A 288358-nucleotide genomic window follows, 5' to 3' on the forward strand; every position below is an offset into this window, starting at 1 on the left:
GTCGTTCCCGCTGCACAGATTCATGCGCCAGGGCCTCCTGCAGACAATTCACTTTGGTTTATTGCGCTAAATCTAATAGCACCCGAGATATCACCAGATATATATTAGATTTTTCCCCGACCCTGAGTGTCCGGCCCCATGAGACGGTGGTTTTCTCGGCCGCTGGTGGTCCGAGGTCGTTCCCGCTGGCCAGATTCATGCGCCAGGGCCTCCTACAGACAATGCACTATGATTTATTGCGCTATCTGTAATAGCACCCGAGATATCACCAGATCTATATTGGATTTTCCCCTGACCCTGAGTGTCCGGCCCCTTGAGACTGTCGTTTTCTCGGCCCCTGGTGGTCCGAGGTCGTTCCCGTTGCACAGATTCATGCGCCAGGGCCTCCTGCAGATAATTAACCTTGGTTTATTGCGCTATCTCTAATAGCACCCGAGATATCACCAGATATATATTGGATTTTCCCCTGACCCTGAGTGTCCGGCCCAATGAGACTGTAGTTTTCTCGGCCCCTGGTGGTCCTAGGTCGTTCCCGCTGCACAGATTCATGCGCCAGGGCCTCCTACAGACAATGCACTTTGATTTATTGCGTTATCTGTAATAGCACCCGAGATATCACCACATATATATTGGATCTTTCCCTGGCCCAGAGTGTCCGGCCCCCTCGAGACGGTGCTTTCCTCGGCCCCTGGTGGTCCGAGGTCGTTCCCGCTGCACAGCTTCAGGCGCCAGGGCCTCCTGCAGATAACTCACTTTGGTTTATTGCGCTATCTCTAATAGCACCCGAGATATCACCAGATATATATTGGATTTTTCCCTGACCCTGAGTGTCCGGCCCCATGAGACGGTGGTTTTCTCGGCCCCTGGTGGTCCGAGGTCGTTCTCGCTGCACAGATTCATGCGCCAGGGCCTCCTGCAGATAATTCACTTTGGTTTATTGCGCTATATCTAATAGCACCCGAGATATCACCACATATATATTGGATTTTTCGCTGACCCAGAGTGTCCGGCCCCATGAGACGGTGGTTTTCTCGGCCCCTGGTGGTCCGAGGTCGTTCGCGCTGCACAGCTTCAGGCGCCAGGGCCTCCTGCAGATGACTCACATTGGTTTATTGCGCTATCTCTAATAGCACCCGAGATATCACCAGATATATATTGGATTTGTCCCTGACCCTGAGTGTCCGGCACCATGAGACGGTGGTTTTCTCGGCCCCTGGTGGTCCGCGGTCGTTCCCGCTGCACAGATTCATGCGCCAGTGCCTCGTGCAGATAATTCACTTTCCTTTATTGCGCTATCTCTAATAGCACCCGAGATATCACCAGATATATATTGGATTTTCCCCTGACCCTGAATGTCCGGCCCCATGAGACTGTAGTTTTCTCGGCCCCTGGTGGTCCTAGGTCGTTCCCGCTGCACAGCTTCAGGCGCCAGGGCCTCCTGCAGATAACTCACTTTGGTTTATTGCGCTATCTCTAATAGCACCCGAGATATCATCACATATATATTGGATTTTTCCACGACCCTGAGTGTCCGGCCCCATGAGACGGTGGTTTTCTCGGCCGCTGGTGGTCCGAGGTCGTTCCCGCTGGCCAGATTCATGCGCCAGGGCCTCCTACAGACAATGCACTATGATTTATTGCGCTATCTGTAATAGCACCCGAGATATCACCAGATCTATATTGGATTTTCCCCTGACCCTGAGTATCCGGCCCCATGAGACTGTGGTTTTCTCGGCCCCTGGTGGTCCGAGGTCGTTCCCGTTGCACAGATTCATGCGCCAGGGCCTCCTGCAGATAATTCACTTTGGTTTATTGTGCTATCTCTAATAGCACCCGAGATATCACCAGATATATATTGGATTTTTCACTGACCCTGAGCGTCCTGCCCCATGAGACGGTGGTTTTCTCGGCCCCTGGTGTTCCGAGGTCGTTCCCGCTGCACAGATTCATGCGCCAGGGCCTCCTACAGACAATGCACTTTGATTTATTGCGCTATCTCTAATAGCGCCCGAGATATCACCAGATATATATTGGATTTTTCCTTGACCCTGAGTGTCCGGCCCCATGAGACTGCGGTTTTCTCGGCCCCTGGTGGTCCGAGGTCGTTCCCGCTGCACACATTCATGCGCCAGGGCCTCCTGCAGATAATTCACAATGGTTTATTGCGCTATCTCTAATAGCACCCGAGATATCACCAGATATATATTGGATTTTTCACTGACCCTGAGCGTCCTGCCCCATGAGACGGTGGTTTTCTCGGCCCCTGGTGTTCCGAGGTCGTTCCCGCTGCACAGATTCATGCGCCAGGGCCTCCTACAGACAATGCACTTTGATTTATTGCGCTATCTCTAATAGCGCCCGAGATATCACCAGATATATATTGGATTTTTCCTTGACCCTGAGTGTCCGGCCCCATGAGACTGCGGTTTTCTCGGCCCCTGGTGGTCCGAGGTCGTTCCCGCTGCACAGATTCATGCGCCAGGGCCTCCTGCAGACAATGCACTTTGATTTATTGAGCTATCTCTAATAGCGCCCGAGATATCACCAGATATATATTGGATTTTTCCCTGACCCTGAGTGTCCGGCCCCATGAGACTGCGGTTTTCTCGGCCCCTGGTGGTCCGAGGTCGTTCCCGCTGCACAGATTCATGCGCCAGGGCCTCCTGCAGACAATTCACTTTGGTTTATTGCGCTAAATCTAATAGCACCCGAGATATCACCAGATATATATTAGATTTTTCCCCGACCCTGAGTGTCCGGCCCCATGAGACGGTGGTTTTCTCGGCCGCTGGTGGTCCGAGGTCGTTCCCGCTGGCCAGATTCATGCGCCAGGGCCTCCTACAGACAATGCACTATGATTTATTGCGCTATCTGTAATAGCACCCGAGATATCACCAGATCTATATTGGATTTTCCCCTGACCCTGAGTGTCCGGCCCCTTGAGACTGTCGTTTTCTCGGCCCCTGGTGGTCCGAGGTCGTTCCCGTTGCACAGATTCATGCGCCAGGGCCTCCTGCAGATAATTAACCTTGGTTTATTGCGCTATCTCTAATAGCACCCGAGATATCACCAGATATATATTGGATTTTCCCCTGACCCTGAGTGTCCGGCCCAATGAGACTGTAGTTTTCTCGGCCCCTGGTGGTCCTAGGTCGTTCCCGCTGCACAGATTCATGCGCCAGGGCCTCCTACAGACAATGCACTTTGATTTATTGCGTTATCTGTAATAGCACCCGAGATATCACCACATATATATTGGATCTTTCCCTGGCCCAGAGTGTCCGGCCCCCTCGAGACGGTGCTTTCCTCGGCCCCTGGTGGTCCGAGGTCGTTCCCGCTGCACAGCTTCAGGCGCCAGGGCCTCCTGCAGATAACTCACTTTGGTTTATTGCGCTATCTCTAATAGCACCCGAGATATCACCAGATATATATTGGATTTTTCCCTGACCCTGAGTGTCCGGCCCCATGAGACGGTGGTTTTCTCGGCCCCTGGTGGTCCGAGGTCGTTCTCGCTGCACAGATTCATGCGCCAGGGCCTCCTGCAGATAATTCACTTTGGTTTATTGCGCTATATCTAATAGCACCCGAGATATCACCACATATATATTGGATTTTTCGCTGACCCAGAGTGTCCGGCCCCATGAGACGGTGGTTTTCTCGGCCCCTGGTGGTCCGAGGTCGTTCGCGCTGCACAGCTTCAGGCGCCAGGGCCTCCTGCAGATGACTCACATTGGTTTATTGCGCTATCTCTAATAGCACCCGAGATATCACCAGATATATATTGGATTTGTCCCTGACCCTGAGTGTCCGGCACCATGAGACGGTGGTTTTCTCGGCCCCTGGTGGTCCGCGGTCGTTCCCGCTGCACAGATTCATGCGCCAGTGCCTCGTGCAGATAATTCACTTTCCTTTATTGCGCTATCTCTAATAGCACCCGAGATATCACCAGATATATATTGGATTTTCCCCTGACCCTGAATGTCCGGCCCCATGAGACTGTAGTTTTCTCGGCCCCTGGTGGTCCTAGGTCGTTCCCGCTGCACAGCTTCAGGCGCCAGGGCCTCCTGCAGATAACTCACTTTGGTTTATTGCGCTATCTCTAATAGCACCCGAGATATCATCACATATATATTGGATTTTTCCCTGACCCTGAGTGTCCGGCCCCATGAGACGGTGGATGTCTCGGCCCCTGATGGTCCGAGATCGTTCCCGCTGCACAGATTCATGCGCCAGGGCCTCCTGCAGACAATTCACTTTGGTTTATTGCTCTATCTCTAATAGCACCCGAGATATCACCAGATATATATTGGATTTTTCCCCGACCCTGAGTGTCCGGCCCCATGAGACGGTGGTTTTCTCGGCCGCTGGTGGTCCGAGGTCGTTCCCGCTTGCCAGATTCATGCGCCAGGGCCTCCTACAGACAATGCACTATGATTTATTGCGCTATCTGTAATAGCACCCGAGATATCACCAGATATATATTGGATTTTCCCCTGACCCTGATTGTCCGGCCCCATGAGACTGTGGTTTTCTCGGCCCCTGGTGGTCCGAGGTCGTTCCCGCTGCACAGATTCATGCGCCAGGGCCTCCTACAGACAATGCACTTTGATTTATTGCGCTATCTGTAATAGCACCCGAGATATCACCAGATATATATTGGATTTTTCCCTGACCCTGAGTGTCCGGCCCCATGAGACGGTGGATGTCTCGGCCCCTGATGGTCCGAGATCGTTCCCGCTGCACAGATTCATGCGCCAGGGCCTCCTAAAGACAATTCACTTTGGTTTATTGCGCTATCTCTAATAGCACCCGAGATATCACCAGATATATATTGGATTTTTCCCCGACCCTGAGTGTCCAGCCCCATGTGACGGTGGTTTTCTCGGCCGCTGGTGGTCCGAGGTCGTTCCCGCTGGCCAGATTCATGCGCCAGGGCCTCCAACAGACAATGCACTTTGATTTATTGCGCTATCTCTAATAGCGCCCGAGATATCACCAGATATATATTGGATTTTTCCCTGACCCTGAGTGTCCGGCCCAATGAGACTGCAGTTTTCTCGGCGCCTGGTGGTCCGAGGCTGTTCCCGCTGCACAGATTCATGCGCCAGGGCCTCCTACAGACAATGCACTTTGATTTATTGCTCTATCTGTAATAGCACCCGAGATATCACCAGATATATATTGGATTTTCCCCTGACCCTGAGTGTCATGCCCCATAAGACGGTGGTTTTCTCGGCCCCTGGTGTTCCGAGGTCGTTCCCGCTGCACAGATTCATGCGCCAGGGCCTCCTACAGACAATGCACTTTGATTTATTGCGCTATCTCTAATAGCACCCGACATATCACCAGATATATATTGGATTTTCCCCTGATCCTGAGTGTCCGGCCCCATGAGACTGTGGTTTTCTCGGCCCCTGGTGGTCCTAGGTCGTTCCCGCTGCACTGATGCATGCGCCAGGGCCTCCTGTAGATAATTCCCTTTGGCTTATTGCGCTATCTCTAATAGCACCCGAGATATCACCAGATATATATTGGATTTTCCCCTGACCCTGAATGTCCGGCCCCATGAGACTGTAGTTTTCTCGGCCCCTGGTGGTCCTAGGTCGTTCCCGCTGCACAGCTTCAGGCGCCAGGGCCTCCTGCAGATAACTCACTTTGGTTTATTTCGCTATCTCTAATAGCACCCGAGATATCACCACATATATATTGGATTTTTCCCTGACCCTGAGTGTCCGGCCCCTGATGGTCCGAGATCGTTCCCGCTGCACAGATTCATGCGCCAGGGCCTCCTGCAGACAATTCACTTTGGTTTATTGCTCTATCTCTAATAGCACCCGAGATATCACCAGATATATATTGGATTTTTCCCCGACCCTGAGTGTCCGGCCCCATGAGACGGTGGTATTCTCGGCCGCTGGTGGTCCGAGGTCGTTCCCGCTGGCCAGATTCATGCGCCAGGGCCTCCTACAGACAATGCACTATGATTTATTGCGCTATCTGTAATAGCACCCGAGATATCACCAGATCTATATTGGATTTTCCCCTGACCCTGAGTATCCGGCCCCATGAGACTGTGGTTTTCTCGGCCCCTGGTGGTCCGAGGTCGTTCCCGTTTCACATATTCATGCGCCAGGGCCTCCTGCAGGTAATGCACATTGGTTTATTGCGCTATCTCTAATAGCACCCGAGATATCACCAGATATATATTGGATTTTCCCCTGACCCTGAGTGTCCGGCCCCATGAGACTGTGGTTTTCTCGGCCCCTGGTCGTCCGAGGTCGTTCCCGCTGCACAGATTCATGCGCCAGGGCCTCCTACAGACAATGCACTTTGATTTATTGCGCTATCTGTAATAGCACCCGAGATATCACCAGATATATATTGGATTTTACCCTGACCCTGAGTGTCCGGCCCCATGAGACGGTCGTTGTCTCGGCCCCTGGAGGTCCGAGGACGTTCCCGTTGCACAGATTCATGCGCCAGGGCCTCCTGCAGATAATTCACTTTGGTTTATTGCGCTATCTCTAATAGCACCCGAGATATCACCAGATATATATTGGATTTTTCACTGACCCTGAGCGTCCGGCCCCATGAGACGGTCGTTTTCTCGGCCCCTGGTGGTCCGAGGTCGTTCCTGTTGCACAGATTCATGCGCCAGGGCCTCCTGCAGATAATTCACTTTGGTTTATTGCGCTATCTCTAATAGCACCCGAGATATCACCAGATATATATTGGATTTTTCACTGACCCTGAGCGTCCGGCCCCATGAGACGGTGGTTTTCTCGGCCCCTGATGGTCCGAGGTCGTTCCCGCTGGCCACATTTATGCGCCAGGGCCTCCTACAGACAATGCACTTTGATTTATTGCGCTATCTGTAATAGCACCAGAGATATCACCAGATATATATTGGATTTTCCCCTGACCCTGAGTGTCCGGCCCCTTGAGACTGTCGTTTTCTCGGCCCCTGGTGGTCCGAGGTCGTTCCCGTTGCACAGATTCATGCGCCAGGGCCTCCTGCAGATAATTCACCTTGGTTTATTGCGCTATCTCTAATAGCACCCGAGATATCACCAGATATATATTGGATTTTGCCCTGACCCTGAGTGTCCGGCCCCATGAGACTGTGGTTTTCTCGGCCCCTGGTGGTCCGAGGTTGTTCCCGCTGCACAGATTCATGCGCCAGGGCCTCCTACAGACAATGCACTTTGATTTATTGCTCTATCTGTAATAGCACCCGAGATATCACCAGATATATATTGGATTTTCCCCTGACCCTGATTGTCCGGCCCCATGAGACTGTGGTTTTCTCGGCCCCTGGTGGTCCGGGGTCGTTCCCGCTGCACAGATTCATGCGCCAGGGCCTCCTACAGACAATTCACTTTGATTTATTGCGCTATCTGTAATAGCACCCGAGATATCACCAGATATATATTGGATTTTTCCCTGACCCTGAGTGTCCGGCCCCATGAGACGGTGGATGTCTCGGCCCCTGATGGTCCGAGATCGTTCCCGCTGCACAGATTCATGCGCCAGGGCCTCCTGCAGACAATTCACTTTGGTTTATTGCGCTATCTCTAATAGCACCCGAGATATCACCAGATATATATTGGATTTTTCCCCGACCCTGAGTGTCCGGCCCCATGAGACGGTGGTTTTCTCGGCCGCTGGTGGTCCGAGGTCGTTCCCGCTGGCCAGATTCATGCGCCAGGGCCTCCTACAGACAATGCACTATGATTTATTGCGCTATCTGTAATAGCACCCGAGATATCACCAGATCTATATTGGATTTTCCCCTGACCCTGAGTATCCGGCCCCATGAGACTGTGGTTTTCTCGGTCCCTGGTGGTCCGAGGTCGTTCCCGCTGAACAGGTTCATGCGCCAGCGTCTCCTACAGACAATGCACTTTGATTTATTGCGCTATCTGTAATAGCACCCGAGATATCACCAGATATATATTGGATTTTTCGCTGACCCTGAGTGTCCTGCCCCATGAGACGGTGGTTTTCTCGGCCCCTGGTGTTCCAAGGTCGTTCCCGCTGCACAGATTCATGCGCCAGGGCCTCCTACAGACAATGCACTTTGATTTATTGCGCTATCTCTAATAGCGCCCGAGATATCACCAGATATATATTGGATTTTTCCCTGACCCTGAGTGTCCGGCCCCATGAGACTGCGGTTTTCTCGGCCCCTGGTGGTCCGAGGTCGTTCCAGCTGCACAGATTCATGCGCCAGGGCCTCCTGCAGACAATTCACTTTGGTTTATTGCGCTATCTCTAATAGCACCCGAGATATCACCAGATATATATTGGATTTTTCACTGACCCTGAGCGTCCGGCCCCATGAGACGGTCGTTTTCTCGGCCCCTGGTGGTCCGAGAACGTTCCCGCTGCACAGGTTCATGCGCCAGCGTCTCCTACAGACAATGCACTTTGATTTATTGCGCTATCTCTCATAGCACCCGAGATATCACCAGATATATATTGGATTTTCCCCTGACCCTGAGTGTCCGGCCCCATGAGACTGTGGTTTTCTGGGCCCCTGGTGGTCCTAGGTCGTTCCCGCTGCACTGATGCATGCGCCAGGGCCTCCTGCAGATAATTCCCTTTGGCTTATTGCGCTATCTCTAATAGCGCCCGAGATATCACCAGATATATATTGGATTTTTCCCTGACCCTGAGTGTCCGGCCCCATGAGACTGCGGTTTTCTCGGCCCCTGGTGGTCCGAGGTTGTTCCCGCTGCACAGATTCATGCGCCAGGGCCTCCTACAGACAATGCACTTTGATTTATTGCTCTATCTGTAATAGCACCCGAGATATCACCAGATATATATTGGATTTTCCCCTGACCCTGAGTGTCCGGCCCCATGAGACTGTGGTTTTTTCGGCCCCTGGTGGTCCGAGGTCGTTCCCCTTGCACAGATTCATGCGCCAGGGCCTCCTGCAGATAATTCACTTTGATTTATTGCGCTATCTGTAATAGCACCCGAGATATCACCAGATAGATATTGGATTTTTCACTGACCCTAAGTGTCCGGCCCCACGGGACGTTGGTTTTCTCGGCCCCTGGTGGTCCGAGGTCGTTCCCGCTGCACAGATTCATGCGCCAGGGCCTCCTACAGACAATGCACTTTGATTTATTGCGCTATCTGTAATAGCACCCAAGATATCACCAGATAAATATTGGATTTTCCCCTGACCCTGAGTGTCCGGCCCCATGAGACGGTGGTTTTCTCGGCCCCTGATGGTCCGAGGTCGTTCCCGCTGGCCACATTTATGCGCCAGGGCCTCCTACAGACAATGCACTTTGATTTATTGCGCTATCTGTAATAGCACCAGAGATATCACCAGATATATATTGGATTTTCCCCTGACCCTGAGTGTCCGGCCCCTTGAGACTGTCGTTTTCTCGGCCCCTGGTGGTCCGAGGTCGTTCCCGTTGCACAGATTCATGCGCCAGGGCCTCCTGCAGATAATTCACCTTGGTTTATTGCGCTATCTCTAATAGCACCCGAGATATCACCAGATATATATTGGATTTTCCCCTGACCCTGAATGTCCGGCCCCATGAGACTGTAGTTTTCTCGGCCGCTGGTGGTCCGAGGTCGTTCCCGCTGGCCAGATTCATGCGCCAGGGCCTCCTACAGACAATGCACTATGATTTATTGCGCTATCTGTAATAGCACCCGAGATATCACCAGATATATATTGGATTTTCCCCTGACCCTGATTGTCCGGCCCCATGAGACTGTGGTTTTCTCGGCCCCTGGTGGTCCGAGGTCGTTCCCGCTGCACAGATTCATGCGCCAGGGCCTCCTACAGACAATGCACTTTGATTTATTGCGCTATCTGTAATAGCACCCGAGATATCACCAGATATATATTGGATTTTTCCCTGACCCTGAGTGTCCGGCCCCATGAGACGGTGGATGTCTCGGCCCCTGATGGTCCGAGATCGTTCCCGCTGCACAGATTCATGCGCCAGGGCCTCCTAAAGACAATTCACTTTGGTTTATTGCGCTATCTCTAATAGCACCCGAGATATCACCAGATATATATTGGATTTTTCCCCGACCCTGAGTGTCCAGCCCCATGTGACGGTGGTTTTCTCGGCCGCTGGTGGTCCGAGGTCGTTCCCGCTGGCCAGATTCATGCGCCAGGGCCTCCAACAGACAATGCACTTTGATTTATTGCGCTATCTCTAATAGCGCCCGAGATATCACCAGATATATATTGGATTTTTCCCTGACCCTGAGTGTCCGGCCCCATGAGACTGCGGTTTTCTCGGCCCCTGGTGGTCCGAGGTCGTTCCAGCTGCACAGATTCATGCGCCAGGGCCTCCTGCAAACAATTCACTTTGGTTTATTGCGCTATCTCTAATAGCACCCGAGATATCACCAGATATATATTGGATTTTCCCCTGATCCTGAGTGTCCGGCCCCATGAGACTGTGGTTTTCTCGGCCCCTGGTGGTCCTAGGTCGTTCCCGCTGCACTGATGCATGCGCCAGGGCCTCCTGTAGATAATTCCCTTTGGCTTATTGCGCTATCTCTAATAGCGCCCGAGATATCACCAGATATATATTGGATTTTTCCCTGACCCTGAGTGTCGGGCCCCATGAGACAGCGGTTTTCTCGGCCCCTGGTGGTCTGAGGTCGTTCCCGCTGCACACATTCATGCGCCAGGGCCTCCTGCAGATAATTCACTTTAGTTTATTGCGCTAACTTTAATAGCACCCGAGATATCACCAGATATATATTGGATTTTCCCCTGACCCTGAGTGTCCGGCCCCATGAGACTGTGGTTTTCTCGGCCCCTGGTGGTCCGCGGTCGTTCCCGCTGTACAGATTCATGCGCCAGGGCCTCCTACAGACAATGCACTTTGATTTATTGCGCTATCTGTAATAGCACCCGAGATATCACCAGATATATATTGGATTTTCCCCTGACCCTGAGTGTCCGGCCCCTTGAGACTGTCGTTTTCTCGGCCCCTGGTGGTCCGAGGTCGTTCCCGTTGCACAGATTCATGCGCCAGGGCCTCCTGCAGATAATTCACCTTGGTTTATTGCGCTATCTCTAATAGCACCCGAGATATCACCAGATATATATTGGATTTTCCCCTGACCCTGAATGTCCGGCCCCATGAGACTGTAGTTTTCTCGGCCCCTGGTGGTCCTAGGTCGTTCCCGCTGCACAGCTTCAGGCGCCAGGGCCTCCTGCAGATAACTCACTTTGGTTTATTTCGCTATCTCTAATAGCACCCGAGATATCACCACATATATATTGGATTTTTCCCTGACCCTGAGTGTCCGGCCCCTGATGGTCCGAGATCGTTCCCGCTGCACAGATTCATGCGCCAGGGCCTCCTGCAGACAATTCACTTTGGTTTATTGCTCTATCTCTAATAGCACCCGAGATATCACCAGATATATATTGGATTTTTCCCCGACCCTGAGTGTCCGGCCCCATGAGACGGTGGTATTCTCGGCCGCTGGTGGTCCGAGGTCGTTCCCGCTGGCCAGATTCATGCGCCAGGGCCTCCTGCAGACAATTCACTTTGGTTTATTGCTCTATCTCTAATAGCACCCGAGATATCACCAGATATATATTGGATTTTTCCCCTGACCCTGAGTGTCCGGCCCCATGAGACTGTGGTTTTCTGGGCCCCTGGTGGTCCTAGGTCGTTCCCGCTGCACTGATGCATGCGCCAGGGCCTCCTGCAGATAATTCCCTTTGGCTTATTGCGCTATCTCTAATAGCGCCCGAGATATCACCAGATATATATTGGATTTTTCCCTGACCCTGAGTGTCCGGCCCAATGAGACTGCGGTTTTCTCGGCGCCTGGTGGTCCGAGGCTGTTCCCGCTGCACAGATTCATGCGCCAGGGCCTCCTACAGACAATGCACTTTGATTTATTGCTCTATCTGTAATAGCACCCGAGATATCACCAGATATATATTGGATTTTCCCCTGACCCTGAGTGTCATGCCCCATGAGACGGTGGTTTTCTCGGCCCCTGGTGTTCCGAGGTCGTTCCCGCTGCACAGATTCATGCGCCAGGGCCTCCTACAGACAATGCACTTTGATTTATTGCGCTATCTCTAATAGCACCCGACATATCACCAGATATATATTGGATTTTCCCCTGATCCTGAGTGTCCGGCCCCATGAGACTGTGGTTTTCTCGGCCCCTGGTGGTCCTAGGTCGTTCCCGCTGCACTGATGCATGCGCCAGGGCCTCCTGTAGATAATTCCCTTTGGCTTATTGCGCTATCTCTAATAGCACCCGAGATATCACCAGATATATATTGGATTTTCCCCTGACCCTGAATGTCCGGCCCCATGAGACTGTAGTTTTCTCGGCCCCTGGTGGTCCTAGGTCGTTCCCGCTGCACAGCTTCAGGCGCCAGGGCCTCCTGCAGATAACTCACTTTGGTTTATTTCGCTATCTCTAATAGCACCCGAGATATCACCACATATATATTGGATTTTTCCCTGACCCTGAGTGTCCGGCCCCTGATGGTCCGAGATCGTTCCCGCTGCACAGATTCATGCGCCAGGGCCTCCTGCAGACAATTCACTTTGGTTTATTGCTCTATCTCTAATAGCACCCGAGATATCACCAGATATATATTGGATTTTTCCCCGACCCTGAGTGTCCGGCCCCATGAGACTGTGGTTTTCTCGGCCCCTGGTCGTCCGAGGTCGTTCCCGCTGCACAGATTCATGCGCCAGGGCCTCCTACAGACAATGCACTTTGATTTATTGCGCTATCTGTAATAGCACCCGAGATATCACCAGATATATATTGGATTTTACCCTGACCCTGAGTGTCCGGCCCCATGAGACGGTCGTTGTCTCGGCCCCTGGAGGTCCGAGGACGTTCCCGTTGCACAGATTCATGCGCCAGGGCCTCCTGCAGATAATTCACTTTGGTTTATTGCGCTATCTCTAATAGCACCCGAGATATCACCAGATATATATTGGATTTTTCACTGACCCTGAGCGTCCGGCCCCATGAGACGGTCGTTTTCTCGGCCCCTGGTGGTCCGAGGTCGTTCCTGTTGCACAGATTCATGCGCCAGGGCCTCCTGCAGATAATTCACTTTGGTTTATTGCGCTATCTCTAATAGCACCCGAGATATCACCAGATATATATTGGATTTTTCACTGACCCTGAGCGTCCGGCCCCATGAGACGGTGGTTTTCTCGGCCCCTGATGGTCCGAGGTCGTTCCCGCTGGCCACATTTATGCGCCAGGGCCTCCTACAGACAATGCACTTTGATTTATTGCGCTATCTGTAATAGCACCAGAGATATCACCAGATATATATTGGATTTTCCCCTGACCCTGAGTGTCCGGCCCCTTGAGACTGTCGTTTTCTCGGCCCCTGGTGGTCCGAGGTCGTTCCCGTTGCACAGATTCATGCGCCAGGGCCTCCTGCAGATAATTCACCTTGGTTTATTGCGCTATCTCTAATAGCACCCGAGATATCACCAGATATATATTGGATTTTGCCCTGACCCTGAGTGTCCGGCCCCATGAGACTGTGGTTTTCTCGGCCCCTGGTGGTCCGAGGTTGTTCCCGCTGCACAGATTCATGCGCCAGGGCCTCCTACAGACAATGCACTTTGATTTATTGCTCTATCTGTAATAGCACCCGAGATATCACCAGATATATATTGGATTTTCCCCTGACCCTGATTGTCCGGCCCCATGAGACTGTGGTTTTCTCGGCCCCTGGTGGTCCGGGGTCGTTCCCGCTGCACAGATTCATGCGCCAGGGCCTCCTACAGACAATTCACTTTGATTTATTGCGCTATCTGTAATAGCACCCGAGATATCACCAGATATATATTGGATTTTTCCCTGACCCTGAGTGTCCGGCCCCATGAGACGGTGGATGTCTCGGCCCCTGATGGTCCGAGATCGTTCCCGCTGCACAGATTCATGCGCCAGGGCCTCCTGCAGACAATTCACTTTGGTTTATTGCGCTATCTCTAATAGCACCCGAGATATCACCAGATATATATTGGATTTTTCCCCGACCCTGAGTGTCCGGCCCCATGAGACGGTGGTTTTCTCGGCCGCTGGTGGTCCGAGGTCGTTCCCGCTGGCCAGATTCATGCGCCAGGGCCTCCTACAGACAATGCACTATGATTTATTGCGCTATCTGTAATAGCACCCGAGATATCACCAGATCTATATTGGATTTTCCCCTGACCCTGAGTATCCGGCCCCATGAGACTGTGGTTTTCTCGGTCCCTGGTGGTCCGAGGTCGTTCCCGTTGCACAGATTCATGCGCCAGGGCCTCCTGCAGATAATTCACTTTGATTTATTGCGCTATCTCTAATAGCACCCGAGATATCACCAGATATATATTGGATTTTTCACTGACCCTGAGCGTCCGGCCCCATGAGACGGTCGTTTTCTCGGCCCCTGGTGGTCCGAGAACGTTCCCGCTGAACAGGTTCATGCGCCAGCGTCTCCTACAGACAATGCACTTTGATTTATTGCGCTATCTGTAATAGCACCCGAGATATCACCAGATATATATTGGATTTTTCGCTGACCCTGAGTGTCCTGCCCCATGAGACGGTGGTTTTCTCGGCCCCTGGTGTTCCAAGGTCGTTCCCGCTGCACAGATTCATGCGCCAGGGCCTCCTACAGACAATGCACTTTGATTTATTGCGCTATCTCTAATAGCGCCCGAGATATCACCAGATATATATTGGATTTTTCCCTGACCCTGAGTGTCCGGCCCCATGAGACTGCGGTTTTCTCGGCCCCTGGTGGTCCGAGGTCGTTCCAGCTGCACAGATTCATGCGCCAGGGCCTCCTGCAGACAATTCACTTTGGTTTATTGCGCTATCTCTAATAGCACCCGAGATATCACCAGATATATATTGGATTTTTCACTGACCCTGAGCGTCCGGCCCCATGAGACGGTCGTTTTCTCGGCCCCTGGTGGTCCGAGAACGTTTCCGCTGCACAGGTTCATGCGCCAGCGTCTCCTACAGACAATGCACTTTGATTTATTGCGCTATCTGTAATAGCACCCGAGATATCACCAGATATATATTGGATTTTTCACTGACCCTGAGTGTCCTGCCCCATGAGACGGTGGTTTTCTCGGCCCCTGGTGTTCCGAGGTCGTTCCCGCTGCACAGATTCATGCGCCAGGGCCTCCTACAGACAATGCACTTTGATTTATTGCGCTATCTCTAATAGCACCCGAGATATCACCAGATATATATTGGATTTTCCCCTGACCCTGAGTGTCCGGCCCCATGAGACTGTGGTTTTCTGGGCCCCTGGTGGTCCTAGGTCGTTCCCGCTGCACTGATGCATGCGCCAGGGCCTCCTGCAGATAATTCCCTTTGGCTTATTGCGCTATCTCTAATAGCGCCCGAGATATCACCAGATATATATTGGATTTTTCCCTGACCCTGAGTGTCCGGCCCCATGAGACTGCGGTTTTCTCGGCCCCTGGTGGTCCGAGGTTGTTCCCGCTGCACAGATTCATGCGCCAGGGCCTCCTACAGACAATGCACTTTGATTTATTGCTCTATCTGTAATAGCACCCGAGATATCACCAGATATATATTGGATTTTCCCCTGACCCTGAGTGTCCGGCCCCATGAGACTGTGGTTTTTTCGGCCCCTGGTGGTCCGAGGTCGTTCCCCTTGCACAGATTCATGCGCCAGGGCCTCCTGCAGATAATTCACTTTGATTTATTGCGCTATCTGTAATAGCACCCGAGATATCACCAGATAGATATTGGATTTTTCACTGACCCTAAGTGTCCGGCCCCACGGGACGTTGGTTTTCTCGGCCCCTGGTGGTCCGAGGTCGTTCCCGCTGCACAGATTCATGCGCCAGGGCCTCCTACAGACAATGCACTTTGATTTATTGCGCTATCTGTAATAGCACCCAAGATATCACCAGATAAATATTGGATTTTCCCCTGACCCTGAGTGTCCGGCCCCATGAGACGGTGGTTTTCTCGGCCCCTGATGGTCCGAGGTCGTTCCCGCTGGCCACATTTATGCGCCAGGGCCTCCTACAGACAATGCACTTTGATTTATTGCGCTATCTGTAATAGCACCAGAGATATCACCAGATATATATTGGATTTTCCCCTGACCCTGAGTGTCCGGCCCCTTGAGACTGTCGTTTTCTCGGCCCCTGGTGGTCCGAGGTCGTTCCCGTTGCACAGATTCATGCGCCAGGGCCTCCTGCAGATAATTCACCTTGGTTTATTGCGCTATCTCTAATAGCACCCGAGATATCACCAGATATATATTGGATTTTCCCCTGACCCTGAATGTCCGGCCCCATGAGACTGTAGTTTTCTCGGCCCCTGGTGGTCCTAGGTCGTTCCCGCTGCACAGCTTCAGGCGCCAGGGCCTCCTGCAGATAACTCACTTTGGTTTATTGCGCTATCTCTAATAGCACCCGAGATATCATCACATATATATTGGATTTTTCCCTGACCCTGAGTGTCCGGCCCCATGAGACGGTGGATGTCTCGGCCCCTGATGGTCCGAGATCGTTCCCGCTGCACAGATTCATGCGCCAGGGCCTCCTGCAGACAATTCACTTTGGTTTATTGCTCTATCTCTAATAGCACCCGAGATATCACCAGATATATATTGGATTTTCCCCTGACCCTGAGTGTCCGGCCCCATGAGACTGTGGTTTTCTGGGCCCCTGGTGGTCCTAGGTCGTTCCCGCTGCACTGATGCATGCGCCAGGGCCTCCTGCAGATAATTCCCTTTGGCTTATTGCGCTATCTCTAATAGCGCCCGAGATATCACCAGATATATATTGGATTTTTCCCTGACCCTGAGTGTCCGGCCCCATGAGACTGCGGTTTTCTCGGCCCCTGGTGGTCCGAGGTTGTTCCCGCTGCACAGATTCATGCGCCAGGGCCTCCTACAGACAATGCACTTTGATTTATTGCTCTATCTGTAAGAGCACCCGAGATATCACCAGATATATATTGGATTTTCCCCTGACCCTGAGTGTCCGGCCCCATGAGACTGTGGTTTTTTCGGCCCCTGGTGGTCCGAGGTCGTTCCCCTTGCACAGATTCATGCGCCAGGGCCTCCTGCAGATAATTCACTTTGATTTATTGCGCTATCTGTAATAGCACCCGAGATATCACCAGATAGATATTGGATTTTTCCCTGACCCTGAGTGTCCGGCCCCATGAGACGGTGGTTTTCTCGGCCCCTGATGGTCCGAGGTCGTTCCCGCTGGCCACATTTATGCGCCAGGGCCTCCTACAGACAATGCACTTTGATTTATTGCGCTATCTGTAATAGCACCAGAGATATCACCAGATATATATTGGATTTTCCCCTGACCCTGAGTGTCCGGCCCCTTGAGACTGTCGTTTTCTCGGCCCCTGGTGGTCCGAGGTCGTTCCCGTTGCACAGATTCATGCGCCAGGGCCTCCTGCAGATAATTCACCTTGGTTTATTGCGCTGTCTCTAATAGCACCCGAGATATCACCAGATATATATTGGATTTTCCCCTGACCCTGAATGTCCGGCCCCATGAGACTGTAGTTTTCTCGGCCCCTGATGGTCCTAGGTCGTTCCCGCTGCACAGCTTCAGGCGCCAGGGCCTCCTGCAGATAACTCACTTTGGTTTATTGCGCTATCTCTAATAGCACCCGAGATATCATCACATATATATTGGATTTTTCCCTGACCCTGAGTGTCCGGCCCCATGAGACGGTGGATGTCTCGGCCCCTGATGGTCCGAGATCGTTCCCGCTGCACAGATTCATGCGCCAGGGCCTCCTGCAGACAATTCACTTTGGTTTATTGCTCTATCTCTAATAGCACCCGAGATATCACCAGATATATATTGGATTTTTCCCCGACCCTGAGTGTCCGGCCCCATGAGACGGTGGTTTTCTCGGCCGCTGGTGGTCCGAGGTCGTACCCGCTGCACAGATTCATGCGCCAGGGCCTCCTACAGACAATGCACTTTGATTTATTGCGCTATCTGTAATAGCACCCGAGATATCACCAGATATATATTGGATTTTTCCCTGACCCTGAGTGTCTGGCCCCATGAGACGGTGGATGTCTCGGCCCCTGATGGTCCGCGATCGTTCCCGCTGCACAGATTCATGCGCCAGGGCCTCCTGCAGACAATTCACTTTGGTTTATTGCGCTATCTCTAATAGCACCCGAGATATCACCAGATATATATTGGATTTTTCCCCGACCCTGAGTGTCCGGCCCCATGAGACGGTGGTTTTCTCGGCCGCTGGTGGTCCGAGGTCGTTCCCGCTGGCCAGATTCATGCGCCAGGGCCTCCAACAGACAATGCACTTTGATTTATTGCGCTATCTCTAATAGCGCCCGAGATATCACCAGATATATATTGGATTTTTCCCTGACCCTGAGTGTCCGGCCCCATGAGACTGCGGTTTTCTCGGCCCCTGGTGGTCCGAGGTCGTTCCAGCTGCACAGATTCATGCGCCAGGGCCTCCTGCAGACAATTCACTTTGGTTTATTGCGCTATCTCTAATAGCACCCGAGATATCACCAGATATATATTGGATTTTTCACTGACCCTGAGCGTCCGGCCCCATGAAACGGTCGTTTTCTCGGCCCCTGGTGGTCCGAGAACGTTCCCGCTGCACAGGTTCATGCGCCAGCGTCTCCTACAGACAATGCACTTTGATTTATTGCGCTATCTGTAATAGCACCCGAGATATCACCAGATATATATTGGATTTTTCACTGACCCTGAGTGTCCTGCCCCATGAGACGGTGGTTTTCTCGGCCCGTGGTGTTCCGAGGTCGTTCCCGCTGCACAGATTCATGCGCCAGGGCCTCCTACAGACAATGCACTTTGATTTATTGCGCTATCTCTAATAGCACCCGAGATATCACCAGATATATATTGGATTTTCCCCTGACCCTGAGTGTCCGGCCCCATGAGACTGTGGTTTTCTGGGCCCCTGGTGGTCCTAAGTCGTTCCCGCTGCACTGATGCATGCGCCAGGGCCTCCTGCAGATAATTCCCTTTGGCTTATTGCGCTATCTCTAATAGCGCCCGAGATATCACCAGATATATATTGGATTTTTCCCTGACCCTGAGTGTCCGGCCCAATGAGACTGCGGTTTTCTCGGCCCCTGGTGGTCCGAGGTTGTTCCCGCTGCACAGATTCATGCGCCAGGGCCTCCTACAGACAATGCACTTTGATTTATTGCTCTATCTGTAATAGCACCCGAGATATCACCAGATATATATTGGATTTTCCCCTGACCCTGAGTGTCCTGCCCCATGAGACGGTGGTTTTCTCGGCCCCTGGTGTTCCGAGGTCGTTCCCGCTGCACAGATTCATGCCCCAGGGCCTCCTACAGACAATGCACTTTGATTTATTGCGCTATCTCTAATAGCACCCGACACATCACCAGATATATATTGGATTTTCCCCTGATCCTGAGTGTCCGGCCCCATGAGACTGTGGTTTTCTCGGCCCCTGGTGGTCCTAGGTCGTTCCCGCTGCACTGATGCATGCGCCAGGGCCTCCTGTAGATAATTCCCTTTGGCTTATTGCGCTATCTCTAATAGCGCCCGAGATATCACCAGATATATATTGGATTTTTCCCTGACCCTGAGTGTCGGGCCCCATGAGACTGCGGTTTTCTCGGCCCCTGGTGGTCCGAGGTCGTTCCCGTTGCACAGATTCATGCGCCAGGGCCTCCTGCAGATAATTCACTTTGGTTTATTGCGCTATCTGTAATAGCACCCAAGATATCACCAGATATATATTGAATTTTTCCCTGACCCTGTGTGTCCGGCCCCATGAGCCTGTGGTTTTCTCGGCCCCTGGTGGTCCGAGGTCGTTCCCCTTGCACAGATTCATGCGCCAGGGCCTCCTGCAGATAATTCACTTTGATTTATTGCGCTATCTGTAATAGCACCCGAGATATCACCAGATAGATATTGGATTTTTCACTGACCCTAAGTGTCCGGCCCCACGGGACGGTGGTTTTCTCGGCCCCTGGTGGTCCGAGGTCGTTCCCGCTGCACAGATTCATGCGCCAGGGCCTCCTACAGACAATGCACTTTGATTTATTGCGCTATCTGTAATAGCACCCAAGATATCACCAGATAAATATTGGATTTTCCCCTGACCCTGAGTGTCCGGCCCCATGAGACGGTGGTTTTCTCGGCCCCTGATGGTCCGAGGTCGTTCCCGCTGGCCACATTTATGCGCCAGGGCCTCCTACAGACAATGCACTTTGATTTATTGCGCTATCTGTAATAGCACCAGAGATATCACCAGATATATATTGGATTTTCCCCTGACCCTGAGTGTCCGGCCCCTTGAGACTGTCGTTTTCTCGGCCCCTGGTGGTCCGAGGTCGTTCCCGTTGCACAGATTCATGCGCCAGGGCCTCCTGCAGATAATTCACCTTGGTTTATTGCGCTATCTCTAATAGCACCCGAGATATCACCAGATATATATTGGATTTTCCCCTGACCCTGAATGTCCGGCCCCATGAGACTGTAGTTTTCTCGGCCCCTGGTGGTCCTAGGTCGTTCCCGCTGCACAGCTTCAGGCGCCAGGGCCTCCTGCAGATAATTCACTTTGGTTTATTGCGCTATCTCTAATAGCACCCGAGATATCACCAGATATATATTGGATTTTTCACTGACCCTGAGTGTCCGGCCCCATGAGACGGTCGTTTTCTCGGCCCCTGGTGGTCCGAGAACGTTCCCGCTGAACAGGTTCATGCGCCAGCGTCTCCTACAGACAATGCACTTTGATTTATTGCGCTATCTGTAATAGCACCCGAGATATCACCAGATATATATTGGATTTTTCGCTGACCCTGAGTGTCCTGCCCCATGAGACGGTGGTTTTCTCGGCCCCTGGTGTTCCAAGGTCGTTCCCGCTGCACAGATTCATGCGCCAGGGCCTCCTACAGACAATGCACTTTGATTTATTGCGCTATCTCTAATAGCGCCCGAGATATCACCAGATATATATTGGATTTTTCCCTGACCCTGAGTGTCCGGCCCCATGAGACTGCGGTTTTCTCGGCCCCTGGTGGTCCGAGGTCGTTCCAGCTGCACAGATTCATGCGCCAGGGCCTCCTGCAGACAATTCACTTTGGTTTATTGCGCTATCTCTAATAGCACCCGAGATATCACCAGATATATATTGGATTTTTCACTGACCCTGAGCGTCCGGCCCCATGAGACGGTCGTTTTCTCGGCCCCTGGTGGTCCGAGAACGTTCCCGCTGCACAGGTTCATGCGCCAGCGTCTCCTACAGACAATGCACTTTGATTTATTGCGCTATCTGTAATAGCACCCGAGATATCACCAGATATATATTGGATTTTTCACTGACCCTGAGTGTCCTGCCCCATGAGACGGTGGTTTTCTCGGCCCCTGGTGTTCCGAGGTCGTTCCCGCTGCACAGATTCATGCGCCAGGGCCTCCTACAGACAATGCACTTTGATTTATTGCGCTATCTCTAATAGCACCCGAGATATCACCAGATATATATTGGATTTTCCCCTGACCCTGAGTGTCCGGCCCCATGAGACTGTGGTTTTCTGGGCCCCTGGTGGTCCTAGGTCGTTCCCGCTGCACTGATGCATGCGCCAGGGCCTCCTGCAGATAATTCCCTTTGGCTTATTGCGCTATCTCTAATAGCGCCCGAGATATCACCAGATATATATTGGATTTTTCCCTGACCCTGAGTGTCCGGCCCCATGAGACTGCGGTTTTCTCGGCCCCTGGTGGTCCGAGGTTGTTCCCGCTGCACAGATTCATGCGCCAGGGCCTCCTACAGACAATGCACTTTGATTTATTGCTCTATCTGTAATAGCACCCGAGATATCACCAGATATATATTGGATTTTCCCCTGACCCTGAGTGTCCGGCCCCATGAGACTGTGGTTTTTTCGGCCCCTGGTGGTCCGAGGTCGTTCCCCTTGCACAGATTCATGCGCCAGGGCCTCCTGCAGATAATTCACTTTGATTTATTGCGCTATCTGTAATAGCACCCGAGATATCACCAGATAGATATTGGATTTTTCACTGACCCTAAGTGTCCGGCCCCACGGGACGTTGGTTTTCTCGGCCCCTGGTGGTCCGAGGTCGTTCCCGCTGCACAGATTCATGCGCCAGGGCCTCCTACAGACAATGCACTTTGATTTATTGCACTATCTGTAATAGCACCCAAGATATCACCAGATAAATATTGGATTTTCCCCTGACCCTGAGTGTCCGGCCCCATGAGACGGTGGTTTTCTCGGCCCCTGATGGTCCGAGGTCGTTCCCGCTGGCCACATTTATGCGCCAGGGCCTCCTACAGACAATGCACTTTGATTTATTGCGCTATCTGTAATAGCACCAGAGATATCACCAGATATATATTGGATTTTCCCCTGACCCTGAGTGTCCGGCCCCTTGAGACTGTCGTTTTCTCGGCCCCTGGTGGTCCGAGGTCGTTCCCGTTGCACAGATTCATGCGCCAGGGCCTCCTGCAGATAATTCACCTTGGTTTATTGCGCTATCTCTAATAGCACCCGAGATATCACCAGATATATATTGGATTTTCCCCTGACCCTGAATGTCCGGCCCCATGAGACTGTAGTTTTCTCGGCCCCTGGTGGTCCTAGGTCGTTCCCGCTGCACAGCTTCAGGCGCCAGGGCCTCCTGCAGATAACTCACTTTGGTTTATTGCGCTATCTCTAATAGCACCCGAGATATCATCACATATATATTGGATTTTTCCCTGACCCTGAGTGTCCGGCCCCATGAGACGGTGGATGTCTCGGCCCCTGATGGTCCGAGATCGTTCCCGCTGCACAGATTCATGCGCCAGGGCCTCCTGCAGACAATTCACTTTGGTTTATTGCTCTATCTCTAATAGCACCCGAGATATCACCAGATATATATTGGATTTTCCCCTGACCCTGAGTGTCCGGCCCCTTGAGACTGTGGTTTTCTCGGCCCCTGGTGGTCCGAGGTCGTTCCCGTTGCACAGATTCATGCGCCAGGGCCTCCTGCAGATAATTCACCTTGGTTTATTGCGCTGTCTCTAATAGCACCCGAGATATCACCAGATATATATTGGATTTTCCCCTGACCCTGAATGTCCGGCCCCATGAGACTGTAGTTTTCTCGGCCCCTGGTGGTCCTAGGTCGTTCCCGCTGCACAGCTTCAGGCGCCAGGGCCTCCTGCAGATAACTCACTTTGGTTTATTGCGCTATCTCTAATAGCACCCGAGATATCATCACATATATATTGGATTTTTCCCTGACCCTGAGTGTCCGGCCCCATGAGACGGTGGATGTCTCGGCCCCTGATGGTCCGAGATCGTTCCCGCTGCACAGATTCATGCGCCAGGGCCTCCTGCAGACAATTCACTTTGGTTTATTGCTCTATCTCTAATAGCACCCGAGATATCACCAGATATATATTGGATTTTTCCCCGACCCTGAGTGTCCGGCCCCATGAGACGGTGGTTTTCTCGGCCGCTGGTGGTCCGAGGTCGTTCCCGCTGGCCAGATTCATGCGCCAGGGCCTCCTACAGACAATGCACTATGATTTATTGCGCTATCTGTAATAGCACCCGAGATATCACCAGATATATATTGGATTTTCCCCTGACCCTGATTGTCCGGCCCCATGAGACTGTGGTTTTCTCGGCCCCTGGTGATCCGAGGTCGTTCCCGCTGCACAGATTCATGCGCCAGGGCCTCCTACAGACAATGCACTTTGATTTATTGCGCTATCTGTAATAGCACCCGAGATATCACCAGATATATATTGGATTTTTCCCTGACCCTGAGTGTCTGGCCCCATGAGACGGTGGATGTCTCGGCCCCTGATGGTCCGCGATCGTTCCCGCTGCACAGATTCATGCGCCAGGGCCTCCTGCAGACAATTCACTTTGGTTTATTGCGCTATCTCTAATAGCACCCGAGATATCACCAGATATATATTGGATTTTTCCCCGACCCTGAGTGTCCGGCCCCATGAGACGGTGGTTTTCTCGGCCGCTGGTGGTCCGAGGTCGTTCCCGCTGGCCAGATTCATGCGCCAGGGCCTCCAACAGACAATGCACTTTGATTTATTGCGCTATCTCTAATAGCGCCCGAGATATCACCAGATATATATTGGATTTTTCCCTGACCCTGAGTGTCCGGCCCCATGAGACTGCGGTTTTCTCGGCCCCTGGTGGTCCGAGGTCGTTCCAGCTGCACAGATTCATGCGCCAGGGCCTCCTGCAGACAATTCACTTTGGTTTATTGCGCTATCTCTAATAGCACCCGAGATATCACCAGATATATATTGGATTTTTCACTGACCCTGAGCGTCCGGCCCCATGAGACGGTCGTTTTCTCGGCCCCTGGTGGTCCGAGAACGTTCCCGCTGCACAGGTTCATGCGCCAGCGTCTCCTACAGACAATGCACTTTGATTTATTGCGCTATCTGTAATAGCACCCGAGATATCACCAGATATATATTGGATTTTTCACTGACCCTGAGTGTCCTGCCCCATGAGACGGTGGTTTTCTCGGCCCGTGGTGTTCCGAGGTCGTTCCCGCTGCACAGATTCATGCGCCAGGGCCTCCTACAGACAATGCACTTTGATTTATTGCGCTATCTCTAATAGCACCCGAGATATCACCAGATATATATTGGATTTTCCCCTGACCCTGAGTGTCCGGCCCCATGAGACTGTGGTTTTCTGGGCCCCTGGTGGTCCTAAGTCGTTCCCGCTGCACTGATGCATGCGCCAGGGCCTCCTGCAGATAATTCCCTTTGGCTTATTGCGCTATCTCTAATAGCGCCCGAGATATCACCAGATGTATATTGGATTTTTCCCTGACCCTGAGTGTCCGGCCCAATGAGACTGCGGTTTTCTCGGCCCCTGGTGGTCCGAGGTTGTTCCCGCTGCACAGATTCATGCGCCAGGGCCTCCTACAGACAATGCACTTTGATTTATTGCTCTATCTGTAATAGCACCCGAGATATCACCAGATATATATTGGATTTTCCCCTGACCCTGAGTGTCCTGCCCCATGAGACGGTGGTTTTCTCGGCCCCTGGTGTTCCGAGGTCGTTCCCGCTGCACAGATTCATGCCCCAGGGCCTCCTACAGACAATGCACTTTGATTTATTGCGCTATCTCTAATAGCACCCGACATATCACCAGATATATATTGGATTTTCCCCTGATCCTGAGTGTCCGGCCCCATGAGACTGTGGTTTTCTCGGCCCCTGGTGGTCCTAGGTCGTTCCCGCTGCACTGATGCATGCGCCAGGGCCTCCTGTAGATAATTCCCTTTGGCTTATTGCGCTATCTCTAATAGCGCCCGAGATATCACCAGATATATATTGGATTTTTCCCTGACCCTGAGTGTCGGGCCCCATGAGACTGCGGTTTTCTCGGCCCCTGGTGGTCCGAGGTCGTTCCCGTTGCACAGATTCATGCGCCAGGGCCTCCTGCAGATAATTCACTTTGGTTTATTGCGCTATCTGTAATAGCACCCAAGATATCACCAGATATATATTGAATTTTTCCCTGACCCTGTGTGTCCGGCCCCATGAGCCTGTGGTTTTCTCGGCCCCTGGTGGTCCGAGGTCGTTCCCCTTGCACAGATTCATGCGCCAGGGCCTCCTGCAGATAATTCACTTTGATTTATTGCGCTATCTGTAATAGCACCCGAGATATCACCAGATAGATATTGGATTTTTCACTGACCCTAAGTGTCCGGCCCCACGGGACGGTGGTTTTCTCGGCCCCTGGTGGTCCGAGGTCGTTCCCGCTGCACAGATTCATGCGCCAGGGCCTCCTACAGACAATGCACTTTGATTTATTGCGCTATCTGTAATAGCACCCAAGATATCACCAGATAAATATTGGATTTTCCCCTGACCCTGAGTGTCCGGCCCCATGAGACGGTGGTTTTCTCGGCCCCTGATGGTCCGAGGTCGTTCCCGCTGGCCACATTTATGCGCCAGGGCCTCCTACAGACAATGCACTTTGATTTATTGCGCTATCTGTAATAGCACCAGAGATATCACCAGATATATATTGGATTTTCCCCTGACCCTGAGTGTCCGGCCCCTGATGGTCCGAGATCGTTCCCGCTGCACAGATTCATGCGCCAGGGCCTCCTGCAGACAATTCACTTTGGTTTATTGCTCTATCTCTAATAGCACCCGAGATATCACCAGATATATATTGGATTTTTCCCCGACCCTGAGTGTCCGGCCCCATGAGACGGTGGTTTTCTCGGCCGCTGGTGGTCCGAGGTCGTTCCCGCTGGCCAGATTCATGCGCCAGGGCCTCCTACAGACAATGCACTATGATTTATTGCGCTATCTGTAATAGCACCCGAGATATCACCAGATATATATTGGATTTTCCCCTGACCCTGATTGTCCGGCCCCATGAGACTGTGGTTTTCTCGGCCCCTGGTGATCCGAGGTCGTTCCCGCTGCACAGATTCATGCGCAAGGGCCTCCTACAGACAATGCACTTTGATTTATTGCGCTATCTGTAATAGCACCCGAGATATCACCAGATATATATTGGATTTTTCCCTGACCCTGAGTGTCTGGCCCCATGAGACGGTGGATGTCTCGGCCCCTGATGGTCCGCGATCGTTCCCGCTGCACAGATTCATGCGCCAGGGCCTCCTGCAGACAATTCACTTTGGTTTATTGCGCTATCTCTAATAGCACCCGAGATATCACCAGATATATATTGGATTTTTCCCCGACCCTGAGTGTCCGGCCCCATGAGACGGTGGTTTTCTCGGCCGCTGGTGGTCCGAGGTCGTTCCCGCTGGCCAGATTCATGCGCCAGGGCCTCCAACAGACAATGCACTTTGATTTATTGCGCTATCTCTAATAGCGCCCGAGATATCGCCAGATATATATTGGATTTTTCCCTGACCCTGAGTGTCCGGCCCCATGAGACTGCGGTTTTCTCGGCCCCTGGTGGTCCGAGGTCGTTCCAGCTGCACAGATTCATGCGCCAGGGCCTCCTGCAGACAATTCACTTTGGTTTATTGCGCTATCTCTAATAGCACCCGAGATATCACCAGATATATATTGGATTTTTCACTGACCCTGAGCGTCCGGCCCCATGAGACGGTCGTTTTCTCGGCCCCTGGTGGTCCGAGAACGTTCCCGCTGCACAGGTTCATGCGCCAGCGTCTCCTACAGACAATGCACTTTGATTTATTGCGCTATCTGTAATAGCACCCGAGATATCACCAGATATATATTGGATTTTTCACTGACCCTGAGTGTCCTGCCCCATGAGACGGTGGTTTTCTCGGCCCGTGGTGTTCCGAGGTCGTTCCCGCTGCACAGATTCATGCGCCAGGGCCTCCTACAGACAATGCACTTTGATTTATTGCGCTATCTCTAATAGCACCCGAGATATCACCAGATATATATTGGATTTTCCCCTGACCCTGAGTGTCCGGCCCCATGAGACTGTGGTTTTCTGGGCCCCTGGTGGTCCTAAGTCGTTCCCGCTGCACTGATGCATGCGCCAGGGCCTCCTGCAGATAATTCCCTTTGGCTTATTGCGCTATCTCTAATAGCGCCCGAGATATCACCAGATATATATTGGATTTTTCCCTGACCCTGAGTGTCCGGCCCAATGAGACTGCGGTTTTCTCGGCCCCTGGTGGTCCGAGGTTGTTCCCGCTGCACAGATTCATGCGCCAGGTCCTCCTACAGACAATGCACTTTGATTTATTGCTCTATCTGTAATAGCACCCGAGATATCACCAGATATATATTGGATTTTCCCCTGACCCTGAGTGTCCTGCCCCATGAGACGGTGGTTTTCTCGGCCCCTGGTGTTCCGAGGTCGTTCCCGCTGCACAGATTCATGCCCCAGGGCCTCCTACAGACAATGCACTTTGATTTATTGCGCTATCTCTAATAGCACCCGACATATCACCAGATATATATTGGATTTTCCCCTGATCCTGAGTGTCCGGCCCCATGAGACTGTGGTTTTCTCGGCCCCTGGTGGTCCTAGGTCGTTCCCGCTGCACTGATGCATGCGCCAGGGCCTCCTGTAGATAATTCCCTTTGGCTTATTGCGCTATCTCTAATAGCGCCCGAGATATCACCAGATATATATTGGATTTTTCCCTGACCCTGAGTGTCGGGCCCCATGAGACTGCGGTTTTCTCGGCCCCTGGTGGTCCGAGGTCGTTCCCGTTGCACAGATTCATGCGCCAGGGCCTCCTGCAGATAATTCACTTTGGTTTATTGCGCTATCTGTAATAGCACCCAAGATATCACCAGATATATATTGAATTTTTCCCTGACCCTGTGTGTCCGGCCCCATGAGCCTGTGGTTTTCTCGGCCCCTGGTGGTCCGAGGTCGTTCCCCTTGCACAGATTCATGCGCCAGGGCCTCCTGCAGATAATTCACTTTGATTTATTGCGCTATCTGTAATAGCACCCGAGATATCACCAGATAGATATTGGATTTTTCACTGACCCTAAGTGTCCGGCCCCACGGGACGGTGGTTTTCTCGGCCCCTGGTGGTCCGAGGTCGTTCCCGCTGCACAGATTCATGCGCCAGGGCCTCCTACAGACAATGCACTTTGATTTATTGCGCTATCTGTAATAGCACCCAAGATATCACCAGATAAATATTGGATTTTCCCCTGACCCTGAGTGTCCGGCCCCATGAGACGGTGGTTTTCTCGGCCCCTGATGGTCCGAGGTCGTTCCCGCTGGCCACATTTATGCGCCAGGGCCTCCTACAGACAATGCACTTTGATTTATTGCGCTATCTGTAATAGCACCAGAGATATCACCAGATATATACTGGATTTTCCCCTGACCCTGAGTGTCCGGCCCCTGATGGTCCGAGATCGTTCCCGCTGCACAGATTCATGCGCCAGGGCCTCCTGCAGACAATTCACTTTGGTTTATTGCTCTATCTCTAATAGCACCCGAGATATCACCAGATATATATTGGATTTTTCCCCGACCCTGAGTGTCCGGCCCCATGAGACGGTGGTATTCTCGGCCGCTGGTGGTCCGAGGTCGTTCCCGCTGGCCAGATTCATGCGCCAGGGCCTCCTACAGACAATGCACTATGATTTATTGCGCTATCTGTAATAGCACCCGTGATATCACCAGATCTATATTGGATTTTCCCCTGACCCTGAGTATCCGGCCCCATGAGACTGTGGTTTTCTCGGCCCCTGGTGGTCCGAGGTCGTTCCCGTTTCACATATTCATGCGCCAGGGCCTCCTGCAGGTAATGCACATTGGTTTATTGCGCTATCTCTAATAGCACCCGAGATATCACCAGATATATATTGGATTTTCCCCTGACCCTGAGTGTCCGGCCCCATGAGACTGTGGTTTTCTCGGCCCCTGGTCGTCCGAGGTCGTTCCCGCTGCACAGATTCATGCGCCAGGGCCTCCTACAGACAATGCACTTTGATTTATTGCGCTATCTGTAATAGCACCCGAGATATCACCAGATATATATTGGATTTTACCCTGACCCTGAGTGTCCGGCCCCATGAGACGGTCGTTGTCTCGGCCCCTGGAGGTCCGAGGACGTTCCCGTTGCACAGATTCATGCGCCAGGGCCTCCTGCAGATAATTCACTTTGGTTTATTGCGCTATCTCTAATAGCACCCGAGATATCACCAGATATATATTGGATTTTTCACTGACCCTGAGCGTCCGGCCCCATGAGACGGTCGTTTTCTCGGCCCCTGGTGGTCCGAGGTCGTTCCCGTTGCACAGATTCATGCGCCAGGGCCTCCTGCAGATAATTCACTTTGGTTTATTGCGCTATCTCTAATAGCACCCGAGATATCACCAGATATATATTGGATTTTTCACTGACCCTGAGCGTCCGGCCCCATGAGACGGTCGTTTTCTCGGCCCCTGGTGGTCCGAGGTCGTTCCCGCTGCACAGGTTCATGGGCCAGGGTCTCCTACAGACAATGCACTTTGATTTATTGCGCTATCTGTAATAGCACCCGAGATATCACCACATATATATTGGATTTTTCACTGACCCTGAGTGTCCGGCCCCATGAGACGGTGGTTTTCTCGGTCCCTGGTGTTCCGAGGTCGTTCCCGCTGCACAGATTCATGCGCCAGGGCCTCCTACAGACAATGCACTTTGATTTATTGCGCTATCTCTAATAGCACCCGTGATATCACCAGATATATATTGGATTTTCCCTGACCCTGAGTGTCCGGCCCAATGAGACTGTGGTTTTCTCGGCCCCTGGTGTTCCGAGGTCGTTCCCGCTGTACAGATTCATGCGCCAGGGCCTCCTACAGACAATGCACTTTGATTTATTGCGCTATCTGTAATAGCACCCGAGATATCACCAGGTATATATTGGATTTTACTCTGACCCTGAGTGTGCGGCCCCATGAGACGGTGGTTTTCTCGGACCCTGGTGGTCCGAGGTCGTTCCCGCTGCACAGATTCATGCGCCAGGGCCTCCTACAGACAATGCACTTTGATTTACTGCGCTATCTGTAATAGCACCCGAGATATCACCAGATATATATTGGATTTTACCCTGACCCTGAGTGTCCGGCCCCATGTGACGGTGGTTGTCTCAGCCCCTGGAGGTCCGAGGACGTTCCCGCTGCACAGATACATGCGCCAGGGCCTCCTGCAGATAACTGACTTTGGTTTATTGCGCTATCTCTAATAGCACCCGAGATATCAAGAGATATATACTGGATTTTCCCCTGACCCTGAGTGTCCGGCCCAATGAGACTGTGGTTCTCTCGGCCCCTGGTGGTCCGAGGTCGTTCCCGCTGCACAGATTCATGCGCCAGGGCCTCCTACAGACAATGCACTTTGATTTATTGCGCTATCTCTAATAGCACCCGACATATCACCAGATATATATTGGATTTTCCCCTGATCCTGAGTGTCCGGCCCCATGAGACTGTGGTTTTCTCGGCCCCTGATGGTCCTAGGTCGTTCCCGCTGCACTGATGCATGCGCCAGGGCCTCCTGCAGATAATTCCCTTTGTCTTATTGCGCTATCTCTAATAGCGCCCGAGATATCACCAGATATATATTGGATTTTTCCCTGACCCTGAGTGTCGGGCCCCATGAGACTGCGGTTTTCTCGGCCCCTGGTGGTCCGAGGTCGTTCCCGCTGCACACATTCATGCGCCAGGGCCTCCTGCAGATAATTCACTTTAGTTTATTGCGCTATCTTTAATAGCACCCGAGATATCACCAGATATATATTGGATTTTCCCCTGACCCTGAGTGTCCGGCCCCATGAGACTGTGGTTTTCTCGGCCCCTGGTGGTCCGCGGTCGTTCCCGCTGCACAGATTCATGCGCCAGGGCCTCCTACAGACAATGCACTTTGATTTATTGCGCTATCTGTAATAGCACCCGAGATATCACCAGATATATATTGGATTTTTCCCTGACCCTGAGTGTGCGGCCCCATGAGACTGTGGTTTTTTCGGCCCCTGGTGGTCCGAGGTCGTTCCCGTTGCACAGATTCATGCGCCAGTGCCTCCTGCAGATAATTCACTTTGGTTTATTGCGCTATCTCTAATAGCACCCAAGATATCACCAGATATATATTGAATTTTTCCCTGACCCTGTGTGTCCGGCCCCATGAGCCTGTGGTTTTCTCGGCCCCTGGTGGTCCGAGGTCGTTCCCCTTGCACAGGTTCATGCGCCAGGGCCTCCTGCAGATAATTCACTTTGATTTATTGCGCTATCTGTAATAGCACCCGAGATATCACCAGATAGATATTGGATTTTTCACTGACCCTAAGTGTCCGGCCCCACGGGACGGTGGTTTTCTCGGCCCCTGGTGGTCCGAGGTCGTTCCCGCTGCACAGATTCATGCGCCAGGCCCTCCTACAGACAATGCACTTTGATTTATTGCGCTATCTGTAATAGCACCCAAGATATCACCAGATAAATATTGGATTTTCCCCTGACCCTGAGTGTCCGGCCCCATGATACGGTGGTTTTCTCGGCCCCTGATGGTCCGAGGTCGTTCCCGCTGGCCACACTTATGCGCCAGGGCCTCCTACAGACAATGCACTTTGATTTATTGCGCTATCTGTAATAGCACCAGAGATATCACCAGATATATATTGGATTATCCCCTGACCCTGAATGTCCGGCCCCATGAGACGGTAGTTTTCTCGGTCCCTGGTGGTCCGAGGTCGTTCCCGCTGCACAGATTCATGCGCCAGGGCCTCCTACAGACAATGCACTTTGATTTATTTCGCTATCTCTAATAGCACCCGAGATATCACCTGATATATATTGTATTTTTCCCTGACCCTGACAGTCCGGCCGCATGAGACTGTGGTTTTCTCGGCCCCTGGTGGTCCGAGGTCGTTCCCCTTGCACAGATTCATGCGCCAGGGCCTCCTGCAGATAATTCACTTTGGTTTATTGCGCTATCTGTAATGGCACCCGAGATATCACCAGATCTATATTGGATTTTCCCCTGACCCTGAGTGTCCGGCCCCATGAGACTGTGGTTTTCTCGGCCCCTGGTGGTCCGAGGTCGCTCCCGTTGTACAGATTCATGCGCCAGGGCCTCCTGCAGATAATTCACTTTGGTTTATTGCGCTATCACTAATAGCACCCGAGATATCACCAGATATATATTGGATTTTTCACTGACCCTGAGCGTCCGGCCCCATGAGACGGTCGTTTTCTCGGCCCCTGGTGGTCCGAGGTCGTGCCCGCTGCACAGGTTCATGCGCCAGGGTCTCCTACAGACAATGCACTTTGATTTATTGCGCTATCTCTAATAGCACCCGAGATATCACCAGATATATATTGGATTTTTCCCTGACCCTGAGTGTCCGGCGCCATGAGACGGTAGTTTTCTTGGCCCCTGGTGGTCCGAGGTCGTTCCCGCTGCACAGATGCATGCGCCAGGGCCTCCTGCAGATAATTCACTTTGGTTTATTGCGCTATCTGTAATAGCACCCGAGATATCACCGGATATATGCTGGATTTTTACATGACCTTGGGTGACGGATTCCGAATATCTATAATTTTCTCGGCCCCTGGTGGTCCGAGGTCGTTCCCGCTGCACAGATTCTTTCGCCTGGGCCTCCTACAGACAATGCACTTTGATTTATTGCGCTATCTGTAATAGCACCCGAGATATCACCAGATATATATTGGATTTTCCCCTGACCCTGAGTGTCCGGCCCCATGAGACTGTGGTTTTCTCGGCCCCTGGTGGTCCGAGGTCGTTCCCGCTGGCCAGATTCATGCGCCTGGGCCTCCTACAGACAATGCACTTTGATTTATTGCGCTATCTCTAATAGCACCCGAGATATCACCAGATATATATTGGATTTTTCCCTGACCCTGAGTGTCCGGCGCCATGAGACGGTGGTTTTCTTGGCCCCTGGTGGTCCGAGGTCGTTCCCGCTGCACAGATGCATGCGCCAGGGCCTCCTGCAGATAATTCACTTTGGTTTATTGCGCTATCTCTAATAGCACCCGAGATATCACCAGATATATATTGGATTTTCCCCTGACCCTGAGTGTCCGGCCCCATCAGACTGTGGTTTTCCCGGCCCCTGGTGGTCCGAGGTCGTTCCCGCTGCACAGATTCATGCGCCAGGGCCTCCTACCGACAATGCACTTTGATTTATTGGGCTATCTGTAATAGCACCCGAGATATCACCAGATATATATTGGATTTTCCCCTGACCCTGAGTGTGCGGCCCCATGAGACTGTGGTTTTCTCGGCCCCTGGTGGTCCGAGGTCGTTCCAGCTGGCCAGATTTATTCGCCTGGGCCTCCTACAGACAATGCACTTTGATTTATTGCGCTATCTGTAATAGCACCCGAGATATCACCAGATATATATTGGATTTTACCCTGACCCTGAGTGTCCGGCCCCATGAGACGGTCGTTGTCTCGGCCCCTGGAGGTCCGAGGACGTTCCCGCTGCACAGATGCATGCGCCAGGGCCTCCTGCAGATAATTCACTTTGGTTTATTGCGCTATCTCTAATAGCACCCGAGATATCACCAGATATATATTGGATTTTCCCCTGACCCTGAGTGTCCGGCCCCATCAGACTGTGGTTTTCCCGGCCCCTGGTGGTCCGAGGTCGTTCCCGCTGCACAGATTCATGCGCCAGGGCCTCCTACCGACAATGCACTTTGATTTATTGGGCTATCTGTAATAGCACCCGAGATATCACCAGATATATATTGGATTTTCCCCTGACCCTGAGTGTGCGGCCCCATGAGACTGTGGTTTTCTCGGCCCCTGGTGGTCCGAGGTCGTTCCAGCTGGCCAGATTTATTCGCCTGGGCCTCCTACAGACAATGAACTTTGATTTATTGCGCTATCTGTAATAGCACCCGAGATATCACCAGATATATATTGGATTTTTCCCTGACCCTGAGTGTCCGGCGCCATGAGACGGTGGTTTTCTTGGCCCCTGGTGGTCCGAGGTCGTTCCCGCTGCACAGATGCATGCGCCAGGGCCTCCTGCAGATAATTCACTTTGGTTTATTGCGCTATCTCTAATAGCACCCGAGATATCACCAGAAATATATTGGATTTTACCCTGACCCTGAGTGTCCGGCCCCATGAGACTGTGCTTTTCTCGGCCCCTGGTGGTCCGAGGTCGTTCCCGTTGCACAGATTCATGCGCCAGGGCCTCCTACAGACAATGCACTTTGATTTATTGCGCTATCTGTAATAGCACCCGAGATATCACCAGATATATATTGGATTTTACCCTGACCCTGAGTGTCCGGCCCCATGAGACTGTGGTTTTCTCGGCCCCTGGTGGTCCGAGGTCGTTCCCGCTGGCCAGATTCATGCGCCTGGGCCTCCTACAGACAATGCACTTTGATTTATTGCGCTATCTCTAATAGCACCCGAGATATCACCAGATATATATTGGATTTTTCCCTGACCCTGAGTGTCCGGCGCCATGAGACGGTGGTTTTCTTGGCCCCTGGTGGTCCGAGGTCGTTCCCGCTGCACAGATGCATGCGCCAGGGCCTCCTGCAGATAATTCACTTTGGTTTATTGCGCTATCTCTAATAGCACCCGAGATATCACCAGATATATATTGGATTTTTCCCTGACCCTGAGTGTCCGGCGCCATGAGACGGTGGTTTTCTTGGCCCCTGGTGGTCCGAGGTCGTTCCCGCTGCACAGATTCATGCGCCAGGGCCTCCTACCGACAATGCACTTTGATTTATTGGGCTATCTGTAATAGCACCCGAGATATCACCAGATATATATTGGATTTTCCCCTGACCCTGAGTGTGCGGCCCCATGAGACTGTGGTTTTCTCGGCCCCTGGTGGTCCGAGGTCGTTCCAGCTGGCCAGATTTATTCGCCTGGGCCTCCTACAGACAATGAACTTTGATTTATTGCGCTATCTGTAATAGCATCCGAGATATCACCAGATATATATTGGATTTTTCCCTGACCCTGAGTGTCCGGCCCCATGAGACTGTCGTTTTCTCGGCCCCTGGTGGACCGAGGTCGTTCCCGCTGCACAGATTCATGCGCCAGGGCCTCCTCCAGATAATTCACTTTGGTTTATTGCGCTATCTCTAATAGCACCCGAGATATCACCAGAAATATATTGGATTTTACCCTGACCCTGAGTGTCCGGCCCCATGAGACTGTGCTTTTCTCGGCCCCTGGTGGTCCGAGGTCGTTCCCGTTGCACAGATTCATGCGCCAGGGCCTCCTACAGACAATGCACTTTGATTTATTGCGCTATCTGTAATAGCACCCGAGATATCACCAGATATATATTGGATTTTACCCTGACCCTGAGTGTCCGGCCCCATGAGACGGTCGTTGTCTCGGCCCCTGGAGGTCCGAGGACGTTCCCGCTGCACAGATTCATGCGCCAGGGCCTCCTACAGGTAATGCACTTTGATTTATTGCGCTATCTGTAATAGCACCCGAGATATCACCAGATCTATATTGGATTTTCCCCTGACCCTGAGTGTCCGGCCCCATGAGACTGTGGTTTTCTCGGCCCCTGGTGGTCCGAGGTCGTTCCCGTTGCACAGATTCATGCGCCAGGGCCTCCTGCAGATAATACAATTTGGTTGATTGCGCTATCTGTAATAGCACCCGAGATATCACCAGATCTATATTGGATTTTCCCCAGACCCTGAGTGTCCGGCCCCATGAGACTGTGGTTTTCTCGGCCCCTGGTGGTCCGAGGTCGTTCCCGTTGCACAGATTCATGCGCCAGGGCCTCCTGCAGATAATTCACTTTGGTTTATTGCGCTATCTCTAATAGCACCCGAGATATCACCAGATATATATTGGATTTTTCACTGACCCTGAGCGTCCGGCCCCATGAGACGGTCGTTTTCTCGGCCCCTGGTGGTCCGAGGTCGTTCCCGCTGCACAGGTTCATGCGCCAGGGTCTCCTACAGACAATGCACTTTGATTTATTGCGCTATCTGTAATAGCACCCGAGATATCACCACATATATATTGGATTTTTCACTGACCCTGAGTGTCCGGCCCCATGAGACGGTGGTTATCTCGGTCCCTGGTGTTCCGAGGTCGTTCCCGCTGCACAGATTCATGCGCCAGGGCCTCCTACAGACAATGCACTTTGATTTATTGCGCTACCTGTAATAGCACTCGAGATATCACCAGATATATATTGGATTTTACCCTGACCCTGAGTGTCCGGCCCCATGAGACTGTGGTTTTTTCGGCCCCTGGTGGTCCGAGGACGTTCCCGCTGCACAGATTCATGCGCCAGGGCCTCCTGCAGATAATTCACTTTGGTTTATTGCGCTATCTCTAATAGCACCCGAGATATCAGCAGATATATATTGCATTTTTCACTGACCCTGAGTGACCGGCCCCATGAGACGGTAGTTTTCTCGGCCCCTGGTGGTCCGAGGTCGTTCCCGCTGCACAGATTCATGCGCCAGGGCCTACTGCAGATAATTCACTTTGATTTATTGCGCTATCTCTAATAGCACCCGAGATATCAGCAGATATATATTGCATTTTTCACTGACCCCGAGTGACCGGCCCCATGAGACGGTAGTTTTCTCGGCCCCTGGTGGTCCGAGGTCGTTCCCGCTGCACAGATTCATGCGCCAGGGCCTACTGCAGATAATTCACTTTGATTTATTGCGCTATCTCTAATAGCACCCGAGATATCAACACATATATATTGGATATTTCACTGACCCCGAGTGTCCGGCCCCATGAGACGGTGGTTTTCTCGGTCCCTGGTGTTCCGAGGTCGTTCCCGCTGCACAGATTCATGCGCCAGGGCCTCCTATAGACAATGCACTTTGCTTTATTGCGCTATCTGTAATAGCACTCGAGATATCACCAGATATATGCTGGATTTTTACATGACCTTGGGTGACGGATTCCGAATATCTATAATTTTCTCGGCCCCTGGTGGTCCGAGGTCGTTACCGCTGCACAGATTCATGCGCCAGGGCCTCCTATAGACAATGCACTTTGATTTATTGCGCTATCTCTAATAGCACCCGAGATATCACCAGATATATATTGGATTTTTCCCGGACCCTGAGTGTCCGGCGCCATGAGACGGTGGTTTTCTTGGCCCCTGGTGGTCCGAGGTCGTTCCCGCTGCACAGATTCATGCGCCAGGGCCTCCTGCAGATAATTCACTTTCGTTTATTGCGCTATCTCTAATAGCACCCGAGATATCACCAGATATATATTGGATTTTTCCCTGACCCTGAGTTTCCGGCCCCATGAGACTGTGGTTTTTTCGGCCCCTGGTGGTCCGAGGACGTTCCCGCTGCACAGCTTCATGCGCCAGGGCCTCCTACAGACAATGCACTTTGATTTATTGCCCTATCTGTAATAGCACCCGAGATATCAGCAGATATATATTGGATTTTTCACTGACCCTGAGTGTCCGGCCCCATGAGACGGTGGTTTTCTCGGTCCCTGGTGTTCCGAGGTCGTTCCCGCTGCACAGATTCATGCGCCAGGGCCTCCTATAGACAATGCACTTTGATTTATTGCGCTATCTGTAATAGCACCCGAGATATCACCAGATATATGCTGGATTTTTACATGACCTTGGGTGACGGATTCCGAATATCTATAATTTTCTCGGCCCCTGGTGGTCCGAGGTCGTTCCCGCTGCACAGATTCATGCGCCAGGGCCTCCTACAGACAATGCACTTTGATTTATTAAGCTATATGTAATAGCACCCGAGATATCACCAGATATATATTGGATTTTTCCCTAACCCTGAGTGTCCAGCCCCATGAGACTGTGGCTTTCTCGGCCCCTGGTTGTCCGAGGTCGTTCCCGCTGCACAGATGCATGCGCCAGGGCCTACTGCAGATAATTCACTTTGGTTTATTGCGCTATCTCTAATAGCACCCGAGATATCACCAGATATATATTGGATTTTCCCCTGACCCTGAGTGTCCGGCCCCATGAGACTGTGGTTTTTTCGGCCCCTGGTGGTCCGAGGTCGTTCCCGCTGCACAGATTCATGCGCCAGTGCCTCCTACAGACAATGCACATTGATTTATTGCGCTATCTGTAATAGCACCCGAGACATCACCAGATATATATTGGATTTTACCCTGACCCTGAGTGTCCGGCCCCATGAGACGGTGGTTGTCTCGGCCCCTGGAGGTCCGAGGACGTTCCTGCTGCACAGACTCATTCGCCTGTGCCTCCTACAGACAATGCACTTTGATTTATCGCGCTATCTGTAATAGCACCCGAGATATCACCAGATATATATTGGATTTTTCCTCGACCCTGAGTGTCCGGCCCCATGAGACGGTGGTTTTCTCGGCCTCTTATGGTCAGAGGTCGTTCCCGCTGCACAGATTCATGCGCCAGGGCCTCCTACAGACAATGCACTTTGGTTTATTACGCTATCTCTAATAGCACCCGAGATATGACCAGATACATATTGGATTTTCCCCAGACCCTGAGTGCCCGGCCCCATGAGACGGTGGTTTTCTCGGCCCCTGGTGGTCCGAGGTCGTTCCCGATGCACAGATGCATGCGCCAGGGCCTCCTGCAGATAATTCACTTTGTTTTATCGCGCTATCTCTAATAGCACCCGAGATATCACCAGATATATATTGGATTTTTCCCTGACCCTGAGTGTCCGGCCCCATGTGACGGTGGTTTTCTCGGCCCCTGGTGGTCCGAGGTCGTTCCCGCCGCACAGATTCATGCGCCAGGGCCTCCTGCAGATAATTCACTTTGGTTTATTGCGCTATCTCTAATAGCGCCCGAGATATCACCAGATATATATTGGATTTTTCCCTGACCCTAAGTGTCCGGCCCCATGAGACTGTGGTTTTCTCGGCCCCTGGTGGTCCGAGGTCGTTCCCGCTGCACAGATTCATGCGCCAGGGCCTCCTACAGACAATGCACTTTGATTTATTGCGCTATCTGTAATAGCACCCGAGATATCACCGGATATATATTGGATTTTGCCCTGACCCTGAGTGTCCGGCCCCATGAGACTGTGGTTTTCTCGGCCCCTGGTGGTCCGAGGTCGTTCCCGCTGCACAGATTCGTGCGCCAGGGCCTCCTACAGACAATGCACTTTGATTTATTGCGCTATCTGTAATAGCACCCGAGATATCACCAAATCTATATTGGATTTTCCCCTGACCCTGAGTATCCGGCCCCATGAGACTGTGGTTTTTTCGGCCCCTGGTGGTCCGAGGTCGTTCCCGCTGCACAGATTCATGCGCCAGGGCCTCCTGCATATAATTCACTTTGGTTTATTGCGCTATATCTAATAGCACCCGAGATATCACCAGATATATATTGGATTTTTCCCTGACCCTGAGTGTCCGGCCCCATGAGACGGTGGTTTTCTCGGCCCCTGGTGGTCCGAGGTCGTTCCCGCTGCACAGATTCATGCGCCAGGGCCTCCTGCAGATAATTCACTTTGGTTTATTGCGCTATCTCTAATAGCGCCCGTGATATCACCAGATATATATTGGATTTTTCCCTGACCCTGAGTGTCCGGCCCCATGAGACTGTGGTTTTCTCGTCCCCTGGTGGTCCGAGGTCGTTCCCGCTGCACAGATTCATGCGCCAGGGCCTCCTACAGACAATGCACTTTGATTTATTGCGCTATCTGTAATAGCACCCGAGATATCACCAGATATATATTGGATTTTTCACTGACCCTGAGCGTCCGGCCCCATGAGACGGTCGTTTTCTCGGCCCCTGGTGGTCCGAGGTCGTTCCCGCTGCACAGATTCATGCGCCAGGGCCTCCGACAGACAATGCACTTTGATTTATTGCGCTATCTGTTATAGCACCCGAGATATCACCAGATATATATTGGATTTTATCCTGACCCTGAGTGTCCGGCCCAATGAGACGGTTGTTGTCTCGGCCCCTGGAGGTCCGAGGACGTTCCCGCTGCACAGATTCATGAGCCAGGGCCTCCTACAGGTAATGCACTTTGATTTATTGCGCTATCTGTAATAGCACCCGAGATATCACCGGATCTATATTGGATTTTCCCCTGACCCTGAGTGTCCGGCCCCATGAGACTGTGGTTTTCTCGGCCCCTGGTGGTCCGAGGTCGTTCCCGCTGCACAGATTCATGCGCCAGGGCCCCCTGCAGATAATTCACTTTGATTTATTGCGCTATTTCTAACAGCACCCGAGATATCACCAGATATATATTGGTTTTTTCCCTGACCCTGAGAGTCCGGCCCCATGAGACTGTGGTTTTCTCGGCCCCTGGTGGTCCGAGGTCGTTCCCGTTGCACAGATTCATGCGCCAGGGCCTCCTGCAGACAATTCACTTTGGTTTATTGCGCTATCTCTAATAGCACCCGAGATATCACCAGATATATATTGGATTTTTCACTGACCCTGAGTGTCCTGCCCCATGAGACGGTGGTTTTCTCGGCCCCTGGTGTTCCGAGGTCGTTCCCGCTGCACAGATTCATGCGCCAGGGCCTCCTACAGACATTGCACTTTGATTTATTGCGCTATCTCTAATAGCACCCGAGATATCAAGAGATATATACTGGATTTTCCCCTGACCCTGAGTGTCCGGCCCAATGAGACTGTGGTTCTCTCGGCCCCTGGTGGTCCGAGGTCGTTCCCGCTGCACAGATTCATGCGGCAGGGCCTCCTACAGACAATGCACTTTGATTTATTGCGCTATCTGTAATAGCACCCGAGATATCACCAGATATATATTGGATTTTTCACTGACCCTGAGTGTCCGGCCCCATGAGACGGTCGTTTTCTCGGCCCCTGGTGGTCCGAGGTCGTTCCCGCTGCACACATTCATGCGCCAGGCCTCCTGCAGATAATTCACGTTGGTTTATTGCGCTATCTCTGATAGCACCCGAGATATCACCAGATATATATTGGATTTTCCCCTGACCCTGAGTGTCCGGCCCCATGAGACTGTGGTTTTCTCGGCCCCTGGTGGTCCGAGGTCGTTCCCGCTGCACAGATTCATGCGCCAGGGCCTCCTGCAGATAATTCACTTTGGTTTATTGCGCTATCTCTAATAGCACCCGAGATATCACCAGATATATATTGGATTTTACCCTGACCCTGAGTGTCCGGCCCCATGAGACTGTGCTTTTCTCGGCCCCTGGTGGTCCGAGGTCGTTCCCGCTGCACAGATTCATGCGCCAGGACCTCCTACAGACAATGCACTTTGATTTATTGCGCTATCTGTAATAGCACCCGAGATATCACCAGATATATATTGGATTTTTCACTGACCCTGAGTGTCCGGCCCCATGAGACGGTCGTTGTCTCGGCCCCTGGAGGTCCGAGGACGTTCCCGCTGCACAGAATCATGCGCCAGGGCCTCCTACAGGTAATGCACTTTGATTTATTGCGCTATCTGTAATAGCACCCGAGATATCACCAGATCTATATTGGATTTTCCCCTGACCCTGAGTGTCCGGCCCCATGAGACTGTGGTTTTCTCGGCCCCTGGTGGTCCGAGGACGTTCCCGTTGCACAGATTCATGCGCCAGGGCCTCCTGCAGATAATTCACTTTGGTTTATTGCGCTATCTGTGATAGCACCCGAGATATCACCAGATCTATATTGGATTTTCCCCTGACTCTGAGTGTCCGGCCCCATGAGACTGTGGTTTTCTCGGTCCCTGGTGGTCCGAGGTCGTTCCCGTTGCACAGATTCATGCGCCAGGGCCTGCTGCAGATAATTCACCTTGGTTTATTGCGCTATCTCTAATAGCACCCGACATATCACCAGATATATATTGGATTTTTCACTGACCCTGAGCGTCCGGACCCATGAGACGGTCGTTTTCTCGGCCCCTGGTGGTCCGAGGTCGTTCCCGCTGCACAGGTTCATGCGCCAGGGTCTCCTACAGACAATGCACTTTGATTTATTGCGCTATCTGTAATAGCACCCGAGATATCACCAGATATATATTGGATTTTTCACTGACCCTGAGTGTCCGGCCCCATGAGACGGTCGTTGTCTCGGCCCCTGGAGGTCCGAGGACGTTCCCGCTGCACAGAATCATGCGCCAGGGCCTCCTACAGGTAATGCACTTTGATTTATTGCGCTATCTGTAATAGCACCCGAGATATCACCAGATATATATTGGATTTTCCCCTGACCCTGAGTGTCCGGCCCCATGAGACTGTGGTTTTTTCGGCCCCTGGTGGTCCGAGGTCGTTCCCGCTGCACAGATTCATGCGCCAGGGCCTCCTACAGACAATGTACTTTGATTTATTGCGCTATCTGTAATAGCACCCGAGATATCACCAGATATATATTGGAATTTTCCCTGACCCTGAGTGAACGGCCCCATGAGACTGTGGTTTTCTCGGCCCCTGGTGGTCCGAGGTCGTTCCCGCTGCACAGGTTCATGCGCCAGGGTCTCCTACAGACAATGCACTTTGATTTATTGCGCTATCTGTAATAGCACCCGAGATATCACCACCTATATATTGGATTTTTCCCTGACCCTGAGCGTCCGGCCCCATGAGACGGTCGTTTTCTCGGCCCCTGGTGGTCCGAGGTCGTTCCCGCTGCACAGGTTCATGCGCCAGGGTCTCCTACAGACAATGCACTTTGATTTATTGCGGTATCTGTAATAGCACCCGAGATATCACCATATATATATTGGATTTTTCACTGACCCTGAGTGTCCTGCCCCATGTGACGGTGGTTTCCTCGGCCCCTGGTGCTCCGAGGTCGTTCCCGTTGCACAGATTCATGCGCCAGGGCCTCCTGCAGATAATTCACTTTGGTTTATTGCGCTATCTCTAATAGCACCCGAGATATCACCAGATATATATTGGATTTTCCCCTGACCCTGAGTGTCCGGCCCCATGAAACTGTGGTTTTCTCGGCCCCTGGTCGTCCGAGGTCGTTCCCGCTGAACAGATTCATGCGCCTGGGCCTCCTACAGACAATGCACTTTGATTTATTGCGCTATCTGTAATAGCACCCGAGATATCACCAGATCTATATTGGATTTTCCCCTGACCCTGAGTGTCCGGCCCCATGAGACTGTGGTTTTCTCGGACCCTGGAGGTCCGAGGACGTTCCCGCTGCACAGATTCATGCGCCAGGGCCTCCTGCAGATAATTCACTTTGGTTTATTGCGCTATCTCTAATAGCACCCGAGATATCACCAGATATATATTGGATTTTCCCCTGACCCTGAGTGTCCCGCCCCATGAGACTGTGGTTTTCTCTGCCCCTGGTGGTCCGAGGTCGTTCCCGTTGCACAGACTCATGCGCCAGGGCCTCCTGCAGATAATTCACTTTGGTTTATTGCGCTATCTCTAATAGCACCCGAGATATCACCAGATATATATTGGATTTTCCCCTGACCCTCAGTGTCCGGCCCCATGAGACTGTGGTTTTCTCGGCCCCTGGAGGTCCGAGGACGTTCCCGCTGCACAGATTCATGCGCCAGGGCCTCCTACAGGTAATGCACTTTGATTTATTGCGCTATCTGTAATAGGACCCGAGATATCACCAGATATATATTGGATTTTTCCCTGACCCTGAGTTTCCGGCACCATGAGCAGGTGGTTGTCTCGCCCCTGGTGCTCCGAGGTCGTTCCCGCTGCACAGATTCATGCGCCAGGGCCTCCTACAGACAATGCACTTTGATTTATTGCGGTATCTGTAATAGCACCCGAGATATCACCATATATATATTGGATTTTTCACTGACCCTGACTGACCGGCCCCATGAGACGGTAGTTTTCTCGGCCCCTGGTGGTCCGAGGTCGTTCTCGCTGCACAGATTCATGCGCCAGGGCCTCCTGCAGACAATGCACTTTGATTTATTGCGCTATCTCTAATAGCACCCGAGATATCACCAGATATATATTGGATTTTCCCCTGACCCTGAGTGTCCGGCCCCATGAGACTGTGGTTTTCTCGGCCCCTGGTGGTCCGAGGTCGTTCCCGCTGCACTGATTCATGCGCCAGGGCCTCCTGCAGATAATTCACTTTGGTTTATTGCGCTATCTCTAATAGCACCCGAGATATCGCCAGATATATATTGGATTTTCCCCTGACCCTGAGTGTCCGGCCCCATGAGACTGTGGTTTTCTCGGCCCCTGGAGGTCCGAGAACGTTCCGGCTGCACAGATTCATGCGCCAGGGCCTCCTGCAGATAATTCACTTTGGTTTATTGCGTTATCTCTAATAGCACCCGAGATATCACCAGATCTATTTTGGATTTTCCCCTGACCCTGAGTGTCCGGCCCCATGAGACGGTCGTTTTCTCGGCCCCTCGTGGTCCGAGGTCGTTCCCGTTGCACAGATTCATGCGCCAGGGCCTCCTGCAGATAATTCACTTTGGTTTATTGCGCTATCTCTAATAGCACCCGAGATATCACCAGATATATATTGGATTTTACACCGACCCTGAAAGTCCGGCCCTATGAGACGGTCGTTTTCTCGGCCCCTGGTGGTCCGAGGTCGTTCCCGCTGCACAGGTTCATGCGCCAGGGTCTCCTACAGACAATGCACTTTGATTTATTGCGCTATCTGTAATAGCACCCGAGATATCACCACATATATATTGGATTTTTCACTGACCCTGAGTGTCTTGCCCCATGAGACGGTGGTTTTCTCGGCCCCTGGTGTTCCGAGGTCGTTCCCGCTGCACAGATTCATGCGCCAGGGCCTCCTACAGAAAATGCACTTTGATTTATTGCGCTATCTCTAATAGCACCTGAGATATCACAAGATATATATTGGATTTTTCCCTGACCCAGAGTGTCCGGCCCCATGAGACGGTGGTTGTCTCGGCCCCTGGTGGTCCGAGGTCGTTCCCGCTGCACAGATTCATGCGCCAGGGCCTCCTGCAGATAACTCACTTTGATTTATTGCGCTATCTCTAATAGCACCCGAGATATCACCAGATATATATTGGATTTTCCCCTGACCCTGAGTGTCCGGCCCCATGAGACTGTGGTTTTCTGGGCCCCTGGAGGTCCGAGAACGTTCCCGCTGCACAGGCTCATGCGCCAGGGTCTCCTACAGACAATGCACTTTGATTTATGGCGCTTTCTGTAATAGCACCCGAGATATCACCAGATATATATTGGATTTTTCACTGACCCTGAGTGTCCTGCCCCATGAGACGGTGGTTTTCTCGGCCCCTGGTGTTCCGAGGTCGTTCCCGCTGCACTGATTCATGCGCCAGGGCATCCTACAGACAATGCACTTTGATTTATTGCGCATTCTCTAATAGCACCCGAGATATCACCAGATATATATTGGATTTTCCCCTGACCCTGAGTGTCCGGCCCCATGAGACTGTGGTTTTCTCGGCCCCTGGTGGTCCGAGGTCGTTCCCGTTGCACAGATTCATGCGCCAGGGCCTCCTACAGACAATGCACTTTGATTTATTGCGCTAACTGTAATAGCACCCGAGATATCACCAGATCTATTTTGGATTTTCCCCTGACCCTGAGTGTCCGGCCCCATGAGACTGTGGTTTTCTCGGCCCCTGGTGGTCCGAGGTCGTTCCCGTTGCACACATTCATGCGTTAGGGCCTCCTGCAGTTAATTCACTTTGGTTTATTGCGCTATCTCTGATAGCACCCGAGATATCACCAGATATATATTGGATTTTCCCCTGACCCTGAGTGTCCGGCCCCATGAGACTGTGGTTTTCTCGGCCCCTGGTGGTCCGAGGACGTTCCCGCTGCACAGATTCATGCGCCAGGGCCTCCTACAGGTAATGCACTTTGATTTATTGCGCTATCTGTAATAGCAGCCGAGATATCACCAGATCTATATTGGATTTTCCCCTGACCCTGAGTGTCCGGCCCCATGAGACTGTGGTTTTCTCGGCCCCTGGTGGTCCGCGGTCGTTCCCGCTTCACAGATTCATGCGCCAGGGCCTCCTGCAGATAATTCACTTTGGTTTATTGCGCTATCTCTAATAGCACCCGAGATATCACCAGATCTATTTTGGATTTTCCCCTGACCCTGAGTGTCCGGCCCCATGAGACTGTGGTTTTCTCGGCCCCTGGTGGTCCGAGGTCGTTCCCGTTGCACAGATTCATGCGCCAGGGCCTCCTACAGACAATGCACTTTGATTTATTGCGCTATCTCTAATAGCACCCGAGATATCACCAGATATATATTGGATTTTTCCCCGACCTTGAGTGTCCGGCCCCATGAGACTGTGGTTTTCTCGGCCCCTGGAGGTCCGAGAACGTTCCCGCTGCACAAGTTCATGCGCCAGGGCCTCCTACAGACAATGCACTTTGATTTATTGCGCTATCTGTAATAGCACCCGAGATATCACCAGATATATATTGGATTTTACCCTGACCCTGAGTGTCCGGCCCCATGTGACGGTGGTTGTCTCGGCCCCTGGAGGTCCGAGGTCGTTCCCGCTGCACAGATCCATGCGCCAGGGCCTCCTGCAGATAATTCACTTTGGTTTATTGCGCTATCTCTGATAGCACCCGAGATATCACCAGATATATATTGGATTTTCCCATGACCCTGAAAGTCCGGCCCCATGAGACTGTGGTTTTCTCGGCCCCTGGTGGTCCGAGGTCGTTCCCGCTGCACAGATTCATGCGCCAGGGCCTCCTACAGACAATGCACTTTGATTTATTGCGCTATCTGTAATAGCACCCGAGATATCACCAGATATATATTGGATTTTCCCCTGACCCTGAGTGTCCGGCCCCATGAGACGGTGGTTTTCTCGGCCCCTGGTGTTCCGAGGTCGTTCCCGCTGGCCAGATTCATGCGCCAGGGCCTCCTACAGACAATGCACTTTGATTTATTGCGCTATCTGTAATAGCACCCGAGATATCACCAGATCTATATTGGATTTTCCCCTGACCCTGAGTATCCGGCCCCATGAGACTGTCGTTTTCTTGGCCCCTGGTGGTCCGAGGTCGTTCCCGTTGCACAGATTCATGCGCCAGGGCCTCCTGCAGATAATTCACTTTGGTTTATTGCGCTATCTCTAATAGCACCCGAGATATCACCAGATATATATTGGATTTTCCCCTGACCCTGAGTGTCCGGCCCCATGAGACTGTGGTTTTCTCGGCCCCTGGAGGTCCGAGAACGTTCCCGCTGCACAGGTTCATGCGCCAGGGCCTCCTGCAGATAATTCACTTTGGTTTATTGCGCTATCTCTAATAGCACCCGAGATATCGCCAGATATATATTGGATTTTCCCCTGACCCTGAGTGTCCGGCCCCATGAGACTGTGGTTTTCTCGGCCCCTGGAGGTCCGAGAACGTTCCCGCTGCACAGATTCATGCGCCAGGGCCTCCTGCAGATAATTCACTTTGGTTTATTGCGTTATCTCTAATAGCACCCGAGATATCACCAGATCTATTTTGGATTTTCCCCTGACCCTGAGTGTCCGGCCCCATGAGACGGTCGTTTTCTCGGCCCCTCGTGGTCCGAGGTCGTTCCCGTTGCACAGATTCATGCGCCAGGGCCTCCTGCAGATAATTCACTTTGGTTTATTGCGCTATCTCTAATAGCACCCGAGATATCACCAGATATATATTGGATTTTTCACTGACCCTGAGTGTCTTGCCCCATGAGACGGTGGTTTTCTCGGCCCCTGGTGTTCCGAGGTCGTTCCCGCTGCACAGATTCATGCGCCAGGGCCTCCTACAGAAAATGCACTTTGATTTATTGCGCTATCTCTAATAGCACCTGAGATATCACAAGATATATATTGGATTTTTCCCTGACCCAGAGTGTCCGGCCCCATGAGACGGTGGTTGTCTCGGCCCCTGGTGGTCCGAGGTCGTTCCCGCTGCACAGATTCATGCGCCAGGGCCTCCTGCAGATAACTCACTTTGATTTATTGCGCTATCTCTAATAGCACCCGAGATATCACCAGATATATATTGGATTTTCCCCTGACCCTGAGTGTCCGGCCCCATGAGACTGTGGTTTTCTCGGCCCCTGGAGGTCCGAGAACGTTCCCGCTGCACAGGCTCATGCGCCAGGGTCTCCTACAGACAATGCACTTTGATTTATGGCGCTTTCTGTAATAGCACCCGAGATATCACCAGATATATATTGGATTTTTCACTGACCCTGAGTGTCCTGCCCCATGAGACGGTGGTTTTCTCGGCCCCTGGTGTTCCGAGGTCGTTCCCGCTGCACTGATTCATGCGCCAGGGCATCCTACAGACAATGCACTTTGATTTATTGCGCATTCTCTAATAGCACCCGAGATATCACCAGATATATATTGGATTTTCCCCTGACCCTGAGTGTCCGGCCCCATGAGACTGTGGTTTTCTCGGCCCCTGGTGGTCCGAGGTCGTTCCCGTTGCACAGATTCATGCGCCAGGGCCTCCTACAGACAATGCACTTTGATTTATTGCGCTAACTGTAATAGCACCCGAGATATCACCAGATCTATTTTGGATTTTCCCCTGACCCTGAGTGTCCGGCCCCATGAGACTGTGGTTTTCTCGGCCCCTGGTGGTCCGAGGTCGTTCCCGTTGCACGCATTCATGCGTTAGGGCTTCCTGCAGTTAATTCACTTTGGTTTATTGCGCTATCTCTGATAGCACCCGAGATATCACCAGATATATATTGGATTTATCACTGACCCTGAGCGTCCGGCCCCATGAGACGGTCGTTTTCTCGGCCCCTCGTGGTCCGAGGTCGTTCCCGTTGCACAGATTCATGCGCCAGGGCCTCCTGCAGATAATTCACTTTGGTTTATTGCGCTATCTCTGATAGCACCCGAGATATCACCAGATATATATTGGATTTTCCCCTGACCCTGAAAGTCCGGCCCCATGAGACTGTGGTTTTCTCGGCCCCTGGTGGTCCGAGGTCGTTCCCGCTGCACAGATTCATGCGCCAGGGCCTCCTACAGACAATGCACTTTGATTTATTGCGCTATCTGTAATAGCACCCGAGATATCACCAGATATATATTGGATTTTCCCCTGACCCTGAGTGTCCGGCCCCATGAGACTGTGGTTTTTTCGGCCCCTGATGGTCCGAGGTCGTTCCCGCTGCACAGATTCATGCGCCAGGGCCTCCTACAGACAATGCACTTTGATTTATTGCGCTATCTGTAATAGCACCCGAGATATCACCAGATATATATTGGATTTTTCACTGACCCTGAGTGTCCGGCCCCATGAGACGGTCGTTTTCTCGGCCCCTGGTGGTCCGAGGTCGTTCCCGCTGCACAGATTCATGCGCCAGGGCCTCCTGCAGATAATTCACTTTGGTTTATTGCGCTATCTCTAATAGCACCCGAGATATCACCAGATATATATTGGATTTTACACCGACCCTGAAAGTCCGGCCCCATGAGACGGTCGTTTTCTCGGCCCCTGGTGGTCCGAGGTCGTTCCCGCTGCACAGGTTCATGCGCCAGGGTCTCCTACAGACAATGCACTTTGATTTATTGCGCTATCTGTAATAGCACCCGAGATATTACCACATATATATTGGATTTTTCACTGACCCTGAGTGTCCGGCCCCATGAGACTGTGGTTTTCTCGGCCCCTGGTGGTCCGAGGTCGTTGCCGCTGCACAGGTTCATGCGCCAGGGCCTCCTACAGACAATGCACTTTGATTTATTGCGCTATCTGTAATAGCACCCGAGATATCACCAGATATATATTGGATTTTTCACTGACCCTGAGTGTCCTGCCCCATGAGACGGTGGTTTTCTCGGCCCCTGGTGTTCCGAGGTCGTTCCCGCTGGCCAGATTCATGCGCCAGGGCCTCCTACAGACAATGCACTTTGATTTATTGCGCTATCTGTAATAGCACCCGAGATATCACCAGATCTATATTGGATTTTCCCCTGACCCTGAGTATCCGGCCCCATGAGACTGTCGTTTTCTTGGCCCCTGGTGGTCCGAGGTCGTTCCCGTTGCACAGATTCATGCGCCAGGGCCTCCTGCAGATAATTCACTTTGGTTTATTGCGCTATCTCTAATAGCACCCGAGATATCACCAGATATATATTGGATTTTCCCCTGACCCTGAGTGTCCGGCCCCATGAGACTGTGGTTTTCTCGGCCCCTGGAGGTCCGAGAACGTTCCCGCTGCACAGGTTCATGCGCCAGGGCCTCCTACAGACAATGCACTTTGATTTATTGCGCTATCTGTAATAGCACCCGAGATATCACCAGATATATATTGGAATTTTCCCTGACCCTGAGTGAACGGCCCCATGAGACTGTGGTTTTCTCGGCCCCTGGTGGTCCGAGGTCGTTCCCGCTGCACAGGTTCATGCGCCAGGGTCTCCTACAGACAATGCACTTTGATTTATTGCGCTATCTGTAATAGCACCCGAGATATCACCACCTATATATTGGATTTTTCCCTGACCCTGAGCGTCCGGCCCCATGAGACGGTCGTTTTCTCGGCCCCTGGTGTTCCGAGGTCGTTCCCGCTGCACAGATTCATGCGCCAGGGCCTCCTACAGACAATGCACTTTGATTTATTGCGCTATCTCTAATAGCACCCGAGATATCACCAGATATATATTGGATTTTTCCCCGACCTTGAGTGTCCGGCCCCATGAGACTGTGGTTTTCTCGGCCCCTGGAGGTCCGAGAACGTTCCCGCTGCACAAGTTCATGCGCCAGGGCCTCCTACAGACAATGCACATTGATTTATTGCGCTATCTGTAATAGCACCCGAGATATCACCAGATATATATTGGATTTTACCCTGACCCTGAGTGTCCGGCCCCATGTGACGGTGGTTGTCTCGGCCCCTGGAGGTCCGAGGTCGTTCCCGCTGCACAGATCCATGCGCCAGGGCCTCCTGCAGATAATTCACTTTGGTTTATTGCGCTATCTCTGATAGCACCCGAGATATCACCAGATATATATTGGATTTTCCCCTGACCCTGAGTGTAAGGCCCCATGAGACTGTGGTTTTCTCGGCCCCTGGTGGTCCGAGGTCGTTCCCGCTGCACAGATTCATGCGCCAGGGCCTCCTACAGACAATGCACTTTGATTTATTGCGCTATCTGTAATAGCACCCGAGATATCACCAGATATATATTGGATTTTCCCCTGACCCTGAGTGTCCGGCCCCATGAGACTGTGGTTTTTTCGGCCCCTGATGGTCCGAGGTCGTTCCCGCTGCACAGATTCATGCGCCAGGGCCTCCTACAGACAATGCACTTTGATTTATTGCGCTATCTGTAATAGCACCCGAGATATCACCAGATATATATTGGATTTTTCACTGACCCTGAGTGTCCGGCCCCATGAGACGGTCGTTTTCTCGGCCCCTGGTGGTCCGAGGTCGTTCCCGCTGCACAGATTCATGCGCCAGGGCCTCCTGCAGATAATTCACTTTGGTTTATTGCGCTATCTCTAATAGCACCCGAGATATCACCAGAAATATATTGGATTTTACACCGACCCTGAAAGTCCGGCCCCATGAGACGGTCGTTTTCTCGGCCCCTGGTGGTCCGAGGTCGTTCCCGCTGCACAGGTTCATGCGCCAGGGTCTCCTACAGACAATGCACTTTGATTTATTGCGCTATCTGTAATAGCACCCGAGATATTACCACATATATATTGGATTTTCCACTGACCCTGAGTGTCCGGCCCCATGAGACTGTGGTTTTCTCGGCCCCTGGTGGTCCGAGGTCGTTGCCGCTGCACAGGTTCATGCGCCAGGGCCTCCTACAGACAATGCACTTTGATTTATTGCGCTATCTGTAATAGCACCCGAGATATCACCAGATATATATTGGATTTTTCACTGACCCTGAGTGTCCTGCCCCATGAGACGGTGGTTTTCTCGGCCCCTGGTGTTCCGAGGTCGTTCCCGCTGGCCAGATTCATGCGCCAGGGCCTCCTACAGACAATGCACTTTGATTTATTGCGCTATCTGTAATAGCACCCGAGATATCACCAGATCTATATTGGATTTTCCCCTGACCCTGAGTGTCCGGCCCCATGAGACTGTGGTTTTCTCGGCCCCTGGAGGTCCGAGGACGATCCCGCTGCACAGATTCGTGCGCCAGGGCCTCCTACAGGTAATGCACTTTGATTTATTGCGCTATCTGTAATAGGACCCGAGATATCACCAGATATATATTGGATTTTTCCCTGACCCTGAGTTTCCGGCACCATGAGAAGGTGGTTGTTTCGCCCCTGGTGCTCCGAGGTCGTTCCCGCTGCACAGATTCATGCGCCAGGGCCTCCTACAGACAATGCACTTTGATTTATTGCGCTATCTGTAATAGCAGCCGAGATATCAGCAGATATATATTGGATTTTTCACTGACCCTGACTGACCTTCCCCATGAGACGGTAGTTTTCTCGGCCCCTGGTGGTCCGAGGTCGTTCTCGCTGCACAGATTCATGCGCCAGGGCCTCCTGCAGATAATTCACTTTGGTTTATTGCGCTATCTCTAATAGCACCCGAGATATCACCAGATATATATTGGATTTTTCCCTGACCCTGAGTGTCCGGCCCCATGAGACTGTGGTTTTCTCAGCCCCTGGTGGTCCGAGGTCGTTCCCGCTGCACAGGTTCATGCGCCAGTGTCTCCTACAGACAACGCACTTTGATTTATTGCGCTATCTGTAATAGCACCCGAGATATCACCACCTATATATTGGATTTTTCCCTGACCCTGAGCGTCCGGCCCCATGAGACGGTCGTTTTCTCGGCCCCTGGTGGTCCGAGGTCGTTCCCGCTGCACAGGTTCATGCGCTAGGGTCTCCTACAGACAATGCACTTTGATTTATTGCCGTATCTGTAATAGCACCCGAGATATCACCATATATATATTGGATTTTTCACTGACCCTGAGTGTCCTGCCCCATGTGACGGTGGTTTTCTCGGCCCCTGGTGTTCCGAGGTCCTTCCCGTTGCACAGATTCATGCGCCAGTGCCTCCTGCAGATAATTCACTTTGATTTATTGCGCTATCTCTAATAGCACCCGAGATATCACCAGATATATATTGGATTTTCCCCTGACCCTGAGTGTCCGGCCCCATGAGACTGTGGTTTTCTCGGCCCCTGGTCGTCCGAGGTCGTTCCCGCTGAACAGATTCATGCGCCTGGGCCTCCTACAGACAATGCACATTGATTTATTGCGCTATCTGTAATAGCACCCGAGATATCACCAGATATATATTGGATTTTACCCTGACCCTGAGTGTCCGGCCCCATGAGACGGTCGTTGTCTCGGCCCCTGGAGGTCCGAGGACGTTCCCGTTGCACAGATTCATGCGCCAGGGCCTCCTACAGGTAATGCACTTTGATTTATTGCGCTATCTGTAATAGCACCCGAGATATCACCAGATCTATATTGGATTTTCCACTGACCCTGAGTGTCCGGCCCCATGAGACTGTGGTTTCCTCGGCCCCTGGAGGTCCGAGGACGTTCCCGCTGCACAGGTTCATGCGCCAGGGTCGCCTACAGACAATGCACTTTGATTTATTGCGCTATCTCTAATAGCACCCGAGATATCACCACATATATATTGGATTTTTCACTGACCCTGAGTGTCCGGCCCCATGAGACGGTGGTTTTCTCGGTCCCTGGTGTTCCGAGGTCGTACCCGCTGCACAGATTCATGCGCCAGGGCCTCCTACAGACAATGCACTTTGATTTATTGCGCTATCTTTAATAGCAGCCGAGATATCACCAGATATATATATTGGATTTTTCACTGACCCTGAGTGTCCGGCCCCATGAGACGGTCGTTTTCTCGACCCCTGGTGGTCCGAGGTCGTTCCCGTTGCACAGATTCATGCGCCAGTGCCTCCTGCAGATAATTCACTTTGATTTATTGCGCTATCTCTAATAGCACCCGAGATATCACCAGATATATATTGGATTTTCCCCTGACCCTGAGTGTCCGGCCCCATGAGACTGTGGTTTTCTCGGCCCATGGGCGTCCGAGGTCGTTCCCGCTGAACAGATTCATGCGCCTGGGCCTCCTACAGACAATGCACATTGATTTATTGCGCTATCTGTAATAGCACCCGAGATATCACCAGATATATATTGGATTTTACCCTGACCCTGAGTGTCCGGCCCCATGAGACGGTCGTTGTCTCGGCCCCTGGAGGTCCGAGGACGTTCCCGCTGCACAGATTCATGCGCCAGGGCCTCCTACAGGTAATGCACTTTGATTTATTGCGCTATCTGTAATAGCACCCGAGATATCACCAGATATATATTGGATTTTCCCCTGACCCTGAGTGTCCGGCCCCATGAGACTGTGGTTTTTTCGGCCCCTGATGGTCCGAGGTCGTTCCCGCTGCACAGATTCATGCGCCAGGGCCTCCTACAGACAATGCACTTTGATTTATTGCGCTATCTGTAATAGCACCCGAGATATCACCAGATATATATTGGATTTTTCACTGACCCTGAGTGTCCGGCCCCATGAGACGGTCGTTTTCTCGGCCCCTGGTGGTCCGAGGTCGTTCCCGCTGCACAGATTCATGCGCCAGGGCCTCCTGCAGATAATTCACTTTGGTTTATTGCGCTATCTCTAATAGCACCCGAGATATCACCAGAAATATATTGGATTTTACACCGACCCTGAAAGTCCGGCCCCATGAGACGGTCGTTTTCTCGGCCCCTGGTGGTCCGAGGTCGTTCCCGCTGCACAGGTTCATGCGCCAGGGTCTCCTCAAGAGAATGCACTTTGATTTATTGCGCTATCTGTAATAGCACCCGAGATATTACCACATATATATTGGATTTTTCACTGACCCTGAGTGTCCGGCCCCATGAGACTGTGGTTTTCTCGGCCCCTGGTGGTCCGAGGTCGTTGCCGCTGCACAGGTTCATGCGCCAGGGCCTCCTACAGACAATGCACTTTGATTTATTGCGCTATCTGTAATAGCACCCGAGATATCACCAGATATATATTGGATTTTTCACTGACCCTGAGTGTCCTGCCCCATGAGACGGTGGTTTTCTCGGCCCCTGGTGTTCCGAGGTCGTTCCCGCTGGCCAGATTCATGCGCCTGGGCCTCCTACAGACAATGCACTTTGATTTATTGCGCTATCTGTAATAGCACCCGAGATATCACCAGATATATATTGGATTTTTCACTGACCCTGAGTGTCCGGCCCCATGAGACGGTCGTTTTCTCGGCCCCTGGTGGTCCGAGGTCGTTCCCGCTGCACAGATTCATGCGCCAGGGCCTCCTGCAGATAATTCACTTTGGTTTATTGCGCTATCTCTAATAGCACCCGAGATATCACCAGAAATATATTGGATTTTACACCGACCCTGAAAGTCCGGCCCCATGAGACGGTCGTTTTCTCGGCCCCTGGTGGTCCGAGGTCGTTCCCGCTGCACAGGTTCATGCGCCAGGGTCTCCTACAGACAATGCACTTTGATTTATTGCGCTATCTGTAATAGCACCCGAGATATTACCACATATATATTGGATTTTTCACTGACCCTGAGTGTCCGGCCCCATGAGACTGTGGTTTTCTCGGCCCCTGGTGGTCCGAGGTCGTTGCCGCTGCACAGGTTCATGCGCCAGGGCCTCCTACAGACAATGCACTTTGATTTATTGCGCTATCTGTAATAGCACCCGTGATATCACCAGATATATATTGGATTTTTCACTGACCCTGAGTGTCCTGCCCCATGAGACGGTGGTTTTCTCGGCCCCTGGTGTTCCGAGGTCGTTCCCGCTGGCCAGATTCATGCGCCAGGGCCTCCTACAGACAATGCACTTTGATTTATTGCGCTATCTGTAATAGCACCCGAGATATCACCAGATCTATATTGGATTTTCCCCTGACCCTGAGTATCCGGCCCCATGAGACTGTCGTTTTCTTGGCCCCTGGTGGTCCGAGGTCGTTCCCGTTGCACAGATTCATGCGCCAGGGCCTCCTGCAGATAATTCACTTTGATTTATTGCGCTATCTCTAATAGCACCCGAGATATCACCAGATATATATTGGATTTTCCCCTGACCCTGAGTGTCCGGCCCCATGAGACTGTGGTTTTCTCGGCCCCTGGAGGTCCGAGAACGTTCCCGCTGCACAAGTTCATGCGCCAGGGCCTCCTACAGACAATGCACTTTGATTTATTGCGCTATCTGTAATAGCACCCGACATATCACCAGATATATATTGGATTTTCCCCTGACCCTGAGTGTCCGGCCCCATGAGACTGTGGTTTTCTCGGCCCCTGGTGGTCCGAGGTCGTTCCCGCTGCACAGATTCATGCGCCAGGGCCTCCTACAGACAATGTACTTTGATTTATTGCGCTATCTGTAATAGCACCCGAGATATCACCAGATATATATTGGAATTTTCCCTGACCCTGAGTGAACGGCCCCATGAGACTGTGGTTTTCTCGGCCCCTGGTGGTCCGAGGTCGTTCCCGCTGCACAGGTTCATGCGCCAGGGTCTCCTACAGACAATGCACTTTGATTTATTGCGCTATCTGTAATAGCACCCGAGATATCACCACCTATATATTGGATTTCTCCCTGACCCTGAGCGTCCGGCCCCATGAGACGGTCGTTTTCTCGGCCCCTGGTGGTCCGAGGTCGTTCCCGCTGCACAGGTTCATGCGCCAGGGTCTCCTACAGACAATGCACTTTGATTTATTGCGGTATCTGTAATAGCACCCGAGATATCACCATATATATATTGGATTTTTCACTGACCCTGAGTGTCCTGCCCCATGTGACGGTGGTTTTCTCGGCCCCTGGTGCTCCGAGGTCGTTCCCGTTGCACAGATTCATGCGCCAGGGCCTCCTGCAGATAATTCACTTTGGTTTATTGCGCTATCTCTAATAGCACCCGAGATATCACCAGATATATATTGGATTTTCCCCTGACCCTGAGTGTCCGGCCCCATGAGACTGTGGTTTTCTCGGCCCCTGGTCGTCCGAGGTCGTTCCCGCTGAACAGATTCATGCGCCTGGGCCTCCTACAGACAATGCACTTTGATTTATTGCGCTATCTGTAATAGCACCCGAGATATCACCAGATCTATATTGGATTTTCCCCTGACCCTGAGTGTCCGGCCCCATGAGACTGTGGTTTTCTCGGACCCTGGAGGTCCGAGGACGTTCCCGCTGCACAGATTCATGCGCCAGGGCCTCCTGCAGATAATTCACTTTGGTTTATTGCGCTATCTCTAATAGCACCCGAGATATCACCAGATATATATTGGATTTTCCCCTGACCCTGAGTGTCCCGCCCCATGAGACTGTGGTTTTCTCTGCCCCTGGTGGTCCGAGGTCGTTCCCGTTGCACAGATTCATGCGCCAGGGCCTCCTGCAGATAATTCACTTTGGTTTATTGCGCTATCTCTAATAGCACCCGAGATATCACCAGATCTATATTGGATTTTCCCCTGACCCTGAGTGTCCGGCCCCATGAGACTGTGGTTTTCTCGGCCCCTGGAGGTCCGAGGACGTTCCCGCTGCACAGATTCATACGCCAGGGCCTCCTACAGGTAATGCACTTTGATTTATTGCGCTATCTGTAATAGGACCCGAGATATCACCAGATATATATTGGATTTTTCCCTGACCCTGAGTTTCCGGCACCATGAGAAGGTGGTTGTCTCGCCCCTGGTGCTCCGAGGTCGTTCCCGCTGCACAGATTCATGCGCCAGGGCCTCCTACAGACAATGCACTTTGATTTATTGCGCTATCTGTAATAGCAGCCGAGATATCAGCAGATATATATTGGATTTTTCACTGACCCTGACTGACCGGCCCCATGAGACGGTAGTTTTCTCGGCCCCTGGTGGTCCGAGGTCGTTCTCGCTGCACAGATTCATGCGCCAGGGCCTCCTGCAGATAATTCACTTTGGTTTATTGCGCTATCTCTAATAGCACCCGAGATATCACCAGATATATATTGGATTTTTCCCTGACCCTGAGTGTCCGGCCCCATGAGACTGTGGTTTTCTCAGCCCCTGGTGGTCCGAGGTCGTTCCCGCTGCACAGGTTCATGCGCCAGTGTCTCCTACAGACAATGCACTTTGATTTATTGCGCTATCTGTAATAGCACCCGAGATATCACCACCTATATATTGGATTTTTCCCTGACCCTGAGCGTCCGGCCCCATGAGACGGTCGTTTTCTCGGCCCCTGGTGGTCCGAGGTCGTTCCCGCTGCACAGGTTCATGCGCCAGTGTCTCCTACAGACAATGCACTTTGATTTATTGCGGTATCTGTAATAGCACCCGAGATATCACCATATATATATTGGATTTTTCACTGACCCTGAGTGTCCTGCCCCATGTGACGGTGGTTTTCTCGGCCCCTGGTGTTCCGAGGTCCTTCCCGCTGCACAGATTCATGCGCCAGGGCCTCCTACAGACAATGCACTTTGATTTATTGCGCTATCTGTAATAGCACCCGAGATATCACCAGATATATATTGGATTTTACCCTGACCCTGAGTGTCCGGCCCCATGAGACGGTCGTTGTCTCGGCCCCTGGAGGTCCGAGGACGTTCCCGTTGCACAGATTCATGCGCCAGGGCCTCCTACAGGTAATGCACTTTGATTTATTGCGCTATCTGTAATAGCACCCGAGATATCACCAGATCTATATTGGATTTTCCACTGACCCTGAGTGTCCGGCCCCATGAGACTGTGGTTTCCTCGGCCCCTGGAGGTCCGAGGACGTTCCCGCTGCACAGGTTCATGCGCCAGGGTCTCCTACAGACAATGCACTTTGATTTATTGCGCTATCTCTAATAGCACCCGAGATATCACCACATATATATTGGATTTTTCACTGACCCTGAGTGTCCGGCCCCATGAGACGGTGGTTTTCTCGGTCCCTGGTGTTCCGAGGTCGTACCCGCTGCACAGATTCATGCGCCAGGGCCTCCTACAGACAATGCACTTTGATTTATTGCGCTATCTTTAATAGCAGCCGAGATATCACCAGATATATATATTGGATTTTTCACTGACCCTGAGTGTCCGGCCCCATGAGACGGTCGTTTTCTCGACCCCTGGTGGTCCGAGGTCGTTCCCGTTGCACAGATTCATGCGCCAGTGCCTCCTGCAGATAATTCACTTTGGTTTATTGCGCTATCTCTAATAGCACCCGAGATATCACCAGATATATATTGGATTTTCCCCTGACCCTGAGTGTCCGGCCCCATGAGACTGTGGTTTTCTCGGCCCATGGGCGTCCGAGGTCGTTCCCGCTGAACAGATTCATGCGCCTGGGCCTCCTACAGACAATGCACATTGATTTATTGCGCTATCTGTAATAGCACCCGAGATATCACCAGATATATATTGGATTTTACCCTGACCCTGAGTGTCCGGCCCCATGAGACGGTCGTTGTCTCGGCCCCTGGAGGTCCGAGGACGTTCCCGCTGCACAGATTCATGCGCCAGGGCCTCCTACAGGTAATGCACTTTGATTTATTGCGCTATCTGTAATAGCACCCGAGATATCACCAGATATATATTGGATTTTCCCCTGACCCTGAGTGTCCGGCCCCATGAGACTGTGGTTTTTTCGGCCCCTGATGGTCCGAGGTCGTTCCCGCTGCACAGATTCATGCGCCAGGGCCTCCTACAGACAATGCACTTTGATTTATTGCGCTATCTGTAATAGCACCCGAGATATCACCAGATATATATTGGATTTTTCACTGACCCTGAGTGTCCGGCCCCATGAGACGGTCGTTTTCTCGGCCCCTGGTGGTCCGAGGTCGTTCCCGCTGCACAGATTCATGCGCCAGGGCCTCCTGCAGATAATTCACTTTGGTTTATTGCGCTATCTCTAATAGCACCCGAGATATCACCAGAAATATATTGGATTTTACACCGACCCTGAAAGTCCGGCCCCATGAGACGGTCGTTTTCTCGGCCCCTGGTGGTCCGAGGTCGTTCCCGCTGCACAGGTTCATGCGCCAGGGTCTCCTACAGACAATGCACTTTGATTTATTGCGCTATCTGTAATAGCACCCGAGATATTACCACATATATATTGGATTTTTCACTGACCCTGAGTGTCCGGCCCCATGAGACTGTGGTTTTCTCGGCCCCTGGTGGTCCGAGGTCGTTGCCGCTGCACAGGTTCATGCGCCAGGGCCTCCTACAGACAATGCACTTTGATTTATTGCGCTATCTGTAATAGCACCCGAGATATCACCAGATATATATTGGATTTTTCACTGACCCTGAGTGTCCTGCCCCATGAGACTGTGGTTTTCTCGGCCCCTGGTGTTCCGAGGTCGTTCCCGCTGGCCAGATTCATGCGCCAGGGCCTCCTACAGACAATGCACTTTGATTTATTGCGCTATCTGTAATAGCACCCGAGATATCACCAGATCTATATTGGATTTTCCCCTGACCCTGAGTATCCGGCCCCATGAGACTGTCGTTTTCTTGGCCCCTGGTGGTCCGAGGTCGTTCCCGTTGCACAGATTCATGCGCCAGGGCCTCCTGCAGATAATTCACTTTGATTTATTGCGCTATCTCTAATAGCACCCGAGATATCACCAGATATATATTGGATTTTCCCCTGACCCTGAGTGTCCGGCCCCATGAGACTGTGGTTTTCTCGGCCCCTGGAGGTCCGAGAACGTTCCCGCTGCACAAGTTCATGCGCCAGGGCCTCCTACAGACAATGCACTTTGATTTATTGCGCTATCTGTAATAGCACCCGACATATCACCAGATATATATTGGATTTTCCCCTGACCCTGAGTGTCCGGCCCCATGAGACTGTGGTTTTCTCGGCCCCTGGTGGTCCGAGGTCGTTCCCGCTGCACAGATTCATGCGCCAGGGCCTCCTACAGACAATGTACTTTGATTTATTGCGCTATCTGTAATAGCACCCGAGATATCACCAGATATATATTGGAATTTTCCCTGACCCTGAGTGAACGGCCCCATGAGACTGTGGTTTTCTCGGCCCCTGGTGGTCCGAGGTCGTTCCCGCTGCACAGGTTCATGCGCCAGGGTCTCCTACAGACAATGCACTTTGATTTATTGCGCTATCTGTAATAGCACCCGAGATATCACCACCTATATATTGGATTTTTCCCTGACCCTGAGCGTCCGGCCCCATGAGACGGTCGTTTTCTCGGCCCCTGGTGGTCCGAGGTCGTTCCCGCTGCACAGGTTCATGCGCCAGGGTCTCCTACAGACAATGCACTTTGATTTATTGCGGTATCTGTAATAGCACCCGAGATATCACCATATATATATTGGATTTTTCACTGACCCTGAGTGTCCTGCCCCATGTGACGGTGGTTTTCTCGGCCCCTGGTGCTCCGAGGTCGTTCCCGTTGCACAGATTCATGCGCCAGGGCCTCCTGCAGATAATTCACTTTGGTTTATTGCGCTATCTCTAATAGCACCCGAGATATCACCAGATATATATTGGATTTTCCCCTGACCCTGAGTGTCCGGCCCCATGAGACTGTGGTTTTCTCGGCCCCTGGTCGTCCGAGGTCGTTCCCGCTGAACAGATTCATGCGCCTGGGCCTCCTACAGACAATGCACTTTGATTTATTGCGCTATCTGTAATAGCACCCGAGATATCACCAGATCTATATTGGATTTTCCCCTGACCCTGAGTGTCCGGCCCCATGAGACTGTGGTTTTCTCGGACCCTGGAGGTCCGAGGACGTTCCCGCTGCACAGATTCATGCGCCAGGGCCTCCTGCAGATAATTCACTTTGGTTTATTGCGCTATCTCTAATAGCACCCGAGATATCACCAGATATATATTGGATTTTCCCCTGACCCTGAGTGTCCCGCCCCATGAGACGGTCGTTTTCTCGGCCCCTGGTGGTCCGAGGTCGTTCCCGCTGCACAGGTTCATGCGCCAGTGTCTCCTACAGACAATGCACTTTGATTTATTGCGGTATCTGTAATAGCACCCGAAATATCACCATATATATATTGGATTTTTCACTGACCCTGAGTGTCCTGTCCCATGTGACGGTGGTTTTCTCGGCCCCTGGTGTTCCGAGGTCCTTCCCGCTGCACAGATTCATGCGCCAGGGCCTGCTACAGACGATGCACTTTGATTTATTGCGCTATCTCTAATAGCACCCGAGATATCACCAGATATATATTGGATTTTCCCCTGACCCTGAGTGTCCGGCCCCATGAGACTGTGGTTTTCTCGGCCCCTGGTGGTCCGAGGTCGTTCCCGTTGCACAGATTCATGCGCCAGTGCCTCCTGCAGATAATTCACTTTGGTTTATTGCGCTATCTCTATTAGCACCCGAGATATCACCAGATATATATTGGATTTTCCCCTGACCCTGAGTGTCCGGCCCCATGAGACTGTGGTTTTCTCGGCCCCTGGTCGTCCGAGGTCGTTCCCGCTGAACAGATTCATGCGCCTGGGCCTCCTACAGACAATGCACATTGATTTATTGCGCTATCTGTAATAGCACCCGAGATATCACCAGATATATATTGGATTTTACCCTGACCCTGAGTGTCCGGCCCCATGAGACGGTCGTTGTCTCGGCCCCTGGAGGTCCGAGGACGTTCCCGCTGCACAGATTCATGCGCCAGGGCCTCCTACAGGTAATGCACTTCGATTTATTGCGCTATCTGTAATAGCACCCGAGATATCACCAGATCTATATTGGATTTTCCACTGACCCTGAGTGTCCGGCCCCATGAGACTGTGGTTTCCTCGGCCCCTGGAGGTCCGAGGACGTTCCCGCTGCACAGGTTCATGCGCCAGGGTCTCCTACAGACAATGCACTTTGATTTATTGCGCTATCTGTAATAGCACCCGAGATATCACCACATATATATTGGATTTTTCACTGACCCTGAGTGTCCGGCCCCATGAGACGGTGGTTTTCTCGGTCCCTGGTGTTCCGAGGTCGTACCCGCTGCACAGATTCATGCGCCAGGGCCTCCTACAGACAATGCACTTTGATTTATTGCGCTATCTTTAATAGCAGCCGAGATATCACCAGATATATATATTGGATTTTTCACTGACCCTGAGTGTCCGGCCCCATGAGACGTTCGTTTTCTCGGCCCCTGGTGGTCCGAGGTCGTTCCCGTTGCACAGATTCATGCGCCAGTGCCTCCTGCAGATAATTCACTTTGGTTTATTGCGCTATCTCTAATAGCACCCGAGATATCACCAGATATATATTGGATTTTCCCCTGACCCTGAGTGTCCGGCCCCATGAGACTGTCGTTTTCGCGGCCCCTGGTGGTCCGAGGTCGTTCCCGTTGCACAGATTCATGCGCCAGTGCCTCCTGCAGATAATTCACTTTGGTTTATTGCGCTATCTCTATTAGCACCCGAGATATCACCAGATATATATTGGATTTTCCCCTGACCCTGAGTGTCCGGCCCCATGAGACTGTGGTTTTCTCGGCCCCTGGTCGTCCGAGGTCGTTCCCGCTGAACAGATTCATGCGCCTGGGCCTCCTACAGACAATGCACATTGATTTATTGCGCTATCTGTAATAGCACCCGAGATATCACCAGATATATATTGGATTTTACCCTGACCCTGAGTGTCCGGCCCCATGAGACGGTCGTTGTCTCGGCCCCTGGAGGTCCGAGGACGTTCCCGCTGCACAGATTCATGCGCCAGGGCCTCCTACAGGTAATGCACTTTGATTTATTGCGCTATCTGTAATAGCACCCGAGATATCACCAGATCTATATTGGATTTTCCACTGACCCTGAGTGTCCGGCCCCATGAGACTGTGGTTTCCTCGGCCCCTGGAGGTCCGAGGACGTTCCCGCTGCACAGGTTCATGCGCCAGGGTCTCCTACAGACAATGCACTTTGATTTATTGCGCTATCTGTAATAGCACCCGAGATATCACCACATATATATTGGATTTTTCACTGACCCTGAGTGTCCGGCCCCATGAGACGGTGGTTTTCTCGGTCCCTGGTGTTCCGAGGTCGTACCCGCTGCACAGATTCATGCGCCAGGGCCTCCTACAGACAATGCACTTTGATTTATTGCGCTATCTTTAATAGCAGCCGAGATATCACCAGATATATATATTGGATTTTTCACTGACCCTGAGTGTCCGGCCCCATGAGACGTTCGTTTTCTCGGCCCCTGGTGGTCCGAGGTCGTTCCCGTTGCACAGATTCATGCGCCAGTGCCTCCTGCAGATAATTCACTTTGGTTTATTGCGCTATCTCTAATAGCACCCGAGATATCACCAGATATATATTGGATTTTCCCCTGACCCTGAGTGTCCGGCCACATGAGACTGTCGTTTTCGCGGCCCCTGGTGGTCCGAGGTCGTTCCCGTTGCACAGATTCATGCGCCAGGGCCTCCTGCAGATAATTCACTTTGGTTTATTGCGCTATCTGTAATAGCACCCGAGATATCACCAGATCTATATTGGTTTTTCCCCTGACCCTGAGTGTCCGGCCCCATGAGACTGTCGTTTTCTCGGCCCCTGGTGGTCGGAGGTCGTTCCCGTTGCACAGATTCATGCGCCAGGGCCTCCTGCAGATAATTCACTTTGGTTTATTGCGCTATCTCTAATAGCACCCGAGATATCACCAGATATATATTGGATTTTTCACTGACCCTGAGCGTCCGGCCCCATGAGACGGTCGTTTTCTCGGCCCCTGGTGGTCCGAGGTCGTTCCCGCTGCACAGGTTCATGCGCCAGGGCCTCCTGCAGATAATTCACTTTGGTTTATTGCGCTATCTCTAACAGCACCCGAGATATCACCAGATATATATTGGATTTTTCACTGACCCTGAGCGTCCGGCCCCATGAGACGGTCGTTTTCTCGGCCCCTGGTGGTCCGAGGTCGTTCCCGTTGCACAGATTCATGCGCCAGGGCCACCTGCTGATAATTCACTTTGGTTTATTGCGCTATCTCTAATAGCACCCGAGATATCACCAGATATATATTGGATTTTTCACTGAACCTGAGTGTCCGGCCCCATGAGACGGTGGTTTTCTCGGTCCCTGGTGTTCCGAGGTCGTTCCCGCTGCACAGATTCATGCGCCAGGGCCTCCTACAGACAATGCACTTTGATTTATTGCGCTACCTGTAATAGCACCCGAGATATCGCCAGATATATATTGGATTTTCCCCTGACCCTGAGTGTCCGGCCCCATGAGACTGTGGTTTTCTCAGCCCCTGGTGGTCCGAGGTCGTTCCCGCTGCACAGGTTCATGCGCCAGGGTCTCCTACAGACAATGCACATTGATTAATTGCGCTATCTGTAATAGCACCCGAGATATCACCAGATCTATATTGGATTTTCCCCTGACCCTGAGTGTCCGGCCCCATGAGATTGTGGTTTTCTCGGCCCCTGGTGGTCCGACGTCGTTCCCGTTGCACAGATTCATGGGCCAGGGCCTCCTGCAGACAATGCACTTTGATTTATTGCGCTATCTGTAATAGCACCCGAGATATCACCAGATATATATTGGATTTTTCCATGACCCTGAGTGTCCGGCCCCATGAGACGGTGGTTTTCTCGGCCCCTGGTGATCCGAGGTCGCTCCCGCTTCCCAGATTCATGCGACGGGGCCTCGTACAGACAATGCACTTTGAAATATTGCGCTATCTCTAACAGCACCCGAGATATCACCAGATATATATTGGATTTTTCACTGACCCTGAGTGTCCGGCCCCATGAGACGGTAGTTTTCTCGGCCCCTGGTAGTCCGAGGTCGTTCCCGTTGCACAGATGCATGCGCCAGGGCCTCCTGCTGATAATTCACTTTGGTTTATTGCGCTATCTCTAATAGCACCCGAGATATCACCAGATATATATTGGATTTTTCACTGAACCTGCGTGTCCGGCCCCATGAGACGGTGGTTTTCTCGGTCCCTGGTGTTCCGAGGTCGTTCCCGCTGCACAGATTCATGCGCCAGGGCCTCCTACAGACAATGCACTTTGATTTATTGCGCTATCGGTAATAGCAGCCGAGATATCACCAGATATATATTGGATTTTTCACTGACCCTGAGTGTCCGGCCCCATGAGACGGTCGTTTTCTCGGCCCCTGGTGGTCCGAGGTCATTCCCGCTGCACAGATTCATGCGCCAGGGCCTCCTACAGACAATGCACTTTGATTTATTGCGCTATCTGTAATAGCACCCGAGATATCACCAGATATATATTGGATTTTACCCTGACCCTGAGTGTCCGGCCCCATGAGACGGTCGTTGTCTCGGCCCCTGGAGGTCCGAGGACGTACCCGCTGCACAGATTCATGCGCCAGGGCCTCCTACAAGTAATGCACTTTGATTTATTGCGCTATCTGTAATAGCACCCGAGATATCACCAGATCTATATTGGATTTTCCCCTGACCCTGAGTGTCCGGCCCCATGAGACTGTGGTTTTCTCGGCCCCTGGTGGTCCGAGGTCGTTCCCGTAGCACAGATTCATGCGCCAGGGCCACCTGCTGATAATTCACTTTGGTTTATTGCGCTATCTCTAATAGCACCCGAGATATCACCAGATATATATTGGATTTTTCACTGAACCTGAGTGTCCGGCCCCATGAGACGGTGGTTTTCTCGGTCCCTGGTGTTCCGAGGTCGTTCCCGCTGCACAGATTCATGCGCCAGGGCCTCCTACAGACAATGCACTTTGATTTATTGCGCTACCTGTAATAGCACCCGAGATATCGCCAGATATATATTGGATTTTACCCTGACCCTGAGTGTCCGGCCCCATGAGACGGTGGTTTTCTCGGTCCCTGGTGTTCCGAGGTCGTTCCCGCTGCACAGATTCATGCGCCAGGGCCTCCTACAGACAATGCACTTTGATTTATTGCGCTATCTCTAATAGCACCCGAGATATCACCAGATATATAGTGGATTTTCCCCTGACCCTGAGTGTCCGGCCCCATGAGACTGTGGTTTTCTCGGCCCCTGGTGGTCCGAGGTCGTTCCCGTTGCACAGATTCATGCGCCAGGGCCTCCTGCCTATAATTCACTTTGGTTTATTGCGCTATCTCTAATAGCACCCGAGATATCACCAGATATATATTGGATTTTCCCCTGACCCTGAGTGTCCGGCCCCATGAGACTGTGGTTTTCTCGGCCCCTGGTCGTCCGAGGTCGTTCCCGCTGCACAGATTCATGCGCCAGGGCCTCCTACAGACAATGCACTTTGATTTATTGCGCTATCGGTAATAGCAGCCGAGATATCACCAGATATATATTGGATTTTTCACTGACCCCGAGTGTCCGGCCCCATGAGACTGTGGTTTTCTCGGCCCCTGGTGATCCGAGGTCGTTCCCGTTGCACAGATTCATGCGCCAGGGCCACCTGCTGATAATTCACTTTGGTTTATTGCGCTATCTCTAATAGCACCCGAGATATCACCAGATATATATTGGATTTTTCACTGAACCTGAGTGTCCGGCCCCATGAGACGTTCGTTTTCTCGGCCCCTGGTGGTCCGAGGTCGTTCCCGTTGCACAGATTCATGCGCCAGTGCCTCCTGCAGATAATTCACTTTGGTTTATTGCGCTATCTCTAATAGCACCCGAGATATCACCAGATATATATTGGATTTTCCCCTGACCCTGAGTGTCCGGCCCCATGAGACTGTCGTTTTCGCGGCCCCTGGTGGTCCGAGGTCGTTCCCGTTGCACAGATTCATGCGCCAGTGCCTCCTGCAGATAATTCACTTTGGTTTATTGCGCTATCTCTATTAGCACCCGAGATATCACCAGATATATATTGGATTTTCCCCTGACCCTGAGTGTCCGGCCCCATGAGACTGTGGTTTTCTCGGCCCCTGGTCGTCCGAGGTCGTTCCCGCTGAACAGATTCATGCGCCTGGGCCTCCTACAGACAATGCACATTGATTTATTGCGCTATCTGTAATAGCACCCGAGATATCACCAGATATATATTGGATTTTACCCTGACCCTGAGTGTCCGGCCCCATGAGACGGTCGTTGTCTCGGCCCCTGGAGGTCCGAGGACGTTCCCGCTGCACAGATTCATGCGCCAGGGCCTCCTACAGGTAATGCACTTTGATTTATTGCGCTATCTGTAATAGCACCCGAGATATCACCAGATCTATATTGGATTTTCCACTGACCCTGAGTGTCCGGCCCCATGAGACTGTGGTTTCCTCGGCCCCTGGAGGTCCGAGGACGTTCCCGCTGCACAGGTTCATGCGCCAGGGTCTCCTACAGACAATGCACTTTGATTTATTGCGCTATCTGTAATAGCACCCGAGATATCACCACATATATATTGGATTTTTCACTGACCCTGAGTGTCCGGCCCCATGAGACGGTGGTTTTCTCGGTCCCTGGTGTTCCGAGGTCGTACCCGCTGCACAGATTCATGCGCCAGGGCCTCCTACAGACAATGCACTTTGATTTATTGCGCTATCTTTAATAGCAGCCGAGATATCACCAGATATATATATTGGATTTTTCACTGACCCTGAGTGTCCGGCCCCATGAGACGTTCGTTTTCTCGGCCCCTGGTGGTCCGAGGTCGTTCCCGTTGCACAGATTCATGCGCCAGTGCCTCCTGCAGATAATTCACTTTGGTTTATTGCGCTATCTCTAATAGCACCCGAGATATCACCAGATATATATTGGATTTTCCCCTGACCCTGAGTGTCCGGCCACATGAGACTGTCGTTTTCGCGGCCCCTGGTGGTCCGAGGTCGTTCCCGTTGCACAGATTCATGCGCCAGGGCCTCCTGCAGATAATTCACTTTGGTTTATTGCGCTATCTGTAATAGCACCCGAGATATCACCAGATCTATATTGGTTTTTCCCCTGACCCTGAGTGTCCGGCCCCATGAGACTGTCGTTTTCTCGGCCCCTGGTGGTCGGAGGTCGTTCCCGTTGCACAGATTCATGCGCCAGGGCCTCCTGCAGATAATTCACTTTGGTTTATTGCGCTATCTCTAATAGCACCCGAGATATCACCAGATATATATTGGATTTTTCACTGACCCTGAGCGTCCGGCCCCATGAGACGGTCGTTTTCTCGGCCCCTGGTGGTCCGAGGTCGTTCCCGCTGCACAGGTTCATGCGCCAGGGCCTCCTGCAGATAATTCACTTTGGTTTATTGCGCTATCTCTAACAGCACCCGAGATATCACCAGATATATATTGGATTTTTCACTGACCCTGAGCGTCCGGCCCCATGAGACGGTCGTTTTCTCGGCCCCTGGTGGTCCGAGGTCGTTCCCGTTGCACAGATTCATGCGCCAGGGCCACCTGCTGATAATTCACTTTGGTTTATTGCGCTATCTCTAATAGCACCCGAGATATCACCAGATATATATTGGATTTTTCACTGAACCTGAGTGTCCGGCCCCATGAGACGGTGGTTTTCTCGGTCCCTGGTGTTCCGAGGTCGTTCCCGCTGCACAGATTCATGCGCCAGGGCCTCCTACAGACAATGCACTTTGATTTATTGCGCTACCTGTAATAGCACCCGAGATATCGCCAGATATATATTGGATTTTCCCCTGACCCTGAGTGTCCGGCCCCATGAGACTGTGGTTTTCTCAGCCCCTGGTGGTCCGAGGTCGTTCCCGCTGCACAGGTTCATGCGCCAGGGTCTCCTACAGACAATGCACATTGATTAATTGCGCTATCTGTAATAGCACCCGAGATATCACCAGATCTATATTGGATTTTCCCCTGACCCTGAGTGTCCGGCCCCATGAGATTGTGGTTTTCTCGGCCCCTGGTGGTCCGACGTCGTTCCCGTTGCACAGATTCATGGGCCAGGGCCTCCTGCAGACAATGCACTTTGATTTATTGCGCTATCTGTAATAGCACCCGAGATATCACCAGATATATATTGGATTTTTCCATGACCCTGAGTGTCCGGCCCCATGAGACGGTGGTTTTCTCGGCCCCTGGTGATCCGAGGTCGCTCCCGCTTCCCAGATTCATGCGACGGGGCCTCGTACAGACAATGCACTTTGAAATATTGCGCTATCTCTAACAGCACACGAGATATCACCAGATATATATTGGATTTTTCACTGACCCTGAGTGTCCGGCCCCATGAGACGGTAGTTTTCTCGGCCCCTGGTGGTCCGAGGTCGTTCCCGTTGCACAGATGCATGCGCCAGGGCCTCCTGCTGATAATTCACTTTGGTTTATTGCGCTATCTCTAATAGCACCCGAGATATCACCAGATATATATTGGATTTTTCACTGAACCTGCGTGTCCGGCCCCATGAGACGGTGGTTTTCTCGGTCCCTGGTGTTCCGAGGTCGTTCCCGCTGCACAGATTCATGCGCCAGGGCCTCCTACAGACAATGCACTTTGATTTATTGCGCTATCGGTAATAGCAGCCGAGATATCACCAGATATATATTGGATTTTTCACTGACCCTGAGTGTCCGGCCCCATGAGACGGTCGTTTTCTCGGCCCCTGGTGGTCCGAGGTCATTCCCGCTGCACAGATTCATGCGCCAGGGCCTCCTACAGACAATGCACTTTGATTTATTGCGCTATCTGTAATAGCACCCGAGATATCACCAGATATATATTGGATTTTACCCTGACCCTGAGTGTCCGGCCCCATGAGACGGTCGTTGTCTCGGCCCCTGGAGGTCCGAGGACGTACCCGCTGCACAGATTCATGCGCCAGGGCCTCCTACAAGTAATGCACTTTGATTTATTGCGCTATCTGTAATAGCACCCGAGATATCACCAGATCTATATTGGATTTTCCCCTGACCCTGAGTGTCCGGCCCCATGAGACTGTGGTTTTCTCGGCCCCTGGTGGTCCGAGGTCGTTCCCGTAGCACAGATTCATGCGCCAGGGCCACCTGCTGATAATTCACTTTGGTTTATTGCGCTATCTCTAATAGCACCCGAGATATCACCAGATATATATTGGATTTTTCACTGAACCTGAGTGTCCGGCCCCATGAGACGGTGGTTTTCTCGGTCCCTGGTGTTCCGAGGTCGTTCCCGCTGCACAGATTCATGCGCCAGGGCCTCCTACAGACAATGCACTTTGATTTATTGCGCTACCTGTAATAGCACCCGAGATATCGCCAGATATATATTGGATTTTACCCTGACCCTGAGTGTCCGGCCCCATGAGACGGTGGTTTTCTCGGTCCCTGGTGTTCCGAGGTCGTTCCCGCTGCACAGATTCATGCGCCAGGGCCTCCTACAGACAATGCACTTTGATTTATTGCGCTATCTCTAATAGCACCCGAGATATCACCAGATATATAGTGGATTTTCCCCTGACCCTGAGTGTCCGGCCCCATGAGACTGTGGTTTTCTCGGCCCCTGGTGGTCCGAGGTCGTTCCCGTTGCACAGATTCATGCGCCAGGGCCTCCTGCCTATAATTCACTTTGGTTTATTGCGCTATCTCTAATAGCACCCGAGATATCACCAGATATATATTGGATTTTCCCCTGACCCTGAGTGTCCGGCCCCATGAGACTGTGGTTTTCTCGGCCCCTGGTCGTCCGAGGTCGTTCCCGCTGCACAGATTCATGCGCCAGGGCCTCCTACAGACAATGCACTTTGATTTATTGCGCTATCGGTAATAGCAGCCGAGATATCACCAGATATATATTGGATTTTTCACTGACCCCGAGTGTCCGGCCCCATGAGACTGTGGTTTTCTCGGCCCCTGGTGATCCGAGGTCGTTCCCGTTGCACAGATTCATGCGCCAGGGCCACCTGCTGATAATTCACTTTGGTTTATTGCGCTATCTCTAATAGCACCCGAGATATCACCAGATATATATTGGATTTTTCACTGAACCTGAGTGTCCGGCCCCATGAGACGGTGGTTTTCTCGGTCCCTGGTGTTCCGAGGTCGTTCCCGCTGCACAGATTCATGCGCCAGGGCCTCCTACAGACAATGCACTTTGATTTATTGCGCTACCTGTAATAGCACCCGAGATATCGCCAGATATATATTGGATTTTACCCTGACCCTGAGTGTCCGGCCCCATGGGACAGTGGTTTTTTCGGCCCCTGGTGGTCCGATGTCGTTCCCGCTGCACAGATTCATGCGCCAGGGCCTCCTGCAGATAATTCACTTTGGTTTATTGCGCTATCTCTAATAGCACCCGAGATATAACCAGATATATATTGGATTTTCCCCTGACCCTGAGTGTCCGGCCCCATGAGACGGTGGTTTTCTCGGCCCCTGGAGGTCCGAGGTCGTTCCCGCTGCACAGATTCATGCGCCAGGGCCTCCTACAGACAATGCACTTTGATTTATTGCGCTATCTGTAATAGCACCCGAGATATCAGCAGATATATATTTGATTTTTCACTGACCCTGAGTGTCCGGCCCCATGAGACGGTCGTTTTCTCGGCCGCTGGTGGTCCGAGGTCGTTCCCGCTGCACAGATTCATGCGCCAGGTCCTCCTGCAAATAATTCACTTTGGTTTATTGCGCTATCTCTAATAGCACCCGAGATATCACCAGATATATATTGGATTTTCCCCTGACCCTGAGTGTCCTGCCCCATGAGACTGTGGTTTTCTCGGCCCCTGGTGGTCCGAGGTCGTTCCCGCTGCACAGATTCATGCGCCAGGGCCTCCTACAGACAATGCACTTTGATTTATTGCGCTATCTGCAATAGCACCCGAGATATCACCAGATATATATTGGATTTTACCCTGACCCTGAGTGTCCGGCCCCATGAGACGGTCGTTTTCTCGGCCCCTGGTGGTCCGAGGTCGTTCCCGCTGCACAGATTCATGCGCCAGGGCCTCCTGCAGATAATTCACTTTGGTTTATTGCGCTATCTCTAATAGCACCCGAGATATCACCACATATATATTGGATTTTTCACTGACCCTGAGTATCCGGCCCCATGAGACTGTGGTTTTCTCGGCCCCTGTTGTTCCGAGGTCGTTCCCGCTGCACAGATTCATGCGCCAGGGCCTCCTACAGACAATGCACTTTGATTTATTGCGCTATCTGTAATAGCACCCGAGATATCACCAGATATATATTGGATTTTCCCCTGACCCTGAGTGTCTGGCCCCATGAGACTGTGGTTTTCTCGGCCCCTGGTGGTCCGAGGTCGTTCCCGTTGCACAGATTCATGCGCCAGGGCCTCCTACAAACAATGCACTTTGATTTATTGCGCTATCTGTAATAGCACCCGAGATATCACCAGATATATATTGGATTTTCCCCTGACCCTGAGTGACCGGCCCCATGAGACTGTGGTTTTTTCGGCCCCTGGTGGTCGGAGGTCGTTCCCGCTGCACAGATTCATGCGCCAGGGCCTCCTACAGACAATGCACTTTGATTTATTGCGCTATCTGTAATAGCACCCGAGATATCACCAGATATATATTGCATTTTACCCTGACCCTGAGTGTCCGGCCCCATGAGACTGTGGTTTTCTCGGCCCCTAGTCGTCCGAGGTCGTTCCCGCTGCACAGATTCATGCGACAGGGCCTCCTACAGACAATGCACTTTGATTTATTGCGCTATCTGTAATAGCACCCGAGATATCACCAGATATATATTGGATTTTTCACTGACAATGAGTGTCCGGCCCCATGAGACTGTGGTTTTCTCGGCCCCTGGTGGTCCGAGGTCGTTCCCGTTGCACAGATTCATGCGCCAGGGCCTCCTGCAGATAATTCACTTTGGTTTATTGCGCTATCTGTAATAGCACCCGAGATATCACCAGATCTATATTGGATTTTCCCCTGACCCTGAGTGTCCGGCCCCATGAGACTGTGGTTTTCTCGGCCCCTGGTGGTCCGAGGTCGTTCCCGTTGCACAGATTCATGCGCCAGGGCCACCTGCTGATAATTCACTTTGGTTTATTGCGCTATCTCTAATAGCACCCGAGATATCACCAGATATATATTGGATTTTTCACTGAACCTGAGTGTCCGGCCCCATGAGACGGTGGTTTTCTCGGTCCCTGGTGTTCCGAGGTCGTTCCCGCTGCACAGATTCATGCGCCAGGGCCTCCTACAGACAATGCACTTTGATTTATTGCGCTACCTGTAATAGCACCCGAGATATCGCCAGATATATATTGGATTTTACCCTGACCCTGAGTGTCCGGCCCCATGAGACGGTGGTTTTCTCGGTCCCTGGTGTTCCGAGGTCGTTCCCGCTGCACAGATTCATGCGCCAGGGCCTCCTACAGACAATGCACTTTGATTTATTGCGCTACCTGTAATAGCACCCGAGATATCGCCAGATATATATTGGATTTTCCCCTGACCCTGAGTGTCCGGCCCCATGAGACTGTGGTTTTCTCGGCCCCTGGTGGTCCGAGGTCGTTCCCGTTGCACAGATTCATGCGCCAGGGCCTCCTGCCTATAATTCACTTTGGTTTATTGCGCTATCTCTAATAGCACCCGAGATATCACCAGATATATATTGGATTTTCCCCTGACCCTGAGTGTCCGGCCCCATGAGACTGTGGTTTTCTCGGCCCCTGGTCGTCCGAGGTCGTTCCCGCTGCACAGATTCATGCGCCAGGGCCTCCTACAGACAATGCACTTTGATTTATTGTGCTATCTGTAATAGCACCCGAGATATCACCAGATATATATTGGATTTTACCCTGACCCTGAGTGTCCGGCCCCATGAGACGGTCGTTGTCTCGGCCCCTGGAGGCCCGAGGACGTACCCGCTGCACAGATTCATGCGCCAGGGCCTCCTACAAGTAATGCACTTTGATTTATTGCGCTATCTGTAATAGCACCCGAGATATCACCAGATCTATATTGGATTTTCCCCTGACCCTGAGTGTCCGGCCCCATGAGACTGTGGTTTTCTCGGCCCCTGGTGGTCCGAGGTCGTTCCCGTTGCACAGATTCATGCGCCAGGGCCACCTGCTGATAATTCACTTTGGTTTATTGCGCTATCTCTAATAGCACCCGAGATATCACCAGATATATATTGGATTTTTCACTGAACCTGAGTGTCCGGCCCCATGAGACGGTGGTTTTCTCGGTCCCTGGTGTTCCGAGGTCGTTCCCGCTGCACAGATTCATGCGCCAGGGCCTCCTACAGACAATGCACTTTGATTTATTGCGCTACCTGTAATAGCACCCGAGATATCGCCAGATATATATTGGATTTTACCCTGACCCTGAGTGTCCGGCCCCATGAGACGGTGGTTTTCTCGGTCCCTGGTGTTCCGAGGTCGTTCCCGCTGCACAGATTCATGCGCCAGGGCCTCCTACAGACAATGCACTTTGATTTATTGCGCTATCTCTAATAGCACCCGAGATATCACCAGATATATAGTGGATTTTCCCCTGACCCTGAGTGTCCGGCCCCATGAGACTGTGGTTTTCTCGGCCCCTGGTGGTCCGAGGTCGTTCCCGTTGCACAGATTCATGCGCCAGGGCCTCCTGCCTATAATTCACTTTGGTTTATTGCGCTATCTCTAATAGCACCCGAGATATCACCAGATATATATTGGATTTTCCCCTGACCCTGAGTGTCCGGCCCCATGAGACTGTGGTTTTCTCGGCCCCTGGTCGTCCGAGGTCGTTCCCGCTGCACAGATTCATGCGCCAGGGCCTCCTACAGACAATGCACTTTGATTTATTGCGCTATCGGTAATAGCAGCCGAGATATCACCAGATATATATTGGATTTTTCACTGACCCCGAGTGTCCGGCCCCATGAGACTGTGGTTTTCTCGGCCCCTGGTGATCCGAGGTCGTTCCCGTTGCACAGATTCATGCGCCAGGGCCACCTGCTGATAATTCACTTTGGTTTATTGCGCTATCTCTAATAGCACCCGAGATATCACCAGATATATATTGGATTTTTCACTGAACCTGAGTGTCCGGCCCCATGAGACGGTGGTTTTCTCGGTCCCTGGTGTTCCGAGGTCGTTCCCGCTGCACAGATTCATGCGCCAGGGCCTCCTACAGACAATGCACTTTGATTTATTGCGCTACCTGTAATAGCACCCGAGATATCGCCAGATATATATTGGATTTTACCCTGACCCTGAGTGTCCGGCCCCATGGGACAGTGGTTTTTTCGGCCCCTGGTGGTCCGATGTCGTTCCCGCTGCACAGATTCATGCGCCAGGGCCTCCTGCAGATAATTCACTTTGGTTTATTGCGCTATCTCTAATAGCACCCGAGATATAACCAGATATATATTGGATTTTCCCCTGACCCTGAGTGTCCGGCCCCATGAGACGGTGGTTTTCTCGGCCCCTGGAGGTCCGAGGTCGTTCCCGCTGCACAGATTCATGCGCCAGGGCCTCCTACAGACAATGCACTTTGATTTATTGCGCTATCTGTAATAGCACCCGAGATATCAGCAGATATATATTTGATTTTTCACTGACCCTGAGTGTCCGGCCCCATGAGACGGTCGTTTTCTCGGCCGCTGGTGGTCCGAGGTCGTTCCCGCTGCACAGATTCATGCGCCAGGTCCTCCTGCAAATAATTCACTTTGGTTTATTGCGCTATCTCTAATAGCACCCGAGATATCACCAGATATATATTGGATTTTCCCCTGACCCTGAGTGTCCTGCCCCATGAGACTGTGGTTTTCTCGGCCCCTGGTGGTCCGAGGTCGTTCCCGCTGCACAGATTCATGCGCCAGGGCCTCCTACAGACAATGCACTTTGATTTATTGCGCTATCTGCAATAACACCCGAGATATCACCAGATATATATTGGATTTTACCCTGACCCTGAGTGTCCGGCCCCATGAGACGGTCGTTTTCTCGGCCCCTGGTGGTCCGAGGTCGTTCCCGCTGCACAGATTCATGCGCCAGGGCCTCCTGCAGATAATTCACTTTGGTTTATTGCGCTATCTCTAATAGCACCCGAGATATCACCACATATATATTGGATTTTTCACTGACCCTGAGTATCCGGCCCCATGAGACTGTGGTTTTCTCGGCCCCTGTTGGTCCGAGGTCGTTCCCGCTGCACAGATTCATGCGCCAGGGCCTCCTACAGACAATGCACTTTGATTTATTGCGCTATCTGTAATAGCACCCGAGATATCACCAGATATATATTGGATTTTCCCCTGACCCTGAGTGTCTGGCCCCATGAGACTGTGGTTTTCTCGGCCCCTGGTGGTCCGAGGTCGTTCCCGTTGCACAGATTCATGCGCCAGGGCCTCCTACAGACAATGTACTTTGATTTATTGCGCTATCTGTAATAGCACCCGAGATATCACCAGATATATATTGGAATTTTCCCTGACCCTGAGTGAACGGCCCCATGAGACTGTGGTTTTCTCGGCCCCTGGTGGTCCGAGGTCGTTCCCGCTGCACAGGTTCATGCGCCAGGGCCTCCTGCAGATAATTCACTTTGGTTTATTGCGCTATCTCTAATAGCACCCGAGATATCACCAGATATATATTGGATTTTCCCCTGACCCTGAGTGTCCGGCCCCATGAGACTGTGGTTTTCTCGGCCCCTGGTCGTCCGAGGTCGTTCCCGCTGAACAGATTCATGCGCCTGGGCCTCCTACAGACAATGCACTTTGATTTATTGCGCTATCTGTAATAGCACCCGAGATATCACCAGATCTATATTGGATTTTCCCCTGACCCTGAGTGTCCGGCCCCATGAGACTGTGGTTTTCTCGGACCCTGGAGGTCCGAGGACGTTCCCGCTGCACAGATTCATGCGCCAGGGCCTCCTGCAGATAATTCACTTTGGTTTATTGCGCTATCTCTAATAGCACCCGAGATATCACCAGATATATATTGGATTTTCCCCTGACCCTGAGTGTCCCGCCCCATGAGACGGTCGTTTTCTCGGCCCCTGGTGGTCCGAGGTCGTTCCCGCTGCACAGGTTCATGCGCCAGTGTCTCCTACAGACAATGCACTTTGATTTATTGCGGTATCTGTAATAGCACCCGAAATATCACCATATATATATTGGATTTTTCACTGACCCTGAGTGTCCTGCCCCATGTGACGGTGGTTTTCTCGGCCCCTGGTGTTCCGAGGTCCTTCCCGCTGCACAGATTCATGCGCCAGGGCCTGCTACAGACGATGCACTTTGATTTATTGCGCTATCTCTAATAGCACCCGAGATATCACCAGATATATATTGGATTTTCCCCTGACCCTGAGTGTCCGGCCCCATGAGACTGTGGTTTTCTCGGCCCCTGGTGGTCCGAGGTCGTTCCCGTTGCACAGATTCATGCGCCAGTGCCTCCTGCAGATAATTCACTTTGGTTTATTGCGCTATCTCTATTAGCACCCGAGATATCACCAGATATATATTGGATTTTCCCCTGACCCTGAGTGTCCGGCCCCATGAGACTGTGGTTTTCTCGGCCCCTGGTCGTCCGAGGTCGTTCCCGCTGAACAGATTCATGCGCCTGGGCCTCCTACAGACAATGCACATTGATTTATTGCGCTATCTGTAATAGCACCCGAGATATCACCAGATATATATTGGATTTTACCCTGACCCTGAGTGTCCGGCCCCATGAGACGGTCGTTGTCTCGGCCCCTGGAGGTCCGAGGACGTTCCCGCTGCACAGATTCATGCGCCAGGGCCTCCTACAGGTAATGCACTTTGATTTATTGCGCTATCTGTAATAGCACCCGAGATATCACCAGATCTATATTGGATTTTCCACTGACCCTGAGTGTCCGGCCCCATGAGACTGTGGTTTCCTCGGCCCCTGGAGGTCCGAGGACGTTCCCGCTGCACAGGTTCATGCGCCAGGGTCTCCTACAGACAATGCACTTTGATTTATTGCGCTATCTGTAATAGCACCCGAGATATCACCACATATATATTGGATTTTTCACTGACCCTGAGTGTCCGGCCCCATGAGACGGTGGTTTTCTCGGTCCCTGGTGTTCCGAGGTCGTACCCGCTGCACAGATTCATGCGCCAGGGCCTCCTACAGACAATGCACTTTGATTTATTGCGCTATCTTTAATAGCAGCCGAGATATCACCAGATATATATATTGGATTTTTCACTGACCCTGAGTGTCCGGCCCCATGAGACGTTCGTTTTCTCGGCCCCTGGTGGTCCGAGGTCGTTCCCGTTGCACAGATTCATGCGCCAGTGCCTCCTGCAGTTAATTCACTTTGGTTTATTGCGCTATCTCTAATAGCACCCGAGATATCACCAGATATATATTGGATTTTCCCCTGACCCTGAGTGTCCTGCCCCATGAGACTGTGGTTTTCTCGGCCCCTGGTGGTCCGAGGTCGTTCCCGCTGCACAGATTCATGCGCCAGGGCCTCCTACAGACAATGCACTTTGATTTATTGCGCTATCTGCAATAACACCCGAGATATCACCAGATATATATTGGATTTTACCCTGACCCTGAGTGTCCGGCCCCATGAGACGGTCGTTTTCTCGGCCCCTGGTGGTCCGAGGTCGTTCCCGCTGCACAGATTCATGCGCCAGGGCCTCCTGCAGATAATTCACTTTGGTTTATTGCGCTATCTCTAATAGCACCCGAGATATCACCACATATATATTGGATTTTTCACTGACCCTGAGTATCCGGCCCCATGAGACTGTGGTTTTCTCGGCCCCTGTTGGTCCGAGGTCGTTCCCGCTGCACAGATTCATGCGCCAGGGCCTCCTACAGACAATGCACTTTGATTTATTGCGCTATCTGTAATAGCACCCGAGATATCACCAGATATATATTGGATTTTCCCCTGACCCTGAGTGTCTGGCCCCATGAGACTGTGGTTTTCTCGGCCCCTGGTGGTCCGAGGTCGTTCCCGTTGCACAGATTCATGCGCCAGGGCCTCCTACAGACAATGTACTTTGATTTATTGCGCTATCTGTAATAGCACCCGAGATATCACCAGATATATATTGGAATTTTCCCTGACCCTGAGTGAACGGCCCCATGAGACTGTGGTTTTCTCGGCCCCTGGTGGTCCGAGGTCGTTCCCGCTGCACAGGTTCATGCGCCAGGGCCTCCTGCAGATAATTCACTTTGGTTTATTGCGCTATCTCTAATAGCACCCGAGATATCACCAGATATATATTGGATTTTCCCCTGACCCTGAGTGTCCGGCCCCATGAGACTGTGGTTTTCTCGGCCCCTGGTCGTCCGAGGTCGTTCCCGCTGAACAGATTCATGCGCCTGGGCCTCCTACAGACAATGCACTTTGATTTATTGCGCTATCTGTAATAGCACCCGAGATATCACCAGATCTATATTGGATTTTCCCCTGACCCTGAGTGTCCGGCCCCATGAGACTGTGGTTTTCTCGGACCCTGGAGGTCCGAGGACGTTCCCGCTGCACAGATTCATGCGCCAGGGCCTCCTGCAGATAATTCACTTTGGTTTATTGCGCTATCTCTAATAGCACCCGAGATATCACCAGATATATATTGGATTTTCCCCTGACCCTGAGTGTCCCGCCCCATGAGACGGTCGTTTTCTCGGCCCCTGGTGGTCCGAGGTCGTTCCCGCTGCACAGGTTCATGCGCCAGTGTCTCCTACAGACAATGCACTTTGATTTATTGCGGTATCTGTAATAGCACCCGAAATATCACCATATATATATTGGATTTTTCACTGACCCTGAGTGTCCTGCCCCATGTGACGGTGGTTTTCTCGGCCCCTGGTGTTCCGAGGTCCTTCCCGCTGCACAGATTCATGCGCCAGGGCCTGCTACAGACGATGCACTTTGATTTATTGCGCTATCTCTAATAGCACCCGAGATATCACCAGATATATATTGGATTTTCCCCTGACCCTGAGTGTCCGGCCCCATGAGACTGTGGTTTTCTCGGCCCCTGGTGGTCCGAGGTCGTTCCCGTTGCACAGATTCATGCGCCAGTGCCTCCTGCAGATAATTCACTTTGGTTTATTGCGCTATCTCTATTAGCACCCGAGATATCACCAGATATATATTGGATTTTCCCCTGACCCTGAGTGTCCGGCCCCATGAGACTGTGGTTTTCTCGGCCCCTGGTCGTCCGAGGTCGTTCCCGCTGAACAGATTCATGCGCCTGGGCCTCCTACAGACAATGCACATTGATTTATTGCGCTATCTGTAATAGCACCCGAGATATCACCAGATATATATTGGATTTTACCCTGACCCTGAGTGTCCGGCCCCATGAGACGGTCGTTGTCTCGGCCCCTGGAGGTCCGAGGACGTTCCCGCTGCACAGATTCATGCGCCAGGGCCTCCTACAGGTAATGCACTTTGATTTATTGCGCTATCTGTAATAGCACCCGAGATATCACCAGATCTATATTGGATTTTCCACTGACCCTGAGTGTCCGGCCCCATGAGACTGTGGTTTCCTCGGCCCCTGGAGGTCCGAGGACGTTCCCGCTGCACAGGTTCATGCGCCAGGGTCTCCTACAGACAATGCACTTTGATTTATTGCGCTATCTGTAATAGCACCCGAGATATCACCACATATATATTGGATTTTTCACTGACCCTGAGTGTCCGGCCCCATGAGACGGTGGTTTTCTCGGTCCCTGGTGTTCCGAGGTCGTACCCGCTGCACAGATTCATGCGCCAGGGCCTCCTACAGACAATGCACTTTGATTTATTGCGCTATCTTTAATAGCAGCCGAGATATCACCAGATATATATATTGGATTTTTCACTGACCCTGAGTGTCCGGCCCCATGAGACGTTCGTTTTCTCGGCCCCTGGTGGTCCGAGGTCGTTCCCGTTGCACAGATTCATGCGCCAGTGCCTCCTGCAGTTAATTCACTTTGGTTTATTGCGCTATCTCTAATAGCACCCGAGATATCACCAGATATATATTGGATTTTCCCCTGACCCTGAGTGTCCGGCCCCATGAGACTGTCGTTTTCGCGGCCCCTGGTGGTCCGAGGTCGTTCCCGTTGCACAGATTCATGCGCCAGTGCCTCCTGCAGATAATTCACTTTGGTTTATTGCGCTATCTCTATTAGCACCCGAGATATCACCAGATATATATTGGATTTTCCCCTGACCCTGAGTGTCCGGCCCCATGAGACTGTGGTTTTCTCGGCCCCTGGTCGTCCGAGGTCGTTCCCGCTGAACAGATTCATGCGCCTGGGCCTCCTACAGACAATGCACATTGATTTATTGCGCTATCTGTAATAGCACCCGAGATATCACCAGATATATATTGGATTTTACCCTGACCCTGAGTGTCCGGCCCCATGAGACGGTCGTTGTCTCGGCCCCTGGAGGTCCGAGGACGTTCCCGCTGCACAGATTCATGCGCCAGGGCCTCCTACAGGTAATGCACTTTGATTTATTGCGCTATCTGTAATAGCACCCGAGATATCACCAGATCTATATTGGATTTTCCACTGACCCTGAGTGTCCGGCCCCATGAGACTGTGGTTTCCTCGGCCCCTGGAGGTCCGAGGACGTTCCCGCTGCACAGGTTCATGCGCCAGGGTCTCCTACAGACAATGCACTTTGATTTATTGCGCTATCTGTAATAGCACCCGAGATATCACCACATATATATTGGATTTTTCACTGACCCTGAGTGTCCGGCCCCATGTGACGGTGGTTTTCTCGGTCCCTGGTGTTCCGAGGTCGTACCCGCTGCACAGATTCATGCGCCAGGGCCTCCTACAGACAATGCACTTTGATTTATTGCGCTATCTTTAATAGCAGCCGAGATATCACCAGATATATATATTGGATTTTTCACTGACCCTGAGTGTCCGGCCCCATGAGACGTTCGTTTTCTCGGCCCCTGGTGGTCCGAGGTCGTTCCCGTTGCACAGATTCATGCGCCAGTGCCTCCTGCAGATAATTCACTTTGGTTTATTGCGCTATCTCTAATAGCACCCGAGATATCACCAGATATATATTGGATTTTCCCCTGACCCTGAGTGTCCGGCCACATGAGACTGTCGTTTTCGCGGCCCCTGGTGGTCCGAGGTCGTTCCCGTTGCACAGATTCATGCGCCAGGGCCTCCTGCAGATAATTCACTTTGGTTTATTGCGCTATCTGTAATAGCACCCGAGATATCACCAGATCTATATTGGTTTTTCCCCTGACCCTGAGTGTCCGGCCCCATGAGACTGTCGTTTTCTCGGCCCCTGGTGGTCGGAGGTCGTTCCCGTTGCACAGATTCATGCGCCAGGGCCTCCTGCAGATAATTCACTTTGGTTTATTGCGCTATCTCTAATAGCACCCGAGATATCACCAGATATATATTGGATTTTTCACTGACCCTGAGCGTCCGGCCCCATGAGACGGTCGTTTTCTCGGCCCCTGGTGGTCCGAGGTCGTTCTCGCTGCACAGGTTCATGCGCCAGGGCCTCCTGCAGATAATTCACTTTGGTTTATTGCGCTATCTCTAACAGCACCCGAGATATCACCAGATATATATTGGATTTTTCACTGACCCTGAGCGTCCGGCCCCATGAGACGGTCGTTTTCTCGGCCCCTGGTGGTCCGAGGTCGTTCCCGTTGCACAGATTCATGCGCCAGGGCCACCTGCTGATAATTCACTTTGGTTTATTGCGCTATCTCTAATAGCACCCGAGATATCACCAGATATATATTGGATTTTTCACTGAACCTGAGTGTCCGGCCCCATGAGACGGTGGTTTTCTCGGTCCCTGGTGTTCCGAGGTCGTTCCCGCTGCACAGATTCATGCGCCAGGGCCTCCTACAGACAATGCACTTTGATTTATTGCGCTACCTGTAATAGCACCCGAGATATCGCCAGATATATATTGGATTTTCCCCTGACCCTGAGTGTCCGGCCCCATGAGACTGTGGTTTTCTCAGCCCCTGGTGGTCCGAGGTCGTTCCCGCTGCACAGGTTCATGCGCCAGGGTCTCCTACAGACAATGCACATTGATTAATTGCGCTATCTGTAATAGCACCCGAGATATCACCAGATCTATATTGGATTTTCCCCTGACCCTGAGTGTCCGGCCCCATGAGATTGTGGTTTTCTCGGCCCCTGGTGGTCCGACGTCGTTCCCGTTGCACAGATTCATGGGCCAGGGCCTCCTGCAGACAATGCACTTTGATTTATTGCGCTATCTGTAATAGCACCCGAGATATCACCAGATATATATTGGATTTTTCCATGACCCTGAGTGTCCGGCCCCATGAGACGGTGGTTTTCTCGGCCCCTGGTGATCCGAGGTCGCTCCCGCTTCCCAGATTCATGCGACGGGGCCTCGTACAGACAATGCACTTTGAAATATTGCGCTATCTCTAACAGCACCCGAGATATCACCAGATATATATTGGATTTGTCACTGACCCTGAGTGTCCGGCCCCATGAGACGGTAGTTTTCTCGGCCCCTGGTGGTCCGAGGTCGTTCCCGTTGCACAGATGCATGCGCCAGGGCCTCCTGCTGATAATTCACTCTGGTTTATTGCGCTATCTCTAATAGCACCCGAGATATCACCAGATATATATTGGATTTTTCACTGAACCTGCGTGTCCGGCCCCATGAGACGGTGGTTTTCTCGGTCCCTGGTGTTCCGAGGTCGTTCCCGCTGCACAGATTCATGCGCCAGGGCCTCCTACAGACAATGCACTTTGATTTATTGCGCTATCGGTAATAGCAGCCGAGATATCACCAGATATATATTGGATTTTTCACTGACCCTGAGTGTCCGGCCCCATGAGACGGTCGTTTTCTCGGCCCCTGGTGGTCCGAGGTCATTCCCGCTGCACAGATTCATGCGCCAGGGCCTCCTACAGACAATGCACTTTGATTTATTGCGCTATCTGTAATAGCACCCGAGATATCACCAGATATATATTGGATTTTACCCTGACCCTGAGTGTCCGGCCCCATGAGACGGTCGTTGTCTCGGCCCCTGGAGGTCCGAGGACGTACCCGCTGCACAGATTCATGCGCCAGGGCCTCCTACAAGTAATGCACTTTGATTTATTGCGCTATCTGTAATAGCACCCGAGATATCACCAGATCTATATTGGATTTTCCCCTGACCCTGAGTGTCCGGCCCCATGAGACTGTGGTTTTCTCGGCCCCTGGTGGTCCGAGGTCGTTCCCGTAGCACAGATTCATGCGCCAGGGCCACCTGCTGATAATTCACTTTGGTTTATTGCGCTATCTCTAATAGCACCCGAGATATCACCAGATATATATTGGATTTTTCACTGAACCTGAGTGTCCGGCCCCATGAGACGGTGGTTTTCTCGGTCCCTGGTGTTCCGAGGTCGTTCCCGCTGCACAGATTCATGCGCCAGGGCCTCCTACAGACAATGCACTTTGATTTATTGCGCTACCTGTAATAGCACCCGAGATATCGCCAGATATATATTGGATTTTACCCTGACCCTGAGTGTCCGGCCCCATGAGACGGTGGTTTTCTCGGTCCCTGGTGTTCCGAGGTCGTTCCCGCTGCACAGATTCATGCGCCAGGGCCTCCTACAGACAATGCACTTTGATTTATTGCGCTATCTCTAATAGCACCCGAGATATCACCAGATATATAGTGGATTTTCCCCTGACCCTGAGTGTCCGGCCCCATGAGACTGTGGTTTTCTCGGCCCCTGGTGGTCCGAGGTCGTTCCCGTTGCACAGATTCATGCGCCAGGGCCTCCTGCCTATAATTCACTTTGGTTTATTGCGCTATCTCTAATAGCACCCGAGATATCACCAGATATATATTGGATTTTCCCCTGACCCTGAGTGTCCGGCCCCATGAGACTGTGGTTTTCTCGGCCCCTGGTCGTCCGAGGTCGTTCCCGCTGCACAGATTCATGCGCCAGGGCCTCCTACAGACAATGCACTTTGATTTATTGCGCTATCGGTAATAGCAGCCGAGATATCACCAGATATATATTGGATTTTTCACTGACCCCGAGTGTCCGGCCCCATGAGACTGTGGTTTTCTCGGCCCCTGGTGATCCGAGGTCGTTCCCGTTGCACAGATTCATGCGCCAGGGCCACCTGCTGATAATTCACTTTGGTTTATTGCGCTATCTCTAATAGCACCCGAGATATCACCAGATATATATTGGATTTTTCACTGAACCTGAGTGTCCGGCCCCATGAGACGGTGGTTTTCTCGGTCCCTGGTGTTCCGAGGTCGTTCCCGCTGCACAGATTCATGCGCCAGGGCCTCCTACAGACAATGCACTTTGATTTATTGCGCTACCTGTAATAGCACCCGAGATATCGCCACATATATATTGGATTTTACCCTGACCCTGAGTGTCCGGCCCCATGGGACAGTGGTTTTTCCGGCCCCTGGTGGTCCGATGTCGTTCCCGCTGCACAGATTCATGCGCCAGGGCCTCCTGCAGATAATTCACTTTGGTTTATTGCGCTATCTCTAATAGCACCCGAGATATAACCAGATATATATTGGATTTTCCCCTGACCCTGAGTGTCCGGCCCCATGAGACGGTGGTTTTCTCGGCCCCTGGAGGTCCGAGGTCGTTCCCGCTGCACAGATTCATGCGCCAGGGCCTCCTACAGACAATGCACTTTGATTTATTGCGCTATCTGTAATAGCACCCGAGATATCAGCAGATATATATTTGATTTTTCACTGACCCTGAGTGTCCGGCCCCATGAGACGGTCGTTTTCTCGGCCGCTGGTGGTCCGAGGTCGTTCCCGCTGCACAGATTCATGCGCCAGGTCCTCCTGCAAATAATTCACTTTGGTTTATTGCGCTATCTCTAATAGCACCCGAGATATCACCAGATATATATTGGATTTTCCCCTGACCCTGAGTGTCCTGCCCCATGAGACTGTGGTTTTCTCGGCCCCTGGTGGTCCGAGGTCGTTCCCGCTGCACAGATTCATGCGCCAGGGCCTCCTACAGACAATGCACTTTGATTTATTGCGCTATCTGCAATAGCACCCGAGATATCACCAGATATATATTGGATTTTACCCTGACCCTGAGTGTCCGGCCCCATGAGACGGTCGTTTTCTCGGCCCCTGGTGGTCCGAGGTCGTTCCCGCTGCACAGATTCATGCGCCAGGGCCTCCTGCAGATAATTCACTTTGGTTTATTGCGCTATCTCTAATAGCACCCGAGATATCACCACATATATATTGGATTTTTCACTGACCCTGAGTATCCGGCCCCATGAGACTGTGGTTTTCTCGGCCCCTGTTGTTCCGAGGTCGTTCCCGCTGCACAGATTCATGCGCCAGGGCCTCCTACAGACAATGCACTTTGATTTATTGCGCTATCTGTAATAGCACCCGAGATATCACCAGATATATATTGGATTTTCCCCTGACCCTGAGTGTCTGGCCCCATGAGACTGTGGTTTTCTCGGCCCCTGGTGGTCCGAGGTCGTTCCCGTTGCACAGATTCATGCGCCAGGGCCTCCTACAAACAATGCACTTTGATTTATTGCGCTATCTGTAATAGCACCCGAGATATCACCAGATATATATTGGATTTTCCCCTGACCCTGAGTGACCGGCCCCATGAGACTGTGGTTTTTTCGGCCCCTGGTGGTCGGAGGTCGTTCCCGCTGCACAGATTCATGCGCCAGGGCCTCCTACAGACAATGCACTTTGATTTATTGCGCTATCTGTAATAGCACCCGAGATATCACCAGATATATATTGCATTTTACCCTGACCCTGAGTGTCCGGCCCCATGAGACTGTGGTTTTCTCGGCCCCTAGTCGTCCGAGGTCGTTCCCGCTGCACAGATTCATGCGACAGGGCCTCCTACAGACAATGCACTTTGATTTATTGCGCTATCTGTAATAGCACCCGAGATATCACCAGATATATATTGGATTTTTCACTGACAATGAGTGTCCGGCCCCATGAGACTGTGGTTTTCTCGGCCCCTGGTGGTCCGAGGTCGTTCCCGTTGCACAGATTCATGCGCCAGGGCCTCCTGCAGATAATTCACTTTGGTTTATTGCGCTATCTGTAATAGCACCCGAGATATCACCAGATCTATATTGGATTTTCCCCTGACCCTGAGTGTCCGGCCCCATGAGACTGTGGTTTTCTCGGCCCCTGGTGGTCCGAGGTCGTTCCCGTTGCACAGATTCATGCGCCAGGGCCACCTGCTGATAATTCACTTTGGTTTATTGCGCTATCTCTAATAGCACCCGAGATATCACCAGATATATATTGGATTTTTCACTGAACCTGAGTGTCCGGCCCCATGAGACGGTGGTTTTCTCGGTCCCTGGTGTTCCGAGGTCGTTCCCGCTGCACAGATTCATGCGCCAGGGCCTCCTACAGACAATGCACTTTGATTTATTGCGCTACCTGTAATAGCACCCGAGATATCGCCAGATATATATTGGATTTTACCCTGACCCTGAGTGTCCGGCCCCATGAGACGGTGGTTTTCTCGGTCCCTGGTGTTCCGAGGTCGTTCCCGCTGCACAGATTCATGCGCCAGGGCCTCCTACAGACAATGCACTTTGATTTATTGCGCTACCTGTAATAGCACCCGAGATATCGCCAGATATATATTGGATTTTCCCCTGACCCTGAGTGTCCGGCCCCATGAGACTGTGGTTTTCTCGGCCCCTGGTGGTCCGAGGTCGTTCCCGTTGCACAGATTCATGCGCCAGGGCCTCCTGCCTATAATTCACTTTGGTTTATTGCGCTATCTCTAATAGCACCCGAGATATCACCAGATATATATTGGATTTTCCCCTGACCCTGAGTGTCCGGCCCCATGAGACTGTGGTTTTCTCGGCCCCTGGTCGTCCGAGGTCGTTCCCGCTGCACAGATTCATGCGCCAGGGCCTCCTACAGACAATGCACTTTGATTTATTGCGCTATCTGTAATAGCACCCGAGATATCACCAGATATATATTGGATTTTACCCTGACCCTGAGTGTCCGGCCCCATGAGACGGTCGTTGTCTCGGCCCCTGGAGGTCCGAGGACGTACCCGCTGCACAGATTCATGCGCCAGGGCCTCCTACAAGTAATGCACTTTGATTTATTGCGCTATCTGTAATAGCACCCGAGATATCACCAGATCTATATTGGATTTTCCCCTGACCCTGAGTGTCCGGCCCCATGAGACTGTGGTTTTCTCGGCCCCTGGTGGTCCGAGGTCGTTCCCGTTGCACAGATTCATGCGCCAGGGCCACCTGCTGATAATTCACTTTGGTTTATTGCGCTATCTCTAATAGCACCCGAGATATCACCAGATATATATTGGATTTTTCACTGAACCTGAGTGTCCGGCCCCATGAGACGGTGGTTTTCTCGGTCCCTGGTGTTCCGAGGTCGTTCCCGCTGCACAGATTCATGCGCCAGGGCCTCCTACAGACAATGCACTTTGATTTATTGCGCTACCTGTAATAGCACCCGAGATATCGCCAGATATATATTGGATTTTACCCTGACCCTGAGTGTCCGGCCCCATGAGACGGTGGTTTTCTCGGTCCCTGGTGTTCCGAGGTCGTTCCCGCTGCACAGATTCATGCGCCAGGGCCTCCTACAGACAATGCACTTTGATTTATTGCGCTATCTCTAATAGCACCCGAGATATCACCAGATATATAGTGGATTTTCCCCTGACCCTGAGTGTCCGGCCCCATGAGACTGTGGTTTTCTCGGCCCCTGGTGGTCCGAGGTCGTTCCCGTTGCACAGATTCATGCGCCAGGGCCTCCTGCCTATAATTCACTTTGGTTTATTGCGCTATCTCTAATAGCACCCGAGATATCACCAGATATATATTGGATTTTCCCCTGACCCTGAGTGTCCGGCCCCATGAGACTGTGGTTTTCTCGGCCCCTGGTCGTCCGAGGTCGTTCCCGCTGCACAGATTCATGCGCCAGGGCCTCCTACAGACAATGCACTTTGATTTATTGCGCTATCGGTAATAGCAGCCGAGATATCACCAGATATATATTGGATTTTTCACTGACCCCGAGTGTCCGGCCCCATGAGACTGTGGTTTTCTCGGCCCCTGGTGATCCGAGGTCGTTCCCGTTGCACAGATTCATGCGCCAGGGCCACCTGCTGATAATTCACTTTGGTTTATTGCGCTATCTCTAATAGCACCCGAGATATCACCAGATATATATTGGATTTTTCACTGAACCTGAGTGTCCGGCCCCATGAGACGGTGGTTTTCTCGGTCCCTGGTGTTCCGAGGTCGTTCCCGCTGCACAGATTCATGCGCCAGGGCCTCCTACAGACAATGCACTTTGATTTATTGCGCTACCTGTAATAGCACCCGAGATATCGCCAGATATATATTGGATTTTACCCTGACCCTGAGTGTCCGGCCCCATGGGACAGTGGTTTTTTCGGCCCCTGGTGGTCCGATGTCGTTCCCGCTGCACAGATTCATGCGCCAGGGCCTCCTGCAGATAATTCACTTTGGTTTATTGCGCTATCTCTAATAGCACCCGAGATATAACCAGATATATATTGGATTTTCCCCTGACCCTGAGTGTCCGGCCCCATGAGACGGTGGTTTTCTCGGCCCCTGGAGGTCCGAGGTCGTTCCCGCTGCACAGATTCATGCGCCAGGGCCTCCTACAGACAATGCACTTTGATTTATTGCGCTATCTGTAATAGCACCCGAGATATCAGCAGATATATATTTGATTTTTCACTGACCCTGAGTGTCCGGCCCCATGAGACGGTCGTTTTCTCGGCCGCTGGTGGTCCGAGGTCGTTCCCGCTGCACAGATTCATGCGCCAGGTCCTCCTGCAAATAATTCACTTTGGTTTATTGCGCTATCTCTAATAGCACCCGAGATATCACCAGATATATATTGGATTTTCCCCTGACCCTGAGTGTCCTGCCCCATGAGACTGTGGTTTTCTCGGCCCCTGGTGGTCCGAGGTCGTTCCCGCTGCACAGATTCATGCGCCAGGGCCTCCTACAGACAATGCACTTTGATTTATTGCGCTATCTGCAATAACACCCGAGATATCACCAGATATATATTGGATTTTACCCTGACCCTGAGTGTCCGGCCCCATGAGACGGTCGTTTTCTCGGCCCCTGGTGGTCCGAGGTCGTTCCCGCTGCACAGATTCATGCGCCAGGGCCTCCTGCAGATAATTCACTTTGGTTTATTGCGCTATCTCTAATAGCACCCGAGATATCACCACATATATATTGGATTTTTCACTGACCCTGAGTATCCGGCCCCATGAGACTGTGGTTTTCTCGGCCCCTGTTGGTCCGAGGTCGTTCCCGCTGCACAGATTCATGCGCCAGGGCCTCCTACAGACAATGCACTTTGATTTATTGCGCTATCTGTAATAGCACCCGAGATATCACCAGATATATATTGGATTTTCCCCTGACCCTGAGTGTCTGGCCCCATGAGACTGTGGTTTTCTCGGCCCCTGGTGGTCCGAGGTCGTTCCCGTTGCACAGATTCATGCGCCAGGGCCTCCTACAAACAATGCACTTTGATTTATTGCGCTATCTGTAATAGCACCCGAGATATCACCAGATATATATTGGATTTTCCCCTGACCCTGAGTGACCGGCCCCATGAGACTGTGGTTTTTTCGGCCCCTGGTGGTCGGAGGTCGTTCCCGCTGCACAGATTCATGCGCCAGGGCCTCCTACAGACAATGCACTTTGATTTATTGCGCTATCTGTAATAGCACCCGAGATATCACCAGATATATATTGCATTTTACCCTGACCCTGAGTGTCCGGCCCCATGAGACTGTGGTTTTCTCGGCCCCTAGTCGTCCGAGGTCGTTCCCGCTGCACAGATTCATGCGCCAGGGCCACCTACAGACAATGCACTTTGATTTATTGCGCTATCGGTAATAGCAGCCGAGATATCACCAGATATATATTGGATTTTTCACTGACCCTGAGTGTCCGGCCCCATGAGACGGTCGTTTTCTCGGCCCCTGGTGGTCCGAGGTCATTCCCGCTGCACAGATTCATGCGCCAGGGCCTCCTACAAGTAATGCACTTTGATTTATTGCGCTATCTGTAATAGCACCCGAGATATCACCAGATCTATATTGGATTTTCCCCTGACCCCGAGTGTCCGGCCCCATGAGACTGTGGTTTTCTCGGCCCCTGGTGGTCCGAGGTCGTTCCCGTTGCACAGATTCATGCGCCAGGGCCACCTGCTGATAACTCACTTTGGTTTATTGCGCTATCTCTAATAGCACCCGAGATATCACCAGATATATATTGGATTTTTCACTGAACCTGAGTGTCCTGCCCCATGAGACTGTGGTTTTCTCGGCCCCTGGTGGTCCGAGGTCGTTCCCGCTGCACAGATTCATGCGCCAGGGCCTCCTACAGACAATGCACTTTGATTTATTGCGCTATCTGTAATAGCACCCGAGATATCAGCAGATATATATTTGATTTTTCACTGACCCTGAGTGTCCGGCCCCATCAGACGGTCGTTTTCTCGGCCCCTGGTGGTCCGAGGTCGTTCCCGCTGCACAGATTCATGCGCCAGGTCCTCCTGCAAATAATTCACTTTGGTTTATTGCGCTATCTCTAATAGCAACCGAGATATCACAAGATATATATTGGATTTTCCCCTGACCCTGAGTGTCCTGCCCCATGAGACTGTGGTTTTCTCGGCCCCTGGTGGTCCGAGGTCGTTCCCGCTGCACAGATTCATGCGCCAGGGCCTCCTACAGACAATGCACTTTGATTTATTGCGCTATCTGCAATAGCACCCGAGATATCACCAGATATATATTGGATTTTACCCTGACCCTGAGTGTCCGGCCCCATGAGACGGTCGTTTTCTCGGCCCCTGGTGGTCCGAGGTCGTTCCCGCTGCACAGATTCATGCGCCAGGGCCTCCTGCAGATAATTCACTTTGGTTTATTGCGCTATCACTAATAGCACCCGAGATATCACCACATATATATTGGATTTTTCACTGACCCTGAGTATCCGGCCCCATGAGACTGCGGTTTTCTCGGCCCCTGGTGGTCCGAGGTCGTTCCCGCTGCACAGATTCATGCGCCAGGGCCTCCTACAGACAATGCACTTTGATTTATTGCGCTATCTGCAATAGCACCCGAGATATCACCAGATATATATTGGATTTTACCCTGACCCTGAGTGTCCGGCCCCATGAGACGGTCGTTGTCTCGGCCCCTGGAGGTCCGAGGACGTTTCCGCTGCAGAGATTCATGCGCCAGGGCCTCCTACAGGTAATGCACTTTGATTTATTGCGCTATCTGTAATAGCACCCGAGATATCACCAGATATATATTGGATTTTTCCCTGACCCTGAGTGTCCGGCCCCATGAGAAGGTGGTTGTCTCGCCCCTGGTGGTCCAAGGTCGTTCCCGCTGCACAGATTCATGCGCCAGGGCCTCCTACAGACAATGCACTTTGATTTATTGCGGTATCTGTAATAGCACCCGAGATATCACCAGATATATATTGGATTTTCCCCTGACCCTGAGTATCCGGCCCCATGAGACGGTGGTTTTCTCGGTCCCTGGTGTTCCGAGGTCGTTCCCGCTGCACAGATTCATGCGGCAGGGCCTCCTACAGACAATGCACTTTCGTTTATTGCGCTATCTCTAACAGCACCCGAGATATCACCAGATATATATTGGATTTTCCCCTGACCCTGAGTGACCGGCCCCATGAGACTGTGGTTTTTTCGGCCCCTGGTGGTCCGAGGTCGTTCCCGCTGCACAGACTCATGCGCCAGGGCCTCCTACAGACAATGCACTTTGATTTATTGCGCTATCTGTAATAGCTCCCGAGATATCACCAGATATATACTGCATTTTACACTGACCCTGAGTGTCCGGCCCCATGAGACTGTGGTTTTTTCGGCCCCTGGTGGTCCGAGGTCGTTCCCGCTGCACAGATTCATGCGCCAGGGCCTCCTACAGACAATGCACTTTGATTTATTGCGCTATCTGTAATAGCACCCGAGATATCAGCAGATATATATTGGATTTTTCACTGACAATGAGTGTCCGGCCCCATGAGACTGTGGTTTTCTCGGCCCCTGGTGGTCCGAGGTCGTTCCCGTTGCACAGATTCATGCGCCAGGGCCTCCTGCAGATAATTCACTTTGGTTTATTGCGCTATCTCTAATAGCACCCGAGATATCACCAGATATATATTGGATTTTCCACTGACCCTGAGTGTCCGGCCCCATGAGACTGTGGTTTTCTCGGCCCCTGGTCGTCCGAGGTCGTTCCCGCTGCACAGATTCATGCGCCAGGGCCACCTACAGGCAATGCACTATGATTTATTGCTCTATCTGTAATAGCACCCGAGATATCACCAGATATGTATTGGATTTTACCCTGACCCTGAGTGTCCGGCCCCATGAGACGGTCGTTGTCTCGGCCCCTGGAGGTCCGAGGACGTTCCCGCTGCACAGATTCATGCGCCAGGGCCTCCTACAGGTAATGCACTTTGATTTATTGCGCTATCTGTAATAGCACCCGAGATATCACCAGATATATATTGGATTTTTCACTGACCCTGAGTGTCCGGCCCCATGAGAATGTGGTTTTCTCGGCCCCTGGTGGTCCGAGGTCGTTCCCGCTGCACAGATTCATGCGCCAGGGCCTCCTACAGACAATGCACTTTGATTTATTGCGCTATCTGTAATAGCACCCGAGATATCAGCAGATATATATTGTATTTTTCACTGACCCTGAGTGTCCGGCCCCATGAGACGGTCACTTTCTCGGCCCCTGGTGGTCCGAGGTCGTTCCCGCTGCACAGATTCATGCGCCAGGGCCTCCTGCAGATAATTCACTTTGGTTTATTGCGCTATCTCTAATAGCACCCGAGATATCACCAGATATATATTGGATTTTCCCCTGACCCTGAGTGTCCGGCCCCATGAGACGGTGTTTTTCTCGGCCCCTGGAGGTCCGAGGTCGTTCCCGCTGCACAGGTTCATGCGCCAGGGCCTCCTACAGACAATGCACTTTGGTTTATTGCGCTATCTGTAATAGCACCCGAGATATCAGCAGATATATATTGGATTTTTCACTGACAATGAGTGTCCGGCCCCATGAGACTGTGGTTTTCTCGGCCCCTGGTGGTCCGAGGTCGTTCCCGTTGCACAGATTCATGCGCCAGGGCCTCCTGCCTATAATTGACTTTGGTTTATTGCGCTATCTCTAATAGCACCCGAGATATCACCAGATATATATTGGATTTTCCCCTGACCCTGAGTGTCCGGCCCCATGAGACTGTGGTTTTCTCGGCCCCTGGTCGTCCGAGGTCGTTCCCGCTGCACAGGTTCATGCGCCAGGGCCTCCTACAGACAATGCACTTTGATTTATTGCGCTATCGGTAATAGCAGCCGAGATATCACCAGATATATATTGGATTTTTCACTGACCCTGAGTGTCCGGCCCCATGAGACGGTCGTTTTCTCGGCCCCTGGTGGTCCGAGGTCGTTCCCGCTGCACAGATTCATGCGCCAGGTCCTCCTGCAAATAATTCACTTTGGTTTATTGCGCTATCTCTAATAGCACCCGAGATATCACCAGATATATATTGGATTTTCCCCTGACCCTGAGTGTCCTGCCCCATGAGAATGTGGTTTTCTCGGCCCCTGGTGGTCCGAGGTCGTTCCCGCTGCACAGATTCATGCGCCAGGGCCTCCTACAGACAATGCACTTTGATTTATTGCGCTATCTGCAATAGCACCCGAGATATCACCAGATATATATTGGATTTTACCCTGACCCTGAGTGTCCGGCCCCATGAGACGGTCGTTTTCTCGGCCCCTGGTGGTCCGAGGTCGTTCCCGCTGCACAGATTCATGCGCCAGGGCCTCCTACAGACAATGCACTTTGATTTATTGCGCTATCTGTAATAGCACCCGAGATATCACCAGATATATATTGGATTTTCCCCTGACCCTGAGTGTCTGGCCCCATGAGACTGTGGTTTTCTCGGCCCCTGGTGGTCCGAGGTCGTTCCCGTTGCACAGATTCATGCGCCAGGGCCTCCTACAAACAATGCACTTTGATTTATTGCGCTATCTGTAATAGCACCCGAGATATCACCAGATATATATTGGATTTTCCCCTGACACTGAGTGACCGGCCCCATGAGACTGTGGTTTTTTCGGCCCCTGGTGGTCCGAGGTCGTTCCCGCTGCACAGATTCATGCGACAGGGCCTCCTACAGACAATGCACTTTGATTTATTGCGCTATCTGTAATAGCACCCGAGATATCACCAGATATATATTGGATTTTACCCTGACCCTGAGTGTCCGGCCCCATGAGACGGTCGTTGTCTCGGCCCCTGGAGGTCCGAGGACGTTTCCGCTGCAGAGATTCATGCGCCAGGGCCTCCTACAGGTAATGCACTTTGATTTATTGCGCTATCTGTAATAGCACCCGAGATATCACCAGATATATATTGGATTTTCCCCTGACCCTGAGTGACCGGCCCCATGAGACTGTGGTTTTTTCGGCCCCTGGTGGTCCGAGGTCGTTCCCGCTGCACAGACTCATGCGCCAGGGCCTCCTACAGACAATGCACTTTGATTTATTGCGCTATCTGTAATAGCTCCCGAGATATCACCAGATATATACTGCATTTTACACTGACCCTGAGTGTCCGGCCCCATGAGACTGTGGTTTTTTCGGCCCCTGGTGGTCCGAGGTCGTTCGCGCTGCACAGATTCATGCGCCAGGGCCTCCTACAGACAATGCACTTTGATTTATTGCGCTACATGTAATAGCACCCGAGATATCAGCAGATATATATAGGATTTTTCACTGACAATGAGTGTCCGGCCCCATGAGACTGTGGTTTTCTCGGCCCCTGGTGGTCCGAGGTCGTTCCCGTTGCACAGATTCATGCGCCAGGGCCTCCTGCAGATAATTCACTTTGGTTTATTGCGCTATCTCTAATAGCACCCGAGATATCACCAGATATATATTGGATTTTCCCCTGACCCTGAGTGTCCGGCCCCATGAGACTGTGGTTTTCTCGGCCCCTGGTCGTCCGAGGTCGTTCCCGCTGCACAGATTCATGCGCCAGGGCCACCTACAGGCAATGCACTATGATTTATTGCGCTATCGGTAATAGCACCCGAGATATCACCAGATATATATTGGATTTTACCCTGACCCTGAGTGTCCGGCCCCATGAGACGGTCGTTGTCTCGGCCCCTGGAGGTCCGAGGACGTTCCCGCTGCACAGATTCATGCGCCAGGGCCTCCTACAGGTAATGCACTTTGATTTATTGCGCTATCTGTAATAGCACCCGAGATATCACCAGATATATATTGGATTTTTCCCTGACCCTGAGTGTCCGGCCCCATGAGAAGGTGGTTGTCTCGCCCCTGGTGGTCCGAGGTCGTTCCCGCTGCACAGATTCATGCGCCAGGGCCTCCTACAGACAATGCACTTTGATTTATTGCGCTATCTGTAATAGCAGCCGAGATATCACCAGATATATATTGGATTTTTCACTGACCCTGAGTGTCCGGCCCCATGAGGCGGTAGTTTTCTCGGCACCTGGTGGTCCGAGGTCGTTCCCGCTGCACAGATTCATGCGCCAGGGCCTCCTACAGACAATGCACTTTGATTTATTGCGCTATCTGTAATAGCACCCGAGATATCACCAGATATATATTGGATTTTACCCTGACCCTGGGTGTCCGGCCCCATGAGACTGTGGTTTTTTCGGCCCCTGATGGTCCGAGGTCGTTCCCGCTGCACAGATTCATGCGCCAGTGCCTCCTACAGACAATGCACTTTGATTTATTGCGCTATCTGTAATAGCACCCGAGATATCAGCAGATATATATTGTATTTTTCACTGACCCTGAGTGTCCGGCCCCATGAGACGGTCACTTTCTCGGCCCCTGGTGGTCCGAGGTCGTTCCCGCTGCACAGATTCATGCGCCAGGGCCTCCTGCAGATAATTCACTTTGGTTTATTGCGCTATCTCTAATAGCACCCGAGATATCACCAGATATATATTGGATTTTCCCCTGACCCTGAGTGTCCGGCCCCATGAGACGGTGGTTTTCTCGGCCCCTGGTGGACCGAGGTCGTTCCCGCTGCACAGATTCATGCGCCAGGGCCTCCTACAGACAATGTACTTTGATTTATTGCGCTATCTGTAATAGCACCCGAGATATCACCAGATATATATTGGATTTTACCCTGACCCTGGGTGTCCGGCCCCATGAGACTGTGGTTTTTTCGGCCCCTGATGGTCCGAGGTCGTTCCCGCTGCACAGATTCATGCGCCAGGGCCTCCTACAGACAATGCACTTTGATTTATTGCGCTATCTGTAATAGCACCCGAGATATCAGCAGATATATATTGTATTTTTCACTGACCCTGAGTGTCCGGCCCCATGAGACGGTCACTTTCTCGGCCCCTGGTGGTCCGAGGTCGTTCCCGCTGCACAGATTCATGCGCCAGGGCCTCCTGCAGATAATTCACTTTGGTTTATTGCGCTATCTCTAATAGCACCCGAGATATCACCAGATATATATTGGATTTTCCCCTGACCCTGAGTGTCCGGCCCCATGAGACGGTGGTTTTCTCGGCCCCTGGAGGTCCGAGGTCGTTCCCGCTGCACAGGTTCATGCGCCAGGGCCTCCTACAGACAATGCACTTTGATTTATTGCGCTATCTGTAATAGCACCCGAGATATCAGCAGATATATATTGGATTTTTCACTGACCCTGAGTGTCCGGCCCCATGAGACTGTGGTTTTCTCGGCCCCTGGTGGTCCGAGGTCGTTCCCGTTGCACAGATTCATGCGCCAGGGCCTCCTGCCTATAATTCACTTTGGTTTATTGCGCTATCTCTAATAGCACCCGAGATATCAGCAGATATATATTGGATTTTCCCCTGACCCTGAGTGTCCGGCCCCATGAGACTGTGGTTTTCTCGGCCCCTCGTCGTCCGAGGTCGTTCCCGCTGCACAGATTCATGCGCCAGGGCCTCCTACAGACAATGCACTTTGATTTATTGCGCTATCGGTAATAGCAGCCGAGATATCACCAGATATATATTGGATTTTTCACTGACCCTGAGTGTCCGGCCCCATGAGACGGTCGTTTTCTCGGCCCCTGGTGATCCGAGGTCATTCCCGCTGCACAGATTCATGCGCCAGGGCCTCCTACAAGTAATGCACTTTGATTTATTGCGCTATCTGTAATAGCACCCGAGATATCACCAGATCTATATTGGATTTCCCCTGACCCTGAGTGTCCGGCCCCATGAGACTGTGGTTTTCTCGGCCCCTGGTGGTCCGAGGTCGTTCCCGTTGCACAGATTCATGCGCCAGGGACTCCTGCAGATAATTCACTTTGGTTTATTGCGCTATCTGTAATAGCACCCGAGATATCACCAGATCTATATTGGATTTTCCCCTGACCCCGAGTGTCCGGCCCCATGAGACTGTGGTTTTCTCGGCCCCTGGTGGTCCGAGGTCGTTCCCGTTGCACAGATTCATGCGCCAGGGCCACCTGCTGATAATTCACTTTGGTTTATTGCGCTATCTCTAATAGCACCCGAGATATCACCAGATATATATTGGATTTTTCACTGAACCTGAGTGTCCGGCCCCATGAGACGGTGGTTTTCTCGGTCCCTGGTGTACCGACGTCGTTCCCGCTGCACAGATTCATGCGCCAGGGCCTCCTACAGACAATACACTTTGATTTATTGCGCTACCTGTAATAGCACCCGAGATATCGCCAGATATATATTGGATTTTACCCTGACCCTGAGTGTCCGGCCCCATGAGACTGTGGTTTTCTCGGCCCCTGGTGGTCCGAGGTCGTTCCCGTTGCACAGATTCATGCGCCAGGGCCTCCTACAAACAATGCACTTTGATTTATTGCGCTATCTGTAATAGCACCCGAGATATCACCAGATATATATTGGATTTTTCCCTGACCCTGAGTGTCCGGCCCCATGAGAAGGTGGTTGTCTCGCCCCTGGTGGTCCGAGGTCGTTCCCGCTGCACAGATTCATGCGCCAGGGCCTCCTACAGACAATGCACTTTGATTTATTGCGCTATCTGTAATAGCAGCCGAGATATCACCAGATATATATTGGATTTTTCACTGACCCTGAGTGTCCGGCCCCATGAGGCGGTAGTTTTCTCGGCACCTGGTGGTCCGAGGTCGTTCCCGCTGCACAGATTCATGCGCCAGGGCCTCCTACAGACAATGCACTTTGATTTATTGCGCTATCTGTAATAGCACCCGAGATATCACCAGATATATATTGGATTTTACCCTGACCCTGGGTGTCCGGCCCCATGAGACTGTGGTTTTTTCGGCCCCTGATGGTCCGAGGTCGTTCCCGCTGCACAGATTCATGCGCCAGGGCCTCCTACAGACAATGCACTTTGATTTATTGCGCTATCTGTAATAGCACCCGAGATATCAGCAGATATATATTGTATTTTTCACTGACCCTGAGTGTCCGGCCCCATGAGACGGTCACTTTCTCGGCCCCTGGTGGTCCGAGGTCGTTCCCGCTGCACAGATTCATGCGCCAGGGCCTCCTGCAGATAATTCACTTTGGTTTATTGCGCTATCTCTAATAGCACCCGAGATATCACCAGATATATATTGGATTTTCCCCTGACCCTGAGTGTCCGGCCCCATGAGACGGTGGTTTTCTCGGCCCCTGGTGGACCGAGGTCGTTCCCGCTGCACAGATTCATGCGCCAGGGCCTCCTACAGACAATGTACTTTGATTTATTGCGCTATCTGTAATAGCACCCGAGATATCACCAGATATATATTGGATTTTACCCTGACCCTGGGTGTCCGGCCCCATGAGACTGTGGTTTTTTCGGCCCCTGATGGTCCGAGGTCGTTCCCGCTGCACAGATTCATGCGCCAGGGCCTCCTACAGACAATGCACTTTGATTTATTGCGCTATCTGTAATAGCACCCGAGATATCAGCAGATATATATTGTATTTTTCACTGACCCTGAGTGTCCGGCCCCATGAGACGGTCACTTTCTCGGCCCCTGGTGGTCCGAGGTCGTTCCCGCTGCACAGATTCATGCGCCAGGGCCTCCTGCAGATAATTCACTTTGGTTTATTGCGCTATCTCTAATAGCACCCGAGATATCACCAGATATATATTGGATTTTCCCCTGACCCTGAGTGTCCGGCCCCATGAGACGGTGGTTTTCTCGGCCCCTGGAGGTCCGAGGTCGTTCCCGCTGCACAGGTTCATGCGCCAGGGCCTCCTACAGACAATGCACTTTGATTTATTGCGCTATCTGTAATAGCACCCGAGATATCAGCAGATATATATTGGATTTTTCACTGACCCTGAGTGTCCGGCCCCATGAGACTGTGGTTTTCTCGGCCCCTGGTGGTCCGAGGTCGTTCCCGTTGCACAGATTCATGCGCCAGGGCCTCCTGCCTATAATTCACTTTGGTTTATTGCGCTATCTCTAATAGCACCCGAGATATCAGCAGATATATATTGGATTTTCCCCTGACCCTGAGTGTCCGGCCCCATGAGACTGTGGTTTTCTCGGCCCCTCGTCGTCCGAGGTCGTTCCCGCTGCACAGATTCATGCGCCAGGGCCTCCTACAGACAATGCACTTTGATTTATTGCGCTATCGGTAATAGCAGCCGAGATATCACCAGATATATATTGGATTTTTCACTGACCCTGAGTGTCCGGCCCCATGAGACGGTCGTTTTCTCGGCCCCTGGTGATCCGAGGTCATTCCCGCTGCACAGATTCATGCGCCAGGGCCTCCTACAAGTAATGCACTTTGATTTATTGCGCTATCTGTAATAGCACCCGAGATATCACCAGATCTATATTGGATTTCCCCTGACCCTGAGTGTCCGGCCCCATGAGACTGTGGTTTTCTCGGCCCCTGGTGGTCCGAGGTCGTTCCCGTTGCACAGATTCATGCGCCAGGGACTCCTGCAGATAATTCACTTTGGTTTATTGCGCTATCTGTAATAGCACCCGAGATATCACCAGATCTATATTGGATTTTCCCCTGACCCCGAGTGTCCGGCCCCATGAGACTGTGGTTTTCTCGGCCCCTGGTGGTCCGAGGTCGTTCCCGTTGCACAGATTCATGCGCCAGGGCCACCTGCTGATAATTCACTTTGGTTTATTGCGCTATCTCTAATAGCACCCGAGATATCACCAGATATATATTGGATTTTTCACTGAACCTGAGTGTCCGGCCCCATGAGACGGTGGTTTTCTCGGTCCCTGGTGTACCGACGTCGTTCCCGCTGCACAGATTCATGCGCCAGGGCCTCCTACAGACAATACACTTTGATTTATTGCGCTACCTGTAATAGCACCCGAGATATCGCCAGATATATATTGGATTTTACCCTGACCCTGAGTGTCCGGCCCCATGAGACTGTGGTTTTCTCGGCCCCTGGTGGTCCGAGGTCGTTCCCGTTGCACAGATTCATGCGCCAGGGCCTCCTACAAACAATGCACTTTGATTTATTGCGCTATCTGTAATAGCACCCGAGATATCACCAGATATATATTGGATTTTCCCCTGACCCTGAGTGACCGGCCCCATGAGACTGTGGTTTTTTCGGCCCCTGGTGGTCCGAGGTCGTTCCCGCTGCACAGATTCATGCGCCAGGGCCTCCTACAGACAATGCACTTTGATTTATTGCGCTATCTGTAATAGCACCCGAGATATCACCAGATATATATTGCATTTTACCCTGACCCTGAGTGTCCGGCCCCATGAGACTGTGGTTTTCTCGCCCCTAGTCGTCCGAGGTCGTTCCCGCTGCACAGATTCATGCGACAGGGCCTCCTACAGACAATGCACTTTGATTTATTGCGCTATCTGTAATAGCACCCGAGATATCACCAGATATATATTGGATTTTACCCTGACCCTGAGTGTCCGGCCCCATGAGACGGTCGTTGTCTCGGCCCCTGGAGGTCCGAGGACGTTTCCGCTGCAGAGATTCATGCGCCAGGGCCTCCTACAGGTAATGCACTTTGATTTATTGCGCTATCTGTAATAGCACCCGAGATATCACCAGATATATATTGGATTTTTCCCTGACCCTGAGTGTCCGGCCCCATGAGAAGGTGGTTGTCTCGCCCCTGGTGGTCCGAGGTCGTTCCCGCTGCACAGATTCATGCGCCAGGGCCTCCTACAGACAATGCACTTTGATTTATTGCGGTATCTGTAATAGCACCCGAGATATCACCAGATATATATTGGATTTTCCCCTGACCCTGAGTATCCGGCCCCATGAGACGGTGGTTTTCTCGGTCCCTGGTGTTCCGAGGTCGTTCCCGCTGCACAGATTCATGCGGCAGGGCCTCCTACAGACAATGCACTTTCGTTTATTGCGCTATCTCTAACAGCACCCGAGATATCACCAGATATATATTGGATTTTCCCCTGACACTGAGTGACCGGCCCCATGAGACTGTGGTTTTTTCGGCCCCTGGTGGTCCGAGGTCGTTCCCGCTGCACAGACTCATGCGCCAGGGCCTCCTACAGACAATGCACTTTGATTTATTGCGCTATCTGTAATAGCTCCCGAGATATCACCAGATATATACTGCATTTTACACTGACCCTGAGTGTCCGGCCCCATGAGACTGTGGTTTTTTCGGCCCCTGGTGGTCCGAGGTCGTTCCCGCTGCACAGATTCATGCGCCAGGGCCTCCTACAGACAATGCACTTTGATTTATTGCGCTATCTGTAATAGCACCCGAGATATCAGCAGATATATATTGGATTTTTCACTGACAATGAGTGTCCGGCCCCATGAGACTGTGGTTTTCTCGGCCCCTGGTGGTCCGAGGTCGTTCCCGTTGCACAGATTCATGCGCCAGGGCCTCCTGCAGATAATTCACTTTGGTTTATTGCGCTATCTCTAATAGCACCCGAGATATCACCAGATATATATTGGATTTTTCCCTGACCCTGAGTGTCCGGCCCCACGAGAAGGTGGTTGTCTCGCCCCTGGTGGTCCGAGGTCGTTCCCGCTGCACAGATTCATGCGCCAGGGCCTCCTACAGACAATGCACTTTGATTTATTGCGCTATCTGTAATAGCAGCCGAGATATCACCAGATATATATTGGATTTTTCACTGACCCTGAGTGTCCGGCCCCATGAGGCGGTAGTTTTCTCGGCCCCTGCTGGTCCGAGGTCGTTCCCGCTGCACAGATTCATGCGCCAGGGCCTCCTACAGACAATGCACTTTGATTTATTGCGCTATCTGTAATAGCACCCGAGATATCACCAGATATATATTGGATTTTACCCTGACCCTGGGTGTCCGGCCCCATGAGACTGTGGTTTTTTCGGCCCCTGATGGTCCGAGGTCGTTCCCGCTGCACAGATTCATGCGCCAGGGCCTCCTACAGACAATGCACTTTGATTTATTTCGCTATCTGTAATAGCACCCGAGATATCAGCAGATATATATTGTATTTTTCACTGACCCTGAGTGTCCGGCCCCATGAGACGGTCACTTTCTCGGCCCCTGGTGGTCCGAGGTCGTTCCCGCTGCACAGATTCATGCGCCAGGGCCTCCTGCAGATAATTCACTTTGGTTTATTGCGCTATCTCTAATAGCACCCGAGATATCACCAGATATATATTGGATTTTTCACTGAACCTGAGTGTCCGGCCCCATGAGACGGTGGTTTTCTCGGTCCCTGGTGTTCCGAGGTCGTTCCCGCTGCACAGATTCATGCGCCAGGGCCTCCTACAGACAATACACTTTGATTTATTGCGCTACCTGTAATAGCACCCGAGATATCGCCAGATATATATTGGATTTTACCCTGACCCTGAGTGTCCGGCCCCATGAGACAGTGGTTTTTTCGGCCCCTGGTGGTCCGATGTCGTTCCCGCTGCACAGATTCATGCGCCAGGGCCTCCTGCAGATAATTCACTTTGGTTTATTGCGCTATCTCTAATAGCACCCGAGATATAACCAGATATATATTGGATTTTCCCCTGACCCTGAGTGTCCGGCCCCATGAGACGGTGGTTATCTCGGCCCCTGGAGGTCCGAGGTCGTTCCCGCTGCACAGATTCATGCGCCAGGGCCTCCTACAGACAATGCACTTTGATTTATTGCGCTATCTGTAATAGCACCCGAGATATCAGCAGATATATATTGGATTTTTCACTGACCCTGAGTGTCCGGCCCCATGAGACGGTCGTTTTCTCGGCCCCTGGTGGTCCGAGGTCGTTCCCGCTGCACAGATTCATGCGCCAGGTCCTCCTGCAAATAATTCACTTTGGTTTATTGCGCTATCTCTAATAGCACCCGAGATATCACCAGATATATATTGGATTTTCCCCTGACCCTGAGTGTCCTGCCCCATGAGACTGTGGATTTCTCGGCCCCTGGTGGTCCGAGGTCGTTCCCGCTGCACAGATTCATGCGCCAGGGCCTCCTACAGACAATGCACTTTGATTTATTGCGCTATCTGCAATAGCACCCGAGATATCACCAGATATATATTGGATTTTACCCTGACCCTGAGTGTCCGGCCCCATGAGACGGTCGTTTTCTCGGCCCCTGGTGGTCCGAGGTCGTTCCCGCTGCACAGATTCATGCGCCAGGGCCTCCTGCAGATAATTCACTTTGGTTTATTGCGCTATCTCTAATAGCACCCGAGATATCAGCAGATATATATTGGATTTTTCACCGACCCTGAGTGACCGGCCCCATGAGACGGTAGTTTTCTCGGCCCCTGGTGGTCCGAGGTCGTTCCCGCTGCACAGATTCATGCGCCAGGGCCTCCTGCAGATAATTCACTTTGGTTTATTGCGCTATCTCTAATAGCACCCGAGATATCACCACATATATATTGGATTTTTCACTGACCCTGAGTATCCGGCCCCATGAGACTGTGGTTTTCTCGGCCCCTGGTGGTCCGAGGTCGTTCCCGCTGCACAGATTCATGCGCCAGGGCCTCCTACAGACAATGCACTTTGATTTATTGCGCTATCTGTAATAGCACCCGAGATATCACCAGATATATATTGGATTTTCCCCTGACCCTGAGTGTCTGGCCCCATGAGACTGTGGTTTTCTCGGCCCCTGGTGGTCCGAGGTCGTTCCCGTTGCACAGATTCATGCGCCAGGGCCTCCTACAAACAATGCACTTTGATTTATTGCGCTATCTGTAATAGCACCCGAGATATCACCAGATATATATTGGATTTTCCCCTGACCCTGAGTGACCGGCCCCATGAGACTGTGGTTTTTTCGGCCCCTGGTGGTCCGAGGTCGTTCCCGCTGCACAGATTCATGCGCCAGGGCCTCCTACAGACAATGCACTTTGATTTATTGCGCTATCTGTAATAGCACCCGAGATATCACCAGATATATATTGCATTTTACCCTGACCCTGAGTGTCCGGCCCCATGAGACTGTGGTTTTCTCGCCCCTAGTCGTCCGAGGTCGTTCCCGCTGCACAGATTCATGCGACAGGGCCTCCTACAGACAATGCACTTTGATTTATTGCGCTATCTGTAATAGCACCCGAGATATCACCAGATATATATTGCATTTTACCCTGACCCTGAGTGTCCGGCCCCATGAGACGGTCGTTGTCTCGCCCCTGGTGGTCCGAGGTCGTTCCCGCTGCACAGATTCATGCGCCAGGGCCTCCTACAGACAATGCACTTTGATTTATTGCGGTATCTGTAATAGCACCCGAGATATCACCAGATATATATTGGATTTTCCCCTGACCCTGAGTATCCGGCCCCATGAGACGGTGGTTTTCTCGGTCCCTGGTGTTCCGAGGTCGTTCCCGCTGCACAGATTCATGCGGCAGGGCCTCCTACAGACAATGCACTTTCGTTTATTGCGCTATCTCTAACAGCACCCGAGATATCACCAGATATATATTGGATTTTCCCCTGACCCTGAGTGACCGGCCCCATGAGGCTGTGGTTTTTTCGGCCCCTGGTGGTTCGAGGTCGTTCCCGCTGCACAGACTCATGCGCCAGGGCCTCCTACAGACAATGCACTTTGATTTATTGCGCTATCTGTAATAGCTCCCGAGATATCAGCAGATATATATTGGATTTTTCACTGACAATGAGTGTCCGGCCCCATGAGACTGTGGTTTTCTCGGCCCCTGGTGGTCCGAGGTCGTTCCCGTTGCACAGATTCATGCGCCAGGGCCTCCTGCAGATAATTCACTTTGGTTTATTGCGCTATCTCTAATAGCACCCGAGATATCACCAGATATATATTGGATTTTCCCCTGACCCTGAGTGTCCGGCCCCATGAGACTGTGGTTTTCTCGGCCCCTGGTGGTCCGAGGTCGTTCCCGCTGCACAGATTCATGCGCCAGGGCCTCCTACAGACAATGCACTTTGATTTATTGCGCTATCTGTAATAGCACCCGAGATATCACCAGATATATATTGGATTTTACCCTGACCCTGAGTGTCCGGCCCCATGAGACGGTCGTTGTCTCGGCCCCTGGAGGTCCGAGGACGTTCCCGCTGCACAGATTCATGCGCCAGGGCCTCCTACAGACAATGCACTTTGATTTATTGCGCTATCTGTAATAGCAGCCGAGATATCACCAGATATATATTGGATTTTTCACTGACCCTGAGTGTCCGGCCCCATGAGGCGGTAGTTTTCTCGGCCCCTGGCGGTCCGAGGTCGTTCCCGCTGCACAGATTCATGCGCCAGGGCCTCCTACAGACAATGCACTTTGATTTATTGCGGTATCTGTAATAGCACCCGAGATATCACCAGATATATATTGGATTTTACCCTGACCCTGGGTGTCCGGCCCCATGAGACTGTGGTTTTTTCGGCCCCTGATGGTCCGAGGTCGTTCCCGCTGCACAGATTCATGCGCCAGGGCCCCCTACAGACAATGCACTTTGATTTATTGCGCTATCTGTAATAGCACCCGAGATATCAGCAGATATATATTGGATTTTTCACTGACCCTGAGTGTCCGGCCCCATGAGACGGTCGTTTTCTCGGCCCCTGGTGGTCCGAGGTCGTTCCCGCTGCACAGATTCATGCGCCAGGGCCTCCTGCAGATAATTCACTTTGGTTTATTGCGCTATCTCTAATAGCACCCGAGATATCACCAGATATATATTGGATTTTCCCCTGACCCTGAGTGTCCGGCCCCATGAGACTGTGGTTTTCTCGGCCCCTGGTGGTCCGAGGTCGTTCCCGCTGCACAGATTCATGCGCCAGGGCCTCCTACAGACAATGCACTTTGATTTATTGCGCTATCTGTAATAGCACCCGAGATATCACCGGATATATATTGGATTTTCCCCTGACCCTGAGTGTCCGGCCCCATGAGACGGTGGTTTTCTCGGCCCCTGGTGGTCCGATGTCGTTCTCGCTGCACAGGTTCATGCGCCAGGGTCTCCTACAGACAATGCACTTTGATTTATTGCGCTATCTGTAATAGCACCCGAGATATCACCACATATATATTGGATTTTTCACTGACCCTGAGTGTCCAGCCCCATGAGACGGTGGTTTTCTCGGTCCCTGGTGTTCCGAGGTCGTTCCCGCTGCTCAGATTCATGCGCCAGGGCCTCCTGCAGGCAATGCACATTGATTTATTGCGCTATCTGTAATAGCACCCGAAATATCACCAGATATATATTGGATTTTCCCCTGACCCTGAGTGTCCGGCCCCATGAGACTGTGGTTTTCTCGGCCCCTGGTGGTCCGAGGTCGTTCCCGCTGCACAGATTCATGCGCCAGGGCCTCCTACAGACAATGCACTTTGGTTTATTGCGCTATCTCTAATAGCACCCGAGATGTCACCAGATATATATTGGATTTTTCCCTGACCCTGACAATCCGGCCCCATGGGACGGTGATTTTCTCGGCCCCTAGTGGTCGGAGGTCGATCCCGCTGCACAGATTCATGCGCCAGGGCCTCCTGCAGACAATGCACTTTGATTTATTTCGCTATCTCTAATAGCACCCGAGATATCACCTGATATATATTGTATTTTTCCCTGACCCTGACAGTCCGGCCGCATGAGACGGAGATTTTCTCGGCCCATGCTGGTCCGAGGTCGATCCCGCTGCACAGATTCATGCGCCAGGGCCTCCAAAAGACAATGCACTTTGATTCATTGCGCTATCTCTAATAGCACCCGAGATATCACCAGATAAATATTGGATTTTTCCTTGACCCTGACAGTCCGGCCCCATGTGTCGATGTTTTTCTCGGTCCCTCGTGCTCCGAGGTCGATCCCGCTGCACAGATTTATGCGCCAGGGCATCCTATAGATAATGCACTTTGATTTATTGCGCTATCTCTAATAGCACCCGAGATATCACCAGATGTATATTGCATTTTTGCCTGACTCTGACAGTCCGGCCTCATGAGAAAGTGATTTTCTCGGCCCCTGGTGGTCCGAATTCGATCCCGCTGCACAGATTCATGCGCCAGGGCCTCCTACAGACGATGCACTTTGATTTATTGCGCTCTCTGTAATAGCACCCGAGATATCACCATATACATATTGGATTTTCCCCTGACCCTGAGTGTCCGGCCCCATGAGACGGTGGTTTTCTCGGCCCCTGGTGGTCCGAGGTCGTTCCCGCTGAACAGATTCGTGCGCTAGGGCCTCCTACAGACAATGCACTATGATTTATTGCGCTATCTTTAATAGCACCCGAGATATCACCAGATATATATTGGACTTTCCCCTGACCCTGAGTGTCCGGCCCCATGAGACGGTGGTTTTCTCGGCCCCTGGTGGTCCGAGGTCGTTCCCGCTGCACAGATTTATGCGCCAGGGCCTCCTGCAGACAATGCACTTTGATTTATTTCGCTATCTCTAATAGCACACGAGATATCACCAGATATATATTGGATTTTTCCCTGACCCTGACAGTCCGGCCCAATGAGACGGTGATTTTCTCGGCCCCCGGTGGTCCGAGGTCGATCCCGCTGCACAGATTCATGCGCCAGGGCATCCTATAGATAATTCACTTTGGTTTATAGCGCTATCTCTAATAGCACCCGACATATCACCAGATATATATTGGATTTTTCCCTGACCCTGACAATCCGGCCCCATGAGACGGTGATTTTCTCGGCCCCTGGGGGTCCGAGGCCGATCCCGCTGCAAAGATTCATGCGCCAGTGCCTCCTGCAGACAATGCACTTTGATTTATTTCGCTATCTCTAATAGCACCCGAGATATCTCCAGATATATATAGGATTTTTCACTGACCCTGAGTGTCCAGCCCCATGAGACGGTGGTTTTCTCGGTCCCTGGTTTTCCGAGGTCGTTCCCGCTGCACAGATTCATGCGCCAGGGCCTCCTACAGACAATGCACTTTGGTTTATTGCGCTATCTCTAATAGCACCCGAGATATCACCATATACATATTGGATTTTCCCCTGACCCTGAGTGTCCGGCCATATGAGACGGTGGTTTTCTCGGCCCCTGGTGGTCCGAGGTCGTTCCAGCTCCACAGATTCATGCGCTAGGGCCTCCTACAGACAATGCACTATGATTTATTGCGCTATCTTTAATAGCACCCGAGATATCACCAGATATATATTGGATTTTACCCTGACCCTGAGTGTCCGGCCCCATGAGACGGTCGTTGTCTCGGCCCCTGGAGGTCCGAGGACGTTTCCGCTGCAGAGATTCATGCGCCAGGGCCTCCTACAGGTAATGCACTTTGATTTATTGCGCTATCTGTAATAGCACCCGAGATATCACCAGATATATATTGGATTTTTCCCTGACCCTGAGTGTCCGGCCCCATGAGAAGGTGGTTGTCTCGCCCCTGGTGGTCCGAGGTCGTTCCCGCTGCACAGATTCATGCGCCAGGGCCTCCTACAGACAAAGCACTTTGATTTATTGCGCTATCTGTAATAGCACCCGAGATATCACCAGATATATATTGGATTTTACCCTGACCCTGAGTGTCCGGCCCCATGAGACGGTCGTTTTCTCGGCCCCTGGTGGTCCGAGGTCGTTCCCGCTGCACAGATTCATGCGCCAGGGCCTCCTACAGACAATGCACGTTGATTTATTGCGCTATCTGTAATAGCACCCGAGATATCAGCAGATATATATTGGATTTTTCACTGACCCTGAGTATCCGGCCCCATGAGACGGTCGTTTTCTCGGCCCCTGGTGGTCCGAGGTCGTTCCCGCTGCACAGATTCATGCGCCAGGGCCTCCTACAGACAATGCACTTTGATTTATTGCGCTATCTGTCATAGCACCCGAGATATCACCACATATATATTGGATTTTTCACTGACCCTGAGGGTCCAGCCCCATGAGACGGTGGTTTTCTCGGTCCCTGGTGTTCCGAGGTCGTTCCCGCTGCACAGATTCATGCGCCAGGGCCTCCTAGAGACAATGCACTTTGATTTATTGCGCTATCTCTAATAGCACCCGAAATATCACCAGATATATATTGGATTTTCCCCTGACCCTGAGTGTCCGACCCCATGAGACTGTGGTTTTCTCGGCCCCTGGTGGTCCGAGGTCGTTCCCGCTGCACATATTCATGCGCCAGGGCCTCCTGCAGATAAATCACTTTGGTTTATTGCGCTATCTGTAATAGCACCCGAGATATCAGCAGATATATATTGGATTTTTCACTGACCCTGAGTGTCCGGCCCCATGAGACGGTCGTTTTCTCGGCCCCTGGTGGTCCGAGGTCGTTCCCGCTGCACAGATTCATGCGCCAGGGCCTCCTGCAGATAATTCACTTTGGTTTATTGCGCAATCTCTAATAGCACCCGAGATATCAGCTGATATATATTGGATTTTTCACTGACCCTGAGTGACCGGCCCCATGAGACGGTAGTTTTCTCGGCCCCTGGTGGTCCGAGGTCGTTCCCGCTGCACAGATTCATGCGCCAGGGCCTCCTACAGACAATGCACTTTGATTTATTGCGCTATCTGCAATAGCACCCGAGATATCACCAGATATATATTGGATTTTACCCTGACCCTGAGTGTCCGGCCCCATGAGACGGTCGTTTTCTCGGCCCCTGGTGGTCCGAGGTCGTTCCCGCTGCACAGATTCATGCGCCAGGGCCTCCTGCAGATAATTCACTTTGGTTTATTGCGCTATCTCTAATAGCACCCGAGATATCACCACATATATATTGGATTTTTCACTGACCCTGAGTATCCGGCCCCATGAGACTGCGGTTTTCTCGGCCCCTGGTGGTCCGAGGTCGTTCCCGCTGCACAGATTCATGCGCCAGGGCCTCCTACAGACAATGCACTTTGATTTATTGCGCTATCTGCAATAGCACCCGAGATATCACCAGATATATATTGGATTTTACCCTGACCCTGAGTGTCCGGCCCCATGAGACGGTCGTTGTCTCGGCCCCTGGAGGTCCGAGGACGTTTCCGCTGCAGAGATTCATGCGCCAGGGCCTCCTACAGGTAATGCACTTTGATTTATTGCGCTATCTGTAATAGCACCCGAGATATCACCAGATATATATTGGATTTTTCCCTGACCCTGAGTGTCCGGCCCCATGAGAAGGTGGTTGTCTCGCCCCTGGTGGTCCGAGGTCGTTCCCGCTGCACAGATTCATGCGCCAGGGCCTCCTACAGACAATGCACTTTGATTTATTGCGGTATCTGTAATAGCACCCGAGATATCACCAGATATATATTGGATTTTCCCCTGACCCTGAGTATCCGGCCCCATGAGACGGTGGTTTTCTCGGTCCCTGGTGTTCCGAGGTCGTTCCCGCTGCACAGATTCATGCGGCAGGGCCTCCTACAGACAATGCACTTTCGTTTATTGCGCTATCTCTAACAGCACCCGAGATATCACCAGATATATATTGGATTTTCCCCTGACCCTGAGTGACCGGCCCCATGAGACTGTGGTTTTTTCGGCCCCTGGTGGTCCGAGGTCGTTCCCGCTGCACAGACTCATGCGCCAGGGCCTCCTACAGACAATGCACTTTGATTTATTGCGCTATCTGTAATAGCACCCGAGATATCAGCAGATATATATTGTATTTTTCACTGACCCTGAGTGTCCGGCCCCATGAGACGGTCACTTTCTCGGCCCCTGGTGGTCCGAGGTCGTTCCCGCTGCACAGATTCATGCGCCAGGGCCTCCTGCAGATAATTCACTTTGGTTTATTGCGCTATCTCTAATAGCACCCGAGATATCACCAGATATATATTGGATTTTCCCCTGACCCTGAGTGTCCGGCCCCATGAGACGGTGTTTTTCTCGGCCCCTGGAGGTCCGAGGTCGTTCCCGCTGCACAGGTTCATGCGCCAGGGCCTCCTACAGACAATGCACTTTGGTTTATTGCGCTATCTGTAATAGCACCCGAGATATCAGCAGATATATATTGGATTTTTCACTGACAATGAGTGTCCGGCCCCATGAGACTGTGGTTTTCTCGGCCCCTGGTGGTCCGAGGTCGTTCCCGTTGCACAGATTCATGCGCCAGGGCCTCCTGCCTATAATTGACTTTGGTTTATTGCGCTATCTCTAATAGCACCCGAGATATCACCAGATATATATTGGATTTTCCCCTGACCCTGAGTGTCCGGCCCCATGAGACTGTGGTTTTCTCGGCCCCTGGTCGTCCGAGGTCGTTCCCGCTGCACAGGTTCATGCGCCAGGGCCTCCTACAGACAATGCACTTTGATTTATTGCGCTATCGGTAATAGCAGCCGAGATATCACCAGATATATATTGGATTTTTCACTGACCCTGAGTGTCCGGCCCCATGAGACGGTCGTTTTCTCGGCCCCTGGTGGTCCGAGGTCGTTCCCGCTGCACAGATTCATGCGCCAGGTCCTCCTGCAAATAATTCACTTTGGTTTATTGCGCTATCTCTAATAGCACCCGAGATATCACCAGATATATATTGGATTTTCCCCTGACCCTGAGTGTCCTGCCCCATGAGAATGTGGTTTTCTCGGCCCCTGGTGGTCCGAGGTCGTTCCCGCTGCACAGATTCATGCGCCAGGGCCTCCTACAGACAATGCACTTTGATTTATTGCGCTATCTGCAATAGCACCCGAGATATCACCAGATATATATTGGATTTTACCCTGACCCTGAGTGTCCGGCCCCATGAGACGGTCGTTTTCTCGGCCCCTGGTGGTCCGAGGTCGTTCCCGCTGCACAGATTCATGCGCCAGGGCCTCCTACAGACAATGCACTTTGATTTATTGCGCTATCTGTAATAGCACCCGAGATATCACCAGATATATATTGGATTTTCCCCTGACCCTGAGTGTCTGGCCCCATGAGACTGTGGTTTTCTCGGCCCCTGGTGGTCCGAGGTCGTTCCCGTTGCACAGATTCATGCGCCAGGGCCTCCTACAAACAATGCACTTTGATTTATTGCGCTATCTGTAATAGCACCCGAGATATCACCAGATATATATTGGATTTTCCCCTGACACTGAGTGACCGGCCCCATGAGACTGTGGTTTTTTCGGCCCCTGGTGGTCCGAGGTCGTTCCCGCTGCACAGATTCATGCGACAGGGCCTCCTACAGACAATGCACTTTGATTTATTGCGCTATCTGTAATAGCACCCGAGATATCACCAGATATATATTGGATTTTACCCTGACCCTGAGTGTCCGGCCCCATGAGACGGTCGTTGTCTCGGCCCCTGGAGGTCCGAGGACGTTTCCGCTGCAGAGATTCATGCGCCAGGGCCTCCTACAGGTAATGCACTTTGATTTATTGCGCTATCTGTAATAGCACCCGAGATATCACCAGATATATATTGGATTTTCCCCTGACCCTGAGTGACCGGCCCCATGAGACTGTGGTTTTTTCGGCCCCTGGTGGTCCGAGGTCGTTCCCGCTGCACAGACTCATGCGCCAGGGCCTCCTACAGACAATGCACTTTGATTTATTGCGCTATCTGTAATAGCTCCCGAGATATCACCAGATATATACTGCATTTTACACTGACCCTGAGTGTCCGGCCCCATGAGACTGTGGTTTTTTCGGCCCCTGGTGGTCCGAGGTCGTTCGCGCTGCACAGATTCATGCGCCAGGGCCTCCTACAGACAATGCACTTTGATTTATTGCGCTACATGTAATAGCACCCGAGATATCAGCAGATATATATAGGATTTTTCACTGACAATGAGTGTCCGGCCCCATGAGACTGTGGTTTTCTCGGCCCCTGGTGGTCCGAGGTCGTTCCCGTTGCACAGATTCATGCGCCAGGGCCTCCTGCAGATAATTCACTTTGGTTTATTGCGCTATCTCTAATAGCACCCGAGATATCACCAGATATATATTGGATTTTCCCCTGACCCTGAGTGTCCGGCCCCATGAGACTGTGGTTTTCTCGGCCCCTGGTCGTCCGAGGTCGTTCCCGCTGCACAGATTCATGCGCCAGGGCCACCTACAGGCAATGCACTATGATTTATTGCGCTATCGGTAATAGCACCCGAGATATCACCAGATATATATTGGATTTTACCCTGACCCTGAGTGTCCGGCCCCATGAGACGGTCGTTGTCTCGGCCCCTGGAGGTCCGAGGACGTTCCCGCTGCACAGATTCATGCGCCAGGGCCTCCTACAGGTAATGCACTTTGATTTATTGCGCTATCTGTAATAGCACCCGAGATATCACCAGATATATATTGGATTTTTCCCTGACCCTGAGTGTCCGGCCCCATGAGAAGGTGGTTGTCTCGCCCCTGGTGGTCCGAGGTCGTTCCCGCTGCACAGATTCATGCGCCAGGGCCTCCTACAGACAATGCACTTTGATTTATTGCGCTATCTGTAATAGCAGCCGAGATATCACCAGATATATATTGGATTTTTCACTGACCCTGAGTGTCCGGCCCCATGAGGCGGTAGTTTTCTCGGCACCTGGTGGTCCGAGGTCGTTCCCGCTGCACAGATTCATGCGCCAGGGCCTCCTACAGACAATGCACTTTGATTTATTGCGCTATCTGTAATAGCACCCGAGATATCACCAGATATATATTGGATTTTACCCTGACCCTGGGTGTCCGGCCCCATGAGACTGTGGTTTTTTCGGCCCCTGATGGTCCGAGGTCGTTCCCGCTGCACAGATTCATGCGCCAGGGCCTCCTACAGACAATGCACTTTGATTTATTGCGCTATCTGTAATAGCACCCGAGATATCAGCAGATATATATTGTATTTTTCACTGACCCTGAGTGTCCGGCCCCATGAGACGGTCACTTTCTCGGCCCCTGGTGGTCCGAGGTCGTTCCCGCTGCACAGATTCATGCGCCAGGGCCTCCTGCAGATAATTCACTTTGGTTTATTGCGCTATCTCTAATAGCACCCGAGATATCACCAGATATATATTGGATTTTCCCCTGACCCTGAGTGTCCGGCCCCATGAGACGGTGGTTTTCTCGGCCCCTGGTGGACCGAGGTCGTTCCCGCTGCACAGATTCATGCGCCAGGGCCTCCTACAGACAATGTACTTTGATTTATTGCGCTATCTGTAATAGCACCCGAGATATCACCAGATATATATTGGATTTTACCCTGACCCTGGGTGTCCGGCCCCATGAGACTGTGGTTTTTTCGGCCCCTGATGGTCCGAGGTCGTTCCCGCTGCACAGATTCATGCGCCAGGGCCTCCTACAGACAATGCACTTTGATTTATTGCGCTATCTGTAATAGCACCCGAGATATCAGCAGATATATATTGTATTTTTCACTGACCCTGAGTGTCCGGCCCCATGAGACGGTCACTTTCTCGGCCCCTGGTGGTCCGAGGTCGTTCCCGCTGCACAGATTCATGCGCCAGGGCCTCCTGCAGATAATTCACTTTGGTTTATTGCGCTATCTCTAATAGCACCCGAGATATCACCAGATATATATTGGATTTTCCCCTGACCCTGAGTGTCCGGCCCCATGAGACGGTGGTTTTCTCGGCCCCTGGAGGTCCGAGGTCGTTCCCGCTGCACAGGTTCATGCGCCAGGGCCTCCTACAGACAATGCACTTTGATTTATTGCGCTATCTGTAATAGCACCCGAGATATCAGCAGATATATATTGGATTTTTCACTGACCCTGAGTGTCCGGCCCCATGAGACTGTGGTTTTCTCGGCCCCTGGTGGTCCGAGGTCGTTCCCGTTGCACAGATTCATGCGCCAGGGCCTCCTGCCTATAATTCACTTTGGTTTATTGCGCTATCTCTAATAGCACCCGAGATATCAGCAGATATATATTGGATTTTCCCCTGACCCTGAGTGTCCGGCCCCATGAGACTGTGGTTTTCTCGGCCCCTCGTCGTCCGAGGTCGTTCCCGCTGCACAGATTCATGCGCCAGGGCCTCCTACAGACAATGCACTTTGATTTATTGCGCTATCGGTAATAGCAGCCGAGATATCACCAGATATATATTGGATTTTTCACTGACCCTGAGTGTCCGGCCCCATGAGACGGTCGTTTTCTCGGCCCCTGGTGATCCGAGGTCATTCCCGCTGCACAGATTCATGCGCCAGGGCCTCCTACAAGTAATGCACTTTGATTTATTGCGCTATCTGTAATAGCACCCGAGATATCACCAGATCTATATTGGATTTCCCCTGACCCTGAGTGTCCGGCCCCATGAGACTGTGGTTTTCTCGGCCCCTGGTGGTCCGAGGTCGTTCCCGTTGCACAGATTCATGCGCCAGGGACTCCTGCAGATAATTCACTTTGGTTTATTGCGCTATCTGTAATAGCACCCGAGATATCACCAGATCTATATTGGATTTTCCCCTGACCCCGAGTGTCCGGCCCCATGAGACTGTGGTTTTCTCGGCCCCTGGTGGTCCGAGGTCGTTCCCGTTGCACAGATTCATGCGCCAGGGCCACCTGCTGATAATTCACTTTGGTTTATTGCGCTATCTCTAATAGCACCCGAGATATCACCAGATATATATTGGATTTTTCACTGAACCTGAGTGTCCGGCCCCATGAGACGGTGGTTTTCTCGGTCCCTGGTGTACCGACGTCGTTCCCGCTGCACAGATTCATGCGCCAGGGCCTCCTACAGACAATACACTTTGATTTATTGCGCTACCTGTAATAGCACCCGAGATATCGCCAGATATATATTGGATTTTACCCTGACCCTGAGTGTCCGGCCCCATGAGACTGTGGTTTTCTCGGCCCCTGGTGGTCCGAGGTCGTTCCCGTTGCACAGATTCATGCGCCAGGGCCTCCTACAAACAATGCACTTTGATTTATTGCGCTATCTGTAATAGCACCCGAGATATCACCAGATATATATTGGATTTTCCCCTGACCCTGAGTGACCGGCCCCATGAGACTGTGGTTTTTTCGGCCCCTGGTGGTCCGAGGTCGTTCCCGCTGCACAGATTCATGCGCCAGGGCCTCCTACAGACAATGCACTTTGATTTATTGCGCTGTCTGTAATAGCACCCGAGATATCACCAGATATATATTGCATTTTACCCTGACCCTGAGTGTCCGGCCCCATGAGACTGTGGTTTTCTCGCCCCTAGTCGTCCGAGGTCGTTCCCGCTGCACAGATTCATGCGACAGGGCCTCCTACAGACAATGCACTTTGATTTATTGCGCTATCTGTAATAGCACCCGAGATATCACCAGATATATATTGGATTTTACCCTGACCCTGAGTGTCCGGCCCCATGAGACGGTCGTTGTCTCGGCCCCTGGAGGTCCGAGGACGTTTCCGCTGCAGAGATTCATGCGCCAGGGCCTCCTACAGGTAATGCACTTTGATTTATTGCGCTATCTGTAATAGCACCCGAGATATCACCAGATATATATTGGATTTTTCCCTGACCCTGAGTGTCCGGCCCCATGAGAAGGTGGTTGTCTCGCCCCTGGTGGTCCGAGGTCGTTCCCGCTGCACAGATTCATGCGCCAGGGCCTCCTACAGACAATGCACTTTGATTTATTGCGGTATCTGTAATAGCACCCGAGATATCACCAGATATATATTGGATTTTCCCCTGACCCTGAGTATCCGGCCCCATGAGACGGTGGTTTTCTCGGTCCCTGGTGTTCCGAGGTCGTTCCCGCTGCACAGATTCATGCGGCAGGGCCTCCTACAGACAATGCACTTTCGTTTATTGCGCTATCTCTAACAGCACCCGAGATATCACCAGATATATATTGGATTTTCCCCTGACACTGAGTGACCGGCCCCATGAGACTGTGGTTTTTTCGGCCCCTGGTGGTCCGAGGTCGTTCCCGCTGCACAGACTCATGCGCCAGGGCCTCCTACAGACAATGCACTTTGATTTATTGCGCTATCTGTAATAGCTCCCGAGATATCACCAGATATATACTGCATTTTACACTGACCCTGAGTGTCCGGCCCCATGAGACTGTGGTTTTTTCGGCCCCTGGTGGTCCGAGGTCGTTCCCGCTGCACAGATTCATGCGCCAGGGCCTCCTACAGACAATGCACTTTGATTTATTGCGCTATCTGTAATAGCACCCGAGATATCAGCAGATATATATTGGATTTTTCACTGACAATGAGTGTCCGGCCCCATGAGACTGTGGTTTTCTCGGCCCCTGGTGGTCCGAGGTCGTTCCCGTTGCACAGATTCATGCGCCAGGGCCTCCTGCAGATAATTCACTTTGGTTTATTGCGCTATCTCTAATAGCACCCGAGATATCACCAGATATATATTGGATTTTTCCCTGACCCTGAGTGTCCGGCCCCACGAGAAGGTGGTTGTCTCGCCCCTGGTGGTCCGAGGTCGTTCCCGCTGCACAGATTCATGCGCCAGGGCCTCCTACAGACAATGCACTTTGATTTATTGCGCTATCTGTAATAGCAGCCGAGATATCACCAGATATATATTGGATTTTTCACTGACCCTGAGTGTCCGGCCCCATGAGGCGGTAGTTTTCTCGGCCCCTGCTGGTCCGAGGTCGTTCCCGCTGCACAGATTCATGCGCCAGGGCCTCCTACAGACAATGCACTTTGATTTATTGCGCTATCTGTAATAGCACCCGAGATATCACCAGATATATATTGGATTTTACCCTGACCCTGGGTGTCCGGCCCCATGAGACTGTGGTTTTTTCGGCCCCTGATGGTCCGAGGTCGTTCCCGCTGCACAGATTCATGCGCCAGGGCCTCCTACAGACAATGCACTTTGATTTATTTCGCTATCTGTAATAGCACCCGAGATATCAGCAGATATATATTGTATTTTTCACTGACCCTGAGTGTCCGGCCCCATGAGACGGTCACTTTCTCGGCCCCTGGTGGTCCGAGGTCGTTCCCGCTGCACAGATTCATGCGCCAGGGCCTCCTGCAGATAATTCACTTTGGTTTATTGCGCTATCTCTAATAGCACCCGAGATATCACCAGATATATATTGGATTTTTCACTGAACCTGAGTGTCCGGCCCCATGAGACGGTGGTTTTCTCGGTCCCTGGTGTTCCGAGGTCGTTCCCGCTGCACAGATTCATGCGCCAGGGCCTCCTACAGACAATACACTTTGATTTATTGCGCTACCTGTAATAGCACCCGAGATATCGCCAGATATATATTGGATTTTACCCTGACCCTGAGTGTCCGGCCCCATGAGACAGTGGTTTTTTCGGCCCCTGGTGGTCCGATGTCGTTCCCGCTGCACAGATTCATGCGCCAGGGCCTCCTGCAGATAATTCACTTTGGTTTATTGCGCTATCTCTAATAGCACCCGAGATATAACCAGATATATATTGGATTTTCCCCTGACCCTGAGTGTCCGGCCCCATGAGACGGTGGTTATCTCGGCCCCTGGAGGTCCGAGGTCGTTCCCGCTGCACAGATTCATGCGCCAGGGCCTCCTACAGACAATGCACTTTGATTTATTGCGCTATCTGTAATAGCACCCGAGATATCAGCAGATATATATTGGATTTTTCACTGACCCTGAGTGTCCGGCCCCATGAGACGGTCGTTTTCTCGGCCCCTGGTGGTCCGAGGTCGTTCCCGCTGCACAGATTCATGCGCCAGGTCCTCCTGCAAATAATTCACTTTGGTTTATTGCGCTATCTCTAATAGCACCCGAGATATCACCAGATATATATTGGATTTTCCCCTGACCCTGAGTGTCCTGCCCCATGAGACTGTGGATTTCTCGGCCCCTGGTGGTCCGAGGTCGTTCCCGCTGCACAGATTCATGCGCCAGGGCCTCCTACAGACAATGCACTTTGATTTATTGCGCTATCTGCAATAGCACCCGAGATATCACCAGATATATATTGGATTTTACCCTGACCCTGAGTGTCCGGCCCCATGAGACGGTCGTTTTCTCGGCCCCTGGTGGTCCGAGGTCGTTCCCGCTGCACAGATTCATGCGCCAGGGCCTCCTGCAGATAATTCACTTTGGTTTATTGCGCTATCTCTAATAGCACCCGAGATATCAGCAGATATATATTGGATTTTTCACCGACCCTGAGTGACCGGCCCCATGAGACGGTAGTTTTCTCGGCCCCTGGTGGTCCGAGGTCGTTCCCGCTGCACAGATTCATGCGCCAGGGCCTCCTGCAGATAATTCACTTTGGTTTATTGCGCTATCTCTAATAGCACCCGAGATATCACCACATATATATTGGATTTTTCACTGACCCTGAGTATCCGGCCCCATGAGACTGTGGTTTTCTCGGCCCCTGGTGGTCCGAGGTCGTTCCCGCTGCACAGATTCATGCGCCAGGGCCTCCTACAGACAATGCACTTTGATTTATTGCGCTATCTGTAATAGCACCCGAGATATCACCAGATATATATTGGATTTTCCCCTGACCCTGAGTGTCTGGCCCCATGAGACTGTGGTTTTCTCGGCCCCTGGTGGTCCGAGGTCGTTCCCGTTGCACAGATTCATGCGCCAGGGCCTCCTACAAACAATGCACTTTGATTTATTGCGCTATCTGTAATAGCACCCGAGATATCACCAGATATATATTGGATTTTCCCCTGACCCTGAGTGACCGGCCCCATGAGACTGTGGTTTTTTCGGCCCCTGGTGGTCCGAGGTCGTTCCCGCTGCACAGATTCATGCGCCAGGGCCTCCTACAGACAATGCACTTTGATTTATTGCGCTATCTGTAATAGCACCCGAGATATCACCAGATATATATTGCATTTTACCCTGACCCTGAGTGTCCGGCCCCATGAGACTGTGGTTTTCTCGCCCCTAGTCGTCCGAGGTCGTTCCCGCTGCACAGATTCATGCGACAGGGCCTCCTACAGACAATGCACTTTGATTTATTGCGCTATCTGTAATAGCACCCGAGATATCACCAGATATATATTGCATTTTACCCTGACCCTGAGTGTCCGGCCCCATGAGACGGTCGTTGTCTCGCCCCTGGTGGTCCGAGGTCGTTCCCGCTGCACAGATTCATGCGCCAGGGCCTCCTACAGACAATGCACTTTGATTTATTGCGGTATCTGTAATAGCACCCGAGATATCACCAGATATATATTGGATTTTCCCCTGACCCTGAGTATCCGGCCCCATGAGACGGTGGTTTTCTCGGTCCCTGGTGTTCCGAGGTCGTTCCCGCTGCACAGATTCATGCGGCAGGGCCTCCTACAGACAATGCACTTTCGTTTATTGCGCTATCTCTAACAGCACCCGAGATATCACCAGATATATATTGGATTTTCCCCTGACCCTGAGTGACCGGCCCCATGAGACTGTGGTTTTTTCGGCCCCTGGTGGTTCGAGGTCGTTCCCGCTGCACAGACTCATGCGCCAGGGCCTCCTACAGACAATGCACTTTGATTTATTGCGCTATCTGTAATAGCTCCCGAGATATCAGCAGATATATATTGGATTTTTCACTGACAATGAGTGTCCGGCCCCATGAGACTGTGGTTTTCTCGGCCCCTGGTGGTCCGAGGTCGTTCCCGTTGCACAGATTCATGCGCCAGGGCCTCCTGCAGATAATTCACTTTGGTTTATTGCGCTATCTCTAATAGCACCCGAGATATCACCAGATATATATTGGATTTTCCCCTGACCCTGAGTGTCCGGCCCCATGAGACTGTGGTTTTCTCGGCCCCTGGTGGTCCGAGGTCGTTCCCGCTGCACAGATTCATGCGCCAGGGCCTCCTACAGACAATGCACTTTGATTTATTGCGCTATCTGTAATAGCACCCGAGATATCACCAGATATATATTGGATTTTACCCTGACCCTGAGTGTCCGGCCCCATGAGACGGTCGTTGTCTCGGCCCCTGGAGGTCCGAGGACGTTCCCGCTGCACAGATTCATGCGCCAGGGCCTCCTACAGACAATGCACTTTGATTTATTGCGCTATCTGTAATAGCAGCCGAGATATCACCAGATATATATTGGATTTTTCACTGACCCTGAGTGTCCGGCCCCATGAGGCGGTAGTTTTCTCGGCCCCTGGCGGTCCGAGGTCGTTCCCGCTGCACAGATTCATGCGCCAGGGCCTCCTACAGACAATGCACTTTGATTTATTGCGGTATCTGTAATAGCACCCGAGATATCACCAGATATATATTGGATTTTACCCTGACCCTGGGTGTCCGGCCCCATGAGACTGTGGTTTTTTCGGCCCCTGATGGTCCGAGGTCGTTCCCGCTGCACAGATTCATGCGCCAGGGCCCCCTACAGACAATGCACTTTGATTTATTGCGCTATCTGTAATAGCACCCGAGATATCAGCAGATATATATTGGATTTTTCACTGACCCTGAGTGTCCGGCCCCATGAGACGGTCGTTTTCTCGGCCCCTGGTGGTCCGAGGTCGTTCCCGCTGCACAGATTCATGCGCCAGGGCCTCCTGCAGATAATTCACTTTGGTTTATTGCGCTATCTCTAATAGCACCCGAGATATCACCAGATATATATTGGATTTTCCCCTGACCCTGAGTGTCCGGCCCCATGAGACTGTGGTTTTCTCGGCCCCTGGTGGTCCGAGGTCGTTCCCGCTGCACAGATTCATGCGCCAGGGCCTCCTACAGACAATGCACTTTGATTTATTGCGCTATCTGTAATAGCACCCGAGATATCACCGGATATATATTGGATTTTCCCCTGACCCTGAGTGTCCGGCCCCATGAGACGGTGGTTTTCTCGGCCCCTGGTGGTCCGATGTCGTTCTCGCTGCACAGGTTCATGCGCCAGGGTCTCCTACAGACAATGCACTTTGATTTATTGCGCTATCTGTAATAGCACCCGAGATATCACCACATATATATTGGATTTTTCACTGACCCTGAGTGTCCAGCCCCATGAGACGGTGGTTTTCTCGGTCCCTGGTGTTCCGAGGTCGTTCCCGCTGCTCAGATTCATGCGCCAGGGCCTCCTGCAGGCAATGCACATTGATTTATTGCGCTATCTGTAATAGCACCCGAAATATCACCAGATATATATTGGATTTTCCCCTGACCCTGAGTGTCCGGCCCCATGAGACTGTGGTTTTCTCGGCCCCTGGTGGTCCGAGGTCGTTCCCGCTGCACAGATTCATGCGCCAGGGCCTCCTACAGACAATGCACTTTGGTTTATTGCGCTATCTCTAATAGCACCCGAGATGTCACCAGATATATATTGGATTTTTCCCTGACCCTGACAATCCGGCCCCATGGGACGGTGATTTTCTCGGCCCCTAGTGGTCGGAGGTCGATCCCGCTGCACAGATTCATGCGCCAGGGCCTCCTGCAGACAATGCACTTTGATTTATTTCGCTATCTCTAATAGCACCCGAGATATCACCTGATATATATTGTATTTTTCCCTGACCCTGACAGTCCGGCCGCATGAGACGGAGATTTTCTCGGCCCATGCTGGTCCGAGGTCGATCCCGCTGCACAGATTCATGCGCCAGGGCCTCCAAAAGACAATGCACTTTGATTCATTGCGCTATCTCTAATAGCACCCGAGATATCACCAGATAAATATTGGATTTTTCCTTGACCCTGACAGTCCGGCCCCATGTGTCGATGTTTTTCTCGGTCCCTCGTGCTCCGAGGTCGATCCCGCTGCACAGATTTATGCGCCAGGGCATCCTATAGATAATGCACTTTGATTTATTGCGCTATCTCTAATAGCACCCGAGATATCACCAGATGTATATTGCATTTTTGCCTGACTCTGACAGTCCGGCCTCATGAGAAAGTGATTTTCTCGGCCCCTGGTGGTCCGAATTCGATCCCGCTGCACAGATTCATGCGCCAGGGCCTCCTACAGACGATGCACTTTGATTTATTGCGCTCTCTGTAATAGCACCCGAGATATCACCATATACATATTGGATTTTCCCCTGACCCTGAGTGTCCGGCCCCATGAGACGGTGGTTTTCTCGGCCCCTGGTGGTCCGAGGTCGTTCCCGCTGAACAGATTCGTGCGCTAGGGCCTCCTACAGACAATGCACTATGATTTATTGCGCTATCTTTAATAGCACCCGAGATATCACCAGATATATATTGGACTTTCCCCTGACCCTGAGTGTCCGGCCCCATGAGACGGTGGTTTTCTCGGCCCCTGGTGGTCCGAGGTCGTTCCCGCTGCACAGATTTATGCGCCAGGGCCTCCTGCAGACAATGCACTTTGATTTATTTCGCTATCTCTAATAGCACACGAGATATCACCAGATATATATTGGATTTTTCCCTGACCCTGACAGTCCGGCCCAATGAGACGGTGATTTTCTCGGCCCCCGGTGGTCCGAGGTCGATCCCGCTGCACAGATTCATGCGCCAGGGCATCCTATAGATAATTCACTTTGGTTTATAGCGCTATCTCTAATAGCACCCGACATATCACCAGATATATATTGGATTTTTCCCTGACCCTGACAATCCGGCCCCATGAGACGGTGATTTTCTCGGCCCCTGGGGGTCCGAGGCCGATCCCGCTGCAAAGATTCATGCGCCAGTGCCTCCTGCAGACAATGCACTTTGATTTATTTCGCTATCTCTAATAGCACCCGAGATATCTCCAGATATATATAGGATTTTTCACTGACCCTGAGTGTCCAGCCCCATGAGACGGTGGTTTTCTCGGTCCCTGGTGTTCCGAGGTCGTTCCCGCTGCACAGATTCATGCGCCAGGGCCTCCTACAGACAATGCACTTTGGTTTATTGCGCTATCTCTAATAGCACCCGAGATATCACCATATACATATTGGATTTTCCCCTGACCCTGAGTGTCCGGCCATATGAGACGGTGGTTTTCTCGGCCCCTGGTGGTCCGAGGTCGTTCCAGCTCCACAGATTCATGCGCTAGGGCCTCCTACAGACAATGCACTATGATTTATTGCGCTATCTTTAATAGCACCCGAGATATCACCAGATATATATTGGATTTTACCCTGACCCTGAGTGTCCGGCCCCATGAGACGGTCGTTGTCTCGGCCCCTGGAGGTCCGAGGACGTTTCCGCTGCAGAGATTCATGCGCCAGGGCCTCCTACAGGTAATGCACTTTGATTTATTGCGCTATCTGTAATAGCACCCGAGATATCACCAGATATATATTGGATTTTTCCCTGACCCTGAGTGTCCGGCCCCATGAGAAGGTGGTTGTCTCGCCCCTGGTGGTCCGAGGTCGTTCCCGCTGCACAGATTCATGCGCCAGGGCCTCCTACAGACAAAGCACTTTGATTTATTGCGCTATCTGTAATAGCACCCGAGATATCACCAGATATATATTGGATTTTACCCTGACCCTGAGTGTCCGGCCCCATGAGACTGCGGTTTTTTCGGCCCCTGGTGGTCCGAGGTCGTTCCCCCTGCACAGATTCATGCGCCAGGTCCTCCTACAGACAATGCACTTTGATTTATTGCGCTATCTGTAATAGCACCCGAGATATCAGCAGATATATATTGGATTTTTCACTGACCCTGAGTGTCCGGCCCCATGAGACGGTCGTTTTCTCGGCCCCTGGTGGTCCGAGGTCGTTCCCGCTGCACAGATTCATGCGCCAGGGCCTCCTGCAGATAATTCTCTTTGGTTTATTGCGCTATCTCTAATAGCACCCGAGATATCAGCAGATATATATTGGATTTTTCACTGACCCTGAGTGACCGGCCCCATGAGACGGTAGTTTTCTCGGCCCCTGGTGGTCCGAGGTCGTTCCCGCTGCACAGATTCATACGCCAGGGCCTACTGCAGATAATTCACTTTGATTTATTGCGCTATCTGTAATAGCACCCGAGATATCACCACATATATATTGGATTTTTCACTGACCCTGAGTGTCCGGCCCCATGAGACTGTGGTTTTCTCGGCCCCTGGTGGTCCGAGGTCGTTCCCGCTGCACAGATTCATGCGCCAGGGCCTCCTACAGACAATGCACGTTGATTTATTGCGCTATCTGTAATAGCACCCGAGATATCAGCAGATATATATTGGATTTTTCACTGACCCTGAGTATCCGGCCCCATGAGACGGTCGTTTTCTCGGCCCCTGGTGGTCCGAGGTCGTTCCCGCTGCACAGATTCATGCGCCAGGGCCTCCTACAGACAATGCACTTTGATTTATTGCGCTATCTGTCATAGCACCCGAGATATCACCACATATATATTGGATTTTTCACTGACCCTGAGGGTCCAGCCCCATGAGACGGTGGTTTTCTCGGTCCCTGGTGTTCCGAGGTCGTTCCCGCTGCACAGATTCATGCGCCAGGGCCTCCTAGAGACAATGCACTTTGATTTATTGCGCTATCTCTAATAGCACCCGAAATATCACCAGATATATATTGGATTTTCCCCTGACCCTGAGTGTCCGACCCCATGAGACTGTGGTTTTCTCGGCCCCTGGTGGTCCGAGGTCGTTCCCGCTGCACATATTCATGCGCCAGGGCCTCCTGCAGATAAATCACTTTGGTTTATTGCGCTATCTGTAATAGCACCCGAGATATCAGCAGATATATATTGGATTTTTCACTGACCCTGAGTGTCCGGCCCCATGAGACGGTCGTTTTCTCGGCCCCTGGTGGTCCGAGGTCGTTCCCGCTGCACAGATTCATGCGCCAGGGCCTCCTGCAGATAATTCACTTTGGTTTATTGCGCTATCTCTAATAGCACCCGAGATATCAGCTGATATATATTGGATTTTTCACTGACCCTGAGTGACCGGCCCCATGAGACGGTAGTTTTCTCGGCCCCTGGTGGTCCGAGGTCGTTCCCGCTGCACAGATTCATGCGCCAGGGCCTACTGCAGATAATTCACTTTGATTTATTGCGCTATCTGTAATAGCAGCCGAGATATCACCACATATATATTGGATTTTTCACTGACCATGAGTATCCGGCCCCATGAGGCGGTGGTTTTCTCGGTCCCTGGTGTTCCGAGGTCGTTCCCGCTGCACAGATTCATGCGCCAGGGCCTCCTACAGACAATGCACTTTCGTTTATTGCGCTATCTGTAATAGCACCCGAGATATCACCAGATATATATTGGATATTCCCCTGACCCTGAGTGACCGGCCCCATGAGACTGTGGTTTTTTCGGCCCCTGGTGGTCCGAGGTCGTTCCCGCTGCACAGATTCATGCGCCAGGGCCTCCTACAGACAATGCACTTTGATTTATTGCGCTATCTGTAATAGCACCCGAGATATCACCAGATATATATTGCATTTTACCCTGACCCTGAGTGTCCGGCCCCATGAGACTGTGGTTTTTTCGGCCCCTGGTGGTCCGAGGTCGTTCCCGCTGCACAGATTCATGCGCCAGGGCCTCCTACAGACAATGCACTTTGATTTATTGCGCTATCTGTCATAGCACCCGAGATATCACCACATATATATTGGATTTTTCACTGACCCTGACAGTCCTGCCCCATGTGTCGATGTTTTTCTCGGTCCCTGGTGGTCCGAGGTCGATCCCGCTGCACAGATTCATGCACCAGGGCATCCTATAGATAATTCACTTTGGTTTATTGCGCTATCTCTAATAGCACCCGAGATATCATCAGATATATATTGGATTTTCCCCTGACCCTGAGTGTCCGGCCCCATGAAACGGTGGTTTTCTCGGCCCCTGGTGGTCCGAGGTCGTTCTCGCTGCACAGATTCATGCGCCAGGGCCTCCTATAGATAATTCACTTTGGTTTATTGCGCTATCTCTAATAGCACCCGAGATGTCACCAGATATATATTGGATTTTTCCCTGACCCCGACAATCCAGCGCCATGAGACGGTGATATTCTCGGCCCCTGGTGGTCCGAGGTCGATCCCGCTGCACAGATTCATGCGCCAGGGCCTCCTACAGACAATGCACTTTCGTTTATTGCGCTATCTGTAATAGCACCCGAGATATCACCAGATATATATTGGATATTCCCCTGACCCTGAGTGACCGGCCCCATGAGACTGTGGTTTTTTCGGCCCCTGGTGGTCCGAGGTCGTTCCCGCTGCACAGATTCATGCGCCAGGGCCTCCTACAGACAATGCACTTTGATTTATTGCGCTATCTGTAATAGCACCCGAGATATCACCAGATATATATTGCATTTTACCCTGACCCTGAGTGTCCGGCCCCATGAGACTGTGGTTTTTTCGGCCCCTGGTGGTCCGAGGTCGTTCCCGCTGCACAGATTCATGCGCCAGGGCCTCCTACAGACAATGCACTTTGATTTATTGCGCTATCTGTCATAGCACCCGAGATATCACCACATATATATTGGATTTTTCACTGACCCTGACAGTCCTGCCCCATGTGTCGATGTTTTTCTCGGTCCCTGGTGGTCCGAGGTCGATCCCGCTGCACAGATTCATGCACCAGGGCATCCTATAGATAATTCACTTTGGTTTATTGCGCTATCTCTAATAGCACCCGAGATATCATCAGATATATATTGGATTTTCCCCTGACCCTGAGTGTCCGGCCCCATGAAACGGTGGTTTTCTCGGCCCCTGGTGGTCCGAGGTCGTTCTCGCTGCACAGATTCAGGCGCCAGGGCCCCCTGCAGATAATTCACTTTGGTTTATTGCGCTATCTCTAATAGCACTCGAGATATCACCAGATATATATTGGATTTTTCCCAGACCCTGACAGTCCGGCCCCATGTGTCGATGTTTTTCTCGGTCCCTGGTGGTCCGAGGTCGATCCCGCTGCACAGATCCATGCGCCAGTGCATCCTATAGATAATTCACTTTGGTTTATTGCGCTATCTGTAATAGCACCCGAGATATCACCGGATATATATTGGATTTTCTCCTGACCCTGAGTGTCCGGCCCCATGTGTCGGTGGTTTTCTCGGCCCCTGGTGGTCCGTGGTCGATCCCGCGGCACAGATTTATGCGCAAGGGCCTCCTGCAGACAATGCACTTTGGTTTATTGCGCTATCTCTAATAGCACCCGAGATGTCACCAGATATATATGGGATTTTTCCCTGACCCTGACAATCCGGCCCCATGAGACGGTGATTTTCTCGGCCCCTAGTGGTCCGACGTCGATCCCGCTGCACAGATTCATGCGCCAGGGCCTCCTGCAGACAATGCACTTTGATTTATTTCGCTATCTCTAATAGCACCCGAGATATCACCTGATATATATTGTATTTTTCCCTGACCCTGACAGTCCGGCCGCATGAGACGGAGATTTTCTCGGCCCATGCTGGTCCGAGGTCGATCCCGCTGCACAGATTCATGCGCCAGGGCCTCCAAAAGACAATGCACTTTGATTCATTGCGCTATCTCTAATAGCACCCGAGATATCACCAGATAAATATTGGATTTTTCCTTGACCCTGACAGTCCGGCCCCATGTGTCGATGTTTTTCTCGGTCCCTCGTGGTCCGAGGTCGATCCCGCTGCACAGATTTATGCGCCAGGGCATCCTATTGATAATGCACTTTGATTTATTGCGCTATCTCTAATAGCACCCGAGATATCACCAGATGTATATTGGATTTTCCCCTGACCCTGAGTGTCCGGCCCCATGAGACGGAGATTTTCTGGGCCCCTGGTGGTCCGAGGTCGATCCCGCTACACAGATTCATGCGCCAGGGCCTCCTGCAGATAATTCACTTTGGTTTATTGCGCTATCTCTAATAGCACCCGAGATATCACCAGATATATATTGGATTTTCCCCTGACCCTGAGTGTCCGGCCCCATGAGACTGTGGTTTTCTCGGCCCCTGGTGGTCCGAGGTCGTTCCCGCTGCACAGATTCATGCGCCAGGGCCTCCTGCAGACAATGCACTTTGATTTATTGCGCTATCTGTAATAGCACCCGAGATATCACCGGATATATATTGGATTTTCCCCTGACCCTGAGTGTCCGGCCCCATGAGACGGTGGTTTTCTCGGCCCCTGGTGGTCCGATGTCGTTCTCGCTGCACAGGTTCATGCGCCAGGGTCTCCTACAGACAATGTACTTTGATTTATTGCGCTTTCTGTAATAGCACCCGAGATATCACCACATATATATTGGATTTTTCACTGACCCTGAGTGTCCAGCCCAATGAGACGGTGGCTTTCTCGGTCCCTGGTGTTCCGAGGTCGTTCCCGCTGCACAGATTCATACGCCAGGGCCTCCTACAGACAATGCACTTTGATTTATTGCGCTATCTGTAATAGCACCCGAGATATCACCGGATATATATTGGATTTTCCCCTGACCCTGACAGTCCGGCCCCATGAGACGGAGATTTTCTGGGCCCCTGGTGGTCCGAGGTCGATCCCGCTGCACAGATTCATGCGCCAGGGCCTCCTATAGATAATTCACTTTGGTTTGTTGCGCTACCTCTAATAGCACCCGTGATATCAAAAGATATATATTTGATTTTTCCTTGACCCTGACAGTCCTGCCCCATGTGTCGATGTTTTTCTCGGTCCCTGGTGGTCCGAGGTCGATCCCGCTGCACAGATTCATGCACCAGGGCATCCTATAGATAATTCACTTTGGTTTATTGCGCTATCTCTAATAGCACCCGAGATATCATCTGATATATATTGGATTTTCCCCTGACCCTGAGTGTCCGGCCCCATGAAACGGTGGTTTTCTCGGCCCCTGGTGGTCCGAGGTGGTTCTCGCTGCACAGATTCATGCGCCAGGGACTCCTATAGATAATTCACTTTGGTTTATTGCGCTATCTCTAATAGCACCCGAGATATCACCATATACATATTGGATTTTCCCCTGACCCTGAGTGTCCGGCCCCATGAGACGGTGGTTTTCTCGGCCCCTGGTGGTCCGAGGTCGTTCCAGCTCCACAGAGTCATGCGCTAGGGCCTCCTACAGACAATGCACTATGATTTATTGCGCTATCTTTAATAGCACCCGAGATATCACCAGATATATATTGGATTTTCCCCTGACCCTGAGTGTCCGGCCCCATGAGACGGTGGTTTTCTCGGCCCCTGGTGCTCCGAGGTCGTTCCCGCTGCACATATTCATGCGCCAGGGCCCCCTGCAGATAATTCACTTTGGTTTAGTGCGCTATCTGAAAGAGCACCCGAGATGTCACCAGATATATGCCGGATTTTTACATGACATTAGGTGACGGATTCCGAATATCTGTAATTTTCTCGGCGCCTGGTGGTCCGAGGTCGTTCCTGCTGCTCAGATTAATACGCTAGGCCCTCCTGCAGATAATTCACTTTGGTTTATTGCGCTATCTCTAATAGCACTCGAGATATCACCAGATATATATTGGATTTTTCCCAGACCCTGACAGTCCGGCCCCATGTGTCGGTGGTTTTCTCGGCCCCTGGTGGTCCGAGGTCGTTCCCGCTGCTCAGATTAATACGCTAGGCCCTCCTGCAGATAATTCACTTTGGTATATTGCGCTATCTCTAATAGCACCCGTGATATCAAAAGATATATATTGGATTTTTCCTTGACCCTGACAGTCCGGCCCCATGTGTCGATGTTTTTCTCGGTCCCTGGTGGTCCGAGGTCGATCCCGCTGCACAGATCCATGCGCCAGTGCATCCTATAGATAATTCACTTTGGTTTATTGCGCTATCTCTAATAGCACTCGAGATATCACCAGATATATATTGGATTTTCTCCTGACCCTGAGTGTCCGGCCCCATGTGTCGGTGGTTTTCTCGGCCCCTGGTGGTCCGTGGTCGATCCCGCTGCACAGATTTATGCGCCTGGGCCTCCTGCAGACAATGCACTTTTGTTTATTGCGCTATCTCTAATAGCACCCGAGATGTCACCAGATATATATTGGATTTTTCCCTGACCCTGACAGTCCGGCCGCATGAGACGGAGATTTTCTCGGCCCATGCTGGTCCGAGGTCGATCCCGCTGCACAGATTCATGCGCCAGGGCCTCCTACAGACGATGCACTTTGATTTATTGCGCACTCTGTAATAGCACCCGAGATATCACCTGATAAATATTGGATTTTTCCTTGACCCTGACAGTCCGGCCCCATGTGTCGATGTTTTTCTCGGTCCCTCGTGGTCCGAGGTCGATCCCGCTGCACAGATTTATGCGCCAGGGCATCCTATAGATAATGCACTTTGATTTATTTCGCTATCTCTAATAGCACCCGAGATATCACCAGATGTATATTGCATTTTTGCCTGACCCTGACAGTCCGGCCTCATGAGAAAGTGATTTTCTCGGCCCCTGGTGGTCCGAATTCGATCCCGCTGCACAGATTCATGCGCCAGGGCCTCCTACAGACGATGCACTTTGATTTATTGCGGTATCTCTAATAGCACCCGAGATATCACCAGATATATATTGGATTTTCCCCTGACCCTGAGTGTCCGGCCCCATGAGACTGTGGTTTTCTCGGCCCCTGGTGGTCCGAGGTCGTTCCCGTTGCACAGATTCATGCGCCAGGGCCTCCTGCAGATAATTCACTTTGGTTTATTGCGCTATCTCTAATAGCACCCGAGATATCACCAGATATATATTGGATTTTCCCCTGACCTTGAGTGTCCGGCCCCATGAGACTGTGGTTTTCTCGGCCCCTGGTGGTCCGAGGTCGTTCCCGCTGCACAGATTCATGCGCCATGGCCTCCTACAGACAATGCGCGTTGGTTTATTGCGCTATCTGTAATAGCACCCGAGATATCACCAGATATATATTGGATTTTTGCCTGACCCTGAGTTCTCGGCACCATGTGACTGTGGTTTTCTCGGCCCCTGGTGGTCCGAGGTCGTTCCCGTTGCACAGATACATGCGCCAGGGCCTCCTACAGACAATGCACTTTGATTTATTGCGCTATCTGTAATAGCACCCGAGATATCACCAAATATATATTTCATTTTTACATGACCTTGGGTGACGGATTCCGAATATCACTAATTTTCTCGGCCCCTGGTGGTCCGAGGTCGTTCCTGCAGCACAGATTCATTCGCCAGGGCCTCCTACAGACAATGCACTTCGATTTATTGCGGTATCTCTAATAGCACCCTAGATATCACCAGATATATATTGGGTTTTTCCCTGACTCTTACAGTCCGGCCCCATGAGACGGTGATTTTCTCGGCCCCTGGTGGTCCGAGGTCGTTCCCGCTGCACAGAATCATGCGCCAGGGCTTTCTGCAGACAATGCACTTTGGTTTATTGCGCTATCTCTAATAGCACCCGAGATATCACCAGATATATATTGGATTTTCCCCTGAACCTGAGTGTCCGGCCCCATGAGATGGTGGTTTTCTCGGCCCCTGATGATCGGAGGTCGTTCCCGCTGCACAGACTCATGCACCAGGGCCTCTTGCAGACAATTCACTTTGGTTTATTGCGCTATCACTAATAGCACCCGAGATATCACCAGATATATATTGGATTTTTCACTGACCCTGAGTGTCCGGCCCCATGAGACTGTGGTTTTCTCGGCGCCTGGTGGTCCGAGGTCGTTCCCGTTGCACCGATTCATGCGGCAGGGCCTCCTGCAGATAATTCACTTTGGTTTATTGCGCTATCTCTAATAGCACCCGAGATATCACCAGATATATATTGGATTTTCCCCTGACCTTGAGTGTCCGGCCCCATGAGACTGTGGTTTTTTCGGCCCCTGGTGGTCCGAGGTCGTTCCCGCTGCACAGATTCATGCGCCATGGCCTCCTACAGACAATGCGCGTTGGTTTATTGCGCTATCTGTAATAGCACCCGAGATATCACCAGATATATATTGGATTTTTGCCTGACCCTGAGTTCTCGGCACCATGTGACTGTGGTTTTCTCGGCCCCTGGTGGTCCGAGGTCGTTCCCGTTGCACAGATACATGCGCCAGGGCCTCCTACAGACAATGCACTTTGATTTATTGCGCTATCTGTAATAGCACCCGAGATATCACCAAATATATATTTCATTTTTACATGACCTTGGGTGACGGATTCCGAATATCACTAATTTTCTCGGCCCCTGGTGGTCCGAGGTCGTTCCTGCAGCACAGATTCATTCGCCAGGGCCTCCTACAGACAATGCACTTCGATTTATTGCGGTATCTCTAATAGCACCCTAGATATCACCAGATATATATTGGGTTTTTCCCTGACTCTTACAGTCCGGCCCCATGAGACGGTGATTTTCTCGGCCCCTGGTGGTCCGAGGTCGTTCCCGCTGCACAGAATCATGCGCCAGGGCTTTCTGCAGACAATGCACTTTGGTTTATTGCGCTATCTCTAATAGCACCCGAGATATCACCAGATATATATTGGATTTTCCCCTGAACCTGAGTGTCCGGCCCCATGAGATGGTGGTTTTCTCGGCCCCTGATGATCGGAGGTCGTTCCCGCTGCACAGACTCATGCACCAGGGCCTCTTGCAGACAATTCACTTTGGTTTATTGCGCTATCACTAATAGCACCCGAGATATCACCAGATATATATTGGATTTTTCACTGACCCTGAGTGTCCGGCCCCATGAGACTGTGGTTTTCTCGGCGCCTGGTGGTCCGAGGTCGTTCCCGTTGCACCGATTCATGCGGCAGGGCCTCCTGCAGATAATTCACTTTGGTTTATTGCGCTATCTCTAATAGCACCCGAGATATCACCAGATATATATTGGATTTTCCCCTGACCTTGAGTGTCCGGCCCCATGAGACTGTGGTTTTCTCGGCCCCTGGTGGTCCGAGGTCGTTCCCGCTGCACAGATTCACGCGCCATGGCCTCCTACAGACAATGCGCGTTGGTTTATTGCGCTATCTGTAATAGCACCCGAGATATCACCAGATATATATTGGATTTTTGCCTGACCCTGATTTCTCGGCACCATGTGACTGTGGTTTTCTCTGCCCCTGGTGGTCCGAGGTCGTTCCCGCTGCACAGATTCATGCGTCAGGGCCTCCTGCAGACAATGCACTTTGATTTATCGCGCTATCTCTAATGGCACCTGATATATCACCAGATATATGATGGATTTTTCCCTGACCCTGAGTGTCCGGCCCCATGAGACGGTGGTTTTCTCGGCCCCTGGTGGTCCTAGGTCGTTCCCGCTGCACAGATGAATGCGCCAGGTCCTCCTGCAGACAATTCCCTTTGGCTTATTGCGCTATCTCTAATAGCACCCGAGATACCACCAGATATATATTGGATTTTCCCCTGACCCTGAGTGGCTGGCCCCATGAGACAGTGGTCTTCTCGGCCCCTGGTGGTCCGAGGTCGTTCCCGCTGCCCAGATTCATGCGCCACGGCCTCCTACTGACAATGCACTTTGATTTATTGCGCTATCTGTAATAGCACCCGAGATATCACCAGATATATATTGGATATTTCCCTCACCCTGAGTGTCCAGCCCCATGAGACGGTGGTTTTCTCGGCCCCTGGTGGACCGAGGGCGTTCCCGCTGCACAGATTCATGCGCCAGGGCCTCCTGCAGATAATTCACTTTGGTTTATTGCGCTATCTCTAATAGCGCCCGAGATATCACCAGATATATATTGGATTTTTCCCTGACCCTGAGTGTCCGGCCCCATGAGACTGCGGTTTTCTCGGCCCCTGGTGGTCCGAGGTCGTTCCCGCTGCACACATTCATGCGCCAGGGCCTCCTGCCGATAATTCACTTTGGTTTATTGCGCTATCTCTAATAGCACCCGAGATATCACCAGATATATATTGGATTTTGCCCTGACCCTGAGTGTCCGGCCCCATGAGACTGTGGTTTTCTCGGCCCCTGGTGGTCCGAGGTCGTTCCCGTTGCACAGATTCATGCGCCAGGGCCTCCTGCAGATAATTCACTTTGGTTTATTGCGCTATCTCTAATAGCACCCGAGATATCACCAGATATATATTGGATTTTTCCCTGACCATGAGAGTCCGGCCCCATGAGATGGTCGTTTTATCGGCCGCTGGCGGTCCGAGGTCGTTCCCGCTGCACAGATACATGCGCCAGGGCCTCCTACAGACAATGCGCGTTGGTTTATTGCGCTATCTGTAATAGCACCCGAGATATCACCAGATATATATTGGATTTTCCCCTGACCTTCAGTGTCCGGCCCCATGAGACTGTGGTTTTCTCGGCCCCTGGTGGTCCGAGGTCGTTTCCGCTGCACAGATTCATGCGCCAGGGCCTCCTACAGACAATGCACTTTGATTTATTGCGCTATCTGTAATAGCACCCGAGATATCACCAGATATCTATTGGATTTTCCCCTGACCCTGAGTGTCCGGCCCCATGAGACTGTGGTTTTCTCGGCCCCTGGTGGTCCGAGGTCGTTCCCGTTGCACAGATTCATGCGCCAGGGCCTCCTGCAGATAATTCACTTTGGTTTATTGCGCTATCTCTAATAGCACCCGAGATATCACCACATATATATTGGATTTTCCCCTGAACCTGAGTGTCCGGCCCCATGAGATGGTGGTTTTCTCGGCCCCTGGTGATCCGAGGTCGTTCCCGCTGCACAGATTGATGCACCAGGGCCTCTTGCAGACAATTCACTTTGGTTTATTGCGCTATCACTAATAGCACCCGAGATATCACCAGATATATATTGGATTTTTCACTGACCCTGAGTGTCCGGCCCCATGAGACTGTGGTTTTCTCGGCGCCTGGTGGTCCGAGGTCGTTCCCGTTGCACCGATTCATGCGGCAGGGCCTCCTGCAGATAATTCACTTTGGTTTATTGCGCTATCTCTAATAGCACCCGAGATATCACCAGATATATATTGGATTGTCCCCCGACCCTGAGTGTCCGGCCCCATGAGACTGTGGTTTTCTCGGCCCCTGGTGGTCCGAGGTCGTTCCCGCTGCACAGATTCATGCGCCAGGGCCTCCTACAGACAATGCACTTTGATTTATTGCGCTATCTGTAATAGCACCCGAGATATCACCAGATATATGCTGCATTTTTACATGACCTTGGGTGACGGATTCCGAATATCACTAATTTTCTCGGCCCCTGGTGGTCCGAGGTCGTTCCCGCTGCACCGATACATGCGCCAGGGCCTCCTACAGACAATGCACTTTGATTTATTGCGCTATCTGTAATAGCACCCGAGATATCACCAGATATATGCTGCATTTTTACATGACCATGGGTGACGGATTTAATATATTACTAATTTTCTCGGTCCCTGGTGGTCCGAGGTCGTTCCTGCTGCACAGATTCAGTCGCCAGGGCCTCCTACAGACAATGCACTTTGATTTATTGCGGTATCTCTAATAGCACCCTAGATATCACCAGATATATATTGGGTTTTTCCCTGACCCTTACAGTCCGGCCCCATGAGACGGTGATTTTCTCGGCCCCTGGTGGTCCGAGGTCGTTCCCGCTGAATAGAATCATGCGCCAGGGCCTCCTACAGACAATGCACTTTGATTTATTGCGCTATCTGTAATAGCACCCGAGATATCACCAGATATATATTGGATTTTCCCCTGACCCTGAGTGTCCGGCCCCATGAGACTGTGGTTTTCTCGGCCCCTGGTGGTCCGAGGTCGTTCCCGTTGCACAGATTCATGCGCCAGGGCCTCCTGCAGATAATTCACTTTGGTTTATTGCGCTATCTCTAATAGCACCCGAGATATCACCAGATATATATTGGATTTTCCCCTGACCTTGAGTGTCCGGCCCCATGAGACTGTGGTTTTCTCGGCCCCTGGTGGTCCGAGGTCGTTCCCGCTGCACAGATTCATGCGCCATGGCCTCCTACAGACAATGCGCGTTGGTTTATTGCGCTATCTGTAATGGCACCTGATATATCACCAGATATATGATGGATTTTTCCCTGACCCTGAGTGTCCGGCCCCATGAGACGGTGGTTTTCTCGGACCCTGGTCGTCCGTGGTCGTTCCCCCTGCGCAGAATCATGCGCCACGGCTTCCTGCAGATAATTCACTTTGTTTTTTTGCGCTATCTCTAATAGCACCCGAGATATCACCAGATGTATATTCGATTTTTCCCCGCCCCTGAGTGTCCGGCCCCATGAGACTGTGGTTTTCTCGGCCCCTGGTGGTCCGAGGTCGTTTCCGCTGCACAGATTCTTGCGCCAGGGCCTCCTACAGACAATGCACTTTGATTTATTGCGCTATCTGTAATAGCACCCGAGATATCACCAGATATATGCTGCATTTTTACATGACCTTGGGTGACGGATTCCGAATATCACCAATTTTCTCGGCCCCTGGTGGTCCGAGGTCGTTCCCGCTGCACAGATACATGCGCCAGGGCCTCCTACAGACAATGCACTTTGATTTATTGCGCTATCTGTAATAGCACCCGAGATATCACCAGATATATGCTGCATTTTTACATGACCTTGGGTGACGGATTCCGAATATCACTAATTTTCTCGGCCCCTGGTGGTCCGAGGTCGTTCCTGCAGCACAGATTCATTCGCCAGGGCCTCCTACAGACAATGCACTTTGATTTATTGCGGTATCTCTAATAGCACCCTAGATATCACCAGATATATATTGGGTTTTTCCCTGACCCTTACAGTCCGGCCCCATGAGACGGTGATTTTCTCGGCTCCTGGTGGTCCGAGGTCGTTCCCGCTGCACAGAATCATGCGCCAGGGCTTCCTGCAGACAATGCACTTTGGTTTATTGCGCTATCTCTAATAGCACCCGAGATATCACCAGATATATATTGGATTTTCCCCTGAGCCTGAGTGTCCGGCCCCATGAGATGGTGGTTTTCTCGGCCCCTGGTGATCCGAGGTCGTTCCCGCTGCACAGATTCATGCACCAGGGCCTCTTGCAGACAATTCACTTTGGTTTATTGCGCTATCACTAATAGCACCCGAGATATCACCAGATATATATTGGATTTTTCACTGACCCTGAGTGTCCGGCCCCATGAGACTGTGGTTTTCTCGGCGCCTGGTGGTCCGAGGTCGTTCCCGCTGCACAGATTCATGCGCCATGGCCTCCTACAGACAATGCGCGTTGGTTTATTGCGCTATCTGTAATAGCACCCGAGATATCACCAGATATATATTGGATTTTTGCCTGACCCTGATTTCTCGGCACCATGTGACTGTGGTTTTCTCGGCCCCTGGTGGTCCGAGGTCGTTCCCGCTGCACAGATTCATGCGTCAGGGCCTCCTGCAGACAATGCACTTTGATTTATCGCGCTATCTCTAATGGCACCTGATATATCACCAGATATATGATGGATTTTTCCCTGACCCTGAGTGTCCGGCCCCATGAGACGGTGGTTTTCTCGGCCCCTGGTGGTCCTAGGTCGTTCCCGCTGCACAGATGCATGCGCCAGGTCCTCCTGCAGACAATTCCCTTTGGCTTATTGCGCTATCTCTAATAGCACCCGAGATACCACCAGATATATATTGGATTTTCCCCTGACCCTGAGTGGCTGGCCCCATGAGACGGTGGTCTTCTCGGCCCCTGGTGGTCCGAGGTCGTTCCCGCTGCCCAGATTCATGCGCCACGGCCTCCTACTGACAATGCACTTTGATTTATTGCGCTATCTGTAATAGCACCCGAGATATCACCAGATATATATTGGATATTTCCCTCACCCTGAGTGTCCAGCCCCATGAGACGGTGGTTTTCTCGGCCCCTGGTGGACCGAGGGCGTTCCCGCTGCACAGATTCATGCGCCAGGGCCTCCTGCAGATAATTCACTTTGGTTTATTGCGCTATCTCTAATAGCGCCCGAGATATCACCAGATATATATTGGATTTTTCCCTGACCCTGAGTGTCCGGCCCCATGAGACTGCGGTTTTCTCGGCCCCTGGTGGTCCGAGGTCGTTCCCGCTGCACACATTCATGCGCCAGGGCCTCCTGCAGATAATTCACTTTGGTTTATTGCGCTATCTCTAATAGCACCCGAGATATCACCAGATATATATTGGATTTTGCCCTGACCCTGAGTGTCCGGCCCCATGAGACTGTGGTTTTCTCGGCCCCTGGTGGTCCGAGGTCGTTCCCGTTGCACAGATTCATGCGCCAGGGCCTCCTGCAGATAATTCACTTTGGTTTATTGCGCTATCTCTAATAGCACCCGAGATATCACCAGATATATATTGGATTTTTCCCTGACCATGAGAGTCCGGCCCCATGAGATGGTCGTTTTATCGGCCCCTGGTGGTCGGAGGTCGTTCCCGCTGCACAGATTCATGCGCCATTGCCTCCTACAGACAATGCGCGTTGGTTTATTGCGCTATCTGTAATAGCACCCGAGATATCACCAGATATATATTGGATTTTTGCCTGACCCTGAGTTCACGGACCCATGTGACTGTGGTTTTCTCGGCCCCTGGTGGTCCGAGGTCGTTCCCGCTGCACAGATTCATGCGTCAGGGCCTCCTGCAGACAATGCACTTTGATTTATCGCGCTATCTCTAATGGCACCTGATATATCACCAGATATATGATGGATTTTTCCCTGACCCTGAGTGTCCGGCCCCATGCGACGGTGGTTTTCTCGGACCCTGGTCGTCCGTGGTCGTTCCCCCTGCGCAGAATCATGCGCCACGGCTTCCTGCAGATAATTCACTTTGTTTTTTTGCGCTATCTCTAATAGCACCCGAGATATCACCAGATGTATATTCGATTTTTCCCCGACCCTGAGTGTCCGGCCCCATGAGACTGTGGTTTTCTCGGCCCCTGGTGGTCCGAGGTCGTTCCCGTTGCACAGATACATGCGCCAGGGCCTCCTACAGACAATGCACTTTGATTTATTGCGCTATCTGTAATAGCACCCGAGATATCACCAGATATATATTGGATTTTCCCCTGACCCTGAGTGTCCGGCCCCATGAGACTGTGGTTTTCTCGGCCCCAGGTGGTCCGAGGTCGTTCCCGTTGCAAAGATTCATGCGCCAGGGCCTCCTGCAGATAATTGACTTTGGTTTATTGCGCTATCTCTAATAGCACCCGAGATATCACCAGATATATATTGGATTTTCCCCTGACCTTGAGTGTCCGGCCCCATGAGACTGTGGTTTTCTCGGCCCCTGGTGGTCCGAGGTCGTTTCCGCTGCACAGATTCATGCGCCAGGGCCTCCTACAGACTATGCACTTTGATTTATTGCGCTATCTGTAATAGCACCCGAGATATCACCAGATATATGCTGCATTTTTACATGACCTTGGGTGACGGTTTCCGAATATCACCAATTTTCTCGGCCCCTGGTGGTCCGAGGTCGTTCCCGCTGCACAGATACATGCGCCAGGGCCTCCTACAGACAATGCACTTTGATTTATTGCGCTATCTGTAATAGCACCAGAGATATCACCAGATATATGCTGCATTTTTACATGACCTTGGGTGACGGATTTCGAATATCACTAATTATCTCGGCCCCTGGTGGTCCGAGGTCGTTCCCGCTGCACAGATACATGCGCCAGGGCCTCCTACAGACAATGCACTTTAATTTATTGCGCTATCTGTAATAGCACCCGAGATATCACCAGATATATGCTGCATTTTTACATGACCTTGGGTGACGGATTCCGAATATCACTAATTTTCTCGGCCCCTGGTGGTCCGAGGTCGTTCCTGCTGCACAGATTCAGTCGCCAGGGCCTCCTACAGACAATGCACTTTGATTTATTGCGGTATCTCTAATAGCACCCTAGATATCACCAGATATATATTGGGTTTTTCCCTGACCCTTACAGTCCGGCCCCATGAGACGGTGATTTTCTCGGCCCCTGGTGGTCCGAGGTCGTTCCCGCTGCACAGAATCATGCGCCAGGGCTTCCTGCAGACAATGCACTTTGGTTTATTGCGCTATCTCTAATAGCACCCGAGATATCACCAGATATATATTGGATTTTCCCCTGAACCTGAGTGTCCGGCCCCATGAGATGGTGGTTTTCTCGGCCCCTGGTGATCCGAGGTCGTTCCCGCTGCACAGATTCATGCACCAGGGCCTCTTGCAGACAATTCACTTTGGTTTATTGCGCTATCACTAATAGCACCCGAGATATCACCAGATATATATTGGATTTTTCACTGACCCTGAGTGTCCGGCCCCATGAGACTGTGGTTTTCTCGGCCCCTGCTCGTCCGAGGTCGTTCCCGCTGCACAGATTCATGCGCCAGGGCCTCCTACAAGTAATGCACTTTGATTTATTGCGCTATCTGTAATACCACCCGAGATATCACCAGATATATATTGGATTTTTCCCTGACCCTGAGTGTCCGGCCCCATGAGACGGTGGTTTTCTCGGCCCCTGGTGGTCCTAGGTCGTTCCCGCTGCACAGATGCATGCGCCAGGGCGTCCTGCAGATAATTCCCTTTGGCTTATTGCGCTATCTCTAATAGCACCCGAGATATTACCAGATATATATTGGATTTTCCCCTGACCCTGAGTGGCCGGCCCCATGAGACGGTGGTCTTCTCGGCCCCTGGTGGTCCGAGTTCGTTCCGGCTGCACAGATTCATGCGCCAGGGCCTCCTACAAGTAATGCACTTTGATTTATTGCGCTATCTGTAATAGCACCCGAGATATCACCAGATATATATTGGATTTTTCCCTGACCCTGAGTGTCCGGCCCCATGAGACGGTGGTTGTCTCGCCCCTGGTGGTCCGAGGTCGTTCCCGCTGCACAGATTCATGCGCCAGGGCCTCCTACAGACAATGCACTTTGATTTATTGCGCTATCTCTAATAGCACCCAAGATATCACCAGATATATATAGGATTTTTCCCTGACCCTGACTGTCCGGCCCCATGAGACGGTGATTTTCTCGGCCCCTACGGGTCCGAGGTCGTTCTCGCTGCACAGATTCATGCGCCAGGGCCTCCTGCAGATAATTCACTTTGGTTTATTGCGTTATCTCTAACAGCACCCAAGATATCACCAGATATATATTGAATTTTTCCCTGACCCTGAGTGTCCGGCCCCATGAGACTGTGGTTTTTTCGGCCCCTGGTGGTCCGAGGTCGTTCCCGTTGCACAGATTCATGCGCCAGGGCCTCCTGCAGATAATTCACTTTGATTTATTGCGCTATCTGTAATAGCACCCGAGATATCACCAGATATATATTGGATTTCTCACTGACCCTAAGTGTCCGGCCCCTCGGGACGGTGGTTTTCTCGGCCCCTGGAGGTCCGAGGTCGTTCCCGCTGCACAGATTCATGCGCCAGGGCCTTCTACAGATAACTCACTTTGGTTTATTGCGCTATCTATAATAGCACCCGAGATATCACCAGATATATATTGGATTTTTCCCTGACCCTGAGTGTCCGGCCCCATGAGACGGTAGTTTTCTCGGCCCCTGGTGGTCCGAGGTCGTTCCCGCTGCACAGATTCATGCGCCAGGGCCTCCTACAGACAATGCAGTTTGATTTATTGCGCTATCTGTAATAGCACCCGAGATATCACCAGATATATATTGGATTTTGCCCTGACCCTGAGTGTCCGGCCCCATGAGACTGTGGTTTTCTCGGCCCCTGGTGGTCCGAGGTCGTTCCCGTTGCACAGATTCATGCGCCAGGGCCTCCTGCAGATAATTCACTTTGGTTTATTGCGCTATCTCTAATAGCACCCGAGATATCACCAGATATATATTAGATTTTTCCCTGACCCTGAGTGTCCGGCCCCATGAGACGGTGGTTTTCTCGGCCCCTGGTGGTCCGAGGTCGTTCCCGCTGCACAGATTCATGCGCCAGGGCCTCCTGCAGATAATTCAGTTTCGTTTATTGCGCTATCTCTAATAGCACCCGAGATATCACCAGATATATATTGGATTTTTCCCTTACCCTGAGTGTCCGGCCCCATGAGACGGTGGTTTTCTCGGCCCCTGGTGGTCCTAGGTCGTTCCCGCTGCACAGATTCATGCGCCAGGGCCTCCTACAGACAATGCAGTTTGATTTATTGCGCTATCTGTAATAGCACCCGAGATATCACCAGATATATATTGGATTTTTCCCTTACCCTGAGTGTCCGGCCCCATGAGACGGTGGTTTTCTCGGCCCCTGGCGGTCCGAGGTCGTTCCCGCTGCACAGATGCTTGCGCCAGGGCCTCCTGCAGATAATTCACTTTGGTTTATTGCGCTATCTCTAACAGCACCCAAGATATCACCAGATATATATTGGATTTTTCCCTGACCCTGAGTGTCCGGCCCCATGAGACTGTGGTTTTTTCGGCCCCTGGTGATCCGAGGTCGTTCCCGTTGCACAGATTCATGCGCCAGGGCCTCCTGCAGATAATTCACTTTGATTTATTGCGCTATCTGTAATAGCACCCGAGATATCACCAGATATATATTGGATATTTCACTGACCCTAAGTGTCCGGCCCCTGGGGACGGTGGTTTTCTCGGCCCCTGGTGGTCCGAGGTCGTTCCCGCTGCACAGATTCATGCGCCAGGGCCTCCTACAGACAATGCAGTTTGATTTATTGCGCTATCTGTAATAGCACCCGAGATATCACCAGATATATATTGGATTTTCCCCTGACCCTGAGTGTTCGGCCCCATGAGACTGTGGTTTTCTCGGCCCCTGGTGGTCCGAGGTCGTTCCCGCTGCACAGATTCATGCGCCAGGGCCTCCTACAGACAATGCGATTTATTTATTGCGCTATCTGTAATAGCACCCGAGATATCACCAGATATATATTGGATTTTCCCCTGACCCTGAGTGTCCGGCCCCATGAGACTGTGGTTTTCTCGGCCCCTGGTGGTCCGAGGTCGTTCCCGCTGCACAGATTCATGCGTCAGGGCCTCCTGCAGATAATTCACTTTGGTTTATTGCGCTATCTGTAATACCACCCGAGATATCACCAGATATATATTGGATTTTTCCCTGACCCTGAGTGTCCGGCCCCATGAGACGGTGGTTTTCTCGGCCCCTGGTGGTCCTAGGTCGTTCCCGCTGCACAGATGCATGCGCCAGGGCGTCCTGCAGATAATTCCCTTTGGCTTATTGCGCTATCTCTAATAGCACCCGAGATATTACCAGATATATATTGGATTTTCCCCTGACCCTGAGTGGCCGGCCCCATGAGACGGTGGTCTTCTCGGCCCCTGGTGGTCCGAGTTCGTTCCGGCTGCACAGATTCATGCGCCAGGGCCTCCTACAAGTAATGCACTTTGATTTATTGCGCTATCTGTAATAGCACCCGAGATATCACCAGATATATATTGGATTTTTCCCTGACCCTGAGTGTCCGGCCCCATGAGACGGTGGTTGTCTCGCCCCTGGTGGTCCGAGGTCGTTCCCGCTGCACAGATTCATGCGCCAGGGCCTCCTACAGACAATGCACTTTGATTTATTGCGCTATCTCTAATAGCACCCAAGATATCACCAGATATATATAGGATTTTTCCCTGACCCTGACTGTCCGGCCCCATGAGACGGTGATTTTCTCGGCCCCTACGGGTCCGAGGTCGTTCTCGCTGCACAGATTCATGCGCCAGGGCCTCCTGCAGATAATTCACTTTGGTTTATTGCGTTATCTCTAACAGCACCCAAGATATCACCAGATATATATTGAATTTTTCCCTGACCCTGAGTGTCCGGCCCCATGAGACTGTGGTTTTTTCGGCCCCTGGTGGTCCGAGGTCGTTCCCGTTGCACAGATTCATGCGCCAGGGCCTCCTGCAGATAATTCACTTTGATTTATTGCGCTATCTGTAATAGCACCCGAGATATCACCAGATATATATTGGATTTCTCACTGACCCTAAGTGTCCGGCCCCTCGGGACGGTGGTTTTCTCGGCCCCTGGAGGTCCGAGGTCGTTCCCGCTGCACAGATTCATGCGCCAGGGCCTTCTACAGATAACTCACTTTGGTTTATTGCGCTATCTATAATAGCACCCGAGATATCACCAGATATATATTGGATTTTTCCCTGACCCTGAGTGTCCGGCCCCATGAGACGGTAGTTTTCTCGGCCCCTGGTGGTCCGAGGTCGTTCCCGCTGCACAGATTCATGCGCCAGGGCCTCCTACAGACAATGCAGTTTGATTTATTGCGCTATCTGTAATAGCACCCGAGATATCACCAGATATATATTGGATTTTGCCCTGACCCTGAGTGTCCGGCCCCATGAGACTGTGGTTTTCTCGGCCCCTGGTGGTCCGAGGTCGTTCCCGTTGCACAGATTCATGCGCCAGGGCCTCCTGCAGATAATTCACTTTGGTTTATTGCGCTATCTCTAATAGCACCCGAGATATCACCAGATATATATTAGATTTTTCCCTGACCCTGAGTGTCCGGCCCCATGAGACGGTGGTTTTCTCGGCCCCTGGTGGTCCGAGGTCGTTCCCGCTGCACAGATTCATGCGCCAGGGCCTCCTGCAGATAATTCAGTTTCGTTTATTGCGCTATCTCTAATAGCACCCGAGATATCACCAGATATATATTGGATTTTTCCCTTACCCTGAGTGTCCGGCCCCATGAGACGGTGGTTTTCTCGGCCCCTGGTGGTCCTAGGTCGTTCCCGCTGCACAGATTCATGCGCCAGGGCCTCCTACAGACAATGCAGTTTGATTTATTGCGCTATCTGTAATAGCACCCGAGATATCACCAGATATATATTGGATTTTTCCCTTACCCTGAGTGTCCGGCCCCATGAGACGGTGGTTTTCTCGGCCCCTGGCGGTCCGAGGTCGTTCCCGCTGCACAGATGCTTGCGCCAGGGCCTCCTGCAGATAATTCACTTTGGTTTATTGCGCTATCTCTAACAGCACCCAAGATATCACCAGATATATATTGGATTTTTCCCTGACCCTGAGTGTCCGGCCCCATGAGACTGTGGTTTTTTCGGCCCCTGGTGATCCGAGGTCGTTCCCGTTGCACAGATTCATGCGCCAGGGCCTCCTGCAGATAATTCACTTTGATTTATTGCGCTATCTGTAATAGCACCCGAGATATCACCAGATATATATTGGATATTTCACTGACCCTAAGTGTCCGGCCCCTGGGGACGGTGGTTTTCTCGGCCCCTGGTGGTCCGAGGTCGTTCCCGCTGCACAGATTCATGCGCCAGGGCCTCCTACAGACAATGCAGTTTGATTTATTGCGCTATCTGTAATAGCACCCGAGATATCACCAGATATATATTGGATTTCTCACTGACCCTAAGTGTCCGGCCCCTCGGGACGGTGGTTTTCTCGGCCCCTGGAGGTCCGAGGTCGTTCCCGCTGCACAGATTCATGCGCCAGGGCCTTCTACAGATAACTCACTTTGGTTTATTGCGCTATCTATAATAGCACCCGAGATATCACCAGATATATATTGGATTTTTCCCTGACCCTGAGTGTCCGGCCCCATGAGACGGTAGTTTTCTCGGCCCCTGGTGGTCCGAGGTCGTTCCCGCTGCACAGATTCATGCGCCAGGGCCTCCTACAGACAATGCAGTTTGATTTATTGCGCTATCTGTAATAGCACCCGAGATATCACCAGATATATATTGGATTTTGCCCTGACCCTGAGTGTCCGGCCCCATGAGACTGTGGTTTTCTCGGCCCCTGGTGGTCCGAGGTCGTTCCCGTTGCACAGATTCATGCGCCAGGGCCTCCTGCAGATAATTCACTTTGGTTTATTGCGCTATCTCTAATAGCACCCGAGATATCACCAGATATATATTAGATTTTTCCCTGACCCTGAGTGTCCGGCCCCATGAGACGGTGGTTTTCTCGGCCCCTGGTGGTCCGAGGTCGTTCCCGCTGCACAGATTCATGCGCCAGGGCCTCCTGCAGATAATTCAGTTTCGTTTATTGCGCTATCTCTAATAGCACCCGAGATATCACCAGATATATATTGGATTTTTCCCTTACCCTGAGTGTCCGGCCCCATGAGACGGTGGTTTTCTCGGCCCCTGGTGGTCCTAGGTCGTTCCCGCTGCACAGATTCATGCGCCAGGGCCTCCTACAGACAATGCAGTTTGATTTATTGCGCTATCTGTAATAGCACCCGAGATATCACCAGATATATATTGGATTTTTCCCTTACCCTGAGTGTCCGGCCCCATGAGACGGTGGTTTTCTCGGCCCCTGGCGGTCCGAGGTCGTTCCCGCTGCACAGATGCTTGCGCCAGGGCCTCCTGCAGATAATTCACTTTGGTTTATTGCGCTATCTCTAACAGCACCCAAGATATCACCAGATATATATTGGATTTTTCCCTGACCCTGAGTGTCCGGCCCCATGAGACTGTGGTTTTTTCGGCCCCTGGTGATCCGAGGTCGTTCCCGTTGCACAGATTCATGCGCCAGGGCCTCCTGCAGATAATTCACTTTGATTTATTGCGCTATCTGTAATAGCACCCGAGATATCACCAGATATATATTGGATATTTCACTGACCCTAAGTGTCCGGCCCCTGGGGACGGTGGTTTTCTCGGCCCCTGGTGGTCCGAGGTCGTTCCCGCTGCACAGATTCATGCGCCAGGGCCTCCTACAGACAATGCAGTTTGATTTATTGCGCTATCTGTAATAGCACCCGAGATATCACCAGATATATATTGGATTTTCCCCTGACCCTGAGTGTTCGGCCCCATGAGACTGTGGTTTTCTCGGCCCCTGGTGGTCCGAGGTCGTTCCCGCTGCACAGATTCATGCGCCAGGGCCTCCTACAGACAATGCGATTTATTTATTGCGCTATCTGTAATAGCACCCGAGATATCACCAGATATATATTGGATTTTCCCCTGACCCTGAGTGTCCGGCCCCATGAGACTGTGGTTTTCTCGGCCCCTGGTGGTCCGAGGTCGTTCCCGCTGCACAGATTCATGCGTCAGGGCCTCCTGCAGATAATTCACTTTGGTTTATTGCGCTATCACTAATAGCACCCGAGATATCACCAGATATATATTGGATTTTCCCCTGACCCTGAGTGTCCGGCCCCATGAGATGGTGGTTTTCTCGGCCCCTGGTGATCCGAGGTCGTTCCCGCTGCACAGATTCATGCACCAGGGCCTCCTACAGACAATGCACTTTGATTTATTGCGCTATCTCTAACAGCACCCAAGATATCACCAGATATATATTGGATTTTTCCCTGACCCTGAGTGTCCGGCCCCATGAGACTGTGGTTTTTTCGGCCCCTGGTGGTCCGAGGTCGTTCCCGTTGCACAGATTCATGCACCAGGGCCTCCTGCAGATAATTCACTTTGATTTATTGCGCTATCTGTAATAGCACCCGAGATATCACCAGATATATATTGAATTTTTCACTGACCCTAAGTGTCCGGCCCCCCGGGACGCTGGTTTTCTCGGCGCCTGGTGGTCCGAGGTCGTTCCCGCTGCACAGATTCATGCGCCAGGGCCTCCTACAGATAACTCACTTTGGCTTATTGCGCTATCTATAATAGCACCCGAGATATCACCAGATATGTATTGGATTTTTCCCTGACCCTGAGTGTCCGGCCCCATGAGATGGTGGTTTTCTCGGCCCCTGGTGATCCGAGGTCGTTCCCGCTGCACAGATTCATGCACCAGGGCCTCCTACAGACAATGCACTTTGATTTATTGCGCTATCTCTAACAGCACCCAAGATATCACCAGATATATATTGGATTTTTCCCTGACCCTGAGTGTCCGGCCCCATGAGACTGTGGTTTTTTCGGCCCCTGGTGGTCCGAGGTCGTTCCCGTTGCACAGATTCATGCGCCAGGGCCTCCTGCAGATAATTCACTTTGATTTATTGCGCTATCTGTAATAGCACCCGAGATATCACCAGATATATATTGGATTTTTCACTGACCCTAAGTGTCCGGGCCCCCGGGACGCTGGTTTTCTCGGCGCCTGGTGGTCCGAGGTCGTTCCCGCTGCACAGATTCATGCGCCAGGGCCTCCTACAGATAACTCACTTTGATTTATTGCGCTATCTATAATAGCACCCGAGATATCACCAGATATGTATTGGATTTTTCCCTGACCCTGAGTGTCCGGCCCCATGAGACTGCGGTTTTCTCGGCCCCTGGTGGTCCGAGGTCGTTCCCGCTGCACACATTCATGCGCCAGGGCCTCCTGCAGATAATTCACTTTGGTTTATTGCGCTATCTGTAATAGCACCCGAGATATCACCTGATATATATTGTATTTTTCCCTGACCCTGACAGTCCGGCCGCATGAGACGGAGATTTTCTCGGCCCATGCTGGTCCGAGGTCGATCCCGCTGCACAGATTCATGCGCCAGGGCCTCCAAAAGACAATGCACTTTGATTCATTGCGCTATCTCTAATAGCACCCGAGATATCACCAGATAAATATTGGATTTTTCCTTGACCCTGACAGTCCGGCCCCATGTGTCGATGTTTTCCTCGGTCCCTCGTGGTCCGAGGTCGATCCCGCTGCACAGATTTATGCGCCAGGGCATCCTATATATAATGCACTTTGATTTATTGCGCTATCTCTAATAGCACCCGAGATATCACCAGATGTATATTGCATTTTTGCCTGACCCTGACAGTCCGGCCTCATGGGAAAGTGATTTTCTCGGCCCCTGGTGGTCCGAATTCGATCCCGCTGCACAGATTCATGCGCCAGGGCCTCCTACAGACGATGCACTTTGATTTATTGCGCTGTCTGTAATAGGACCCGAGATATCACCATATACATATTGGATTTTCCCCTGACCCTGTGTGTCCGGCCCCATGAGACGGTGGTTTTCTCGGCCCCTGGTGGTCCGAGGTCGTTCCAGCTCCACAGAGTCATGCGCTAGGGCCTCCTACAGACAATGCACTATGATTTATTGCGCTATCTTTAATAGCACCCGAGATATCACCAGATATATATTGGATTTTCCCCTGACCCTGAGTGTCCGGCCCCATGAGACGGTGGTTTTCTCGGCCCCTGGTGCTCCGAGGTCGTTCCCGCTGCACATATTCATGCGCCAGGGCCCCCTGCAGATAATTCACTTTGGTTTAGTGCGCTATCTGAAAGAGCACCCGAGATATCACCAGATATATATTGGATATTTCCCTCACCCTGAGTGTCCAGCCCCATGAGACGGTGGTTTTCTCGGCCCCTGGTGGACCGAGGTCGTTCCCGCTGCACTGATTCATGCGCCAGGGCCTCCTGCAGATAATTCACTTTGATTTATTTCCCTATCTGTAAAAGGACCCGAGATATCACCAGATATATATTGGATTTTCCCCAGACCCTGAGTGTCCGGCCGCATGAGACTGTAGTTTTCTCGGCCCCTGGTGGTCCGAGGTCGTTCCCGCTGCACAGATTCATGCGCCAGGGCCTCCTGCAGACAATGCACTTTGATTTATTGCGCTATCTGTAATAGCACCCGAGATATCACCACATATATATTGGATTTTTCCCTGACCCAGAGTGTCCGGCCCCATGAGACTGTGGTTTTCTCGGCGCCTGGTGGTCCGAGGTCGTTCCCGTTGCACAGATTCATGCGCCAGGGCCTCCTGCAGATAATTCACTTTGGTTTATTGCGCTATCTCTAATAGCACCCGAGATATCACAAGATATATATCGGATTTTTCCCTGACCCTGAGTGTCCGGCCCCATGAGACGGTGGTTTTCTCGGCCCCTGGTGGTCCGAGGTCGTTCCCGCTGCACAGATTCATGCGCCAGGGCCTCCTGCAGATAATTCACTTTCGGTTATTGCGCTATCTCTAATAGCACCCGAGATATCACCAGATATATATTGGATTTTCCCCTCACCCTGAGTGTCCGGCCCCATGGGACTGTGGTTTTCTCGGCCCCTGGTGGTCCGAGGTCGTTCCCGCTGCACAGATTCATGCGCCAGGGCCTCCTGCAGACAATGCACTTTGATTTATTGCGCTATCTCTAACAGCACCCAAGATATCACCAGATATATATTGGATTTTTCCCTGACCCAGAGTGTCCGGCCCCATGAGACTGTGGTTTTCTCGGCCCCTGGTGGTCCGAGGTCGTTCCCGTTGCACAGATTCATGCGCCAGGGCCTCCTGCAGATAATTCACTTTGGTTTATTGCGCTATCTCTAATAGCACCCGAGATATCACAAGATATATATCGGATTTTTCCCTGACCCTGAGTATCCGGCCCCATGAGACGGTGGTTTTCTCGGCCCCTGGTGGTCCGAGGTCGTTCCCGCTGCACAGATTCATGCGCCAGGGCCTCCTGCAGATAATTCACTTTCGGTTATTGCGCTATCTCTAATAGCACCCGAGATATCACCGGATATATATTGGATTTTTCCCTTACCCTGAGTGTCCGGCCCCATGAGACGGTGGTTTTCCCGGCCCCTGGTGGTCCTAGGTCGTTCCCGCTGCACAGATGCATGCGCCAGGGCCTCCTGCAGATAATTCCCTTTGGCTTATTGCGCTATCTCTAATAGCACCCGAGATATCACCAGATATATATTGGATTTTCCACTGACCCTGAGTGTCCGGCCCCATGAGACGGTGGTCTTCTCGGCCCCTGGTGGTCCGAGGTCGTTCCCGCTGCCCAGATTCATGCGCCACGGCCTCCTACTGACAATGCACTTTGATTTATTGCGCTATCTGTAATAGCACCCGAGATATCACCAGATATATATTGGATATTTCCCTCACCCTGAGTGTCCAGCCCCATGAGACGGTGGTTTTCTCGGCCCCTGGTGGACCGAGGTCGTTCCCGCTGCACAGATTCATGCACCAGGGCCTCCTACAGATAATTCACTTTGGTTTATTGCGCTATCACTAATAGCACCCGAGATATCACCAGATATATATTGGATTTTCCCCTGACCCTGAGTGTCCGGCCCCATGAGATGGTGGTTTTCTCGGCCCCTGGTGATCCGAGGTCGTTCCCGCTGCACAGATTCATGCACCAGGGCCTCCTACAGACAATGCACTATGATTTATTGCGCTATCTCTAACAGCACCCAAGATATCACCAGATATATATTGGATTTTCCCCAGACCCTGAGTGTCCGGCCGCATGAGACTGTAGTTTTCTCGGCCCCTGGTGGTCCGAGGTCGTTCCCGCTGCACAGATTCATGCGCCAGGGCCTCCTGCAGACAATGCACTTTGATTTATTGCGCTATCTGTAATAGCACCCGAGATATCACCACATATATATTGGATTTTTCCCTGACCCAGAGTGTCCGGCCCCATGAGACTGTGGTTTTCTCGGCGCCTGGTGGTCCGAGGTCGTTCCCGTTGCACAGATTCATGCGCCAGGGCCTCCTGCAGATAATTCACTTTGGTTTATTGCGCTATCTCTAATAGCACCCGAGATATCACAAGATATATATCGGATTTTTCCCTGACCCTGAGTGTCCGGCCCCATGAGACGGTGGTTTTCTCGGCCCCTGGTGGTCCGAGGTCGTTCCCGCTGCACAGATTCATGCGCCAGGGCCTCCTGCAGATAATTCACTTTCGGTTATTGCGCTATCTCTAATAGCACCCGAGATATCACCGGATATATATTGGATTTTTCTCTTACCCTGAGTGTCCGGCCCCATGAGACGGTGGTTTTCTCGGCCCCTGGTGGACCGAGGTCGTTCCCGCTGCACAGATTCATGCGCCAGGGCCTCCTGCAGATAATTCACTTTGGTTTATTGCGCTATCTCTAATAGCGCCCGAGATATCACCAGATATGTATTGGATTTTTCCCTGACCCTGAGTGCCCGGCCCCATGAGACTGCGGTTTTCTCGGCTCCTGGTGGTCCGAGGTCGTTCCCGCTGCACACATTCATGCGCCAGGGCCTCCTGCAGATAATTCACTTTGGTTTATTGCGCTATCTCTAATAGCACCCGAGATATCACCAGATATATATTGGATTTTGCCCTGACGCTGAGTGTCCGGCCCCATGAGACTGTGGTTTTCTCGGCTCCTGGTGGTCCGAGGTCGTTCCCGTTGCACAGATTCATGCGCCAGGGCCTCCTGCAGATAATTCACTTTGGTTTATTGCGCTATCTCTAATAGCACCCGAGATATCACCATATACATATTGGATTTTCCCCTGACCCTGTGTGTCCGGCCCCATGAGACGGTGGTTTTCTCGGCCCCTGGTGGTCCGAGGTCGTTCCAGCTCCACAGAGTCATGCGCTAGGGCCTCCTACAGACAATGCACTATGATTTATTGCGCTATCTTTAATAGCACCCGAGATATCACCAGATATATATTGGATTTTTCCCTGACCCAGAGTGTCCGGCCCCATGAGACTGTGGTTTTCTCGGCCCCTGGTGGTCCGAGGTCGTTCCCGTTGCACAGATTCATGCGCCAGGGCCTCCTGCAGATAATTCACTTTGGTTTATTGCGCTATCTCTAATAGCACCCGAGATATCACAAGATATATATCGGATTTTTCCCTGACCCTGAGTATCCGGCCCCATGAGACTGCGGTTTTCTCGGCCCCTGGTGGTCCGAGGTCGTTCCCGCTGCACACATTCATGCGCCAGGGCCTCCTGCAGATAATTCACTTTGGTTTATTGCGCTATCTGTAATAGCACCCGAGATATCACCTGATATATATTGTATTTTTCCCTTACCCTGAGTGTCCGGCCCCATGAGACGGTGGTTTTCCCGGCCCCTGGTGGTCCTAGGTCGTTCCCGCTGCACAGATGCATGCGCCAGGGCCTCCTGCAGATAATTCCCTTTGGCTTATTGCGCTATCTCTAATAGCACCCGAGATATCACCAGATATATATTGGATTTTCCACTGACCCTGAGTGTCCGGCCCCATGAGACGGTGGTCTTCTCGGCCCCTGGTGGTCCGAGGTCGTTCCCGCTGCCCAGATTCATGCGCCACGGCCTCCTACTGACAATGCACTTTGATTTATTGCGCTATCTGTAATAGCACCCGAGATATCACCAGATATATATTGGATATTTCCCTCACCCTGAGTGTCCAGCCCCATGAGACGGTGGTTTTCTCGGCTCCTGGTGGTCCGAGGTCGTTCCCGCTGCACACATTCATGCGCCAGGGCCTCCTGCAGATAATTCACTTTGGTTTATTGCGCTATCTCTAATAGCACCCGAGATATCACCAGATATATATTGGATTTTGCCCTGACGCTGAGTGTCCGGCCCCATGAGACTGTGGTTTTCTCGGCTCCTGGTGGTCCGAGGTCGTTCCCGTTGCACAGATTCATGCGCCAGGGCCTCCTGCAGATAATTCACTTTGGTTTATTGCGCTATCTCTAATAGCACCCGAGATATCACCAGATATATATTGGATTTTCCCCTCACCCTGAGTGTCCGGCCCCATGGGACTGTGGTTTTCTCGGCCCCTGGTGGTCCGAGGTCGTTCCCGCTGCACAGATTCATGCGCCAGGGCCTCCTGCAGACAATGCACTTTGATTTATTGCGCTATCTCTAACAGCACCCAAGATATCACCAGATATATATTGGATTTTTCCCTGACCCAGAGTGTCCGGCCCCATGAGACTGTGGTTTTCTCGGCCCCTGGTGGTCCGAGGTCGTTCCCGTTGCACAGATTCATGCGCCAGGGCCTCCTGCAGATAATTCACTTTGGTTTATTGCGCTATCTCTAATAGCACCCGAGATATCACAAGATATATATCGGATTTTTCCCTGACCCTGAGTATCCGGCCCCATGAGACGGTGGTTTTCTCGGCCCCTGGTGGTCCGAGGTCGTTCCCGCTGCACAGATTCATGCGCCAGGGCCTCCTGCAGATAATTCACTTTCGGTTATTGCGCTATCTCTAATAGCACCCGAGATATCACCGGATATATATTGGATTTTTCCCTTACCCTGAGTGTCCGGCCCCATGAGACGGTGGTTTTCCCGGCCCCTGGTGGTCCTAGGTCGTTCCCGCTGCACAGATGCATGCGCCAGGGCCTCCTGCAGATAATTCCCTTTGGCTTATTGCGCTATCTCTAATAGCACCCGAGATATCACCAGATATATATTGGATTTTCCACTGACCCTGAGTGTCCGGCCCCATGAGACGGTGGTCTTCTCGGCCCCTGGTGGTCCGAGGTCGTTCCCGCTGCCCAGATTCATGCGCCACGGCCTCCTACTGACAATGCACTTTGATTTATTGCGCTATCTGTAATAGCACCCGAGATATCACCAGATATATATTGGATATTTCCCTCACCCTGAGTGTCCAGCCCCATGAGACGGTGGTTTTCTCGGCCCCTGGTGGACCGAGGTCGTTCCCGCTGCACAGATTCATGCGCCAGGGCCTCCTACAGATAATTCACTTTGGTTTATTGCGCTATCACTAATAGCACCCGAGATATCACCAGATATATATTGGATTTTCCCCTGACCCTGAGTGTCCGGCCCCATGAGATGGTGGTTTTCTCGGCCCCTGGTGATCCGAGGTCGTTCCCGCTGCACAGATTCATGCACCAGGGCCTCCTACAGACAATGCACTATGATTTATTGCGCTATCTCTAACAGCACCCAAGATATCACCAGATATATATTGGATTTTTCCCTGACCCTGAGTGTCCGGCCCCATGAGACTGTGGTTTTTTCGGCCCCTGGTGGTCCGAGGTCGTTCCCGTTGCACAGATTCATGCGCCAGGGCCTCCTGCAGATAATTCACTTTGATTTATTGCGCTATCTGTAATAGCACCCGAGATATCACCAGATATATATTGGATTTTTCACTGACCCTAAGTGTCCGGCCCCCCGGGACGCTGGTTTTCTCGGCGCCTGGTGGTCCGAGGTCGTTCCCGCTGCACAGATTCATGCGCCAGGGCCTCCTACAGATAACTCACTTTGATTTATTGCGCTATCTATAATAGCACCCGAGATATCACCAGATATGTATTGGATTTTTCCCTGACCCTGAGTGTCCGGCCCCATGAGACTGCGGTTTTCTCGGCCCCTGGTGGTCCGAGGTCGTTCCCGCTGCACACATTCATGCGCCAGGGCCTCCTGCAGATAATTCACTTTGGTTTATAGCGCTATCTGTAATAGCACCCGAGATATCACCTGATATATATTGTATTTTTCCCTGACCCTGACAGTCCGGCCGCATGAGACGGAGATTTTCTCGGCCCATGCTGGTCCGAGGTCGATCCCGCTGCACAGATTCATGCGCCAGGGCCTCCAAAAGACAATGCACTTTGATTCATTGCGCTATCTCTAATAGCACCCGAGATATCACCAGATAAATATTGGATTTTTCCTTGACCCTGACAGTCCGGCCCCATGTGTCGATGTTTTCCTCGGTCCCTCGTGGTCCGAGGTCGATCCCGCTGCACAGATTTATGCGCCAGGGCATCCTATATATAATGCACTTTGATTTATTGCGCTATCTCTAATAGCACCCGAGATATCACCAGATGTATATTGCATTTTTGCCTGACCCTGACAGTCCGGCCTCATGAGAAAGTGATTTTCTCGGCTCCTGGTGGTCCGAATTCGATCCCGCTGCACAGATTCATGCGCCAGGGCCTCCTACAGACGATGCACTTTGATTTATTGCGCTCTCTGTAATAGCACCCGAGATATCACCATATACATATTGGATTTTCCCCTGACCCTGTGTGTCCGGCCCCATGAGACGGTGGTTTTCTCGGCCCCTGGTGGTCCGAGGTCGTTCCAGCTCCACAGAGTCATGCGCTAGGGCCTCCTACAGACAATGCACTATGATTTATTGCGCTATCTTTAATAGCACCCGAGATATCACCAGATATATATTGGATTTTTCCCTGACCCAGAGTGTCCGGCCCCATGAGACTGTGGTTTTCTCGGCCCCTGGTGGTCCGAGGTCGTTCCCGTTGCACAGATTCATGCGCCAGGGCCTCCTGCAGATAATTCACTTTGGTTTATTGCGCTATCTCTAATAGCACCCGAGATATCACAAGATATATATCGGATTTTTCCCTGACCCTGAGTATCCGGCCCCATGAGACTGCGGTTTTCTCGGCCCCTGGTGGTCCGAGGTCGTTCCCGCTGCACACATTCATGCGCCAGGGCCTCCTGCAGATAATTCACTTTGGTTTATTGCGCTATCTGTAATAGCACCCGAGATATCACCTGATATATATTGTATTTTTCCCTGACCCTGACAGTCCGGCCGCATGAGACGGAGATTTTCTCGGCCCATGCTGGTCCGAGGTCGATCCCGCTGCACAGATTCATGCGCCAGGGCCTCCAAAAGACAATGCACTTTGATTCATTGCGCTATCTCTAATAGCACCCGAGATATCACCAGATAAATATTGGATTTTTCCTTGACCCTGACAGTCCGGCCCCATGTGTCGATGTTTTCCTCGGTCCCTCGTGGTCCGAGGTCGATCCCGCTGCACAGATTTATGCGCCAGGGCATCCTATATATAATGCACTTTGATTTATTGCGCTATCTCTAATAGCACCCGAGATATCACCAGATGTATATTGCATTTTTGCCTGACCCTGACAGTCCGGCCTCATGAGAAAGTGATTTTCTCGGCCCCTGGTGGTCCGAATTCAATCCCGCTGCACAGATTCATGCGCCAGGGCCTCCTACAGACGATGCACTTTGATTTATTGCGCTCTCTGTAATAGCACCCGAGATATCACCATATACATATTGGATTTTCCCCTGACCCTGTGTGTCCGGCCCCATGAGACGGTGGTTTTCTCGGCCCCTGGTGGTCCGAGGTCGTTCCAGCTCCACAGAGTCATGCGCTAGGGCCTCCTACAGACAATGCACTATGATTTATTGCGCTATCTTTAATAGCACCCGAGATATCACCAGATATATATTGGATTTTCCCCTGACCCTGAGTGTCCGGCCCCATGAGACGGTGGTTTTCTCGGCCCCTGGTGCTCCGAGGTCGTTCCCGCTGCACATATTCATGCGCCAGGGCCCCCTGCAGATAATTCACTTTGGTTTAGTGCGCTATCTGAAAGAGCACCCGAGATATCACCAGATATATATTGGATATTTCCCTCACCCTGAGTGTCCAGCCCCATGAGACGGTGGTTTTCTCGGCCCCTGGTGGACCGAGGTCGTTCCCGCTGCACTGATTCATGCGCCAGGGCCTCCTGCAGATAATTCACTTTGATTTATTTCCCTATCTGTAAAAGGACCCGAGATATCACCAGATATATATAGGATTTTTCTCTTACCCTGAGTGTCCGGCCCCATGAGACGGTGGTTTTCTCGGCCCCTGGTGGACCGAGGTCGTTCCCGCTGCACAGATTCATGCGCCAGGGCCTCCTGCAGATAATTCACTTTGGTTTATTGCGCTATCTCTAATAGCGCCCGAGATATCACCAGATATGTATTGGATTTTTCCCTGACCCTGAGTGCCCGGCCCCATGAGACTGCGGTTTTCTCGGCTCCTGGTGGTCCGAGGTCGTTCCCGCTGCACACATTCATGCGCCAGGGCCTCCTGCAGATAATTCACTTTGGTTTATTGCGCTATCTCTAATAGCACCCGAGATATCACCAGATATATATTGGATTTTGCCCTGACGCTGAGTGTCCGGCCCCATGAGCCTGTGGTTTTCTCGGCTCCTGGTGGTCCGAGGTCGTTCCCGTTGCACAGATTCATGCGCCAGGGCCTCCTGCAGATAATTCACTTTGGTTTATTGCGCTATCTCTAATAGCACCCGAGATATCACCAGATATATATTGGATTTTCCCCTCACCCTGAGTGTCCGGCCCCATGGGACTGTGGTTTTCTCGGCCCCTGGTGGTCCGAGGTCGTTCCCGCTGCACAGATTCATGCGCCAGGGCCTCCTGCAGACAATGCACTCTGATTTATTGCGCTATCTCTAACAGCACCCAAGATATCACCAGATATATATTGGATTTTTCCCTGACCCAGAGTGTCCGGCCCCATGAGACTGTGGTTTTCTCGGCCCCTGGTGGTCCGAGGTCGTTCCCGTTGCACAGATTCATGCGCCAGGGCCTCCTGCAGATAATTCACTTTGGTTTATTGCGCTATCTCTAATAGCACCCGAGATATCACAAGATATATATCGGATTTTTCCCTGACCCTGAGTATCCGGCCCCATGAGACGGTGGTTTTCTCGGCCCCTGGTGGTCCGAGGTCGTTCCCGCTGCACAGATTCATGCGCCAGGGCCTCCTGCAGATAATTCACTTTCGGTTATTGCGCTATCTCTAATAGCACCCGAGATATCACCGGATATATATTGGATTTTTCCCTTACCCTGAGTGTCCGGCCCCATGAGACGGTGGTTTTCCCGGCCCCTGGTGGTCCTAGGTCGTTCCCGCTGCACAGATGCATGCGCCAGGGCCTCCTGCAGATAATTCCCTTTGGCTTATTGCGCTATCTCTAATAGCACCCGAGATATCACCAGATATATATTGGATTTTCCACTGACCCTGAGTGTCCGGCCCCATGAGACGGTGGTCTTCTCGGCCCCTGGTGGTCCGAGGTCGTTCCCGCTGCCCAGATTCATGCGCCACGGCCTCCTACTGACAATGCACTTTGATTTATTGCGCTATCTGTAATAGCACCCGAGATATCACCAGATATATATTGGATATTTCCCTCACCCTGAGTGTCCAGCCCCATGAGACGGTGGTTTTCTCGGCCCCTGGTGGACCGAGGTCGTTCCCGCTGCACAGATTCATGCGCCAGGGCCTCCTACAGATAATTCACTTTGGTTTATTGCGCTATCACTAATAGCACCCGAGATATCACCAGATATATATTGGATTTTCCCCTGACCCTGAGTGTCCGGCCCCATGAGATGGTGGTTTTCTCGGCCCCTGGTGATCCGAGGTCGTTCCCGCTGCACAGATTCATGCACCAGGGCCTCCTACAGACAATGCACTTTGATTTATTGCGCTATCTCTAACAGCATCCAAGATATCACCAGATATATATTGGATTTTTCCCTGACCCTGAGTGTCCGGCCCCATGAGACTGTGGTTTTTTCGGCCCCTGGTGGTCCGAGGTCCTTCCCGTTGCACAGATTCATGCGCCAGGGCCTCCTGCAGATAATTCACTTTGATTTATTGCGCTATCTGTAATAGCACCCGAGATATCACCAGATATATATTGGATTTTTCACTGACCCTAAGTGTCCGGCCCCCCGGGACGCTGGTTTTCTCGGCGCCTGGTGGTCCGAGGTCGTTCCCGCTGCACAGATTCATGCGCCAGGGCCTCCTACAGATAACTCACTTTGATTTATTGCGCTATCTATAATAGCACCCGAGATATCACCAGATATGTATTGGATTTTTCCCTGACCCTGAGTGTCCGGCCGCATGAGACTGTAGTTTTCTCGGCCCCTGGTGGTCCGAGGTCGTTCCCGCTGCACAGATTCATGCGCCAGGGCCTCCTGCAGACAATGCACTTTGATTTATTGCGCTATCTGTAATAGCACCCGAGATATCACCACATATATATTGGATTTTTCCCTGACCCAGAGTGTCCGGCCCCATGAGACTGTGGTTTTCTCGGCGCCTGGTGGTCCGAGGTCGTTCCCGTTGCACAGATTCATGCGCCAGGGCCTCCTGCAGATAATTCACTTTGGTTTATTGCGCTATCTCTAATAGCACCCGAGATATCACAAGATATATATCGGATTTTTCCCTGACCCTGAGTGTCCGGCCCCATGAGTCGGTGGTTTTCTCGGCCCCTGGTGGTCCGAGGTCGTTCCCGCTGCACAGATTCATGCGCCAGGGCCTCCTGCAGATAATTCACTTTCGTTTATTGCGCTATCTCTAATAGCACCCGAGATATCACCGGATATATATTGGATTTTTCTCTTACCCTGAGTGTCCGGCCCCATGAGACGGTGGTTTTCTCGGCCCCTGGTGGACCGAGGTCGTTCCCGCTGCACAGATTCATGCGCCAGGGGCTCCTGCAGATAATTCACTTTGGTTTATTGCGCTATCTCTAATAGCGCCCGAGATATCACCAGATATGTATTGGATTTTTCCCTGACCCTGAGTGCCCGGCCCCATGAGACTGCGGTTTTCTCGGCTCCTGGTGGTCCGAGGTCGTTCCCGCTGCACACATTCATGCGCCAGGGCCTCCTGCAGATAATTCACTTTGGTTTATTGCGCTATCTCTAATAGCACCCGAGATATCACCAGATATATATTGGATTTTGCCCTGACGCTGAGTGTCCGGCCCCATTAGACTGTGGTTTTCTCGGCTCCTGGTGGTCCGAGGTCGTTCCCGTTGCACAGATTCATGCGCCAGGGCCTCCTGCAGATAATTCACTTTGGTTTATTGCGCTATCTCTAATAGCACCCGAGATATCACCAGATATATATTGGATTTTCCCCTCACCCTGAGTGTCCGGCCCCATGGGACTGTGGTTTTCTCGGCCCCTGGTGGTCCGAGGTCGTTCCCGCTGCACAGATTCATGCGCCAGGGCCTCCTGCAGACAATGCACTTTGATTTATTGCGCTATCTCTAACAGCACCCAAGATATCACCAGATATATATTGGATTTTTCCCTGACCCAGAGTGTCCGGCCCCATGAGACTGTGGTTTTCTCGGCCCCTGGTGGTCCGAGGTCGTTCCCGTTGCACAGATTCATGCGCCAGGGCCTCCTGCAGATAATTCACTTTGGTTTATTGCGCTATCTCTAATAGCACCCGAGATATCACAAGATATATATCGGATTTTTCCCTGACTCTGAGTATCCGGCCCCATGAGACGGTGGTTTTCTCGGCCCCTGGTGGACCGAGGTCGTTCCCGCTGCACAGATTCATGCGCCAGGGCCTCCTACAGATAATTCACTTTGGTTTATTGCGCTATCTCTAACAGCACCCAAGATATCACCAGATATATATTGGATTTTCCACTGACCCTGAGTGTCCGGCCCCATGAGACGGTGGTCTTCTCGGCCCCTGGTGGTCCGAGGTCGTTCCCGCTGCCCAGATTCATGCGCCACGGCCTCCTACTGACAATGCACTTTGATTTATTGCGCTATCTGTAATAGCACCCGAGATATCACAAGATATATATTGGATATTTCCCTCACCCTGAGTGTCCAGCCCCATGAGACGGTGGTTTTCTCGGCCCCTGGTGGACCGAGGTCGTTCCCGCTGCACAGATTCATGCGCCAGGGCCTCCTACAGATAATTCACTTTGGTTTATTGCGCTATCTCTAATAGCGCCCGAGATATCACCAGATATGTATTGGATTTTTCCCTGACCCTGAGTGTCCGGCCCCATGAGACTGCGGTTTTCTCGGCCCCTGGTGGTCCGAGGTCGTTCCCGCTGCACACATTCATGCGCCAGGGCCTCCTGCAGATAATTCACTTTGGTTTATTGCGCTATCTCTAATAGCACCCAAGATATCACCAGATATATATTGGATTTTTCCCTGACCCTGAGTGTCCGGCCCCATGAGACTGGGTTTTTTTCGGCCCCTGGTGGTCCGAGGTCGTTCCCGTTGCACAGATTCATGCGCCAGGGCCTCCTGCAGATAATTCACTTTGATTTATTGCGCTATCTGTAATAGCACCCGAGATATCACCAGATATATATTGGATTTTTCACTGACTCTAAGTGTCCGGCCGCCCGGGACGCTGGTTTTCTCGGCCCCTGGTGGTCCGAGGTCGTTCCCGCTGCACAGATTCATGCGCCAGGGCCTCCTACAGATAACTCACTTTGATTTATTGCGCTATCTATAATAGCACCCGAGATATCACCAGATATATATTGGATTTTTCCCTTACCCTGAGTGTCCGGCCCCATGAGGCGGTGGTTTTCTCGGCCCCTGGCGGTCCGAGGACGTTCCCGCTGCACAGATGCATGCGCCAGGGCCTCCTGCAGATAATTCACTTTCGGTTATTGCGCTATCTCTAATAGCGCCCGAGATATCACCAGATATGTATTGGATTTTTCCCTGACCCTGAGTGTCCGGCCCCATGAGAAGGTGGTTGTCTCGCCCCTGGTGCTCCGAGGTCGTTCCCGCTGCACAGATTCATGCGCCAGGGCCTCCTACAGACAATGCACTTTGATTTATTGCGCTATCTGTAATAGCAGCCGAGAGATCAGCAGATATATATTGGATTTTTCACTGACCCTGACTGACCGGCCCCATGAGACGGTAGTTTTCTCGGCCCCTGGTGGTCCGAGGTCGTTCCCGCTGCACAGATTCATGCGCCAGGGCCTCCTGCAGATAATTCACTTTGGTTTATTGCGCTATCTGTATTAGCACCCGAGATATCACCAGATATATATTGGATTTTTCCCTGACCCTGAGTGTCCGGCCCCATGAGACTGTGGTTTTCTCGGCCCCTGGTGGTCCGAGGTCGTTCCCGCTGCACAGGTTCATGCGCCAGTGTCTCCTACAGACAATGCACTTTGATTTATTGCGCTATCTGTAATAGCACCCGAGACATCACCACCTATATATTGGATTTTTCCCTGACCCTGAGCGTCCGGCCCCATGAGACGGTCGTTGTCTCGGCCCCTGGTGGTCCGAGGTCGTTCCCGCTGCACAGGTTCATGCGCCAGGGTCTCCTACAGACAATGCACTTTGATTTATTGCGGTATCTGTAATAGCACCCGAGATATCACCATATATATATTGGATTTTTCACTGACCCTGAGTGTCCTGCCCCATGTGACGGTGGTTTTCTCGGCCCCTGGTGTTCCGAGGTCCTTCCCGCTGCACAGATTCATGCGCCAGGGCCTCCTACAGACAATGCACTTTGATTTATTGCGCTATCTCTAATAGCACCCGAGATATCACCAGATATATATTGGATTTTCCTCTGACCCTGAGTGTCCGGCCCCATGAGACGCTGGTTTTCTCGGTCCCTGGTGTTCCGAGGTCGTTTCCGCTGCACAGATTCATGCGCCAGGGCCTCCTACAGACAATGCACTTTGATTTATTGCGCTATCTCTAATAGCACCCGAGATATCACCAGATCTATTTTGGATTTTCCCCTGACCCTGAGTGTCCGGCCCCATGAGACTGTGGTTTTCTCGGCCCCTGGTGGTCCGAGGTCGTTCCCGCTGCACAGGTTCATGCGCTTGGGTCTCCTACAGACAATGCACTTTGATTTATTGCGCTATCTGTAATAGCACCCGAGATATCACCACATATATATTGGATTTTTCACTGACCCTGAGTGTCCGGCCCCATGAGACTGTGGTTTTCTCGGCCCCTGGTGGTCCGAGGTCGTTGCCGCTGCACAGGTTCATGCGCCAGGGTCTCCTACAGACAATGCACTTTGATTTATTGCGCTTTCTGTAATAGCACCCGAGATATCACCAGATATATATTGGATTTTTCACTGATCCTGAGTGTCCTGCCCCATGAGACGGTGGTTTTCTCGGCCCCTGGTGTTCCGAGGTCGTTCCCGCTGCACTGATTCATGCGCCAGGGCCTCCTACAGACAATGCACTTTGATTTATTGCGCTATCTCTAATAGCACCCGAGATATCACCAGATATATATTGGATTTTCCCCTGACCCTGAGTGTCCGGCCCCATGAGACCGTGGTTTTCTCGGCCCCTGGTGGTCCCAGGTCGTTCCCGTTGCACAGATTCATGCGCCAGGGCCTCCTACAGACAATGCACTTTGATTTATTGCGCTATCTGTAATAGCACCCGAGATATCACCAGATCTATTTTGGATTTTCCCCTGACCCTGAGTGTCCGGCCCCATGAGACTGTAGTTTTCTCGGCCCCTGGTGGTCCGAGGTCGTTCCCGTTGCACAGATTCATGCGCCAGGGCCTCCTGCAGTTAATTCACTTTGGTTTATTGCGCTATCTCTAAGAGCACCCGAGATATCACCAGATATATATTGGATTTTACACCGACCGTGAAAGTCCGGCCCCATGAGACGGTCGTTTTCTCGGCCCCTGGTGGTCCGAGGTCGTTCCCGCTGCACAGGTTCATGCGCCAGGGTCTCCTACAGACAATGCACTTTAATTTATTGCGCTATCTGTAATAGCACCCGAGATATCACCAGATATATATTGGATTTTCCCCTGACCCTGAGTGACCGGCCCCATGAGACTGTGGTTTTCTCGGCCCCTGGTCGTCCGAGGTCGTTCCCGCTGCACAGATTCATGCGACAGGGCCTCCTACAGACAATGCACTTTGATTTATTGCGCTATCTGTATTAGCACCCGAGATATCACCAGATATATATTGGATTTTACCCTGACCCTGAGTGTCCGGCCCCATGAGACGGTCGTTGTCTCGGCCCCTGGAGGTCCGAGGACGTTTCCGCTGCAGAGATTCATGCGCCAGGGCCTCCTACAGGTAATGCACTATGATTTATTGCGCTATCTGTAATAGCACCCGAGATATCACCAGATATATATTGGATTTTACCCTGACCCTGAGTGTCCGGCCCCATGAGACTGCGGTTTTTTCGGCCCCTGGTGGTCCGAGGTCGTTCCCCCTGCACAGATTCATGCGCGAGGTCCTCCTACAGTCAATGCACTTTGGTTTATTGCGCTATCTCTAATAGCACCCGAGATATCGCCAGATATATATTGGATTTTACCCTGACCCTGTGTGTCCGGCCCCATGAGACTGTGGTTTTCTCGGCCCCTGGTGGTCCGAGGTCGTTCCCGTTGCACAGATTCATGCGCCAGGGCCTCCAGCAGATAATTCACTTTGGTTTATTGCGCTATCTCTAATAGCACCCGAGATATCACCAGATATATATTGGATTTTCCCCTGACCCTGAGTGTCCGGCCCCATGAAACTGTGGTTTTCTCGGCCCCTGGTCGTCCGAGGTCGTTCCCGCTGACAGATTCATGCGCCAGGGCCACCTACAGGCAATGCACTTTGATTTATTGCGCTATCTGTAATAGCACCCGAGATATCACCAGATATATATTGGATTTTACCCTGACCCTGAGTGTCCGGCCCCATGAGACGGTCGTTGTCTCGGCCCCTGGAGGTCCGAGGACGTTCCCGCTGCACAGATTCATGCGCCAGGGCCTCCTACAGGTAATGCACTTTGATTTATTGCGCTATCTGTAATAGCACCCGAGATATCACCAGATATATATTGGATTTTTCCCTGACCCTGAGTGTCCGGCCCCATGAGAAGGTGGTTGTCTCGCCCCTGGTGGTCCGAGGTCGTTCCCGCTGCACAGATTCATGCGCCAGGGCCTCCTAAAGACAATGCACTTTGATTTATTGCGCTATCTGTAATAGCAGACGAGATATCACCAGATATATATTGGATTTTTCACTGACCCTGAGTGTCCGGCCCCATGAGGCGGTAGTTTTCTCGGCCCCTGGTGGTCCGAGGTCGTTCCCGCTGCACAGATTCATACGCCAGGGCCTCCTACAGACAATGCACTTTGATTTATTGCGCTATCTGTAATAGCACCCGAGATATCACCAGATATATATTGGATTTTACCCTGACCCTGGGTGTCCGGCCCCATGAGACTGTGGTTTTTTCGGCCCCTGATGGTCCGAGGTCGTTCCCGCTGCACAGATTCATGCGCCAGGGCCTCCTACAGACAATGCACTTTGATTTATTGCGCTATCTGTAATAGCACCCGAGATATCAGCAGATATATATTGGATTTTTCACTGACCCTGAGTGTCCTGCCCCATGAGACGGTCGCTTTCTCGGCCCCTGGTGGTCCGAGGTCGTTCCCGCTGCACAGATTCATGCGCCAGGGCCTCCTGCAAATAATTCACTTTGGTTTATTGCGCTATCTCTAATAGCACCCGAGATATCACCAGATATATATTGGATTTTCCCCTGACCCTGAGTGTCCGGCCCCATGAGACTGTGGTTTTTTCGGCCCCTGGTGGTCCGAGGTCGTTCCCGCTGCACAGATTCATACGCCAGGGCCTCCTACAGACAATGCACTTTGATTTATTGCGCTATCTGTAATAGCACCCGAGATATCACCAGATATATATTGGATTTTACCCTGACCCTGGGTGTCCGGCCCCATGAGACTGTGGTTTTTTCGGCCCCTGATGGTCCGAGGTCGTTCCCGCTGCACAGATTCATGCGCCAGGGCCTCCTACAGACAATGCACTTTGATTTATTGCGCTATCTGTAATAGCACCCGAGATATCAGCAGATATATATTGGATTTTCCCCTGACCCTGAGTGTCCGGCCCCATGAGACTGTGGTTTTCTCGGCCCCTGGTGGTCCGAGGTCGTTCCCGCTGCACAGATTCATGCGACAGGGCCTCCTACAGACAATGCACTTTGATTTATTGCGCTATCTGTAATAGCACCCGAGATATCACCAGATATATATTGGATTTTACCCTGACCCTGAGTGTCCGGCCCCATGAGACGGTCGTTGTCTCGGCCCCTGGAGGTCCGAGGACGTCCCCGCTGCACAGATTCATGCGCCAGGGCCTCCTACAGGTAATGCACTTTGATTTATTGCGCTATCTGTAATAGCACCCGAGATATCACCAGATATATATTGGATTTTTCCCTGACCCTGAGTGTCCGGCCCCATGAGAAGGTGGTTGTCTCGCCCCTGGTGGTCCGAGGTCGTTCCCGCTGCACAGATTCATGCGCCAGGGCCACCTGCTGATAATTCACTTTGGTTTATTGCGCTATCTCTAATAGCACCCGAGATATCACCAGATATATATTGGATTTTTCACTGAACCTGAGTGTCCGGCCCCATGAGACGGTGGTTTTCTCGGTCCCTGGTGTTCCGAGGTCGTTCCCGCTGCACAGATTCATGCGCCAGGGCCTCCTACAGACAATGCACTTTGATTTATTGCGCTACCTGTAATAGCACCCGAGATATCGCCAGATATATATTGGATTTTACCCTGACCCTGAGTGTCCGGCCCCATGAGACAGTGGTTTTTTCGGCCCCTGGTGGTCCGAAGTCGTTCCCGCTGCACAGATTCATGCGCCAGGGCCTCCTGCAGATAATTCACTTTGGTTTATTGCGCTATCTCTGATAGCACCCGAGATATCACCAGATATATATTGGATTTTCCCCTGACCATGAGTGTCCGGCCCCATGAGACGGTGGTTTTTTCGGCCCCTGGTGGTCCGAGGTCGTTCCCGCTGCACAGATTCATGCGCCAGGGCCTCCTACAGACAATGCACTTTGATTTATTGCGCTATCTGTAATAGCACCCGAGATATCAGCAGATATATATTGGATTTTTTACTGACCCTGATTGTCCGGCCCCATGAGACGGTCGTTTTCTCGGCCCCTGGTGGTCCGAGGTCGTTCCCGCTGCACAGATTCATGCGCCAGGGCCTCCAGCAGATAATTCACTTTGGTTTATTGCGCTATCTCTAATAGCACCCGAGATATCACCAGATATATATTGGATTTTCCCCTGACCCTGGGTGTCCGGCCCCATGAGACTGTGGTATTTTCGGCCCCTGATGGTCCGAGGTCGTTCCCGCTGCACAGATTCATGCGCCAGGGCCTCCTACAGACAATGCACTTTGATTTATTGCGCTATCTGTAATAGCACCCGAGATATCAGCAGATATATATTGGATTTTTTACTGACCCTGATTGTCCGGCCCCATGAGACGGTCGTTTTCTCGGCCCCTGGTGGTCCGAGGTCGTTCCCGCTGCACAGATTCATGCGCCAGGGCCTCCAGCAGATAATTCACTTTGGTTTATTGCGCTATCTCTAATAGCACCCGAGATATCACCAGATATATATTGGATTTTCCCCTGACCCTGAGTGTCCGGCCCCATGAGACGGTGGTTTTCTCGGCCCATGGTGGTCCAAGGTCGTTCCCGCTGCACAGATTCATGCGCCAGGGCCTCCAACAGACAATGCACTTTGATTTATTGCGCTATCTGTAATAGCACCCGAGATATCAGCAGATATATATTGGATTTTTCACTGACCCTGAGTGTCCGGCCCCATGAGACGGTCGTTTTCTCGGCCCCTGGTGGTCCGAGGTCGTTCCCGTTGCACAGATTCATGCGCCAGGGCCTCCAGCAGATAATTCACTTTGGTTTATTGCGCTAGCTCTAATAGCACCCGAGATATCACCAGATATATATTGGATTTTCCCCTGACCCTGAGTGTCCGGCCCCATGAGGCGGTAGTTTTCTCGGCCCCTGGTGGTCCGAGGTCGATCCCGCTGCACAGATTCATGCGCCAGTTCCTCCTACAGACAATGCACTTTGATTTATTGCGCTATCTGTAATAGCACCCGAGATATCACCAGATATATATTGGATTTTACCCTGACCCTGGGTGTCCGGCCCCATGAGACTGTGGTTTTTTCGGCCCCTGATGGTCCGAGGTCGTTCCCGCTGCACAGATTCATGCGCCAGGGCCTCCTACAGACAATGCACTTTGATTTATTGCGCTATCTGTAATAGCACCCGAGATATCAGCAGATATATATTGGATTTTTCACTGACCCTGATTGTCCGGCCCCATGAGACGGTCGTTTTCTCGGCCCCTGGTGGTCCGAGGTCGTTCCCGCTGCACAGATTCATGCGCCAGGGCCTCCAGCAGATAATTCACTTTGGTTTATTGAGCTATCTCTAATAGCACCCGAGATATCACCAGATATATATTGGATTTTCCCCTGACCCTGAGTGTCCGGCCCCATGAGACGGTGGTTTTCTCGGCCCATGGTGGTCCAAGGTCGTTCCCGCTGCACAGATTCATGCGCCAGGGCTTCCAACAGACAATGCACTTTGATTTATTGCGCTATCTGTAATAGCACCCGAGATATCAGCAGATATATATTGGATTTTTCACTGACCCTGAGTGTCCGGCCCCATGAGACGGTCGTTTTCTCGGCCCCTGGTGGTCCGAGGTCGTTCCCGCTGCACAGATTCATGCGCCAGGGCCTCCTGCAGATAGTTCACTTTGGTTTATTGCGCTATCTCTAATAGCACCCGAGATATCACCAGATATATATTGGGTTATCCCCTGACCCTGAGTGTCCGGCCCCATGAGACTGTGGTTTTCTCGGCCCCTGGTGGTCCGAGGTCGTTCCCGCTGCACAGATTCATGCGCCAGGGCCTCCTACAGACAATGCACTTTGATTTATTGCGCTATCTGTAATAGCACCCGAGATATCACCGGATATAAATTGGATTTTCCCCTGACCCTGAGTGTCCGGCCCCATGAGACGGTGGTTTTCTCGGCCCCTGGTGGTCCGATGTCGTTCTCGCTGCACAGGCTCATGCGCCAGGGTCTCCTACAGACAATGCACTTTGGTTTATTGCGCTATCTCTAATAGCACCCGAGATGTCACCAGATATATATTGGATTTTTCCCTGACCCTGAGTGTCCAGCCCCATGAGACGGTGGTTTTCTCGGTCCCTGGTGTTCCGAGGTCGTTCCCGCTGCTCAGATTCATGCGCCAGGGCCTCCTACAGACAATGCACTTTGGTTTATTGCGCTATCTCTAATAGCACCCGAGATGTCACCAGATATATATTGGATTTTTCCCTGACCCTGACAATCCGGCCCCATGAGACGGTGATTTTCTCGGCCCCTAGTGGTCCGAGGTCGATCCCGCTGCACAGATTCATGCGCCAGGGCCTCCTGCAGACAATGCACTTTGATTTATTTCGCTATCTCTAATAGCACCCGAGATATCACCTGATATATATTGTATTTTTCCCTGACCCTGACAGTCCGGCCGCATGAGACGGAGATTTTCTCGGCCCATGCTGGTCCGAGGTCGATCCCGCTGCACAGATTCATGCGCCAGGGCCTCCAAAAGACAATGCACTTTGATTCATTGCGCTATCTCTAATAGCACCCTAGATATCACCAGATAAATATTGGATTTTTCCTTGACCCTGACAGTCCGGCCCCATGTGTCGATGTTTTTCTCGGTCCCTCGTGGTCCGAGGTCGATCCCGCTGCACAGATTTATGCGCCAGGGCATCCTACAGACGATGCACTTTGATTTATTGCGCTCTCTGTAATAGCACCCGAGATATCACCATATACATATTGGATTTTCCCCTGACCCTGAGTGTCCGGCCCCATGAGACGGTGGTTTTCTCGGCCCCTGGTGGTCCGAGGTCGTTCCCGCTGCACAGATTCGTGCGCCAGGGCCTCCTACAGACAAGGCACTATGATTTATTGCGCTATCTTTAATAGCAGCCGAGATATCACCAGATATATATTGGATTTTCCCCTGACCCTGAGTGTCCGGCCCCATGAGACGGTGGTTTTCTCGGCCCCTGGTGGTCCGAGGTGGTTCTCGCGGCACAGATTTATGCGCCAGGGCCTCCTGCAGACAATGCACTTTGATTTATTTCGCTATCTCTAATAGCACACGAGATATCACCAGATATATATTGGATTTTTCCCTGACCCTGACAGTCCGGCCCAATGAGACGGTGATTTTCTCGGCCCCCGGTGGTCCGAGGTCGATCCCGCTGCACAGATTCATGCGCCAGGGCATCCTATAGATAATTCACTTTGGTTTATAGCGCTATCTCTAATAGCACCCGAGATATCACCAGATATATATTGGATTTTTCCCTGACCCTGACAATCCGGCCCCATGAGACGGTGATTTTCTCGGCCCCTGGTGGTCCGAGGCCGATCCCGCTGCAAAGATTAATGCGCCAGGGCCTCCTGCAGACAATGCACTTTGATTTATTTCGCTATCTCTAATAGCACCCGAGATATCACCAGATATATATTGGATTTTTCACTGACCCTGAGTGTCCAGCCCCATGAGACGGTGGTTTTCTCGGTCCCTGGTGTTCCGAGGTCGTTCCCGCTGCACAGATTCATGCGCCAGGGCCTCCTACAGACAATGCACTTTGATTTATTGCGCTATCTCTAATAGCACCCGAAATATCACCAGATATATATTGGATTTTCCCCTGACCCTGAGTGTCCGGCCCCATGAGACTGTCGTTTTCTCGGCCCCTGGTGGTCCGAGGTCGTTCCCGCTGCACAGATTCATGCGCCAGGGCCTCCTACAGACAATGCACTTTGGTTTATTGCGCTATCTCTAATAGCACCCGAGATATCACCATATACATATTGGATTTTCCCCTGACCCTGAGTGTCCGGCCCCATGAGACGGTGGTTTTCTCGGCCCCTGGTGGTCCGAGGTCGTTCCAGCTCCACAGATTCATGCGCTATGGCCTCCTACAGACAATGCACTATGATTTATTGCGCTATCTTTAATAGCACCCGAGATATCACCAGATATATATTGGATTTTCCCCTGACCCTGAGTGTCCGGCCCCATGAGGCGGTAGTTTTCTCGGCCCCTGGTGGTCCGAGGTCGTTCCCGCTGCACAGATTCATGCGCCAGGGCCTCCTACAGACAATGCACTTTGATTTATTGCGCTATCTGTAATAGCACCCGAGATATCACCAGATATATATTGGATTTTACCCTGACCCTGGGTGTCCGGCCCCATGAGACTGTGGTTTTTTCGGCCCCTGATGGTCCGAGGTCGTTCCCGCTGCACAGATTCATGCGCCAGGGCCTCCTACAGACAATGCACTTTGATTTATTGCGCTATCTGTAATAGCACCCGAGATATCAGCAAATATATATTGGATTTTTCACTGACCCTGATTGTCCGGCCCCATGAGACGGTCGTTTTCTCGGCCCCTGGTGGTCCGAGGTCGTTCCCGCTGCACAGATTCATGCGCCAGGGCCTCCTGCAGATAATTCACTTTGGTTTATTGCGCTATCTCTAATAGCACCCGAGATATCACCAGATATATATTGGATTTTCCCCTGACCCTGAGTGTCCGGCCCCATGAGACGGTGGATTTCTCGGCCCATGGTGGTCCAAGGTCGTTCCCGCTGCACAGATTCATGCGCCAGGGCCTCCTACAGACAATGCACTTTGATTTATTGCGCTATCTGTAATAGCACCCGAGATATCAGCAGATATATATTGGATTTTTCACTGACCCTGAGTGTCCGGCCCCATGAGACGGTCGTTTTCTCGGCCCCTGGTGGTCCGAGGTCGTTCCCGCTGCACAGATTCATGCGCCAGGGCCTCCTGCAGATAATTCACTTTGGTTTATTGCGCTATCTCTAATAGCACCCGAGATATCACCAGATATATATTGGGTTTTCCCCTGACCCTGAGTGTCCGGCCCCATGAGACTGTGTTTTTCTCGGCCCCTGGTGGTCCGAGGTCGTTCCCGCTGCACAGATTCATGCGCCAGGGCCTCCTACAGACAATGCAGTTTGATTTATTGCGCTATCTGTAATAGCACCCGAGATATCACCGGATATAAATTGGATTTTCCCCTGACCCTGAGTGTCCGGCCCCATGAGACGGTGGTTTTCTCGGCCCCTGGTGGTCCGATGTCGTTCTCGCTGCACAGGTTCATGCGCCAGGGTCTCCTACAGACAATGCACTTCGATTTATTGCGCTATCTGTAATAGCACCCGAGATATCACCACATATATATTGGATTTTTCACTGACCCTGAGTGTCCAGCCCCATGAGACGGTGGTTTTCTCGGTCCCTGGTGTTCCGAGGTCGTTCCCGCTGCTCAGATTCATGCGCCAGGGCCTCCTACAGGCAATGCACTTTGATTTATTGCGCTATCTGTAATAGCACCCGAGATATAACCGGATATATATTGGATTTTCCCCTGACCCTGAGTGTCCGGCCCCATGAGACGGTGGTTTTCTCGGCCCCTGGTGGTCTGATGTCGTTCCCGCTGCACAGGTTCATGCGCCAGGGTCTCCTACAGACAATGCACTTTGATTTATTGCGCTATCTGTCATAGCACCCGAGATATCACCACATATATATTGGATTTTTCACTGACCCTGAGTGTCCAGCCCCATGAGACGGTGGTTTTCTCGGTCCCTGGTGTTCCGAGGTCGTTCCCGCTGCACAGATTCATGCGCCAGGGCCTCCTACAGACAATGCACTTTGATTTATTGCGCTATCTCTAATAGCACCCGAAATATCACCAGATATATATTGGATTTTCCCCTGACCCTGAGTGTCCGGCCCCATGAGACTGTGGTTTTCTCGGCCCCTGGTGGTCCGAGGTCGTTCCCGCTGCACAGATTCATGCGCCAGGGCCTCCTACAGACAATGCACTTTGGTTTATTGCGCTATCTCTAATAGCACCCGAGATGTCACCAGATATATATTGGATTTTTCCCTGACCCTGACAATCCGGCCCCATGAGACGGTGATTTTCTCGGCCCCTAGTGGTCCGAGGTCGATCCCGCTGCACAGATTCATGCGCCAGGGCCTCCTGCAGACAATGCACTTTGATTTATTTCGCTATCTCTAATAGCACCCGAGATATCACCTGATATATATTGTATTTTTCCCTGACCCTGACAGTCCGGCCGCATGAGACGGAGATTTTCTCGGCCCATGCTGGTCCGAGGTCGATCCCGCTGCACAGATTCATGCGCGAGGGCCTCCAAAAGACAATGCACTTTGATTCATTGCGCTATCTCTAATAGCACCCTAGATATCACCAGATAAATATTGGATTTTTCCTTGACCCTGACAGTCCGGCCCCATGTGTCGATGTTTTTCTCGGCCCCTGGTGGTCCGAGGTCGTTCCCGCTGCACAGATTCGTGCGCCAGGGCCTCCTACAGACAAGGCACTATGATTTATTGCGCTATCTTTAATAGCAGCCGAGATATCACCAGATATATATTGGATTTTCCCCTGACCCTGAGTGTCCGGCACCATGAGACGGTGGTTTTCTCGGCCCCTGGTGCTCCGAGGTCGTTCCCGCTGCACAGATTCATGCGCCAGGGCCTCCTACAGACAATGCACTTTGATTTATTGCGCTATCTGTAATAGCACCCGAGATATCAGCAGATATATATTGGATTTTTCACTGACCCTGATTGTCCGGCCCCATGAGACGGTCGTTTTCTCGGCCCCTGGTGGTCCGAGGTCGTTCCCGCTGCACAGATTCATGCGCCAGGGCCTCCAGCAGATAATTCACTTTGGTTTATTGAGCTATCTCTAATAGCACCCGAGATATCACCAGATATATATTGGATTTTCCCCTGACCCTGAGTGTCCGGCCCCATGAGACGGTGGTTTTCTCGGCCCATGGTGGTCCAAGGTCGTTCCCGCTGCACAGATTCATGCGCCAGGGCTTCCAACAGACAATGCACTTTGATTTATTGCGCTATCTGTAATAGCACCCGAGATATCAGCAGATATATATTGGATTTTTCACTGACCCTGAGTGTCCGGCCCCATGAGACGGTCGTTTTCTCGGCCCCTGGTGGTCCGAGGTCGTTCCCGCTGCACAGATTCATGCGCCAGGGCCTCCTGCAGATAGTTCACTTTGGTTTATTGCGCTATCTCTAATAGCACCCGAGATATCACCAGATATATATTGGGTTATCCCCTGACCCTGAGTGTCCGGCCCCATGAGACTGTGGTTTTCTCGGCCCCTGGTGGTCCGAGGTCGTTCCCGCTGCACAGATTCATGCGCCAGGGCCTCCTACAGACAATGCACTTTGATTTATTGCGCTATCTGTAATAGCACCCGAGATATCACCCGATATAAATTGGATTTTCCCCTGACCCTGAGTGTCCGGCCCCATGAGACGGTGGTTTTCTCGGCCCCTGGTGGTCCGATGTCGTTCTCGCTGCACAGGCTCATGCGCCAGGGTCTCCTACAGACAATGCACTTTGGTTTATTGCGCTATCTCTAATAGCACCCGAGATGTCACCAGATATATATTGGATTTTTCCCTGACCCTGAGTGTCCAGCCCCATGAGACGGTGGTTTTCTCGGTCCCTGGTGTTCCGAGGTCGTTCCCGCTGCTCAGATTCATGCGCCAGGGCCTCCTACAGACAATGCACTTTGGTTTATTGCGCTATCTCTAATAGCACCCGAGATATCACCAGATATATATTGGATTTTTCCCTGACCCTGACAATCCGGCCCCATGAGACGGTGATTTTCTCGGCCCCTAGTGGTCCGAGGTCGATCCCGCTGCACAGATTCATGCGCCAGGGCCTCCTGCAGACAATGCACTTTGATTTATTTCGCTATCTCTAATAGCACCCGAGATATCACCTGATATATATTGTATTTTTCCCTGACCCTGACAGTCCGGCCGCATGAGACGGAGATTTTCTCGGCCCATGCTGGTCCGAGGTCGATCCCGCTGCACAGATTCATGCGCCAGGGCCTCCAAAAGACAATGCACTTTGATTCATTGCGCTATCTCTAATAGCACCCTAGATATCACCAGATAAATATTGGATTTTTCCTTGACCCTGACAGTCCGGCCCCATGTGTCGATGTTTTTCTCGGTCCCTCGTGGTCCGAGGTCGATCCCGCTGCACAGATTTATGCGCCAGGGCATCCTACAGACGATGCACTTTGATTTATTGCGCTCTCTGTAATAGCACCCGAGATATCACCATATACATATTGGATTTTCCCCTGACCCTGAGTGTCCGGCCCCATGAGACGGTGGTTTTCTCGGCCCCTGGTGGTCCGAGGTCGTTCCCGCTGCACAGATTCGTGCGCCAGGGCCTCCTACAGACAAGGCACTATGATTTATTGCGCTATCTTTAATAGCAGCCGAGATATCACCAGATATATATTGGATTTTCCCCTGACCCTGAGTGTCCGGCCCCATGAGACGGTGGTTTTCTCGGCCCCTGGTGGTCCGAGGTGGTTCTCGCGGCACAGATTTATGCGCCAGGGCCTCCTGCAGACAATGCACTTTGATTTATTTCGCTATCTCTAATAGCACACGAGATATCACCAGATATATATTGGATTTTTCCCTGACCCTGACAGTCCGGCCCAATGAGACGGTGATTTTCTCGGCCCCCGGTGGTCCGAGGTCGATCCCGCTGCACAGATTCATGCGCCAGGGCATCCTATAGATAATTCACTTTGGTTTATAGCGCTATCTCTAATAGCACCCGAGATATCACCAGATATATATTGGATTTTTCCCTGACCCTGACAATCCGGCCCCATGAGACGGTGATTTTCTCGGCCCCTGGTGGTCCGAGGCCGATCCCGCTGCAAAGATTAATGCGCCAGGGCCTCCTGCAGACAATGCACTTTGATTTATTTCGCTATCTCTAATAGCACCCGAGATATCACCAGATATATATTGGATTTTTCACTGACCCTGAGTGTCCAGCCCCATGAGACGGTGGTTTTCTCGGTCCCTGGTGTTCCGAGGTCGTTCCCGCTGCACAGATTCATGCGCCAGGGCCTCCTACAGACAATGCAGTTTGATTTATTGCGCTATCTCTAATAGCACCCGAAATATCACCAGATATATATTGGATTTTCCCCTGACCCTGAGTGTCCGGCCCCATGAGACGGTGATTTTCTCGGCCCCTAGTGGTCCGAGGTCGATCCCGCTGCACAGATTCATGCGCCAGGGCCTCCTGCAGACAATGCACTTTGATTTATTTCGCTATCTCTAATAGCACCCGAGATATCACCTGATATATATTGTATTTTTCCCTGACCCTGACAGTCCGGCCGCATGAGACGGAGATTTTCTCGGCCCATGCTGGTCCGAGGTCGATCCCGCTGCACAGATTCATGCGCCAGGGCCTCCAAAAGACAATGCACTTTGATTCATTGCGCTATCTCTAATAGCACCCTAGATATCACCAGATAAATATTGGATTTTTCCTTGACCCTGACAGTCCGGCCCCATGTGTCGATGTTTTTCTCGGTCCCTCGTGGTCCGAGGTCGATCCCGCTGCACAGATTTATGCGCCAGGGCATCCTACAGACGATGCACTTTGATTTATTGCGCTCTCTGTAATAGCACCCGAGATATCACCATATACATATTGGATTTTCCCCTGACCCTGAGTGTCCGGCCCCATGAGACGGTGGTTTTCTCGGCCCCTGGTGGTCCGAGGTCGTTCCCGCTGCACAGATTCGTGCGCCAGGGCCTCCTACAGACAAGGCACTATGATTTATTGCGCTATCTTTAATAGCAGCCGAGATATCACCAGATATATATTGGATTTTCCCCTGACCCTGAGTGTCCGGCCCCATGAGACGGTGGTTTTCTCGGCCCCTGGTGGTCCGAGGTGGTTCTCGCGGCACAGATTTATGCGCCAGGGCCTCCTGCAGACAATGCACTTTGATTTATTTCGCTATCTCTAATAGCACACGAGATATCACCAGATATATATTGGATTTTTCCCTGACCCTGACAGTCCGGCCCAATGAGACGGTGATTTTCTCGGCCCCCGGTGGTCCGAGGTCGATCCCGCTGCACAGATTCATGCGCCAGGGCATCCTATAGATAATTCACTTTGGTTTATAGCGCTATCTCTAATAGCACCCGAGATATCACCAGATATATATTGGATTTTTCCCTGACCCTGACAATCCGGCCCCATGAGACGGTGATTTTCTCGGCCCCTGGTGGTCCGAGGCCGATCCCGCTGCAAAGATTAATGCGCCAGGGCCTCCTGCAGACAATGCACTTTGATTTATTTCGCTATCTCTAATAGCACCCGAGATATCACCAGATATATATTGGATTTTTCACTGACCCTGAGTGTCCAGCCCCATGAGACGGTGGTTTTCTCGGTCCCTGGTGTTCCGAGGTCGTTCCCGCTGCACAGATTCATGCGCCAGGGCCTCCTACAGACAATGCACTTTGATTTATTGCGCTATCTCTAATAGCACCCGAAATATCACCAGATATATATTGGATTTTCCCCTGACCCTGAGTGTCCGGCCCCATGAGACTGTCGTTTTCTCGGCCCCTGGTGGTCCGAGGTCGTTCCCGCTGCACAGATTCATGCGCCAGGGCCTCCTACAGACAATGCACTTTGGTTTATTGCGCTATCTCTAATAGCACCCGAGATATCACCATATACATATTGGATTTTCCCCTGACCCTGAGTGTCCGGCCCCATGAGACGGTGGTTTTCTCGGCCCCTGGTGGTCCGAGGTCGTTCCAGCTCCACAGATTCATGCGCTATGGCCTCCTACAGACAATGCACTATGATTTATTGCGCTATCTTTAATAGCACCCGAGATATCACCAGATATATATTGGATTTTCCCCTGACCCTGAGTGTCCGGCCCCATGAGGCGGTAGTTTTCTCGGCCCCTGGTGGTCCGAGGTCGTTCCCGCTGCACAGATTCATGCGCCAGGGCCTCCTACAGACAATGCACTTTGATTTATTGCGCTATCTGTAATAGCACCCGAGATATCACCAGATATATATTGGATTTTACCCTGACCCTGGGTGTCCGGCCCCATGAGACTGTGGTTTTTTCGGCCCCTGATGGTCCGAGGTCGTTCCCGCTGCACAGATTCATGCGCCAGGGCCTCCTACAGACAATGCACTTTGATTTATTGCGCTATCTGTAATAGCACCCGAGATATCAGCAAATATATATTGGATTTTTCACTGACCCTGATTGTCCGGCCCCATGAGACGGTCGTTTTCTCGGCCCCTGGTGGTCCGAGGTCGTTCCCGCTGCACAGATTCATGCGCCAGGGCCTCCTGCAGATAATTCACTTTGGTTTATTGCGCTATCTCTAATAGCACCCGAGATATCACCAGATATATATTGGATTTTCCCCTGACCCTGAGTGTCCGGCCCCATGAGACGGTGGATTTCTCGGCCCATGGTGGTCCAAGGTCGTTCCCGCTGCACAGATTCATGCGCCAGGGCCTCCTACAGACAATGCACTTTGATTTATTGCGCTATCTGTAATAGCACCCGAGATATCAGCAGATATATATTGGATTTTTCACTGACCCTGAGTGTCCGGCCCCATGAGACGGTCGTTTTCTCGGCCCCTGGTGGTCCGAGGTCGTTCCCGCTGCACAGATTCATGCGCCAGGGCCTCCTGCAGATAATTCACTTTGGTTTATTGCGCTATCTCTAATAGCACCCGAGATATCACCAGATATATATTGGGTTTTCCCCTGACCCTGAGTGTCCGGCCCCATGAGACTGTGTTTTTCTCGGCCCCTGGTGGTCCGAGGTCGTTCCCGCTGCACAGATTCATGCGCCAGGGCCTCCTACAGACAATGCAGTTTGATTTATTGCGCTATCTGTAATAGCACCCGAGATATCACCGGATATAAATTGGATTTTCCCCTGACCCTGAGTGTCCGGCCCCATGAGACGGTGGTTTTCTCGGCCCCTGGTGGTCCGATGTCGTTCTCGCTGCACAGGTTCATGCGCCAGGGTCTCCTACAGACAATGCACTTCGATTTATTGCGCTATCTGTAATAGCACCCGAGATATCACCACATATATATTGGATTTTTCACTGACCCTGAGTGTCCAGCCCCATGAGACGGTGGTTTTCTCGGTCCCTGGTGTTCCGAGGTCGTTCCCGCTGCTCAGATTCATGCGCCAGGGCCTCCTACAGGCAATGCACTTTGATTTATTGCGCTATCTGTAATAGCACCCGAGATATAACCGGATATATATTGGATTTTCCCCTGACCCTGAGTGTCCGGCCCCATGAGACGGTGGTTTTCTCGGCCCCTGGTGGTCTGATGTCGTTCCCGCTGCACAGGTTCATGCGCCAGGGTCTCCTACAGACAATGCACTTTGATTTATTGCGCTATCTGTCATAGCACCCGAGATATCACCACATATATATTGGATTTTTCACTGACCCTGAGTGTCCAGCCCCATGAGACGGTGGTTTTCTCGGTCCCTGGTGTTCCGAGGTCGTTCCCGCTGCACAGATTCATGCGCCAGGGCCTCCTACAGACAATGCACTTTGATTTATTGCGCTATCTCTAATAGCACCCGAAATATCACCAGATATATATTGGATTTTCCCCTGACCCTGAGTGTCCGGCCCCATGAGACTGTGGTTTTCTCGGCCCCTGGTGGTCCGAGGTCGTTCCCGCTGCACAGATTCATGCGCCAGGGCCTCCTACAGACAATGCACTTTGGTTTATTGCGCTATCTCTAATAGCACCCGAGATGTCACCAGATATATATTGGATTTTTCCCTGACCCTGACAATCCGGCCCCATGAGACGGTGATTTTCTCGGCCCCTAGTGGTCCGAGGTCGATCCCGCTGCACAGATTCATGCGCCAGGGCCTCCTGCAGACAATGCACTTTGATTTATTTCGCTATCTCTAATAGCACCCGAGATATCACCAGATATATATTGGATTTTCCCCTGACCCTGAGTGTCCGGCACCATGAGACGGTGGTTTTCTCGTCCCCTGGTGCTCCGAGGTCGTTCCCGCTGCACATATTCATGCGCCAGGGCCCCCTGCAGATAATTCACTTTGGTTTAGTGCGCTATCTGTAAGAGCAGCCGAGATGTCACCAGATATATGCTGGATTTTTACATGACATTAGGTGACGGATTCCGAATATCTGTAATTTTCTCGGCGCCTGGTGGTCCGAGGTCGTTCCTGCTGCACAGATTAATACGCTAGGCCCTCCTGCAGATAATTCACTTTGGTTTATTGCGCTATCTCTAATAGCACTCGAGATATCACCAGATATATATTGGATTTTTCCCAGACCCTGACAGTCCGGCCCCATGTGTCGGTGGTTTTCTCGGCCCCTGGTGGTTCGAGGTCGTTCCCGCTGCTCAGATTAATACGCTAGGCCCTCCTGCAGATAATTCACTTTGGTATATTGCGCTATCTCTAATAGCACCCGTGATATCAAAAGATATATATTGGAGAATTCCTTGACCCTGACAGTCCGGCCCCATGTGTCGATGTTTTTCTCGGTCCCTGGTGGTCCGAGGTCGATCCCGCTGCACAGATCCATGCGCCAGGGCATCCTATAGATAATTCACTTTGGTTTACTGCGCTATCTCTAATAGCACTCGAGATATCACCAGATATATATTGGATTTTCCCCTGACCCTGAGTGTCCGGCCCCATGAGGCGGTAGTTTTCTCGGCCCCTGGTGGTCCGAGGTCGTTCCCGCTGCACAGATTCATGCGCCAGGGCCTCCTACAGACAATGCACTTTGATTTATTGCGCTATCTGTAATAGCACCCGAGATATCAGCAAATATATATTGGATTTTTCACTGACCCTGATTGTCCGGCCCCATGAGACGGTCGTTTTCTCGGCCCCTGGTGGTCCGAGGTCGTTCCCGCTGCACAGATTCATGCGCCAGGGCCTCCTGCAGATAATTCACTTTGGTTTATTGCGCTATCTCTAATAGCACCCGAGATATCACCAGATATATATTGGATTTTCCCCTGACCCTGAGTGTCCGGCCCCATGAGACGGTGGATTTCTCGGCCCATGGTGGTCCAAGGTCGTTCCCGCTGCACAGATTCATGCGCCAGGGCCTCCTACAGACAATGCACTTTGATTTATTGCGCTATCTGTAATAGCACCCGAGATATCAGCAGATATATATTGGATTTTTCACTGACCCTGAGTGTCCGGCCCCATGAGACGGTCGTTTTCTCGGCCCCTGGTGGTCCGAGGTCGTTCCCGCTGCACAGATTCATGCGCCAGGGCCTCCTGCAGATAATTCACTTTGGTTTATTGCGCTATCTCTAATAGCACCCGAGATATCACCAGATATATATTGGGTTTTCCCCTGACCCTGAGTGTCCGGCCCCATGAGACTGTGTTTTTCTCGGCCCCTGGTGGTCCGAGGTCGTTCCCGCTGCACAGATTCATGCGCCAGGGCCTCCTACAGACAATGCAGTTTGATTTATTGCGCTATCTGTAATAGCACCCGAGATATCACCGGATATAAATTGGATTTTCCCCTGACCCTGAGTGTCCGGCCCCATGAGACGGTGGTTTTCTCGGCCCCTGGTGGTCCGATGTCGTTCTCGCTGCACAGGTTCATGCGCCAGGGTCTCCTACAGACAATGCACTTCGATTTATTGCGCTATCTGTAATAGCACCCGAGATATCACCACATATATATTGGATTTTTCACTGACCCTGAGTGTCCAGCCCCATGAGACGGTGGTTTTCTCGGTCCCTGGTGTTCCGAGGTCGTTCCCGCTGCTCAGATTCATGCGCCAGGGCCTCCTACAGGCAATGCACTTTGATTTATTGCGCTATCTGTAATAGCACCCGAGATATAACCGGATATATATTGGATTTTCCCCTGACCCTGAGTGTCCGGCCCCATGAGACGGTGGTTTTCTCGGCCCCTGGTGGTCTGATGTCGTTCCCGCTGCACAGGTTCATGCGCCAGGGTCTCCTACAGACAATGCACTTTGATTTATTGCGCTATCTGTCATAGCACCCGAGATATCACCACATATATATTGGATTTTTCACTGACCCTGAGTGTCCAGCCCCATGAGACGGTGGTTTTCTCGGTCCCTGGTGTTCCGAGGTCGTTCCCGCTGCACAGATTCATGCGCCAGGGCCTCCTACAGACAATGCACTTTGATTTATTGCGCTATCTCTAATAGCACCCGAAATATCACCAGATATATATTGGATTTTCCCCTGACCCTGAGTGTCCGGCCCCATGAGACTGTGGTTTTCTCGGCCCCTGGTGGTCCGAGGTCGTTCCTGCTGCACAGATTCATGCGCCAGGGCCTCCTACAGACAATGCACTTTGGTTTATTGCGCTATCTCTAATAGCACCCGAGATGTCACCAGATATATATTGGATTTTTCCCTGACCCTGACAATCCGGCCCCATGAGACGGTGATTTTCTCGGCCCCTAGTGGTCCGAGGTCGATCCCGCTGCACAGATTCATGCGCCAGGGCCTTCTGCAGACAATGCACTTTGATTTATTTCGCTATCTCTAATAGCACCCGAGATATCACCTGATATATATTGTATTTTTCCCTGACCCTGACAGTCCGGCCGCATGAGACGGAGATTTTCTCGGCCCATGCTGGTCCGAGGTCGATCCCGCTGCACAGATTCATGCGCGAGGGCCTCCAAAAGACAATAAACTTTGATTCATTGCGCTATCTCTAATAGCACCCTAGATATCACCAGATAAATATTGGATTTTTCCTTGACCCTGACAGTCCGGCCCCATGTGTCGATGTTTTTCTCGGCCCCTGGTGGTCCGAGGTCGTTCCCGCTGCACAGATTCGTGCGCCAGGGCCTCCTACAGACAAGGCACTATGATTTATTGCGCTATCTTTAATAGCAGCCGAGATATCACCAGATATATATTGGATTTTCCCCTGACCCTGAGTGTCCGGCCCCATGAGACGGTGGTTTTCTCGGCCCCTGGTGGTCCGAGGTGGTTCTCGCGCCACAGATTTATGCGCCAGGGCCTCCTGCAGACAATGCACTTTGATTTATTTCGCTATCTCTAATAGCACACGAGATATCACCAGATATATATTGGATTTTTCCCTGACCCTGACAGTCCGGCCCAATGAGACGGTGATTTTCTCGGCCCCCGGTGGTCCGAGGTCGATCCCGCTGCACAGATTCATGCGCCAGGGCATCCTATAGATAATTCACTTTGGTTTATAGCGCTATCTCTAATAGCACCAGAGATATCACCAGATATATATTGGATTTTTCCCTGACCCTGACAATCCGGCCCCATGAGACGGTGATTTTCTCGGCCCCTGGTGGTCCGAGGCCGATCCCGCTGCAAAGATTAATGCGCCAGGGCCTCCTGCAGACAATGCACTTTGATTTATTTCGCTATCTCTAATAGCACCCGAGATATCACCAGATATATATTGGATTTTTCACTGACCCTGAGTGTCCAGCCCCATGAGACGGTGGTTTTCTCGGTCCCTGGTGTTCCGAGGTCGTTCCCGCTGCACAGATTCATGCGCCAGGGCCTCCTACAGACAATGCACTTTGATTTATTGCGCTATCTCTAATAGCACCCGAGATATCACCATATACATATTGGATTTTCCCCTGACCCTGAGTGTCCGGCCCCATGAGACGGTGGTTTTCTCGGCCCCTGGTGGTCCGAGGTCGTTCCCGCTGCACATATTCATGCGCCAGGGCCTCCTACAGACAATGCACTTTGGTTTATTGCGCCATCTCTAATAGCACCCGTGATATCAAAAGATATATATTGGATAATTCCTTGACCCTGACAGTCCGGCCCCATGTGTCGATGTTTTTCTCGGTCCCTGGTGGTCCGAGGTCGATCCCGCTGCACAGATCCATGCGCCAGGGCATCCTATAGATAATTCACTTTGGTTTATTGCGCTATCTCTAATAGCACTCGAGATATCACCAGATATATATTGGATTTTCTCCAGACCCTGAGTGTCCGGCCCCATGTGTCGGTGGTTTTCTCGGCCCCTGGTGGTCCGTGGTCGATCCCGCGGCACAGATTTATGCGCCAGGGCCTCCTGCAGACAATGCACTTTGATTTATTTCGCTATCTCTAATAGCACCCGAGATATCACCAGATATATATTGGATTTTTCCCTGACCCTGACAGTCCGGCCGCATGAGACGGAGATTTTCTCGGCCCATGCTGGTCCGAGGTCGATCCCGCTGCACAGATTCATGCGCCAGGGCCTCCAAAAGACAATGCACTTTGATTCATTGCGCTATCTCTAATAGCACCCGAGATATCACCAGATAAATATTGGATTTTTCCTTGACCCTGACAGTCCGGCCCCATGTGTCGATGTTTTTCTCTGTCCCTCGTGGTCCGAGGTCGATCCCGCTGCACAGATTTATGCGCCAGGGCATCCTATAGATAATGCACTTTGATTTATTGCGCTATCTCTAATAGCACCCGAGATATCACCAGATGTATATTGCATTTTTGCCTGACCCTGACAGTCCGGCCTCATGAGAAAGTGATTTTCTCGGCCCCTGGTGGTCCGAATTCGATCCCGCTGCACAGATTCATGCGCCAGGGCCTCCTACAGACGATGCACTTTGATTTATTGCGCTCTCTGTAATAGCACCCGAGATATCACCATATACATATTGGACTTTCCCCTGACCCTGAGTGTCCGGCCCCATGAGACGGTGGTTCTCTCGGCCCCTGGTGGTCCGAGGTCGTTCCCGCTGCACAGATTCGTGCGCTAGGGCCTCCTACAGACAATGCACTATGATTTATTGCGCTATCTTTAATAGCACCCGAGATATCACCAGATATATATTGTATTTTCCCCTGACCCTGAGTGTCCGGCCCCATGAGAAGGTGGTTGTATCGCCCCTGGTGGTCCGAGGTCGTTCCCGCTGCACAGATTCATGCGCCAGGGCCTCCTACAGACAATGCACTTTGATTTATTGCGCTATCTCTAATAGCACCCGAGATATCACCAGATATATATTGGATTTTCCCCTGACCCTGAGTGTCCGGCCCCATGAGACGGTGGTTTTCTCGGCCCATGGTGGTCCAAGGTCGTTCCCGCTGCACAGATTCATGCGCCAGGGCCTCCTGCAGACAATGCACTTTGATTTATTGCGCTATCTGTGATAGCACCCGAGATATCAGCAGATATATATTGGATTTTTCACTGACCCTGAGTGTCCGGCCCCATGAGACGGTCGTTTTCTCGGCCCCTGGTGGTCCGAGGTCGTTCCCGCTGCACAGATTCATGCGCCAGGGCCTCCTGCAGATAATTCACTTTGGTTTATTGCGCTATCTCTAATAGCACCCGAGATATCACCAGATATATATTGGGTTTTCCCCTGACCCTGAGTGTCCGGCACCATGAGACGGTGGTTTTCTCGGCCCCTGGTGGTCCGACGTCGTTCCCGCTGCACAGATTCGTGAGCCAGGGCCTCCTACAGACAATGCACTATGATTTATTGCGCTATCTTTAATAGCACCAGAGATATCACCAGATATATATTGGATTTTCCCCTGACCCTGAGTGTCCGGCCCCATGAGACGGTGGTTTTCTCGGCCCCTGGTGGTCCGAGGTGGTTCTCGCGGCACAGATTTATGCGCCAGGGCCTCCTGCAGACAATGCACTTTGATTTATTTCGCTATCTCTAATAGCACACGAGATATCACCAGATATATATTGGATTTTTCCCTGACCCTGACAGTCCGGCCCAATGAGACGGTGATTTTCTCGGCCCCCGGTGGTCCGAGGTCGATCGCGCTGCACAGATTCATGCGCCAGGGCATCCTATAGATAATTCACTTTGGTTTATAGCGCTATCTCTAATAGCACCCGAGATATCACCAGATATATATTGGATTTTTCCCTGACCCTGACAATCCGGCCCCATGAGACGGTTATTTTCTCGGCCCCTGGTGGTCCGAGGCCGATCCCGCTGCAAAGATTCATGCGCCAGGGCCTCCTGCAGACAATGCACTTTGATTTATTTCGCTATCTCTAATAGCACCCGAGATATCACCAGATATATATTGGATTTTTCACTGACCCTGAGTGTCCAGCCCCATGAGACGGTGGTTTTCTCGGTCCCTGGTGTTCCGAGGTCGTTCCCGCTGCACAGATTCATGCGCCAGGGCCTCCTACAGACAATGCACTTTGATTTATTGCGCTATCTCTAATAGCACCCGAAATATCACCAGATATATATTGGATTTTCCCCTGACCCTGAGTGTCCGGCCCCATGAGACGGTGGTTTTCTCGGCCCCTGGTGCTCCGAGGTCGTTCCCGCTGCACATATTCATGCGCCAGGGCCCCCTGCAGATAATTCACTTTGGTTTAGTGCGCTATCTGTAAGAGCACCCGAGATGTCACCAGATATATGCTGGATTTTTACATGACATTAGGTGACGGATTCCGAATATCTGTAATTTTCTCGGCGCCTGGTGGTCCGAGGTCGTTCCTGCTGCACAGATTAATACGCTAGGCCCTCCTGCAGATAATTCACTTTGGTTTATTGCGCTATCTCTAATAGCACTCGAGATATCACCAGATATATATTGGATTTTTCCCAGACCCTGACAGTCCGGCCCCATGTGTCGGTGGTTTTCTCGGCCCCTGGTGGTCCGAGGTCGTTCCCGCTGCACAGATTCATGCGCCAGGGCCTCCTACAGACAATGCACTTTGATTTATTGCGCTATCTGTAATAGCACCCGAGATATCACCAGATATATATTGGATTTTCCCCTGACCCTGAGTGTCCGGCCCCATGAGACGGTGGTTTTCTCGGCCCCTGGTGGTCCGAGGTCGTTCCCGTTGCACAGATTCATGCGCCAGGGCCTCCTACAGACAATGCACTTTGATTTATTGCGCTATCTGTAATAGCACCAGAGATATCAGCAGATATATATTGAATTATTAACTGACCCTGAGTGTCCAGCCCCATGAGACGGTAGTTTTCTCGGCCCCTGGTGGTCCGAGGTCGTTCCCGCTGCACAGATTCATACGCCAGGGCCTCCTGCAGATAATTCACTTTGGTTTATTGCGCTATCTCTAATAGCACCCGAGATATCACCAGATATATATTGGGTTTTCCCCTGACCCTGAGTGTCCGGCCCCATGAGACGGTGGTTTTCTCGGCCCCTGGTGGTCCGACGTCGTTCCCGCTGCACAGATTCGTGCGCCAGGGCCTCCTACAGACAATGCACTATGATTTATTGCGCTATCTTTAATAGCACCAGAGATATCACCAGATATATATTGGATTTTCCCCTGACCCTGAGTGTCCGGCCCCATGAGACGGTGGTTTTCTCGGCCCCTGGTGGTCCGAGGTGGTTCTCGCGGCACAGATTTATGCGCCAGGGCCTCCTGCAGACAATGCACTTTGATTTATTTCGCTATCTCTAATAGCACACGAGATATCACCAGATATATATTGGATTTTTCCCTGACCCTGACAGTCCGGCCCAATGAGACGGTGATTTTCTCGGCCCCCGGTGGTCCGAGGTCGATCGCGCTACACAGATTCATGCGCCAGGGCATCCTATAGATAATTCACTTTGGTTTATAGCGCTATCTCTAATAGCACCCGAGATATCACCAGATATATATTGGATTTTTCCCTGACCCTGACAATCCGGCCCCATGAGACGGTTATTTTCTCGGCCCCTGGTGGTCCGAGGCCGATCCCGCTGCAAAGATTCATGCGCCAGGGCCTCCTGCAGACAATGCACTTTGATTTATTTCGCTATCTCTAATAGCACCCGAGATATCACCAGATATATATTGGATTTTTCACTGACCCTGAGTGACCGGCCCCATGAGACTGTGGTTTTCTCGGCCCCTGGTGGTCCGAGGTCGTTCCCGCTGCACAGATTCATGCGCCAGGGCCTCCTACAGACAATGCACTTTGATTTATTGCGCTATCTGTAATAGCACCCGAGATATCAGCAGATATATATTGGATTTTTCACTGACCCTGAGTGTCCGGCCCAATGAGGCGGTCGTTTTCTCGGCCCCTGGTGGTCCGAGGTCGTTCCCGCTGCACAGATTCATGCGCCAGGGCCTCCTGCAGATAATTCACTTTGGTTTATTGCGCTATCTCTAATAGCACCCGAGATATCAGCACATATATATTGGATTTTTCACTGACCCTGAGTATCCGGCCCCATGAGACGGTGGTTTTCTCGGCCCCTGGTGGTCCGAGGTCGTTCCAGCTGCACAGATTCATGCGCTAGGGCCTCCTACAGACAATTCACTATGATTTATTGCGCTATCTTTAATAGCACCCGAGATATCACCGTATATATATTGGATTTTCCCCTGACCCTGAGTGTCCGGCCCCATGAGACGGTGGTTTTCTCGGCCCTTGGTGGTCCGAGGTCGTTCCCTCTGCACAGATTCATGCGCCAGGGCCCCCTGCAGATAATTCACTTTGGTTTAGTGCGCTATCTGTAAGAGCACCAGAGATGTCACCAGATATATGCTGGATTTTTACATGACATTAGGTGACGGATTCCGAATATCTGTAATTTTCTCGGCGCCTGGTGGTCCGAGGTCGTTCCTGCTGCTCAGATTAATACGCTAGGCCCTCCTGCAGATAATTCACTTTGGTTTATTGCGCTATCTCTAATAGCACTCGAGATATCACCAGATATATATTGGATTTGTCCCAGACCCTGACAGTCCGGCCCCATTTGTCGGTGGTTTTCTCCGCCCCTGGTGGTCCGAGGTCGTTCCCGCTGCACAGATTCATGCGCCAGGGCCTCCTACAGACAATGCACTTTGATTTATTGCGCTATCTGTAATAGCACCCGAGATATCACCAGATATATATTGGATTTTACCCTGACCCTGAGTGTCCGGCCCCATGAGACAGTGGTTTTTTCGGCCCCTGGTGGTCCGAGGTCGTTCTCGCTGCACAGATTCATGCGCCAGGGCCTCCTACAGACAATGCAATTTGATTTATTGCGCTATCTGTAATAGCACCCGAGATATCAGCAGATATATATTGAATTATTAACTGACCCTGAGTGTCCAGCCCCATGAGACGGTCGTTTTCTCGGCCCCTGGTGGTCCGAGGTCGTTCCCGCTGCACAGATTCATGCGCCAGGGCCTCCTGCAGATAATTCACTTTGGTTTATTGCGCTATCTCTAATAGCACTCGAGATATCACCAGATATATATTGGATTTTTCCCAGACCCTGACAGTCCGGCCCCATGTGTCGGTGGTTTTCTCGGCCCCTGGTGGTCCGAGGTCGTTCCCGCTGCACAGATTCATGCGCCAGGGCCTCCTACTGACAATTCACTTTGATTTATTGCGCTATCTGTAATAGCAGCCGAGATATCACCAGATATATATTGGATTTTTCACTGACCCTGAGTGTCCGGCCCCATGAGGCGGTCGTTTCCTCGGCTCCTGGTGGTCCGAGGTCGTTCCCGCTGCACAGATTCATGCGCCAGGGCCTCCTACAGACAATGCACTTTGATTTATTGCGCTATCTGTAATAGCACCCGAGATATCACCAGATATATATTGGATTTTACCCTGACCCTGAGTGTCCGGCCCCATGAGACTGCGGTTTTTGCGGCCCCTGGTGGTCCGAGGTCGTTCCCCCTGCACAGATTCATGCGCCAGGTCCTCCTACAGACAATGCACTTTGATTTATTGCGCTATCTGTAATAGCACCCGAGATATCAGCAGATATATATTGGATTTTTCACTGACCCTGAGTGTCCGGCCCCATGAGACTGTGGTTTTCTCGGCCCCTGGTCGTCCGAGGTCGTTCCCGCTGCACAGATTCATGCGCCAGGGCCTCCTACAGACAATGCACTTTGATTTATTGCGCTATCTGTAATAGCACCCGAGATATCACCAGATATATATTGGATTTTACCCTGGCCCTGAGTGTCCGGCCCCATGAGACGGTCGTTGTCTCGGCCCCTGGAGGTCCGAGGACGTTTCCGCTGCAGAGATTCATGCGCCAGGGCCTCCTACAGGTAATGCACTTTGATTTATTGCGCTATCTGTAATAGCACCCGAGATATCACCAGATATATATTGGATTTTACCTTGACCCTGACAGTCCGGCCCCATGTGTCGATGGTTTTCTCGGTCCCTCGTGGTCCGAGGTCGATCCTGCTGCACAGATTCTTTCGCCAGTGCCTCCTACAGGCAATGCACTTTGATTTATTGCGCTATCTCTAATAGCACCCGAGATATCACCAGATATATATTGGATTTTTCCCTGCCCCTTAGTATCCGGCCCCATGAGTCGGTGGTTTTCTCGGCCCCTGGTGGTCCCAGGTCGTTTCCGCTGCACAGATTCATGCGCCAGGGCCTCCTGCAGATAATTCACTTTGGTTTATTGCGCTATCTCTAATAGCACCCGAGATATTACCAGATATATATTGGATTTTCCCCTGACCAAGAGTGTCCGGCCCCATGAGACTGTGGTTTTCTCGGCCCCCGGTGGTCCGAGGTCGTTCCCGCTGCACAGATTCATGCGCCAGGGACTCCTACAGACAATGCACTTTGGTTTATTGCGCTATCTGTAATAGCACACGAGATATCACCAGATATATGCTGGATTATCACATGACCTTGGGTGACGGATTCCGAATATCTGTAATTTTCTCGGCCCCTGGTGGTCCGAGGTCGTTCCTGCTGCACAGATTCATTCGCCAGTGCCTCCTACAGGCAATGCACTTTGATTTATTGCGCTATCTCTAATAGCACCCGAGATATCACCAGATATATATTGGATTTTACCCTGACCTTGACTGTCCGGCCCCATGTGTCGGTGATTTTCTGGGTCCCTGGTGGTCCGAGGTAGATCCCGCTGCACAGATTCATGCGACAGGGCCTCCTGCAGACAATGCACTTTGATTTATTGCGCTATCTATAATAGCACCCGAGATATCACCAGATATATTCTGGATTTTTACATGACCTTGGGTGTCCGGCCTCATGTGTCGGTGGTTTTCTCGGCCCCTGGTGGTCCGACGTCGTTCCCGCTGCACAGATTCATGCGCCAGGGCCTCCTACAGATAATTCACTTTGGTTTATTGCGCTATCTCTAATAGCAACCGAGATATCACCAGATATATAATGGATTTTTCCCTGACCCTGACAGTCCGGCCCCATGAAACGGTGGTTTTCTCGGCTCCTGGTGGACCGAGGTGGTTCCTGCTGCACAGATTCATGCGCCAGGGCCTCCTACAGATAATTCACTTTGGTTTATTGCGCTATCTCTAATAGCAACCGAGATATCACCAGATATATATTGGATTTTTCCCCGACCCTGAGCGTCCGGCCCCATGTGACGGTGGTTTTCTCTGCCCCTCGTGGTCCGAGGTCGTTCCCGCTGCACAGATGCATGCGCCAGGGCATCTTGCAGACAATTCACTTTGGTTTATTGCGCTATCTCTAATAGCACCCGAGATATCATCAGATATATACTGGATTTTTCCCCGACCCTGAGTGTCCGGCCCCATGGGACGTTGGTTTTCTCGGCCCCTGGTGGTCCGAGGTCGTTCCCGCTGCACAGATGCATGCGCCAGGGCCTCTTGCAGACAATTCACTTTGGTTTATTGCGCTATCTCTAATAGCTCCCGAGATATCACCAGATATATATTGGATTTTTCCCCGACCCTGAGTGTCCGGCCCCATGAGACGGTGGTTTTCTCGGCCCCTGGTGGTCCGAGGTCGTTGCCGCAGCACAGATTCATGCGCCAGGGCCTCCTGCAGATAACTCGCTTTGGTTTATTGCGCTATCTCTAATGGCACCCGAGATATCACCTGATATATATTGGATTTTTCCCCGACCCTGAGCGTCCGGCCCCATGAGACGGTGGTTTTCTGTGCCCCTCGTGGTCCGAGGTCGATCCTGCTGCACAGATTCATGCGCCAGGGACTCCTACAGATAATGCACTTTGATTTATTGCGCTATCTCTAATAGCAGCCGAGATATCACCAGATATATATTGGATTTTACACTGACCCTTAGTATCCGGCCCCATGAGTCGGTGGTTTTCTCGGTCCCTGGTGGACCGAGGTCGTTCCCGCTGCACAGATTCATGCGCAAGGGTCTCATACGGACAATGCACTTTGATTTATTGCGCTATCTCTAATAGCACCCGAGATATCACCAGATATATATTGGATTTTACCCTGACCGTGACAGTCCGGCCCCATGTGTCGGTGAATTTCGGGGTCCCTGGTGGTCCGAGGTAGATCCCGCTGCACAGATTCATGCGACAGGGCCTCCTGCAGACAATGCACTTTGATTTATTGTGCTATCTATAATAGCACCCGAGATATAACCAGATATATTCTGGATTTTTACATGACCTTGGGTGTCCGGCCTCATGTGTCGGTGGTTTTCTCGGCCCCTGGTGGTCCCACGTCGTTTCCGCGGCACAGATTCATGCGCAAGGGCCTCCTGCAGATAATTTACTTTGATTTATCGCGTTATCTCTAATAGCACCCGAGATATCACCAGATATATACTGGATTTTTGCATGACCTTGGGTGTCCGGCCTCATGTGTCGGTGGTTTTCTCGGCCCCTGGTTGTCCGAGGTCGTTCCTGCTGCCCAGATTCATGCGCCAGGGCCTCCTACAGACAATGCACTTTGGTTTATTGCGCTATCTGTAATAGCACCCGAGATATCACCAGATATATGCTGGATTTTTCCCTAACCCTGAGTGTCCGGCCCAATGAGACGGTGGGTTTCTCGGCCCCTGGTGGTCCGAGGTTGTTCCCGCAGCACAGATTCATGCGCCAGGGCCTCCTGCAGATAATTCACTTTGGTTTATTGCGCTATCTCTAATAGCACCCGAGATATCACCAGATATATATTGGCTTTTCCCCTGACCCTGAGTGTCCGGCCCCGTGAGACTGCGGTTTTCTCGGCCCCTGGTGGACCGAGGTCGTTCCCGCTGCACAGATTCATGCGCCAGGGCCTCCTACAGACAATGGACTTTGATCTATTGCGCTATCTGTAATAGCACCTGAGATATCACCAGATATATATTGAATTTTCCCCTGACCCTGAGTGTCCGGCCCCATGAGACTGTGGTTTTCTCGGCCCCTGGTGGTCCGAGGTCGTTCCCGCTGCACAGATTCATGCGCCAGGGCCTTCTACAGACAGTGCACTTTGATTTATTGGGCTATCTGTAATAGCACCCGAGATATCACCTGATATATATTGGATTTTTCCCTGACCCTGAGTGTCCGGCCCAATGAGACGGTGGGTTTCTCGGCCCCTGGTGGTCCGAGGTTGTTCCCGCAGCACAGATGCATGCGCCAGGGCCTCCTGCAGATAACTCGCTTTGGTTTATTGCGCTATCTCTAATGGCACCCGAGATATCACCTGATATATATTGGATTTTCCCCTGACCCTGAGTGTCCGGCACCATGAGACGGTGGTTTTCTCGGCCCCTGGTGATCCGAGGTCCTTCCCGCTGCACAGATTCATGCGCCAGGGCCTCCTGCAGATAATTCACTTTGGTTTATTGCGCTATCTCTAATAGCACCTGAGATATCACCAGATATATATTGGCTTTTCCCCTGACCCTGAGTGTCCGGCCCCCTGAGACGGTGGTTTTCTCGGCCCCTGGTGGTGCGAGGTCGTTCCCGCTGCACAGATTCATGCGCCAGGGCCTCCTACAGACAATGCACTTTGATTTATTGCGCTATCTGTAATAGCACCCGAGATATCACCAGATATATATTGGATTTTTCCATGACCCTGAGTGTCCGGCCCCATGAGACTGCGGTTTTCTCGGCCCATGGTGGTCCGAGGTCGTTCCCGCTGCACAGATTCATGCGCCAGGGCCTCCTACAGACAATGCACTTTGATTCATTGCGCTATCGGTAATAGCACCCGAGATATCACCAGATATATATTGGATTTTTACATGACCCTGAGTGTCCGGCTCCATTTGACGGTGGTTTGCTCGGCCCCTGGTGGTCCGAGGTCGTTCCCGCTGCACAGATTCATGCGCCAGGGCCTCCTACAGACAATGGACTTTGATTGATTGCGCTATCTGTAATAGCACCCGAGATATCAACAGATATATATTGGATTTTTCCATGACCCTGAGTGCCCGGCCCCATGAGACGGTGGTTTTCTCGGCCCCTGGTGGTCCGAGGTCGTTCAAGCTGCACAGATTCATGCGCCAGGGCCTCCTCCAGATAATTCACTTTGGTTTATTGCGCTATCTGTAATAGCACCCGAGATATCACCAGATATATATTGGATTTTTCCCTGACCCTGAGTGTCCGGCCCAATGAGACGGTGGGTTTCTCGGCCCCTGGTGGTCCGAGGTTGTTCCCGCTGCACAGCTGCATGCGCCAGGGCCTCTTGCAGATAACTCACTATGGTTTATTGCGCTATCTCTAATAGCACCCGAGATATCACCAGATATATATTGGATTTTTCCCCGACCCTGAGTGTCCGGCCCCATGAGACGGTGGTTTTCTCGGCCCCTGGTGGTCCGAGGTCGTTGCCGCTGCACAGATTCATTCGCCAGTGCCTCCTACAGACAATGCACTTTGAGTTATTGCGCTATCTCTAATAGCACCCGAGATATCATCAGATATATATTGGATTTTTCCCCGACCCTGAGTGTCCGGCCCCATGAGACGGTGGTTTTCTCGGACCCTAGTGGTCCGAGGTCGTTGCCGCTGCACAGATTCATACGCCAGGGCCCACTGCAGATAATTCAGTTTGGTTTAGTGCGGTATCTGTAAGAGCACCCGAGACATCACCAGATATATATTGGATTTTTCCCTCACCCTGAGTGTCCGGCCCCATGTGTCGGTGGTTTTCTCGGCCCCTGGTGGTCCGAGGTCGATCGTGCTACACAGATTCATGCGCCAGGGCCTCCTACAGATAATGCACTTTGATTTATTGCGCTATCTCTAATAGCAGCCGAGATATCACCAGATATATATTGGATTTTACACTGACCCTTAGTATCCGGCCCCATGTGTCGGTGGTTTTCTCGGCCCCTGGTAGACCGAGGTCGTTCCCGCTGCACAGATTCATGCGCAAGGGTCTCATACGGACAATGCACTTTGATTTATTGCGCTATCTCTAATAGCACCCGAGATATCACCAGATATATATTGGATTTTACCCTGACCTTGACAGTCCGGCCCCATGTGTCGGTGATTTTCGGGGTCCCTGGTGGTCCGAGGTAGATCCCGCTGCACAGATGCATTCGCCAGGGCGTCCTGCAGATAATTCCCTTTGGCTTATTGCGCTATCTCTAATAGCACCCGAGATATCACCAGATATATATTGGATTTTCCCCTGACCCTGAGTGGCCGGCCCCATGAGACGGTGGTCTTCTCGGCCCCTGGTGGTCCGAGTTCGTTCCGGCTGCACAGATTCATGCGCCAGGGCCTCCTACAAGTAATGCACTTTGATTTATTGCGCTATCTGTAATAGCACCCGAGATATCACCAGATATATATTGGATTTTTCCCTGACCCTGAGTGTCCGGCCCCATGAGACGGTGGTTGTCTCGCCCCTGGTGGTCCGAGGTCGTTCCCGCTGCACAGATTCATGCGCCAGGGCCTCCTACAGACAATGCACTTTGATTTATTGCGCTATCTCTAATAGCACCCAAGATATCACCAGATATATATAGGATTTTTCCCTGACCCTGACTGTCCGGCCCCATGAGACGGTGGTTTTCTCGGCCCCTGGTGGTCCGAGGTCGTTGCCGCTGCACAGATTCATTCGCCAGTGCCTCCTACAGACAATGCACTTTGAGTTATTGCGCTATCTCTAATAGCACCCGAGATATCATCAGATATATATTGGATTTTTCCCCGACCCTGAGTGTCCGGCCCCATGAGACGGTGGTTTTCTCGGACCCTAGTGGTCCGAGGTCGTTGCCGCTGCACAGATTCATACGCCAGGGCCCACTGCAGATAATTCAGTTTGGTTTAGTGCGGTATCTGTAAGAGCACCCGAGACATCACCAGATATATATTGGATTTTTCCCTCACCCTGAGTGTCCGGCCCCATGTGTCGGTGGTTTTCTCGGCCCCTGGTGGTCCGAGGTCGATCGTGCTACACAGATTCATGCGCCAGGGCCTCCTACAGATAATGCACTTTGATTTATTGCGCTATCTCTAATAGCAGCCGAGATATCACCAGATATATATTGGATTTTACACTGACCCTTAGTATCCGGCCCCATGTGTCGGTGGTTTTCTCGGCCCCTGGTAGACCGAGGTCGTTCCCGCTGCACAGATTCATGCGCAAGGGTCTCATACGGACAATGCACTTTGATTTATTGCGCTATCTCTAATAGCACCCGAGATATCACCAGATATATATTGGATTTTACCCTGACCTTGACAGTCCGGCCCCATGTGTCGGTGATTTTCGGGGTCCCTGGTGGTCCGAGGTAGATCCCGCTGCACAGATTCATGCAACAGGGCCTCCTGCAGACAATGCACTTTGATTTATTGCGCTATCTATAATAGCACCCGAGATATAACCAGATATATTCTGGATTTTTACATGACCTTGGGTGTCCGGCCTCATGTGTCGGTGGTTTTCTCGGCCCCTGGTGGTCCGACGTCGTTTCCGCGGCACAGATTCATGCGCAAGGGCCTCCTGCAGATAATTCTCTTTGATTTATCGCGTTATCTCTAATAGCACCCGAGATATCACCAGATATATACTGGATTTTTGCATGACCTTGGGTGTCCGGCCTCATGTGTCGGTGGTTTTCTCGGCCCCTGGTTGTCCGAGGTCGTTCCTGCTGCCCAGATTCATGCGCCAGGGCCTCCTACAGACAATGCACTTTGGTTTATTGCGCTATCTGTCATAGCACCCGAGATATCACCAGATATATGCTGGATTATCACATGACCTTGGGTGACGGATTCCGAATATCTGTAATTTTCTCGGCCCCTGGTGGTCCGAGGTCGTTCCTGCTGCACAGATTCTTTCGCCAGTGCCTCATGCAGACAATGCACTTTGATTTATTGCGCTATCTATAATAGCACCCGGGATATAACCAGATATATTCTGGATTTTTACATGACCTTGGGTGTCCGGCCTCATGTGTCGGTGGTTTTCTCGGCCCCTGGTGGTCCCACGTCGTTCCCGCGGCACAGATTCATGCGCAAGGGCCTCCTGCAGATAATTCACTTTGATTTATCGAGCTATCTCTAATAGCACCCGAGATATCACCAGATATATATTGGATTTTCCCCTGACCCTGAGTGTCCGGAGCCGTGAGACTGCGGTTTTCTCGGCCCCTGGTGGTCCGAGGTCGTTCCCGCTGCACAGATTCATGCGCCAGGGCCTCCCACACACAATGGACTTTGATTTATTGCGCTATCTCTAATAGCACCCGAGATATCATCAGATATATACTGGATTTTTCCCCGACCCTGAGTGTCCGGCCCCATGGGACGGTGGTTTTCTCGGCCCCTGGTGGTCCGAGGTCGTTCCCGCTGCACAGATTCATTTGCCAGTGCCTCCTACAGACAATGCACTTTGAGTAATTGCGCCATCTCTAATAGCACCCGAGATATCACCAGATATATGCTGGATTATCACATGACCTTGGGTGACGGATTCCGAATATCTGTAATTTTCTCGGCCCCTGGTGGTCCGAGGTCGTTCCTGCTGCACAGATTCATTCGCCAGTGCCTCCTACAGGCAATGCACTTTGATTTATTGCGCTATCTCTAATAGCACCCGAGATATCACCAGATATATATTGGATTTTTCCCTGCCCCTTAGTATCCGGCCCCATGAGTCGGTGGTTTTCTCGGTCCCTGGTGGTCCGAGGTCGTACCCGCTGCACAGATTCATGCGCAAGGGTCTCATACGGACAATGCACTTTGATTTATTGCGCTATCTCTAATAGCACCCGAGATATCACCAGATATATATTGGATTTTCCCCTGACCCTGAGTGTCCGGCCCCGTGAGACTGCGGTTTTCTCGGCCCCTGGTGGTCCGTGGTCGTTCCCGCTGCACAGATTCATGCGCCAGGGCCTCCCACAGACAATGGACTTTGATATATTGCGCTATCTGTAATAGCACCCGAGATATCAACAGATATATATTGGATTTTTCCATGACCCTGAGTGTCCGGCCCCATGAGACGGTGGTTTCCTCGGCCCCTGGTGGTGCGAGGTCGTTCCCGCTGCACAGATTCATGCGCCAGGGCGTGCTACAGATAATGCACTTTGATTTATTGGGCTATCTGTAATAGCACCCGAGATATCACCAGATATATATTGGATTTTTCCCTGACCCTGAGTGTCCGGCCCCATGAGACGGTGGTTTTCTCGGCCCCTGGTGGTCCGAGGTCGTTCCCGCTGCACAGATTCATGCGCCAGAGCCTCCTGCAGATAATGCACTCTGGTTTATTGCGCTATCTCTAATAGCACCCGAGATGTCACCAGATATATATTGAATTTTCCCCAGACCCTGAGTGTCCGGCACCATGAGACTGTGGTTTTCTCGGCCCATGGTGGTCCGAGGTCGTTCCCGCTGCACAAATTCATGCGCCAGGGCCTCCTACAGAAAATGCACATTGATTTATTGGGCTATCTGTAATAGCACCCGAGATATCACCAGATATATATTGAATTTTCCCTGACCCTGAGTGTCCGGCCCCATGAGACGGTGGTTGTCTCGGCCCCTGGTGGTCGGAGGTCGTTCCCGCTGCACAGATGCATGCGCCAGGGCCTCCTGCAGATAATTCACTTTGGTTTATTGCGCTATCTGTAATAGCACCCAAGATATCACCAGATATATATTGGATTTTTCCCTGACCCTGAGTGTCCGGCCCCATGAGACTGTTGTTTTCTCGGCCCCTGGTGGTCCGAGGTCCTTCCCGCTGCACAGATTCATGCGCCAGGGCCTCCTACAGACAATGCACTTTGATTTATTGCGCTATCTCTAATAGCACCCGAGATAGCGCCAGATATATATAGGATTTTCCCCTGACCCTGAGTGTCCGGCCCCATGAGACGGTGGTTTTCTCGGCCCCTGGTGGTACGAGGTCGTTCTCGCAGCACAGATTCATTCGCCAGGTCCTCCTGCAGATAATTCACATTGATTTATTGCGCTATCTGTAATAGCACCCGAGATATCACCACATATATATTGGATTTTTCCCTGACCCTGACTGTCCGGCCCCATGTGACGGTGGTTTTCTCGGCCCCTGGTGGTCCGAGGTCCTTCCCGTTGCACACATTCATGCGCCAGGGCCTCCTACAGACAATGCACTTTGATTTATTGGGCTATCTCTAATAGCACCGGAGATATCATCAGATACATCCTGGGTATTTACATGACCTTGGGTGTCCGGCGCCATGTGTCGGTGGTTTTCTCGGCCCCTGGTGGTCCGAGGACGTTCCCGCTGCCCAGTTTCATGCGCCAGCGCCTCCTACAGACAATGCACTTTGATTTATTGCGCTACCTGTAATAGCACCCAAGATATCACCAGATATATATTGGATTTTTCCCTGTCCCTGAGTGTCCGGCCCCATGAGACGGTGGTTTTCTCGGCCCCTTGTGGTCCGAGGTCCTTCCCGCTGCACAGATGCATGCGCCATGGCCTCCTTCAGATAATTCACTTTGGTTAATTGCGCTATCTCTAATAGCACCCGAGATATCACCAGATATATATTGGATTTTCCCCTGACCCTGAGTGTCCGGCCCCATGAGACGGTGGTTTTCTCGGCCCCTGGTGGTCCGAGGTCGTTCCCGCGGGCCAGATTCATGCGCCAGGGCCTCCTACAGAGAATGCACTTTGATTTATTGCGCTATCTGTAATAGCGCCCGAGATACCACCACATATATATTGGATTTTTCCCTGACCCTGACTGTCCGGCCCCATGGGACGGTGGTTTTCTCGGCCCCTGGTGATCCGAGGTCCTTCCCGCTGCACAGATTCATGCGCCAGGGCCTCCTGCAGATAATTCACTTTGGTTTATTGCGCTATCTCTAATAGCACCCGAGATATCACAAGATATATATTGGATTTTCGCCTGACCCTGAGTGTCCGGCCCCATGTGACTGTGGTTTTCTCGGCCCCTGGTGGTCCGAGGTCGTTCCCGCTGCCCAGATTCATGCGTCAGGGCCTCCTACAGACAATACAATTTGATCTATTGCGCTATCTGTAATAGCACCCGAGATATCACCAGATATATATTGTATTTTTTCCTGACCCTGAGTGTCCGGCTCCATGAGACGGTGATTTTCTCGGCCCCTGGTGGTCCGAGGTCGTTCCCGCTGCCCAGATTCATGCGCTAGGGCCTCCTACAGACAATGCACTTTGGTTTTATGCGCTATCTCTAATAGCACCCAAGATATCACCAGATATTTGCTGGATTTTTACATGACCTTGGGTGACGGATTCCGAATATCTGTAATTTTCTCAGCCACTGGTGGTCCGAGGTCGTTCCTGCGGCACAGATTCATTCGCAAGGGCCTCCTACAGACAATGCACTTTGATTTATTGCGCGATCTGTAATAGCACCCGAGATATCACCAGATATATATTGGGTTTTCCCCTGACCCTGAGTGTCCGGACCCATGAGACGGTGGTTTTCTCGGCCACTGGTGGTCCGAGGTCGTTCCTGCGGCACAGATTCATTCGCAGGGGCCTTCTACAGACAATGCACTTTGGTTTATTGCGCTATCTGTAATAGCACCAGAGATATAACCAGATATATATTGGATTTTCCCCTGACCCTGAGTGTCCGGACCCATGAGACGGTGGTTTTCTCGGCCCCTGGTGGTCCGAGGTCGTTCCCGCTGCACAGATGCATGCACCAGGTCCTCCTGCAGATAATTCACTTTGGTTTATTGCGCTATCTCTAATAGCACCCGAGATATCACCAGATATATATTGGATTTTCCCCTGAACCTGAGTGTCCGGACCCATGAGACGGTGGTTTTCTCGGCCCCTGGTGGTCCGAGGTCGTTCCCGCTGCCCAGATTCATGCGCCAGGGCCTCCTACAGACAGTGCACTTTGGTTTATTGCGCTATCTGTAATAGCACCCGAGATATCACCAGATATATGCTGGATTTTTACATGACCTTGGGTGACGGATTCCGAATATCTGTAATTTTCTCGGCCCCTGGTGGTCCGAGGTCGTTCCCGCTGCACAGATGCATGCACCAGGGCCTCCTGCAGATAATTCACTTTGGTTTATTGCGCTATCTCTAATAGCCCCCGAGCTATCACCAGATATATATTGAATTTTCCCCTGACCGTGAGTGTCCGGCCCCATGAGACTGTGGTTCTCCCGGCCTCTGGTGGTCCGAGGTCGTTCCCGCTGCACAGATTCATGCGGCAGGGCCTCCTACAGACAATGCACTTTGATTTATTGGGCTATCTGTAATAGTACCCGAGATATCACCAGATATATATTGGATTTTCCCCTGACCCTGAGTGTCCGGCCCCATGAGACGGTGGTTTTCTCGGCCCCTGGAGGTCGGAGGTCGTTCCTGCTGGCCAGATTCATTCGCCTGGGCCTGCTACAGACAATGCACTTTGATTTATTGCGCTATCTGTAATAGCACCCGAGATATCACCAGATATATATTGGATTTTCCCCTGACCCTGAGTGTCCGGACCCATGAGACGGTGGTTTTCTCGGCCCCTGGTGGTCCGAGGTCGTTCGCGCTGGCCAGATTCATGCGCCTGGGCCTCCTACAGACAATGCACTTTGGTTTATTGCGCTATCTCTAATAGCACCCGACATATCACCAGATATATATTGGATTTTCCCCTGACCCTGAGTGTCCGGGCCCATGAGACTGTGGTTTTCTCGGCCCCTGGTGGTTCGAGGTCGTTCCCGCTGGCCAGATTCATGCGCCTGGGCCTCCTACAGACAATGCACTTTGATTTATTGCGCTATCTCTAATAGCACCCGAGATATCACCAGATATATATTGGATTTTTCCCTGACCCTGAGTGTCCGGCGTCATGAGACGGTGGTTTTCTCGGCCCCTGGTGGTCCGAGGTCGTTCCCGCTGCACAGATTCATTCGCCTGGGCCTCCTACAGTCAATGCACTTTGATTTATTGCGCTATCTGTAATAGCACCCGAGATATCACCAGATATATATTGGATTTCTCCCTGACCCTGAGTGTCCGGCACCATGAGACGGTGATTTTCTCGGCCCCTGGTGGTCCGAGGTCGTTCCCGCTGCCCAGATTCATGCGCTAGGGCCTCCTACAGACAATGCACTTTGGTTTTTTGCGCTATCTCTAATAGCACCCAAGATATCACCAGATATTTGCTGGATTTTTACATGACCTTGGGTGACGGATTCCGAATATCTGTAATTTTCTCGGCCACTGGTGGTCCGAGGTCGTTCCTGCGGCACAGATTCATTCGCAAGGGCCTCCTACAGACAATGCACTTTGATTTATTGCGCGATCTGTAATAGCACCCGAGATATCACCAGATATATATTGGGTTTTCCCCTGACCCTGAGTGTCCGGACCCATGAGACGGTGGATTTCTCGGCCACTGGTGGTCCGAGGTCGTTCCTGCGGCACAGATTCATTCGCAAGGGCCTTCTACAGACAATGCACTTTGGTTTATTGCGCTATCTGTAATAGCACCAGAGATATAACCAGATATATATTGGATTTCCCCCGGACCCTGTGTGTCCGGACCCATGAGACGGTGGTTTTCTCGGCCCCTGGTGGTCCGAGGTCGTTCCCGCTGCACAGATTCATTCGCCTGGGCCTCCTACAGACAATGCACTTTGATTTATTGCGCTATCTGTAATAGCACCCGAGATATCACCAGATATATATTGGATTTTTCCCTGACCCTGAGTGTCCGGCTCCATGAGACGGTGATTTTCTCGGCCCCTGGTGGTCCGAGGTCCTTCCCGCTGCACAGATTCATTCGCCTGGGCCTCCTACAGACAATGCACTTTGATTTATTGCGCTATCTGTAATAGCACCCGAGATATCACCAGATATATATTGGATTTTCCCCTGACCCTGAGTGTCCGGCCCCGTGAGTCGGTGGTTTTCTCGGCCCCTGGTGGTCCTAGGTCGTTCCCGCTGCCCAGATTCATGCGCCAGGGCCTCCTACAGACAATGCACTTTGGTTTATTGCGCTATCTCTAATAGCACCCGAGATATCACCAGATATTTGCTGTATTTTTACATGACCTTGGGTGACGGATTCCGAATATCTGTAATTTTCTCGGCCACTGGTGGTCCGAGGTCGTTCCTGCGGCACAGATTCATTCGCAAGGGCCTCCTACAGACAATGCACTTTGGTTTATTGCGCTATCTGTAATAGCACCCGAGATATCACCAGATATATATTGGATTTTCCCCTGACCCTGAGTGTCCGGACCCATGAGACGGTGGTTTTCTCGGCCCCTGGTGGTCCGAGGTCGTTCCCGCTGCACAGATTCATTCGCCTGGGCCTCCTACAGACAATGCACTTTGATTTATTGCGCATATCTGTAATAGCACCCGAGATATCACCAGATATATATTGGATTTTTTCCTGACCCTGAGTGTCCGGCTCCATGAGACGGTGATTTTCTCGGTCCCTGGTGGTCCGAGGTCGTTCCCGCTGCCCAGATTCATGCGCCAGGGCCTCCTACATACAATGCACTTTGGGTTATTGCGCTATCTGTAATAGCACCCGAGATATCACCAGATATATGCTGGATTTTTACATGACCTTGGGTGACGGATTCCGAATATCTGTAATTTTCTCGGCCACTGGTGGTCCGAGATCGTTCCTGCGGTACAGATTCATTCGCAAGGGCCTCCTACAGACAATGCACTTTGTTTTATAGCGCTATCTGTAATAGCACCCGAGATATCACCAGATATATATTGGATTTTCCCCTGACCCTGAGTGTCCGGACCCATGAGACGGTGGTTTTCTCGGCCCCTGGTGGTCCGAGGTCGTTCCCGCTGCACAGATTCATTCGCCTGGGCCTCCTACAGACAATGCACTTTGATTTATTGCGCTATCTGTAATAGCACCCGAGATATCACCAGATATATATTGGATTTTTTCCTGACCCTGAGTGTCCGGCTCCATGAGACGGTGATTTTCTCGGTCCCTGGTGGTCCGAGGTCGTTCCCGCTGCCCAGATTCATGCGCCAGGGCCTCCTACAGACAATGCACTTTGGGTTATTGCGCTATCTGTAATAGCACCCGAGATATCACCAGATATATGCTGGATTTTTACATGACCTTGGGTGACGGATTCCGAATATCTGTAATTTTCTCAGCCCCTGGTGGTCCGAGGTCGTTCCCGCTGCACAGATTCATTCGCCTGGGCCTCCTACAGACAATGCACTTTGGTTTATTGCGCTATCTGTAATAGCACCCGAGATATCACCAGATATATATTGGATTTTTCCCTGACCCTGAGTGTCCGGCTCCATGAGACGGTGATTTTCTCGTCCCCTGGTGGTCCGACGTCGTTCCCGCTGCCCAGATTCATGCGCCAGGGCCTCCTACAGACAATGCACTTTGGTTTATTGCGCATATCTGTAATAGCACCCGAGATATCACCAGATATATATTGGATTTTTCCCTGACCCTGAGTGTCCGGCGCCATGAGACGGTGGTTTTCTTGGCCCCTGGTGGTCCGAGGGCGTTCCCGCTGCACAGATGCATGCGCCAGGGCCTCCTGCAGATAATTCACTTTGGTTTATTGCGCATATCTGTAATAGCACCCGAGATATCACCAGATATATATTGGATTTTCCCCTGACCCTGAGTGTCCCGCCCCGTGAGTCGGTGGTTTTCTCGGCCCCTGGTGGTCCGAGGTCGTTCCCGCTGCACAGATTCATGCGCCATGGCCTCCTGCAGATAATTCACTTTGGTTTAATGCGCTATCTGTAATAGCACCAGAGTTATAACCAGATATATATTGGATTTTTCACTGACCCTGAGTGTCCTGCCCCATGTGACGGTGGTTTTCTCGGCCCCTGGTGGTCCTAGGTTGTTCCCGCTGCCCAGATTCATGCGCCAGGGCCTCCTACAGACAATGAACTTTGGTTTATTGCGCTATCTCTAATAGCACCCGAGATATCACCAGATATTTGCTGGATTTTTACATGACCTTTGGTGACGGATTCCGAATATCTGTAATTTTCTCAGCCACTGGTGGTCCGAGGTCGTTCCTGCGGTACAGATTCATTAGCAAGGGCCTCCTACAGACAATGCACTTTGGTTTATTGCGCTATCTGTAATAGCACCCGAGATATCACCAGATATATATTGGATTTCTCCCTTACCCTGAGTGTCCGGCTCCATGAGACGGTGATTTTCTCGGCCCCTGGTGGTCCGAGGTCGTTCCCGCTGCCCAGATTCATGCGCTAGGGCCTCCTACAGACAATGCACTTTGGTTTTTTGCGCTATCTCTAATAGCACCCAAGATATCACCAGATATTTGCTGGATTTTTACATGACCTTGGGTGACGGATTCCGAATATCTGTAATTTTCTCGGCCACTGGTGGTCCGAGGTCGTTCCTGCGGCACAGATTCATTTGCAAGGGCCTCCTACAGACAATGCACTTTGATTTATTGCGCTATCTGTAATAGCACCCGAGATATCACCAGATATATATTGGATTTTCCCCTGACCCTGAGTGTCCGGACCCATGAGACGGTGGTTCTCTCGGCCCCTGGTGGTCCGAGGTCGTTCCCGCTGCACAGATGCATGCACCAGGGCCTCCTGCAGATAATTCACTTTGGTTTATTGCGCTATCTCTAATAGCACCCGAGATATCACCAGATATATATTGGATTTTCCCCTGACCCTGAGTGTCCGGACCCATGAGACGGTGGTTTTCTCGGCCCCTGGAGGTCGGAGGTCGTTCCTGCTGGCCAGATTCATTCGCCTGGGCCTGCTACAGACAATGCACTTTGATTTATTGCGCTATCTGTAATAGCACCAGAGATATAACCAGATATATATTGGATTTTTCACTGACCCTGAGTGTCCTGCCCCATGTGACGGTGGTTTTCTCGGCCCCTGGTGGTCCTAGGTTGTTCCCACTGCCCAGATTCATGCGCCAGGGCCTCCTACAGACAATGAACTTTGGTTTCTTGCGCTATCTCTAATAGCACCCGAGATATCACCAGATATTTGCTGGATTTTTACATGACCTTTGGTGACGGATTCCGAATATCTGTAATTTTCTCAGCCACTGGTGGTCCGAGGTCGTTCCTGCGGTACAGATTCTTTCGCAAGGGCCTCCTACAGACAATGCACTTTGGTTTATTGCGCTATCTGTAATAGCACCCGAGATATCACCAGATATATATTGGATTTCTCCCTTACCCTGAGTGTCCGGCTCCATGAGACGGTGATTTTCTCGGCCCCTGGTGGTCCGAGGTCGTTCCCGCTGCCGAGATTCATGCGCTAGGGCCTCCTACAGACAATGCACTTTGGTTTTTTGCGCTATCTCTAATAGCACCCAAGATATCACCAGATATTTGCTGGATTTTTACATGACCTTGGGTGACGGATTCCGAATATCTGTAATTTTCTCGGCCACTGGTGGTCCGAGGTCGTTCCTGCGGCACAGATTCATTCGCAAGGGCCTCCTACAGACAATGCACTTTGATTTATTGCGCTATCTGTAATAGCACCCGAGATATCACCAGATATATATTGGATTTTCCCCTGACCCTGAGTGTCCGGACCCATGAGACGGTGGTTTTCTCGGCCCCTGGTGGTCCGAGGTCGTTCCCGCTGCCCAGATTCATGCGCCAGGGTCTCCTACAGACAGTGCACTTTGGTTTATTGCGCTATCTCTAATAGCCCCCGAGCTATCACCAGATATATATTGAATTTTCCCCTGACCCTGAGTGTCCGGCCCCATGAGACTGTGGTTTTCCCGTCCTCTGGTGGTCCGAGGTCGTTCCCGCTGCACAGATTCATGCGGCAGGGCCTCCTACAGACAATGCACTTTGATTTATTGGGCTATCTGTAATAGCACCCGAGATATCACCAGATATATATTGGATTTTTCCCTGACCCTGAGTGTCCGGCGCCATGAGACGGTGGTTTTCTCGGCCCCTGGTGGTCCGAGGTCGTTCCCGCTGCACAGATTCATTCGCCTGGGCCTCCTACAGACAATGCACTTTGATTTATTGCGCTATCTGTAATAGCACCCGAGATATCACCAGATATATATTGGATTTCTCCCTGACCCTGAGTGTCCGGCTCCATGTGACAGTGATTTTCTCGGTCCCTGGTGGTCCGAGGTCGTTCCCGCTGCACAGATTCATGCGCCAGGGCCTCCCACAGACAATGCACTTTGGATTTTTGCGCTATCTCTGATAGCACCCAAGATATCACCAGATATTTGCTGGATTTTTACATGACCTTGGGTGACGGATTCCGAATGTCTGTAATTTTCTCGGCCACTGGTGGTCCGAGGTCGTTCCTGCGGCACAGATTCATTCGCAAGGGCCTCCTACAGACAATGCACTTTGATTTATTGGGCTATCCGTAATAGCACCCGAGATATCAACAGATATATATTGGATTTTCCCCTGACCCAGAGTATCCGGACCCATGAGACGGTGGTTTTCTTGGCCCCTGGTGGTCCGAGGGCGTTCCCGCTGCACAGATGCATGCGCCAGGGCCTCCTGCAGTTAATTCACTTTGGTTTATTGCGCTATCTCTAATAGCACCCGAGATATCACCAGATATATATTGGATTTTCCCCTGACCCTGAGTGTCCGGCCCCGTGAGTCGGTGGTTTTCTCGGCCCCTGGTGGTCCTAGGTTGTTCCCGCTGCCCAGATTCATGCGCCAGGGCCTCCTACAGACAATGCACTTTGGTTTATTGCGCTATCTGTAATAGAACCCGAGATATCGCCAGATATATATTGGGTTTTCCCCTGACCCTGAGTGTCCGGACCCATGAGACGGTGGTTTTCTCGGCCACTGGTGGTCCGAGGTCGTTCCTGCGGCACAGATTCATTCGCAAGGGCCTCCTACAGACAATGCACTTTGGTTCATTGCGCTATCTGCAATAGCACCAGAGATATAACCAGATATATATTGGATTTTCCCCTGACCCTGAGTGTCCGGACCCATGAGACGGTGGTTTTCTCGTCCCCTGGTGGTCCGACGTCGTTCCCGCTGCCCAGATTCATGCGCCAGGGCCTCCTACAGACAGTGCACTTTGGTTTATTGCGCTATCTGTAATAGCACCCGAGATATCACCAGATATATGCTGGATTTTTCCCTGACCCTGAGTGTCCGGCTCCATGAGACGGTGATTTTCTCGTTCCCTGGTGGTCCGACGTCGTTCCCGCTGCCCAGATTCATGCGCCAGGGCCTCCTACAGACAATGCACTTTGGTTTATTGCGCTATCTGTAATAGCACCAGAGATATAACCAGATATATGCTGGATTTTTACATGACCTTGGGTGACGGATTCCGAATATCTGTAATTTTCTCGGCCACTGGTGGTCCGAGGTCGTTCCTGCGGCACAGATTCATTCGAAAGTGCCTCCTACGGACAATGCACTTTGATTTATTGCGCTATCTCTAATAGCACCCGAGATACCACCAGATATATATTGAATTTTCCCCTGACCCTGAGTGTCCGGCCCCATGAGACTGTGGTTTTCCCGGCCTCTGGTGGTCCGAGGTCGTTCCCGCTGCACAGATTCATGCGGCAGGGCGTCCTACAGACAATGCACTTTGATTTATTGGGCTATCCGTAATAGCACCCGAGATATCACCAGATATATATTGGATTTTCCCCTGACCCAGAGTATCCGGACCCATGAGAGGGTGGTTTTCTTGGCCCCTGGTGGTCCGGGGGCGTTCCCGCTGCACAGATGCATGCGCCAGGGCCTCCTGCAGATAATTCACTTTGGTTTATTGCGCTATCTCTAATAGCACCCGAGATATCACCAGATATATATTGGATTTTCCCCTGACCCTGATTGTCCGGCCCCGTGAGTCGGTGGTTTTCTCGGCCCCTGGTGGTCCTAGGTTGTTCCCGCTGCCCAGATTCATGCGCCAGGGCCTCCTACAGACAATGCACTTTGGTTTATTGCGCTATCTCTAATAGCACCCGAGATATAACCAGATATTTGCTGGATTTTTACATGACCTTTGGTGACGGATTCCGAATATTTGTAATTTTCTCGGCCACTGGTGGTCCGAGGTCGTTCCTGCGGCACAGATTCATTCGCCAGTGCCTCCTACAGACAATGCACTTTGATTTATTGCGCTATCTCTAATAGCCCCCGAGCTATCACCAGATATATATTGAATTTTCCCCTGACCCTGAGTGTCCGGACCCATGAGACGGTGGTTTTCTCGGCCTCTGGTGGTCCGAGGTCGTTCCCGCTGCACAGATTCATTCGCCTGGGCCTCCTACAGACAATGCACTTTGATTTATTGCGCTATCTATAATAGCACCCGAGATATCACCAGATATATATTGGATTTTCCCCTGACCCTGAGTGTCCGGACCCATGAGACGGTGGTTTTCTCGGCCCCTGGTGGTCCGAGGTCGATCCCGCTGCCCAGATTCATGCGCCAGGGCCTCCTACAGACAGTGCACTTTGGTTTATTGCGCTATCTGTAATAGCACCCGAGATATCACCAGATATATATTGGATTTTTCCTTGACCCTGAGTGTCCGGCTCCATGAGACGGTGATTTTCTCGTCCCTTGGTGGTCCGACGTCGTTCCCGCTGCCCAGATTCATGCGCCAGGGCCTCCTACAGACAATGCACTTTGGTTTATTGCGCTATCTGTAATAGCACCCGAGATATCACCAGATATATGCTGGATTTTTACATGACCTTGGGTGACGGATTCCGAATACCTGTAATTTTCTCGGCCACTGGTGGTCCGAGGTCGTTCCTGCGGCACAGATTCATTCGACAGTGCCTCCTACGGACAATGCACTTTGATTTATTGCGCTATCTCTAATAGCACCCGAGATACCACCAGATATATATTGAATTTTCCCCTGACCCTGAGTGTCCGGCCCCATGAGACTGTGGTTTTCCCGGCCTCTGGTGGTCCGAGGTCGTTCCCGCTGCACAGATTCATGCGGCAGGGCCTCCTACAGACAATGCACTTTGATTTATTGGGCTATCTGTAATAGCACCCGAGATATCACCAGATATATATTGGATTTTCCCCTGACCCTGAGTGTCAGGCCCCATGAGGCGGTGGTTGTCTCGGCCCCTGGTGGTCCGAGGTCGTTCCGGCTGGCCAGATTCATTCGCCTGGGCCTCCTACAGACAATGCACTTTGATTTATTGCGCTATCTGTAATAGCACCCGAGATATCACCAGATATATATTGGATTTTCCCCTGACCCTGAGTGTCAGGCCCCATGAGACGGTGATTTTCTCGTCCCCTGGTGGTCCGACGTCGTTCCCGCTGCCCAGATTCATGCGCCAGGGCCTCCTACAGACAATGCACTTTGGTTTATTGCGCTATCTGTAATAGCACCCGAGATATCACCAGATATATGCTGGATTTTTACATGACCTTGGGTGACGGATTCCGAATATCTGTAATTTTCTCGGCCACTGGTGGTCCGAGGTCGTTCCTGCGGCACAGATTCATTCGCCAGTGCCTCCTACAGACAATGCACTTTGATTTATTGCGCTATCTCTAATAGCCCCCGAGCTATCACCAGATATATATTGAATTTTCCCCTGACCCTGGGTGTCCGGCCCCATGAGACTGTGGTTTTCCCGGCCTCTGGTGGTCCGTGGTCGTTCCCGGTGCACAGATTCATGCGGCAGGGCCTCCTACAGACAATGCACTTTGATTTATTGGGCTATCTGTAATAGCACCCGAGATATCACCAGATATATAATGGATTTTCCCCTGACCCTGAGTGTCAGGCCCCATGAGACGGTGGTTTTCTCGGCCCCTGGTGGTCGGAGGTCGTTCCTGCTGGCCAGATTCATTCGCCTGGGCCTCCTACAGACAATGCACTTTGATTTATTGCGCTATCTGTAATAGCACCCGAGATATCACCAGATATATATTGGATTTTCCCCTGACCTTGGTTGACGGATTCCGAATATCTGTAATTTTCTCGGCCACTGGTGGTCCGAGATCGTTCCTGCTGTACAGATTCATTCGCAAGGGCCTCCTACAGACAATGCACTTTGGTTTATAGCGCTATCTGTAACAGCACCCGAGATATCACCAGATATATATTGGATTTTCCCCTGACCCTGAGTGTCCGGACCCATGAGACGGTGGTTTTCTCGGCCCCTGGTGGTCCGAGGTCGTTCCCGCTGCACAGATTCATTCGCCTGGGCCTCCTACAGACAATGCACTTTGATTTAATGCGCTATCTGTAATAGCACCCGAGATATCACCAGATATATATTGGATTTTCCCCTGACCCTGAGTGTCCGGCCCCATGAGACTGTGGTTTTCTCGGCCCCTGGTGGTCCGAGGTCGTTCCCGCTGGCCAGATTCATGCGCCTGGGCCTCCTACAGACAATGCACTTTGATTTAGTGCGCTATCTCTAATAGCACCCGAGATATCACCAGATATATATTGGATTTTCCCCTGACCCTGAGTGTCCGGACCCATGAGACGGTGGTTTTCTCGGCCCCTGGTGGTCCGAGGTCGTTCCCGCTGCCCAGATTCATGCGCCAGGGCCTCCTACAGACAGTGCACTTTGGTTTATTGCGCTATCTGTAATAGCACCCGAGATATCACCAGATATATATTGGATTTTTCCCTGACCCTGAGTGTCCGGCTCCATGAGACGGTGATTTTCTCGTCCCCTGGTGGTCCGACGTCGTTCCCGCTGCCCAGATTCATGCGCCAGGGCCTCCTACAGACAATGCACTTTGGTTTATTGCGCTATCTATAATAGCACCCGAGATATCACCAGATATATGCTGGATTTTTACATGACCTTGGGTGACGGATTCCGAATATCTGTAATTTTCTCGGCCACTGGTGGTCCGAGGTCGTTCCTGCGGCACAGATTCATTCGCCAGTGCCTCCTACAGACAATGCACTTTGATTTATTGCGCTATCTCTAATAGCCCCCGAGCTATCACCAGATATATATTGAATTTTCCCCTGACCCTGAGTGTCCGGCCCCATGAGACTGTGGTTTTCCCGGCCTCTGGTGGTCCGAGGTCGTTCCCGCTGCACAGATTCATGCGGCAGGGCCTCCTACAGACAATGCACTTTGATTTATTGGGCTATCTGTAATAGCACCCGAGATATCACCAGATATATATTGGATTTTCCCCTGACCCTGAGTGTCAGGCCCCATGAGACGGTGGTTGTCTCGGCCCCTGGTGGTCCGAGGTCGTTCCTGCTGGCCAGATTCATTCGCCTGGGCCTCCTACAGACAATGCACTTTGATTTATTGAGCTATCTGTAATAGCACCCGAGATATCACCAGATATATATTGGATTTTCCCCTGACCCTGAGTGTCAGGCCCCATGAGACGGTGATTTTCTCGTCCCCTGGTGGTCCGACGTCGTTCCCGCTGCCCAGATTCATGCGCCAGGGCCTCCTACAGACAATGCACTTTGGTTTATTGCGCTATCTGTAATAGCACCCGAGATATCACCAGATATATATTGGATTTTCCCCTGACCTTGGGTGACGGATTCCGAATATCTGTAATTTTCTCGGCCACTGGTGGTCCGAGATCGTTCCTGCGGTACAGATTCATTCGCAAAGGCCTCCTACAGACAATGCACTTTGGTTTATTGCGCTATCTGTAATAGCACCCGAGATATCACCAGATATATATTGGATTTTTCCCTGACCCCGAGTGTCCGGCGCCATGAGACGGTGGTTTTCTTGGCCCCTGGTGGTCCGAGGGCGTTCCCGCTGCACAGATGCATGCGCCAGGGCCTCCTGCAGATAATTCACTTTGGATTATTGCGCTATCTCCAATAGCACCCAAGATATCACCAGATATATATTGGATTTTCCCCTGACCCTGAGTGTCCGGCCCCGTGAGTCGGTGGTTTTCTCGGCCCCTGGTGGTACTAGGTCGTTCCCGCTGCCCAGATTCATTCGCCAGGGCCTCCTACAGACAACGCACTTTGGTTTATTGCGCTATCTGTAATAGCACCCGAGATATCACCAGATATATATTGGATTTTCCCTTGACCCTGAGTGTCCGGCCACATGAGTCTGTGGTTTTCTCGGCCCCTGGTGGTCCGAGGTCGTTCCCGCTGGCCAGATTCATGCGCCTGGGCCTCCTACAGACAATGCACTTTGATTTATTGCGCTACCTCAAATAGCACCCGAGATATCACCAGATATATATTGGATTTTTCCCTGACCCTGAGTGTCCGGCGCCATGAGACGGTGGTTTTCTTGGCCCCTGGTGGTCCGAGGTCGTTCCCGCTGCACAGATGCATGCACCAGGGCCTCCTGCAGATAATTCACTTTGGTTTATTGCGCTATCTCTAATAGCACCCGAGATATCACCAGATATATATTGGATTTTCCCCTGACCCTGAGTGTCCGGACCCATGAGACGGTGGTTTTCTCGGCCTCTGGTGGTCCGAGGTCGTTCCTGCTGACCAGATTCATTCGCCTGGGCCTCCTACAGACAATGCACTTTGATTTATTGCGCTATCTGTAATAGCACCCGAGATATCGCCAGATATATATTGGACTTTCCCCTGACCCTGAGTGTCCGGACCCATGAGACGGTGGTTTTCTCGGCCCCTGGTGGTCCGAGGTCGTTCCCGCTGGCCAGATTCATGCGCCTGGGCCTCCTACAGACAATGCACTTTGGTTTATTGCGCTATCTCTAATAGCACCCGAGATATCACCAGATATATATTGGATTTTCCCCTGACCATGAGTGTCCGGCCCCGTGAGTCGGTGGTTTTCTCGGCCCCTGGTGGGCCGAGGTAGTTCCCGCTGCACAGATGCATGCGCCAGGGCCTCCTGCAGATAATCCACTTTGGTTTATTGCGCTATCTCTAATAGCACCCGAGATATCACCAGATACACATTGGATTTTCCCCTGACCCTGAGTGTCCGGCCCCATGAGATGGTGGTTTTCTCGGCCCCTGGTGATCCGAGGTCGATCCCGCTGCACAGATTCATGCGCCAGGGATTCCTGCAGACAATTCACTTTGGTTTATTGCGCTATCTCTAATAGCACCCGACATATCACCAGATATATATTGGATTTTTCCCGGTCCCTGAGTGTTCGGCCCCATGAGACGGTGGTTTTCTCGGCCCCTGGTGTTCAGAGGTCGTTCCCGCCGCACAGATTCATGCGCCAGGGCCTCCTGCAGACAATGCACTTTGGTTTATTGCGCTATCTCTACTAGCACGCGAGATATCACCAGATATATATTGGATTTTTCCCCGACCCTGAGTGTCCGGCCCCACGGGACGGTGATTTCCTCGGCCCCTGGTGGTCCCAGGTCGTTCCCGTTGCACAGAATCATGCGCCAGGGCTTCCTGCAGACAATCCACTTTGATTTATTGCGCTATCTGTAATAGCAGCCGAGATATCACCAGATATATATTGGATTTTCCCCTGACCCTGAGTGTCCGGCCCCATGTGACGCTGGTTTTCTCGGCCCCTGGTTGTCCGAGGTCGTTCCCGCTGCCCAGATTCATGCGCCAGGGCAGCTTAAAGACAATGCACTTTGATTTATGGCGCTATCTGTAATAGCACCCGAGATACCACCAGATATATATTGGATTTTCCCCTGACCCTCAGTGTCCGGCCCCATGAGACGGTTGTTTTCTCGGCCCCTGGTGGTCCGACGTCGTTCCCGCTGCACAGATGCATGCGCCAGGGCCTCCTGCAGATAATTCAATTTGGTTTATTGCGCTAACTCTAATAGCACCCGAGATATCACCAGATATATATTGGCTTTTCCCCTGACCCTGAGTGTCCGGCCCCTTGAGACGGTGGTTTTCTCGGCCCCTGGTGGTCGGAGGTCGTTCCTGCTGGCCAGATTCATTCGCCTGGGCGTCCTACAGACAATGCACTTTGATTTATTGCGCTATCTGTAATAGCACCCGAGATATCACCAGATATATATTGGACTTTCCCCTGACCCTGAGTGTCCGGACCCATGAGACGGTGGTTTTCTCGGCCCCTGGTGGTCCGAGGTCGTTCCCGCTGGCCAGATTCATGCGCCTGGGCCTCCTACAGACAATGCACTTTGGTTTATTGCGCTATCTCTAATAGCACCCGAGATATCACCAGATATATATTGGATTTTCCCCTGACCCTGAGTGTCCGGCCCCGTGAGTCGGTGGTTTTCTCGGCCTCTGGTGGTCCGATGTCGTTCCCGCTGCACAGATTCATTCGCCTGGGCCTCCTACAGACAATGCACTTTGATTTATTGCGCTATCTGTAATAGCACCCGAGATATCACCAGATATATATTGGATTTTCCCCTGACCCTGAGTGTCCGGACCCATGAGACGGTGGTTTTCTCGGCCCCTGGTGGTCCGAGGTCGTTCCCGCTGCCCAGATTCATGCACCAGGGCCTCCTACATACAGTGCACTTTGGTTTATTGCGCTATCTGTAATAGCACCCGAGATATCACCAGATATATATTGGATTTTTCCCTGACCCTGAGTGTCCGGCTCCATGAGACGGTGATTTTCTCGTCCCCTGGTGGTCCGACGTCGTTCCCGCTGCCCAGATTCATGCGACAGGGCCTCCCACAGACAATGCACTTTGGTTTATTGCGCTATCTGTAATAGCACCCGAGATATCACCAGATATATGCTGGATTTTTACATGACCTTGGGTGACGGATTCCGAATATCTGTAATTTTCTCGGCCACTGGTGGTCCGAGGTCGTTCCTGCTGACCAGATTCATTCGCCTGGGCCTCCTACAGACAATGCACTTTGATTTATTGCGCTATCTGTAATAGCACCCGAGATATCGCCAGATATATATTGGACTTTCCCCTGACCCTGAGTGTCCGGACCCATGAGACGGTGGTTTTCTCGGCCCCTGGTGGTCCGAGGTCGTTCCCGCTGGCCAGATTCATGCGCCTGGGCCTCCTACAGACAATGCACTTTGGTTTATTGCGCTATCTCTAATAGCACCCGAGATATCACCAGATATATATTGGATTTTCCCCTGACCATGAGTGTCCGGCCCCGTGAGTCGGTGGTTTTCTCGGCCCCTGGTGGGCCGAGGTAGTTCCCGCTGCCCAGATTCATGCGCCAGGGCCTCCTGCAGACAATGCACTTTGGTTTATTGCGCTATCTCTAATAGCACCCGAGATATCACCAGATATTTGCTGGATTTTTACATGACCTTGGGTGACGGATTCCGACTATCTGTAATTTTCTCGGCCACTGGTGGTCCGAGGTCGTTCCTGCGGCACAGATTCATTCGCAAGGGCCTCCTACAGACAATGCACTTTGGTTTATTGCGCTATCTGTAATAGCACCCGAGATATCACCAGACATATATTGGATTTTTCCCTGACCCTGAGTGTCCGGCTCCATGGGACGGTGATTTTCTCGGCCCCTGGTGGTCCGAGGTCCTTCCCGCTGCACAGATTCATTCGCCTGGGCCTCCTACAGACAATGCACTTTGATTTATTGCGCTATCTGTAATAGCACCCGAGATATCACCAGATATATATTGGATTTTTCCCCGACCCTGAGTGTCCGGCCCCATGAGACGGTGGTTTTCTCGGACCCTGGCGATCCGAGGTCGTTCCCGCTGCACAGATTCATGCGCCAGGGCCTGCTGCAGATAATTCACTTTGGTTTATTGCGCTATCTCTAATAGCACCCGAGATATCACCAGATATATATTGGATTTTCCCCTGACCCTGAGTGTCCGGCCCCGTGAGTCGGTGGTTTTCTCGGCCCCTGGTGGTCCGATGTAGTTCCCGCTGCCCAGATTCATGCGCCAGGGCCTCCTACAGTCAATGCACTTTGGTTTATTGCGCTATCTCTAATAGCACCCGAGATATCACCAGATATATGCTGGATTATCACATGACCTTGGGTGACGGATTCCGAATATCTGTAACTTTCTCGGCCCCTGGTGGTCCGAGGTCGTTCCTGCTGCACAGATTCATTCGCCAGTGCCTCCTACAGGCAAAGCACTTTAATTTATTGCGCTATCTTTAATAGCACCCGAGATATCACCAGATATATATTGGATTTTTCCCTTCCCCTTAGTATCCGGCCCCATGAGTCGGTGGTTTTCTCGGTCCCTGGTGGTCCGAGGTCGTACCCGCTGCACAGATTCATGCCCAAGGGTCTCATACGGACAATGCACTTTGATTTATTAGGCTACCTCTAATAGCACCCGAGATATCACCAGATATATGTTGGCTTTTCCCCTGACCCTGAGTGTCCGGCCCCCTGAGACGGTGGATTTCTCGGCCCCTGGTGGTCCGAGGTCGTTCCCGCTGGCCAGATTCATGCCCCAGGGCCTCTTACAGACAATGCACTTTGATTTATTGCGCTATCTGTAATAGCACCCGAGATATCACCAGATATATATTGTATTTTTCCCTGAACCTGAATGTCCGGCCCCATGAGACGGTGGTTTTCTCGGCCCCTGGTGGTCCGAGGTCGTTCCTGCTGTACAGATTCATGCGCCAGGGCCTCCTGCAGATAATTCACTTTCGTTTATTGCGCTATCTCTAATAGCACCCGAGATATAACCAGATATATATTGGATTTTCCCCTGACCCTCAGTGTCCGGCCCAATGAGACGGTTGTTTTCTCGGCCCCTGGTGGTCCGACGTCGTTCCCGCTGCACAGATGCATGCGCCAGGGCCTCCTGCAGATAATCCACTTTGGTTTATTGCGCTATCTCTAATAGCACCCGAGATATCACCAGATACACATTGGATTTTCCCCTGACCCTGAGTGTCCGGCCCCATGAGATGGTGGTTTTCTCGGCCCCTGGTGATCCGAGGTCGATCCCGCTGCACAGATTCATGCGCCAGGGATTCCTGCAGACAATTCACTTTGGTTTATTGCGCTATCTCTAATAGCACCCGACATATCACCAGATATATATTGGATTTTTCCCGGTCCCTGAGTGTTCGGCCCCATGAGACGGTGGTTTTCTCGGCCCCTGGTGTTCAGAGGTCGTTCCCGCCGCACAGATTCATGCGCCAGGGCCTCCTGCAGACAATGCACTTTGGTTTATTGCGCTATCTCTACTAGCACGCGAGATATCACCAGATATATATTGGATTTTTCCCCGACCCTGAGTGTCCGGCCCCACGGGACGGTGATTTCCTCGGCCCCTGGTGGTCCCAGGTCGTTCCCGTTGCACAGAATCATGCGCCAGGGCTTCCTGCAGACAATCCACTTTGATTTATTGCGCTATCTGTAATAGCAGCCGAGATATCACCAGATATATATTGGATTTTCCCCTGACCCTGAGTGTCCGGCCCCATGTGACGCTGGTTTTCTCGGCCCCTGGTTGTCCGAGGTCGTTCCCGCTGCCCAGATTCATGCGCCAGGGCAGCTTAAAGACAATGCACTTTGATTTATGGCGCTATCTGTAATAGCACCCGAGATACCACCAGATATATATTGGATTTTTCCCTGACCCTGAGTGTCCGGCCCCATGAGACGGTGGTTGTCTCGGCCCCTGGTGGTCCGAGGTCGTTCCCGCTGCACAGATTCATGCGCCAGGGCCTCTTTCAGATAATTCACTTTGGTTTATTGCGCTATCTCTAATAGCACCCGAGATATCACTAGATATATATTGGATTTTCCCCTGGCCCTGACTGTCCGGCCCCATGAGACTGCGGTTTTCTCGGCCCCTGGTGGTCCGAGGTTGTTCCGGCTGCACAGATTCATGCGGCGGGCTCTCTTACAGACAATGCAGTTTGATTCATTGCGCTATCTGTAATAGCACCCGAGATATCACCAGATATATATTGGATTTTTCAATGACCCTGAGTGTCCGGCCCCATGAGACGGTGGTTTTCACGGCACCTGGTGGTCCGAGGTCGTTCGCGATGCACAGATTCATGCGCCAGGGCCTCCTGCAGATAATTCACTATGGTTTATTGCGCTATCTCTAATAGCACCCGAGATATCACCAGATATGTATTGGATTTTCCCCTGACCCTGAGTGTCCGGCCCCGTGAGACTGCGGTTTTCTCGGCCCCTGGTGGTCCGAGGTCGTTCCCGCTGCACAGATTCATGCGCCAGGGCCTCCTACAGACAATGGACTCTGATTTATTGCGCTATCTGTAATAGTACCCGAGATATCACCAGATATATATTGGATTTTCCCCTGACCCTCAGTGTCCGGCCCCATGAGACGGTTGTTTTCTCGGCCCCTGGTGGTCCGACGTCGTTCCCGCTGCACAGATGCATGCGCCAGGGCCTCCTGCAGATAATTCAATTTGGTTTATTGCGCTAACTCTAATAGCACCCGAGATATCACCAGATATATATTGGCTTTTCCCCTGACCCTGAGTGTCCGGCCCCTTGAGACGGTGGTTTTCTCGGCCCCTGGTGGTCGGAGGTCGTTCCTGCTGGCCAGATTCATTCGCCTGGGCGTCCTACAGACAATGCACTTTGATTTATTGCGCTATCTGTAATAGCACCCGAGATATCACCAGATATATATTGGACTTTCCCCTGACCCTGAGTGTCCGGACCCATGAGACGGTGGTTTTCTCGGCCCCTGGTGGTCCGAGGTCGTTCCCGCTGGCCAGATTCATGCGCCTGGGCCTCCTACAGACAATGCACTTTGGTTTATTGCGCTATCTCTAATAGCACCCGAGATATCACCAGATATATATTGGATTTTCCCCTGACCCTGAGTGTCCGGCCCCGTGAGTCGGTGGTTTTCTCGGCCTCTGGTGGTCCGATGTCGTTCCCGCTGCACAGATTCATTCGCCTGGGCCTCCTACAGACAATGCACTTTGATTTATTGCGCTATCTGTAATAGCACCCGAGATATCACCAGATATATATTGGATTTTCCCCTGACCCTGAGTGTCCGGACCCATGAGACGGTGGTTTTCTCGGCCCCTGGTGGTCCGAGGTCGTTCCCGCTGCCCAGATTCATGCACCAGGGCCTCCTACATACAGTGCACTTTGGTTTATTGCGCTATCTGTAATAGCACCCGAGATATCACCAGATATATATTGGATTTTTCCCTGACCCTGAGTGTCCGGCTCCATGAGACGGTGATTTTCTCGTCCCCTGGTGGTCCGACGTCGTTCCCGCTGCCCAGATTCATGCGACAGGGCCTCCCACAGACAATGCACTTTGGTTTATTGCGCTATCTGTAATAGCACCCGAGATATCACCAGATATATGCTGGATTTTTACATGACCTTGGGTGACGGATTCCGAATATCTGTAATTTTCTCGGCCACTGGTGGTCCGAGGTCGTTCCTGCGGCACAGATTCATTCGCCAGTGCCTCCTACAGACAATGCACTTTGATTTATTGCGCTATCTCTAATAGCACCCGAGATATCACCAGATATATATTGAATTTTCCCCTGACCATGAGTGTCCGGCCCCATGAGACTGTTGTTTTCCCGGGCCCTGGTGGTCCGAGGTCGTTCCGGCTGCACAGATTCACGCGCCAGGGCCTCCTACAGACAATGCACTTTGATTTATCGCGCTATCTGTAATAGAACCCGAGATATCACCAGATATATATTGGATTTTTCCCTGACCCTGACAGTCCGGCCCCATGAGACATTGATTTTCTCGGCCCCTGGTGCTCCCAGGTCGGTCCCGCTGCACAGATTCATGCGCCAGTGCCTCCTACAGGCAATGCACTTTAATTTATTGCGCTATCTTTAATAGCACCCGAGATATCACCAGATATATATTGGATTTTTCCCTTCCCCTTAGTATCCGGCCCCATGAGTCGGTGGTTTTCTCGGCCCCTGGTGGTCCGAGGTCGTTCCCGCTGCACAGATTCATGCGACAGGGTCCCCTGCAGATAATTCACTTTGATTTATTGAGCTATCGCTAATAGCACCCCAGATATCACGAGATATATATTGGATTTTTCCCAGACCCTGACAGTCCGGCCCCATGAGATTTGATTTTCTCGGCCCCTGGTGGTCCGAGGTCGATCCCATTGCACAGATTCATGCGCTAGGGCCTCCTGCAGACAATGCACTATGATTTATTGCGCTATCTCTAATACCACCCGAGATATCACCAGATATATATTGGATTTTTCCCTGACCCTGACAGTCGGACTCCATGAGACGGTGGTTTTCTCGGCCCCTGGTGGTCCGAGGTCGTTCCCGCTGCACAGATTTATGCGCCAGGGCCTCCTGCAGACAATGCACTTTGATTTATTGCGCTATCTGTAATAGTACCCGAGATATCACCAGATTTATATTGGATTTTCCCCTGACTCTGAGTGTCCGGCCCCATGTGTCGATGGTTTTCTCGGCCCCTGGTGCTCTGAGGTCGCTCCCGCTGCACAGATGCATGCGCCAGTGCCTCCTGCAGATAATTCACTTTGGTTTATTGCGCTATCTCTAATAGCACCCGAGATATCACCAGATATATGTTGGCTTTTCCCCTGACCCTGAGTGTCCGGCCCCCTGAGACGGTGGATTTCTCGGCCCCTGGTGGTCCGAGGTCGTTCCCGCTGGCCAGATTCATGCCCCAGGGCCTCTTACAGACAATGCACTTTGATTTATTGCGCTATCTGTAATAGCACCCGAGATATCACCAGATATATATTGTATTTTTCCCTGAACCTGAATGTCCGGCCCCATGAGACGGTGGTTTTCTCGGCCCCTGGTGGTCCGAGGTCGATCCCGCTGCACAGATTCATGCGCCAGGGCCCCCTGCAGATAATTCACTTTGGTTTATTGCGCTATCTCTAATAGCACCCGAGATATCACAAGATATATATTGGATTTTAACCTGACCCTCAGTGTCCGGCCCAATGAGACGGTTGTTTTCTCGGCCCCTGGTGGTCCGACGTCGTTCCCGCTGCACAGATGCATGCGCCAGGGCCTCCTGCAGATAATTCACTTTGGTTTATTGCGCTATCTCTAATAGCACCCGAGATATCACCAGATACACATTGGATTTTCCCCTGACCCTGAGTGTCCGGCCCCATGAGATGGTGGTTTTCTCGGCCCCTGGTGATCCGAGGTCGATCCCGCTGCACAGATTCATGCGCCAGGGATTCCTGCAGACAATTCACTTTGGTTTATTGCGCTATCTCTAATAGCACCCGACATATCACCAGATATATATTGGATTTTTCCCCGTCCCTGAGTGTTCGGCCCCATGAGACGGTGGTTTTCTCGGCCCCTGGTGTTCAGAGGTCGTTCCCGCCGCACAGATTCATGCGCCAGGGCCTCCTGCAGACAATGCACTTTGGTTTATTGCGCTATCTCTACTAGCACGCGAGATATCACCAGATATATATTGGATTTTTCCCCGACCCTGAGTGTCCGGCCCCACGGGACGGTGATTTCCTCGGCCCCTGGTGGTCCCAGGTCGTTCCCGCTGCACAGAATCATGCGCCAGGGCTTCCTGCAGACAATCCACTTTGATTTATTGCGCTATCTGTAATAGCAGCCGAGATATCACCAGATATATATTGGATTTTCCCCTGACCCTGAGTGTCCGGCCCCATGTGACGCTGGTTTTCTCGGCCCCTCGTTGTCCGAGGTCGTTCCCGCTGCCCAGATTCATGCGCCAGGGCAGCTTAAAGACAATGCACTTTGATTTATGGCGCTATCTGTAATAGCACCCGAGATACCACCAGATATATATTGGATTTTTCCCTGACCCTGAGTGTCCGGCCCCATGAGACGGTGGTTGTCTCGGCCCCTGGTGGTCCGAGGTCGTTCCCGCTGCACAGATGCATGCGCCAGTGCCTCCTGCAGATAATTCACTTTGGTTTATTGCGCTATCTCTAATAGCACCCGAGATATCACCAGATATATGTTGGCTTTTCCCCTGACCCTGAGTGTCCGGCCCCCTGAGACGGTGGATTTCTCGGCCCCTGGTGGTCCGAGGTCGTTCCCGCTGGCCAGATTCATGCCCCAGGGCCTCTTACAGACAATGCACTTTGATTTATTGCGCTATCTGTAATAGCACCCGAGATATCACCAGATATATATTGTATTTTTCCCTGAACCTGAATGTCCGGCCCCATGAGACGGTGGTTTTCTCGGCCCCTGGTGGTCCGAGGTCGATCCCGCTGCACAGATTCATGCGCCAGGGCCCCCTGCAGATAATTCACTTTGGTTTATTGCGCTATCTCTAATAGCACCCGAGATATCACAAGATATATATTGGATTTTAACCTGACCCTCAGTGTCCGGCCCAATGAGACGGTTGTTTTCTCGGCCCCTGGTGGTCCGACGTCGTTCCCGCTGCACAGATGCATGCGCCAGGGCCTCCTGCAGATAATTCACTTTGGTTTATTGCGCTATCTCTAATAGCACCCGAGATATCACCAGATACACATTGGATTTTCCCCTGACCCTGAGTGTCCGGCCCCATGAGATGGTGGTTTTCTCGGCCCCTGGTGATCCGAGGTCGATCCCGCTGCACAGATTCATGCGCCAGGGATTCCTGCAGACAATTCACTTTGGTTTATTGCGCTATCTCTAATAGCACCCGACATATCACCAGATATATATTGGATTTTTCCCCGTCCCTGAGTGTTCGGCCCCATGAGACGGTGGTTTTCTCGGCCCCTGGTGTTCAGAGGTCGTTCCCGCCGCACAGATTCATGCGCCAGGGCCTCCTGCAGACAATGCACTTTGGTTTATTGCGCTATCTCTACTAGCACGCGAGATATCACCAGATATATATTGGATTTTTCCCCGACCCTGAGTGTCCGGCCCCACGGGACGGTGATTTCCTCGGCCCCTGGTGGTCCCAGGTCGTTCCCGCTGCACAGAATCATGCGCCAGGGCTTCCTGCAGACAATCCACTTTGATTTATTGCGCTATCTGTAATAGCAGCCGAGATATCACCAGATATATATTGGATTTTCCCCTGACCCTGAGTGTCCGGCCCCATGTGACGCTGGTTTTCTCGGCCCCTCGTTGTCCGAGGTCGTTCCCGCTGCCCAGATTCATGCGCCAGGGCAGCTTAAAGACAATGCACTTTGATTTATGGCGCTATCTGTAATAGCACCCGAGATACCACCAGATATATATTGGATTTTTCCCTGACCCTGAGTGTCCGGCCCCATGAGACGGTGGTTGTCTCGGCCCCTGGAGGTCCGAGGTCGTTCCCGCTGCACAGATTCATGCGCCAGGGCCTCTTTCAGATAATTCACTTTGGTTTATTGCGCTATCTCTAATAGCACCCGAGATATCACTAGATATATATTGGATTTTCCCCTGGCCCTAACTGTCCGGCCCCATGAGACTGCGGTTTTCTCGGCCCCTGGTGGTCCGAGGTTGTTCCGGCTGCACAGATTCATGCGGCGGGCTCTCTTACAGACAATGCAGTTTTGTTCATTGCGCTATCTGTAATAGCACCCGAGATATCACCAGATATATATTGGATTTTTCAATGACCCTGAGTGTCCGGCCCCATGAGACGGTGGTTTTCACGGCACCTGGTGGTCCGAGGTCGTTCGCGATGCACAGATTCATGCGCCAGGTCCTCCTGCAGATAATCCACTATGGTTTATTGCGCTATCTCTAATAGCACCCGAGATATCACTAGATATATATTGGATTTTCCCCTGGCCCTGACTGTCCGGCCCAATGAGACTGCGGTTTTCTCGGCCCCTGGTGGTCCGAGGTTGTTCCGGCTGCACAGATTCATGCGGCGGGCTCTCTTACAGACAATGCAGTTTGATTCATTGCGCTATCTGTAATAGCACCCGAGATATCACCAGATATGTATTGGATTTTCCCCTGACCCTGAGTGTCCGGCCCCGTGAGACTGCGGTTTTCTCGGCCCCTGGTGGTCCGAGGTCGTTCCCGCTGCACAGATTCATGCGCCAGGGCCTCCTACAGACAATGGACTCTGATTTATTGCGCTATCTGTAATAGTACCCGAGATATCACCATATATATATTGGATTTTCCCCTGACCCTCAGTGTCCGGCCCCATGAGACGGTTGTTTTCTCGGCCCCTGGTGGTCCGACGTCGTTCCCGCTGCACAGATGCATGCGCCAGGGCCTCCTGCAGATAATTCAATTTGGTTTATTGCGCTAACTCTAATAGCACCCGAGATATCACCAGATATATATTGGCTTTCCCCTGACCCTGAGTGTCCGGCCCCTTGAGACGGTGGTTTTCTCGGCCCCTGGTGGTCGGAGGTCGTTCCTGCTGGCCAGATTCATTCGCCTGGGCCTCCTACAGACAATGCACTTTGATTTATTGCGCTATCTGTAATAGCTCCCGAGATATCACCAGATATATATTGGACTTTCCCCTGACCCTGAGTGTCCGGACCCATGAGACGGTGGTTTTCTCGGCCCCTGGTGGTCCGAGGTCGTTCCCGCTGGCCAGATTCATGCGCCTGGGCCTCCTACAGACAATGCACTTTGGTTTATTGCGCTATCTCTAATAGCACCCGAGATATCACCAGATATATATTGGATTTTCCCCTGACCCTGAGTGTCCGGCCCCGTGAGTCGGTGGTTTTCTCGGCCTCTGGTGGTCCGATGTCGTTCCCGCTGCACAGATTCATTCGCCTGGGCCTCCTACAGACAATGCACTTTGATTTATTGCGCTATCTGTAATAGCACCCGAGATATCACCAGATATATATTGGATTTTCCCCTGACCCTGAGTGTCCGGACCCATGAGACGGTGGTTTTCTCGGCCCCTGGTGGTCCGAGGTCGTTCCCGCTGCCCAGATTCATGCACCAGGGCCTCCTACATACAGTGCACTTTGGTTTATTGCGCTATCTGTAATAGCACCCGAGATATCACCAGATATATATTGGATTTTTCCCTGACCCTGAGTGTCCGGCTCCATGAGACGGTGATTTTCTCGTCCCCTGGTGGTCCGACGTCGTTCCCGCTGCCCAGATTCATGCGCCAGGGCCTCCTACAGACAATGCACTTTGGTTTATTGCGCCATCTGTAATAGCACCCGAGATATCACCAGATATATGCTGGATTTTTACATGACCTTGGGTAACGGATTCCGAATATCTGTAATTTTCTCGGCCACTGGTGGTCCGAGGTCGTTCCTGCGGCACAGATTCATTCGCCAGTGCCTCCTACAGACAATGCACTTTGATTTATTGCGCTATCTCTAATAGCACCCGAGATATCACCAGATATATATTGAATTTTCCCCTGACCATGAGTGTCCGGCCCCATGAGACTGTGGTTTTCCCGGCCCCTGGTGGTCCGAGGTCGTTCCCGCTGCACAGATTCATGCGGCAGGGCCTCCTACAGACAATGCACTTTGATTTGTTGGGCTATCTGTAATAGCACCCGAGATAGCACCAGATATATATTGGATTTTCCCCTGTCCATGAGTGTCCGGCCCCGTGAGTCGGTGGTTTTCTCGGCCCCTGGTGGTCCGAGGTCGTTCCCGCTGCCCAGATTCATGCGCCAGGGCCTCCTACAGACAATGCACTTTGGTTTATTGCGCTATCTCTAATAGCACCCGAGATATCACCAGATATTTGCTGGATTTTTACATGACCATGGGTGACGGATTCCGAATATCTGTAATTTTCTCGGCCACTGGTGGTCCGAGGTCGTTCCTGCGGCACAGATTCATTCGCAAGGGCCTCCTACAGACAATGCACTTTGGTTTAGTGCGCTATCTGTAAGAGTACCAGAGATATCACCAGATATATATTGGATTTTCCCCTGATCCTGAGTGTCCGGCCTCATGTGACGGTGGTTTTCTCGGCCCCTGGTGGTCCGAGGTCGTTTCCGCTGCCCAGATTCATGCGCCAGGGCAGCTTACAGACAATGCACTTTGATTTATTGCGCTATCTGTAATAGCACCCGAGATACCACCAGATATATATTGGATTTTTCCCTGACCCTGAGTGTCCCGCCCCATGAGACGGTGGTTTTCTTGGCCCCTGGTGGTCCGAGGTCGTTCCCGCTGCACAGATTCATGCGCCAGAGCCTCCTGCAGATAATTCACTTTGGTTTATTGCGCTATCTCTAATAGCACCCGAGATATCACCAGATATATATTGAATTTTCCCCAGACCCTGAGTGTCCGGCCCCATGAGACTGTGGTTTTCTCGGCCCCTGGTGGTCCGAGGTCGTTGCCGCTGCACAGATTCATGCGCCAGGGCCTCCTACAGAAAATGCACATTGATTTATTGGGCTATCTGTAATAGCACCCGAGATATCACCACATATATATCGGATTTTTCCCTGACCCTGAGTGTCCGGCCCCATGAGACGGTGGTTGTGTCGGCCCCTGGTGGTCCGAGGTCGTTCCCGCTGCCCAGATTCATGCACCAGGGCCTCCTACATACAGTGCACTTTGGTTTATTGCGCTATCTGTAATAGCACCCGAGATATCACCAGATATATATTGGATTTTTCCCTGACCCTGAGTGTCCGGCTCCATGAGACGGTGATTTTCTCGTCCCCTGGTGGTCCGACGTCGTTCCCGCTGCCCAGATTCATGCGCCAGGGCCTCCTACAGACAATGCACTTTGGTTTATTGCGCCATCTGTAATAGCACCCGAGATATCACCAGATATATGCTGGATTTTTACATGACCTTGGGTAACGGATTCCGAATATCTGTAATTTTCTCGGCCACTGGTGGTCCGAGGTCGTTCCTGCGGCACAGATTCATTCGCCAGTGCCTCCTACAGACAATGCACTTTGATTTATTGCGCTATCTCTAATAGCACCCGAGATATCACCAGATATATATTGAATTTTCCCCTGACCATGAGTGTCCGGCCCCATGAGACTGTGGTTTTCCCGGCCCCTGGTGGTCGGAGGTCGTTCCCGCTGCACAGATTCATGCGGCAGGGCCTCCTACAGACAATGCACTTTGATTTGTTGGGCTATCTGTAATAGCACCCGAGATAGCACCAGATATATATTGGATTTTCCCCTGACCATGAGTGTCCGGCCCCGTGAGTCGGTGGTTTTCTCGGCCCCTGGTGGTCCGAGGTCGTTCCCGCTGCCCAGATTCATGCGCCAGGGCCTCCTACAGACAATGCACTTTGGTTTATTGCGCTATCTCTAATAGCACCCGAGATATCACCAGATATTTGCTGGATTTTTACATGACCATGGGTGACGGATTCCGAATATCTGTAATTTTCTCGGCCACTGGTGGTCCGAGGTCGTTCCTGCGGCACAGATTCATTCGCAAGGGCCTCCTACAGACAATGCACTTTGGTTTAGTGCGCTATCTGTAAGAGTACCAGAGATATCACCAGATATATATTGGATTTTCCCCTGATCCTGAGTGTCCGGCCTCATGTGACGGTGGTTTTCTCGGCCCCTGGTGGTCCGAGGTCGTTTCCGCTGCCCAGATTCATGCGCCAGGGCAGCTTACAGACAATGCACTTTGATTTATTGCGCTATCTGTAATAGCACCCGAGATACCACCAGATATATATTGGATTTTTCCCTGACCCTGAGTGTCCCGCCCCATGAGACGGTGGTTTTCTTGGCCCCTGGTGGTCCGAGGTCGTTCCCGCTGCACAGATTCATGCGCCAGAGCCTCCTGCAGATAATTCACTTTGGTTTATTGCGCTATCTCTAATAGCACCCGAGATATCACCAGATATATATTGAATTTTCCCCAGACCCTGAGTGTCCGGCCCCATGAGACTGTGGTTTTCTCGGCCCCTGGTGGTCCGAGGTCGTTGCCGCTGCACAGATTCATGCGCCAGGGCCTCCTACAGAAAATGCACATTGATTTATTGGGCTATCTGTAATAGCACCCGAGATATCACCACATATATATCGGATTTTTCCCTGACCCTGAGTGTCCGGCCCCATGAGACGGTGGTTGTGTCGGCCCCTGGTGGTCGGAGGTCGTTCCCGCTGCACAGATGCATGCGCCAGGGCCTCCTGCAGATAATTCACTTTGGTTTATTGCGCTATCTCTAATAGCACCCAAGATATCACCAGATATATATTGGATTTTTCCCTGACCCTGAGTGTCCGGCCCCATGAGACGGTTGTTTTCTCGGCCCCTGGTGGTCCGACGTCGTTCCCGCTGCACAGATGCATGCGCCAGGGCCTCCTGCAGATAATTCAATTTGGTTTATTGCGCTATCTGTAATAGCACCCGAGATATCACCAGATATATATTGGATTTTTCCCTGACCCTGAGTGTCCGTCTCCATGAGACGGTGATTTTCTCGTCCCCTGGTGGTCCGACGTCGTTCCCGCTGCCCAGATTCTTGCGCCAGGGCCTCCTACAGACAATGCACTTTGGTTTATTGCGCTATCTGTAATAGCACCCGAGATATCACCAGATATATGCTGGATTTTTACATGACCTTGGGTGACGGATTCCGAATATCTGTAATTTTCTCGGCCACTGGTGGTCCGAGGTCGTTCCTGCGGCACAGATTCATACGCAAGGGCCTCCTACAGACAATGCACTTTGGTTTATTGCGCTATCTGTAATAGCACCCGAGATATCACCAGACATATATTGAATTTTTCCCTGACCCTGAGTGTCCGGCTCCATGAGACGGTGATTTTCTCGGCCCCTGGTGGTCCGAGGTCCTTCCCGCTGCACAGATTCATTCGCCTGGGCCTCCTACAGACAATTCACTTTGATTTATTGCGCTATCTGTAATAGCACCCGAGATATCACCAGATATATATTGGATTTTTCCCCGACCCTGAGTGTCCGGCCCCATGAGACGGTGGTTTTCGCGGACCCTGGTGATCCGAGGTCGTTCCCGCTGCACAGATTCATGCGCCAGGGCCTGCTGCAGATAATTCACTTTGGCCTATTGCGCTATCTCTAATAGCACCCGAGATATCACCAGATATATATTGGATTTTTACATGACCTTGGGTGACGGATTCCGAATATCTGTAATTTTCTCGGCCCCTGGTGATCCGAGTTCGTTCCCGCTGCACAGATTCATGCTCCAGGGCCCGCTGCAGATGATTCACTTTGGTTTAGTGCGCTATCTGTAAGAGCACCAGAGATATCACCAGATATATATTGGATTTTCCCCTGATCCTGAGTGTCCGGCCTCATGTGACGGTGGTTTTCTCGGCCCCTGGTGGTCCGAGGTCGTTTCCGCTGCCCCGATTCATGCGCCAGGGCAGCTTACAGACAATGCACTTTGGTTTATTGCGCTATCTGTAATAGCACCCGAGATATCACCAGATATATGCTGGATTTTTACATGACCTTGGGTGACGGATTCCGAATATCTGTAATTTTCTCGGCCACTGGTGGTCCGAGGTCGTTCCTGCGGCACAGATTCATACGCAAGGGCCTCCTACAGACAATGCACTTTGGTTTATTGCGCTATCTGTAATAGCACCCGAGATATCACCAGACATATATTGAATTTTTCCCTGACCATGAGTGTCCGGCTCCATGAGACGGTGATTTTCTCGGCCCCAGGTGGTCCGAGGTCCTTCCCGCTGCACAGATTCATTCGCCTGGGCCTCCTACAGACAATTCACTTTGATTTATTGCGCTATCTGTAATAGCACCCGAGATATCACCAGATATATATTGGATTTTTCCCCGACCCTGAGTGTCCGGCCCCATGAGACGGTGGTTTTCGCGGACCCTGGTGATCCGAGGTCGTTCCCGCTGCACAGATTCATGCGCCAGGGCCTGCTGCAGATAATTCACTTTGGTCTATTGCGCTATCTCTAATAGCACCCGAGATATCACCAGATATATATTGGATTTTTACATGACCTTGGGTGACGGATTCCGAATATCTGTAATTTTCTCGGCCCCTGGTGATCCGAGTTCGTTCCCGCTGCACAGATTCATGCTCCAGGGCCCGCTGCAGATGATTCACTTTGGTTTAGTGCGCTATCTGTAAGAGCACCAGAGATATCACCAGATATATATTGGATTTTCCCCTGATCCTGAGTGTCCGGCCTCATGTGACGGTGGTTTTCTCGGCCCCTGGTGGTCCGAGGTCGTTTCCGCTGCCCCGATTCATGCGCCAGGGCAGCTTACAGACAATGCACTTTGATTTATTGCGCTATCTGTAATAGCACCCGAGATACCACCAGATATATATTGGATTTTTCCCTGACCCTGAGTGTCCCGCCCCATGAGACGGTGGTTTTCTCGGCTCCTGGTGGTCCGAGGTCGTTCCCGCTGCACAGATTCATGCGCCAGAGCCTCCTGCAGATAATTCACTTTGGTTTATTGCGCTATCTCTAATAGCACCCGAGATATCACCAGATATATATTGAATGTTCCCCAGACCCTGAGTGTCCGGCCCCATGAGACTGTGGTTCTCTCGGCCCCTGGTGGTCCGAGGACGTTGCCGCTGCACAGATTCATGCGCCAGGGCCTCCTACAGAAAATGCACATTGATTTATTGGGCTATCTGTAATAGCACCCGAGATATCACCACATATATATCGGATTTTTCCCTGACCCTGAGTGTCCGGCCCCATGAGACGGTGGTTGTGTCGGCCCCTGGTGGTCGGAGGACGTTCCCGCTGCACAGATGCATGCGCCAGGGCCTCCTGCAGATAATTCACTTTGGTTTATTGCGCTATCTCTAATAGCACCCAAGATATCACCAGATATATATTGGATTTTTCCCTGATCCTGAGTGTCCGGCCCCATGAGACGGTTGTTTTCTCGGCCCCTGGTGGTCCGACGTCGTTCCCGCTGCACAGATGCATGCGCCAGGGCCTCCTGCAGATAATTCACTTCGGTTTATTGCGCTATCTGTAATAGCACCCGAGATATCACCAGATATATATTGGATTTTTACCTGACCCTGAGTGTCCGGCCCCATGAGACGGTGGTTGTCTCGGCCCCTGGTGGTCCGAGGTCGATCCCGCTGCACAGATTCATGCGCCAGGGCCTCCTGCAGATAATTCACTTTGGTTTATTGCGCTACCTCTAATAGCACCCGACATATCACCAGATATATATTGGATTTTTCCCTGACCCTGAGTGTCCGGCCCCATGAGACGGTGGTTTTCTCGGCCCCTGGTGGTCCGAGGTCGTTCCCGCTGCACAGATTCATGCGCCAGAGCCTCCTGCAGATAATGCACTCTGGTTTATTGCGCTATCTCTAATAGCACCCGAGATGTCACCAGATATATATTGGATTTTTCCTCGACCCTGAGTGTCCGGCCCCATGTATCGGTAGTTTTCTCGGCCCCTGGTGATCCGAGGTCGTTCCCGCTGAACAGATTCATTCGCAAGGGTCTCCTACAGACAATGCACTCTGATTTATTGCGCTATCTGTAATAGCACCCGAGATATCACCAGATATATATTGGATTTTTACATGACCCTGAGTGTCCGGCTCCATTTGACGGTGGTTTTCTCGGCCCCTGGTGGTCCGAGGTCGTTCCCGCGGGCCAGATTCATGCGCCAGGGCCTCCTACAGAGAATGCACTTTGATTTATTGCGCTATCTGTAATAGCACCCGAGAAAGCTCCATATATATGCTGGAATTTTACATGACTTTGTGTGACGGATACCGAAAATCTGTAATTTTCTCCGCCCCTGGTGGTCCGATGTCGTTCCCGCTGGCCAGATTCATGCGCCAGGGCCTCCTACAGACAATGCACTCTGATTTATTGCGCTATCTGTAATAGCACCCGAGATATCACCAGATATACATTGGATTTTACACTGACCCTGAGTTTCCGGCCCCATGAGACTGTGGTTTTCTCGGCCCCTGGTTGTCCGAGGTCGTTCCCGCTGCACAGATTCACGCGCCAGGGCCTCCTACAGACAATGCACTTTGATTTATCGCGCTATCTGTAATAGAACCCGAGATATCACCAGATATATATTGGATTTTTCCCTGACCCTGAGTGCCCGGCCCCATGCGTCGGTGGTTTTCTCGGCCCCTGGTTGTCTGAGGTCGTTCCTGCTGCACAGATTCATTCGCCAGTGCCTCCTACAGACAATGCACTTTGATTTATTGTTCTACCTCTAATTGCACCCGAGATGTCAACAGATATGTATTGGATTTTTCCCTGACCCTGAGTGACCGGCCCCATGAGACGGTGGTTTTCTCGGCCCCTGGTGATCGGAGGTCGTTCCCGCTGCACAGATTCATGCGCCAGGGCCCCCTGCAGATAATTCACTTTGGTTTATTGCGCCATCTCTAATAGCACCCGAGATATCACCTGATATATATTGGATTTTACACTGACCCTGAGTGTCCGGCCCCATGAGACTGTGGTTGTCTCGGCCCCTGGTGGTCCGAGGTCGTTCCCGCTGCACAGATTCATGCACCAGGGCCTCCTACAGACAATGCACTTTGGTTTATTGCGCTATCTGTAATAGCACCCGAGATATCACCAGATTTATATTGGATTTTCCCCTGACCCTGAGTGTCCGGCCCCATGAGACTGTGGTTTTCTCGGCCCCTGGTGGTCCGAGGTCGTTACCGCTGCACAGATTCATGCGCCAGGGCCTCCTACAGACAATGCACTTTTATTTATTGCGCTATCTGTATTAGCACCCGACATATCACCAGATATATATTGGATTTTCCCGTGACCCTGCGTGTCCGGCCCCATGAGACTGTGGTTTTCGCGGCCCCCGGTGGTCCGAGGTCGTTCCCGCTGCACAGATTCATGCGCCAGGGCCTCCTACAGACAATTCACTTTGATTTATTGCGCTATCTGTAATAGCACCCGAGATATCACCAGATATATATTGGATTTTCCCTGACCCTGAGTGTCACGCCCCATGTGACTGTGGTTTCCTCGGCCCCTGGAGGTCCGAGGACGTTCCCGCAGCCCAGATTCATGCGCCAGGGGCCCCTGCAGATAATTCACTTTGGTTTATTGCGCCATCTCTAATAGCACCCGAGATATCACCAGATATATATTGGATTTCCCCTGACCCTAAGCGTCCGGCCCCATGAGACTGTGGTTTTCTCGGCCGCTGATGGTCCGAGATCGTTCCCGCTACACAGATTCATGCGCCAGGGCCTCCTACAGACAATGCACTCTGATTTATTGCGCTATCTGTAATAGCACCCGAGATATCACCAGATATATATTGGATTTTCCCCTGACCCTGAGCGTCCGGCCCCATGAGATTGTGGTTTTCTCGGCCCCTGGTGGTCCGAGGTCGTTTCCGCTACACAGATTCACGCGCCAGGGCCTCCTACAGACAATGCACTTTGATTTATCGCGCTATCTGTAATAGAACCCGAGATATCACCAGATATATATTGGATTTTTCACTGACCCTGAGTGTCCGGCCCCATGAGACGGTGGTTGTCTCGGCCCCTGGTGGCTCGAGGTCGTTCCCGCTGCACAGATTCGTGCGCCAGGGCCTCCTACAGACAATGCACTTTGGTTTATTGCGCTATCTCTAATAGCACCCGAGATATCACCAGATACATGTTGGATTTTCCCCTGACCCTGAGTGTCCGGCCCCATGAGGCTGTGGTTTTCTCGGCCCCTGGTGGTCCGAGGTCGTTCCCGCTGCACAGATTCATGCGCCAGGGCCTCCTACAGACAATGCACTTTTATTTATTGCGCTATCTGTAATAGCACCCGAGATACCATCAGATATATATTGGATCTTTCACTGACCCTGAGTGTCCGGCCCCATGAGACGGTGGTTGTCTCGGCCCCTGGAGGTCCGAGGACGTTCCCGCAGCCCAGATTCATGCGCCAGGGGCCCCTGCAGATAATTCACTTTGGTTTATTGCGCTATCTCTAATAGCACCCGAGATATCACCAGATTTATATTGGATTTTCCCCTGACCCTGAGTGTCCGGCCCCATGAGACTGTGGTTTTCTCGGCCCCTGGTGGTCCGAGGTCGTTACCGCTGCACAGATTCATGCGCCAGGGCCTCCTACAGACAATGCACTTTTATTTATTGCGCTATCTGTATTAGCACCCGACATATCACCAGATATATATTGGATTTTCCCGTGACCCTGCGTGTCCGGCCCCATGAGACTGTGGTTTTCGCGGCCCCCGGTGGTCCGAGGTCGTTCCCGCTGCACAGATTCATGCGCCAGGGCCTCCTACAGACAATTCACTTTGATTTATTGCGCTATCTGTAATAGCACCCGAGATATCACCAGATATATATTGGATTTTCCCTGACCCTGTGTGTCACGCCCCATGTGACTGTGGTTTCCTCGGCCCCTGGAGGTCCGAGGACGTTCCCGCAGCCCAGATTCATGCGCCAGGGGCCCCTGCAGATAATTCACTTTGGTTTATTGCGCCATCTCTAATAGCACCCGAGATATCACCAGATATATATTGGATTTCCCCTGACCCTAAGCGTCCGGCCCCATGAGACTGTGGTTTTCTCGGCCGCTGATGGTCCGAGATCGTTCCCGCTACACAGATTCATGCGCCAGGGCCTCCTACAGACAATGCACTCTGATTTATTGCGCTATCTGTAATAGCACCCGAGATATCACCAGATATATATTGGATTTTCCCCTGACCCTGAGCGTCCGGCCCCATGAGATTGTGGTTTTCTCGGCCCCTGGTGGTCCGAGGTCGTTTCCGCTACACAGATTCACGCGCCAGGGCCTCCTACAGACAATGCACTCTGATTTATCGCGCTATCTGTAATAGAACCCGAGATATCACCAGATATATATTGGATTTTTCACTGACCCTGAGTGTCCGGCCCCATGAGACGGTGGTTGTCTCGGCCCCTGGTGGCTCGAGGTCGTTCCCGCTGCACAGATTCGTGCGCCAGGGCCTCCTACAGACAATGCACTTTGGTTTATTGCGCTATCTCTAATAGCACCCGAGATATCACCAGATACATGTTGGATTTTCCCCTGACCCTGAGTGTCCGGCCCCATGAGGCTGTGGTTTTCTCGGCCCCTGGTGGTCCGAGGTCGTTCCCGCTGCACAGATTCATGCGCCAGGGCCTCCTACAGACAATGCACTTTTATTTATTGCGCTATCTGTAATAGCACCCGAGATACCATCAGATATATATTGGATCTTTCACTGACCCTGAGTGCCCGGCCCCATGAGACGGTGGTTGACTCGGCCCCTGGAGGTCCGAGGACGTTCCCGCAGCCCAGGTTCATGCGCCAGGGGCCCCTGCAGATAATTCACTTTGGTTTATTGCGCTATCTCTAATAGCACCCGAGATATCGCCAGATATATATTGGATTTTTCCCTGACACTGAGTGTCCGGCACCATGAGACTGGTTTTCTCGGCCCCTGGTGGTCCGAGGTCGTTCCCGCTGCACAGATTCATGCGCCAGGGCCTCCCGCAGACAAGGCACTTTGGATTATTGCGCTATCTGTAATAGCACCCGTGATATCACCAGATATATGCTGGATTTTTACATGACCTTGGGTGACGGATTCCGAATATCTGTAATTTTCTCGGCCCCTGGTGGTCCGAGGTCGTTCCTGCTGCACAGATTCACGCGCCAGGGCCTCCTAAAGACAATGCACTTTGATTTATTGCGCTATCTGTAATAGCACCCGAGATATCACCAGATACATGTTGGATTTTCCCCTGACCCTGAGTGTCCGGCCCCATGAGACAGTGGTTTTCTCGGCCCCTGGTGGTCCTAGGTCGTTCCCGCTGCACAGATTCATGCGCCAGGGCCTCCTACAGACAATTCACTTTGATTTATTGCGCTATCTGTAATAGCACCCGAGATATCACCAGATATATATTGGATTTTCCCTGACCCTGAGTGTCACGCCCCATGTGACTGTGGTTTCCTCGGCCCCTGGAGGTCCGAGGACGTTCCCGCAGCCCAGATTCATGCGCCAGGGGCCCCTGCAGATAATTCACTTTGGTTTATTGCGCCATCTCTAATAGCACCCGAGATATCACCAGATATATATTGGATTTTCCCCTGACCCTAAGCGTCCGGCCCCATGAGACTGTGGTTTTCTCGGCCGCTGATGGTCCGAGGTCGTTCCCGCTACACAGATACATGCGCCAGGGCCTCCTACAGACAATGCACTCTGATTTATTGCGCTATCTGTAATAGCACCCGAGATATCACCAGATATATTTTGGATTTTACCCTGACCCTGAGTGTCCGGCCCCATGAGACGGTGGTTGTCTCGGCCCCTGGAGGTCCGAGGACGTTCCCGCTGCACAGATTCACGCGCCAGGGCCTCCTACAGACAATGCACTTTGATTTATCGCGCTATCTGTAATAGAACCCGAGATATCACCAGATATATATTGGATTTTTCACTGACCCTGAGTGTCCGGCCCCATGAGACGGTGGTTGTCTCGGCCCCTGGTGGCTCGAGGTCGTTCCCGCTGCACAGATTCGTGCGCCAGGGCCTCCTACAGACAATGCACTTTGGTTTATTGCGCTATCTGTAATAGCACCCGAGATACCATCAGATATATATTGGATCTTTCACTGACCCTGAGTGTCCGGCCCCATGAGACGGTGGTTGTCTCGGCCCCTGGAGGTCCGAGGACGTTCCCGCAGCCCAGATTCATGCGCCAGGGGCCCCTGCAGATAATTCACTTTGGTTTATTGCGCTATCTCTAATAGCACCCGAGATATCGCCAGATATATATTGGATTTTTCCCTGACACTGAGTGTCCGGCCCCATGAGACTGGTTTTCTCGGCCCCTGGTGGTCCGAGGTCGTCCCCGCTGCACAGATTCATGCGCCAGGGCCTCCCGCAGACAAGGCACTTTGGATTATTGCGCTATCTGTAATAGCACCCGTGATATCACCAGATATATGCTGGATTTTTACATGACCTTGGGTGACGGATTCCGAATATCTGTAATTTTCTCGGCCCCTGGTGGTCCGAGGTCGTTCCTGCAGCACAGATTCACGCGCCAGGGCCTCCTAAAGACAATGCACTTTGATTTATTGCGCTATCTGTAATAGCACCCGAGATATCACCAGATTTATATTGGATTTTCCCCTGACCCTGAGTGTCCGGCCCCATGAGATGGTAGTTTTCTCGGCCCCTGGTGATCGGAGGTCGTTCCCGCTGCACAGATTCATGCGCCAGGGCCTCCTGCAGATAATTCACTTTGGTTTATTGCGCTATCTCTAATAGCACCCAAGATATCACCAGATATATATTGGATTTTCCCCTGACCCTGAGTGTCCGGCCCCATGAGATGGTAGTTTTCTCGGCCCCTGGTGATCGGAGGTCGTTCCCGCTGCACAGATTCATGCGCCAGGGCCTCCTGCAGATAATTCACTTTGGTTTATTGCGCCATCTCTAATAGCACCCGAGATATCACCTGATATATATTGAATTTTCCCCTGACCCTGAGTGTCCGGCCCAATGAGAATGTGGTTTTCTCGGCCCCTGGTGGTCCGAGGTCGTTCCCGTTGCACAGATTCATGCGCCAGGGCCTCCTGCAGATAATTCACTTTGGTTTATTGCGCTATCTCTAACAGCACCCGAGATATCACCAGATATATATTGAATTTTCCCCTGACCCAGAGTGTCCGGCCCCATGAGACTGTGGTTTTCTCGGCCCCTGGTGGTCCGAGGTCGTTCCCGCTGCACAGATTCATGCGCCTGGGGCCTAATACAGACAATGCACTTTGATTTCTTGGGCTATCTGTAATAGCACCCGAGATATCACCAGATATATATTGGATTTTTCCCTGACCCTGAGTGTCGGGCCACATGAGACGGTGGTTGTCTCGGCCCCTGGTGGCTCAAGGTCGTTCCCGCTGCACAGATTCGTGCGCCAGGGCCTCCTACAGACAATGCACTTTGGTTTATTGCGCTATCTCTAATAGCACCCGAGATATCACCAGATACATGTTGGATTTTCCCCTGACCCTGAGTGTCCGGCCCCATGAGACAGTGGTTTTCTCGGCCCCTGGTGGTCCTAGGTCGTTCCCGCTGCACAGATTCATGCGCCAGGGCCTCCTACAGACAATTCACTTTGATTTATTGCGCTATCTGTAATAGCACCCGAGATATCACCAGATATATATTGGATTTTCCCTGACCCTGAGTGTCACGCCCCATGTGACTGTGGTTTCCTCGGCCCCTGGAGGTCCGAGGACGTTCCCGCAGCCCAGATTCATGCGCCAGGGGCCCCTGAAGATAATTCACTTTGGTTTATTGCGCCATCTCTAATAGCACCCGAGATATCACCAGATATATATTGGATTTTCCCCTGACCCTAAGCGTCCGGCCCCATGAGACAGTGGTTTTCTCGGCCCCTGGTGGTCCTAGGTCGTTCCCGCTACACAGATACATGCGCCAGGGCCTCCTACAGACAATGCACTCTGATTTATTGCGCTATCTGTAATAGCACCCGAGATATCACCAGATATATATTGGATTTTCCCCTGACCCTGAGCGTCCGGCCTCATGAGACTGTGGTTTTCTCGGCCCCTGGTGGTCCGAGGTCGTTTCCGCTACACAGATTCATGCGCCAGGTCCTCCTACAGACAATGCACTCTGATTTATTGCGCTATCTGTAATAGCACCCGAGATATCACCAGATATATTTTGGATTTTACCCTGACCCTGAGTGTCCGGCCCCATGAGACGGTGGTTGTCTCGGCCCCTGGAGGTCCGAGGACGTTCCCGCTGCACAGATTCACGCGCCAGGGCCTCCTACAGACAATGCACTCTGATTTATTGCGCTATCTGTAATAGCACCCGAGATATCACCAGATATATTTTGGATTTTACCCTGACCCTGAGTGTCCGGCCCCATGAGACGGTGGTTGTCTCGGCCCCTGGAGGTCCGAGGACGTTCCCGCTGCACAGATTCACGCGCCAGGCCCTCCCGCAGACAAGGCACTTTGGATTATTGCGCTATCTGTAATAGCACCCGTGATATCACCAGATATATGCTGGATTTTTACATGACCTTGGGTGACGGATTCCGAATATCTGTAATTTTCTCGGCCCCTGGTGGTCCGAGGTCGTTCCTGCAGCACAGATTCACGCGCCAGGGCCTCCTACAGACAATGCACTTTTATTTATTGCGCTATCTGTATTAGCACCCGACATATCACCAGATATATATTGGATTTTCCCGTGACCCTGCGTGTCCGGCCCCATGAGACTGTGGTTTTCGCGGCCCCCGGTGGTCCGAGGTCGTTCCCGCTGCACAGATTCATTCGCCAGGGCCTCCTACAGACAATTCACTTTGATTTATTGCGCTATCTGTAATAGCACCCGAGATATCACCAGATATATATTGGATTTTCCCTGACCCTGAGTGTCACGCCCCATGTGACTGTGGTTTCCTCGGCCCCTGGAGGTCCGAGGACGTTCCCGCAGCCCAGATTCATGCGCCAGGGGCCCCTGCAGATAATTCACTTTGGTTTATTGCGCCATCTCTAATAGCACCCGAGATATCACCAGATATATATTGGATTTCCCCTGACCCTAAGCGTCCGGCCCCATGAGACTGTGGTTTTCTCGGCCGCTGATGGTCCGAGATCGTTCCCGCTACACAGATTCATGCGCCAGGGCCTCCTACAGACAATGCACTCTGATTTATTGCGCTATCTGTAATAGCACCCGAGATATCACCAGATATATATTGGATTTCCCCTGACCCTAAGCGTCCGGCCCCATGAGACTGTGGTTTTCTCGGCCGCTGATGGTCCGAGATCGTTCCCGCTACACAGATTCATGCGCCAGGGCCTCCTACAGACAATGCACTCTGATTTATTGCGCTATCTGTAATAGCACCCGAGATATCACCAGATATATATTGGATTTTCCCCTGACCCTGAGCGTCCGGCCCCATGAGATTGTGGTTTTCTCGGCCCCTGGTGGTCCGAGGTCGTTTCCGCTACACAGATTCACGCGCCAGGGCCTCCTACAGACAATGCACTTTGATTTATCGCGCTATCTGTAATAGAACCCGAGATATCACCAGATATATATTGGATTTTTCACTGACCCTGAGTGTCCGGCCCCATGAGACGGTGGTTGTCTCGGCCCCTGGTGGCTCGAGGTCGTTCCCGCTGCACAGATTCGTGCGCCAGGGCCTCCTACAGACAATGCACTTTGGTTTATTGCGCTATCTGTAATAGCACCCGAGATATCACCAGATATATATTCGATTTTTCCCTGACCCTGAGTGCCCGGCCCCATGTGTCGGTGGTTTTCTCGGCCCCTGGTGGTCCGAGGTCGATCCCGCTGCACAGATTCATGGGCCAGGTCCCCCTGCAAATAATGCACTTTGATTTATTGCGCTATCTGTAATAGCACCCGAGATATCACCAGATATATATTGGATTTTTCCCCGACCCTGAGTGTCCGGCCCCATGAGACGGTGGTTTTCTCGGCCCCTGGTGGTCCGAGCTCGATCCCGCTGCACAGATTCATGCGCCAGGGCCCCCTGCAGATAATTCACTTTGGTTTATTGCGCTATCTCTAATAGCACCCGAGATATCACCAGATATATATTGGATTTTAACCTGACCCTGAGTGTCCGGACCCATGAGACTTTGGTTTTCTCGGCCCCTGCTGGTCCGAGGTCGTTCCGGCTGCACAGATTCACGCGCCAGGGCCTCCTACAGACAATGCACTTTGATTTATCGCGCTATCTGTAATAGAACCCGAGATATCACCAGATATATATTGGATTTTTCCCTGACCCTGACAGTCCGGCCCCATGAGACATTGATTTTCTCGGCCCCTGGTGCTCCCAGGTCGGTCCCGCTGCACAGATTCATGCGCCAGGGCCTCCTACAGACAATGCACTTTGATTTATTGTGCAATCTGTAATATAACCCGAGATATCACCAGATATATATTGAATATTCCCCTGACCCTGAGTGTCCGGCCCCATGAGACGGTGGTTTTCTCGGCCCCTGGTGGTCCGAGGTCGATCCCGCAGCACAGATTCATGCGCCAGGGCCCCCTGCAGATAATTCACTTTGGTTTATCGCGCTATCTGTAATAGAACCCGAGATATCACCAGATATATATTGGATTTTTCCCTGACCCTGACAGTCCGGCCCCATGAGACATTGATTTTCTCGGCCCCTGGTGGTCCGAGGTCGTTCCCGTTGCACAGATTCATGCGCCAGGGCCTCCTGCAGATAATTCACTTTGGTTTATTGCGCTATCGCTAATAGCACCCGAGATATAACCAGATATATATTGGATTTTCCCCTGACCCTGAGCGTCCGGCCCCATGAGACTGTGGTTTTCTCGGCCCCTGGTGGTCGGAGGTCGTTCCCGCTACACAGATTCATGCGCCAGGGCCTCCTACAGACAATGCACTCTGATTTATTGCGCTATCTGTAATAGCACCCGAGATATCACCAGATATATATTGGATTTTACCCTGGCCCTGAGTGTCCGGCCCCATGAGACGGTGGTTGTCTCGGCACCTGGAGGCTTGAGGACGTTCCCGCAGCACAGATTCATGCGCCAGGGGCCCCTGCAGATAATTCACTTTGGTTTATTGCGCTATCTCTAATAGCACCCGAGATATCACCAGATATATGTTGGATTTTCCCCTGACCCTGAGTGTCCGGCCCCATGAGACTGTGGTTTTCTCGGCCCCTGGTGGTCCGAGGTCGTTCCCGCTGCACAGATCCACGCGCCAGGGCCTCCTACAGACAAGGCACTTTTATTTATTGCGCTATCTGTAATAGCACCCGAGATACCACCAGATATATATTGGATCTTTCACTGACCCTGAGTGTCCGGCCCCATGAGACGGTGGTTTTCGCGGCCCCTGGTGGTCCGAGGTCGTTCCCGCTGCACAGATTCATGCGCCAGGGCCTCCTACAGACAATTCACTTTGATTTATTGCGCTATCTGTAATAGCACCCGAGATATCACCAGATATATATTGGATTTTTCCCCGACCCTGAGTGTCCGGCCCCATGAGACTGTGGTTTTCTCGGCCCCTGGTGGTCCGAGGTCGATCCCGCTGCACAGATTCATGGGCCAGGTCCCCCTGCAAATAATGCACTTTGATTTATTGCGCTATCTGTAATAGCACCCGAGATATCACCAGATATATATTGGATTTTTCCCCGACCCTGAGTGTCCGGCCCCATGAGACGGTGGTTTTCTCGGCCCCTGGTGGTCCGAGCTCGATCCCGCTGCACAGATTCATGCGCCAGGGCCCCCTGCAGATAATTCACTTTGGTTTATTGCGCTATCTCTAATAGCACCCGAGATATCACCAGATATATATTGGATTTTAACCTGACCCTGAGTGTCCGGACCCATGAGACTTTGGTTTTCTCGGCCCCTGGTGGTCCGAGGTCGTTCCGGCTGCACAGATTCACGCGCCAGGGCCTCCTACAGACAATGCACTTTGATTTATCGCGCTATCTGTAATAGAACCCGAGATATCACCAGATATATATTGGATTTTTCCCTAACCCTGACAGTCCGGCCCCATGAGACATTGATTTTCTCGGCCCCTGGTGCTCCCAGGTCGGTCCCGCTGCACAGATTCATGCGCCAGGGCCTCCTACAGACAATGCACTTTGATTTATTGTGCAATCTGTAATATAACCCGAGATATCACCAGATATATATTGAATTTTCCCCTGACCCTGAGTGTCCGGCCCCATGAGACGGTGGTTTTCTCGGCCCCTGGTGGTCCGAGGTCGATCCCGCTGCACAGATTCATGCACCAGGGCCCCCTGCAGATAATTCACTTTGGTTTATTGCGCTATCTCTAATAGCACCCGAGATATCACAAGATATATATTGGATTTTAACCTGACCCTGAGTGTCCGGACCCATGAGACTGTGGTTTTCTCGGCCCCTGGTAGTCGGAGGTCGTTCCCGCTACACAGATTCATGCGCCAGGGCCTCCTACAGACAATGCACTCTGATTTATTGCGCTATCTGTAATAGCACCCGAGATATCACCAGATATATATTGGATTTTACCCTGACCCTGAGTGTCCGGCCCCATGAGACGGTGGTTGTCTCGGCCCCTGGAGGCCCGAGGACGTTCCCGCAGCACAGATTCATGCGCCAGGGGCCCCTGCAGATAATTCACTTTGGTTTATTGCGCTATCTCTAATAGCACCCGAGATATCACCAGATATATGTTGGATTTTCCCCTGACCCTGAGTGTCCGGCCCCATGAGACTGTGGTTTTCTCGGCCCCTGGTGGTCCGAGGTCGTTCCCGCTGCACAGATCCACGCGCCAGGGCCTCCTACAGACAAGGCACTTTTATTTATTGCGTTATCTGTAATAGCACCCGAGATACCACCAGATATATATTGGATCTTTCACTGACCCTGAGTGTCCGGCCCCATGAGACGGTGGTTTTCGCGGCCCCTGGTGGTCCGAGGTCGTTCCCGCTGCACAGATTCATGCGCCAGGGCCTCCTACAGACAATTCACTTTGATTTATTGCGCTATCTGTAATAGCACCCGAGATATCACCAGATATATATTGGATTTTTCCCCGACCCTGAGTGTCCGGCCCCATGAGACGGTGGTTTTCTCGGCCCCTGGTGGTCCGAGGTCGATCCCGCTGCACAGATTCATGCGCCAGGGCCCCCTGCAGATAATTCACTTTGGTTTATTGCGCTATCTCTAATAGCACCCGAGATATCACCAGATATATATTGGATTTTAACCTGACCCTGAGTGTCCGGACCCATGAGACTTTGCTTTTCTCGGCCCCTGGTGGTCCGAGGTCGTTCAGGCTGCACCGATTCACGCGCCAGGGCCTCCTACAGACAATGCACTTTGATTTATCGCGCTATCTGTAATAGAACCCGAGATATCACCAGATATATATTGGATTTTTCCCTGACCCTGACAGTCCGGCCCCATGAGACATTGATTTTCTCGGCCCCTGGTGCTCCCAGGTCGGTCCCGCTGCACAGATTCATGCGCCAGGGCCTCCTACAGACAATGCACTTTGATTTATTGTGCAATCTGTAATATAACCCGAGATATCACCAGATATATATTGAATTTTCCCCTGACCCTGAGTGTCCGGCCCCATGAGACGGTGGTTTTCTCGGCCCCTGGTGGTCCGAGGTCGTTCCCGCTGCACAGATTCATGCGCCAGGGCCCCCTACAGACAATGCACTTTGATTTATAGCGCTATCTGTAATAGCACCCGAGATATCACCAGATATATATTGGATTTTACCCTGACCCTGAGTGTCCGGCCCCATGAGACGGTGGTTGTCTCGGCCCCTGGAGGTCCGAGGACGTTCCCGCAGCACAGATTCATGCGCCAGGGGCCCCTGCAGATAATTCACTTTGGTTTATTGCGCTATCTGTAACAGCACCCGAGATACCACCAGATATATATTGGATCTTTCACTGACCCTGAGTGTCCGGGCCCATAAGACTGTGGTTTTCTCGGCCCCTGGGGGTCCGAGATCGTTCCCGCCTCACAGATTCATGCGCCAGGGCCTCCTACAGACAATTCACTTTGATTTATTGCGCTATCTGTAATAGCACCCGAGATATCACCAGATATATATTCGATTTTTCCCTGACCCTGAGTGCCCGGCCCCATGAATCGGTGGTTTTCTCGGCGCCTGGTGGTCCGAGGTCGATCCCGCTGCACAGATTCATGGGCCAGGTCCCCCTGCAAATAATGCACTTTGATTTATTGCGCTATCTGTAACAGCACCCGAGATATCACCAGATATATATTGGATTTTTCCCCGACCCTGAGTGTCCGGGCCCATAAGACTGTGGTTTTCTCGGCCCCTGGCGGTCCGAGATCGTTCCCGCCTCACAGATTCATGCGCCAGTGCCTCCTACAGACAATGCACTTTGATTTATTGCGCTATCTGTAATAGCACCCGAGATATCGCCAGATATATATTGGATTTTTCATTGACCCTGCAAGTCCGGCCCCATGAGACGGTGGTTTTCTCGGCCCCTGGTCGTCCGAGGTCGTTCCCGCTGCACAGATTCATGCGCCAGGGCCTCCTACAGACAATGCACTTTGATTTATTGCGCTATCTGTAATAGCACCCGAGATATCACCGGATATATATTGGATTTTTCCCACAGCCTGAGTGTCCAGCCCCATGAGACGGTGGTTGTCTCGGCCCCTGGTGGTCAGAGGTCGTTCCCGCTGCACAGGTTCATGCGCCAGGGTCTCCTACAGACAACGCACTTTGATTTATTGCGCTATCTGTAATAGCACCCGAGATATCACCAGATATATATTCGATTTTTCCGTGACCCTGAGTGCCCGGCCCCATGTGTCGGTGGTTTTCTCGGCGCCTGGTGGTCCGAGGTCGATCCCGCTGCACAGATTCATGGGCCAGGTCCCCCTGCAAATAATGCACTTTGATTTATTGCGCTATCTGTAATAGCACCCGAGATATCACCAGATATATATTGGATTTTTCCCCGACCCTGAGTGTCCGGGCCCATAAGACTGTGGTTTTCTCGGCCCCTGGCGGTCCGAGATCGTTCCCGCCTCACAGATTCATGCGCCAGTGCCTCCTACAGACAATGCACTTTGATTTATTGCGCTATCTGTAATAGCACCCGAGATATCGCCAGATATATATTGGATTTTTCCCTGACCCTGCAAGTCCGGCCCCATGAGACGGTGGTTTTCTCGGCCCCTGGTGGTCCGAGGTCGTTCCCGCTGCACAGAATCATGCGCCAGGTCCTCCTACAGACAATGCACTTTGATTTATTGCGCTATCTGTAATAGCACCCGAGATATCACCAGATCTGTATTGGATTTTCCCCTGACCCTGAGTGTCCGGACCCATGAGACGGTGGTTTTCTCGGCCCCTGGTGTTCCGAGGTCGTTCCCGCTGCACAGATTCATGCGCCAGGGCATCCTACAGACAATGAACTTCGATTTATTGCGCTATCTGTAATAGCACCCGAGATATCAGCAGATATATATTGGATTTTTCACTGACCCTGAGTGTCCGGCCCCATGAGACGGTCGTTCTCTCGGCCCCTGGTGGTCCGAGGTCGTTCCCGCTGCACAGATTCATGCGCCAGGGCCTCCTGCAGATAATTCACTTTGGTTTATTGCGCTATCTCTAATAGCACCCGAGATATCAGCAGATATATATTGGATTTTTCCCTGACCCTGAGAGTCCGGCCCCATGAGACGGTGGTTTTCTCGGCCCCTGGTGGTCCGAGGTCGTTGCCGCTGCAGAGATTCATGCGCCAGGACCTCCTGCAGATAATTCACTTTGGTTTGATGCGCTATCTCTAACAGCACCCCAGATATCACCAGATATATATTGGATTTTCCCCTGACCCTGACAGTCCGGCCGCATGAGACGCTGATTTTCTCGGCCCCTGGAGGTCCGAGGTCGTTCCCGCTGCACAGAATCATGCGCCAGGGCTTCCTGCAGACAATGCACTTTGATTTATTGCGCTATCTCTAATAGCACCCGAGATATCACCAGATATATATAGGATTTTTCCCTGACCCTGAGAGTCCGGCCCCATAAGACGGTGGTTTTCTCGGCCCCTGGTGGTCCGAGGTCGTTGCCGCTGCACAGATTCATGCGCCAGGGCCTCCTGCAGACAATTCACTTTGGTTTATTGTGCTATCTCTAATAGCACCCGACATATCACCAGCTATATATTGGACTTTATCCGACCCTGAGTGTCCGGCCCCATGAGATGGTGGTTTTCTCGGCCCCTGGTGATCCGAGGACGTACCCGCTACACAGATTCATGCGCCAGGGCCTCCTACAGACAATTCTCTTTGATTTATTGCGCTATCTGTAATAGCACCCGAGATATCACCGGATATATATTGGATTTCTCCCAGACCCTGAGTGTCCGGCCCCATGAGACGGTGGTTGTCTCGGCCCCTGGTGGTCCGAGGTCGTTCCCGCTGCACAGATTCATGCGCCAGGGCCTCCTACAGACAATGCACTTTGATTTATTGCGCTATCTGTAATAGCACCCGAGATATCACCAGATATTTATTGGATTTTTCACTGACCCTGAGCGTCCGGCCCCATGAGACGGTCGTTTTCTCGGCCCCTGGTGGTCCGAGGTCATTCCCGCTGCACAGGTTCATGCGCCAGTGTCTCCTACAGACAACGCACTTTGATTTATTGCGCTATCTGTAATAGCACCCCAGATATCACCAGATATTTATTGGATTTTTCACTGACCCTGAGCGTCCTTCCCCATGAGACGGTGGTTTTCTCGGCCCCTGGTGTTCCGAGGTCGTTCCGCTGCACAGCTTCATGCGCCATGGCCTCCTACAGACAAGGCACTTTGATTTATTGCGCTATCTCAAATAGCACCCGAGATATCACCAGATATATATTGGATTTTCCCCTGACCCTGAGTGTCCGGCCCCATGAGACTGTGGTTTTCTCGGCCCCTGGTGGTCCGAGGTCGTTCCCGTTGCAGAGATTAATGCGCCAGGGCCTCCTACAGACAATGCACTTTGATTTCTTGCGCTATCTGTAATAGCACCCGAGATATCACCAGATATATATTGGATTTTCCCCTGACCGTGAGTGTCCGGCCCCATGAGACTGTGGTTTTCTCGGCCCCTGGTCGTCCGAGGTCGTTCCCGCTGCACAGATTCATGCGCCAGGGCCTCCTACAGACAATGCACTTTGATTTATTGCGCTATCTGTAATAGCACCCGAGATATCACCAGATATATATTGGATTTTCCCCTGACCGTGAGTGTCCGGCCCCATGAGACTGTGGTTTTCTCGGCCCCTGGTCGTCCGAGGTCGTTCCCGCTGCACAGATTAATGCGCCAGGGCCTCCTACAGACAATGCACTTTGATTTATTGCGCTATCTGTAATAGCACCCGAGATATCACCGGATATATATTGGATTTTTCCCACACCCTGAGTGTCCGGCCCCATGAGACGGTGGTTGTCTCGGCCCCTGGTGGTCCGAGGTCGTTCCCGCTGCACAGGTTCATGCGCCAGGGTCTCCTACAGACAACGCACTTTGATTTATTGCGCTATCTGTAATAGCACCCGAGATATCACCAGATATATATTGGATTTTTCACTGACCCTGAGTGTCCGGCCCCATGGGGCGGTCGTTTTCTCGGCCCCTGGTGGTCCGAGGTCGTTCCCGCTGCACAGATTCATGCGCCAGGGCCTCCTACAGACAATGCACTTTGATTTATTGCGCTATCTGTAATAGCAGCCGAGATATCACCAGATATATATTGGATTTTACCCTGACCCTGAGTGCCCGGCCCCATGAGACTGTGGTTTTTTCGGCCCCTGGTGGTCCGAGGTCGTTCCCGCTGCACAGATTCATGCGCCAGGGCCTCCTACAGACAATGAACTTTGATTTATTGCGCCATCTGTAATAGCACCCGAGATATCAGCAGATATATATTGGATTTTTCACTGACCCTGAGTGTCCGGCCCCATGAGACGGTCGTTTTCTCGGCCCCTGGTGGTCCCAGGTCGTTCCCGCTGCACAGATTCATGCGCCAGGGCCTCCTGCAGATAATTCACTTTGGTTTATCGCGCTATCTCTAATAGCACCCGAGATATCACCGGGTATATATTGGATTCTTCCATGACCCCGAGTGTCCGGCCCATTAGACGGTGGTTTTCTCGGCCCCCGGTGGTCCGAGGTCGTTCCCGCAGCACAGATTCATGCGCCAGGGCCTCCTACAGGTAATGCACTTTGATTTATTGCGCTATCTGTAATAGCAGCCGAGATATCACCAGATATATATTGGATTTTACCCTGACCCTGAGTGTCCGGCCCCATGTGACGGTCGTTGTCTCGGCAGCTGGAGGTCTGAGGACGTTCCCGCTGCACAGATTCATGCGCCAGGGCCTCCTACAGACAATGCACTTTGATTTATTGCGCTATCTGTAATAGCACCCGAGATATCAGCAGATATATATTGGATTTTTCACTGACCCTGAGTGTCCGGCCCCATGAGACGGTCGTTTTCGCGGCCCCTGGTGGTCCGAGGTCGTTCCCGCTGAACAGATTCATGCGCCAGGGCCTCCTACAGACAATTCACTTTGATTTATTGCGCTATCTGTAATAGCACCCGAGATATCACCAGATATATATTCGATTTTTCCCTGACCCTGAGTGCCCGGCCCCATGTGTCGGTGGTTTTCTCGGCCCCTGGTGGTCCGAGGTCGATCCCGCTGCACAGATTCATGGGCCAGGTCCCCCTGCAAATAATGCACTTTGATTTATTGCGCTATCTGTAATAGCACCCGAGATATCACCAGATATATATTGGATTTTTCCCCGACCCTGAGTGTCCGGGCCCATAAGACTGTGGTTTTCTCGGCCCCTGGCGGTCCGAGATCGTTCCCGCCTCACAGATTCATGCGCCAGTGCCTCCTACAGACAATGCACTTTGATTTATTGCGCTATCTGTAATAGCACCCGAGATATCGCCAGATATATATTGGATTTTTCCCTGACCCTGCAAGTCCGGCCCCATGAGACGGTGGTTTTCTCGGCCCCTGGTGGTCCGAGGTCGTTCCCGCTGCACAGAATCATGCGCCAGGGCCTCCTACAGACAATGCACTTTGATTTATTGCGCTATCTGTAATAGCACCCGAGATATCACCAGATCTGTATTGGATTTTCCCCTGACCCTGAGTGTCCGGACCCATGAGACGGTGGTTTTCTCGGCCCCTGGTGTTCCGAGGTCGTTCCCGCTGCACAGATTCATGCGCCAGGGCATCCTACAGACAATGAACTTTGATTTATTGCGCTATCTGTAATAGCACCCGAGATATCAGCAGATATATATTGGATTTTTCACTGACCCTGAGTGTCCGGCCCCATGAGACGGTCGTTCTCTCGGCCCCTGGTGGTCCGAGGTCGTTCCCGCTGCACAGATTCATGCGCCAGGGCCTCCTGCAGATAATTCACTTTGGTTTATTGCGCTATCTCTAATAGCACCCGAGATATCAGCAGATATATATTGGATTTTTCCCTGACCCTGAGAGTCCGGCCCCATGAGACGGTGGTTTTCTCGGCCCCTGGTGGTCCGAGGTCGTTGCCGCTGCAGAGATTCATGCGCCAGGACCTCCTGCAGATAATTCACTTTGGTTTGATGCGCTATCTCTAACAGCACCCCAGATATCACCAGATATATATTGGATTTTCCCCTGACCCTGACAGTCCGGCCGCATGAGACGCTGATTTTCTCGGCCCCTGGAGGTCCGAGGTCGTTCCCGCTGCACAGAATCATGCGCCAGGGCTTCCTGCAGACAATGCACTTTGATTTATTGCGCTATCTCTAATAGCACCCGAGATATCACCAGATATATATAGGATTTTTCCCTGACCCTGAGAGTCCGGCCCCATAAGACGGTGGTTTTCTCGGCCCCTGGTGGTCCGAGGTCGTTGCCGCTGCACAGATTCATGCGCCAGGGCCTCCTGCAGACAATTCACTTTGGTTTATTGTGCTATCTCTAATAGCACCCGACATATCACCAGCTATATATTGGACTTTATCCGACCCTGAGTGTCCGGCCCCATGAGATGGTGGTTTTCTCGGCCCCTGGTGATCCGAGGACGTACCCGCTACACAGATTCATGCGCCAGGGCCTCCTACAGACAATTCTCTTTGATTTATTGCGCTATCTGTAATAGCACCCGAGATATCACCGGATATATATTGGATTTCTCCCAGACCCTGAGTGTCCGGCCCCATGAGACGGTGGTTGTCTCGGCCCCTGGTGGTCCGAGGTCGTTCCCGCTGCACAGATTCATGCGCCAGGGCCTCCTACAGACAATGCACTTTGATTTATTGCGCTATCTGTAATAGCACCCGAGATATCACCAGATATTTATTGGATTTTTCACTGACCCTGAGCGTCCGGCCCCATGAGACGGTCGTTTTCTCGGCCCCTGGTGGTCCGAGGTCATTCCCGCTGCACAGGTTCATGCGCCAGTGTCTCCTACAGACAACGCACTTTGATTTATTGCGCTATCTGTAATAGCACCCCAGATATCACCAGATATTTATTGGATTTTTCACTGACCCTGAGCGTCCTTCCCCATGAGACGGTGGTTTTCTCGGCCCCTGGTGGTCCGAGGTCGTTCCGCTGCACAGCTTCATGCGCCATGGCCTCCTACAGACAAGGCACTTTGATTTATTGCGCTATCTCAAATAGCACCCGAGATATCACCAGATATATATTGGATTTTCCCCTGACCCTGAGTGTCCGGCCCCATGAGACTGTGGTTTTCTCGGCCCCTGGTGGTCCGAGGTCGTTCCCGTTGCAGAGATTAATGCGCCAGGGCCTCCTACAGACAATGCACTTTGATTTCTTGCGCTATCTGTAATAGCACCCGAGATATCACCAGATATATATTGGATTTTCCCCTGACCGTGAGTGTCCGGCCCCATGAGACTGTGGTTTTCTCGGCCCCTGGTCGTCCGAGGTCGTTCCCGCTGCACAGATTCATGCGCCAGGGCCTCCTACAGACAATGCACTTTGATTTATTGCGCTATCTGTAATAGCACCCGAGATATCACCAGATATATATTGGATTTTCCCCTGACCGTGAGTGTCCGGCCCCATGAGACTGTGGTTTTCTCGGCCCCTGGTCGTCCGAGGTCGTTCCCGCTGCACAGATTAATGCGCCAGGGCCTCCTACAGACAATGCACTTTGATTTATTGCGCTATCTGTAATAGCACCCGAGATATCACCGGATATATATTGGATTTTTCCCACACCCTGAGTGTCCGGCCCCATGAGACGGTGGTTGTCTCGGCCCCTGGTGGTCCGAGGTCGTTCCCGCTGCACAGGTTCATGCGCCAGGGTCTCCTACAGACAACGCACTTTGATTTATTGCGCTGTCTGTAATAGCACCCGAGATATCACCAGATATATATTGGATTTTTCACTGACCCTGAGTGTCCGGCCCCATGGGGCGGTCGTTTTCTCGGCCCCTGGTGGTCCGAGGTCGTTCCCGCTGCACAGATTCATGCGCCAGGGCCTCCTACAGACAATGCACTTTGATTTATTGCGCTATCTGTAATAGCAGCCGAGATATCACCAGATATATATTGGATTTTACCCTGACCCTGAGTGCCCGGCCCCATGAGACTGTGGTTTTTTCGGCCCCTGGTGGTCCGAGGTCGTTCCCGCTGCACAGATTCATGCGCCAGGGCCTCCTACAGACAATGAACTTTGATTTATTGCGCCATCTGTAATAGCACCCGAGATATCAGCAGATATATATTGGATTTTTCACTGACCCTGAGTGTCCGGCCCCATGAGACGGTCGTTTTCTCGGCCCCTGGTGGTCCCAGGTCGTTCCCGCTGCACAGATTCATGCGCCAGGGCCTCCTGCAGATAATTCACTTTGGTTTATCGCGCTATCTCTAATAGCACCCGAGATATCACCGGGTATATATTGGATTCTTCCATGACCCCGAGTGTCCGGCCCATTAGACGGTGGTTTTCTCGGCCCCCGGTGGTCCGAGGTCGTTCCCGCAGCACAGATTCATGCGCCAGGGCCTCCTACAGGTAATGCACTTTGATTTATTGCGCTATCTGTAATAGCACCCGAGATATCACCAGATATATATTGGATTTTTCCCTGACACTGAGTGTCCGACCCCATGAGACGGTGGTTTTCTCGGCCCCTTGTGGTCCGAGGTCGTTCCCGCTGCACAGAATCATGCGCCAGGGTTTCCTGCAGACAATGCACTTTGATTTATTGCGCTATCTCTAATAGCACCCGAGATATCATCAGATACATCCTGGGTATTTACATGACCTTGGGTGTCCGGCGCCATGTGTCGGTGGTTTTCTCGGCCCCTGGTGGTCCGAGGTCGTTCCCGCTGCACAGCTTCATGCGTCTGGGCTTCCTGCAGACAATGCACTTTGATTTATTGCGCTGTCTGTAATAGCACCCGAGATATCACCAGATATATATTGGATTTTTCACTGACCCTGAGAGTCCTTCCCCATGAGACGGTGGTTTTCTCGGCCCCTGGTGTTCCGAGGTCGTTCCGCTGCACAGCTTCATGCGCCAGGGCCTCTTACAGACAAGGCACTTTGATTTATTGCGCTATCTCAAATAGCAACCGAGATATCACCAGATATATATTGGATTTTCCCCTGACCCTGAGTGTCCGGCCCCATGAGACTGTGGTTTTCTCGGCCCCTGGTGGTCCGAGGTCGTTCCCGTTGCAGAGATACATGCGCCAGGGCCTCCTACAGACAATGCACTTTGATTTCTTGCGCTATCTGTAATAGCACCCGAGATATCACCAGATATATATTGGATTTTCCCCTGACCGTGAGTGTCCGGCCCCATGAGACTGTGGTTTTCTCGGCCCCTGGTCGTCCGAGGTCGTTCCCGCTGCACAGATTCATGCGCCAGGGCCTCCTACAGACAATGCACTTTGATTTATTGCGCTGTCTGTAATAGCACCCGAGATATCAGCAGATATATATTGGATTTTACCCTGACCCTGAGTGTCCGGCCCCATGAGACTGTGGTTTTTTCGGCCCCTGGTGGTCCGAGGTCGTTCCCGCTGCACTGATTCATGCGCCAGGGCCTCCTACAGACAATGCACTTTGATTTATTGCGCTATCTGTAATAGCACCCGAGATATCACCAGATATATATTGGATTTTCCCCTGACCCTGAGTGTCCGGCCCCATGAGACTGTGGTTTTCTCGGCCCCTGCTGGTCCGAGGTCGCTCCCGCTGCACAGATTCATACGCCAGGGCCTCCTACAGACAATGCACTTTGATTTATTGCGCTATCTGTAATAGCACCCGAGATATCAGCAGATATATATTGGATTTTTCACTGACCCTGAGAGTCCGGCCCCATGAGACGGTGGTTTTCTCGGCCCCTGGTGGTCCGAGGTCGTTGCCGCTGCAGAGATTCATGCGCCAGGACCTCCTGCAGATAATTCACTTTGGTTTGATGCGCTATCTCTAACAGCGCCCCAGATATCACCAGATATATATTGGATTTTCCCCTGACCCTGACAGTCCGGCCGCATGCGACGCTGATTTTCTCGGCCCCTGGAGGTCCGACGTCGTTTCCGCTGCACAGAATCATGCGCCAGGGCTTCCTGCAGACAATGCACTTTGATTTATTGCGCTATCTCTAATAGCACCCGAGATATCAGCAGATATATATTGGATTTTTCCCTGACCCTGCAAGTCCGGCCCCATGAGACGGTGGTTTTCTCGGCCCCTGGCGGTCCGAGGTCGTTCCCGCTGCACAGATTCATGGGCCAGGGCCTCCTGCAGATAATTCACTTTGGTTTATTGCGCTATCTGTAATAGCACCCGAGATATCACCAGATATATATTGGATTTTACCCTGACCCTGAGTGTCCGGCCCCATGAGACTGTGGTTTTTTCGGCCCCTGGTGGTCCGAGGTCGTTCCCACTGCACAGATTCATGCGCCAGGGCCTCCTACAGACAATGCACTTTGATTTCTTGCGCTATCTGTAATAGCACCCGAGATATCACCAGATATATATTGGATTTTCCCCTGACCGTGAGTGTCCGGCCCCATGAGACTGTGGTTTTCTCGGCCCCTGCTGGTCCGAGGTCGTTCCCGCTGCACATATTCATGCGCCAGGGCCTCCTACAGACAATGCACTTTGATTTATTGCGCTGTCTGTAATAGCACCCGAGATATCACCGGATATATATTGGATTTTTCCCACACCCTGAGTGTCCGGCCCCATGAGACGGTGGTTGTCTCGGCCCCTGGTGGTCCGAGGTCGTTCCCGCTGCACAGGTTCATGCGCCAGTGTCTCCTACAGACAACGCACTTTGATTTATTGCGCTATCTGTAATAGCACCCGAGATATCACCAGATATATATTGGATTTTTCACTGACCCTGAGTGTCCGGCCCCATGAGGCGGTCGTTTTCTCGGCCCCTGGTGGTCCGAGGTCGTTCCCGCTGCACAGATTCATGCGCCAGGGCCTCCTACAGACAATGCACTTTGATTTATTGCGCTATCTGTAATAGCACCCGAGATATCACCAGATATATATTGGATTTTACCCTGACCCTGAGTGTCCGGCCCCATGAGACTGTGGTTTTTTCGGCCCCTGGTGGTCCGAGGTCGTTCCCGCTGCACAGATTCATGCGCCAGGGCCTCCTACAGACAATGCACTTTGATTTATTGCGCTATCTGTAATAGCACCCGAGATATCACCAGATCTATATTGAATTTTCCCCTGACCCTGAGTGTCCGGCCCCATGAGACGGTGGTTTTCTCGGCCCCTGGTGTTCCGAGGTCGTTCCCGCTGCACAGATTCATGCGCCAGGGCCTCCTACAGAGAATGAACTTTGATTTATTGCGCTATCTGTAATAGCACCCGAGATATCAGCAGATATATATTGGATTTTTCACTGACCCTGAGTGTCCGGCCCCATGAGACTGTGGTTTTTTCGGCCCCTGGTGGTCCGAGGTCGTTCCCGCCGCACAGATTCATGCGCCAGGGCCTCCTACAGACAATGCACTTTGATTTATTGCGCTATCTGTAATAGCACCCGAGATATCACCAGATATATATTGGATTTTCCCCTGACCCTGAGTGTCCGGCCCCATGAGACTGTGGTTTTCTCGGCCCCTGCTGGTCCGAGGTCGTTCCCGCTGCACAGAATCATGCGCCAGGGCCTCCTACAGACAATGCACTTTGATTTATTGCGCTATCTGCAATAGCACCCGAGATATCACCAGATCTATATTGGATTTTCCCCTGACCCTGAGTGTCCGCACCCATGAGACGGTGGTTTTCTCGGCCCCTGGTGTTCCGAGGTCGTTCCCGCTGCACAGATTCATGCGCCAGGGCATCCTACAGACAATGAACTTTGATTTATTGCGCTATCTGTAATAGCACCCGAGATATCAGCAGATATATATTGGATTTTTCACTGACCCTGAGTGTCCGGCCCCATGAGACGGTCGTTCTCTCGGCCCCTGGTGGTCCGAGGTCGTTCCCGCTGCACAGATTCATGCGCCAGGGCCTCCTGCAGATAATTCACTTTGGTTTATTGCGCTATCTCTAATAGCACCCGAGATATCAGCAGATATATATTGGATTTTTCACTGACCCTGAGTGACCGGCCCCATGAGACGGTAGTTTTCTCGGCCCCTGGTGGTCCGAGGTCGTTCCCGCTGCACAGATTCATGCGCCAGGGCCTCCTGCAGATAATTCACTTTGGTTTATTATGCTATCTCTAATAGCACCCGAGATATCACCAGATATATATTGGATTTTTCCCTGACACTGAGTGTCCGACCCCATGAGACGGTGGTTTTCTCGGCCCCTGGTGGTCCGAGGTCGTTCCCGCTGCACAGAATCATGCGCCAGGGTTTCCTGCAGACAATGCACTTTGATTTATTGCGCTATCTCTAATAGCACCCGAGATATCATCAGATACATCCTGGGTATTTACATGACCTTGGGTGTCCGGCGCCATGTGTCGGTGGTTTTCTCGGCCCCTGGTGGTCCGAGGTCGTTCCCGCTGCACAGCTTCATGCGTCTGGGCTTCCTGCAGACAATGCACTTTGATTTATTGCGCTATCTCTAATAGCACCCGAGATATCACCAGATATATATTGGATTTTCCCCTGACCCTGAGTGTCTGGCCCCATGAGACGGTGGCTTTCTCGGCCCCTGGTGTTCCGAGGTCGTTCCCGCTGCACAGATGCATGCGCCAGGGTCTCCTGCAGATAATTCACTTTGGTTTATTGCGCTCTCTCTAATAGCACCCGAGATATCACCAGATATATATTGGATTTTTCCCTGACCCTGAGAGTCCGGCCCCATGAGACGGTGGTTTTCTCGGCCCCTGGTGGTCCGAGGTCGTTGCCGCTGCAGAGATTCATGCGCCAGGACCTCCTGCAGATAATTCACTTTGGTTTGATGCGCTATCTCTAACAGCACCCCAGATATCACCAGATATATATTGGATTTTCCCCTGACCCTGACAGTCCGGCCGCATGAGACGCTGATTTTCTCGGCCCCTGGAGGTCCGAGGTCGTTTCCGCTGCACAGAATCATGCGCCAGGGCTTCCTGCAGACAATGCACTTTGATTTATTGCGCTATCTCTAATAGCACCCGAGATATCACCAGATGTATATTGGATTTTTCCCCGACCGTGAGTGTCCGGCCCCATGAGACGGTGGTTTTCTCGGCCCCTGGTGGTCCGAGGTCGTTGCCGCTGGACAGATTCATGCGCCAAGGCCTCCTACAGACAATGCACGTTGATTTATTGCACTATCTCTAATAGCACCCGAGATATCACCAGATATATATAGGATTTTTCCCTGACCCTGAGAGTCCGGCCCCATAAGACGGTGGTTTTCTCGGCCCCTGGTGGTCCGAGGTCGTTGCCGCTGCACAGATTCATGGGCCAGGGCCTCCTGCAGACAATTCACTTTGGTTTATTGTGCTATCTCTAATAGCACCCGACATATCACCAGCTATATATTGGACTTTATCCGACCCTGAGTGTCCGGCCCCATGAGATGGTGGTTTTCTCGGCCCCTGGTGATCCGAGGACGTACCCGCTACACAGATTCATGCGCCAGGGCCTCCTACAGACAATTCTCTTTGATTTATTGCGCTATCTGTAATAGCACCCGAGATATCACCGGATATATATTGGATTTCTCCCAGACCCTGAGTGTCCGGCCCCATGAGACGGTGGTTGTCTCGGCCCCTGGTGGTCCGAGGTCGTTCCCGCTGCACAGATTCATGCGCCAGGGCGTCCTACAGACAACGCACTTTGATTTATTGCGCTATCTGTAATAGCACCCGAGATATCACCAGATATATATTGGATTTTTCACTGACCCTGAGAGTCCTGCCCCATGAGACGGTGGTTTTCTCGGCCCCTGGTGTTCCGAGGTCTTTCCGCTGCACAGAATCATGCGCCAGGGCCTCCTACAGACAATGCACTTTGATTTATTGCGCTATCTGCAATAGCACCCGAGATATCACCAGATCTATATTGGATTTTCCCCTGACCCTGAGTGTCCGCACCCATGAGACGGTGGTTTTCTCGGCCCCTGGTGTTCCGAGGTCGTTCCCGCTGCACAGATTCATGCGCCAGGGCATCCTACAGACAATGAACTTTGATTTATTGCGCTATCTGTAATAGCACCCGAGATATCAGCAGATATATATTGGATTTTTCACTGACCCTGAGTGTCCGGCCCCATGAGACGGTCGTTCTCTCGGCCCCTGGTGGTCCGAGGTCGTTCCCGCTGCACAGATTCATGCGCCAGGGCCTCCTGCAGATAATTCACTTTGGTTTATTGCGCTATCTCTAATAGCACCCGAGATATCAGCAGATATATATTGGATTTTTCACTGACCCTGAGTGACCGGCCCCATGAGACGGTAGTTTTCTCGGCCCCTGGTGGTCCGAGGTCGTTCCCGCTGCACAGATTCATGCGCCAGGGCCTCCTGCAGATAATTCACTTTGGTTTATTATGCTATCTCTAATAGCACCCGAGATATCACCAGATATATATTGGATTTTTCCCTGACACTGAGTGTCCGACCCCATGAGACGGTGGTTTTCTCGGCCCCTGGTGGTCCGAGGTCGTTCCCGCTGCACAGAATCATGCGCCAGGGTTTCCTGCAGACAATGCACTTTGATTTATTGCGCTATCTCTAATAGCACCCGAGATATCATCAGATACATCCTGGGTATTTACATGACCTTGGGTGTCCGGCGCCATGTGTCGGTGGTTTTCTCGGCCCCTGGTGGTCCGAGGTCGTTCCCGCTGCACAGCTTCATGCGTCTGGGCTTCCTGCAGACAATGCACTTTGATTTATTGCGCTATCTCTAATAGCACCCGAGATATCACCAGATATATATTGGATTTTCCCCTGACCCTGAGTGTCTGGCCCCATGAGACGGTGGCTTTCTCGGCCCCTGGTGTTCCGAGGTCGTTCCCGCTGCACAGATGCATGCGCCAGGGTCTCCTGCAGATAATTCACTTTGGTTTATTGCGCTCTCTCTAATAGCACCCGAGATATCACCAGATATATATTGGATTTTTCCCTGACCCTGAGAGTCCGGCCCCATGAGACGGTGGTTTTCTCGGCCCCTGGTGGTCCGAGGTCGTTGCCGCTGCAGAGATTCATGCGCCAGGACCTCCTGCAGATAATTCACTTTGGTTTGATGCGCTATCTCTAACAGCACCCCAGATATCACCAGATATATATTGGATTTTCCCCTGACCCTGACAGTCCGGCCGCATGAGACGCTGATTTTCTCGGCCCCTGGAGGTCCGAGGTCGCTTCCGCTGCACAGAATCATGCGCCAGGGCTTCCTGCAGACAATGCACTTTGATTTATTGCGCTATCTCTAATAGCACCCGAGATATCACCAGATGTATATTGGATTTTTCCCCGACCGTGAGTGTCCGGCCCCATGAGACGGTGGTTTTCTCGGCCCCTGGTGGTCCGAGGTCGTTGCCGCTGGACAGATTCATGCGCCAAGGCCTCCTACAGACAATGCACGTTGATTTATTGCACTATCTCTAATAGCACCCGAGATATCACCAGATATATATAGGATTTTTCCCTGACCCTGAGAGTCCGGCCCCATAAGACGGTGGTTTTCTCGGCCCCTGGTGGTCCGAGGTCGTTGCCGCTGCACAGATTCATGGGCCAGGGCCTCCTGCAGACAATTCACTTTGGTTTATTGTGCTATCTCTAATAGCACCCGACATATCACCAGCTATATATTGGACTTTATCCGACCCTGAGTGTCCGGCCCCATGAGACGGTGGTTGTCTCGGCCCCTGGTGGTCCGAGGTCGTTCCCGCTGCACAGATTCATGCGCCAGGGCCTCCTACAGACAACGCACTTTGATTTATTGCGCTATCTGTAATAGCACCCGAGATATCACCAGATATATATTGGATTTTTCACTGACCCTGAGAGTCCTACCCCATGAGACGGTGGTTTTCTCGGCCCCTGGTGTTCCGAGGTCTTTCCGCTGCACAGCTTCATGCGCCAGGGCCTCCTACAGACAAGGCACTTTGATTTATTGCGCTATCTCAAATAGCACCCGAGATATCACCAGATATATATTGGATTTTCCCCTGACCCTGAGTGTCCGGCCCCATGAGACTGTGGTTTTCTCGGCCCCTGGTGGTCCGAGGTCGTTCCCGTTGCAGAGATTCATGCGCCATGGCCTCCTACAGACAACGCACTTTGATTTCTTGCGCTATCTGTAATAGCACCCGAGATATCAGCAGATATATATTGGATTTTACCCTGACCCTGAGTGTCCGGCCCCATGAGACTGTGGTTTTTTCGGCCCCTGGTGGTCCGAGGTCGTTCCCGCTGCACTGATTCATGCGCCAGGGCCTCCTACAGACAATGCACTTTGATTTATTGCGCTATCTGTAATAGCACCCGAGATATCACCAGATATATATTGGATTTTCCCCTGACCCTGAGTGTCCGGCCCCATGAGACTGTGGTTTTCTCGGCCCCTGCTGGTCCGAGGTCGCTCCCGCTGCACAGATTCATACGCCAGGGCCTCCTACAGACAATGCACTTTGATTTATTGCGCTATCTGTAATAGCACCCGAGATATCAGCAGATATATATTGGATTTTTCACTGACCCTGAGAGTCCGGCCCCATGAGACGGTGGTTTTCTCGGCCCCTGGTGGTCCGAGGTCGTTGCCGCTGCAGAGATTCATGCGCCAGGACCTCCTGCAGATAATTCACTTTGGTTTGATGCGCTATCTCTAACAGCACCCCAGATATCACCAGATATATATTGGATTTTCCCCTGACCCTGACAGTCCGGCCGCATGAGACGCTGATTTTCTCGGCCCCTGGAGGTCCGACGTCGTTTCCGCTGCACAGAATCATGCGCCAGGGCTTCCTGCAGACAATGCACTTTGATTTATTGCGCTATCTCTAATAGCACCCGAGATATCAGCAGATATATATTGGATTTTTCCCTGACCCTGCAAGTCCGGCCCCATGAGACGGTGGTTTTCTCGGCCCCTGGCGGTCCGAGGTCGTTCCCGCTGCACAGATTCATGCGCCAGGGCCTCCTGCAGATAATTCACTTTGGTTTATTGCGCTATCTGTAATAGCACCCGAGATATCACCAGATATATATTGGATTTTACCCTGACCCTGAGTGTCCGGCCCCATGAGACTGTGGTTTTTTCGGCCCCTGGTGGTCCGAGGTCGTTCCCACTGCACAGATTCATGCGCCAGGGCCTCCTACAGACAATGCACTTTGATTTCTTGCGCTATCTGTAATAGCACCCGAGATATCACCAGATATATATTGGATTTTCCCCTGACCGTGAGTGTCCGGCCCCATGAGACTGTGGTTTTCTCGGCCCCTGCTGGTCCGAGGTCGTTCCCGCTGCACATATTCATGCGCCAGGGCCTCCTACAGACAATGCACTTTGATTTATTGCGCTGTCTGTAATAGCACCCGAGATATCACCGGATATATATTGGATTTTTCCCACACCCTGAGTGTCCGGCCCCATGAGACGGTGGTTGTCTCGGACCCTGGTGGTCCGAGGTCGTTCCCGCTGCACAGGTTCATGCGCCAGTGTCTCCTACAGACAACGCACTTTGATTTATTGCGCTATCTGTAATAGCACCCGAGATATCACCAGATATATATTGGATTTTTCACTGACCCTGAGTGTCCGGCCCCATGAGGCGGTCGTTTTCTCGGCCCCTGGTGGTCCGAGGTCGTTCCCGCTGCACAGATTCATGCGCCAGGGCCTCCTACAGACAATGCACTTTGATTTATTGCGCTATCTGTAATAGCACCCGAGATATCACCAGATATATATTGGATTTTACCCTGACCCTGAGTGTCCGGCCCCATGAGACTGTGGTTTTTTCGGCCCCTGGTGGTCCGAGGTCGTTCCCGCTGCACAGATTCATGCGCCAGGGCCTCCTACAGACAATGCACTTTGATTTATTGCGCTATCTGTAATAGCACCCGAGATATCACCAGATCTATATTGAATTTTCCCCTGACCCTGAGTGTCCGGCCCCATGAGACGGTGGTTTTCTCGGCCCCTGGTGTTCCGAGGTCGTTCCCGCTGCACAGAATCATGCGCCAGCGCCTCCTACAGACAATGCACTTTGATTTATTGCGCTATCTGTAATAGCACCCGAGATATCACCAGATCTATATTGGATTTTCCCCTGACCCTGAGTGTCCGGACCCATGAGACGGTGGTTTTCTCGGCCCCTGGTGTTCCGAGGTCGTTCCCGCTGCACAGATTCATGCGCCAGGGCATCCTACAGACAATGAACTTTGATTTATTGCGCTATCTGTAATAGCACCCGAGATATCAGCAGATATATATTGGATTTTTCACTGACCCTGAGTGTCCGGCCCCATGAGACGGTCGTTCTCTCGGCCCCTGGTGGTCCGAGGTCGTTCCCGCTGCACAGATTCATGCGCCAGGGCCTCCTGCAGATAATTCACTTTGGTTTATTGCGCTATCTCTAATAGCACCCGAGATATCAGCAGATATATATTGGATTTTTCACTGACCCTGAGTGACCGGCCCCATGAGACGGTAGTTTTCTCGGCCCCTGGTGGTCCGAGGTCGTTCCCGCTGCACAGATTCATGCGCCAGGGCCTCCTGCAGATAATTCACTTTGGTTTATTATGCTATCTCTAATAGCACCCGAGATATCACCAGATATATATTGGATTTTTCCCTGACACTGAGTGTCCGACCCCATGAGACGGTGGTTTTCTCGGCCCCTGGTGGTCCGAGGTCGTTCCCGCTGCACAGAATCATGCGCCAGGGTTTCCTGCAGACAATGCACTTTGATTTATTGCGCTATCTCTAATAGCACCCGAGATATCATCAGATACATCCTGGGTATTTACATGACCTTGGGTGTCCGGCGCCATGTGTCGGTGGTTTTCTCGGCCCCTGGTGGTCCGAGGTCGTTCCCGCTGCACAGCTTCATGCGTCTGGGCTTCCTGCAGACAATGCACTTTGATTTATTGCGCTATCTCTAATAGCACCCGAGATATCACCAGATATATATTGGATTTTCCCCTGACCCTGAGTGTCTGGCCCCATGAGACGGTGGCTTTCTCGGCCCCTGGTGTTCCGAGGTCGTTCCCGCTGCACAGATGCATGCGCCAGGGTCTCCTGCAGATAATTCACTTTGGTTTATTGCGCTCTCTCTAATAGCACCCGAGATATCACCAGATATATATTGGATTTTTCCCTGACCCTGAGAGTCCGGCCCCATGAGACGGTGGTTTTCTCGGCCCCTGGTGGTCCGAGGTCGTTGCCGCTGCAGAGATTCATGCGCCAGGACCTCCTGCAGATAAATCACTTTGGTTTGATGCGCTATCTCTAACAGCACCCCAGATATCACCAGATATATATTGGATTTTCCCCTGACCCTGACAGTCCGGCCGCATGAGACGCTGATTTTCTCGGCCCCTGGAGGTCCGAGGTCGTTCCCGTTGCAGAGATTCATGCGCCAGGGCCTCCTACAGACAACGCACTTTGATTTCTTGCGCTATCTGTAATAGCACCCGAGATATCACCAGATATATATTGGATTTTCCCCTGACCGTGAGTGTCCGGCCCCATGAGACTGTGGTTTTCTCGGCCCCTGGTCGTCCGAGGTCGTTCCCGCTGCACAGATTCATGCGCCAGGGCCTCCTACAGACAATGCACTTTGATTTATTGCGCTATCTGTAATAGCACCCGAGATATCACCAGATATATATTGGATTTTCCCCTGACCGTGAGTGTCCGGCCCCATGAGACTGTGGTTTTCTCGGCCCCTGGTCGTCCGAGGTCGTTCCCGCTGCACAGATTCATGCTCCAGGGCCACCTACAGACAATGCACTTTGATTTATTGCGCTATCTGTAATAGCACCCGAGATATCACCGGATATATATTGGATTTTTCCCACACCCTGAGTGTCCGGCCCCATGAGACGGTGGTTGTCTCGGCCCCTGGTGGTCCGAGGTCGTTCCCGCTGCACAGGTTCATGCGCCAGGGTCTCCTACAGACAACGCACTTTGATTTATTGCGCTATCTGTAATAGCACCCGAGATATCACCAGATATATATTGGATTTTTCACTGACCCTGAGTGTCCGGCCCCATGGGGCGGTCGTTTTCTCGGCCCCTGGTGGTCCGAGGTCGTTCCCGCTGCACAGATTCATGCGCCAGGGCCTCCTACAGACAATGCACTTTGATTTATTGCGCTATCTGTAATAGCAGCCGAGATATCACCAGATATATATTGGATTTTACCCTGACCCTGAGTGTCCGGCCCCATGAGACTGTGGTTTTTTCGGCCCCTGGTGGTCCGAGGTCGTTCCCGCTGCACAGATTCATGCGCCAGGGCCTCCTACAGACAATGAACTTTGATTTATTGCGCCATCTGTAATAGCACCCGAGATATCAGCAGATATATATTGGATTTTTCACTGACCCTGAGTGTCCGGCCCCATGAGACGGTCGTTTTCTCGGCCCCTGGTGGTCCCAGGTCGTTCCCGCTGCACAGATTCATGCGCCAGGGCCTCCTGCAGATAATTCACTTTGGTTTATCGAGCTATCTCTAATAGCACCCGAGATATCACCGGGTATATATTGGATTCTTCCATGACCCCGAGTGTCCGGCCCATTAGACGGTGGTTTTCTCGGCCCCCGGTGGTCCGAGGTCGTACCCGCTGCACAGGTTCATGCGCCAGGGCCCCCTGCAGATAATGCACTTTGATTTATTGCGCTATCTGTAATAGCACCCGAGATATCACCAGATATATATTGGATTTTTCCCTGACACTGAGTGTCCGACCCCATGAGACGGTGGTTTTCTCGGCCCCTGGTGGTCCGAGGTCGTTCCCGCTGCACAGAATCATGCGCCAGGGTTTCCTGCAGACAATGCACTTTGATTTATTGCGTTATCTCTAATAGCACCCGAGATATCATCAGATACATCCTGGGTATTTACATGACCTTGGGTGTCCGGCGCCATGTGTCGGTGGTTTTCTCGGCCCCTGGTGGTCCGAGGTCGTTCCCGCTGCACAGCTTCATGCGTCTGGGCTTCCTGCAGACAATGCACTTTGATTTATTGCGCTATCTCTAATAGCACCCGAGATATCACCAGATATATATTGGATTTTCCCCTGACCCTGAGAGTCTGGCCCCATGAGACGGTGGTTTTCTCGGCCCCTGGTGTTCCGAGGTCGTTCCCGCTGCACAGATGCATGCGCCAGGGTCTCCTGCAGATAATTCACTTTGGTTTATTGCGCTCTCTCTAATAGCACCCGAGATATCACCAGATATATATTGGATTTTTCCCTGACCCTGAGAGTCCGGCCCCATGAGACGGTGGTTTTCTCGGCCCCTGGTGGTCCGAGGTCGTTGCCGCTGCAGAGATTCATGCGCCAGGACCTCCTGCAGATAATTCACTTTGGTTTGATGCGCTATCTCTAACAGCACCCCAGATATCACCAGATATATATTGGATTTTCCCCTGACCCTGACAGTCCGGCCGCATGAGACGCTGATTTTCTCGGCCCCTGGAGGTCCGAGGTCGTGTCCGCTGCACAGAATCATGCGCCAGGGCTTCCTGCAGAGAATGCACTTTGATTTATTGCGCTATCTCTAATAGCACCCGAGATATCACCAGATGTATATTGGATTTTTCCCCGACCGTGAGTGTCCGGCCCCATGAGACGGTGGTTTTCTCGGCCCCTGGTGGTCCGAGGTCGTTGCCGCTGCACAGATTCATGCGCCAAGGCCTCCTACAGACAATGCACGTTGATTTATTGCACTATCTCTAATAGCACCCGAGATATCACCAGATATATATAGGATTTTTCCCTGACCCTGAGAGTCCGGCCCCATAAGACGGTGGTTTTCTCGGCCCCTGGTGGTCCGAGGTCGTTGCCGCTGCACAGATTCATGCGCCAGGTCCTCCTGCAGACAATTCACTTTGGTTTATTGTGCTATCTCTAATAGCACCCGACATATCACCAGCTATATATTGGACTTTATCCGACCCTGAGTGTCCGGCCCCATGAGATGGTGGTTTTCTCGGCCCCTGGTGATCCGAGGACGTACCCGCTACACAGATTCATGCGCCAGGGCCTCCTACAGACAATTCTCTTTGATTTATTGCGCTATCTGTAATAGCACCCGAAATATCACCGGATATATATTGGATTTCTCCCAGACCCTGAGTGTCCGGCCCCATGAGACGGTGGTTGTCTCGGCCCCTGGTGGTCCGAGGTCGTTCCCGCTGCATTGATTCATGCGCCAGGGCCTCCTACAGACAATGCACTTTGATTTATTGCGCTATCTGTAATAGCACCCGAGATATCACCAGATATTTATTGGATTTTTCACTGACCCTGAGCGTCCGGCCCCATGAGACGGTCGTTTTCTCGGCCCCTGGTGGTCCGAGGTCATTCCCGCTGCACAGGTTCATGCGCCAGGGTCTCCTACAGACAACGCACTTTGATTTATTGCGCTATCTGTAATAGCACCCGAGATATCACCAGATATATATTGGATTTTTCACTGACCCTGAGAGTACTTCCCCATGAGACGGTGGTTTTCTCGGCCCCTGGTGTTCCGAGGTCGTTCCGCTGCACAGCTTCATGCGCCAGGGCCTCCTACAGACAAGGCACTTTGATTTATTGCGCTATCTCAAATAGCACCCGAGATATCACCAGATATATATTGGATTTTCCCCTGACCCTGAGTGTCCGGCCCCATGAGACTGTGGTTTTCTCGGCCCCTGGTGGTCCGAGGTCGTTCCCGTTGCAGAGATTCATGCGCCAGGGCCTCCTGCAGATAATTCACTTTGATTTATTGCGCTATCTGTAATAGCAGCCGAGATATCACCAGATATATATTGGATTTTTCACTGACCCTGAGTGTCCGGGCCCATGAGACGGTCGTTTTCTCGGCCCCTGGTGGTCCGAGGTCGTTTCCGCTGCACAGATTCATGCGCCAGGGCCTCCTACAGACAATGCACTTTGATTTATTGCGCTATCTGTAATAGCAGCCGAGATATCACCAGATATATATTGGATTTTTCCCTGACCCTGACTGTCCGGCCCCATGAGAAGGTGGTTGTCTCGCCCCTGGTGGTCCGAGGTCGTTCCCGCAGCACAGATTCATGCGCCAGGGACTCCTACAGGTAATGCACTTTGATTTATTGCGCTATCTGTAATAGCAGCCGAGATATCACCAGATATATATTGGATTTTACCCTGACCCTGAGTGTCCGGCCCCATGTGACGGTCGTTGTATCGGCAGCTGGAGGTCTGAGGACGTTCCCGCTGCACAGATTCATGCGCCAGGGCCTCCTACAGACAATGCACTTTGATTTATTGCGCTATCTGTAATAGCACCCGAGATATCAGCAGATATATATTGGATTTTTCACTGACCCTGAGTGTCCGGCCCCATGAGACGGTCGTTTTCTCGGCCCCTGGTGGTCCGAGGTCGTTCCCGCTGCACAGATTCATGCGCCAGGGCCTCCTGCAGATAATTCACTTTGGTTTATTGCGCTATCTCTAATAGCACCCGAGATATCACCAGATATATATTGGATTTTTCCCTGACACTGAGTGTCCGACCCCATGAGACGGTGGTTTTCTCGGCCCCTGGTGGTCCGAGGTCGTTCCCGCTGCACAGAATCATGCGCCAGGGTTTCCTGCAGACAATGCACTTTGATTCATTGCGCTATCTCTAATAGCACCCGAGATATCATCAGATACATCCTGGGTATTTACATGACCTTGGGTGTCCGGCGCCATGTGTCGGTGGTTTTCTCGCCCCCTGGTGGTCCGAGGTCGTTCCCGCTGCACAGCTTCATGCGTCTGGGCTTCCTGCAGACAATGCACTTTGATTTATTGCGCTGTCTGTAATAGCACCCGAGATATCACCAGATATATATTGGATTTTTCACTGACCCTGAGAGTCCTTCCCCATGAGACGGTGGTTTTCTCGGCCCCTGGTGTTCCGAGGTCGTTCCGCTGCACAGCTTCATGCGCCAGGGCCTCTTACAGACAAGGCACTTTGATTTATTGCGCTATCTCAAATAGCAACCGAGATATCACCAGATATATATTGGATTTTCCCCTGACCCTGAGTATCCGGCCCCATGAGACTGTGGTTTTCTCGGCCCCTGGTGGTCCGAGGTCGTTCCCGTTGCAGAGATACATGCGCCAGGGCCTCCTACAGACAATGCACTTTGATTTCTTGCGCTATCTGTAATAGCACCCGAGATATCACCAGATATATATTGGATTTTCCCCTGACCGTGAGTGTCCGGCCCCATGAGACTGTGGTTTTCTCGGCCCCTGGTCGTCCGAGGTCGTTCCCGCTGCACAGATTCATGCGCCAGGGCCTCCTACAGACAATGCACTTTGATTTATTGCGCTGTCTGTAATAGCACCCGAGATATCACCAGATATATATTGGATTTTCCCCTGACCGTGAGTGTCCGGCCCCATGAGACTGTGGTTTTCTCGGCCCCTGGTCGTCCGAGGTCGTTCCCGCTGCACAGATTCATGCGCCAGGGCCTCCTACAGACAATGCACTTTGATTTATTGCGCTATCTGTAATAGCACCCGAGATATCACCAGATCTATACTGAATTTTCCCCTGACCCTGAGTGTCCGGCCCCATGAGACGGTGGTTTTCTCGGCCCCTGGTGTTCCGAGGTCGTTCCCGCTGCACAGATTCATGCGCCAGGGCCTCCTACAGAGAATGAACTTTGATTTATTGCGCTATCTGTAATAGCACCCGAGATATCAGCAGATATATATTGGATTTTTCACTGACCCTGAGTGTCCGGCCCCATGAGGCGGTCGTTTTCTCGGCCCTTGGTGGTCCGAGGTCGTTCCCGCTGCACAGATTCATGCGCCAGGGCCTCCTGCAGATAATTCACTTTGGTTTATTGCGCTATCTGTAATAGCACCCGAGATATCACCAGATATATATTGGATTTTACCCTGACCCTGAGTGTCCGGCCCCATGAGACTGTGGTTTTTTCGGCCCCTGGTGGTCCGAGGTCGTTCCCGCTGCACTGATTCATGCGCCAGGGCCTCCTACAGACAATGCACTTTGATTTATTGCGCTATCTGTAATAGCACCCGAGATATCAGCAGATATATATTGGATTTTTCACTGACCCTGAGAGTCCGGCCCCATGAGACGGTGGTTTTCTCGGCCCCTGGTGGTCCGAGGTCGTTGCCGCTGCAGAGATTCATGCGCCAGGACCTCCTGCAGATAATTCACTTTGGTTTGATGCGCTATCTCTAACAGCACCCCAGATATCACCAGATATATATTGGATTTTCCCCTGACCCTGACAGTCCGGCCGCATGAGACGCTGATTTTCTCGGCCCCTGGAGGTCCGAGGTCGTTTCCGCTGCACAGAATCATGCGACAGGGCTTCCTGCAGACAATGCACTTTGATTTATTGCGCTATCTCTAATAGCATCCAAGATATCACCAGATATATATTGGATTTTTCCCCGACCGTGAGTGTCCGGCCCCATGAGACGGTGGTTTTCTCGGCCCCTGGTGGTCCGAGGTCCTTCCCGTTGCACAGATTCATGCGCCAGGGCCTCCTGCAGATAATTCACTTTGGTTTGATGCGCTATCTCTAACAGCACCCCAGATATCACCAGATATATATTGGATTTTCCCCTGACCCTGACAGTCCGGCCGCATGAGACGCTGATTTTCTCGGCCCCTGGAGGTCCGAGGTCGTTTCCGCTGCACAGAATCATGCGACAGGGCTTCCTGCAGACAATTCACTTTGGTTTATTGTGCTATCTCTAATAGCACCCGACATATCACCAGCTATATATTGGACTTTATCCGACCCTGAGTGTCCGGCCCCATGAGATGGTGGTTTTCTTGGCCCCTGGTGATCCGAGGACGTACCCGCTACACAGATTCATGCGCCAGGGCCTCCTACAGACAATTCTCTTTGATTTATTGCGCTATCTGTAATAGCACCCGAGATATCACCAGATATATATTGGATTTCTCCCAGACCCTGAGTGTCCGGCCCCATGAGACGGTGGTTGTCTCGGCCCCTGGTGGTCCGAGGTCGTTCCCGCTGCACAGATTCATGCGCCAGGGCCTCCTACAGACAAGGCACTTTGATTTATTGCGCTATCTCAAATAGCACCCGAGATATCACCAGATATATATTGGATTTTCCCCTGACCCTGAGTGTCCGGCCCCATGAGACTGTGGTTTTCTCGGCCCCTGGTGGTCCGAGGACGTTCCCGCTGCACAGATTCATGCGCCAGGGCCTCCTACAGACAATGCACTTTGATTTATTGCGCTATCTGTAATAGCACCCGAGATATCAGCAGATATATATTGGATTTTTCACTGACCCTGAGTGTCCGGCCCCATGAGACGGTCGTTTTCTCGGCCCCTGGTGGTCCGAGGTCGTTCCCGCTGCACAGATTCATGCGCCAGGGCCTCCTGCAGATAATTCACTTTGGTTTATTGCGCTATCTCTAATAGCACCCGAGATATCACCAGATATATATTGGATTTTTCCCTGACACTGAGTGTCCGACCCCATGAGACGGTGGTTTTCTCGGCCCCTGGTGGTCCGAGGTCGTTCCCGCTGCACAGAATCATGCGCCAGGGTTTCCTGCAGACAATGCACTTTGATTTATTGCGCTATCTCTAATAGCACCCGAGATATCATCAGATACATCCTGGGTATTTACATGACCTTGGGTGTCCGGCGCCATGTGTCGGTGGTTTTCTCGCCCCCTGGTGGTCCGAGGTCGTTCCCGCTGCACAGCTTCATGCGTCTGGGCTTCCTGCAGACAATGCACTTTGATTTATTGCGCTGTCTGTAATAGCACCCGAGATATCACCAGATATATATTGGATTTTTCACTGACCCTGAGAGTCCTTCCCCATGAGACTGTGGTTTTCGCGGCCCCTGGTGGTCCGAGGTCGTTCCCGCTGCACAGATTCATGCGCCAGGGCCTCCTACAGACAATGCACTTTGATTTATTGCGCTATCTGCAATAGCACCCGAGATATCACCAGATATATATTGGATTTTACCCTGACCCTGAGTGTCCGGCCCCATGAGACGGTCGTTTTCTCGGCCCCTGGTGGTCCGAGGTCGTTCCCGCTGCACAGATTCATGCGCCAGGGCCTCCTGCAGATAATTCACTTTGGTTTATTGCGCTATCTCTAATAGCACCCGAGATATCACCACATATATATTGGATTTTTCACTGACCCTGAGTATCCGGCCCCATGAGACTGCGGTTTTCTCGGCCCCTGGTGGTCCGAGGTCGTTCCCGCTGCACAGATTCATGCGCCAGGGCCTCCTACAGACAATGCACTTTGATTTATTGCGCTATCTGTAATAGCACCCGAGATATCACCAGATATATATTGGATTTTTCCCTGACCCTGAGTGTCCGGCCCCATGAGAAGGTGGTTGTCTCGCCCCTGGTGGTCCGAGGTCGTTCCCGCTGCACAGATTCATGCGCCAGGGCCTCCTACAGACAATGCACTTTGATTTATTGCGGTATCTGTAATAGCACCCGAGATATCACCAGATATATATTGGATTTTCCCCTGACCCTGAGTATCCGGCCCCATAAGACGGTGGTTTTCTCGGCCCCTGGTGGTCCGAGGTCGTTGCCGCTGCACAGATTCATGCGCCAGGTCCTCCTGCAGACAATTCACTTTGGTTTATTGTGCTATCTCTAATAGCACCCGACATATCACCAGCTATATATTGGACTTTATCCGACCCTGAGTGTCCGGCCCCATGAGATGGTGGTTTTCTCGGCCCCTGGTGATCCGAGGACGTACCCGCTACACAGATTCATGCGCCAGGGCCTCCTACAGACAATTCTCTTTGATTTATTGCGCTATCTGTAATAGCACCCGAAATATCACCGGATATATATTGGATTTCTCCCAGACCCTGAGTGTCCGGCCCCATGAGACGGTGGTTGTCTCGGCCCCTGGTGGTCCGAGGTCGTTCCCGCTGCATTGATTCATGCGCCAGGGCCTCCTACAGACAATGCACTTTGATTTATTGCGCTATCTGTAATAGCACCCGAGATATCACCAGATATTTATTGGATTTTTCACTGACCCTGAGCGTCCGGCCCCATGAGACGGTCGTTTTCTCGGCCCCTGGTGGTCCGAGGTCATTCCCGCTGCACAGGTTCATGCGCCAGGGTCTCCTACAGACAACGCACTTTGATTTATTGCGCTATCTGTAATAGCACCCGAGATATCACCAGATATATATTGGATTTTTCACTGACCCTGCGAGTACTTCCCCATGAGACGGTGGTTTTCTCGGCCCCTGGTGTTCCGAGGTCGTTCCGCTGCACAGCTTCATGCGCCAGGGCCTCCTACAGACAAGGCACTTTGATTTATTGCGCTATCTCAAATAGCACCCGAGATATCACCAGATATATATTGGATTTTCCCCTGACCCTGAGTGTCCGGCCCCATGAGACTGTGGTTTTCTCGGCCCCTGGTGGTCCGAGGTCGTTCCCGTTGCAGAGATTCATGCGCCAGGGCCTCCTGCAGATAATTCACTTTGATTTATTGCGCTATCTGTAATAGCAGCCGAGATATCACCAGATATATATTGGATTTTTCACTGACCCTGAGTGTCCGGGCCCATGAGACGGTCGTTTTCTCGGCCCCTGGTGGTCCGAGGTCGTTTCCGCTGCACAGATTCATGCGCCAGGGCCTCCTACAGACAATGCACTTTGATTTATTGCGCTATCTGTAATAGCAGCCGAGATATCACCAGATATATATTGGATTTTTCCCTGACCCTGACTGTCCGGCCCCATGAGAAGGTGGTTGTCTCGCCCCTGGTGGTCCGAGGTCGTTCCCGCAGCACAGATTCATGCGCCAGGGACTCCTACAGGTAATGCACTTTGATTTATTGCGCTATCTGTAATAGCAGCCGAGATATCACCAGATATATATTGGATTTTACCCTGACCCTGAGTGTCCGGCCCCATGTGACGGTCGTTGTCTCGGCAGCTGGAGGTCTGAGGACCTTCCCGCTGCACAGATTCATGCGCCAGGGCCTCCTACAGACAATGCACTTTGATTTATTGCGCTATCTGTAATAGCACCCGAGATATCATCAGATATATATTGGATTTTTCACTGACCCTGAGTGTCCGGCCCCATGAGACGGTCGTTTTCTCGGCCCCTGGTGGTCCGAGGTCGTTCCCGCTGCACAGATTCATGCGCCAGGGCCTCCTGCAGATAATTCACTTTGGTTTATTGCGCTATCTCTAATAGCACCCGAGATATCACCAGATATATATTGGATTTTTCCCTGACACTGAGTGTCCGACCCCATGAGACGGTGGTTTTCTCGGCCGCTGGTGGTCCGAGGTCGTTCCCGCTGCACAGAATCATGCGCCAGGGTTTCCTGCAGACAATGCACTTTGATTTATTGCGCTATCTCTAATAGCACCCGAGATATCATCAGATACATCCTGGGTATTTACATGACCTTGGGTGTCCGGCGCCATGTGTCGGTGGTTTTCTCGCCCCCTGGTGGTCCGAGGTCGTTCCCGCTGCACAGCTTCATGCGTCTGGGCTTCCTGCAGACAATGCACTTTGATTTATTGCGCTGTCTGTAATAGCACCCGAGATATCACCAGATATATATTGGATTTTTCACTGACCCTGAGAGTCCTTCCCCATGAGACGGTGGTTTTCTCGGCCCCTGGTGTTCCGAGGTCGTTCCGCTGCACAGCTTCATGCGCCAGGGCCTCTTACAGACAAGGCACTTTGATTTATTGCGCTATCTCAAATAGCAACCGAGATATCACCAGATATATATTGGATTTTCCCCTGACCCTGAGTATCCGGCCCCATGAGACTGTGGTTTTCTCGGCCCCTGGTGGTCCGAGGTCGTTCCCGTTGCAGAGATACATGCGCCAGGGCCTCCTACAGACAATGCACTTTGATTTCTTGCGCTATCTGTAATAGCACCCGAGATATCACCAGATATATATTGGATTTTCCCCTGACCGTGAGTGTCCGGCCCCATGAGACTGTGGTTTTCTCGGCCCCTGGTCGTCCGAGGTCGTTCCCGCTGCACAGATTCATGCGCCAGGGCCTCCTACAGACAATGCACTTTGATTTATTGCGCTGTCTGTAATAGCACCCGAGATATCACCAGATATATATTGGATTTTCCCCTGACCGTGAGTGTCCGGCCCCATGAGACTGTGGTTTTCTCGGCCCCTGGTCGTCCGAGGTCGTTCCCGCTGCACAGATTCATGCGCCAGGGCCTCCTACAGACAATGCACTTTGATTTATTGCGCTATCTGTAATAGCACCCGAGATATCACCAGTTCTATACTGAATTTTCCCCTGACCCTGAGTGTCCGGCCCCATGAGACGGTGGTTTTCTCGGCCCCTGGTGTTCCGAGGTCGTTCCCGCTGCACAGATTCATGCGCCAGGGCCTCCTACAGAGAATGAACTTTGATTTATTGCGCTATCTGTAATAGCACCCGAGATATCAGCAGATATATATTGGATTTTTCACTGACCCTGAGTGTCCGGCCCCATGAGGCGGTCGTTTTCTCGGCCCTTGGTGGTCCGAGGTCGTTCCCGCTGCACAGATTCATGCGCCAGGGCCTCCTGCAGATAATTCACTTTGGTTTATTGCGCTATCTGTAATAGCACCCGAGATATCACCAGATATATATTGGATTTTACCCTGACCCTGAGTGTCCGGCCCCATGAGACTGTGGTTTTTTCGGCCCCTGGTGGTCCGAGGTCGTTCCCGCTGCACTGATTCATGCGCCAGGGCCTCCTACAGACAATGCACTTTGATTTATTGCGCTATCTGTAATAGCACCCGAGATATCAGCAGATATATATTGGATTTTTCACTGACCCTGAGAGTCCGGCCCCATGAGACGGTGGTTTTCTCGGCCCCTGGTGGTCCGAGGTCGTTGCCGCTGCAGAGATTCATGCGCCAGGACCTCCTGCAGATAATTCACTTTGGTTTGATGCGCTATCTCTAACAGCACCCCAGATATCACCAGATATATATTGGATTTTCCCCTGACCCTGACAGTCCGGCCGCATGAGACGCTGATTTTCTCGGCCCCTGGAGGTCCGAGGTCGTTTCCGCTGCACAGAATCATGCGACAGGGCTTCCTGCAGACAATGCACTTTGATTTATTGCGCTATCTCTAATAGCACCCGAGATATCACCAGATGTATATTGGATTTTTCCCCGACCGTGAGTGTCCGGCCCCATGAGACGGTGGTTTTCTCGGCCCCTGGTGGTCCGAGGTCGTTGCCGCTGCAGAGATTCATGCGCCAGGACCTCCTGCAGATAATTCACTTTGGTTTGATGCGCTATCTCTAACAGCACCCCAGATATCACCAGATATATATTGGATTTTCCCCTGACCCTGACAGTCCGGCCGCATGAGACGCTGATTTTCTCGGCCCCTGGAGGTCCGAGGTCGTTTCCGCTGCACAGAATCATGCGACAGGGCTTCCTGCAGACAATTCACTTTGGTTTATTGTGCTATCTCTAATAGCACCCGACATATCACCAGCTATATATTGGACTTTATCCGACCCTGAGTGTCCGGCCCCATGAGATGGTGGTTTTCTTGGCCCCTGGTGATCCGAGGACGTACCCGCTACACAGATTCATGCGCCAGGGCCTCCTACAGACAATTCTCTTTGATTTATTGCGCTATCTGTAATAGCACCCGAGATATCACCAGATATATATTGGATTTCTCCCAGACCCTGAGTGTCCGGCCCCATGAGACGGTGGTTGTCTCGGCCCCTGGTGGTCCGAGGTCGTTCCCGCTGCACAGATTCATGCGCCAGGGCCTCCTACAGACAATGCACTTTGATTTATTGCGCTATCTGTAATAGCACCCGAGATATCACCAGATATTTATTGGATTTTTCACTGACCCTGAGCGTCCGGCCCCATGAGACGGTCGTTTTCTCGGCCCCTGGTGGTCCGAGGTCATTCCCGCTGCACAGTTTCATGCGCCAGGGTCTCCTACAGACAACGCACTTTGATTTATTGCGCTATCTCTAATAGCACCCGAGATATCACCAGATATATATTGGATTTTCCCCTGACCCTGTGTGTCCGGCCCCATGAGACTGTGGTTTTCTCGGCCCCTGGTGGTCCGAGGTCGTTCCCGCTGCACAGATTCATGCGTCAGGGCCTCCTGCAGACAATGCACTTTGATTTATCGCGCTATCTGTAATAGCACCCGAGATATGACCAGATATATATTGGATTTTACCCTAACCCTGAGTGTCCGGCCCCATGAGACGGTCGTTTTCTCGGCCCCTGGTGGTCCCAGGTCGTTCCCGCTGCACAGATTCATGCGCCAGGGCCTCCTACAGACAATGCACTTTGATTTATTGCGCTATCTGTAATAGCACCCGAGATATGACCAGATATATATTGGATTTTACCCTAACCCTGAGTGTCCGGCCCCATGTGACGGTCGTTGTCTCGGCAGCTGGAGGTCTGAGGACGTTCCCGCTGCACAGATTCATGCGCCAGGGCCTCCTACAGACAATGAACTTTGATTTATTGCGCTATCTGTAATAGCACCCGAGATATCAGCAGATATATATTGGATTTTTCAGTGACCCTGAGTGTCCGGCCCCATGAGACGGTCGTTTTCTCGGCCCCTGGTGGTCCGAGGTCGTTCCCGCTGCACAGATTCATGCGTCAGGGCCTCCTGCAGACAATGCACTTTGATTTATCGCGCTATCTCTAATGGTACCCGATATATCACCAGATATATAATGGATTTTTCCCTGACCCTGAGTGTCCGGCCCCATGAGACTGTGGTTTTCTCGGCCCCTGGTGGTCCGAGGTCGTTCCCGTTGCACACATTCATGCGCCAGGGCCTCCTGCAGATAATTCACTTTGGTTTATTGCGCTATCTCTAATAGCACCCGAGATATCACCCGATATATGTTGGATTTTCCCGTGACCCTGAGTGTCCGGCCCCATGAGACTGTTGTTTTCTCGGCCCCTGGTCGTTCGAGGTCGTTCCCGCTGCACAGATTCATGCGCCAGGGCCTTCTACTGACAATGCACTTTGATTTATTGCGCTATCTGTAATAGCACCCGAGATATCACCAGATATATATTGGATTTTACCCTGACCCTGAGTGTCCGGCCCCATGAGACGGTGGTTGTCTCGGCCCCTGGAGGTCCGAGGACGTTCCCGCTGCACAGATTCATGCGCCAGGGCCTCCTGCGGATAATTCACTTTGGTTTATTGCGCTATCTCTAAAAGCACCCGAGATATCACCAGATATATACTGGATTTTCCCCTGACCCTGAGTGTCCGGCCCCATGAGACTGTGGCTTTCTCGGCCCCTGGTGGTCCGAGGTCGTTCCCGCTGCACAGATTCATGCGCCAGGGCCTCCTGCAGATAATTCACTTTGGTTTATTGCGCTATCTCTATTAGCACCCGAGATATCACCAGATATATATTGGATTTTTACTCGACCCTGAGAGTCCGGCCCCATGAGACGGTGGTTTTCTTGGCCCCTTGTGGTCAGAGGTCGCTCCCGCTGCACAGATTCATGCGCCAGGGCCTCCTACAGACAATGCAGTTTGGTTTATTGCGCTATCTCTAATAGCACCCGAGATATCACCAGATATATAGTGGATTTTCGCCAGACCCTGAGTGTCCGTCCCCATGAGACGGTGGTTTTCTCGGCCCCTGGTGGTCCGAGGTCGTTCCCGCTGCACAGATTCATGCGCCAGGACCTACTACAGACTGTGTACTTTGATTTATTGTACTATCTGTAATAGCACCCGAGATATCACCAGATATATATTGGATTTTTCCCTAACCCTGAGTGTCCGGCCCCATGAGACTGTGGTTTTTTCGGCCCCTGGTGGTCCGAGGTCGTTCCCGCTGCACAGATTCATGCGCCAGGGCCTCCTACAGACAATGCAAATTGATTTATTGCGCTATCTGTAATAGCACCCGAGATATCACCAGATATATATTGGATTTTACCCTGACCCTGAGTGTCCGGCCCCATGAGACGGTGGTTGTCTCGGCCCCTGGAGGTCCGAGGACGTTCCCGCTGCACAGATTCATGCGCCAGGGCCTCCTGCAGTTAATTCACTTTGGTTTATTGCGCTATCTATAATAGCACCCGAAATATCACCAGATATATGCTGGATTTTCACATGACCTTGAGTGACGGATTCCGAATATCTGTAATTTTCTCGGTCCCTGGTGGTTCGAGGTCGTTCCTGCTGCACAGACTCATTCGCCTGTGCCTCCTACAGACAATGCACTTTGATTTATCGCGCTATCTGTAATAGCACCCGAGATATCACCAGATATATATTGGATTTTTCCCCGACCCTGAGTCTCCGCCCCATGTGTCGGTGGTTTTCTCGGCCCCTGGTGGTCCGAGGTCGATCCCGCTGCACAGATTCATGCGCTAGGCCCTCCTACAGATAAGACACTTTGATTTATTGCGCTATCTGTAATAGCACCCGAGATATCGCCAGATATATATTTGATTTTTCCCTAACCCTGAGTGTCCAGCCCCATGAGACTGTGGCTTTCTCGGCCCCTGGTTGTCCGAGGTCGTTCCCGCTGCACAGATGCATGCGCCAGGGCCTACTGCAGATAATTCACTTTGGTTTATTGCGCTATCTCTAATAGCACCCGAGATATCACCAGATATATATTGGATTTTCCCCTGACCCTGAGTGTCCGGCCCCATGAGACTGTGGTTTTCTCGGCCCCTGGTGGTCCGAGGTCGTTCCCGCTGCACAGATTCATGAGCCAGGGCCTCCTACAGACAATGCACTTTGATTTATTGCGCTATCTGTAATAGCACCCGAGATATCACCAGATATATACTGGATTTTCCCCTGTCCCTCAGTGTCCGGCCCCATGAGACAGTCGTTTTCTCGGCCCATGGTGGTCCGAGGTCGTTCCCGCTGCACAGATTCATGTGCCAGGGCCTCCTACAGACAATGCACTTTGATGTATTGCGCTATCTGTAATAGCACCCGAGATATCACCAGATATATATTGGATTTTACCCAGACCATGAGTGTCCGGCCCCATGAGACTGTGGTTTTTTCGGCCCCTGATGGTCCGAGGTCGTTCCCGCTGCACAGATTCATGCGCCAGGGCCTCCTACAGACAATGCACTTTGATTTATTGCGCTATCTGTAATAGCACCCGAGATATCACCAGATATATATTGGATTTTCCCCTGACCCTGAGTGTCCGGCCCCATGAGACTGTGGTTGTCTCGGCCCCTGGAGGTCCGAGGACGTTCCCGCTGCACAGATTCATGCGCCAGCGCCTCCTGCAGATAATTCACTTTGGTTTATTGCGCTATCTCTAATAGCACCCGAGATATCACCAGATATATACTGGATTTTTCACTGACCCTGAGTGTCCGGCCCCATGAGACGGTCGTTTTCTCAGCCCCTGGTGGCCCGAGGTCGTTCCCGCTGCACAGATTCATGCGCCAGGGCCTCCTGCAGATAATTCACTTTGGTTTATTGCGCTATCTCTAATAGCACCCGAGATATCACCAGATATATATTGGATTTTTCCCTGACCCTGAGTGTCCGGCCCCATGAGACGATGGTTTTATCGGCCCATGGTGGTCCGAGGTCGTTCCCGCTGCACAGATTCATGCGTCAGGGCCTCCTGCAGACAATGCACTTTGATTTATCGAGCTATCTCTAATGGCACCCGATATATCACCAGATATATAATGGATTTTTCCCTGACCCTGAGTGTCCGGCCACATGAGACTGTGGTTTTCTCGGCCCCTGGTGGCCCGAGGTCGTTCCCGCTGCACAGATTCATGCGCCGGGGCCTCCTACAGACAATGCACTTTGATTTATTGGGCTATCTGTAATAGCACCCGAGATATCACCAGATATATATTGGATTTTACCCTGACCATGAGTGTCCGGCCCCATGAGACTGTGGTTTTTTCGGCCCCTGGTGGTCCGAGGTCGTTCCCGCTGCACAGATTCATGCGCCAGGGCCTCCTGCAGATAATTCACTTTGGTTTATTGCGCTATCTCTAATAGCACCCGAGATATCACCAGATATATACTGGATTTTCCCCTGACCCTGAGTGTCCGGCCCCATGAGACTGTGGTTTTCTCGGCCGCTGGTGGTCCGAGGTCGTTCCCGCTGCACAGATTCATGCGCCAGGGCCTCCTACAGACAATGCACTTTGATTTATTGCGCTATCTGTAATAGCACCCGAGATATCACCAGATATATATTGGATTTTTCACTGACCCTGAGTGTCCGGCCCCATGAGACGGTCGTTTTCTCGGCCCCTGGTGGTCCGAGGTCGTTCCCGCTGCACAGATTCATGCGCCAGGGCCTCCTGCAGATAATTCACTTTGGTTTATTGCGCTATCTCTATTAGCACCCGAGATATCACCAGATATATATTGGATTTTTCCTCGACCCTGAGTGTCCGGCCCCATGAGACGGTGGTTTTCTCGGCCCCTTGTGGTCAGAGGTCGCTCCCGCTGCACAGATTCATGCGCCAGGGCCTCCTACAGACAATGCAGTTTGGTTTATTGCGCTATCTCTAATAGCACCCGAGATATCACCAGATATATAGTGGATTTTCGACAGACCCTGAGTGTCCGTCCCCATGAGACGGTGGTGTTCTCGGCCCCTGGTGGTCCGAGGTCGTTCCCGCTGCACAGATTCATGCGCCAGGGTCTCCTACAGACAATGCACTTTGATTCATTGCGCTATCTGTAATAGCACCCGAGATATCACCACATATATATTGGATTTTCCCCTGACCTTGAGTGTCCGGCCCCATGAGACTGTGGTTTTCTCGGTCCCTGGAGGTCCGAGAACGTTCCCGCTGCACAGATTCATGCGCCAGGGCCTCCTACAGACAATGCACTTTGGTTTATTGCGCTATCTCTAATAGCACCCGAGATAACACCAGATATATATTGGATTTTCCCCTGACCCTGAGTGTCCGGCCCCATGAGACTGTGGTTTTCTCGGCCCCTGGTGGTCCGAGGTCGTTCCCGCTGCACAGATTCATGCGCCAGGGCCTCCTGCAGATAATTCACTTTGATTTATTGCGCTATCTGTAATAGCACCCGAGATATCACCAGATATATATTGGATTTTTCACTGACCCTGAGTGTCCGGCCCCATGAGACGGTGGTTTTCTCGGCCCCTGGTGTTCCGAGGTCGTTCCCGCTGCACAGATGCATGCGGCATGCCCTCCTGCAGATAATTCACTTTGGTTTATTGCGCTATCTCTAATAGCACCCGAGATATCACCAGATATATATTGGATTTTCCCCTGACCCTGAGTGTCCGGCCCCATTAGACTGTGGTTTTCTCGGCCCCTGGTGGTCCGAGGTCGTTCCCGCTGCCCAGATTCATGCGCCAGGGCCTCCTGCAGATAATTCACTTTGGTTTATTGCGCTGTATCTAATAGCACCCGAGATATCACCAGATATATATTGGATTTTCCCCTGACCCTGAGTGTCCGGCCCCATGAGACTGTGGTTTTCTCGGCCCCTGGTGGTCCGAGGTCTTTCCCGCTGCCCAGATACATGCGCCAGGGCCTCCTGCAGATAATTCACTTTGATTTATTGCGCTATCTGTAATAGCACCCGACATATCACCAGATATATATAGCATTTTTCCCTGACCCTGAGTGTCCGGCCCCATGAGACGGTGGTTTTCTCGGCCCCTGGTGGTCCGAGGTTGTTCCCGCTGCAGAGATTCATGCGCCAGGGCCTCCTACAGACAATGCACTTTGATTTATTGCTCTATCTGTAATAGCACCCGAGATATCACCAGATATATATTGCATTTTTCCCTGACCCTGAGTGTCCGGCCCCATGAGACGGTGGTTTTCTCGGCCCCTGGTTGTCCGAGGTCGTTCCCGCTGCACAGATGCATGGGCCATGGCCTCCTGCAGATAATTCACTTTGGTTTATTGCTCTATCTGTAATAGCACCCGAGATATCGCCAGATATATATTGGATTTTCCCCTGACCCTGAGAGTCCGGCCCCATGAGACGGTGGTTGTCTCGGCCCCTGGTGGTCCGAGGTCGTTCCCGCTGCACAGATTCATGCGCCAGGGCCTCCTACAGACAATGCACTTTGATTTATTGTGCTATCTGTAATATAACCCGAGATATCACCAGATATATATTGGATTTTCCCCTGACCCTGAGTGTCCGGCCCCATGAGACGGTGGTTGTCTCGGCCCCGGGTGGTCCTAGGTCGTTCCCGCTGCACAGATTCGTGCGCCAGGGCCTCCTACAGACAATGCACTTTGATTTATTGCGCTATCTGTAATAGCACCCGAGATATCACCAGATCTATATTGGATTTTCCCCTGACCCTGAGTATCCGGCCCCATGAGACTGTGGTTTTTTCGGCCCCTGGTGGTCCGAGGTCGTTCCCGCTGCACAGATTCATGCGCCAGGGCCTCCTGCAGATAATTCACTTTGGTTTATTGCGCTATCTCTAATAGCACCCGAGATATCACCAGATATATACTGGATTTTCCCCTGACCCTGAGTGTCCGGCCCCATGAGACTGTGGTTTTCTCGGCCCCTGGTGGTCCGAGGTCGTTGCCGCTTCACAGATTCATGCGCCAGGGCCTTCTACAGACAATGCACTTTCATTTATTGCGTTATCTGTAATAGCACCCGAGATATCACCAGATATATATTGGATTTTACCCTGACCCTGAGTGTCCGGCCCCATGAGACGGTGGTTGTCTCGGCCCCTGGTGGTCCGAGGTCGTTCCCGCTGCACAGATTCATGCGCCAGGGCCTCCTACAGACAATGCACTTCGATTTATTGCGCTATCTGTAATAGCACCCGAGATATCACGGGATATATACTGGATTTTCCTCTGTCCCTGAGTGTCCGGCCCCATGAGACAGTCGTTTTCTCGGCCCATGGTGGTCCGAGGTCGTTCCCGCTGCACAGATTCATGTGCCAGGGCCTCCTACAGACAATGCACTTTGATTTATTGCGCTATCTGTAATAGCACCCGAGATATCACCAGATATATATTGGATTTTACCCTGACCATGAGTGTCCGGCCCCATGATACTGTGGTTTTTTCGGCCCCTGATGGTCCGAGGTCGTTCCCGCTGCACAGATTCATGCGCCAGGGCCTCCTACAGACAATGCACTTTGATTTATTGCGCTATCTGTAATAGCACCCGAGATATCACCAGATATATATTGGATTTTCCCCTGACCCTGAGTGTCCGGCCCCATGAGACTGTGGTTGTCACGGCCCCTGGAAGTCCGAGGACGTTCCCGCTGCACAGATTCATGCGCCAGCGCCTCCTGCAGATAATTCAGTTTGGTTTATTGCGCTATCTCTAATAGCACCCGAGATATCACCAGATATATACTGGATTTTCCCCTGACCCTGAGTGTCCGGCCCCATGAGACGGTGGTTTTCTCGGCCCCTGGTGGTCCGAGGTCGTTCCCGCTGCACAGATTCATGCGCCAGGACCTCCTACAGACAATGCACTTTGATTTATTGCGCTATCTGACATAGCAGCCGAGATATCACCAGATATATATTGGATTTTTCACTGACCCTGAGTATCCGGC

Source organism: Nomia melanderi, unplaced genomic scaffold, assembly GCF_051020985.1.
Source record: "Nomia melanderi isolate GNS246 unplaced genomic scaffold, iyNomMela1 scaffold0014, whole genome shotgun sequence".
In the NCBI taxonomy this organism is placed as follows: Eukaryota; Metazoa; Arthropoda; class Insecta; order Hymenoptera; family Halictidae; genus Nomia; species Nomia melanderi.